Raw genomic sequence first — 288358 nt, 5'->3', positions numbered from 1 at the left:
TTTAATGTAAAGCACGCCTTCTCTGCAGTAGAGCTAGCAGAAAGACCAGCAGCAGCAGCATGATCTCGGTGAAAGGAACTGGCACCTCCACCTTCTCCCAAGACTCAGTGCCGACTCTGCGCCGCTCTGTGGATTGTTGGTGATTTTAATGTAAAGCACGCCTTCTCTGCAGTAGAGCTAGCAGAAAGACCAGCATTATCTCAGTGAAAGGAACTGGCAACTCCAGCTTCTCCCAAGACTCAGTGCCGACTCTGCACCGCTCTGCGGATCATTGGTGTTTTTAATGTAAAGCACACCTTCTCTGCAGTAGAGCTAGCAGAAAGACTAGCAGCAGCAGCATGATCTCGGTGAAAGGAACTGGCACCTACACCTTCTCCCAAGACTCAGTGCCGACTCTGAGCCGCTCCGCGGATTGTTGTTGATTTTAATGTAAAGCAAGCCTTCTCTGCAGTAGAGCTAGCAGAAGGAGTAGCAGCAGCAACACAATCTCGGTGAAAGGAAACTAGCACCTCCACCTTCTCCCTAGACTCAGTGCCGACTTTGCACCGCACCACGGATTGTTGTTGATTTTAATGTAAAGCACGCCTTCTCTGCAGTAGAGCGAGTAGAAAGACTAGCAGCAGTGGCACAATCTCGGTGAAAGGGACTGGCACCTCCACCTTCTCCCAAGACTCAGTGCCGACTCTGTGCCGCACTCCTGTAATACTCTGTCACATTGCCTTGTCATGCTTTCATCTTGTTGTAACTAAGTTAAGCGCCCGGTTGCCCCTGGGCCTGGTGCGCTATAGAAATAAATAAAATACAAATACAAATGCAGCACGGATTGTTGGTGATTTTATTGTAAAGCATGCCTTCTCTGCAGTAGAGCTAGCAGAAAGACTAGCAGCAGCAGCAAAATCTCTGTGAAAAGAACTGGCACCTACACCTTCTCCCAAGACTCAGTGCCGACTCTGCACCGCTCCGTGGATTGTTGTTGATTTTAATGTAAAGCACGCCTTCTCTGCAGTAGAGCTAGCAGAAAGACGAGCAGCAGCAGCATGATCTCGGTGAAAGGAACTGGCAGCTCCACCTTCTCCCAAGACTCAGTGCCAACTCTGCGCCGCTCTGCGGATTGTTGGTGATTTTAATGTAAAGCACACCTTCTCTGCAGTAGTGCTATCAGAAAGACAAGCAGCAGCAGCACGATCTCGGTGAAAGGAACTGGCACCTCTACCATCTCCCAAGACTCAGTGCCGACTCTGTGCCGCGCCGTGGATTGTTGGTGATCTTAATGTAAAGCACCCCTTCTCTGCAGTAGAGCTAGCATAAAGACTAGCAGCAGCAGTACAATCTCGGTGAAAGGAACTGGCACCTCCTAAGACAGTGTGCTGACTCTGCGCGGATTGTTTGTGATTTTAATGTAAAGCATGCCTTCTCTGCAGTAGAGCTAGCAGAAAGACTAGCGGCAGCAGCACAATCTCGGTGAAAGGAACTGGCACCTCCACCTTCTCCCAAGACTCAGTACCGACTCTGTGCCGCGCCGTGGATTGTTGGTGATTTTAATGTAAAGCACTCCTTCTCTGCAGTAGAGCTAGCATAAAGACTAGCAGCAGCAGTACAATCTCGGTGAAAGGAACTGTCACCGCCACCTTCTCCTAAGACAGTTTGCTGACTCTGCGCGGATTGTTTGTGATTTTAATGTAAAGCATGCCTTCTCTGCAGTAGAGCTAGCAGAAAGACTAGCAGCAGCAGCACAATCTCGGTGAAAGGAACTGGCACCTCCACCTTCTCCCAAGACTCAGCACCGACTCTGCACCCCTCCGTGGATTGTTGGTGACTTTAATGTAAAGCACACCTTCTCTGTAGTAGAGCTAGCAGAAAGACCAGCAGCAGCAGCATGATCTCAGTGAAAGGAACTGGCACCACCACCTTCTCCCAAGACTCAGTGCGACTCTGCACCACTCTGCGGATTGTTGGTGATTTTAATGTAAAGCACACCTTCCCTGCAGTAGAGCTAGCAGAAAGACTAGCAGCAGCAGCATGATCTCGGTGAAAGGAACTGGCACCTACACCTTCTCCCAAGACTCAGTGCTGACTCTGTGCCGCAGCGCGGATTGTTGGTGATTTTAATGTAAAGCATGCCTTCTCTGCAGTAGAGCTAGCAGAAAGACCAGCAGCAGAAGCACGATCTCAGTGAAAGGAACTGGCACCTCCACCTTCTCCCAAGACTCAGTGCTGACTCTGTGCTGCTCCGTTTATTGTTGGTGACTTTAATGTAAGCACGCCTTCTCTGCAGTAGAGCTAGCAGAAAGACTACCAGCAGCAGCACCATCTCATTGAAACAAACTGGCACCTCCACCTTCACCCACGACTCAGTGCTGACTCCGCGCCCCACTGCGGATTGTTGGTGATTTTAATGTAAAGCACCCTTCTCTGCAGTATAGCTAGCAGAAAGACTAGCAGCAGCAGCACAATCTTGGTGAAAGGAACTGGCACCTCCACCTTCTCCCAAGACTCAATGCCGACTCTGCGCCGCTCTGCGGATTGTTGGTGATTTTAATGTAAAGCACTCCTTCTCTGCAGTAGAGCTAGCAGAAAGACTAGCAGCAGCAGCAGCACGATCTCAGTGAAACAAACTGGCACCTCCACCTTCTCCCATGGCTCAGTGCTGACTCCGCGCCGCTCTGCGGATTGTTGGTTATTTTAATGTAAAGCACGCCTTCTCTGCAGTAGAGCTAGCAGAAAGACCAGCAGCAGCAGCATGATCTCGGTGAAAGGAACTGGCACCTCCACCTTCTTCCAAGACTCAGTGCCGACTCTGCGCCGCTCTGTGGATTGTTGGTGATTTTAATGTAAAGCACGCCTTCTCTGCAGTAGAGCTAGCAGAAAGACCAGCATTATCTCAGTGAAAGGAACTGGCACCTCCAGCTTCTCCCAAGACTCAGTGCCGACTCTGCCACGCTCTGCCGATCATTGGTGTTTTTAATGTAAAGCACACCTTCTCTGCAGTACAGCTAGCAGAAAGACTAGCAGCAGCAGCACGATCTCGGTGAAAGGAACTGGCACCTACACCTTCTCCCAAGACTCAGTGCCGACTCTGAGCCGCTCAGCGGATTGTTGTTGATTTTAATGTAAAGCAAGCCTTCTCTGCAGTAGAGCTAGCAGAAGGAGTAGCAGCAGCAACACAATCTCGGTGAAAGGAACTAGCACCTCCACCTTCTCCCTAGACTCAGTGCCGACTTTGCACCGCACCACGGATTGTTGTTGATTTTAATGTAAAGCACGCCTTCTCTGCAGTAGAGCGATTAGAAAGACTAGCAGCAGTGGCACAATCTCGGTGAAAGGGACTGGCACTTCCACCTTCTCCCAAGACTCTGTGCCGCAGCACAGATTGTTGGTGATTTTAATGTAAAGCATGCCTTCTCTGAAGTAGAGCTAGCAAAAAGACTAGCAGCAGCAGCACAATCTCGGTGAAAGGAACTGGCACCTCCACCTTCTCCCAAGACTCAGTGCCAACTCTGCGCCGCTCTGCGGATTGTTGGTGATTTTAATGTAAAGCACGCCTTCTCTGCAGTAGAGCTAGCAGAAAGACTAGCAGAAGCAGTACGATCTCAGTGAAAGGAACTGGCACCTCCACCTTCTCCCAAGACTCAGTGCTGACTCTGCACCGCTCTGCGAATTGTTGGTGATTTTAATGTAAAGCACGCCTTCTCTGCAGTAGAGCTAGCAGAAAGACCAGCATGATCTCAGTGAAAGGAACTGGCACCTCCACCTTCTCCCAAGACTCAGTGCCGACTCTGCACCGCTCTGCGGATCGTTGGTGATTTTAATGTAAAGCACACCTTCCCTGCAGTAGAGCTAGCAGAAAGACTAGCAGCAGCAGCACAATCTCGGTGAAAGGAACTAGCACCTCCACCTTCTCCCAAGACTCAGTGCCGACTTTGCACCGCACCACGGATTTTTGTTGATTTTAATGTAAAGAACGCCTTCTCTGCAGTAGAGCTAGCAGAAAGACTAGCAGCAGCAGCAGCAAAATCTCTGTGAAAAGAACTGGCACCTACACCTTCTCCCAAGACTCAGTGCCGACTCTGCACCGCTCCGTGGATTGTTGTTGATTTTAATGTAAAGCACGCCTTCTCTGCAGTAGAGCTAGCAGAAAGACGAGCAGCAGCAGCATGATCTCGGTGAAAGGAACTGGCAGCTCCACCTTCTCCCAAGACTCAGTGCCGACTATGTGCCGCAGCACGGATTGTTGGTGATTTTAATGTAGAGCATGCCTTCTCTGCAGTAGAGCTAGCAGAAAGACTAGCAGCAGCAGCAAAATCTCTGTGAAAAGAACTGGCACCTACACCTTCTCCCAAGACTCAGTGCCGACTCTGCACCGCTCCGTGGATTGTTGTTGATTTTAATGTAAAGCATGCCTTCTCTGCAGTAGAGCTAGCAGAAAGACTATCAGCAGAAGCATGATCTCAGTGAAAGGAACTGGCACCTCCACCTTCTCCCAAGACTCAGTGCCGAATCTGTGCCGCTCCGCGGATTGTTGGTGACTTTAATGTAAAGCATGCCCGCTCTGTTGTAGAGCTAGAAGAAAGACTAGCAGCAGCAGCACAATCTTGGTGAAAGGAACTGGCACCTACACCTTCCCCCTACGACTCACTGCCGACTCTGCGCTGCTCTGCGGATTGTAGGTGATTTTACTGTAAAGCACGCCTTCTCGGCAGTACAGCTAGCAGAAAGACTAGCAGCACGATCTCGGTGAAAGGAACTGGCACCTCCACCTTGTCCCAAGAGTCAGTGCCGACTCTGCACCGCTCTGCGGATTGTTGGTGATTTTAATGTAAAGCACTCCTTCTCTGCAGTAGAGCTGGCAGAAAAACTAGCAGCAGCAGCACAATCTCAGTGAAAGGAACTGGCAGCTCCACCTTCTCCCAAGACTCAGAGCCGACACTGCCCCGCGGATTGTTGGTGATTTTAATGTAAAGCATGCCTTCTCTGCAGTAGAGCTAGCAAAAAGACTAGCAGCAGCAGCAGCACAATCTCGATGAAAGGAAATGGCACCTCCACCTTCTCCCAAGACTCAGTGCCAACTCTGCGCCGCTCCACGGATAGTTGTTGATTTTAATGTAATGCACGCCTTCTCTGCAGTAGAGCTAGCAGAAAGACTAGCAGCAGCGGCACAATCTCGGTGAAAGGAACTGGCACCTCCACCTTCTCCCAACACTCAGTGCCTACTCTGTGCCGCAGCGCGGATTGTTGGTGATTTTAATGTAAAGCATGCCTTCTCTGCAGTAGAGCTAGCAGAAAGACTAGCAGCAGCAGCACAATCTCGGTGAAAGGAACTGGCACCTCCACCTTCTCCCAAGACTCAGTGCCGACTCTGCACCGCTCCACGGATTGTTGTTGATTTTACTGTAAAGCACGCCTTCTCTGCAGTAGAGCTAGCAGAAAGACTAGCATCAGCAGCACGATCTCGGTGAAAGGATTTGGCACCACCACCATCTCCCAAGACTCAGTGCGACTCTGCGCCGCTCCACGGATTGTTGGTGATTTTAATGTAAAGCATACCTTCTCTGCAGTAGAGCTAGCAGAAAGACTAGCAGCAGCAGCACAATCTCGGTGAAAGGAACTGGCACCTCCACCTTCTCCCAAGACTCAGTGCCAACTCTGCACCGCTCCGCGGATTGTTGTTGATTTTACTGTAAAGCATGCCTTCTCTGCAGTAGAGCTAGCAGAAAGACCAGCAGCAGCACAAGCTCAGTGAAAGGAACTGGCCCCTCCACCTTCTCCCAAGACTCAGTGCCGACTCTGCACCGCTCTGCGGATTGTTGGTGATTTTGATGTAAAGCACGCCTTCTCTGCAGTAGAGCTAGCAGAAAGACTAGCAGCAGCAGCACAATCTCAGTGAAAGGAACTGGCACCTACACCTTCTCCCAAGACTCAGTGCCGACTCTGAGCCGCTCCGCGGATTGTTGGTGATTTTAATGTAAAGCAAGTCTTCTCTGCAGTAGAGCTAGCAGAAGGAGTAGCAGCAGCAGCACAATCTCGGTGAAAGGAACTAGCACCTCCACCTTCTTCCAAGACTCAGTGCCGACTTTGCACCGCACCACGGATTGTTGTTGATTTTAATGTAAAGCAAGTCTTCTCTGCAGTAGAGCTAGCAGAAGGAGTAGCAGCAGCAGCACAATCTCGGTGAAAGGAACTAGCACCTCCACCTTCTTCCAAGACTCAGAGCCGACACTGCCCCGCGGATTGTTGGTGATTTTAATGTAAAGCATGCCTTCTCTGCAGTAGAGCTAGCAAAAAGACTAGCAGCAGCAGCACAATCTCGATGAAAGGAAATGGCACCTCCACCTTCTCCCAAGACTCAGTGCCAATTCTGCGCCGCTCCACGGATAGTTGTTGATTTTAATGTAAAGCAAGTCTTCTCTGCAGTAGAGCTACCAGAAGGAGTAGCAGCAGCAGCAGCACAATCTCGGTGAAAGGAACTAGCACCTCCACCTTCTTCCAAGACTCAGAGCCGACACTGCCCCGCGGATTGTTGGTGATTTTAATGTAAAGCATGCCTTCTCTGCAGTAGAGCTAGCAAAAAGACTAGCAGCAGCAGCACAATCTCGATGAAAGGAAATGGCACCTCCACCTTCTCCCAAGACTCAGTGCCAACTCTGCGCCGCTCCACGGATAGTTGTTGATTTTAATGTAAAGCACGCCTTCTCTGCAGTAGAGCTAGCAGAAAGACTAGCAGCAGCGGCACAATCTCGGTGAAAGGAACTGGCACCTCCACCTTCTCCCAACACTCAGTGCCTACTCTGTGCCGCAGCGCGGATTGTTGGTGATTTTAATGTAAAGCATGCCTTCTCTGCAGTAGAGCTAGCAGAAAGACTAGCAGCAGCAGCACAATCTCGGTGAAAGGAACTGGCACCTCCACCTTCTCCCAAGACTCAGTGCCGACTCTGCACCGCTCCGCGGATTGTTGTTGATTTTACTGTAAAGCACGCCTTCTCTGCAGTAGAGCTAGCAGAAAGACTAACATCAGCAGCACGATCTCTGTGAAAGGAACTGGCACCACCACCATCTCCCAACACTCAGTGCGACTCTGCGCCGCTCCACGGATTGTTGGTGATTTTAATGTAAAGCATACCTTCTCTGCAGTAGAGCTAGCAGAAAGACTAGCAGCAGCAGCACGATCTTGGTGAAAGGAATTGTCACCTCCACCTTCTCCCAGGACTCAGTGCCGACTATGCGCCGTTCCGCAGATTGTTGGTGATTTTAACGTAAAGCATGCCTTCTCTGCAGTAGAGCTAGCAGAAAGACCAGCAGCAGCACAAGCTCAGTGAAAGGAACTGGCCCCTCCACCTTCTCCCAAGACTCAGTGCCGACTCTGCACCGCTCTGCGGATTGTTGGTGATTTTGATGTAAAGCACGCCTTCTCTGCAGTAGAGCTAGCAGAAAGACTAGCAGCAGCAGCACAATCTCAGTGAAAGGAACTGGCACCTACACCTTCTCCCAAGACTCAGTGCCCACTCCGAGCAGCTCCGTGGATTGTTGGTGATTTTAATGTAAAGCAAGTCTTCTCTGCAGTAGAGCTAGCAGAAGGAGTAGCAGTAGCAGCACAATCTCGGTGAAAGGAACTGGCACCTACACCTTCTCCCAAGACTCAGTGCCAACTCTGAGCCGCTCCGCGGATTGTTGGTGATTTTAATGTAAAGCAAGTCTTCTCTGCAGTAGAGCTAGCAGAAGGAGTAGCAGCAGCAGCACAATCTCGGTGAAAGGAAGTAGCACCTCGACCTTCTTCCAAGACTCAGTGCCGACTGTGCACCGCACCACGGATTGTTGTTGATTTTAATGTAAAGCACGCCTTCTCTGCAGTAGAGCTAGCAGAAAGACTAGCAGCACGATCTCGGTGAAAGGAACTGGCACCTCCACCTTGTCCCAAGAGTCAGTGCCGACTCCACGCTGCTCAGTGGATTGTTGGTGATTTTAATGTAAAGCACACCTTCTCTGCAGTACAGCTAGCAGAAAGACTAGCAGCAGCACGATCTCGGTGAAAGGAACTGGCAGCTCCACCTTCTCCCAAGACTCAGAGCCGACTATGCGCCGTTCCGCAGATTGTTGGTGATTTTAACGTAAAGCATGCCTTCTCTGCAGTAGACCTAGCAGAAAGACTAGCAGCAGCAGCAGCACAATCTCGGTGAAAGGAACTGGCACCTCCACCTTCTCCCAAGACTCAGTGCCAACTCTGCGCCGCTCCACGGATAGTTGTTGATTTTAATGTAAAGCACGCCTTCTCTGCAGTAGTGCTAGCAGAAAGACTATCAGCAGAAGCATGATCTCAGTGAAAGGAACTGGCACCTCCACCTTCTCCCAAGACTCAGAGCCGACTATGCGCCGTTCCGCAGATTGTTGGTGATTTTACTGTAAAGCACGCCTTCTCTGCAGTACAGCTAGCAGAAATACTAGCAGCACGATCTCGGTGAAAGGAACTGGCACCTCCACCTTGTCCCAAGAGTTAGTGCCGACTCTGCACCGCTCTGCGGATTGTTGGTGATTTTAATGTAAAGCACTCCTTCTCTGCAGTAGAGCTAGCAGAAAAACTAGCAGCAGCAGCACAATCTCAGTGAAAGGAACTGGCAGCTCCACCTTCTCCCAAGACTCAGTGCCAACTCTGCGCCGCTCCACGGATAGTTGTTGATTTGAATGTAAAGCACGCCTTCTCTGCAGTAGAGCTAGCAGAAAGACTAGCAGCAGCAGCACAATCCCGATGAAAGGAACTGGCACCTCCGCCTTCTCCCAAGACTCAGTGCCAACTCTGCGCCGCTCCACGGATAGTTGTTGATTTTAATGTAAAGCACGCATTCTCTGCAGTAGAGCTAGCAGAAAGACTAGCAGCAGCAGCACAATCTCGGTGAAAGGAACTGGCACCACCACCATCTCCCAAGACTCAGTGCGACTCTGCGCCGCTCCACGGATTGTTGGTGATTTTACTGTAAAGCACGCCTTCTCTGCAGTAGAGCTAGCAGAAAGACTAGCAGCCGCAGCACAATCTCAGTGAAAGGAACTGGCACCTCCACCTTCTCCCAAGACTCAATGCTGAATCTGCTCTGCTCTGCGGATTGTTGGTGATTTTAATGTAAAGCACGCCTTCTCTGCCGTAGAGCTAGCAGAAAGACTAGCATCAGCAGCACGATCTCGGTGAAAGGAACTGGCACCACCACCATCTCCCAAGACTCAGTGCGACTCTGCGCCGCTCCACGGATTGTTGGTGATTTAATGTAAAGCATGCCTTCTCTGCAGTAGAGCTAGCAGAAAGACTAGCAGCAGCAGCACAATCTCAGTGAAAGGAACTGGCAGCTCCACCTTCTCCCAAGGCTCAAGCCGACTCCGCCCCGCAGATTGTTGGTGATTTTAATGTAAAGCATGCCTTCTCTGCAGTAGAGCTAGCAAAAAGACTAGCAGCATCAGCACAATCTCGGTGAAAGGAACTGGCACCTCCACCTTCTCCCAAGACTCAGTGCTGACTCCGCACCGCTCTGCGGATTGTTGGTGATTTTAATGTAAAGCACGCCTTCTCTGCAGCAGAGCTAGCAGAAAGACTAGCAGCACAATCTCGATGAAAGGAACTGGCACCTCCACCTTGTCCCAAGAGTCATTGCCGACTCCACGCTGCTCGGTGGATTGTTGGTGATTTTAATGTAAAGCACACCTTCTCTGCAGTAGAGCTAGCAGAAAGACTAGCAGCAGCAGCAGCACGATCTCGGTGAAAGGAACTGGCAGCTCCACCTTCTCCCAAGACTCAGAGCCGACTATGCGCCGTTCTGCAGATTGTTGGTGATTTTAACGTAAAGCATGCCTTCTCTGCAGTAGAGCTAGCAGAAAGACTAGCAGTAACAGCACAATCTCGGTCAAAGGAACTGGCACCTCCACCTTCTCCCAAGACTCTGTGCCGACTCTGCACCACTCTGCGGATTGTTGGTGATTTTAATGTAAAGCACTCCTTCTCTGCAGTAGAGCTAGCAGGAAAACTAGCAGCAGCAGCACAATCTCAGTGAAAGGAACTGGCAGCTCCACCTTCTCCCAAGACTCAGAGCCGACACTGCCCCGCGGATTGTTGATGATTTTAATGTAAAGCATGCCTTCTCTGCAGTAGAGCTAGCAAAAAGACTAGCAGCAGCAGCACAATCTCGATGAAAGGAACTGGCACCTCCACCTTCTCCCAAGACTCAGTGCCAACTCTGCGCCGCTCCACGGATAGTTGTTGATTTTAATGTAAAGCACGCCTTCTCTGCAGTAGAGCTAGCAGAAAGACTAGCAGCAGCGGCACAATCTCGGTGAAAGGAACTGGCACCTCCACCTTCTCCCAAGACTCAGTGCCTACTCTGTGCCGCAGCGCGGATTGTTGGTGATTTAATGTAAAGCATGCCTTCTCTGCAGTAGAGCTAGCAGAAAGACTAGCAGCAGCAGCACAATCTCGGTGAAAGGAACTGGCACCTTCACCTTCTCCCAAGACTCAGTGCCGACTCTGCACCGCTCCGCGAATTGTTGTTGATTTTACTGTAAAGCACGCCTTCTCTGCAGTAGTGCTAGCAGAAAGACTAGCATCAGCAGCACGATCTCGGTGAAAGGAACTGGCACCACCACCATCTCCCAAGACTCAGTGCAACTCTGCGCCGCTCCACGGATTGTTGGTGATTTTAATGTAAAGCATGCCTTCTCTGCAGTAGAGCTAGCAGAAAGACTAGCAGCAGCAGCAGCAGCACAATATCGGTGAAAAAGACTGGCACCTCCACCTTCTCCTAAGACTCAGTGCCGCCTCTGTGCCGCTCCGCGGATTGTTGGTGATTTTAATGTAAAGCATGCCTTCTCTGCAGTAGAGATAGAAGAAAGACTAGCAGCAGTAGCACGATCTCGGTGAAAGGAAGTGTCAGCTCCACCTTCTCCCAAGACTCAGAGCCGACTATGCGCCGTTCCGCAGATTGTTGGTGATTTTAACGTAAAGCATGCCTTCTCTGCAGTAGAGCTAGCAGAAAGACTAGCAGCAGCAGCACAATCTCGGTAAAAGGAACTGGCACCTCCACCTTCTCCCAAGACTCAGTGCCGACTCTGCACCGCTCTGCGGATTGTTGGTGATTTTGATGTAAAGCACGCCTTCTCTGCAGTAGAGCTAGCAGAAAGACTAGCAGCAGCAGCACAATCTCAGTGAAAGGAACTGGCAGCTCCACCTTCTCCCAAGGCTCAAGCCGACTCCGCCCCGCGGATTGTTGGTGATTTTAATGTAAAGCATGCCTTCTGTGCAGTAGAGCTAGCAGAAAGACCAGCATGATCTCAGTGAAAGGAACTGGCACCTCCACCTTCTCCCAAGACTCAGTGCCGACTCCGCACCGCTCTGCGGATCGTTGGTGATTTTAATGTAAAGCACACCTTCCCTGCAGTAGAGCTAGCAGAAAGACTAGCAGCAGCAGCACAATCTCGGTGAAAGGAACTAGCACCTCCACCTTCTCCCAAGACTCAGTGCCGACTTTGCACCGCACCACGGATTTTTGTTGATTTTAATGTAAAGCATGCCTTCTCTGCAGTAGAGCTAGCAGAAAGACTAGCAGCAGCAGCAAAATCTCTGTGAAAAGAACTGGCACCTACACCTTCTCCCAAGACTCAGTGCCGACTCTGCACCGCTCCGTGGATTGTTGTTGATTTTAATGTAAAGCACGCCTTCTCTGCAGTAGAGCTAGCAGAAAGACGAGCAGCAGCAGCATGATCTCGGTGAAAGGAACTGGCAGCTCCACCTTCTCCCAAGACTCAGTGCCGACTCTGTGCCGCAGCACGGATTGTTGGTGATTTTAATGTAGAGCATGCCTTCTCTGCAGTAGAGCTAGCAGAAAGACTAGCAGCAGCAGCAAAATCTCTGTGAAAAGAACTGGCACCTACACCTTCTCCCAAGACTCAGTGCCGACTCTGCACCGCTCCGTGGATTGTTGTTGATTTTAATGTAAAGCACGCCTTCTCTGCAGTAGAGCTAGCAGAAAGACGAGCAGCAGCAGCATGATCTCGGTGAAAGGAACTGGCAGCTCCACCTTCTCCCAAGACTCAGTGCCGACTCTGCGCCGCTCTGCGGATTGTTGGTGATTTTAATGTAAAGCACACCTTCTCTGCAGTAGTGCTAGCAGAAAGACAAGCAGCAGCAGCACGATCTCGGTGAAAGTAACTGGCACCTCTACCATCTCCCAAGACTCAGTGCCGACTCTGTGCTGCGCCGTGGATTGTTGGTGATCTTAATGTAAATCACTCCTTCTCTGCAGTAGAGCTAGCATAAAGACTAGCAGCAGCAGTACAATCTCGGTGAAAGGAACTGGCACCGCCACCTTCTCCTAAGACAGTGTGCTGACTCTGCGCGGATTGTTTGTGATTTTAATGTAAAGCATGCCTTCTCTGCAGTAGAGCTAGCAGAAAGACTAGCAGCAGCAGCACAATCTCAGTGAAAGGAACTGGCACCTCCACCTTCTCCCAAGACTCAATGCCGACTCTGCGCCGCTCTGCGGATTGTTGGTGATTTTAATGTAAAGCACTCCTTCTCTGCAGTAGAGCTAGCAGAAAGACTAGCAGCAGCAGCAGCACGATCTCAGTGAAACAAACTGGCACCTCCACCTTCTCCCATGGCTCAGTGCTGACTCCGCGCCGCTCTGCGGATTGTTGGTTATTTTAATGTAAAGCACGCCTTCTCTGCAGTAGAGCTAGCAGAAAGACCAGCAGCAGCAGCATGATCTCGGTGAAAGGAACTGGCACCTCCACCTTCTCCCAAGACTCAGTGCCGACTCTGCGCCGCTCTGTGGTGATTTTAATGTAAAGCACGCCTTCTCTGCAGTAGAGCTAGCAGAAAGACCAGCATTATCTCAGTGAAAGGAACTGGCAACTCCAGCTTCTCCCAAGACTCAGTGCCGACTCTGCACTGCTCTGCGGATCATTGGTGTTTTTAATGTAAAGCACACCTTCTCTGCAGTAGAGCTAGCAGAAAGACTAGCAGCAGCAGCATGATCTCGGTGAAAGGAACTGGCACCTACACCTTCTCCCAAGACTCAGTGCCGACTCTGAGCCGCTCCGCGGATTGTTGTTGATTTTAATGTAAAGCAAGCCTTCTCTGCAGTAGAGCTAGCAGAAGGAGTAGCAGCAGCAACACAATCTCGGTGAAAGGAAACTAGCACCTCCACCTTCTCCCTAGACTCAGTGCCGACTTTGCACCGCACCACGGATTGTTGTTGATTTTAATGTAAAGCACGCCTTCTCTGCAGTAGAGCGAGTAGAAAGACTAGCAGCAGTGGCACAATCTCGGTGAAAGGGACTGGCACCTCCACCTTCTCCCAAGACTCAGTGCCGACTCTGTGCCGCACTCCTGTAATACTCTGTCACATTGCCTTGTCATGCTTTCATCTTGTTGTAACTAAGTTAAGCGCCCGGTTGCCCCTGGGCCTGGTGCGCTATAGAAATAAATAAAATACAAATACAAATGCAGCACGGATTGTTGGTGATTTTATTGTAAAGCATGCCTTCTCTGCAGTAGAGCTAGCATAAAGACTAGCAGCAGCAGCAAAATCTCTGTGAAAAGAACTGGCACCTACACCTTCTCCCAAGACTCAGTGCCGACTCTGCACCGCTCCGTGGATTGTTGTTGATTTTAATGTAAAGCACGCCTTCTCTGCAGTAGAGCTAGCAGAAAGACGAGCAGCAGCAGCATGATCTCGGTGAAAGGAACTGGCAGCTCCACCTTCTCCCAAGACTCAGTGCCAACTCTGCGCCGCTCTGCGGATTATTGGTGATTTTAATGTAAAGCACACCTTCTCTGCAGTAGTGCTATCAGAAAGACAAGCAGCAGCAGCACGATCTCGGTGAAAGGAACTGGCACCTCTACCATCTCCCAAGACTCAGTGCCGACTCTGTGCCGCGCCGTGGATTGTTGGTGATCTTAATGTAAAGCACTCCTTCTCTGCAGTAGAGCTAGCATAAAGACTAGCAGCAGCAGTACAATCTCGGTGAAAGGAACTGGCACCTCCTAAGACAGTGTGCTGACTCTGCGCGGATTGTTTGTGATTTTAATGTAAAGCATGCCTTCTCTGCAGTAGAGCTAGCAGAAAGACTAGCGGCAGCAGCACAATCTCGGTGAAAGGAACTGGCACCTCCACCTTCTCCCAAGACTCAGTACCGACTCTGTGCCGCGCCGTGGATTGTTGGTGATTTTAATGTAAAGCACTCCTTCTCTGCAGTAGAGCTAGCATAAAGACTAGCAGCAGCAGTACAATCTCGGTGAAAGGAACTGTCACCGCCACCTTCTCCTAAGACAGTTTGCTGACTCTGCGCGGATTGTTTGTGATTTTAATGTAAAGCATGCCTTCTCTGCAGTAGAGCTAGCAGAAAGACTAGCAGCAGCAGCACAATCTCGGTGAAAGGAACTGGCACCTCCACCTTCTCCCAAGACTCAGCACCGACTCTGCACCCCTCCGTGGATTGTTGGTGACTTTAATGTAAAGCACACCTTCTCTGTAGTAGAGCTAGCAGAAAGACCAGCAGCAGCAGCATGATCTCAGTGAAAGGAACTGGCACCACCACCTTCTCCCAAGACTCAGTGCCGACTCTGCACTACTCTGCGGATTGTTGGTGATTTTAATGTAAAGCACACCTTCCCTGCAGTAGAGCTAGCAGAAAGACTAGCAGCAGCAGCATGATCTCGGTGAAAGGAACTGGCACCTACACCTTCTCCCAAGACTCAGTGCTGACTCTGTGCCGCAGCGCGGATTGTTGGTGATTTTAATGTAAAGCATGCCTTCTCTGCAGTAGAGCTAGCAGAAAGACCAGCAGCAGAAGCACGATCTCAGTGAAAGGAACTGGCACCTCCACCTTCTCCCAAGACTCAGTGCTGACTCTGTGCTGCTCCGTTTATTGTTGGTGACTTTAATGTAAAGCACGCCTTCTCTGCAGTAGAGCTAGCAGAAAGACTACCAGCAGCAGCACCATCTCATTGAAACAAACTGGCACCTCCACCTTCACCCACGACTCAGTGCTGACTCCGCGCCCCACTGCGGATTGTTGGTGATTTTAATGTAAAGCACCCTTCTCTGCAGTATAGCTAGCAGAAAGACTAGCAGCAGCAGCAGCACGATCTCAGTGAAACAAACTGGCACCTCCACCTTCTCCCATGGCTCAGTGCTGACTCCGCGCCGCTCTGCGGATTGTTGGTTATTTTAATGTAAAGCACGCCTTCTCTGCAGTAGAGCTAGCAGAAAGACCAGCAGCAGCAGCATGATCTCGGTGAAAGGAACTGGCACCTCCACCTTCTTCCAAGACTCAGTGCCGACTCTGCGCCGCTCTGTGGATTGTTGGTGATTTTAATGTAAAGCACGCCTTCTCTGCAGTAGAGCTAGCAGAAAGACCAGCATTATCTCAGTGAAAGGAACTGGCACCTCCAGCTTCTCCCAAGACTCAGTGCCGACTCTGCCACGCTCTGCCGATCATTGGTGTTTTTAATGTAAAGCACACCTTCTCTGCAGTACAGCTAGCAGAAAGACTAGCAGCAGCAGCACGATCTCGGTGAAAGGAACTGGCACCTACACCTTCTCCCAAGACTCAGTGCCGACTCTGAGCCGCTCAGCGGATTGTTGTTGATTTTAATGTAAAGCAAGCCTTCTCTGCAGTAGAGCTAGCAGAAGGAGTAGCAGCAGCAACACAATCTCGGTGAAAGGAACTAGCACCTCCACCTTCTCCCTAGACTCAGTGCCGACTTTGCACCGCACCACGGATTGTTGTTGATTTTAATGTAAAGCACGCCTTCTCTGCAGTAGAGCGATTAGAAAGACTAGCAGCAGTGGCACAATCTCGGTGAAAGGGACTGGCACTTCCACCTTCTCCCAAGACTCTGTGCCGCAGCACAGATTGTTGGTGATTTTAATGTAAAGCATGCCTTCTCTGAAGTAGAGCTAGCAAAAAGACTAGCAGCAGCAGCACAATCTCGGTGAAAGGAACTGGCACCTCCACCTTCTCACAAGACTCAGTGCCAACTCTGCGCCGCTCTGCGGATTGTTGGTGATTTTAATGTAAAGCACGCCTTCTCTGCAGTAGAGCTAGCAGAAAGACTAGCAGAAGCAGTACGATCTCAGTGAAAGGAACTGGCACCTCCACCTTCTCCCAAGACTCAGTGCTGACTCTGCACCGCTCTGCGAATTGTTGGTGATTTTAATGTAAAGCACGCCTTCTCTGCAGTAGAGCTAGCAGAAAGACCAGCATGATCTCAGTGAAAGGAACTGGCACCTCCACCTGCTCCCAAGACTCAGTGCCGACTCCGCACCGCTCTGCGGATCGTTGGTGATTTTAATGTAAAGCACACCTTCCCTGCAGTAGAGCTAGCAGAAAGACTAGCAGCAGCAGCACAATCTCGGTGAAAGGAACTAGCACCTCCACCTTCTCCCAAGACTCAGTGCCGACTTTGCACCGCACCACGGATTTTTGTTGATTTTAATGTAAAGCACGCCTTCTCTGCAGTAGAGCTAGCAGAAAGACTAGCAGCAGCAGCAAAATCTCTGTGAAAAGAACTGGCACCTACACCTTCTCCCAAGACTCAGTGCCGACTCTGCACCGCTCCGTGGATTGTTGTTGATTTTAATGTAAAGCACGCCTTCTCTGCAGTAGAGCTAGCAGAAAGACGAGCAGCAGCAGCATGATCTCGGTGAAAGGAACTGGCAGCTCCACCTTCTCCCAAGACTCAGTGCCGACTCTGTGCCGCAGCACGGATTGTTGGTGATTTTAATGTAGAGCATGCCTTCTCTGCAGTAGAGCTAGCAGAAAGACTAGCAGCAGCAGCAAAATCTCTGTGAAAAGAACTGGCACCTACACCTTCTCCCAAGACTCAGTGCCGACTCTGCACCGCTCCGTGGATTGTTGGTGATTTTAATGTAAAGCACGCCTTCTCTGCAGTAGAGCTAGCAGAAAGACGAGCAGCAGCAGCATGATCTCGGTGAAAGGAACTGGCAGCTCCACCTTCTCCCAAGACTCAGTGCCGACTCTGCGCCGCTCTGCGGATTGTTGGTGATTTTAATGTAAAGCACACCTTCTCTGCAGTAGTGCTAGCAGAAAGACAAGCAGCAGCAGCACGATCTCGGTGAAAGTAACTGGCACCTCTACCATCTCCCAAGACTCAGTGCCGACTCTGTGCTGCGCCGTGGATTGTTGGTGATCTTAATGTAAATCACTCCTTCTCTGCAGTAGAGCTAGCATAAAGACTAGCAGCAGCAGTACAATCTCGGTGAAAGGAACTGGCACCGCCACCTTCTCCTAAGACAGTGTGCTGACTCTGCGCGGATTGTTTGTGATTTTAATGTAAAGCATGCCTTCTCTGCAGTAGAGCTAGCAGAAAGACTAGCAGCAGCAGCACAATCTCAGTGAAAGGAACTGGCACCTCCACCTTCTCCCAAGACTCAATGCCGACTCTGCGCCGCTCTGCGGATTGTTGGTGATTTTAATGATAAGCACTCCTTCTCTGCAGTAGAGCTAGCAGAAAGACTAGCAGCAGCAGCAGCACGATCTCAGTGAAACAAACTGGCACCTCCACCTTCTCCCATGGCTCAGTGCTGACTCCGCGCCGCTCTGCGGATTGTTGGTTATTTTAATGTAAAGCACGCCTTCTCTGCAGTAGAGCTAGCAGAAAGACCAGCAGCAGCAGCATGATCTCGGTGAAAGGAACTGGCACCTCCACCTTCTCCCAAGACTCAGTGCCGACTCTGCGCCGCTCTGTGGATTGTTGGTGATTTTAATGTAAAGCACGCCTTCTCTGCAGTAGAGCTAGCAGAAAGACCAGCATTATCTCAGTGAAAGGAACTGGCAACTCCAGCTTCTCCCAAGACTCAGTGCCGACTCTGCACCGCTCTGCGGATCATTGGTGTTTTTAATGTAAAGCACACCTTCTCTGCAGTAGAGCTAGCAGAAAGACTAGCAGCAGCAGCATGATCTCGGTGAAAGGAACTGGCACCTACACCTTCTCCCAAGACTCAGTGCCGACTCTGAGCCGCTCCGCGGATTGTTGTTGATTTTAATGTAAAGCAAGCCTTCTCTGCAGTAGAGCTAGCAGAAGGAGTAGCAGCAGCAACACAATCTCGGTGAAAGGAAACTAGCACCTCCACCTTCTCCCTAGACTCAGTGCCGACTTTGCACCGCACCACGGATTGTTGTTGATTTTAATGTAAAGCACGCCTTCTCTGCAGTAGAGCGAGTAGAAAGACTAGCAGCAGTGGCACAATCTCGGTGAAAGGGACTGGCACCTCCACCTTCTCCCAAGACTCAGTGCCGACTCTGTGCCGCACTCCTGTAATACTCTGTCACATTGCCTTGTCATGCTTTCATCTTGTTGTAACTAAGTTAAGCGCCCGGTTGCCCCTGGGCCTGGTGCGCTATAGAAATAAATAAAATACAAATACAAATGCAGCACGGATTGTTGGTGATTTTATTGTAAAGCATGCCTTCTCTGCAGTAGAGCTAGCAGAAAGACTAGCAGCAGCAGCAAAATCTCTGTGAAAAGAACTGGCACCTACACCTTCTCCCAAGACTCAGTGCCGACTCTGCACCGCTCCGTGGATTGTTGTTGATTTTAATGTAAAGCACGCCTTCTCTGCAGTAGAGCTAGCAGAAAGACGAGCAGCAGCAGCATGATCTCGGTGAAAGGAACTGGCAGCTCCACCTTCTCCCAAGACTCAGTGCCAACTCTGCGCCGCTCTGCGGATTGTTGGTGATTTTAATGTAAAGCACACCTTCTCTGCAGTAGTGCTATCAGAAAGACAAGCAGCAGCAGCACGATCTCGGTGAAAGGAACTGGCACCTCTACCATCTCCCAAGACTCAGTGCCGACTCTGTGCCGCGCCGTGGATTGTTGGTGATCTTAATGTAAAGCACCCCTTCTCTGCAGTAGAGCTAGCATAAAGACTAGCAGCAGCAGTACAATCTCGGTGAAAGGAACTGGCACCTCCTAAGACAGTGTGCTGACTCTGCGCGGATTGTTTGTGATTTTAATGTAAAGCATGCCTTCTCTGCAGTAGAGCTAGCAGAAAGACTAGCGGCAGCAGCACAATCTCGGTGAAAGGAACTGGCACCTCCACCTTCTCCCAAGACTCAGTACCGACTCTGTGCCGCGCCGTGGATTGTTGGTGATTTTAATGTAAAGCACTCCTTCTCTGCAGTAGAGCTAGCATAAAGACTAGCAGCAGCAGTACAATCTCGGTGAAAGGAACTGTCACCGCCACCTTCTCCTAAGACAGTTTGCTGACTCTGCGCGGATTGTTTGTGATTTTAATGTAAAGCATGCCTTCTCTGCAGTAGAGCTAGCAGAAAGACTAGCAGCAGCAGCACAATCTCGGTGAAAGGAACTGGCACCTCCACCTTCTCCCAAGACTCAGCACCGACTCTGCACCCCTCCGTGGATTGTTGGTGACTTTAATGTAAAGCACACCTTCTCTGTAGTAGAGCTAGCAGAAAGACCAGCAGCAGCAGCATGATCTCAGTGAAAGGAACTGGCACCACCACCTTCTCCCAAGACTCAGTGCGACTCTGCACCACTCTGCGGATTGTTGGTGATTTTAATGTAAAGCACACCTTCCCTGCAGTAGAGCTAGCAGAAAGACTAGCAGCAGCAGCATGATCTCGGTGAAAGGAACTGGCACCTACACCTTCTCCCAAGACTCAGTGCTGACTCTGTGCCGCAGCGCGGATTGTTGGTGATTTTAATGTAAAGCATGCCTTCTCTGCAGTAGAGCTAGCAGAAAGACCAGCAGCAGAAGCACGATCTCAGTGAAAGGAACTGGCACCTCCACCTTCTCCCAAGACTCAGTGCTGACTCTGTGCTGCTCCGTTTATTGTTGGTGACTTTAATGTAAAGCACGCCTTCTCTGCAGTAGAGCTAGCAGAAAGACTACCAGCAGCAGCACCATCTCATTGAAACAAACTGGCACCTCCACCTTCACCCACGACTCAGTGCTGACTCCGCGCCCCACTGCGGATTGTTGGTGATTTTAATGTAAAGCACCCTTCTCTGCAGTATAGCTAGCAGAAAGACTAGCAGCAGCAGCACAATCTTGGTGAAAGGAACTGGCACCTCCACCTTCTCCCAAGACTCAATGCCGACTCTGCGCCGCTCTGCGGATTGTTGGTGATTTTAATGTAAAGCACTCCTTCTCTGCAGTAGAGCTAGCAGAAAGACTAGCAGCAGCAGCAGCACGATCTCAGTGAAACAAACTGGCACCTCCACCTTCTCCCATGGCTCAGTGCTGACTCCGCGCCGCTCTGCGGATTGTTGGTTATTTTAATGTAAAGCACGCCTTCTCTGCAGTAGAGCTAGCAGAAAGACCAGCAGCAGCAGCATGATCTCGGTGAAAGGAACTGGCACCTCCACCTTCTTCCAAGACTCAGTGCCGACTCTGCGCCGCTCTGTGGATTGTTGGTGATTTTAATGTAAAGCACGCCTTCTCTGCAGTAGAGCTAGCAGAAAGACCAGCATTATCTCAGTGAAAGGAACTGGCACCTCCAGCTTCTCCCAAGACTCAGTGCCGACTCTGCCACGCTCTGCCGATCATTGGTGTTTTTAATGTAAAGCACACCTTCTCTGCAGTACAGCTAGCAGAAAGACTAGCAGCAGCAGCACGATCTCGGTGAAAGGAACTGGCACCTACACCTTCTCCCAAGACTCAGTGCCGACTCTGAGCCGCTCAGCGGATTGTTGTTGATTTTAATGTAAAGCAAGCCTTCTCTGCAGTAGAGCTAGCAGAAGGAGTAGCAGCAGCAACACAATCTCGGTGAAAGGAACTAGCACCTCCACCTTCTCCCTAGACTCAGTGCCGACTTTGCACCGCACCACGGATTGTTGTTGATTTTAATGTAAAGCACGCCTTCTCTGCAGTAGAGCGATTAGAAAGACTAGCAGCAGTGGCACAATCTCGGTGAAAGGGACTGGCACTTCCACCTTCTCCCAAGACTCTGTGCCGCAGCACAGATTGTTGGTGATTTTAATGTAAAGCATGCCTTCTCTGAAGTAGAGCTAGCAAAAAGACTAGCAGCAGCAGCACAATCTCGGTGAAAGGAACTGGCACCTCCACCTTCTCCCAAGACTCAGTGCCAACTCTGCGCCGCTCTGCGGATTGTTGGTGATTTTAATGTAAAGCACGCCTTCTCTGCAGTAGAGCTAGCAGAAAGACTAGCAGAAGCAGTACGATCTCAGTGAAAGGAACTGGCACCTCCACCTTCTCCCAAGACTCAGTGCTGACTCTGCACCGCTCTGCGAATTGTTGGTGATTTTAATGTAAAGCACGCCTTCTCTGCAGTAGAGCTAGCAGAAAGACCAGCATGATCTCAGTGAAAGGAACTGGCACCTCCACCTTCTCCCAAGACTCAGTGCCGACTCTGCACCGCTCTGCGGATCGTTGGTGATTTTAATGTAAAGCACACCTTCCCTGCAGTAGAGCTAGCAGAAAGACTAGCAGCAGCAGCACAATCTCGGTGAAAGGAACTAGCACCTCCACCTTCTCCCAAGACTCAGTGCCGACTTTGCACCGCACCACGGATTTTTGTTGATTTTAATGTAAAGAACGCCTTCTCTGCAGTAGAGCTAGCAGAAAGACTAGCAGCAGCAGCAGCAAAATCTCTGTGAAAAGAACTGGCACCTACACCTTCTCCCAAGACTCAGTGCCGACTCTGCACCGCTCCGTGGATTGTTGTTGATTTTAATGTAAAGCACGCCTTCTCTGCAGTAGAGCTAGCAGAAAGACGAGCAGCAGCAGCATGATCTCGGTGAAAGGAACTGGCAGCTCCACCTTCTCCCAAGACTCAGTGCCGACTATGTGCCGCAGCACGGATTGTTGGTGATTTTAATGTAGAGCATGCCTTCTCTGCAGTAGAGCTAGCAGAAAGACTAGCAGCAGCAGCAAAATCTCTGTGAAAAGAACTGGCACCTACACCTTCTCCCAAGACTCAGTGCCGACTCTGCACCGCTCCGTGGATTGTTGTTGATTTTAATGTAAAGCATGCCTTCTCTGCAGTAGAGCTAGCAGAAAGACTATCAGCAGAAGCATGATCTCAGTGAAAGGAACTGGCACCTCCACCTTCTCCCAAGACTCAGTGCCGAATCTGTGCCGCTCCGCGGATTGTTGGTGACTTTAATGTAAAGCATGCCCGCTCTGTTGTAGAGCTAGAAGAAAGACTAGCAGCAGCAGCACAATCTTGGTGAAAGGAACTGGCACCTACACCTTCCCCCTACGACTCACTGCCGACTCTGCGCTGCTCTGCGGATTGTAGGTGATTTTACTGTAAAGCACGCCTTCTCTGCAGTACAGCTAGCAGAAAGACTAGCAGCACGATCTCGGTGAAAGGAACTGGCACCTCCACCTTGTCCCAAGAGTCAGTGCCGACTCTGCACCGCTCTGCGGATTGTTGGTGATTTTAATGTAAAGCACTCCTTCTCTGCAGTAGAGCTGGCAGAAAAACTAGCAGCAGCAGCACAATCTCAGTGAAAGGAACTGGCAGCTCCACCTTCTCCCAAGACTCAGAGCCGACACTGCCCCGCGGATTGTTGGTGATTTTAATGTAAAGCATGCCTTCTCTGCAGTAGAGCTAGCAAAAAGACTAGCAGCAGCAGCAGCACAATCTCGATGAAAGGAAATGGCACCTCCACCTTCTCCCAAGACTCAGTGCCAACTCTGCGCCGCTCCACGGATAGTTGTTGATTTTAATGTAATGCACGCCTTCTCTGCAGTAGAGCTAGCAGAAAGACTAGCAGCAGCGGCACAATCTCGGTGAAAGGAACTGGCACCTCCACCTTCTCCCAACACTCAGTGCCTACTCTGTGCCGCAGCGCGGATTGTTGGTGATTTTAATGTAAAGCATGCCTTCTCTGCAGTAGAGCTAGCAGAAAGACTAGCAGCAGCAGCACAATCTCGGTGAAAGGAACTGGCACCTCCACCTTCTCCCAAGACTCAGTGCCGACTCTGCACCGCTCCACGGATTGTTGTTGATTTTACTGTAAAGCACGCCTTCTCTGCAGTAGAGCTAGCAGAAAGACTAGCATCAGCAGCACGATCTCGGTGAAAGGATTTGGCACCACCACCATCTCCCAAGACTCAGTGCGACTCTGCGCCGCTCCACGGATTGTTGGTGATTTTAATGTAAAGCATACCTTCTCTGCAGTAGAGCTAGCAGAAAGACTAGCAGCAGCAGCACAATCTCGGTGAAAGGAACTGGCACCTCCACCTTCTCCCAAGACTCAGTGCCAACTCTGCACCGCTCCGCGGATTGTTGTTGATTTTACTGTAAAGCATGCCTTCTCTGCAGTAGAGCTAGCAGAAAGACCAGCAGCAGCACAAGCTCAGTGAAAGGAACTGGCCCCTCCACCTTCTCCCAAGACTCAGTGCCGACTCTGCACCGCTCTGCGGATTGTTGGTGATTTTGATGTAAAGCACGCCTTCTCTGCAGTAGAGCTAGCAGAAAGACTAGCAGCAGCAGCACAATCTCAGTGAAAGGAACTGGCACCTACACCTTCTCCCAAGACTCAGTGCCGACTCTGAGCCGCTCCGCGGATTGTTGGTGATTTTAATGTAAAGCAAGTCTTCTCTGCAGTAGAGCTAGCAGAAGGAGTAGCAGCAGCAGCACAATCTCGGTGAAAGGAACTAGCACCTCCACCTTCTTCCAAGACTCAGTGCCGACTTTGCACCGCACCACGGATTGTTGTTGATTTTAATGTAAAGCAAGTCTTCTCTGCAGTAGAGCTAGCAGAAGGAGTAGCAGCAGCAGCACAATCTCGGTGAAAGGAACTAGCACCTCCACCTTCTTCCAAGACTCAGAGCCGACACTGCCCCGCGGATTGTTGGTGATTTTAATGTAAAGCATGCCTTCTCTGCAGTAGAGCTAGCAAAAAGACTAGCAGCAGCAGCACAATCTCGATGAAAGGAAATGGCACCTCCACCTTCTCCCAAGACTCAGTGCCAACTCTGCGCCGCTCCACGGATAGTTGTTGATTTTAATGTAAAGCAAGTCTTCTCTGCAGTAGAGCTACCAGAAGGAGTAGCAGCAGCAGCAGCACAATCTCGGTGAAAGGAACTAGCACCTCCACCTTCTTCCAAGACTCAGAGCCGACACTGCCCCGCGGATTGTTGGTGATTTTAATGTAAAGCATGCCTTCTCTGCAGTAGAGCTAGCAAAAAGACTAGCAGCAGCAGCACAATCTCGATGAAAGGAAATGGCACCTCCACCTTCTCCCAAGACTCAGTGCCAACTCTGCGCCGCTCCACGGATAGTTGTTGATTTTAATGTAAAGCACGCCTTCTCTGCAGTAGAGCTAGCAGAAAGACTAGCAGCAGCGGCACAATCTCGGTGAAAGGAACTGGCACCTCCACCTTCTCCCAACACTCAGTGCCTACTCTGTGCCGCAGCGCGGATTGTTGGTGATTTTAATGTAAAGCATGCCTTCTCTGCAGTAGAGCTAGCAGAAAGACTAGCAGCAGCAGCACAATCTCGGTGAAAGGAACTGGCACCTCCACCTTCTCCCAAGACTCAGTGCCGACTCTGCACCGCTCCGCGGATTGTTGTTGATTTTACTGTAAAGCACGCCTTCTCTGCAGTAGAGCTAGCAGAAAGACTAACATCAGCAGCACGATCTCTGTGAAAGGAACTGGCACCACCACCATCTCCCAACACTCAGTGCGACTCTGCGCCGCTCCACGGATTGTTGGTGATTTTAATGTAAAGCATACCTTCTCTGCAGTAGAGCTAGCAGAAAGACTAGCAGCAGCAGCACGATCTTGGTGAAAGGAATTGTCACCTCCACCTTCTCCCAGGACTCAGTGCCGACTATGCGCCGTTCCGCAGATTGTTGGTGATTTTAACGTAAAGCATGCCTTCTCTGCAGTAGAGCTAGCAGAAAGACCAGCAGCAGCACAAGCTCGGTGAAAGGAACTGGCCCCTCCACCTTCTCCCAAGACTCAGTGCCGACTCTGCACCGCTCTGCGGATTGTTGGTGATTTTGATGTAAAGCACGCCTTCTCTGCAGTAGAGCTAGCAGAAAGACTAGCAGCAGCAGCACAATCTCAGTGAAAGGAACTGGCACCTACACCTTCTCCCAAGACTCAGTGCCCACTCCGAGCAGCTCCGTGGATTGTTGGTGATTTTAATGTAAAGCAAGTCTTCTCTGCAGTAGAGCTAGCAGAAGGAGTAGCAGTAGCAGCACAATCTCGGTGAAAGGAACTGGCACCTACACCTTCTCCCAAGACTCAGTGCCAACTCTGAGCCGCTCCGCGGATTGTTGGTGATTTTAATGTAAAGCAAGTCTTCTCTGCAGTAGAGCTAGCAGAAGGAGTAGCAGCAGCAGCACAATCTCGGTGAAAGGAAGTAGCACCTCGACCTTCTTCCAAGACTCAGTGCCGACTGTGCACCGCACCACGGATTGTTGTTGATTTTAATGTAAAGCACGCCTTCTCTGCAGTAGAGCTAGCAGAAAGACTAGCAGCACGATCTCGGTGAAAGGAACTGGCACCTCCACCTTGTCCCAAGAGTCAGTGCCGACTCCACGCTGCTCAGTGGATTGTTGGTGATTTTAATGTAAAGCACACCTTCTCTGCAGTACAGCTAGCAGAAAGACTAGCAGCAGCACGATCTCGGTGAAAGGAACTGGCAGCTCCACCTTCTCCCAAGACTCAGAGCCGACTATGCGCCGTTCCGCAGATTGTTGGTGATTTTAACGTAAAGCATGCCTTCTCTGCAGTAGACCTAGCAGAAAGACTAGCAGCAGCAGCAGCACAATCTCGGTGAAAGGAACTGGCACCTCCACCTTCTCCCAAGACTCAGTGCCAACTCTGCGCCGCTCCACGGATAGTTGTTGATTTTAATGTAAAGCACGCCTTCTCTGCAGTAGTGCTAGCAGAAAGACTATCAGCAGAAGCATGATCTCAGTGAAAGGAACTGGCACCTCCACCTTCTCCCAAGACTCAGTGCCGACTCTGTGCCGCTCCGCGGATTGTTGGTGACTTTAATGTAAATCATGCCCGCTCTGTTGTAGAGCTAGAAGAAAGACTAGCAGCAGCAGCACAATCTTGGTGAAAGGAACTGGCACCTACACCTTCCCCCTACGACTCACTGCCGACTCTGCGCTGCTCTGCGGATTGTAGGTGATTTTACTGTAAAGCACGCCTTCTCTGCAGTACAGCTAGCAGAAATACTAGCAGCACGATCTCGGTGAAAGGAACTGGCACCTCCACCTTGTCCCAAGAGTTAGTGCCGACTCTGCACCGCTCTGCGGATTGTTGGTGATTTTAATGTAAAGCACTCCTTCTCTGCAGTAGAGCTAGCAGAAAAACTAGCAGCAGCAGCACAATCTCAGTGAAAGGAACTGGCAGCTCCACCTTCTCCCAAGACTCAGTGCCAACTCTGCGCCGCTCCACGGATAGTTGTTGATTTGAATGTAAAGCACGCCTTCTCTGCAGTAGAGCTAGCAGAAAGACTAGCAGCAGCAGCACAATCCCGATGAAAGGAACTGGCACCTCCGCCTTCTCCCAAGACTCAGTGCCAACTCTGCGCCGCTCCACGGATAGTTGTTGATTTTAATGTAAAGCACGCATTCTCTGCAGTAGAGCTAGCAGAAAGACTAGCAGCAGCAGCACAATCTCGGTGAAAGGAACTGGCACCACCACCATCTCCCAAGACTCAGTGCGACTCTGCGCCGCTCCACGGATTGTTGGTGATTTTACTGTAAAGCACGCGTTCTCTGCAGTAGAGCTAGCAGAAAGACTAGCAGCAGCAGCACAATCTCGGTGAAAGGAACTGGCACCACCACCATCTCCCAAGACTCAGTGCGACTCTGCGCCGCTCCACGGATTGTTGGTGATTTTACTGTAAAGCACGCCTTCTCTGCAGTAGAGCTAGCAGAAAGACTAGCAGCCGCAGCACAATCTCAGTGAAAGGAACTGGCACCTCCACCTTCTCCCAAGACTCAATGCTGAATCTGCTCTGCTCTGCGGATTGTTGGTGATTTTAATGTAAAGCACGCCTTCTCTGCAGTAGAGCTAGCAGAAAGACTAGCATCAGCAGCACGATCTCGGTGAAAGGAACTGGCACCACCACCATCTCCCAAGACTCAGTGCGACTCTGCGCCGCTCCACGGATTGTTGGTGATTTAATGTAAAGCATGCCTTCTCTGCAGTAGAGCTAGCAGAAAGACTAGCAGCAGCAGCACAATCTCAGTGAAAGGAACTGGCAGCTCCACCTTCTCCCAAGGCTCAAGCCGACTCCGCCCCGCAGATTGTTGGTGATTTTAATGTAAAGCATGCCTTCTCTGCAGTAGAGCTAGCAAAAAGACTAGCAGCATCAGCACAATCTCGGTGAAAGGAACTGGCACCTCCACCTTCTCCCAAGACTCAGTGCTGACTCCGCACCGCTCTGCGGATTGTTGGTGATTTTAATGTAAAGCACGCCTTCTCTGCAGCAGAGCTAGCAGAAAGACTAGCAGCACAATCTCGATGAAAGGAACTGGCACCTCCACCTTGTCCCAAGAGTCATTGCCGACTCCACGCTGCTCGGTGGATTGTTGGTGATTTTAATGTAAAGCACACCTTCTCTGCAGTAGAGCTAGCAGAAAGACTAGCAGCAGCAGCAGCACGATCTCGGTGAAAGGAACTGGCAGCTCCACCTTCTCCCAAGACTCAGAGCCGACTATGCGCCGTTCTGCAGATTGTTGGTGATTTTAACGTAAAGCATGCCTTCTCTGCAGTAGAGCTAGCAGAAAGACTAGCAGTAACAGCACAATCTCGGTCAAAGGAACTGGCACCTCCACCTTCTCCCAAGACTCTGTGCCGACTCTGCACCACTCTGCGGATTGTTGGTGATTTTAATGTAAAGCACTCCTTCTCTGCAGTAGAGCTAGCAGGAAAACTAGCAGCAGCAGCACAATCTCAGTGAAAGGAACTGGCAGCTCCACCTTCTCCCAAGACTCAGAGCCGACACTGCCCCGCGGATTGTTGATGATTTTAATGTAAAGCATGCCTTCTCTGCTGTAGAGCTAGCAAAAAGACTAGCAGCAGCAGCACAATCTCGATGAAAGGAACTGGCACCTCCACCTTCTCCCAAGACTCAGTGCCAACTCTGCGCCGCTCCACGGATAGTTGTTGATTTTAATGTAAAGCACGCCTTCTCTGCAGTAGAGCTAGCAGAAAGACTAGCAGCAGCGGCACAATCTCGGTGAAAGGAACTGGCACCTCCACCTTCTCCCAAGACTCAGTGCCTACTCTGTGCCGCAGCGCGGATTGTTGGTGATTTAATGTAAAGCATGCCTTCTCTGCAGTAGAGCTAGCAGAAAGACTAGCAGCAGCAGCACAATCTCGGTGAAAGGAACTGGCACCTTCACCTTCTCCCAAGACTCAGTGCCGACTCTGCACCGCTCCGCGAATTGTTGTTGATTTTACTGTAAAGCACGCCTTCTCTGCAGTAGTGCTAGCAGAAAGACTAGCATCAGCAGCACGATCTCGGTGAAAGGAACTGGCACCACCACCATCTCCCAAGACTCAGTGCAACTCTGCGCCGCTCCACGGATTGTTGGTGATTTTAATGTAAAGCATGCCTTCTCTGCAGTAGAGCTAGCAGAAAGACTAGCAGCAGCAGCAGCACAATATCGGTGAAAAAGACTGGCACCTCCACCTTCTCCTAAGACTCAGTGCCGCCTCTGTGCCGCTCCGCGGATTGTTGGTGATTTTAATGTAAAGCATGCCTTCTCTGCAGTAGAGATAGAAGAAAGACTAGCAGCAGTAGCACGATCTCGGTGAAAGGAAGTGTCAGCTCCACCTTCTCCCAAGACTCAGAGCCGACTATGCGCCGTTCCGCAGATTGTTGGTGATTTTAACGTAAAGCATGCCTTCTCTGCAGTAGAGCTAGCAGAAAGACTAGCAGCAGCAGCACAATCTCGGTAAAAGGAACTGGCACCTCCACCTTCTCCCAAGACTCAGTGCCGACTCTGCACCGCTCTGCGGATTGTTGGTGATTTTGATGTAAAGCACGCCTTCTCTGCAGTAGAGCTAGCAGAAAGACTAGCAGCAGCAGCACAATCTCAGTGAAAGGAACTGGCAGCTCCACCTTCTCCCAAGGCTCAAGCCGACTCCGCCCCGCGGATTGTTGGTGATTTTAATGTAAAGCATGCCTTCTGTGCAGTAGAGCTAGCAGAAAGACCAGCATGATCTCAGTGAAAGGAACTGGCACCTCCACCTTCTCCCAAGACTCAGTGCCGACTCCGCACCGCTCTGCGGATCGTTGGTGATTTTAATGTAAAGCACACCTTCCCTGCAGTAGAGCTAGCAGAAAGACTAGCAGCAGCAGCACAATCTCGGTGAAAGGAACTAGCACCTCCACCTTCTCCCAAGACTCAGTGCCGACTTTGCACCGCACCACGGATTTTTGTTGATTTTAATGTAAAGCATGCCTTCTCTGCAGTAGAGCTAGCAGAAAGACTAGCAGCAGCAGCAAAATCTCTGTGAAAAGAACTGGCACCTACACCTTCTCCCAAGACTCAGTGCCGACTCTGCACCGCTCCGTGGATTGTTGTTGATTTTAATGTAAAGCACGCCTTCTCTGCAGTAGAGCTAGCAGAAAGACGAGCAGCAGCAGCATGATCTCGGTGAAAGGAACTGGCAGCTCCACCTTCTCCCAAGACTCAGTGCCGACTCTGTGCCGCAGCACGGATTGTTGGTGATTTTAATGTAGAGCATGCCTTCTCTGCAGTAGAGCTAGCAGAAAGACTAGCAGCAGCAGCAAAATCTCTGTGAAAAGAACTGGCACCTACACCTTCTCCCAAGACTCAGTGCCGACTCTGCACCGCTCCGTGGATTGTTGTTGATTTTAATGTAAAGCACGCCTTCTCTGCAGTAGAGCTAGCAGAAAGACGAGCAGCAGCAGCATGATCTCGGTGAAAGGAACTGGCAGCTCCACCTTCTCCCAAGACTCAGTGCCGACTCTGCGCCGCTCTGCGGATTGTTGGTGATTTTAATGTAAAGCACACCTTCTCTGCAGTAGTGCTAGCAGAAAGACAAGCAGCAGCAGCAGGATCTCGGTGAAAGTAACTGGCACCTCTACCATCTCCCAAGACTCAGTGCCGACTCTGTGCTGCGCCGTGGATTGTTGGTGATCTTAATGTAAATCACTCCTTCTCTGCAGTAGAGCTAGCATAAAGACTAGCAGCAGCAGTACAATCTCGGTGAAAGGAACTGGCACCGCCACCTTCTCCTAAGACAGTGTGCTGACTCTGCGCGGATTGTTTGTGATTTTAATGTAAAGCATGCCTTCTCTGCAGTAGAGCTAGCAGAAAGACTAGCAGCAGCAGCACAATCTCAGTGAAAGGAACTGGCACCTCCACCTTCTCCCAAGACTCAATGCCGACTCTGCGCCGCTCTGCGGATTGTTGGTGATTTTAATGTAAAGCACTCCTTCTCTGCAGTAGAGCTAGCAGAAAGACTAGCAGCAGCAGCAGCACGATCTCAGTGAAACAAACTGGCACCTCCACCTTCTCCCATGGCTCAGTGCTGACTCCGCGCCGCTCTGCGGATTGTTGGTTATTTTAATGTAAAGCACGCCTTCTCTGCAGTAGAGCTAGCAGAAAGACCAGCAGCAGCAGCATGATCTCGGTGAAAGGAACTGGCACCTCCACCTTCTCCCAAGACTCAGTGCCGACTCTGCGCCGCTCTGTGGTGATTTTAATGTAAAGCACGCCTTCTCTGCAGTAGAGCTAGCAGAAAGACCAGCATTATCTCAGTGAAAGGAACTGGCAACTCCAGCTTCTCCCAAGACTCAGTGCCGACTCTGCACCGCTCTGCGGATCATTGGTGTTTTTAATGTAAAGCACACCTTCTCTGCAGTAGAGCTAGCAGAAAGACTAGCAGCAGCAGCATGATCTCGGTGAAAGGAACTGGCACCTACACCTTCTCCCAAGACTCAGTGCCGACTCTGAGCCGCTCCGCGGATTGTTGTTGATTTTAATGTAAAGCAAGCCTTCTCTGCAGTAGAGCTAGCAGAAGGAGTAGCAGCAGCAACACAATCTCGGTGAAAGGAAACTAGCACCTCCACCTTCTCCCTAGACTCAGTGCCGACTTTGCACCGCACCACGGATTGTTGTTGATTTTAATGTAAAGCACGCCTTCTCTGCAGTAGAGCGAGTAGAAAGACTAGCAGCAGTGGCACAATCTCGGTGAAAGGGACTGGCACCTCCACCTTCTCCCAAGACTCAGTGCCGACTCTGTGCCGCACTCCTGTAATACTCTGTCACATTGCCTTGTCATGCTTTCATCTTGTTGTAACTAAGTTAAGCGCCCGGTTGCCCCTGGGCCTGGTGCGCTATAGAAATAAATAAAATACAAATACAAATGCAGCACGGATTGTTGGTGATTTTATTGTAAAGCATGCCTTCTCTGCAGTAGAGCTAGCATAAAGACTAGCAGCAGCAGCAAAATCTCTGTGAAAAGAACTGGCACCTACACCTTCTCCCAAGACTCAGTGCCGACTCTGCACCGCTCCGTGGATTGTTGTTGATTTTAATGTAAAGCACGCCTTCTCTGCAGTAGAGCTAGCAGAAAGACGAGCAGCAGCAGCATGATCTCGGTGAAAGGAACTGGCAGCTCCACCTTCTCCCAAGACTCAGTGCCAACTCTGCGCCGCTCTGCGGATTGTTGGTGATTTTAATGTAAAGCACACCTTCTCTGCAGTAGTGCTATCAGAAAGACAAGCAGCAGCAGCACGATCTCGGTGAAAGGAACTGGCACCTCTACCATCTCCCAAGACTCAGTGCCGACTCTGTGCCGCGCCGTGGATTGTTGGTGATCTTAATGTAAAGCACTCCTTCTCTGCAGTAGAGCTAGCATAAAGACTAGCAGCAGCAGTACAATCTCGGTGAAAGGAACTGGCACCTCCTAAGACAGTGTGCTGACTCTGCGCGGATTGTTTGTGATTTTAATGTAAAGCATGCCTTCTCTGCAGTAGAGCTAGCAGAAAGACTAGCGGCAGCAGCACAATCTCGGTGAAAGGAACTGGCACCTCCACCTTCTCCCAAGACTCAGTACCGACTCTGTGCCGCGCCGTGGATTGTTGGTGACTTTAATGTAAAGCACACCTTCTCTGTAGTAGAGCTAGCAGAAAGACCAGCAGCAGCAGCATGATCTCAGTGAAAGGAACTGGCACCACCACCTTCTCCCAAGACTCAGTGCCGACTCTGCACTACTCTGCGGATTGTTGGTGATTTTAATGTAAAGCACACCTTCCCTGCAGTAGAGCTAGCAGAAAGACTAGCAGCAGCAGCATGATCTCGGTGAAAGGAACTGGCACCTACACCTTCTCCCAAGACTCAGTGCTGACTCTGTGCCGCAGCGCGGATTGTTGGTGATTTTAATGTAAAGCATGCCTTCTCTGCAGTAGAGCTAGCAGAAAGACCAGCAGCAGAAGCACGATCTCAGTGAAAGGAACTGGCACCTCCACCTTCTCCCAAGACTCAGTGCTGACTCTGTGCTGCTCCGTTTATTGTTGGTGACTTTAATGTAAAGCACGCCTTCTCTGCAGTAGAGCTAGCAGAAAGACTACCAGCAGCAGCACCATCTCATTGAAACAAACTGGCACCTCCACCTTCACCCACGACTCAGTGCTGACTCCGCGCCCCACTGCGGATTGTTGGTGATTTTAATGTAAAGCACCCTTCTCTGCAGTATAGCTAGCAGAAAGACTAGCAGCAGCAGCAGCACGATCTCAGTGAAACAAACTGGCACCTCCACCTTCTCCCATGGCTCAGTGCTGACTCCGCGCCGCTCTGCGGATTGTTGGTTATTTTAATGTAAAGCACGCCTTCTCTGCAGTAGAGCTAGCAGAAAGACCAGCAGCAGCAGCATGATCTCGGTGAAAGGAACTGGCACCTCCACCTTCTTCCAAGACTCAGTGCCGACTCTGCGCCGCTCTGTGGATTGTTGGTGATTTTAATGTAAAGCACGCCTTCTCTGCAGTAGAGCTAGCAGAAAGACCAGCATTATCTCAGTGAAAGGAACTGGCACCTCCAGCTTCTCCCAAGACTCAGTGCCGACTCTGCCACGCTCTGCCGATCATTGGTGTTTTTAATGTAAAGCACACCTTCTCTGCAGTACAGCTAGCAGAAAGACTAGCAGCAGCAGCACGATCTCGGTGAAAGGAACTGGCACCTACACCTTCTCCCAAGACTCAGTGCCGACTCTGAGCCGCTCAGCGGATTGTTGTTGATTTTAATGTAAAGCAAGCCTTCTCTGCAGTAGAGCTAGCAGAAGGAGTAGCAGCAGCAACACAATCTCGGTGAAAGGAACTAGCACCTCCACCTTCTCCCTAGACTCAGTGCCGACTTTGCACCGCACCACGGATTGTTGTTGATTTTAATGTAAAGCACGCCTTCTCTGCAGTAGAGCGATTAGAAAGACTAGCAGCAGTGGCACAATCTCGGTGAAAGGGACTGGCACTTCCACCTTCTCCCAAGACTCTGTGCCGCAGCACAGATTGTTGGTGATTTTAATGTAAAGCATGCCTTCTCTGAAGTAGAGCTAGCAAAAAGACTAGCAGCAGCAGCACAATCTCGGTGAAAGGAACTGGCACCTCCACCTTCTCACAAGACTCAGTGCCAACTCTGCGCCGCTCTGCGGATTGTTGGTGATTTTAATGTAAAGCACGCCTTCTCTGCAGTAGAGCTAGCAGAAAGACTAGCAGAAGCAGTACGATCTCAGTGAAAGGAACTGGCACCTCCACCTTCTCCCAAGACTCAGTGCTGACTCTGCACCGCTCTGCGAATTGTTGGTGATTTTAATGTAAAGCACGCCTTCTCTGCAGTAGAGCTAGCAGAAAGACCAGCATGATCTCAGTGAAAGGAACTGGCACCTCCACCTGCTCCCAAGACTCAGTGCCGACTCCGCACCGCTCTGCGGATCGTTGGTGATTTTAATGTAAAGCACACCTTCCCTGCAGTAGAGCTAGCAGAAAGACTAGCAGCAGCAGCACAATCTCGGTGAAAGGAACTAGCACCTCCACCTTCTCCCAAGACTCAGTGCCGACTTTGCACCGCACCACGGATTTTTGTTGATTTTAATGTAAAGCACGCCTTCTCTGCAGTAGAGCTAGCAGAAAGACTAGCAGCAGCAGCAAAATCTCTGTGAAAAGAACTGGCACCTACACCTTCTCCCAAGACTCAGTGCCGACTCTGCACCGCTCCGTGGATTGTTGTTGATTTTAATGTAAAGCACGCCTTCTCTGCAGTAGAGCTAGCAGAAAGACGAGCAGCAGCAGCATGATCTCGGTGAAAGGAACTGGCAGCTCCACCTTCTCCCAAGACTCAGTGCCGACTCTGTGCCGCAGCACGGATTGTTGGTGATTTTAATGTAGAGCATGCCTTCTCTGCAGTAGAGCTAGCAGAAAGACTAGCAGCAGCAGCAAAATCTCTGTGAAAAGAACTGGCACCTACACCTTCTCCCAAGACTCAGTGCCGACTCTGCACCGCTCCGTGGATTGTTGTTGATTTTAATGTAAAGCACGCCTTCTCTGCAGTAGAGCTAGCAGAAAGACGAGCAGCAGCAGCATGATCTCGGTGAAAGGAACTGGCAGCTCCACCTTCTCCCAAGACTCAGTGCCGACTCTGCGCCGCTCTGCGGATTGTTGGTGATTTTAATGTAAAGCACACCTTCTCTGCAGTAGTGCTAGCAGAAAGACAAGCAGCAGCAGCACGATCTCGGTGAAAGTAACTGGCACCTCTACCATCTCCCAAGACTCAGTGCCGACTCTGTGCTGCGCCGTGGATTGTTGGTGATCTTAATGTAAATCACTCCTTCTCTGCAGTAGAGCTAGCATAAAGACTAGCAGCAGCAGTACAATCTCGGTGAAAGGAACTGGCACCGCCACCTTCTCCTAAGACAGTGTGCTGACTCTGCGCGGATTGTTTGTGATTTTAATGTAAAGCATGCCTTCTCTGCAGTAGAGCTAGCAGAAAGACTAGCAGCAGCAGCACAATCTCAGTGAAAGGAACTGGCACCTCCACCTTCTCCCAAGACTCAATGCCGACTCTGCGCCGCTCTGCGGATTGTTGGTGATTTTAATGTAAAGCACTCCTTCTCTGCAGTAGAGCTAGCAGAAAGACTAGCAGCAGCAGCAGCACGATCTCAGTGAAACAAACTGGCACCTCCACCTTCTCCCATGGCTCAGTGCTGACTCCGCGCCGCTCTGCGGATTGTTGGTTATTTTAATGTAAAGCACGCCTTCTCTGCAGTAGAGCTAGCAGAAAGACCAGCAGCAGCAGCATGATCTCGGTGAAAGGAACTGGCACCTCCACCTTCTCCCAAGACTCAGTGCCGACTCTGCGCCGCTCTGTGGATTGTTGGTGATTTTAATGTAAAGCACGCCTTCTCTGCAGTAGAGCTAGCAGAAAGACCAGCATTATCTCAGTGAAAGGAACTGGCAACTCCAGCTTCTCCCAAGACTCAGTGCCGACTCTGCACCGCTCTGCGGATCATTGGTGTTTTTAATGTAAAGCACACCTTCTCTGCAGTAGAGCTAGCAGAAAGACTAGCAGCAGCAGCATGATCTCGGTGAAAGGAACTGGCACCTACACCTTCTCCCAAGACTCAGTGCCGACTCTGCCCTACTCTGCGGATTGTTGGTGATTTTAATGTAAAGCACACCTTCCCTGCAGTAGAGCTAGCAGAAAGACTAGCAGCAGCAGCATGATCTCGGTGAAAGGAACTGGCACCTACACCTTCTCCCAAGACTCAGTGCTGACTCTGTGCCGCAGCGCGGATTGTTGGTGATTTTAATGTAAAGCATGCCTTCTCTGCAGTAGAGCTAGCAGAAAGACCAGCAGCAGAAGCACGATCTCAGTGAAAGGAACTGGCACCTCCACCTTCTCCCAAGACTCAGTGCTGACTCTGTGCTGCTCCGTTTATTGTTGGTGACTTTAATGTAAAGCACGCCTTCTCTGCAGTAGAGCTAGCAAAAAGACTACCAGCAGCAGCACCATCTCATTGAAACAAACTGGCACCTCCACCTTCACCCACGACTCAGTGCTGACTCCGCGCCCCACTGCGGATTGTTGGTGATTTTAATGTAAAGCACCCTTCTCTGCAGTATAGCTAGCAGAAAGACTAGCAGCAGCAGCAGCACGATCTCAGTGAAACAAACTGGCACCTCCACCTTCTCCCATGGCTCAGTGCTGACTCCGCGCCGCTCTGCGGATTGTTGGTTATTTTAATGTAAAGCACGCCTTCTCTGCAGTAGAGCTAGCAGAAAGACCAGCAGCATGATCTCGGTGAAAGGAACTGGCACCTCCACCTTCTTCCAAGACTCAGTGCCGACTCTGCGCCGCTCTGTGGATTGTTGGTGATTTTAATGTAAAGCACGCCTTCTCTGCAGTAGAGCTAGCAGAAAGACCAGCATTATCTCAGTGAAAGGAACTGGCACCTCCAGCTTCTCCCAAGACTCAGTGCCGACTCTGCCACGCTCTGCCGATCATTGGTGTTTTTAATGTAAAGCACACCTTCTCTGCAGTACAGCTAGCAGAAAGACTAGCAGCAGCAGCACGATCTCGGTGAAAGGAACTGGCACCTACACCTTCTCCCAAGACTCAGTGCCGACTCTGAGCCGCTCAGCCGATTGTTGTTGATTTTAATGTAAAGCAAGCCTTCTCTGCAGTAGAGCTAGCAGAAGGAGTAGCAGCAGCAACACAATCTCGGTGAAAGGAACTAGCACCTCCACCTTCTCCCTAGACTCAGTGCCGACTTTGCACCGCACCACGGATTGTTGTTGATTTTAATGTAAAGCACGCCTTCTCTGCAGTAGAGCGATTAGAAAGACTAGCAGCAGTGGCACAATCTCGGTGAAAGGGACTGGCACTTCCACCTTCTCCCAAGACTCTGTGCCGCAGCACAGATTGTTGGTGATTTTAATGTAAAGCATGCCTTCTCTGAAGTAGAGCTAGCAAAAAGACTAGCAGCAGCAGCACAATCTCGGTGAAAGGAACTGGCACCTCCACCTTCTCACAAGACTCAGTGCCAACTCTGCGCCGCTCTGCGGATTGTTGGTGATTTTAATGTAAAGCACGCCTTCTCTGCAGTAGAGCTAGCAGAAAGACTAGCAGAAGCAGTACGATCTCAGTGAAAGGAACTGGCACCTCCACCTTCTCCCAAGACTCAGTGCTGACTCTGCACCGCTCTGCGAATTGTTGGTGATTTTAATGTAAAGCACGCCTTCTCTGCAGTAGAGCTAGCAGAAAGACCAGCATGATCTCAGTGAAAGGAACTGGCACCTCCACCTTCTCCCAAGACTCAGTGCCGACTCCGCACCGCTCTGCGGATCGTTGGTGATTTTAATGTAAAGCACACCTTCCCTGCAGTAGAGCTAGCAGAAAGACTAGCAGCAGCAGCACAATCTCGGTGAAAGGAACTAGCACCTCCACCTTCTCCCAAGACTCAGTGCCGACTTTGCACCGCACCACGGATTTTTGTTGATTTTAATGTAAAGCACGCCTTCTCTGCAGTAGAGCTAGCAGAAAGACTAGCAGCAGCAGCAAAATCTCTGTGAAAAGAACTGGCACCTACACCTTCTCCCAAGACTCAGTGCCGACTCTGCACCGCTCCGTGGATTGTTGTTGATTTTAATGTAAAGCACGCCTTCTCTGCAGTAGAGCTAGCAGAAAGACGAGCAGCAGCAGCATGATCTCGGTGAAAGGAACTGGCAGCTCCACCTTCTCCCAAGACTCAGTGCCGACTCTGTGCCGCAGCACGGATTGTTGGTGATTTTAATGTAGAGCATGCCTTCTCTGCAGTAGAGCTAGCAGAAAGACTAGCAGCAGCAGCAAAATCTCTGTGAAAAGAACTGGCACCTACACCTTCTCCCAAGACTCAGTGCCGACTCTGCACCGCTCCGTGGATTGTTGTTGATTTTAATGTAAAGCACGCCTTCTCTGCAGTAGAGCTAGCAGAAAGACGAGCAGCAGCAGCATGATCTCGGTGAAAGGAACTGGCAGCTCCACCTTCTCCCAAGACTCAGTGCCGACTCTGCGCCGCTCTGCGGATTGTTGGTGATTTTAATGTAAAGCACACCTTCTCTGCAGTAGTGCTAGCAGAAAGACAAGCAGCAGCAGCACGATCTCGGTGAAAGTAACTGGCACCTCTACCATCTCCCAAGACTCAGTGCCGACTCTGTGCTGCGCCGTGGATTGTTGGTGATCTTAATGTAAATCACTCCTTCTCTGCAGTAGAGCTAGCATAAAGACTAGCAGCAGCAGTACAATCTCGGTGAAAGGAACTGGCACCGCCACCTTCTCCTAAGACAGTGTGCTGACTCTGCGCGGATTGTTTGTGATTTTAATGTAAAGCATGCCTTCTCTGCAGTAGAGCTAGCAGAAAGACTAGCAGCAGCAGCACAATCTCAGTGAAAGGAACTGGCACCTCCACCTTCTCCCAAGACTCAATGCCGACTCTGCGCCGCTCTGCGGATTGTTGGTGATTTTAATGTAAAGCACTCCTTCTCTGCAGTAGAGCTAGCAGAAAGACTAGCAGCAGCAGCAGCACGATCTCAGTGAAACAAACTGGCACCTCCACCTTCTCCCATGGCTCAGTGCTGACTCCGCGCCGCTCTGCGGATTGTTGGTTATTTTAATGTAAAGCACGCCTTCTCTGCAGTAGAGCTAGCAGAAAGACCAGCAGCAGCAGCATGATCTCGGTGAAAGGAACTGGCACCTCCACCTTCTCCCAAGACTCAGTGCCGACTCTGCGCCGCTCTGTGGATTGTTGGTGATTTTAATGTAAAGCACGCCTTCTCTGCAGTAGAGCTAGCAGAAAGACCAGCATTATCTCAGTGAAAGGAACTGGCAACTCCAGCTTCTCCCAAGACTCAGTGCCGACTCTGCACCGCTCTGCGGATCATTGGTGTTTTTAATGTAAAGCACACCTTCTCTGCAGTAGAGCTAGCAGAAAGACTAGCAGCAGCAGCATGATCTCGGTGAAAGGAACTGGCACCTACACCTTCTCCCAAGACTCAGTGCCGACTCTGAGCCGCTCCGCGGATTGTTGTTGATTTTAATGTAAAGCAAGCCTTCTCTGCAGTAGAGCTAGCAGAAGGAGTAGCAGCAGCAACACAATCTCGGTGAAAGGAAACTAGCACCTCCACCTTCTCCCAAGACTCAGTGCCGACTCTGCACCGCTCCGTGGATTGTTGTTGATTTTAATGTAAAGCACGCCTTCTCTGCAGTAGAGCGAGTAGAAAGACGAGCAGCAGCAGCATGATCTCGGTGAAAGGAACTGGCAGCTCCACCTTCTCCCAAGACTCAGTGCCGACTCTGCGCCGCTCTGCGGATTGTTGGTGATTTTAATGTAAAGCACACCTTCTCTGCAGTAAAGCTAGCAGAAAGACAAGCAGCAGCAGCACGATCTCGGTGAAAGGAACTGGCACCTCTACCATCTCCCAAGACTCAGTGCCGACTCTGTGCCGCGCCGTGGATTGTTGGTGATCTTAATGTAAAGCACTCCTTCTCTGCAGTAGAGCTAGCATAAAGACTAGCAGCAGCAGTACAATCTCGGTGAAAGGAACTGGCACCGCCACCTTCTCCTAAGACAGTGTGCTGACTCTGCGCGGATTGTTTGTGATTTTAATGTAAAGCATGTCTTCTCTGCAGTAGAGCTAGCAGAAAGACTAGCAGCAGCAGCACAATCTCGGTGAAAGGAACTGGCACCTCCACCTTCTCCCAAGACTCAGTACCGACTCTGTGCCGCGCCGTGGATTGTTGGTGATTTTAATGTAAAGCACTCCTTCTCTGCAGTAGAGCTAGCATAAAGACTAGCAGCAGCAGTACAATCTCGGTGAAAGGAACTGTCACCGCCACCTTCTCCTAAGACAGTTTGCTGACTCTGCGCGGATTGTTTGTGATTTTAATGTAAAGCATGCCTTCTCTGCAGTAGAGCTAGCAGAAAGACTAGCAGCAGCAGCACAATCTCGGTGAAAGGAACTGGCACCTCCACCTTCTCCCAAGACTCAGCACCGACTCTGCACCCCTACGTGGATTGTTGGTGACTTTAATGTAAAGCACACCTTCTCTGTAGTAGAGCTAGCAGAAAGACCAGCAGCAGCAGCATGATCTCAGTGAAAGGAACTGGCACCACCACCTTCTCCCAAGACTCAGTGCCGACTCTGCACCACTCTGCGGATTGTTGGTGATTTTAATGTAAAGCACACCTTCCCTGCAGTAGAGCTAGCAGAAAGACTAGCAGCAGCAGCATGATCTCGGTGAAAGGAACTGGCACCTACACCTTCTCCCAAGACTCAGTGCTGACTCTGTGCCGCAGCGCGGATTGTTGGTGATTTTAATGTAAAGCATGCCTTCTCTGCAGTAGAGCTAGCAGAAAGACCAGCAGCAGAAGCACGATCTCAGTGAAAGGAACTGGCACCTCCACCTTCTCCCAAGACTCAGTGCTGACTCTGTGCTGCTCCGTTTATTGTTGGTGACTTTAATGTAAAGCACGCCTTCTCTGCAGTAGAGCTAGCAGAAAGACTAGCAGCACAATCTCGGTGAAAGGAACTGGCACCTCCACCTTCTCCCAAGACTCAGTGCCGACTCTGCACCGCTCTGCGGATTGTTGGTGATTTTAATGTAAAGCACGCCTTCTCTGCAGTAGAGCTAGCAGAAAGACTACCAGCAGCAGCACCATCTCATTGAAACAAACTGGCACCTCCACCTTCACCCACGACTCAGTGCTGACTCCGCGCCCCACTGCGGATTGTTGGTGATTTTAATGTAAAGCACCCTTCTCTGCAGTATAGCTAACAGAAAGACCAGCAGCAGCAGCATGATCTCGGTGAAAGGAACTGGCACCTACCCCTTCTCCCAAGACTCAGAGCCGACTCTGCGCCGCTCCGCAGATTGTTGGTGATTTTAACGTAAAGCACGCCTTCTCTGCAGTAGAGCTAGCAGAAAGACTAGCAGCAGCAGCACAATCTTGGTGAAAGGAACTGGCACCTCCACCTTCTCCCAAGACTCAATGCCGACTCTGCGCCGCTCTGCGGATTGTTGGTGATTTTAATGTAAAGCACTCCTTCTCTGCAGTAGAGCTAGCAGAAAGACGAGCAGCAGCACGATCTCAGTGAAACAAACTGGCACCTCCACCTTCTCCCATGGCTCAGTGCTGACTCTGCGCCGCTCTGCGGATTGTTGGTTATTTTAATGTAAAGCACGCCTTCTCTGCAGTAGAGCTAGCAGAAAGACCAGCAGCAGCAGCATGATCTCGGTGAAAGGAACTGGCACCTCCACCTTCTCCCAAGACTCAGTGCCGACTCCGCGCCGCTCTGTGGATTGTTGGTGATTTTAATGTAAAGCATGCCTTCTCTGCAGTGGAGCTAGCAGAAAGACTAGCAGTAACAGCACGATCTCGGTGAAAGGAACTGGCACCTCCACCTTCTCCCAAGACTCAGTGCCGACTCCGCGCCGCTCTGCGGATTGTTGGTGATTTTAATGTAAAGCACACCTTCTCTGCAGTAGAGCTAGCAGAAAGACTAGCAACAGCAGCGAAAGTGTCTGTGAAAGGAACTGGCACCTCCACCTTCTTCAAAGATTCAGTGCCGACTCTGCACCGCTCCGTGGATTGTTGTTGATTTTAATGTAAAGCACGCCTTCTCTGCAGTAGAGCTAGCCCAAATACTAGCAGCAGCAGCACAATCTCGGTGAAAGGAACTGGCACCTCCACCTTGTCCCAAGACTCAGGCCCTCATTACAACCTTGGCGGAGGACCATGGTGCTATTAGCACCATGGTCCATGCCGCTAAGGTTGCAATTCCGCCATGGTGGATGGCGGAATTACCGCCCCATTCCAAGGTGAGTGGGGCGATAATTCCCCATTCACCAATGGCCCTTTCCCCATTCCCATTTTTGCCCCATAGGGCATAATGGGAATGGGGAAAGGCGATAATTACGGCACCATAAATTACGGTGCCGTAATTATCGCCAAGGTCCCTTTGCGGCATGGCTTTTAACGCCTGCAAAAAGCAGGCGTTAAACAGCCATCCCGCAAAGGGAACCTTGTAATCAGGCGTTGAGGGTCAGCGCCGTTTACGGCGCCGTAAACCCTTTAACGCCTGAGTCGGAATGAGGCCCTCAGTGCCGACTCTGCGCCGCTCTGCGGATTGCTGGTGATTTTAATGTAAAGCACGCCTTCTCTGCAGTAGAGCTAGCAGAAAGACTAGCAGCAGCAGCACGATCTCAGTGAAACAAACGGGCACCTCCACCTTCTCAAATGACTCAGAGCTGACCACGCACCACTCTGCGGATTGTTGGTGATTTTAATGTAAAGCACGCCTTCTCTGCAGTAGAGCTAGCAGAAACACCAGCAGCAGCAGCATGATCTCGGTGAAAGGAACTGGCACCTCCACCTTCTCCCAAGACTCAGTGCCGACTCTGCGGATTGTTGGTGATTTTAATGTAAAGCAAGCCTTCTCTGCAGTAGAGCTAATAGAAACACTAGCAGCAGCAGCACAGTCACTGTGAAAGGAACTGGCACCTCCACCTTCTCCCAAGACTCAGTTCCGACTCTGCACCGCTCTGCGGATTGTTGTTGATTTTAATGTAAAGCACGCCTTCTGTGCAGTAGAGCTAGCAGAAAGGCTAGCAGCAGCAGCATGATCTCGGTGAAAGGAACTGGCACCTTCACCTTCTCCCAAGACTCAGTGCCGACTCTGCGCCGCTCTGCGGATTGTAGGTGATTTTACTGTAAAGCACGCCTTCTCTGCAATAGAGCTAGCAGAAAGACAAGCAGCAGCAGCACGATCGCGGTGAAAAGAACTGGCACCTCCACTTTCTCCCAAGACTCAGTGCTGACTCTGCGCTGCTCCACGGATTGTTGGTGATTTTAATGTAATGCACGCCTTCTCTGCAGTAGAGCTAGCAGAAAGACTAGCAGCAGCAGCAGCAGCACCATCTCGGTGAAAGGAACTGGCAGCTCCACCTTCTCCCAAGACACAGAGCCGACTCCGCGCCGCTCCGTGGATTGTTGGTGATTTTAATGTAAAGCACGCCTTCTCTGCAGTAGAGCTAGGAGAAAGACTAGCAGCAACAGCACAATCTTAGTGAAAGGAACTGGCACCTCCACCTTCTCCCAAGACTCAGTGCCGACTCTGCGCCACTCTGTGGATTGTTGGTGATTTTAATGTAAAGCACGCCTTCTCTGCAGTAGAGCTAGCAGAAAGACTAGCAGCAGCAGCACATTCTCAGTGAAAGGAACTGGCACCTCCACCTTCTCCCAAGACTCAGTGCGGACTCCGACTATCTTGTTTTAATGCCACAAAAATTACATTTCAACTGTTAAACTTTTGCATTCCTGCGTTTTCCGGTTGCAGAAATAAAGGTCTTAAAGTTTATAAATTCAGAACAGTCTTTTGCCCCGAAAGGCAAGCATTGTCTTCCAAATAAGGGCATACTTCCCAATGTTGCTCTGGAGTTGCCTTTGAAGCTCCCCACTTTCAGTTGAGGGCAGGTGCTGTTAAAAACATCACATCTATGTGTCCCAGAAATCCATTGTACCAGGCTGGAGCACTGCCACAGAGTCTGATAAGGGTGTGAGATACTTCACCCTTGCCTATTCATATTCCCCAGATACTGGTACACTTGGGGGAGGTAGATCCTGTAGCCAGTCCTTTGAAGCCAGGGCGTAAAGAACCTGTCCTGCTGGTTTCACAGTAACTTTATTTATTTATTAATTTCTTTCTTACCTGAATGCATCCTATATATGTTTTAAAACAAACCCTCATCACATTTCTATGCAAGGACAGGGCCTTAATTTCACTTTTAAACAGGTATTTTCTTGTTTGTAAAAAGCACCAATTTCCACGTGGTTCATTTTCTTTTGCTGTCACTTTCAAATGTGTTTTTTCCTGGTATATTTATTCTGAGCATTTCGATGGCCATAGTCAATTTCTACACAGGAATCTGTTGGAAGTGAAGTCCTCTGTTATTTCACAGATCTTGCCTGACACAGCCTGTCATTCAATGAGAAATGCCCCCTTTTTGCCGGAGCACAACCTAATTATGGCGGGACCTAGCTGGGCCTCACTGGATCAGAACTGTGTGCTGTTGAACAGATGAAAAAGAGCATCAGGGCGCATTCATTTTAAAAGGCAGAATATTTTCTTTCTCTGTGAAACTGGCAGCATAGCAGTGCTGCCTTTGAATTATTTTCTTTGGTGCAATTGATGAAATTACTGGTAGCAATTCTCGGGGTGTTCTGTGTTTCATCTTGCCCCATGTGTGGCTGGTAAGATGGCGCAGCCATCATTTTGGAGACTTCAAAGTGCAGTTTTAATGCAAGGCGATAGTGCTCAACAGAGCCAGCGCAGCCATTCTGCTGGTGACTACTGAGATGTAGTTTGGTGAGTTAGGGGAGTTCTGCTGGGCTGGTCAATGTACCCCACAAGGTTTAAGTGGTCCTGCAGAGTTCTATAGTAAACGTCACACACATTCGAAAGTCTTTGACATCAGGGAAAAAGGTCTGAGCCTGACCGAGGGAGACTGGAAGTGTGATAAGTTAGGGGAAGGGAACCCCTAAAGGATGTGAATTAAGCTTGGGAAAGGGAACCCCTGCAAGTGTTGTACTTTGAAAAGTCCAAGCCCAACTGAGGTAGAGCTACGTGAACTTTTGCTTTTAACGGTCCAAGCCCGATTGAGGAAGACTGACGTGAACTTTTTGTTGAACTGTGTTTTGAAAGCTGGAAAGAGAAACTTTATTGTGGAAGGTCAGGCAGGCCTCGATCCATGTTTTGAACTGCCTTTGTTTTTGATAACCTTAGCCAGAGTGTGTTATCCTGTCTATGAGGACCGCCTTTCTCCGAGATGTCCAACGTGACTTTTAAAAGCCAGAAATAACATTATACAGGCAAGGCAAACCACTAGTTCAGAAACCCTCCCCACAGAAAACCCTCTACCTGAAAGTAAAGAAAGCTTCAGTTTTGCAGCTATCACGGTGGAGGATTTTTGTCTGCTGTTGGCCAAAATGAAACCAACTTCTTGTGCGGAAAATACTCTCCCCACAAAGATCATACTGGGCAACAAGACTTTTCGCACCCACTCTTACTAGAATAATGAACGCCTCGTTCATAGAGGGAATGGTGCCAAAAACCATTAAAGAGGTCACAATTACTCCCCTAGTCAAGAAGGCAGGTCTGGACCCCAAGGATCCAAGTAACCTACGTCCTATAACCAATAAGAATTTTATCTTGAAGTTATTGGATAAAATCGCCACAAACCAGTTGCAAAAACACGTGTAAACTCTTGAGATGCTCCACAATCAGCAATTGGGTTTTAGAACAGCTCACAGCACCGAGTCAGCTATGCTTGACTTACAGTCACACATGCTGGAATTGATTGACAGGGGCGAATCGGGGCTGCTCATGCTGCTGGACCTCAGCGCAGTGTTTGATCTGGTTGACCACCAGTTACTCCAAGCTGCACTACATAAAGTTGTAGGGTTCTCTCCACCAGCACTGGCCTGGCTAGCGTCCTTCCTGAGTGACAGGAAGGCAAGAATTCACTGGAGAGACAAATTCTCAGAAGCGGCCCTTATCCTGTTCGGAGTCCCTCAAAGAGCCAGCCTGTCTCCATTGTTATTTAACTTATACATGCAAAGCCTCTGTGACCTACTGGAAAGCATCAGTGTATTTTTCACTAACTATGCCGACGATACACAGCTTGTCTTTGAATTAAAAGGAGATTATGTAACAGATAGTGCCAAAATAGAGGAGGTTTATAAGGTCATCGACATCTGGATGCAGAGACACTGGATGTATTTCAATAATAACAAGACAGAACTTATGATTTTTGGATCCCATCAAGTAAGATCTAAGTTAGGTGCACAATACAAGGAGTTTGCTATAAAAGAAGCCATCATCTCAGTGCTACCACAAGTCAAAACACTGGGGATGATGGTGGAAGCATCCGTGGGTGCTGAAACCCAAGTCAACTACTTAACCAAAAACAATGCGTATTATTCACACCTCCTAAGAGCCATCAGACCCTACATTAACAAAGCAAATATCGCAAGGGCAATTTTGCTGTCTCGCCTAGATTATGGTAACGGTTTGTTAATGGGAGCCCCAAAGAGGGAGCTACAGGGATGTCAGGTCCTGCAGAACGATGCTGTCCGTATAGTTAAGAAAACTAAATACGGTGAACACATATCGGCAGGAAGGAAGGATCTTCATAGGCTTAGAACAGAAGAGAGTGTCAATTTTAAGGCCATCACGATTGTACACAGATGACTATTTGGCGTGGCTCCAACCTACTTCAAAGAAAAATTCTCGCTCTATATACCAAATAGAAGCCTTAGATCAGCAGATGTAGGCTCCTGTCGGTCTCAGAGGTCAAACGGGAAGCGGGTCGAGGTAGAGCTTTTCTGGTCAGGGCACCCAAATTTTGGAATAGGCTCCCAGCAACCCTGAAACAAGAAGGAAACTACTTCACTTTTAGGAAATCACTGAAAATGTTCTTATTCCAGTGAAGTCCAAGGTAACAGGACACTCTCCAGGCCATAGCTACGGCCTACCTAGAATCCAAATTTCCATTCTCTCATGCAAAACCTTTATTCTTAGGTTTTCTCCGCGTCCTGATGCCCGTGGGCTTTCAGCGCGTTACAAGCACTTTATTTATATTCTAAACACTGATTTTCCTTTGCATACATGTTCTCCTTTACATACTTACAACTAGGATTGTTTTATTTATTATTTGATGGTAGAGACTACTCCCATCCTAGCTAAAGAGCAAAGTAGGAGTTTTTCCAAACTCCAAAAATTGAATAAAGTTTTTACAAATTGTACCTTTTGTGTCAGTGTCATACTTGTGATACCATGTCTCCCTTACATGTCCGAAATTGAAAACAGAGCCAAGGATGCCTTGACTAATGTACAAACAATCACAGTACACTAAAAAGCATCGCCCTGACTTCGCAAATTACTTTCCAATGCAGTTACAACTGAATTTCAGCACATGCTGACCCAGGTGAGTAGTGGACGCTGAATTTTAAACATATTTTACCCTTTTCTAAATTGCCTGTATTAAATGTCTTATAAATGACCACTCAATATATTGATATAGACTGTGAACAGGTAACATAATGAACGGTTTTTGGGGAATGTTTCCATTGATATTTTATTACTCAAGTTTGCTTTGTGACACAATGTACTGTAGTTTGTAAATTATTAACTTGAGATTACTTAGTGTATCTGTACACCCACTCAGACTGCGTCCTATAAAAATAGGTCCCCTTCCCCAAGCTTTATTAACATTCGTTTGGGGTTTCCTTCCCCTAACTTATTTCATGTTTCCGGTCTCTCTCAATCGGGCTCGGACCTTTCAACATAAACTTTTACTGATGTCGAAGACTTTCGAGTGTGCAAGGCTTTTACCATAGACCTCTGCAGGACCACTTCGACTTTTACTTCAGCTCACCCGTGTGTTATTTGCCCCAGTGTCTCTTGGTCTTGGTAGTTCAATACCACAATCAGAAAAGTTCAAAGAAATCTTCCTCTTAAAACAATCACCTTTTAACTTCCCCTTTCGTCTGTGTTAATCTTGACCATTTTGCATTTCAGAGTTCGTTCACTTTGCAGCTTTATAACAAGACATCAAACATTTTGCAGAGACTTTTGAGTGGTCTATTTTCTTTCGCCGGACCACTCCGCTACTCCGGATCATTGGCTTCACAGTTATCTGCAACCTAAAAGTTCACTACTGGTTTGCTTTCTTTCATGTCAACACAATGCCGGTTTCTTCTTGTCTGGGAATTTGGCTTTTTACACGTATCCTTTGCAGTTCCCAGAGGCCACAACCTCCTACAGGGATCTGCAGGGTTTCCCTACCCTTCGCTCTGGTCCCTCGATCGGTTGTCTTGCTCCAGTGGGTTCGCCTTAGCCCTGGAAGATCTGCTCCTTCTTGTGTCTCACCTTGCTCAGAGTGTGTCTCTATGTTCCACCTTTTATCCTTGTGGGTGGAGCTAACGGTTATCAGATGTATGTGATTGCGGTCAAGTGCCTGACTTTGCCTGACCTGATTAAAAGGACATGTCCAATGAGATATATAAGTGTTAGCCTCTTTACTCTCAGTCGTCCCCTTCCTCGGCCCAGTGTTTGTGTAGAAAGGGGGGGGTTGGAGCGTAGGAAAATCCAATAAAATAGGATGGGTTATGAGCATGGTAAATGGGGGAATAGCGAGTCTCACCGTCGGTTGCCTGGCCCCACTCCCTGAAGATCCCCCACCCAGGTGATCTTCCCGCACTGGTCGACCCCCAGGGTCTGGATCTTAAGGCGATGGCCGTGCCCTGGCCACCTGAGAGAGAGATCCCCGGGGACTAGTAAGTGAGATACCCTTTGGTTTCTCACAGACACTGAAAATCCGCAGCTCAAGAGCCATTTTCATATCAAATTTAAATCCTTTGGAAATACATGCAGGACTGTACTCTTACCTTTAGCATGGCTGTTATTAGTGTAACCCAAAATGATACAAGAATGCATTGTTGGATTGTCCCTTTGATCTATTAAAGAAAGATAAATACATATTACTATTAAAAAAGCATCACAGTGAATAAATCAAACATCATATTCCTTTGATTATAAAAAAAATTACTTTATAAAAAATGGCACCTAAAGCAAACATGCATTGAAAACATGTTCTAAGAAAGATTACATTTGGAAACAATACTCTGTAATGCTATGTGCTAATTACAGAGAGAAGAATGTGTAGGACGGTTGATAATGGTGTAAACGTTTTGAATAAAATCAAATGAGAGTAGGGTGAACATTGAGCATAAAGCAATAGGAAGAGGCCTAGCAGAGAACTTTGACACTACAGAAAACAATAGTAAAAGTTGACCAGCCGTTACTTAGAAAAAAAGATGAGCCGATTCATCAAGCAAGGTAAAAAAGTTGAGAGCTGATGATATCTGTTGTCGATCTCACAGATGTTTTCTTGTTAACTGCCACAGGGTGGGTGTGTATGTGTGTCTCTTTATAATTATTTGCGATATAATCACATAGAATCGAATTTCTGATGTGTTCGTTCACACCCACCAGGCCTCTATGACAATGTTTGACCTCCTTAATCCCTCCAGTGCGGCCCCCTTGTGAGTGCACACCCACCGGTACAAACTGTCATTGATAGCAGACGGGGAATGGATGTGGATGAAGCGAGCGCAATAGGCTCAGGACACAGTCAAAGGACACAGACATATATTGATTGCAGGGGCAGAGTCTTAAAAGGGGAGTATGGAGATGGCCATGTGGATAAGGGTGCCCATGCGAAACAACACTTTGTGGTGTAAATGGTATTCAGCACCTTGAGCGTTCCCATCCTCCCAGCCCCCTTGCGAGCGCACGTCCACAGGTGCAAACTGTCATTAATATCGGGGGGATGGATGTGAATGACAGGAGCGTGAGAGGCACGGAACACAGTCAAAGGAAACAGATATATGTTGATTGCAGGGACGGGGTCTTCAAAGGGGAGTCTGGAGACACTGGGTCTGGGGTGGCCATGTGGAGGAGGGTCCCCTTGCGAAAGAACCCTTTGTGGTGTACATGGTATTCAGCGCCTTGAGTGTTCCCATCCTTCCAGCCCCCTTGCGCATAGCTCCCTATGGGTGAAAACGGACTAACACCCGAGAAGTATACCTGTCATGTCCCAATACAAGGGTCAGACAGGGTCAGGCAATTACTGACCATCACACACACACCTGACTTCCATTACATTTGCCACATGAATAAAAGGCGGAGCACGAGAGCAAAAGGAAGCAGCAGTTCCAAGATGACAGTTTAACACAGGAAGAAAGACGGCAAAACAGAAGGCGATCGCAAGGCGGGAAGTACCACCCTCTGTCTGGTTCACTTGACCTTTTAGGTGAGGAACCGTTACTTTCACAAAGCCTCGAGAATAGAAAGCGTAAGACCAGGAAACCAGGCTGAAGAATCCTGCATTGTGTGTCGGAGGAACCCAGGGCCCTCACACGTCGACAATCAAGGCGGGGAGAATCGATTGACGCTGTGGTACTGTCCTTGGCTCATACAACAAAGCAGCACCAGTGAAATCAACACAGTGTGAGAAGCCTGAAGGTGTCTCCCTGACTAGTCCCTGAGGATCTGTCATCCAGGTGGCCAGGACATGGCCATCACTATTGGACCCAGCTCCTGGCGGCAGGCCAGTGAGGAAGGATCACCTGGATGTGATGGGTCCTCTGGGAGTGGAAGTGGGACACCGACCAGTGAGAGGCGGAATCCCCCTTCTTCTAACACCTTTTCCCCACCCTACGACATAGGATACTCAGATACTCTACCCCCGCTCCCCCAATCCGACAGGAACACTTTTGCACAGTACAAAAGACCGTTGTCTAACACCAGAGCCATTTACCTGACATGTCCCAACACAAGGGTCAGGCAAAGTCAGGCAATTGACCAGAATCACACACAGCCGACGGCCCTTTCCCTTCCCAAGTGGATAAAAGGTGCAGCACGAGAGCACACTGAGAGCAAGGTAAACAGCATGACAAGACAGCTATCCAAGTACGGTAGTTCAAAAGGAGGAGAAAGGCATTGAGAATGGAAGTGGCGACAAGGCGAGAAGCAACCTTGCCTTTTCCGGCCTTGGCCTGCGAAGCCTCCATGAAAGGAATAGTAAGACCGCAAACAATAGCCAGCGTGTGTTGCAGCAGATTTCAACGGTACATAGAGCCCTCCTACACTGATAATTAGAACAGGGAGAGACGCTTTCTACCATGGTACCGTCCTTGAATCGAAAATCCAAGCAGTTCATCACAGCTGGTGAGTCGAGGGGAGAACCGATAAGAAACCGAACTATGTTGAACGAAAGTTGCACATGGCAAAGAAAAAGGGAAATTAAAGGACTGTTAACTCTTCAAGGGGAACCCAGCTGCAGAGTGGTCCGGCACCACGTGTGTGGTTACTCTGGAGAGTCTGATTAATTCCCCCTACTGTTGAAACTACTGAAACCAGAAGGCTATAGGAGAGCCGTAAGGGAAAGGTCAAAGTGGTCATACAGGTGTCCAGCAAAATCCTCTGTACAGTCGAAAGTCTTTGACCAACAAACCAAGGGAAGCGAATCCTGCACAGTGAGAAAGTAGAAGGAACTGTAAAATCTGCAAAAGTGAACCCGATGGAGGGATAGCTGCAGAACGGGCAAAGCATGGTGACCAATGAACATTTTGTTGACAAAGAGTGAACCTGACAGAGAGATATCCACAGTGAACTGTTTAAAAAGACATTGAGACTTGTGAATGCCACAGGTGAAATTAATCTAGGAAAAGTCATAGTGAACAAGACAGAGGGTGGCAAACATTTGAGAAGGGTCCGAGCCCGGAAGAGGGGGACCTGGGAGTGAAGAATCATCCTCCCCAAGTGCAATCAGGAAGGAACTTTTGTTTGTTATTTTGAACACATCAGCTCCTCAGAGGCAAGAGACTTTTTGTAGAAAAGAGACTTAACCGCCGGAAGTTCTGATATCTGAGAACGGAACTGTGGTCTTGTGCTGGAAAAGCTTGAGCGTGTGCTGTGCTCCGGAGTCCTGCCTTGTCCCATACTCAAAACGTGGGGAAGGGAGACCCTGGCTACCACATCCTGACTTATCATTTGTGAACACATCTTTCTTTCTTGTGAACCCTATCCAACACTCTTTTTGTATTTAGTTGTAAGGATTGGCAATAGTTTTTTTTTAGTATAGGCCCTTTTATTTGACAAGACGCTAGTAGGACTGCCTCATTATTATTTGATGGTCGTAGCTTTCTCCCATCTTAGATTTAGGTTTAGATTAGGCGTCTTTCCAACCTACCTACACAGTTTAATAAACAACCTTGAACTGTGATCACTTGTGTCTGTCTATTCTTGATACCATGTATTCCTTACAACAGCCGGTGAGTCAATGAGACTGATACCAGACTGGTCTGTGTTGAAGCCAAGGTTGCAAGTGGCAACATTGTATGCTGAGCGCTGAAGCGAACAATGTATGAAAAGCATGTGATAACCAACGCGGTTAATAACTGAACAACAGATGAATGATTGAACTTTGGAACCAAGATCGGATACATACTCTTGACAGAGTGGTCCGGCACTGCGTGCAGGCTCATTCGATAGTCTCTGTAAGGTATCCAACTGGGAGTTGAAAAAGGTGAAAGAGGGGCAAAGAAATGTACATCGAAGTGGTCCTGCGAAGGGTCAAGTAAAATCCCATGCACAATCGAAAGTCTTCGATGTTGAAAGTTGGTCCGAGCCCGAATGAGGGAGATCAATTGAATAGGTTACTTAGTATAGGTCCTTTTATTTTGACAAACTACCACCAGGACTATGTTATTATTATTTGATGGTCGTAGCTTGCTCCCATCTGTAGATTTAGGATTAGATAGGCATTTTTCAAACCCTTTTTGAAGTTCAATAAACACCCTTGAACTGTGGTCACTTGTGTCTGTCTTACTGTTGATACCAAGTCTTCCATACAGCGGAAAGTACATCAAGCTGAATGTGCAGACTAGTTGTTAGGATGCCAGTCAGCTGCCTGGGACATTTAAAAATGGTGTGCCTTTGAAGATGCAGAGCAGAAGGAGAAGAGAGATGTAGAGCGGGCACAGCGGAAAGCAGAACCGGAGACAGACACACGCAAGCAGGCTACGCTGAAGGAGGCAGGTGCTTCCTACCGGAGTGGAGAGAGACTGGGAACAGCATAGGAGGAGCAGAAAGCAGACAGACGAGGAACCGGCAGCGAGGAGAAGGCTGCCGGGAGTGCGGTCATGCTGCAGAGCAACTAACCCACTGGGGAGTGAGAGAGAAGCCGGCATGAAGGTCGAAGAAGTGTCTGCCGAGTGGGAAAAGCTTGCCCAACACATGACCATCGCGCCAGCAGTATGTCAAGGGTTGGAAATGCCAGGAAACACTGGAGGGTCAGCCCTGGAGTGTTGGGAGGTCTGGACCGTACCGACACGCGTACCAGCAATTACCAAGCTGTTTTGTGTATCAGCCAAGTAACATTGAAAGAGTAAGTTTACACAAGTCTACATATAAGGGACGCCAATATGGGAAAGGTTGGAGTAAATGTTATGAAAAGCAAAAGAACATTACTAATGAAGTAATTGAAAGGCAAGATCTGTACAAGTCTTCATATATGAAAGGTCAGTACGGGGAAGATTGGAACACGCATTGCCACAAGCCAATGAACAGTACTAATGAAGTTAAAAAGCAAAACATGAACAAGCCTCCATATAAGGGATGCCACTATGGGGGAAGTTGAAACAAGTACTAACTGAAGCCAATGGAGTATATATAAAGCAGTGAAGGAGTAAGAACTGTGTTATACTCAAAAGAGAATGTAAAGGTTGTGAGAAGAACCTGGTGAAGGTGTTGCATTAGGTAGTGAGCATTTAGGGAAAGAGAGAAACCTGGCAGGAGACACAATGGGATCTTCAGAACCCAGAGGGCCTTTTTGGGGAGACACCTGGCAGGAGAGTACACCAGGGTATCTTCAAAGCCCAGAAGGGGGATTCCTGGCAGGGGAGTACACCAGGTAATCCATCTAAAGTTTGTAAACAGAAAGACATTGTGAAAAGGCTTCCTGGCAGAGGAGTATTTTTATTTATTTATTTATTTATTATACCATTTTTGTAATGCCCAGACCCTGGGGTATCACAACATTTGGTACAATAGACAGAGAAAGAAATCGACAGTATCTAAACAATGGTAGTATAGTAGTAGAAGCAGTTATGACTGTGGGGTTCTTCCAGCTGCAGGAGGTCGATCCCCTCCTGGGTCGCCGTGATGCGTTTTTGTGCCCCTTCCCATTAAAATACTAGTCTGAAGGGGTATGTCCATTTATATCGAATGCCCTTCCGGGCCAGCTCCCTCAATACTGAGCCCATCTGCTGTCCTTTAAGCAGTGTGCTACATGCCAGGTCCTGGAACAGGGAGATAGGTGTTCCTTGATATAGCACCGGTTCTTTCACCCTTGCTGCCCTCAGGACCACTTCCATCTGTACGTAGAGCAAGAAGGCCACCAAAACCCCTCTAGGCCTTCCCCCCGGTGCTCCTCCCCATTCTGCCTGTTCTGTGAATCCTGTCTAGGTTGATGTCCTCTGGACTCGCTTCTCCCAGGATATCTGCAAATATCTTCCAGGCTTCCCCTTTCAAGTCCTTGTCTGTGATTGTCTCGGCAGGTCTTTCATCCTAATGTTAATTCTCCTTGATCTGTTCTCCATATCTTCCATCTCCAGCTACAGGTTTTTCATGGGCATGGTGAGGGTTTCTATAGCCTCTTCTTGCGCCATTGTGTCCCTGTCCGCCTCCTGGTGGACCCTTTCAAGAAGGTCCGTCCTCTCCCCGAGTTGGCCGAACACCTGCTTAATTTCTGTAAAAGCTGAGTTGAGGTCTGTCCTCATTAATTGGAATTGGTCTTTGAAGGCCTCCGTGAGCAACATTTGGAGATTCATTAGGTCTGAGTGTCAGTCCAGAAAAACTGGACACCCCTTGAGTGGAAGGAGATGTAGGATAATTGGTTGGCCAAAGACCAATCGCCTCATTTAAAGTGTTAAGAATACAGGCTCATTAGTAATTACGTAGCTATTGGCCCAGCTAGAGTGCGGCCATTTTAAGATGACTAGAATCGCCATTTTGTTTTCTCTCTGTTCTCTTTAATGTTGCCTCTTTGCCTCATGTAAAACTGCTTTGCTGTAGACATTATTTCGCTTCAATGGTCCAAGGCTACGAAAACATGTTGAAACATTACACTGGAGAGCCAGACAGAAATGCCCGATTCCCTCCCTCATATATCCTTGAAGACAGGGAGCAAGGCATTTAATCAGTACATAAATGCCAGCAAGTCTCTTGAAAGAATAGCAATGGACGAAACTAGCATTTAAAGAGTTGAATTATGTTCTTCTTTACGGCCCCCCTTCCTAAGCCCAGTGAGGCCCTGGAGAGCGGGCTGATCTCCAGAGCGAGACTTGAAACTTAGAGATTGGGAGGCCTGGTATGCGCCAGTCTTCTATGCACAGCTTGCCTATGAGAAACAGAAACGCTGTGTTCTCGCAAACAAAGAATGATGTCTGTAAAACTGGAGATTTTAACCTGTTACTAAATATGGTGGTCTAAGGTGTCATATTTGGCACACTGGTCAATCATCGCCTCTAATTCAAAGGGAAATGAATTGGGGGCGGCATCAAATGTGTCATACTGTGTCATTGCTGATTGTAAGGTGCTCCTTTTGTATATATGTAACTGATGTACTTCGCTTGCTTGCGTCCCCTGAGGTCTGTTTAGACACACGTCGCGGGGCGTGAGACCACTTGGCCAATTGGGACTATTTTGTATTGCAATAAACCCTAGTTTTTGGGAACGGCACCTCGTGTTTGGCATATCTATTCGTGTGTGGTGACTTTGCCTTGTTTCCACATTCGAGGGTCCCTCAGGGGCCCCTTCAGGGGTTGAGGTCCTGCCCTGAGATAAATTCAGCTCTTCCGGGTCCCGCTGAGTCTCTGTGCTCCACCATTTCCTAAACCGCCTTAAATGGCCCTCTAACCTCACTTGGCGTGGCCGATAAGGTGGGGATAGTACCGCCTGCAGCGTCCCCCACTGCTGGAGCCTGCTTCGAGACCTTCGCTCTGGCCTTGGACATCTGCTCCCCTCTTCCTGGCCCGGTCAAGCTGTCCATTTTTCCTTGGGATCTTTGGGGGTTTGCTAGCCCAGTTGCTGTGTGCCCCCTCTATTGCCACCCTACCTAGTTTTCCTCCTGCTTCCTGCATCTAATGGGGGTGTCGTCCTTCTCTCCTTTCCAAGCGGTTCATTCAACTTGGCCATTCCTACCTGGAGGACAGGACACCGACTGCTGCAGAGGAGACACTATGATGCTGGTGCCCGAGCGTGCTGTGAGGGGTCGAGACCGCTACAGTTTCCTTAGTCGTGTGCCCACAGCCGGAGCTGTGGGGCATGGAAGACGCCCAAGTACTGCAAGCCACTGGTAGCATCTGCGAGGGAAGAGCGAAGTGACCAGCAGCACGCAGCAAGGTTAGAAGACGGCTCCCGAGAAGTGTACGCAGAGCCGAAGAACGCTGGAAGAAAGAAGAGAGAGGATGCCCGATGGAGCGGCTGATTACTGGTGAGCGAAATAAAGGGAACACGCATACCGGGCGCTTGTTGGGAAGGAGCTAGCGCCTTCCTTCATTCCCAAGCGCTTTAGAATTAGGCAAGACTTCTGTTGACTGTTTCTAGGCACTACAAAGAGACCAGGGGGAGGAGCACTGAGAAAAGCTTTTTTCATGCAAATATAATGACACACACAGACATGGGCAGGCACTAACAGAAGGCAGTTATTATTTAAATATAAGGTGCAAATAAGTATTCGCTGAATACATTTGTAAAATCCTATTTAAGGCACAACAGAAGCAGGCTCTCTGCCAAAAAGAATCTGGCCTGCGCTAAAAATAGACTACATGCATTGCTATGGTGTTTGCTAGCTCTGGCAGAGCAGCACATAACTCGGCAGCTGTTTGCTGTCTGTCAAAGAGCCCAGGCAGGCTAAGGCTCATGCACACAATGCAGAATTATGGAAAACAAGGTTTTGAGGAGATTATAAAACCAGATAAAAATATCAGTCAAATTAATGAAATATGGAGAGCATGACGGAAAAATTGTTTTATATATAAATGTTAATAATGTAGCAAAACAATGAAAAACCTGAGCTACAGTGGGTTATTGCATAGGCTAGCAATATGTTAAGTAGTATGGCCTGAAATTGCAGACCATGAAAAAAGGAAGACTTTGCAACACCCCTTGTAGGGAAGAAGGACGGTTTGGGATGGAGCCATGCCAGTATCCAGTGACCAAGTCAAGAGTATATAAACTCCTGTCTGGTTCCAGTCTGTAGGAGAATGGGATGATTGAGGGACACCGTCCAGGCAGCAGAGTTTTTTGCTCCTATCCTCATTTCTGTAAAGAATAAACTTGTTATCCTTGCAAGATAGACTCTTGCCCTTACTTCCCTAGAGGGGCGTACTTTACTCTAGTGTGAGCGTGATTAGGGGTACCTGTATAATTAAGGGGTACCCCTGTAAGTTGGGCTACCCTTACAGTGGTGAAATTCCCGATGTGATCTCTGTTCCGACCACATACTTTGAGAAGCTCTAGGCCAGTCACCAGGAGTCACGCCCATCTGTAGAGACCGGTTCGCGAATAAAAAAAAAACACATGAATCCTGAGCAGTTTTAGTAGAAGCCATTTTAAAAGAAATCCTCTCAGATCACTGAAGTAGGGCATGGCTCCAGAGAGAAAGACAGGCCAGATTCATAACGGAGGAAACGCAAGTGAATAATTGGCAAGTGAGTATACTCTTGCAAGTGATAACAACATGGGAACATGTATGTATGAATGAATGATAGTATGGTGATGTGGAAGATGTACGAGGACAATGGAATAGATGGAATAGGATTTTGTTGATGTATTATCATATAAGACTTTTGGAGATGTATTATGGAATAGGATTTTTGGTGATGTGTTAAGGAATAGATTGGATAGGAGGTGGGTTATGTATTGATATTGTCACGTATTTTAATTTTTCTACTTTTTATAATGGAAAAAGGGAACCTCAGCATATGAGAGGAAAGGGATCCCAGCTTATAAGGACTGGGAAGTAAGGGATCCTCAGCCATAACAGGTTGAAAAGGTAGTACCACACATTATTCTTTTATGACGATAAAAGCAATGGGATTCTCAGCATATTAAAAAATGCTGGGAAGGTGGTATTACAAAGGATATAAGGAAAGAAAGTAGTGGCTCGGTATAAGTAATGGGCCTGGATTTTAGTCAATTATTTTTGTAGATTTTCTCTTGCTGTCTTTTGTGGTAAAAATGGAAGGAAGGTTGATTAGTCGCGGTGTGTGTGTGGGTGAAATCAAAGTGGGAAAGAATAAGGGGGCTGGGGGAAAAGTGGATTGATCTGTATTTTTGTATAATAAGTAGCAGCATACGCATAGCAGTAGGGTCTAAGTGAAGACTTAGGGACGCACGCAACATTATGTGGAAGAAACGCAAAGAAAACTTATGCATAGGGTCCTGCCACTGTATTGTGGCAGAATAAATAAGTACCACAAACAGTGGATAGTAGAAATAAAGGAAGGGGTGATATCCTGCTCCTGGCCAGAGCAGGGCTCCCATAACAGAAACATGCTAGAAATTTTTTTCATCTTTTTAGCAGCAAAATATAAAGGAAGAAATTCCCAAAAAGATTTTAGATCTCTGGTGTTTATGTGAGGATATGACAGATCGGCAAGGTGAAAAGAGATCCAATGTAACGGGATATACCCCATGAAGCCATAAACCTACAAACCCAGTCTATAAGCCTACAGTGGTAGAGAGAGTGTCAACAGGATTATCAGGATTAGCAACTGGGGGGGGGGACTCATGAGCTTTTGCACCTCAACCTCCTTATAAGCCATCCACAAGCGCTGAAATGCCTGTCCACAAGTAGATATAGACTACGAGTTAAGAGCATTGAGGGAAAAACTAGTCAGGTTACAAGAACCTGAAGAAGCATCACCAGAAATAAGGGTACCAGTGCAGAAAATAGGGGATTGGAAGTCAGGAAATGTTCTGGTTAGACTCAAACCTGGGGCAATAAGAAAGGTTTGTGTTGAAAATGATGATGGGCAGAGGGTATGGACGGTCCGGGGACAACAAGTAGAACAAGCAAGGGAAAATGGAGGGGAAGATCAATGTAGTAGAAATAATGAAGAGGCAGGGCAAGAATGCGATCAAGGAGAAGAGGCGGGGAGAAACCCGCCCCCACCACAAGAGGCAGTGAGGAGGGGCAGACCAAGAAATAGACCAGATTTAATGTTGGTAGTACAAAATCACAAGGAAAAAGGGGTAGAAAAAAAATAGATATGCAGATGCCTCTTATACATAAAGGAGTAGGGATAACACAGTATGTGCCATGGCCTCAAATGGACAAAATAAGGACAAAAATAATTTGATTAAAGCTCTCCCTCAGCTTATAGCCAGAGCTATAAATGGATCTATGAATTTGAAAAACAAACAGCAGGGGTAGCACTAGGAGACCTTGGTCGGGGACCGGGCTGGGGACATATGGGCAAGGGCTGGTTACTCTGGGGTAAGTTTTGCAGATAATGAACATGATGGAGCAGCCTTTAATGAGGTAACTGCAAGGGTATGGGATGCGTTACAAAGGATGTACCTAGATACCCCTGACTTACATTATTTAATGTAGTGCACAATGGGTGATGAAGAGGACCCAGTTAAGTTTACTCACCCCGAAGAGGAGCCCTTGGTGGAGGCAGAAATAGGAAACAAGCAATTTATATTTATGGTACATTCAGGTGCAACTAAATCATGCATTATGGAGGGGAACTTTCCATTATCAGGTAAAACTCTTCACACGCAGGGATTCTCAGGGGCTGTTTCTATGGTTTCATACACTGAGGAGCTGGATATAAAAGTGGGAGGGAAGGTAGTACAAGCCCCCTTGTTATATTCAGATAGTTCCTCTGTTAACTTCTTGGGTAGACATCTGCTCAGTAAACTAAATATGACTATATCATTCACAGATCAAGGGGTAGTGTATTCCACTCCAGGGATGTGTGTAGCTCAAGCAATTTTAATAATCAATGCAATGGAGTCAGTAATCAGTGGAGTTCCTGTGGGCCCGGACATATTCTTCTATGGCATCAAGGTATTAATAAAAGCAGTGACTCAAATTGCGACAAAATGTTGACGAGTGCCCACAGATTTAATTTCCGACCCATGGTGCCACCCGAGATAGTGGCAGGGACAATATTGTCATTAGATTTACAAGGACTATTAGTGTCAGACAAAAGAGTTGTCCTGATTGGAACAGAACAAGTTGGATGCAAGTGGTTACAGTATTCTGTGTAGACCTGACAGTACAATTAAAGGAAATGACCGATGAGGAGTTATTTGAGGACAGTAAGCAAAATGAGGAGATTATTTTGGAAATCTGCATCCCCTGTGATTTCATGTGCAGTATAAGAAGATACAGGGCCCCTTGATGGCAGTGGTGACCCTGTCTTTATTTTTTGAGGAGGAAATGCGATAGGTGCCAGCACAATTATGGACTATTAAAGCCCATAAAATCACTTTTAAACTGCAAAATGTTTACATTTATACAAAGTATTGCTGCAGAAATAAAAGTCTTTACATTTTTATTCATAAATAGTCTTTGTAAGCAAATGGCAGTCCTGTGTCTGTTACTGGACCATTTTATTCTTTCTTCAGCTGCCACCAACTGTCATTTCCTCCAGAGCAAGGTGGGGGATTTCCAGCTTGATTGAAGGTTTATTGCCCCTTCCCCACTTCACACTTCCTTGTCCCGGAAATTCCATTGTCAGTGTGTTCAGCCTAGACAAGATTCTGTCCAACCTAATAATTATCACTGGGTATCTGCTGAGAGAGGCCCTCCTGTTGGTAGCATAACCCCCAAGCAGAAACCTATTTTTCTTTTGGAACCTGCAAAATCCAGCCACTATATTTTAACAGTTTTACTTTCTTATATTTGGTCCCGAATTAAACAAGACAGTTGAATAAAATAACCCATGTGTGTATTTTCCCCAGCAACAAACCCCTTCACATTGCTAGATAATGGCAGGCTTTCATTCAACAGTTTACTTTTTAAAACTGGAATTTTTCTCCTTGAGTTTTGCAAAGCCCATTTTACATGTGTGGTGAAAAGCTGCCATTTCTTTTTAAATTCCGTTTTGCATCTCCCTCTGGATTTCCACACTGTCTTGCACCTATAGTTATTTTTCTTGTATGCAGGAGTTTTGTTTGAAGCACAGATGTATTGAAATTGACATGGCTCAGATATCTGGAGTTTCTTTGAACTACTGAGCTTTGGTACTTTGTGATGAAAATGAACGTGTTTTCCCGTGCAGGTAAAAGTGGAATTCCTTGTTCATTTTTCTCAGAGTTGGTTTGACAGGGCCTGTCATTCAGAAATCATGCCTGGTTTTGCTGAAGCACAATGAAATGTAGTGGGTATGGCAGGGCCTTATTAATCACAGTGGTCTAAAGAAGAACAGATGGAAATAGCGTCAGAGCTGCCTTTTTTTAAAGGTGAAAAAAGTTTCCTTTTAATGTGGATTTTAGGCTGGCAGCAAAGCAACGCAGCTTTTTCACTTTATTCTATTTGTAGATGTCAGAACACACTGGCATGCTCCCTCTGTGTGTCCCCTTGTTCCATCCTGCCCAATGTGTGCTTGGCAAGAAGGTGCCGCCATCTTTTTGTTGCTGCAAAACACGGTTTTGAGGCCATGGTGCTCACAGGAACCAGCGCAACCATTTTGCTGTTTCTGCGCAAATGCAGTTCGGTTTTGGCGAAATTCTGTTCAGTGTGTCAATGTAGCCCAAAGATTCCCCTCCCCCGACTCTTCTGAGATCCTTGTCGAGGGAGAGTAGGACAAGGTGGGCTTCATCAGTTAGGAATCCTTCTTCCATCAGAGAGCGGAACGCCCCATTCCTCTCGCAGTCTCTCGTTGGGAGCGTGGAACGACACCCCCAGCTTTCTCTTGGATCTTCCTTTATGGTGTTGAGCGACACTCCCAGATTTTCTTTCATTTCTCCCTTCCAGGTCGCCGGGGAGGTCCTCCTTGGTCTTTGAATAGGCGCAACCAGTATTAATCTATTAAATAAATCAGAACTGGTTATTTCATTTTCCCACTAACTGCCTTCCAATAGGGTTGACAGCAGTGGGACATGCATGCATTCAATGACAATGGATAGTGAAGAAAAATACTCTCTGTTATATTCATTATACTTATAAATCCATCGTTCCCTTCTGATTCTTCTTTTCTTATTCTCATGCTTCAGATGTCTCCTCTATTTGATTCTCTCTTGGCTCCTCAATTTGCTGCAAAGGGTGCCCAGGGTGACAACTCTTTAGCTGATTAATTTGGACCTATTTCTCTTCTGTCAATTCGCCTTTGGGGATGCAGATTCTGTAGGCGACAGGTGACATTTTATCTACAATTTCAAAAGGCGCTCGCCAGCTGGGTAAAAATGTACGCTCTTTGGTCTGGTTCCTTTGGAAATTGTACAAGTAGACTGCGTCTCCTACTTGGTATTCCTTTTTTGTTGTTTTTAGATCATACTGAGTCTTCATATGCTCTGTAGATCTTTCTAGATTCCGCTGAGCGTACGTAAAAGCATGTTGAAGGTGTTTTCTTAGATTCTCAACATACTCATGAGTTGTGGAGGCGTTTATCAGTGTCTGCTCCTGTGTTCTACAGAGCAAATGCTGAGGTAACACCATCCTTCGTCCAGTCATCAGCTCAAATGGCGACATCTTAGTTGCAGAAGAAGGTGTAGCTCTGATGCCCATCAGGGCAAGCGGTAATCGATGTCTCAACTTGGCCCAGAATCTGCCACAAACTTTTTTAGAACGCTCACAATGGTTTTATTGTACCTCTCAACTCAACAACTAGAGGACAGGCGGTATGTAATGTGAAGTTTCCTTTTCACCCCAAGTATCTCCCACATCTTTGTCATCACTTCGCTGGTGAAGTGACTACCTTGGTCTGACTCAATCCTTTGGGGTAGGCCAAAACGCGAGAAGATGTGGTTGATCATCAGAGCAGATGCTGTTTCTGCCTTGCAATTTGGGGCCGGGAGACATTCCACCCATTTGGTAAACAAGCATGTTACGGTTAACATGTACTTGTTCCCCCTAGAGGAGCGAATCACGGGCCCGATGAAATCTACTTGTAAATCTGACCAAGGCAGTGTCATCCCCCTCTTCTAGAGGGGAGCTCAGTTTGTGAGTGACGTTGGCTCAAACTGTGCACACACAAGACACCCCTTCCAGTATTGGTTGAAGTCCTGCCCGATGTGTGGCCAGTATGCAACCTCTGGCAAGATTTCTAAAGTATTGTGAAACCCCCGATTACCGGCTGTGGCAGCATCATGGGCGTGACTTAGCATCAGGCTTCAGAATGAGGTAGGTACCACCCACTTGTCACAGCCAGATATGGATTTCCTTACCAACAAACCGTCTTGTATTCGGAACATTTTTGGACATTTCATCAACACCCTGAGGTCATCTTTCCCAATGTAATCGGTATCCGTCAGGGGAAAGTTCTCAGGGTCCTCAATGTGTTGATAAAATATACCAATAATCGGATCCCCTTTTTGTGCTGTGATTAAATCAGCATCTGGGGTCTCCCTACTCCACTGGGCAGTTGAGAGTTCATTGTGAGCATTTGTCTGGGACCTAGTGATAGCAGTGACCTGGATTTCCCCCAACAGTGACTCGATCTCGAGGAGATCCCGCTGGATGGCTCCAGTTTTGACCAGACCAGCTGATCAGCCAGGTCGTTTCCAGTTTTGTCTGGTCCACCTATTCTGGAATGACCCTTGATTTTCTTCCAATAGATGGTCATCCCACTAGAGGTGACCAGATCATCAATATTTTGGATTAGCGTGCCATGTTTCAGCGGTTTATTGTTAGCACATAGCATGCCTCTGGTTTTCCAATTTACCAGGTGCTCCACGAACCCGTTCCGGACATAATCTGAGTCGGTGATTATGACCAGTTTGTGGAGTTGGTGTTGGACGGCAGGGTGGATGGCTTGATGAACTGCCATCAACTCCGCCACCTGACTACTACGGGGACCGATTTTGTACCCAGCAGAGGGTTCCGGGGCATCATTCACCCAGGCATTCCCAACGCCGGCCACCAGTTCCTTTTCCCCGTTGTTGTCAACATGGTAGGAGCACCCGTCCACATAAACTGTGGGCATTCCCTCGCACTTGTCTTCTTCATAGACTTTGTGCGGGGAATTCAGGTACACCTCCATGTTGTCCTGGGTTTTAAGACTTTCGTCCTCGAAACAGTTTTCTCTGGCACAATCATGCAAGTCAGCCAGACCTTGTGTGAGGGGACTCTTCTTGTTTTGGCCATATCTGACCTCCACAGGAAAGCCTTGCATTGACAGAATCCAGGAAGTAATTCTGGAATTACTCACATTTCCGGCCCAGTTTCTGTCCCTTTGGAGGTATTTCAAAGGCTGGTGGGGAGTCTCCACTATGATTTGTTCCCCTTGGATGAACGGGCGGTCATTTTTTAATGCCCACACCGTTGCCAGAAGTGCCTTCTCACAATAGTTGAATTTTTCCTCCACAGAGGATAAAGTCTTGCTTGCATAGGGGATGACTTTATTGACCTTGTCATGCTTTTGATATAATACTGCTGTCAAGCATGTATTCGAGAACCCTGTCTCCAAGAAGAACTCCTTGTTTTTGACAGGGTAAGCTAGACAAGGTGCTTGTGAGAGGCTTATTTTGAGTTGCTTTACTGCCTCAGCTTATTCTGGACCCCACTCCCACTTGATCCCCCCCTTAAAAAGATGAATCAAAGGTCTTGTGATCTCTGCGTAATCCTCAATGAACTTCCTACTGTAATTAGTCAGTCCAAGGAGGCTTCTTAGCTCCTGCAGAGTCGTGGGGTCTTTAAGTTTTAGGAGTGCTTCTACTTTCTTCTCCTGAGGACAGAGACCCTCTGGAGTTATTTCATGTCCCAAGAGGTTGACATGGGTTCTGCACCACTGCGCCTTTTGGAAGGATAGTTTTGCTGCGGCAACCCTCAACTGTGTTAGAACATAACGGATTTCCGCTACGTGTTCTTCCAAAGTTGAGCTTTTTATCAGGACATCATCCACATAGGCAACGTTACCCCTTTCACCCAAGTCGGACATGGCCTTATGTAGGAAGATGTTGAATTTGTTGCCGGAGTTGATGTATCCGAAGGGAATCCGGGTCCACGTGTACTGCTGCCCCCCGAAGGTAAAGGCCAGCTTGTATTGGTCCTCCCTACTGACCGGCACGGTTCAGTACCCATTGGTCAGGTCAATGGCAGTGTATACCTTTGACCCTTGGATCTGGGCCAGCCCCTGGTAAATGTAGGGGAGAGGCCACCAGGACATGTGGACCCGTTTGTTTAGCTGCCTAAGGTCAGCACAGAGTCTCCACTGGCCGTTCGGTTTTAAAATCCCCAGGACCGGATTATTAAAGGTGCTGTGGACTGGACGAATTATCCCACGGGACTCAAGGTTTTTGATGATTTCCGTCAGGGACTCCGTGGATGTGTGAATCAAGCGGTATTGCTTCACAAACAATGGAGTCATTCCATGGTCCGTGGGAATTGTTGTAGTGTGGATTTCGGTCCAACCACAGTCATACGAGTCCGCCGCAAAGAGATCTTGAAAATCTAAGAACACCTGTTTCAACTTTTGCTTTTGCTCCAGAGTCTCACAGGCATCAGCTAGGTTGACTCGCTCTTCAACCATTTGCCTGAAGCCTGGAAAGACTTCCGGTTTTGCTATCTCAGCGGCCTCCTCTAGCTGGGTGGAGAGGTCCCTGGTTAGAGTATTGACCTGGACAGAGGGTTTCAAGTAGGAGAGGCTGTCACTGTGGTCCTGGAAGATCACCTCATCCTGCCTGATGTCACAGGTCACCTCTTCCTCATTGTAAGGACAGGAATAGTACACCAGGAAATCCCCCCCTTGCCGGATGAAGATCCTGTCTGGTGGTAAGTCATTGTCAGTCATTGTCAAAACAGTCTTTGGGGATTGGTCCTATCAGTTAATTTCCTAGATCCATGGAAAAATGTCGGTCATCAACCGCCATTCCAATAATGTTGCCTGCACCCAGAGTGATACTCCTAGGATCGCTGTTATCCGTCAATATTGGAATGGTGTTGTGTTCTACATTGACTAATGGTGTTGGCTTTAACCCCAACCCCTGCTGTTGGAGGTGTACATATGCGTCAGGATTTTGCAGTTTCTGTCATCTTTTAATGTTTTATTCAAGTGGGAATAGTCATGTCCATCCTGGGATGGTGACTTCCTCTCCGATTTGAACTTTAACTGCATACAGCAGCAATTGGGCTGACCAAAATGCTTTTTCTGAATCATCAAAGTCCATGGGATTACCCCCTAGTCGGGACCAGGTTTTGCAATTTATCAGGTCCAAGGTAATGGCAAAACGATTGAGAATGTCACTGCCTAAATATAATGCAGCACAACCCATCAATTATGTACTATGCTTTTGTTTCCTATCGAAATTTTGAGCATACACCTGCTAGGCAGGAGATGTTTGGAATTGGGAGTTTCCAGGCCCATTTCCCACTTATCGATCAATTTAAATGTGGGAATGGCTGGATCTTTTGGGAGCTTTCGGAACATGGCTTCGCTGATGAAGCTCTTACTGTTGTTCACGCACACTCGGGCGAGAACAGATTCCTTCCCCTCAGTTAACTGAATAGATGGTGTTTGGCCGAGTGTGGCTACGACAAGAGACTGCTGTGTTTCTTCCTTTTTTTTTTGCTCGTATTTTGCTTGCAGAGTCTGTTTGCTCTGCTTACTCTGAAGAGGAGGAGCTAATTAACCAAAACACTCGCCACGAGCAGAGTGTGGCGGAGTGTTTGGCCGAGTGTTTGGCTCGACTGGAGGTGCTGGCCCGGTCTGGCACTTTCGTAGCAGTAACAACAAAGGAAGTTCACTGGAACAGCGAGAAGCGCGAAGCATGGAACACACATTCACTGATTCGTTGTTGGACAATGTGCCGGCTGCAAGTTGCATGGCGAATGAGGTGAGTGGCATGCTGGATAAGGGCATAGAATTTCCTCTATGTCCGTTGAACTGTGTTAATGTAATCATTACCGCCCTAACAACTTTGCCCCTCATGACAGCCCTACCCAATGACCCAGCGCCCGTCCTTCAGACTTCCATCTCGACTGTGCACATTCAGAGCACAACACCCCTGGCTTCGCACCATACAGGAATGGTGGATGCTCTTTTTGTTAGTCATGGGGTGACCGTGCCTGAGCAAAAGACTGGCTGCACTACATATGCCATCTCCGAATCTTTACTTGTGGACGCCGAACCTTTGCATGAACCCATGCATGATTTCCTACACATGAGTGAAATTGTGATCGGAAGAGATAATTGTGCAGTGGATATGGAGTCGCTTTGTATGCCCTTGCATTTGAGTCCAACATTTCCGTTCAAAATGCTTGCCATCAGTTGTCTGGGGAAAGGGTGGGCAGCGCTCCAGCGACTTAGCCAGCATCTGAGCTGGCTATGGAGCGTATACATGTCTCCCCTCACTGCAAGTTTTAATTGGGCAAACAAAAACAGATACAAATGATATTGTTTCTTCACCAGCTTGCCCAGTTTATCCTGAAGCCAAAGTGCTGCAAGCGAAGACGTCTGACATAATTACCAGCTCCTTAACAGCACCGCCTGCACAAATCAATTCTTGTGCAAGCGACAAATGTTTATTTGCCGGTGATAAGACCTTGCAGTTAACTGATGCCCATGTGCACAAGCTCACTAGTGAAGTATCACTGGTAGGTGGTAAAATAAAGCAACGTTACATTTTTCCAAGGAAGCAGCTTTCCATGTCTTACCATCTCCCAGAAAAATGTATATGGAATTCTGGGAGCAGTAATAACTGGCGCCTTCACCATCATGAAAGGCAACAAAATGGCAAACGCTTTCACCCCACTGGATCTTATGACCCACCTTTTGTAGGGTTGGAGGTCTCTGACCAACATTAGATTCTGTTTCATCATTAGAAGCACTAGAAACTCAAACAAAGGAATTACCTATTGCTGCGATTAAAAAAATGAGATCATATAACAAAAATGATCCCAATTCCAATTTGATACAACAAAAGTTGGATCATTGTGCTGCCCCCACTCATCATTGGAATCCTTCTGGGAGTGAAAATCCAAAATCAAATGACTCTGTGAGCAGAGGACCAAATAGACTGATACCTGGTAAAGTGATACTCCGGGATGATGCAACTCAAACTGAAGAAGCACCAAAAGGAGCTACACATGATAATCCATCACCTGCAGCCAACTCTAAAAATAATTTCACTGTGATTACAACAATGACTGAGATTATGGTACCATCTATGAAGCTGCATGAGCAGATGGCCGAACAATTAAAAGATCAGACAACAGTTATAGCCATGATGACTTCAAAAATAATATTCGTAGAAGCATTCATAACTGCTATACAGAAGGACATGGACATGAGTCAAGCGAAATTGGCAGCCCTCCTCCATTCAATACTCGATCCAGTGATAAAAGCAAAGTAAAATCGACGTCTATCTAGACGATTTGAATCAATTGATGTAGAGACTAATACAAACAAGTCAGTTGATCATTTGGTGGATCCTTTTGAAATCGCAGAGCGCATTTCTTTAACAATAGATCTGCCACACAAAAATGTCGCTGGTCAGCACCTTGGTGATACCATGCCATCATTGGGGATAGCTACAATGACTGACAGGAGTGGACTGTCTCAAAAGAAAGAATCAGCTGAAGTTGCACCTTCAACTGGCATGGGTACTGTCCAAGCACCAGGCGAAAATCCATCTCAACAGATGTGTCCTATATTTGTCAAAGGAACTACAATGTTCAAACCCAAATCTACAAAAAACGTATTAAGATTTAAACAAGATCACAAGATGCAAAACAAAACCAATTAATTCCAATCATACTCAAATTAAGAAAGAAGGAATCAGAAAATGATTGAAGCACCAATAGAGACTAACTTAAAGCAATTGACAGTCAAAACTAGACAAAAGAAGGACCATGGATCAATGAATATCGAGTCACTAATGAAATCGCCACAAAATAACCAAAACATAAAAATAGCATTAGAATTGACTCTGATGACCATTAGCCTAACGAAAAAAATAACTCTAGAGAGCAAAATTCACCAGGCAACTACAATCAAACATCAGCTACGAAAACAAATTGTGAGTTGGTACAGACCATCGAAGGAAACAATACATCATCAGTTGACTTGATGAATCTTTCGACTTATTCCATCGATAGTAACACCATGACAGATGAAGATCTGGAAGATGACGAAGGGGTGAATGTTAGTGTCTCCTAAGCTTGGACTGTCACTGATGACGGAATACCAGAACTGGACACTACACCAAAATGGAAGGGCGTACCTAAAGGCCCCTTCATTTGCACATAGAAAAGCCCACGTCAAACCTCCAATCCAACAAGGAAGGTATGAAATCCAATAAACTGATTTCTGTAACCCAAAAAAATCACCATGTCTTGATAGAACGCCAGAAAGATCCAGAACAAATCAAAATCATGAATGTAAAGAAAGAAGAGAAAGTGACAATTAACAAAAAAAGCCTGACCAATGGCATAGAGGGCCAGACTGGTCTCTCAACACAGAAACAAGGAGAGGTGCATAGTGATTCAGATGTGAAAGCAAGTGAGGACATGTACCGAATTTCACTGCTCAAACTACCGCCACCTTTGAGACGTCATGATAAGCAAAAACCAGGAAGGAATTCCACCAACTTCCTTGATTACGAGGATGGCCTCTTGTTGGAAAGAATTAGCTCGGAAGAAGACGGGCTAATTATAAATCGGGCAAATGTCATAAGACTATTACACCATGTACCCTCTCTACGATCACTAATTTCTAGTGACCTAGCAAGAGTTGAATTTCCTGAAGAGAATTTTACTCAATCGAGTACTGATTTATCCAATGACTCCATTAATCACTCAGTCATTGAAACAAGAAGTTTCTCAATTGAGATCTCTGGGCTTTGACCTTACTGAGGCGAAAATTACATATGGCTCACTAAAAACCTCACATACTCCATCTGAGTTGAATCCTAAATCTGTTCATAAGTCAAATTTCAAATATAACAACAAGTGGTCTTCAAGAACCAACAGGATGGACGAAAGAGCAACATTCAAGGACATCTATGACAGACGCTCTCACAGAAATGAGTGGCAAGACAGATCCCGTTGACAACCCGACCGATACACATCAGATACAGAAAAAACTGATCGTCACAGGCATTCTAATAGGCGAGAGGGACCAACATCGCCAATATTTAGGAGAGCAAATCGCCATGATAGATCAGTAAGTAACCAAGATCAAAGGATGTTAACAAAAGGAACTGAAGAAAATTGGAAATGGCTCATGGGCCTAGTGGCTGATAAGATCAAGATGCCATAGGACTGGCCCTCACCAGTTTCAAAGCCCCTTACAGTTGCATCATGGAACACAAGGGGCTTCACTCCATCTGTTCGTAGAAGGAAGCAACCAAATTGAGAATCATGATATATTCTGCCTTCAGGAGACCTGGATGTGAGTCTCCCCCGTCGTTGAAGGCTACTCTAGTCAATTAAATCCTGCAATCAAGAGAGATACTGGCAGGCCGATGTCAGGACGTCTTGTTCTTATTAACAACCACCTTGACTACATAATAGTGGAAGAAACAACACCAACCTCCCTAATTCAGATCATAGTGGGTACCCTTAACATTGACAATATAGAAACAAGGAAAACCCTCATTAGTTTGAGCTTTCCAGAACAAGCCGGATGTCGATCTGGGCCATAGAGCAGCATTTTCTCCAGAAGTTAGATACAAATTGAGTACCTCGGTCTGAGACCAAAACTGAAGGTAACCCATGGAGCCATACGATGCCTTCAAAAAATACCTTTGCCAGAGTGGAAGCATTTGGGAGCCCCTTAAGAGGAATGAAATGTGCCATTTTTGAAAATAGGTCCACGACCACAAGAATAGTGTTAAAACCTTGACTGGTGGTAAGTCAGTAATAAAATCCAGGGACAACGTGTGCCAGGGTGCTGGTGGGATTTCCAGTGGCTGTAATAGCCCAGCCGGTTTCTGCTTGGATGACTTGTTTTGAGCACACACTCCACAAGATAGGATGAATTGGATAATGTCTTCATGCCACGTGGGCCACCAATAATTTCGTTTTACCGTGGCTAGGGTTTTAGCGATTCCGGGGTGGCCCTCGAACAAGAAATCATGATAACCGGACATGACTTGTTCTCGTAGTTCTTGGTTTGGTAAGAATAAACGATTCCTATGCAACTGATCTTTTATCATGTAATGTTCTCCTTGTGCACTCCACGCTTGTAATTACTCCGGACTCATCAGGTTTTGGATTTCTTCATGTAATTCTTTCTGAGTTATGGTTGCTGTGATTCCTAGGAGCTCGTCACTCGGGATGATTGCTATTGGGTCAGGGGTCTGATACCCTTGCTCTTCCACTCCCATACGGGAAAGGGCATCGGCCTTCCCGTTTTTCACCCCTGGTCGAAATGTAATCACGTAGTCATATTCAGCAAAAAAAAGAGCTCAACGTAGTTGTCGTGAGGATTGGGCCTTTGCTGTTTTTAGGTACTGGAGGTTCAGGTGATCAGTTATTACGGTGATTGTGTGTCTGGTGCCCAAGAGGTAGTGCCGCCATGCCTTAAAGGCTGACTTAATGGCCAGGAGGTATTTTTCTGTGATAGCGTAATTGAGTTCAGGGGGTGTGAATTTACGCGACCAGAAGGCAACAGGGTGTAACTGGCCCGTTTCGGGGTCCTTTTGCGAGAGGACGGCTCCCATAGCCATGCTTGAGGTGTCCGTTTCCACCAGGTATGGGAGATCAGGGCGAGGGTGGCGTAAGATTGGGGCAGATGTGAATCTTGCTTTGAGTTCCTGGAAAGCTTCCTCGGCTTCTGTTGTCCATTGCAACTTTTTGTTGCTTTTCCTTAGCAATGACGTGATGGGATGCACGATTTGCAAAAATCCTGGGATGAACCGGTGGTAGAAGTTTGCAAAACCCAGCATACTTTGAACCCCCTTGAATGAATTTGGGGATGGCCAGTTCAGGATAGCATCTACCTTGTGTACATCCATTCGGATTCCATTCGGGCTGAGAATAAAGCCCAGGAATTCCACCTCGGAGACGTGGAATGAGCACTTTTCGAGCTTGGCGTAGAGCTGTTGTTGACAGAGTTTCTCCAATACGGATCAGACGTGTTTAACGTGGTCCTGCTTTGATGCGGAATAGACTAGAATATCATTGATGTACACTAGAGCACAGACATCAATCAATTCCCGTAGGACATCGTTCATGAAGTATTGAAATGCTGCAGGCGCGTTGCAAAGGCCAAAGGGCTTTACTTGATATTCATACAAGCCATATTTGGTGCAAAAAGCAGGTTTCCATTTGTCCCCCTGTTTTACGCGAACAAGGTGATATGCCCCCATCAGGTCTAGTTTTGTGTAGATTTGGGCATCTTTGACTTGATCAAGCAATTTAGGGATCAGTGGCAGGGGGTAGCGTTTGTTTACGGTAATCTGGTTCAGTGCGTGATAGTCGATGCACATTCTCAAGTCCCCCTCCTTTTTCGGTACGAAGAATAGAGGACTGGCTGCTGGAGACTTCGAGGGACGGATGAACCCGTTGGCCAGGTATTGGTCAAGATAGGCCTTCAGGTGCTGGTTTTCTGGTTCCGTGAGTGCGTAAATTCGCCCACAAGGGATTTGTGCGCCGGGTATCCGGTCGATTTGGCAATCGTATGGTCTATGCGGTGGCAGGGTATTAGCCTGTTCTTTCTGAAAGACATCTTGAAAGTCCTGGTATTCACTTGGTAGGGTGCCGACTGCCACAGTCGCAAGCGTGGAGATTCTGGTGTCTATTGGTTGTTTCTCTTGGCGATACCATGTGTGGGCGCAAGTCTCGGGAAAGGCCAATTCTTTTGCTCGCCAATCGATTCAAGGATTGTGAGCTACCAACCATGGCATTCCCAAAATCAACCGGAACTGTATTGCCTTAATGATTTCGAAAACGATAGATTCTTGGTGTCTATCCTGGCACAGAAGGGTTAAAGATGCAGTGCATTGGGATACTGGACTAGAAGCTATTTCCGTGCCGTCGACACTGGTAATAGTGTTGGTGGTTGATTTAGGGCATAACGGAAGCCCCATCTTTGCCGCAAGATCCTGGTCGATGTAATTCCCAGCGCCTCCACTGTCAATGTACGCTCTTACTGCGTGCATCAGAGATGGTTGTTGGTGATTGATCAAGACCAAAGATAGTGCAAAATGGGAGGTCTGTAATTCCCTTTCTTCGCTCGACAAGTGGACCCCTACACTTGCCGGGCTGGAGAGTTTTCCGATTCCTTGATGGTATCTTCCTTGTCCGTGGCCCCTACGTCCTCCTCGGTGGCTTCACAGGGCACTCTTTAAGGAAATGACCTGACCTTCCACAGTACAACCATATCTGCTGCTGTCTCCTTTTATCCCTTTCCGCTTTAGTTAAGGGGGATCTGACCCCCACTATTTGCATTGGTTCTCCTGAACCTTCCATTGTGCGGGGAATATTGTCCTTTGAACGCACATACATAGGACGAGGGTCCGGTCTGGTTCGATCTGCTCTTCAGTCCTGCAACCTATGATCCAGTTGAACAACAAGGTGAATGAATTCTGAGCAGTCTTTCGGGGGGTTCACTACTTGTGCGAGAACATCCTTGAGCTCCCCCGCAACCCCCGATGAAATAACGTGGTTCTCTTCTCCACTGGCCATTCTGCCTCAACTATGAGTCTATTGAACGTGGTTATGTAAGTTAATAGGTCTTGATTCCCTTGGCGTAGGGACAGAAGTTCGTTGTCTAATGCCTGCCCATGAGTACGACGGGCGAACAGCTTTTCCATCTCCTGCTGAAAGCCCCTGAAGTCATGCAGCAAAGGATCGTTTTGGGCCACAAAGGGTACAGACCAGTCCGCGGCGCTACCACTCAGGTAGGATAGCACAAAAGTGACCCGTGATTGGTCATTCGGAAAGGCCCCTGGTCTACAAAAGAAGTGCAGGCGGCACTGGTTCATGAATGTTGCAGACCTCTTGGGATTCGCCGTAAATCGTTTGGGCGGGGCCAAGGGAACTGCCCCAGGAAGGGTTATCTGAAGGGGATTGGCTGATGGTGCTGGCATCGAGGGCATGCTTCCCGGCAATGGTGCATGCCCTGCTTGTGACTGGAGAAGTTGCCGGCTTAAATCATCAGTGCGTTCTTTGGCTACTATCAGCTCTCTCCTCAGGGTGTTGGTCTCCTGCCTGGCTGCATGTACTTCGGAACGTAGCTGCCCCAACATGTGGGCTAACTGGTCGGTTTCTGACGTTTCCATGACGCCCAGGTGGATTTTGATGTGAGGCTTTGTGTTCTGTAATGCTCACCTGGTATCCACGGGGACACCACTCAGCCTGCTCTGATCTCTTACGACCTCGAACCCTTCCCTGGAGTCTACTCGACTGGAGACTGGGCCTGAAACACAGGATTTGTAGAGTTTAACTCCCTATTGTCTCTGTGTGCTTGAACCCCTTCTTCCCCGGGGTCCAACCCTTCCCTTTGATCCACAGCTCACCTTGTTTTCTTGGAAAGTGTGCTCTCCGTCCTGCTTTCAGCGCAGGGGCGCGTTGATTGATGCGGGCTCGTTGCTGCCTAGTTACTTCACTGGCAAGAGTCCGACAGGTAAGTATAATGAGTCTTTTGAACAGTTCTCCAACTTCGTTCCTTTTCTTCCTTAGATGAATGCCAGCGTCTGGGGATGGCGACGTGCTGCTGAGATGAGTAGCGCTGAAGGTGAGTGAGAGCGCGATGTGACCCTTTCGTATTTGTATTGAACTGAGTTCTTTTTCTGTGTCTTTTAGGTGTTGCAACGTTTTCAGCGTGGATGCCGGTTATGAAGACGAAATGCGGTGAGGTAGCGCGGTATGCGGCACCTCTAGATGTTTCCACGCTAACCTGGAGTGTCTTTTCCCTCTTGTAGATGGATGAGAAGTTCCGGAGACAGAGTTCCCCCAGAGCGGCTGGGATTCAGGTAAGCATTTGAAGCTCGTACAGTCTTTAAAAATAAGCGAAGATTTTTTGAATGCTTACTAATGCCTTTTTTCTGTTCTTTTCCCTTTTCCTTAGGAAGCAGCGTGCCGGGATGGCAATGACACCGCCGAAGGTGCCCGCAGAACAGAAGAAGCGATGACTGATGGGCAGAAGCGCCGCAAGGTAAGCCTGTTCCTAACGGTGTTCTTGTTCTTGCAGGAGCTGAGCGCAGAAGAAAGATGCAGGCCTACTGGAGACCGATCCGAACACAGTGAGTGTCACACTGCAGGTGCAGAAAACACAAAGCATGTTTCTCAGCCTGGGCGTGGCTTAAATAGTCTCTGGGTATCCCAGGTGTCTCTGGGCTGAACAACACCCAAATGACTAGACTGCACATGCAGTTCTGAAAACCGAAATATGTGGGGGCATCCATCTTGTCCCCATCAATGCACTACAAGTTGAATCCCCAATGTTATCCTATGGGAGTGAGTGAGTCTGGTGCCAAAAGCGCCAAGTCGGACTCCAAGTGGGTCTTTGGAGGGATGGAGAGGCCCTTGAGGGTCATGTAGGTGATCGTGGCCTGGTTCCAGCCTGACATCTTGGACGGCTGGGGACATGAGGGGCAGGAATCATGACACAAATTTCACGAGAAAAGGTCAAAGTGGTGGTCAAATTTTGGACTACGTATACATTTCGACTGAAATGACTTAATCAGAAAATCGAATGATAGTTCAACAAATGGATAACAGTGATCACAATTTGCTTTCAGCAAAACTCTTGCCAGTCTTCAATAATGCAAATTACACGGATATGACTGCTGAAGAAGTCAACATGGGAAGAAACTGGATCAAAATCCCATCTTCCAAATTCCCCTCTTTGACTCAAAACTTAAGCGACCTTGTGAGTTGTCTGCATTCGACAGGAGGGATTGAACCAGTGAATTATCTCAGTCTATTTAGAATATTTGAGAAAAAAAAATTGGTTTCATGGAAGAACATATCTCATCGTCATGCTTATGATGACCAAATTATACTCCAAAAGAAATTGAGGAGACAATGTTCAAACAATTTGAAACGAGATTATTCCATAGCAGCTACAATAGAAAGGAAAAAAATTCAACAATACTATCGTAACTGGCTACGATGTTACAAAAAGGTATTACAATGAAATGATGCAGAAAAAATGCTAGACATCATCAAATCTTCCAATATAGCAGAAATGTGGAGACAAATAAATCAGCTGGAGGTTGATCAAAACTCATTTATGACAACACCAATACCTCCTGCTACTTGGGTCTCCCTTTTTAGTCTTACCTTTAATTAAGAGCCAGATAGCATGGCACTAGCAAAAAACAATGAAGAGTGGATACTAATAGACTCCTCAGTGGAAGCAATCGAAACTGTTATCAAGAATCTATCTAGATCAAGAGCGCGTGGCCTGATGGCCTGATTAGTCTGGCCCTTAAAGAAGACTCAGAACAATGGGCTAACTTTCTTTCAGTTCTGTTCAATTATATTGTCAAAGCTCAAAAGATACCAACCTCGTGGAAAGAGCCCATAATCAAATCCATTCATAAGGACAACCAAGCAGAACCAGCCAATTATCGCCCCATAGCGTTGTTGGACACTCCGGGCAAGATTTCTGGAACTCTTGTACTAAAATCACTACGAGCATGGGCCACATCATCTGGTCATATAGACCCATGGCAATCAGGTTTTGTGAGAGGAATTGGGACTGCACTTAACTTCTTTATACTAAATTTTCTGAAGTCGCATGGAAAGTAGGAAAGACATAAAAACGTATGTTGCATTTATCGATCTAACGCAAGCGTTTGATAGCATCTCCCAACCTCGTTTATGGGCCAAATTGACTCAATGGGGATGTCTGTCTTCCATTATAGACCCCTTTAAGGAATTCCATCAGGACACCACTCTCCAAGTTCGACTGAACAAGACTGGTTTATTAACCAAACCAATCCCTAGTAATAAAGGTGTAAAGCAAGGGTGTCCAATGGCCTCCGAAATATTCAATTTATTCATTTCTGATATAGATTCTGCAGTTGAAGATTTAAGATACTTTCCTCCATCTATAGCAAACGTCAAAGTGGGATGGCTTCTGTATGCTGACGACGTGGTCCTCATAGATAAGACTCCAATAGGTCTTCAGAGACAGTTAAATGCACTACAACTTTACCTGGCAAATAATGGGCTCATAATCAACCCAAAGAAATCTGCCATACTGCCTCTGGGCGCTCAAAAGGGAGAATCCAGATGGAAAATTATGCAGTGGTCCCTTCTAGTAACAGAAATTCCAATAGTTCAATCCTTTGTGTATCTAGGAGTATGCCTAAACTCAAGTTGTATTGACACTCCTCGATATCAAGCACTATTAAAAAAGGCACCAAATCTGGCAGGTCTGGGAAAAATCAACCTGAAGCGTTATTGTGGATATAGCCTAATCCCTCTAATCAAGTTTTTTTTTCTTCATAACAACATTTTATTAGAATATACATATCAATAAGACATCAGCGACAGCATTGTGTTCAGTATCAGCAACATTCAGCATCACAGGTTTTTAGGGAGGTTAAGGAATTAGTTGGCGTTAGGCCGACCTCCATTGTTCGAAATGTTATTTGAGCTTGGTGGATGTGTCAGCCACTATAGATGGGGTGGCAATGGGGAATATAGGTTGGTCAGTAGAGGGGGCTGCTTTGTAGCCATCTGGTGAGTGGTGGCCTTCTGGACAAAGCCGGAAGTCTCGCTGCAAAGTCCATGAAAGGATCCCAGATGTTCATGGTTTTGGTGAGAAAATTGTTTCGGATCGCGGCCACCTTTTCCGCCACTGCAATGTCCCAGCATTTGGACCACCATAATGCTATTGAGGGTCCTTCCTCATGTTTCCACAGGCGGGCCATGGCGATTTTCGCTGCAAGGAGTAAGTGCGTAAGCTAAGGTTATTCCCATCTTAACCTATGGTGCTGAGACGTCCTTCAACTTCAAAAAGAAAAACTGGGCTATACTTGAGGGTCGTTTTTGGAAAAACACACTTCGACTACCTAAAGGCACTCCGATACAGGCAGTGCGAAGGGAGTTGGGTCTGACTTCTCTGGTAGCAGTTGTTGAATGGAAAATGCTCTCGTTTTATAGAAAATGTATAGAAGAAAACCCCAAAGGAGGATTTAACTACATTATGAAAGCCCTGATGGAAGAAAATGATCTTGCCCCGATTCATTGGCAAGCTGGATGCCGAAATGTGCTAATAACTTTAGGAGAACAAACTGACACTCTGATTAACAATCCTGATAAAGTCAAAAAGAAGATCTACTCTCTTGATTGGTTTAGAACGGAGGAAGAGTGGCGCACATGTAAAATCTATGGCAAACCATGGGAGGACAATAGGAACCCAAACACTCTACCCAATTATCTAAGATTGCTTCCTCATTGGTATTTCCAAGATCAGTTTTTCAGACTTTGGCTGAATCTAATTAAAACAAGAGAAACCTTCTGGCCTCGAAACCATGCAGACAATCTCTTGACTTGTAGATAGTGCAATGAAGATGATTCTATTGCAAATATGAATCATTTGATGATGGACTGTCCAGCCTTATCGCCACAAAGAGAAATTCTAATGAATACTGTCATAGGAAAGTATGGACATAGATCAAAAGACTTATGGTGGAAAATGATGCAATCTGGTGAAAAAACATTAATAACATTAGCTGTGGTAAAATTCTTAATCACCATTCAGGTGAAATTAATATCATTTGATGAACCATGAACTTTCACTCAAAGGAAAAGTGTTTTTATTTTGTTCCTTCTTATTAATGAGATTTCTGACTAAAGGTTGTCAATTCTATAACTATAAATCACATTAAATAAAATAAAAAATAACATTTAATAAAGAAAATTAAAAAAAATAGGGATGAATAACTGTTCTCTCATTTTCTGAATGTCAGCTAAACTTTGTGCTGGTTTCTCATCACTTTTGGCTATGGAATTGGGATTTTCAGATTGTGAATTGGTATAGAATTTCAAAGTATATCCTTCCACTTTGGAATGCCACTTGAAACTGCAAGGAACGTTGATTTTCAGGAATGGAGAGGAGTTCCCATCACCGGTTTGTTGTCCTACAGCAATTACTGTCATGTCAGGTATTTGATTGTTCTGGAAATGAAACTCAATATGATCAGGTTTTTCTTCAACCCTGTGGCATTTGACATTTAAACTAACATGGTTGACACTCTGTTTCAATTTCATTAGCCTGTTAGTCTGAGTCCAGAGGACCTTGTTCACACAGTCTATCAGGGGGGACAACCTACGCAGGATGTCATTCCCTAGTAGACAGGGTGTGCCCTCTGGAGTCACGACTATGACCGGGTGTTTCACTTTGTGTCGCCCAATTTTTATTTCCAAATCTGCAGTCCCCTCGACAGGAATTTCATTCTCATCGAAGTTCTGGAGTTGTCCAGGAAGAGGGGTGAGAGGGATCTGGTATCTCTCCCCCCTTCCTGAATTAAGCTGCTCAAAGGCCCTTATTGACAGAAGAGTGGCTTGGGTTCCAGTGTCCACCAGCACCGAAAATGTACATTGCCCTTGCACTGGGACCGGGGCACAAAATCTACCCTCTTTCTCCTCAAGGGGGCAAAGATAATGTGCAATTTAGGCAAGCTGCGTGGTCAATTTCCTTATTTATGACTCCGACACAGTGGTAGTTTTGGCATAATTCTGTGTTGGAGTTTGGGGATCTGAAAGAAACATTTTACATTGTGATATTTGGGGAGTTTCGGGCTCCCCTTTTTCTGATTCTTGGCTGCCCCCGTTTTTGGAGGCAGTCAACAGAATTGGTTTGTGAGATTTGGAATCCCTCTGTTACTATTGGGTTTCCTGGATGCTCATTCTGGGGTTCAAGGATGGGCGATTCTGACTCAGTACCCACACCCACCCAGTCTTCATTTGGATCTCTCGGGGACCCATTTTTCTTTGGGAGGAGTTCCCCCGTCCCTGAAGGTGAAGATCTTTTCCCCAGAATCCTCTAAGGATTCTTCCCCTTCAAACTGGAGGACACTAACCTCCTCTACAAAATGGACCTTTTTGAGGTCTTTATTTCTCCTACCCACACTCTTTTCCGTGGGTTGCAGTTTTTCAGGGGCAGGAGGTTTTGGTTCCGATTCCTGGGTGTCCAGGGGCTTTTCACGGGTGAGGAAGGAAGCTTCTTCTAGGGCTTTACACCTCCCTTCCCCGCGTGCCTCCTACTCTGGAACCGGTGAGTTGTCAGGGTTCTCTCCCCGTCATTGTTCTGGAATACCAGACCCTTGGTTTGTGGGGTTCTGAGCCGCCATGTTCATCTGAGGGTTCTGTTGAGCCCTCAACATGCGACCCACACCCTGGGTTAGGTTCTGGACCTGGTGCTCCAGTTGGGACACCCGTTCCGGCTGGTACGGGGGTCTTTGTTCAAATCTAGTTGGATCACGCTAAGGGTAACTATCCCTTCTCCTGTAGTACCCTGGATATTGTGAATTTTGGTAACCCTCCACCCTTGGCCTCCCCTCTCCCGGATTGGGTTGTCTGGTTTCCTGAAAGCGGGAAAAGAACGGAGGGTTGTCCTGCAGGTTGGGGCTTTGTGAGTACCGGGGGAAGAAACTTAACCCAGCATTTGGGGAATTACTGCCTTCCTGGGGGAATTTAGGAGGGAAGTTTCCTCGGGCGGTACTTACCTGATTGGATTCCCCCCTTGGGCTCGGGAGTCCAGACATACCCCAAGATTGGTTGGTTGCCCTTGTATCTGGGACTGATATAATCAGGGGAGTTAGGTGTCCCATTCGTGGGATTACCTCCCTGACTGCCACCTGTTTGAGATTGCCCTGAAGGCCTTCTAGGTCTCTGATTTTGCTGATTTTTGCAGGTACATTTTTAGGCCCCCCCAACTCTAGATCTAAAATGGGGCAACCTTCACCTCTGCCACCTTGGCAGCAGCAGGGTTGTTGGCTGGCTTGGGGTTCTTGGCCAGATTTTTATTTTCTGCAGGTTTTTGGACCTCATAAATGTGGGTCTCCTGCTCTATGACCCAGTCCAGAGACCTTTTGTCATGGAAATCCCTCACCAGCTGGGTCATGATATACTTGGGGAAAGCATGAAAGAAGGTGGTTATAAACTCCCTGCTATCCTTGCGCACCCTCCTAGTGGTTTGTGCAAAGGCACGTTTGAGATCCTGCACAAATTCCTGTGGGGCCTGATCTTCCCCGCACTGCAGATTGTAGGCCGCTTTGCAAGCCTCTTGGGGGTTTCTGTGGACGGAAAAGTGTTTCAAGATGGCCGCCCTGTAGGTGGACCATTTTGAATGGTTCTGGTCCTCCAATCCAGCAAAGAAGCTGAGTACTCAGGGGAGAAAATCCATTTTACATACTCTATGCAGTTCTGGTTGTCTTTCAGATGAAAAGTGTCCATCATCTGCTCATAGAGTTCCAAGTGTTCCCCAACAGAATATTTTGTGTTTTTATGGTACGGGGTTATGAAACTCCTAATGGCCTTAATCTGCATAATGGGGTCTTATGTCATAACTCTCTTGAGTTTGTTTGTCTTCTTTGGCTTAGTCACCCGAGTCCACTCGCCCTCAGACACAGAGGCGGTAATACTTGAGGTCCCCTCATGATCATCTAGGTGCTCCCTGATTCGGTGAGCTTTAGAGGGGCTCGCAGAATGGTGGGACCTAGTTTCTCCACTCCTGTGGTGCACAGGAGAGTAGTCTTCTGACTCCTCCCTGCTCCCAGAGTTGGCAGAGTATTCCCCCCACTGCCCTACTTTGGTAGAGGTCTTCAGGATGCTCTTTTTGGGCCTCATTTCATTTGGTTTTTCCTCAAATTGAACCAACTGGTCCCTTGGAAGGTAGTATTTATGGGGCTCTAATTCCTGGACTCTCCACTCATAGGAAACTTCCTTGTCAGAGACATCAGCCTTAATGTTTGGGTATCTATACATGGATGCCTGTCCATCAATTTCTGGGGGGCGCTGACCTGTCAGATCCATCATACTTGGTCTATTAAATTCTGATGGCCTCATGGTTTCCAGCTCATGTGAACCGGCAGCCATGAAGTCAGCAGTGTACAAAGTGTTAAATGGGTTTGGGTCCCTTAGTACAGAGGCCCTTATACTATGATCAGGGGTTGCCCTGTCCCTCTCTACCTGTTAAGGGTCCCTCCAGTTAGGATTAAATCTAGCACCTTCTTTCTCCAACCTTGCTAGTTTCTCCTTCTAAGCCCCTACTTCTTGATGATAAACAGAGATCTGAGCCTTTTTCTCAGCTATCAAGGGTTTACTGGCCTCTATGACCCTCGCTCTTGCGCTGCCACTTGTTTGTGGAGCCCATCATTCTTTTCACAGGGGGCCTCATCGTCTCTCTGGGCTTCCTGTATGGTTTGAGAATAATGAGACAATTTCTGTTGCAGGAGACTCACCTTCTGAGTTTGTGCATCTTTGGTTTGAGTGTTCTCTTCCAGAGCAACTTCCACCCGTCTGGCTTGCTCCAGTAGATTCCCATACTCTGTTTTGAGTTCATTTAGATTCTGGGGGGCTAACTCACTTTCTTGTAACTCTGTTTTTAACTTGCTTATTTTTTGGCCAGGATGTCTTTCTCCTGGCTTAGGGTGCCCCCCTGTTCAGCCAGGTCACCCCTTTGTTTCTTGATGGTATTGGATTTCTGGCGCTCTTGATCAAATTCTGCTTGATAGTGGAGGTCTCTCATAATTAATTTATTATTTTCCTCTTTCAATTTCTCTTTCTGATCTTGTAGGGTAACTATGTGCTCTACACAAGGTCTATTAAAATGTATCTGTTGATTTAACTTCTGTTGACTCTCGTGCAGAGAGTCAACCTTTTCCTTACACTCCTCTTTCAATGCCTCTAATTGGGCCTCTTGATCTGCATTATTCCGCTGTTGGAGAGCCAAATCCTCTTTTAATTTTATGACATAATTTCTAGATTCTACCTCCAACTCTTGGCTCTTCTGTAATTTTTGTTCTGCTAAATTTAGATCAGTCTGGATTTGATTTAATAGTTCAACTTGATTCTGCGCAAGAGTTGTGTTTTCCTCATGCCTTTCCCGCATCACTCCCATGTGGAGATACATGTAGGCCACTATTCTAACAATTTTGATTTGCTCCTCTTTAATTTTTGCGGTCATATATAATTCACTCAAAGATTGGTGTAATAGGCCACCGTCCTGCCACGTGTCCAGGTTCATGGCGGTGACCTGTTGTTTTATTTCTTGTACCCAGGCTTTTTCATCCTGTTCTGGCCACTCACCTCTGACAAATAGCTTGTGCAGAAGGTGCTCCCTAGCCATATTGATTTCTACTACCATCATTTTGGATATGTTATTTCTTTATTAATGTATTTCTTTACGTAAGGGTAACCTGTATTCTATTGCTTTTCTGTCTATTTTGGGGTTGATTTTAGTTTTACTTTTAGAAACAGGCATGGTACTTGAAGTATTTGTTTTGGGGAGGCGCTTGTACAGTGTAACACAGTTTTCCAACCACACACAGTATCACTAACCTGCAGGTTATTCTGCTGTGCTACACTGCACGGGTGGTAACCAAACTCAATCCCGGACTCGAGCCCCCACATTTGTTAAAGATTTCAATCAGGTGACACACACTTTGGTCTCGGTCTAGTATGTAGCGCACAACTGTGATGCTTTTCTTCTTATTTTATGCAGATTCAATTTGAGATAGTACACAACTCGTATCACACCCCCTTTTCAAATACCCTGGGTCACTATGGACCATGAACCAGGCTGGTTGGTAAAATGCAATATTTATTTATTTATTTTAAAATTCAAAAGAAATCATACCATTTTTAATATGGGGCAGCAATCACCAATGGTGTGATAATTACAATGAGGATGTAAGCAATACACTTGGTTTAACTTTCTAGTGGAACATATACAAAACACTAGGGAATAGGAGCACTTTTTGATTTAGGAAAGATAGCACCCAAGTTAGGATTTCCTGCTGCAATGTTTCCTCAACCCACAAATAGTCAATTCTAAATGGATAGAAAGACATAGCAGGTAATCAGGAATAAGAGGCAGAAAACGGAATCCAAATCCAACCTTCTCTCACCAAATAAGAGTGGAAAACATATTTTAACCCCCTTGCAATGTTATGAAATGACACTCGGAAATGGACAAATAAATAATTAATGTGTGGTTAAAACTCCAAGGTAAATACAACTTCTTACTAAAGCAACAATGCATTGACACTAACAATCACAAGCAATGGATTATCAAGAGCATATAATTTGAAAATGAGTGGAAAGTTTAAAATGGATTGCAGCCAAATGACACGTGTAAATGTTGCATTTCCTTTCAATTTCTGTGTAAATTTACTCAAACGGTTTCTTTAAAGAAACGTGTGAAATATTGCAAATCGTGATGCGGTTCTTAGTCTGGGGGACAGAGGTACATCACAGGGATATTACAGAAGTGAAAGAATGAGGGTTGCTGGTGAATTGAGAGAGATTTGGAAGGTAGAGTGAGGTTCGTTTTTTGGGAAAATATAGCAGTGAAAAAAAGAAAATCGGTTTTAAAAGTGAAAGGCAAATTTTACCTAAACTAGATTTAATGGCTAAGAAAAGAGGAACGCCATCCGTGAATATAAAAGTTATGCTGTAGTTGTAACCCTTCACACAGTGTACCCCTTTTCTTTAGGGAAAATTAATTTATTTAAACACAATATTGCTAATGACTTATGATCTATGCAAAATAGAAATGAAGAGAAAAGTGGCGCTAACGCTTAGAGATCAAGGGCAAGAACACAGAGAATTCTGACAGTTTTAACAAGTTACCAGGCTAAGGATAGGATGGCTTAGAGAGTGGGATACGGACAAATGCAAGACAAGATAGGCTATGATTTCTATGGGTTAGGGATTATACTTACAGTCCACTTTTAGTTTGGGGATTTTTGGACCGTCAATGGTTCTGGTAACTACACGGCAGCACCCTTGGCAAAGGACAGCTGGGCAAAAGACTTCTGGGCAGGGTCAGGTCACTGGATGGTAATTCTGGTCAACGGATGGCACAGGTACCTCTGGATGCAGTTAGTGGGCAAGCAGTTAGTTGGCAGCAAGCCAGGCTGGTTCAGGATGCTTCCCAAAAGAATACCACAGCGTTCCACTTTGGTTATTTGGGAATTTTAGTGGGATTTCAGAATTGAGGCCTTGCCGGGATAGGATCAGCAATGCTCAGGTTTTGCAGTGGGCCCTTGAGTAGGGTCAGCAATGCTTTGGCCTTGTAGTTGGGAATCTGGGCTCAGCCAGATGAATGTAACAGGAATGCTGGCGCAGGAAAATCAGGAAGAGTGTGTGTCTAGAGTCTTGTTAGGGACTCTTATTTATAATGCATAGTGACATCATCAAAGTATATGGCTGGGCAGGCTTAGCTAAGCACATCTCTACCTGACGAGATAGGTCAGGGGTGCTAGTCTCCACCTCACTCTCAACTGGTTCGATTTCAAAGCAGGAGGGCAGATTTATGATGTGAGTTTACAATCTTCAAACACCCGCCCACAGTTATTTTAGCTAAAATCCGATTTTGCCACAAATGGTACATTTATACAGTGGAAATCTCTTAGCAAATGATATACCCAGGTTACATATTTTGTGTAGAGCACAGCACTCCAACTCTGCAATTTGTGAGACATTGTTTCACCTTTCTAATACTTTTTAGTAATTCTGAGTATGAACGATTTGGCCTAAAATTCCATAACTTTATACACATGTGTGGATTATCATAAGGGATGTAAGTATAAAAATTTGCATTGGCATCACGGATACTTTCCTTGTAATCCCCGATTCTTTGCCATTTATATTCCCAAGTGGTCAGTGAATTCTACCATGTCTTAAATGAAAGGCCATAAAATCACTTCTAAACTGCGAAATTTTTACATTTATAAAAAGTATTGCTGCAGAAATAAAAGTCTTTACATTTTTATTCATAAATAGTCTTTGGCAGCAAATGGCAGTCCTTTGTCTGTCACTGGACCATTTTTTTCTTTCTTCAGATGCCACCAACTGTCATTTACTCCAGAGCAATGTGGGGGGTTTTCCAGCTTGATTGAAGGTTTATTGCCCCTTCCCCACTTCACACTTCCTTGTCCTGGAAATTCCATTGTCAGTGGGTTCAGCCTAGACTAGATTCTGTCCAACCTAATAATCACTGGTGTGTTAGTATCTGCTGAGAGAGGCCCTCCTGCTGGTAGCATCCCCCCTCAAGCAGAAACCTATTTTTCTTTTGGAACTTGCAAAATCCAGCCAATATAGTTTTACTTTCTTATATTTGGTCCTGAATTAAACACGCCAGTTGAGTAAAATAACCCATGTGTGCATTTTCCCCGGCAACAAACCCCTTCACATTGCTAGATAATGGCAGGCTTTCATTCAACAGTTTTTTTTAAAACAGGCATTTTTCTCCTTGAGTTTTGCATAGCCCATTTTACATGTGTGGTGAAAAGCTGGCATTTCTTTTTAAATTCGGTTTTGCATCTCCCTCTGGATTTCCACACTGTCTTGCAGCTATAGTTATTTTTCTTGTATGCAGGAGTTTTGTTTGAGGCACAGATGTATTGAAATTGACATGACTTAGATAGCTGGAGTTTCTTTGAACTACTGAACTTTGATACTTTGTGATGAAAATGAATGTGTTTTCCTGTGCGGATAAAAGTGGAGTTCCTTTTTTTTTTTAAACAATTTTACTAATTTATTTCAACCAACAATACAAACCAAACTTGCAGTGCAAATAATAACATTTTAAATATACATCGCTTCATCATGACCACTGCTTCCCCTATCCCCCCCCTTCGAGCCTACTCCCTTTCATGTTCTATTTCTACACCTTGTAACAGGGATTCCTCTTCCATGGTTTCCGTTGGGTCTTGTATTAGCCCAAATAACTCTGCTATTAGTTGGTTCCAAGCTATCAGGGTCTCAGCCTCTTCCTCCCCCCCAACATTACTTGCATCTTGCCATACTATCGTTTCTGCTTTGGCCCATTTCTGTAGATTTTTCCATCATACTTCCATTCGTGGTCTATGGCATGCCCCATGGCGATTCTCCTCTTTGCAAGTGCATATGCTAGGTCCTTTAGTTTACTCACATGCTTGAGTTTACGTGGTCTCAGAAACCCTCCTATCAGGCAGACCCACACCGTGTCCACCACAATCTTGATTCCCTTTTCGGCTAGCCTGTGTGCCACTTCTCCCCAAAATCGCTCAATGACTGGGCATGACCAGAACATATGCACCATTCCGGCATTTTCCTCATCACATTTGGGACATGCTCGTCGTCCTGCATTTTTGAATTTAGCTATTCTCTGGGGTGTCATGTACGCCCTATGTGTAACATATAATTGTATCTGCTGTAATCTAGCATTTCTTGACACTTTTTTGTGATAACCTTGTGTCCGCTCCCACATTCTATCACTCATTGGGGCTCCCACTTCCTCTTCCCAGTCCCGTCTCAGTTGTGCCACTTCCCCACCTTGGACATCATCAGCTCATATATTCTAGATATCTCATGTCCCCCCTCTGCTATGTCATATATTGTATCTATGGTGGTGTCCGGTTCTTCTTCTAGTACCACTTCGGACCATGTCTCCTTGATTCTCCGCACCACCCTATGGTATGTGATATATTGGCCAGCGTGTAACCCGGTTTCATCCTCCAACACTGCAAAGTCCCTTATATTCCCCTCCTGCCATATATCGCCCATTGTTGCTATCCCCACCGGTTCCCAATGTTTCCTAATCATCATTCTTAGTTGCTTTTCTTTACCCGCCAGCGCCACTAGTGGTACCTGCGGGGAACACGGGAATGGATTCTCCATCAACTGGCAGGCCCTGCACCACATCTTCCACCCAAGTATCATCATCTTTGGATGCCCTTCCATGTCCGGTTTAGGCAGCTACATCATTTCCTTCAGGAAGAATGGGGCACAGTCCTGTCGGAACAGCCTGGACTCCGAGGTTGACCCTTCAGAGAGCCATTTAGCTACATATTGCAGCTGGCTAGCTATGTCATTAATGTCATAGTTTGGCAGTTTTATACCCCCTTTCTCATGTGAGTTTTGTAACTTCCAAAGGGCCACTCTATTCCTCGTCCCATGCCAAGGGAAATCCCTGCACATGCCATCTATCCTAGCAAAAAACCGCCTTGTTATCAGGTATGGGATGTTCCCAAAATAATGCAAGAGTCTTGGTAGGACCACCATTTTCAACATTGACCCTCGCCCCATCATCGCCAAGGGTAGCTTCACCCAGAATTTCATGCTATTTTCAATTTTCTTAATCGCTTTCTCTGTATTATATTGGTGTTCTTCTTCCACCGTGTGGTATATATCTATCCCAAGATATCGAAACATGCTAACCTCCCATGGTATCTGTAGCACCGGCAGCTGTTCTAACGGGGTCCCTTTATACCTGCCCAGTGGAAATATACTGGATTTTTGGGGGTTCACGGCTATACCAGACAGCCTTGCATATCTCTCCATCACTTCCAGAATGTAGTGCCGTAAATACAACAACATGTCATCCGCATACAAAGAGATTAGATGCAGTTCCCCTCCTACAGCAATGCCTATCGGGTCGTACTGTTGCCTCAGGTATATGGCCAGCGGTCCTAGGGCTAGAATATACAGCATAGGAGACCACGGACATCCCTGCCTGGTGCCTCTTCGGAGTTGGCACCTCTCCAATATCACAGCTCCTGTTTTAACTCTGGCCAGCGGCGCACTAAATATAACATTTTAGCCCACCGTAGGTACCCGGGCCCTATCCCATAGCCAGCCAGGGCCGCCATCAGCCACGGCCATTTGACTGAATCAAAGGCCTTTATTGCGTCTAGCGATACAATTGCCAGTTCACCTTCATCCTCATTTGTGTGCTTAACGACTCGATGGAGTCGCCTAAGATTGTGGGATATGTTCCTGTTTGGGACATAGCCAGTCTGGTCGGGATGTATTAGTTTACCAGTAACCCTCCTCATTCTGTTTGCCAAGACAGCTGTCAATATTTTGCTGTCCTGATTTAGCATTGATAAGGGTCTGTATGAGCCGCAGTTATGACCAGGCTTATTAGGTTTGGGTAGCGGTATAATTATCGCTTCTCTGAGGGACTCTGGCAGCCTTCCCACCTCATATGCTTCATTCAGCATTTCTAAAAGCGGGGGTAGCACCTCCTCCTTATAAGTGTTATAAAATTTGCTTGGGAGTCCGTCAGTCCCTAGAGTCTTGCTGGTGGGTAGCTGCCTCACTACCTCTTCCAATTCCTCTAAAGTAATCGGGGCGTCCAGCTCCTCTCGCTCTTCAGCACTGATCTGCAGCAGTCCTATGTCCTCCAGCGTTTCTACTATTTCTTTATAATCACTTTCCTCATCATCTCCATACAAGAGTCTATAATATCAAATTCCTGGTTAACTCCTTCTTGGGTCTCCACTATGCTCCCATCCTCCCTCGTTATTGTTCTAATTGTGGGTCGTACGCTTGTATAGCCAAGCCAGGACCCTCTCTGGTTTGTCCCCCCAGCATGCTGTCTCTCTATATACTTTTTATGGTTAAGATTGCACAGTCCCTCCCAGTGCCCCACACATTTCTGCTGCAGCCTAAGTATTACTTCATTATCTTCCTTGGTATTACCTCCCCCACTTAACGCTCTTTCTAGCTCCCTCTCCGTATCTTGTAATTCAACCAGGATCCCTCCTTGTAGCCCCTTGGACTTAGCTATAGCTACCCCACTCATTACCACTTTAAAGGCCTCCCAATGCATACCCGCTGTCTCTACACTGCCAGTATTGATCTCAAAGTAGTTTATTATTTCCTCCCTCATATCCTCCCTAAAAATGGTGTCTTTCAGCGCCTCTGCTCTAAGGCGCCATGTCGGAATTGTTGCTCTCGGGGGTCGATATTGCCACCTCAGGATTAGTGGCGAGTGGTCTGAAAGGACCCTCGCTTTATATTCCGTCTGCATTATCTCAGTCATTAACTCCTGTGTAGCAAACATATATTCCAACCTAGTATGTACGTTTTGTGGAGCTCAATAGTGTGAATATTGCCTCTCCCAGGTGTGGTGTGACCTCCATACATCCTCAAACCCGAAATCTTCCAGCAGTGTCTGCAGTGCTCTAGCGGCTGGGGTGAGTCTATCCATTTTACCATCTGATCTATCTACCCTAGAGTTTAACACGCAACTAAAGTCTCCTCCCCAAATCACCGCCCCTCCCAGGCACGCACTGAGTTTGTTGCACAAAAGTTCTGAAATATGCTGCTGTGTTCTGGTTCGGGGCATACATGTTTATGATGCTTATCTCTCTATTTTCCACCAGCCCTGTCATTATGACCAGCCTCCCGTCTGCCTCAACTGTAGACTGTAACAGCTGGAACGGGACATGTGGCGCCACCCAGATGATCACTCCCCTAGCATAGGCCGAATATGATGCACCCACTACAGTCCCCTTCCATTTCTTTTGGATCATCTCCATCTTATCCTGCGTGAGGTGAGTCTCCTGCAGCAGGGCTATATCTATTTTCTGTCTGCGTAGGTACAGCATGACCTTATTCCTCTTTAGATAGCTATTGAGCCCTCTGACGTTCCAAGTAATTCTTTTAAGATCCCCTATGGCATATTAGGGTCCCGCTCCTCCCACCACAAGTGCAATCCATGACCAAATATATTCCATTCTGTGTAGGCTCGTTTCCCAACTTAAACTTCCTCAAACTGAAAAACATTTCAAACTTCCCAACCTCCCTCCCTCCCGCCTCCCTTGCATGCCCCAAGTCACTTCCCCCATTTCCTCCCGCCCCAACGCCCCTCCCAACTGTTGCCCAGCTCCATCCCTGGATCTCAGGCACCCCCGCATCTAGCCCTTTTCTGGCAATAGCCTGTACTCACGGCTCTGCAGGGAGAAGTCGCCCTAATGGCGGTCCTACTACTCTAACTCCCGGGGGTAGGTTGTCTCCATCTTGCCGCTCCTGTTTGCTTCATGTCGGATCGTCAGGAGCAGCTCGGAAGACACGTCCTACTCCATGGCCCTCTAGCCACGCCCCCGTAAAAGTGGAGTTCGTTGTTCATTTTTCTCAGAGGAGGTTTGACAGGGCCTGTCATTCAGAAATCATGCCTAGTTTTGCTGAAGCACAATGAAATATAGTGGGTATGGCAGGGCCTTAGTAATCACAGTGGTTTAAGGAAGAATAGATGGAAATAGCGTCAGAGCAGCCTTTTTTTAAAGGTGAAAAAAAGTTTCCTTTCAATGGGGATTTTAGGCTGGCAGCAAAGCAACGCTGCTTTTTCACTTTATTCTATTTGTAGATGTCAGAACACACTGGCACGCTCCCTCCGTGTGTCCCCTTGTTCCATCCTGCCCAATGTGTGCTTGGCAAGAAGGTATAGCCACCTTTTTGTTGCTGCAAAACGCAGTTTTGAGGTCATGGTGCTCACAGGAGCCAGGGCAACATTTTTCTGTTTCTGCGCAAATGCAGCTTGGTTTTGGCGAAATTCTGTTTGGTGGGTCAATGTAGCCCACACTGCAAGCATCCCCACTATCCTCGCTAATACTCTGATTGATACCGTCTGCTTTCTCAAGCAGTCCCAGATCTCCTTCTTGATATCTCTTATTTTCCTCGCTGGTAATTCTAGGGTTGCTTTCCTGGTATCTAGGAAAAAAACCAACAAATCTATCCTCTGCTCCGGCTTTGTGTCTAACTTCTCTATATTCACTAGGAAGCCTAAGGACATCAGGAGGTCCTGTACCCACATTGTTTGGTAAACTAGCGTCTCTCGCTCTTCTGCTAAGAGCAGAAGGTCGTCTAGGTATATAATCATCCTGATGCCCTTCTCTCGAATTGCTGCTGCTACCGGTCTAATCAGTTTGGTGAAGGCCCAGGGCGCCGAGGCTAGCCCGAAGGGGGTGTCCGGTCAAAGTTTCGACTCAAAAGGGTCGAATGACTAAAGGGTCGAGTCAATTCGACCGAAAACAAAAGGATCGAATTTTGTTTTAAATGTATATCTTTTTTTTGCTTTAGTGTAGGTAAAAAAAATAATAATTTGACCCTTTTTTTCGGTTGAATTGACTCGACCCTTTTGTTATTCGACCCTTTTGAGTCGAAACTTTGACCTATAACCTCCGAAGGGCATAGTTCTGAACTGCCACAGTTGACTGTTCCAGCGGAATGCCAAGAATGTCCTGAATTCCTGCTGCACAGGCACTGTTAAATACCCGTCCTTCAAGTCTAACCTCATTAGCCAGTCCCCTTCTCTTAGGGAGTCTCTGAGCTGGTGTATCCCTTCCATTTTGAAGTGGCGGTATACGATCCAGCAGTTCAATTCTTTCAAGTTTATGACCTTTCCGTGGCCCAGGAACATGTTGCTTACAAATCTGGGGGTCGCGCAGCATTTCTCTATGTCCCCCTTTCTCTCTAGCTGTCGGAGCTTGTGGTCTAGGCTTTCCTGCTCTGTTTGCGCTAAGTGCGGATGCGAAGGCCAACTTGCCTGTACTGTCTGCTAGATAAATTCCAGTTGTAGCCCTTTGACGGTTTGCTAGAAAGCGTGCACCAATTGTTCCAGAAAAGCATTGTTCTGCCCCCACTGGTGGGTACTGCGTTGCTCTCACCTGGTGTAAAGCTCTGCCCTCTGCCGGCTCTTCTTCCTCTGTGCCCCTTCGGAAATCTTCCTCTGGCTGGGAAGAAGAAGTCCTGCTGTTTATTCTCCCAGTACTGTGCCCTGGGATTCTGGCGTCTTCTTCCTCCTTGAAAACGACGTGCTGCTCGACCCTGGTAGCGACCGGACCCGGCAAAAACTCTACCAGAGAAAATTGTCCTATTTGATGCCTGCACCTTTTCCAGCGAAGCATACGTGCCGGCGAATTGGCCCATCTCCTTTTCAAATGTCTCCCCAAAGAGCATACCTTTTGCCGCTTCGCTGGCTTCATAAGATGCTAGGTCACTTAGCTATAGGATCTATCTTCAAAAGCAAACCTATCCTTCTCTCCGAAGAGATGGCGCAGTTTACATTGCCTAGCAGGTAGACCGCTCTCTGGGCCCAGCTGGCCAGGGCTTCGGGATCCACTTCTTCCCCTGTATCTCTGGCTCTCTCTTCCAGGTCCATTATTTTTGTCAAAGGACCCGATATGTCATAACACTTTCTCCTGGCAGCTCCTCCAGGACCTATCAATACCCTTGATTGTGTCCTTGCTGGTCTTCAAGACGAAGGTCAACATCTTAGGGTCCAATTCTGGCATCTCTGCCACTTTTCCAGGGAGGTCTGGCCGTGGGCATTCTGCTCAAAGACACTGCCGCACTTCTTATTCTAAGGCCTTCCTCAGTCTGATGCTCATGCACTGCGTCACTCTGGGGGAGGGCTGCCAGTCCGAAGATCTAGGGTTCCTGATACTGTCAGGGTCGAACATATCCGTTATGCTCCTCGACCAGATGTTTCTCTTTGCGGGCTCTCTTACCCCTGCTGGGTCTCTATACTGGATAGAACTTCATAATAGAATGCTATTTATATCAATGCATTGCTTAATGCACTAATTAGCTCATGATATTTATCCCAATGATCCTTGACAGTTTTTGGTCAGCATTATAAGAATCCCTTGTACAGAGTTTTCATGAAAAGGAAATGCACATGTGATGTCATCAGTGATGTCATCAATGACATTTGTGATGTCATCTTTGATGTCCTGGGTGTTAGTGTTAGCAGTGCACGGTGGCGCGAGTTATGGTTGCTTATCTTACCATAACTGCCGAATTTCAGGGGTTTCTCGGTTTTACTTTGAACCATAACGTCCCTTTAACAAAGTTTTTTTAATGAACTTCATAGGTTTTTAGTAGCGCAACTTAACCATAACGTCCCTTTAACAAAGTTTTTTTTAATGAATTTCATAGGTTTTTAGTAGCGCAACTTAACCATAACGTCCCTTTAACACAGTTTTTTTACTGAATTTCATAGGTTTTTAGTAGCGCAACTTAACCATAACGTCCCTTTAACACAGTTTTTTTACTGAATTTCATAGGTTTTTATTAGTGCAACGTAACCATAACGTCCTTTTCAATGGAGGAAGACCACTAGCATCCTAGGTTCTCAAAGTGTGAACCCGGGGTGGTAAAAAAAGATTTTTCTTTCCAAACCAGGACACCGCAGGCAGGCGTCCCGGTTTAGGAAGGAAAATCTTTTACCAAGATGGACACCAGGGAAAGGGAATGCACACACACGGGGCATGAGCGGTGGGTGGGTGGGAGAGACACACACACGGGGCATGAGCAGGGGGTGGGCGGGTGGGAGAGACACACGGGGCATGAGCAGGAGGTGAGCGGGGGGTGGGTGGCTCGAGAGACACACGGACATGAGCGGGAGGGGAGAGACACACGGACATGAGCGGTCGGTGGGAGAGACACACGGGGGTGGGAGAGACACACGGGGCATGAGCGGGGGTGGGCGGGTGTTAGAGACGAACGGGGCACGAGCGGGGCATAAGCGGGGGGTGGGCGGTAGGGAGAAAGACACACGGATATGAGCGGGGGGTGGGCGGGAGGGAGAGACACACGGGGCATGAGCGGGAGGTGGGTGGCGGGAGGGAGAGTCACACGGGGCATGAGCGGGGGGTGGGCGGCGGGAGGGAGAGACACACGGGGCATGAGCGGGGGTTGGGCGGCGGGAGGGAGAGACACAATGGGCATGAGCGGGGGGGTGGGTGGCGGAGGGGAGAGAGACACGGGGCATGAGCGGGGGGTGGGCGGCGGGAGGGGTAGACACATGGGGCATGAGCGGGGGGTGGGCGGCGGGAGGGGTAGACACACGGGGCATGAGCGGGGGGTGGGCAGCGGGAGGGAGAGACACACAGGGCATGAGCGGTGGGTGGGCAGCGGGAGGGAGAGAGACACGGGGTATGAGCTGGGGTGGGCGGCGGGAGGGGTAGACACACAGGGCATGAGCGGGGGGTGGGCATGAGCAGGGTGTGGGGGGAGGGGAAAGACACACGGGGCATGAGCGGGGGTGGGGGGATTACAGAGACACACGGGGCATGAGCGGGGGGTGGGTGGGAGGAGAGAGACACACGGGGCATGAGCGGGGGGTGGGCAGGTGGGAGAGAAACACGGGGCATGAGCGGGGGGTGGGAGAGACACACGGGGCATGAGCGGGGGGTGGGCGAGTGGGAGAGACACACGGGGCATGAGCGGGGGGTGGGCGAGACACACGGGGCATGAGCGGGGGTGGGAGAGACACACGGGGCATGAGCAGGGGGTGGGTGGTTGTTAGAGACACACACACACGGGGCATGAGCGGTGGGTGGGTGTTAGTGCTACACACACTAGGCATGAGCGGGGGGTGGGTGGGTGGGATGAGACACACGGGGCATGAGCGGGGGGTGGGTGGGAGAGAAACACACGGGGCATGAGCAGGGGATGGGTGGGAGAGACACACACACGGGGCATGAGCGGGGGGTGGGCGGTTGGGAGACACACACACGGGGCATGAGCGGTGGGTGGGTGGGAGAGACACACACACGGGGCATGAGCAGGGGGTGGGTGGGTGGTAGAGACACACGGGGCATGAGCAGGGGGTGGGCGGGTGGGAGAGACACACGGGGCATGAGCAGGGGGTGGGCGAGACACACGGGGCATGAGCGGGGGGTGGGAGAGACACACGGGGCATGAGCGGGGGTGGGTGGGAGAGACACACACACGGGGCATGAGCAGTGGGTGGGAGAGACACACACAAGGGGCATGAGCGGGGTGTGGGTGGGAGAGACACACACACGGGGCATGAGCGGGGTGTGGGTGGGTGGGAGAGACACACACGAGGCATGAGCGGGGTGTGGGTGGCTGGGAGAGACACACGGGGCATGAGCGTGGGTGCTAGAGACACACAGGGGGCATGAGCGGGGGGTGGATGGGTGGGAGAGACACACACGGGGTATGAGCGGGGGGTGGGTGGGTGGGAGAGACGCACACAGGGCATGAGCGGGGGGCGGGCGGGTGGGAGAGACACACGGGGCATGAGCGGGGGGTGGGCGGGTGGTAGAGACACACACACACGGGGCATGAGCAGGGGGTGGGCGGGTGGGAGAGACACACACGGGGCATGAGCGGGCGGTGGGCGGGTGGGAGAGACAGACACACACACACACACACAGGGCATGAGCGGGGGGTGGGCGGGAGGGGTGAGACACGCGGGGCATGAGCGGGGGGTGGGCGGCGGGTGGGGAGAGACACATGGGGCATGAGCGGAGGGTGGGCGAGACACATGGGACATGAGCGGGGTGGGAAGCGGGTGGGGAGAGACACACAGGGCATGAGCGGGGGGTGGGCGGCGGGTGGGGAGAGACACACGGGATATGAGCGGGGTGGGCGGCGGGTGGGGAGAGACACACGGGACATGAGCGGGGGGTGGGGAGAGACACACGGGACATGAGCGGGGGGTGGGCGGCGGGTGGGGAGAGACACACGGGACATGAGCGGGGGTTGGGCGGCGGGTGGGGAGAGACACACGGACATGAGCAGGGGGTGGCCGGCGGGTGGGGAGAGACACACGGACATGAGCAGGGGGTGGGCGCGGGTGGGGAGAGACACACGGACACGAGCAGGGGGTGGGCGGCGGGTGGGGAGAGACACACGGACATGAGCGGGGGGTGGGCAGGTGGGGAGAGACACACGGACATGAGCGGGGGTGGGCGAGACACACGGGGGTGGGAGAGACACACGGGGCATGAGCAGGGGGTGAGCGGGGGGTGGGTGGCTCGAGAGACACACGGACATGAGCGGGAGGTGGGCGGGAGGGGAGAGACACACGGACATGAGCGGTCGGTGGGAGAGACACACGGGGCATGAGCGGGGGTGGGCGGGTGTTAGAGACGAACGGGGCACGAGCGGGGCATAAGCGGGGGGTGGGCGGTAGGGAGAAAGACACACGGATATGAGCGGGGGTGGGCGGGAGGGAGAAAGACACACGGACATGAGCGGGGGGTGGGCGGGAGGGAGAAAGACACACGGACATGACCGGAGAGTGGGCGGGAGGGAGAAAGACACACAGCGTTTGTGTGCAGGCGGCAGATCCCGCTCCTTGGCCCTCCGCTGGCCACCGTGTGCCGATGGCGTGAGCGGGGGGTTGGAGGAAAAGGGAAGACACGGAGCATGAGTGGGGGTGACAAGAAGGACACACGGGGCATGAGCGGGGGGGTGGGAGGAACAGGAGACAGACACGGGCATGAGTGGGGGTGGGGGACTTACTGTGCAGGCGGGATACAAAGCCTCTCATGCGAGGAACAAAGATGGCGGGCGTCTCTGAAGCCAGACGTACTGCACGCTTTCACCGCCTCCAATGAGAGAGCACGTCAGATGTCCGCGGACATGACGCGAGCTGCTTGCCCAATCACCGTCCTGTCCGCGGAGCGAACAGGGAAGTGTGTCCGCGAAGCGAACACAGATATCACTAATTTTTTTCACTTACATTTTTGTCATTTTTTTAAAAACTACTGGACAGATTTACACCAAATAAAGCAAAGCACGCTTTCGGGACCAAGCCGCCACTGCTGTCGCAAATTTGGTGTAAATCCGTCCAGCGGTTTGGGCTGTAGTCGTGAGCAAAGTTTTTTCCCATTATGTCTATGGGAAAAAAAAGGTTTTGGGACCCCCTCTATAACTTTGCCCCCCCTGGACGAATCCTCACCAAACTTTGCAAGAAAATTCAGAGTGACCCAAATACTTTTTTTTGCAAAGTTTGGTGAGGATTCGTCCAGGGAGAGCGAAGTTATAAGCCGCCCAAAAAGTGCTCTTCCTATGGAAACAGCAACTTAACCATAACTACATGGCCATTACCGTGGGCATGTAATATATATATATATATATATATATATATATATATTTTTTTTTTTTTTTGTGGCTAGCACCAGTCTTTAATCACCAATGTGAGGCCTTCTGACTTCTTGTCAGGTCGTCTGGGGCCCAATCTGCTGAGAGGAGTTCCTCTCTATTTCACAGCCATGTGTGCCGCTTACCGCTGCTGGGAGCTGTCAGATGAGCTGATCTGTAATCCTTGCAGCGTGTATACCCGCTGCCCGGGCTTATCGTGCCCTCCGCTCGTAGTGTTTATGAGTATTTGTCATATATATATATATATATATATATATATATAGCTTGTGCGCTTGTGCACCGCCGGCCCCGTGTTCTCTCCCTTCAGGCACGGAAGTATGCGCTTGCATCGTGCTCTGACTCCGCCTCCCCAAAGGAGGGGGTCAGAGCGCTAAGCCCCGACTCTGCCAGGGTGCGGGCCGGTTACTCTGCGGCTCAGAGGCCAGGCGAGCACCCGGACATGCCGGAAATGTGGCACGGGGCTCGCCTGCCTCGTCACCGCTCGGAAAGCTAAAATAGCTTATAACTTTTGCTGCGGAACGTGCTACGCCGCAAGGTACTATTCAATAATAATAATAATGGTAATTCTTTTTATAACCACAAACTGACCATGTGCGTCGCTTCAAAAGAAGCGTACTTCCAACAAATGTTGTATGCTGACTACACACGAATACTCAGTATATATACATATCTATTTATACTTCAATATGAACGCTATGTTATAATATCTATATCTACTACACCTCCATATGCACGTTATGCTTAAACCCTTCAAACATGCTCAATCTATGTAGAGATGGACGAACCAGATGCTACTGTGGGGGTAATATAAGACATATCGGAAGGGGGGCATGAGATTTCTAGATTGTATGAGATGGTGATGACCAAGGTGGGGAAGGACTTGACACATTTGAGACTTGATTGGGAGGAGGAGGTGGGGGCCCCGATGGGAGATGGGATGTGGGAACGCGCCCTGGGAGATCACAAGAAAGTGTCAAGAAACGCCAGACTTAAACAAATACAGTTGTACATAACGCATAGGGCATACATGACCCCTCTGAAGATATCCAAGTTCCGGAACGCAGGGCGACAGGCGTGCCCTAAGTGCGACATGGAAAACGCTGACATGACACACATGTTTTGGTCATGCCCAGTAATCGAAGGTTTCTGGGGTGAAGTGGCACAAAATTTAGTGACAAAAGGGGTCACGCTTGTCATAGATACGGCTTGGGCCTGCTTGCTGGGAGGGTTCCCCAGACCATGGAAACTTAAACATGTTGAGAAACTGAGAAACTTGGCATATGTGTTAGCAAAACGGAGGATCGCCATGGGATGAAAGAAGTGTCACAAGCCATGGGTGGAGGTATGGTGGAGGGAGTTACAGAAATGGGCGGAGGCTGAAACGGTAGTTTGGCAGGAGGCGAGCAGCATGAGTGGGGAGGAAGAAGTAGGTACCTTGATGGCATGGAAACTATTAATAGCGGCACTGTTTGGATCTATATCGGACCCGATTGAATCCGAAGATAGTGAGACCCAGCCACATGTAGCAGATACTGAACGAGAAGTACAAATAGGCTCATAATGGAGAGCGGGACTTGGGGAGCAGTGGCAAACTGGAAATACAAATGGTGTTTATTGGAATTGTTGTAAATTACACTGCGTGTTGGGTTTGTTTGTATTGTTGTTTGGTTTGAATAAAATCAATAAACATTTTTTTTTTTAATCTATGTAGAGATGGACGAAAGGTACTTATCTGCTGAAGAGCAGTAAAAGAATAGGAGACCAGAGACAGGAAGAGTGTCATAGCGGGACTGGGCAAGATGGAACTACTGGGACATTTGGTCTTGTAGTTCCAAAAGAAGAAAAGTGCCAGAAAGACACTTTTCAGTGTTATTGTGTGTCTTTTTATTGAAACTGCTGGAGAGTAAAATAAATGAAGTTGAAGTATAATGCTCGCCTCCAGTCTTGACATAGAATAACTACTGTACGGTTCTTGAAGAGTATCGTTGCATTTACAGAATGTGGCGTTCCTCTAGGGCCTGGGTGGAATGCGGGACTGCTTTGGAGTCCCTAGAGCAGCCGCCTTGCAGTTCAGGGAGATGTTGAAAGGCCAAGGTCGTTTGGAGCGCTAGGCCACAAGTACCATCATGCACCATAACGAGGCATGGGCCTGATCACGACTTCGGCGGTAACCCTTAAATCTGGCGGTAGCGCTAATACCGCCGGATTTAAGGGTCCGCCGAATCAGGGCTTCGGCAGATTTCGCGCAGCTCTGAGCTAGGGGGAAATCTGCCGAAAATTTGCGTTATTACCGCCGGCGGGAAATCCGCCGGCGGTAAGAGCGCGAAAATTCCCCATTGAGCCCAATGGGGAATGGGGCATTCCCGAATAGGCTCAATGGGGAATGGGGAATTACTTTACCGCCGAACTCGTGATCCGGCGCTATTAGCGCCGGGGAGTTCGGCGGTAGGGCTATTACCGCCGGCGGTAATAGCCAAGTCGTGATCAGGCCCTAAAGTTTAACTGCCGTTTAATTCACTGCCTATGTGGGGACATTGGATCTAATAAGTTTAATGGAGCGGCAATGGTGTTTAGTCATACCTCCTGAAAAGCCAAATCTAGCTGGGCATGTATGTGTTGTATGGGGACGAAAACATTTCACAGATGGTTGCAGATTGGATTGTTGATGTATTAAGTTGCAGGGCACGCAGAGAATTTAAAAGCTTTAATATGGCGTGATGGAGATCAGATACGGTACTGGGCATTTCATTGACGTGGATCTGCAATTGTCGGGCAGAAGCATAGGGTCAATTAATGTCTTAAAATAGGGCATGGCATACAAACCATTTAAGCGGCATATGTGGTGAGAGGAAGGTGGGAAACGGAAAGTGCCATACACCAAGATGGTGTAAGGCTGGGAGGAAGGTGGATGCAATGTGTGATGAGGAGGTAGGGGGGGGGGGCAGGGAACTGGCCTGTTCCTTGAAGGTGGCTCTTAAAGCCCTTTGCTTAATACCGACCCTGTCTCTGCTTGCGTTGTGTTTTGGTGTTATACTGTGTGTCCCGTTAGGAGTACTGTCCTGCACGCCAGATTTCAATAGCATTGGCACATTATGCCGGCGATAGGCGCGTCAGTTCTGCGTTTTTAAGTGCAGCTCGGAGTGGGATTATGGGGGAAGCTGCTCATTCCACGGCGGCTGGAAACTGCTTAACAGTTTTAATCCAGTAAAAAAAACTTGGCTGTGGATATAGAAGGGGAAGGCTTGGTTCTCCTGCCGAAGGTTTCTCTGTGAGCAGCCATTTGATGTCGGCCACTGCAGGCATGGTTTGACTGGAGTATTGTTGGGCCTCTTCTTATGTAGTGCTGGGTTTACAGTAAACTGTGGGCTCAGGTTTTCATGTCACCTATTGCTCTGATTACTTACCGGTAATCTTCATTACTCCTAGTCCTACTCTCACAGTACTAACCTCATGAGGCCCCTGCCTCCGACAAAGGACCTTATTCTATTTCGTATAACTCCTCCCCCTTAAACACAGCATCCAGTTTAACATATCCAAGCCGGAGCATGGGACCTTCCCCGCAGGGAGGGAGAGGAGGGTTGTTAGTACTGTAACAAGGAAGAGTGGGACTAGGAATAATGGAGATTATCAGTAAGTAATGAGAGCATTACCTCCAGATCCACTTTTCCTCGTCCCAGTACTTACCTCATGGGGCATAGCTTAGCTGTAACAGGGAGAGGTCCCAATGAGACACAGAGCCAAAAAGTGCAAAACAAAAACTCACACCTTTAATAACTCCAAACTCACATCCCAAGAGACAAAACCCCAACACCGAAGGAACCATCCCCAGAGTTGGAGACATTCAGCCGATTGTGGTTGATGAAAGTGCTCTGATACGACCAGGTGGCCGCCCTACAAATCTCCTGTAGAGAAATCCCCCCTAGCATCCGCCCAGGAAGCAGCCAAACCCCTGGTAGAGCGACCCTGAATGTGGGCAGGCACAGGCAGGCCAGAAGCCACATAGGCCATGGAGACAACAACACGGATCCACTGGCTAATGGAAACCACAAGAGACCTTCCGTCCCGCACCAGCAGGGCTAAAATTAACCAAGAGACTATCAGACTGCCGGAAGGGGTATTTCCGAGCCAAATACTCCAGAACTGCCTGCCGTACATCAATGGCATGCCAAGTCATCTCTTCTGGCGTTTGGGGATCCTGAAAAAATGCAGGGAGAACAAGATCCTGAGAGGTGTGAACCGAGACACAACTTTAGGCAGGAACTTCGGATCACACCGCAAAACCACAGAGTCTGGGAGAACCCTTAGGAAATGGGGATGACACAAAAGAGCCCCAATCTCCCCAGCCTACGGGCAGACGTGATAGCGATAAGGAAAGCAGTCTTTAGTGTAAGGTGCTTGATGTCAATCACAGAAAGGGACTCAAAAGGTGGCCCTTGAAGGAACCGCAATACAAGAGGGAGCTCCCAAGGGGGAAGACCTTTATATATACAAGGACGGGAAGAAGAGAGACCCCAAAACTTCCCCACCAAGACCTCCCCATCCAGGTGGCCATCAGAGTCCCCAAAGAGGAATTTAATGAAGGCCCATTGGGAGAGAAGCGCAGAGATCGCTAGGCCCTTGTCAAAACCCTCCTGGAGGAACTTGTCATGATGCCTATCCCCAGGCAGCAGGACCAAGCCATCCGCCCCAGAAGCAGGCATCGGGACATCTGTTTAAACCTCAGAAGCCCCGGCTAGGGGCTATCTGGGTTCAGTCCTGGCGCCTTAGGCGCCAGGCTCATAGTCATTACTTACCTCAGGCAGACCATGCTGCACATGCATCCAGGCCAACGTGAGACCTGGAGGGACTATTTTTCCACAAGGACTAATTTTCACTCGGGTGTGGTTCTTGGAACTTCTTACCTGGGACTACTTTCAAAGCTATTTAAACCACGCCCGATATTCAACACACGCTTCGCGTTATTCTGCATTTAGCAGCGTAACGCTCACCGTGTCTGCAAACCTGCATCCAGCTTTCTGCCACGCCCGCCTCGAACACGGAGCCCCTAGGAGAGAAAGGAAAATAGAAGAAGAGGTTAGATTACAGACTTCAATATGATTCCTCACCTGATTTCGGATCCTGCATCACTCCGAGCCTGAAGGGACATTCTTCCGGCACGCGTCGCATCCCAGCTGCAGCGCCCCTCCATTTTCACCAGCCCACAGCATCTCCGACTCGGCGCTGCCTCCGTCACTTTTTCGGTGATTTTCAACACCTGGGGAAAAGACAAGAAAAAGCAAGGTGAGCCTAAAGAGACTAAAAAGACAATCACTTATATTACGAGACTTACCTGGCTATCAGCGGAGGCTTCATCCTTCAATACGCCGCATCTAGGAAAAAAGGAAAAGACAGTGAGCTAATCTTACGCACCTTTACAGGATAGTTTGGGTAATACAGACTCTTACCTGAACGCCGCCAGCAACCTCCAGACGGAATTTGCCGCCACAAATCAACAGGGGAGTGCAAGAGTGAACTTTAGACATTTTGAACTCTTTAAAAACTTGCCAAAACTCCGGACTCAATAACCGTCTAGAACCCCAACACCTAAAACCAGTGAAGTGAATGGTATCTACGCGCCCCTGCATGCCACGCAGGATGGAGAGCTCACCAATCAAAAACATAAGGTGAGGACACTGACCGGGAATATCGTAGGTGGCAAGTGGGAAGAACGGGAGCAGGGAGGGGGGTCTGCATTCACATCCACGGGCCTAAATACCTTTCTCCATCTACAGAATACTTCTACGAGTCAAGCTTACAAGACTGAGGGGGTCCGTCCAGACGGTCATCTTTGCCCTACGCTTCACACTGGTGGAGGCCGCAGTTGTCCGGGTTCGATCTACGCTCCTGTGGGAACCAGGTGAGCATAACAGAATGCGAAGCCTACCAGAAAAAATCCCACCCGGGCGTTATGGATACCTCCGAGACCGACCAACTAGCCCAACTGTTAGGGGAACTTAGGGCAGAGGTGCACTCTGCACATCAAGAGACTAATGCCCTCAGGAGGGAACTTATTTTGTCAAAAGAACGCACTGATGATATTGCTAGACAACTGCTGCAAAGTCAAGCCGGCTTAACACCACTACCTGGACTCGGAGGGATTCCAACTCCTGTCTCTTCGAGCAATTCTGTGCAAGTGGTTCTCCCAGGGAGCATTTCTTTAGCTCCACCTGAACGTTTTGCTGGGGACCCGAAAAGGTTCGCCGTGTTCATGAACCAGTGCCGCTTGCACTTCCTATGCAGACCAGGAGTCTTCCCAAACGACCAAGCCAAAGTAGCCTTTGTGCTGTCGTACCTTAGTGGCAGCGCAGCAGATTGGCCAATCCCGCTGGTCAATCAGGATGACCCTCTTCTTCGGGATTTTCAAGGTTTTCAATTGAGTATGGAAAAGCTATTTGCCAGGCATTCGCAGGGTCAGGCCCTGGATAATGAACTTTTATCCCTACGACAAAGCACTCAGGATCTGTTAACCTATATCGCAACCTTCAACAGGTTAGTGGTAGAAACCGGCTGGCCTGAGGAGAAAAGAATTACTTTATTTCATTGTGGGCTTTGGGGTGAACTCAAAGATGTTTTGGCCCAAGTGGTGAACCCACCCCAGGATTGCACAGAATATATAGACTTAGTAGTCCAGTTAGACCACCGACTCCAGAATCGAAAGGCTGATCGAGCTAAATTCGAGAATCGAGTTCTGGTGAAACCACATGTTACCTCCAAAGGAATTGACACATCAGAACCCATGCAGATCGGGGGGGGGGGTTAAGGGACCCTTAACGCAAAAGGAGAGAGAAAGAAGATGATAAATGCAATTGTGCCTTTATTGTGGGGCTTCAGGACATTTTCTAAGAGATTGCCCAATTAAACCATCCAAGAAAGTAGCCGGAGTAGCTGTTAGAAATCAAACAGAGCCTGCATCGGGAAACTACCACGCCCGACAAGCGTAGAGGTCCGCTTACCGAGCTTGAAGAAGGACATTCAGACCTTGCATCTAATCATACCAATGGTCCTCATTGATCCTAAACTCCCATCACATATGCACGCTGCAAGGGCATATATCGATAGCGGGGCCGTAGGAAACTATATGGACCATAAATTGGCTTCTAGGATGAATCTATCTTTTTGCAAAAAGACCGCTCCGGATGTCGTCACCAGTCGATGGAACTGAAATTGCCTCAGGGCCTGTAACTCATTCCACTACAGAGATGACATTGCTGGGTCAGGACGGGCATCGAGAGACTATTGTGTTTGACTTAAAGCCCCACAGTTCCAAATAATACTGGGGATACCTTGGTTAGAAACACATAATCCTTGTATTGATTGGCGAGAGAAGAGAATAACCTTCCCGGATTGTGCACACACCTGCTACCCGGAAAAACCCTTGAACAAAGGCCTGGCCACAGTCACTACTCCAGTCGTGCAGTTACCTCAGGAATACCAAGAATTTCAGGATGTTTTCCAAAAAAAACAGGCAAATACCTTACCGCCACACAGATCATACGATTGTCAAATCGACCTCATCCCCGGTGCACAATCCCCATGCAGTAGAATCTACGCCCTCACGGAACCCGAAAATCTGCATCTACGACAATATCTAGACCAATACCTTGCTAATGGTTTCATTCATCCATCCAAGTCCCCTGTTTCCTCAGCTTTGTTCTTAGTACCGAAAAAGGAAGGTGACCTTAGAACATGTATAGACTTCCGCGCATTAAACCAGATTACTGTAAAGAACCGATACCCATTACCTTTTATCCCCGAGTTACTAGACAAGGTAAAGGATGCTTGCATTTACACTAAATTAGATCTCAGAGGGGCATATCATTTGGTACGTGTAAAGAAGGGCGACGAATGGAAAACTGCCTTCCGCACCAAATACGGATTGTTCGAATATCAGGTGATGCCCTTCGGGTTGTGCAATGCACCAGCAGCCTTCCAGTATTTTATGAACAATGTCCTTCGTGAACTCATCGACGTTTCTGTTGTCGTTTACATTGACAACATTCTAGTGTACTCTTCCTCAGAATCAGATCATGTTGAGCACGTTCGAGCAGTCCTTCAGAAACTACGTCAGCACAAGTTATTTGCAAAACTGGAAAAAAAATTTCATACCACGGAAGCAGAATTCCTAGGATTTATCTTGACTCCAAAAGGAGTCCGAATGGACTCTCGAAAAGTGGATGCAATCCTCAAATGGCCATCTCCCAATTCAGTTAAAGGAGTGCAAAGCATGCTCGGATTTGCTAATTTCTACCGCAGATTTATTCCAGACTTCTCACAGGTTGTACACCCCAAACAAACGCTTCTTGTGGACCGAAGAGGCTGAAAAAGCCTTCCAAGAGTTGAAGTCGAAATTCACATCAGCACCTGTCTTGAAGCATCCACGTCCCGAACTTCCATACATAGTCGAAACAGATGCCTCCAGTTTAGCCATGGGGGCTGTCCTGTCCCAGAAGGATCCCGAAACCGGTCAAATTCATCCTGTAGCCTTTTGGTCCAGAAAGTTTTCAGCCCCCGAATTAAACTATGCGGTTACCGATAAAGAATTGTTAGCCATCAAATCCGCCTTCAAAGCTTGGAGACATTACCTTCTCGGTGCTAGGCACACCATCACAGTAATCACTGACCACAGGAACCTGCAATATTTAAAAACAGCCAAGGCCCAATCATCCCGTCAACTCCGATGGGGGCTATTCTTCACCGAATTCGATTTTGTGATTACTTATCGACCTGGTTGCAAGAATGGTAAGGCAGATGCCTTATCCCGAATAGGAATGGGAGAAGCATTTTCGAACCCAGAACCAGTACCCATAATTCCAGGACAAAGAATCCTTGGCGTAACTACTTTACAGACTTTGGAAGATATTCATTTAAAGATTCAACAACTTTTCGATTCAACAGCCCTGCAGGACTGGAACAAAAGAGGCCCAGATTATTCAGTCATTAATGAGTTACCCTACTATCAAGGGCGTCTGTTTTTATCACACAAGGAACTGCAAGAACTGGTAATCTCCAATTACCATGATGCTTTGATGGAAGGACACCCAGGTATTGCCAAGACTGAAGCTAAAATTAAAAGACAATTCTGGTGGCCCACCTGGCGAAAGGACATAAAGTCATTTGTGTTGTCTTGTGGGATCTGTGCCCAAAACAAAAGCCAGAAGAAGAAACCAGCCGGTCTTTTACAGCCTTTGGATATTCCACCTACACCTTGGCACACTTTATCCCTAAACTTCATTACAGATCTACCTCCATGTAACGGGTTTAACACCATTCTAGTAGTTGTTGACCTTTTTTCCAAGATGTCTCACTTTATTCCTTTAAAGGGATTACCTTCTGCTTCAGTTTTGGCCAAGGAATTCCTTGAAAACATCGTTCGAGTACATGGATTTCCTTCTGTATTGGTGTCAGATCGAGGTAGTCAATTCATTTCGCAATTCTGGAAGAAATGTTGCCAACTAGCGCAAATCAACGTGAGGTTATCTACTAGTCACCATCCCCAGACCGATGGTCAGACGGAAAGGACCAACCAGACTCTGGAACAATACCTACGTTGCATGTTACATCAGACCGAGGGCAATTGGAAGGATATATTATGGATTGCCGAATACGCATACAATAACTCAGTACACTCAGGAACCGGACAAAGCCCCTTTTATACCATTTATGGTCATCATCCTCGAACCTCAGAACTTGATTCACCTCAACACTTGGAAATGCCGGCAGTGACCCATCTGAATTCTACTATTACTCAAGCCTTTAAGGAAGCAACAGAACATTTGAAAAAAGCAAAGGATAAATACAAGAAGAATGCTGATCAGCATAGGAGTGACACTCCCCATTATCAAATTGGAGATCAAGTTTGGCTGGCAACCAGACACATACCCCTAAAAGGGACTCAAACTTTTAATCCTAGATATTTGGGGCCTTACTCCATTAAAAGAATTATCAACCCGGTAGCAGTTAAATTAGAATTGCCCTCTAGTATGCGGATCCATCCCGTCTTCCATGTTTCACTTCTAAAACCAGTTCAACCCGGAACAAGATTAGCCAAGCCACCTGACCCCATCCTAATAGATGGAGAACCTGAATTCGAGGTAAAAGATATTCTGGACTCTAAGATTGTTAAATCTAAACTTTTTATTTAATCGATTGGAAAGGTTACGGACCACAGGAAAGGTCATGGGAACCCAGTGACCACGTCCATTCACCTCAATTAGTGAAGAAATTCCATCAGAACTTCCCAGACAAACCAGGGCCCAGAGGAAGAACAACCTTAGGGGGGGCCTTGGGGGCGAGTGCTGTCATGATGCCTACCCCCGGGCAGCTGGACCAAGCCCATCCGCCCCGGAAGCAGGCATCCGTACATCTGTATAAACCTCAGAAGCCCCGGCTAGGGGCTATCTGGGTTCAGTCCTGGCGCCTTAGGCGCCAGGCTCATAGTAGAAATCAGTCCTGGCGCCTAAGGCGCCAGGCTCATAGTCATTACTTACCTCAGGCAGACCATGCTGCACATGCATCCAGGCCAACTACTTTTCACTCGGGTGTGGTTCTTGGAATTTCTTACCTGGGACTACTTTCAAAGCTATTTAAACCACGCCCGATCTTCAACACACGCTTCACGTTATTCTGCATTTAGCAGCGTAACGCTCACCGTGTCTGCAAACCTGCATCCAGCCTTCTGCCACGCCCGCCTCGAACACGGAGCCCCTAGGAGAGAAAGGAAAATTGAAGAAGAGGTTAGATTACAGACTTTAATCTGACTCCCCACCTGATTTGGGATCCTGCATCACTCCGAGCCTGAAGGGAAATTCTTCCGGTCCGCGTCGCATCCCAGCTGCAGCGCCGCTCCATTTTCACCAGCCCACAGCATCTCCGACTCGGCGCTGCCTCCGTCACTTTTTCGGTGATTTTCAACACCTGGGGAAAAGACAAGAAAAAGCAAGGTGAGCCTAAAGAGACTAAAAAGACAATCACTTATATTACGAGACTTACCTGGCTATCACTGGAGGCTTCATCCTTCAATACGCCGCATCTAGGAAAAAAGGAAAAGACAGTGAGCTAATCTCACGCACCTTTACAGGATAGTTTGGGTAATACAGACTCTTACCTAAATGCCGCCAGCAATCTTCAGACAGAATTTGCCGCCGAAAATCAACAGGGGAGTGCAAGAGTGAACTTTGGACATTTTGAACTCTTTAAAAACTTGCCAAAACTCCGGACTCAATAACCGTCCAGAACCCCAACACCTAAAACCAGTGAAGTAACTGGTATCTACGCGCCCCTGCATGCCACGCAGGATGGAGAGCTCACCAATCAAAAACATAAGGTGAGGACACTGACCGGGAATATCGGAGGTGGCAAGTGGGAAGAACGGGAGCAGGGAGGGGGGTCTGCATTCACATCCACGGGGCTAAATACCTTTCTCCATCTACAGGAGAATACTTCTACAAGTCAAGCTTACAAGACTGAGGGGGTCGGTCAATATGGTCATCTTTGCCCTACGCTTCACGCTGGTGGAGGCCGCAGCTGTCCGGGTTCAATCTACGCTCCTGTGGGAACCAGGTGAGTTTAACAGAACTGGAGAATAGAGGGGCAGACCGCAACGCAGGAGGGGGATCTCAGACTACCCACACCAATCCCAGAAGTGGCCCCAGTGTCTGTCATACGCCTTCAGAGTAGAAGGTCTACGAGCATTAATGATAGACTCGATCACAGGACCCGAAAACCCCTGGGATATCAACCGAGACTGTGCAATAGCCATACTGCCCATTGAATCTGTCGGACCCCAAACCCCAGACCCGCCTGCAGGGAACAAGGCCAATTTAGAATCAACCAAGGATCCCAGGCCTGAAGTTCCAACAGGGAGTGGAACCAGCTCAGGCGGAGCCAGAACGGAGCAACCAACAACACAGTCTACCTGCTCTCCCTGATGCGCTGATCCACACGGGGAAGAGGAGAGAATGCATAAAGGAGACCCTGAGGCCACTCCACAGCGAGGGCATCCACCCCCCCCCCCCAAGCTCCCTCGGCCGGAAACCGGGAGCAGAAGAGAGGAACTTTTGCAGAGGCCGCAGAGGCAAAGAGATCCAGAACAGGGAGCCTGAACCTGACACAGATCTCTGCAAATACCCTGTCCGACAGAACCAGTTCCGCAGAGTAGGGGAACTGGCGGCTGAGTAGATCCGCTCAAACATTGTCCACCCCCCTGACATGAGAGGCCATCAGGGACAACAGATGTGACTTCCCCCAGGAACCTATCTGAGCTGCCAGAGCATTCAAGAAGCAGCCGTACCCCCCCCCCCCGGCGGTTGACATATGCCAATGCTGTGGTATTGTCTGTCCGGACCAACACTGCCAGGCCTTCCAGGGCCCAGAGAATGGCACACAAATCTCTCCAATTGGACGGACGACGGCCCTTCTCCGGAGCCCACAACCCCTGGGCCGAGAGAACGCCCATCGTGTCCCCCAACCCCTTCTCCTGGCGTCTGTAGTAAGAGTAGTCAAAGGAGGACGGACCAGGGACACCCCTTCCCGGGGATTCGGAACCCGCAACCACCACAGTAAGGAGGCCCTCAAAGCCGAAGACACCGGGATCAAGGCCTCATAAACCTGAAAAGCCGGGAGCCAGTGGGAGAGTTGGTAAGACACCAGAGGACGCAGATGAAGATGAGCCCATGGAACCAGAAACACGCAAGATGCCATGTACCCCTGAAGCATGAGCAACAGGCGAGCCGTGACACACCACCTCCTGAGAACTCTGCCCAAAACAGACAGCAGGTGACTGACCCTCTTCTGGGACAGAAAAGCCCTCCCCATCCTGGTGCAAATTTGAGCCCCAATGAAAACCAGATCCTGAGAGGGTCCACATGAGACTTCTGCCAGTTCACCAGAAACCCCCAGTCCTGCAAAGTCTGGCAAAACAGCAGGAGATGAGCTAGGACCGTCCGCCGGAGGGCCGCCTTTACCAACCAGTCGTCCAGGTAGGAAAAAATCTGAATGCCCCTCAGGTGTAGATGCGCCACCAGGGGAGCCACCAGCTTGGCGAACACCCTGGGGGCCGAGCGCAACCCGAACGGGAGCACTCGGAAACGAAAATGTCAAGATCCCACTGCAAAACGCAAGAACTTCATGTGGCAGGGGCGGAGCGACACGTGGTAATAAGCATCCTGGAGATCCAGGGACGCCATCCAGTCCCTCCTGTGCAACATCGGGAGAATGTTCTGCAAAGTTTCCATTTTGAAGCGTTCCTTCCGGACAAAGCAGTTCAGAGCCTTGAGGTCCAAGATGAGGCGAGAGAGACATGCCTGAAGGTTTTGGGATCAGAAATACCTGTGAGTAGAAACCCAGACCCCGGAGCGGGAAGGGAACGGGCATGATTGCCGCCTTCAGCAACAATTCGGAAAGGGCAGTTCACATAGCCAACCTCTTGGTTAGCGATCGGGGAACAGCAGTTCGAACCATGCAATCCTGGACAGGGAGAGACAGGAAGTTTATTCGATAACACCTCCGAACGGTTTCCAGAGCCGAAGAATCTGAGCACCACCTGTCTCATAATGGAAAAAACAGTCGGAGACGTTCGCCCACTGGCCTGCCCAAACCATCAGGACTTCTGGGCTGGGTCCGGACGAGAAGAGCATGGACGACCACGGCCCCCCTGGCTCTCCAAAAAGAGCGGGAGGAGTAACCAGGGAAAGACCGTCCGGTCCCCATACCAGAAGATTTCTTGACCGTCAAGGTAGACTTCTGCCATAATTTGTCCATGTGTTTGTCAGCACGAAACATCTATGCACTTTATCCTCAAGTAAATCACCAAAAGGAAGTTTTAGGGCAGCTGCCTTCTGTGAACCTTCACTTTTCCCATCCCGCAGATGCACATGCCTCCGGGCCGACACACCAGCACCCATGGCCATGGCCGAACCACGCACTCCATAAAATGCCAGACAAACGCCAGATCGGACAAAGGTTCAACCTGCCACTGCATGTCAGCCAGCACTGGGGCACAGTCAGAACCTCCATCCACGACCTTCTTCAACTTCTTGAAAGTGCGGCATGGCAATCTTCTCTGGGTCACGCCATTCATGAAGGATCTTAGCCCGGATATTAGAAACCAAAGGCAACCCCATCCTCAAGGTATGCTTATACTGGCAAATAGTGGGGTCAGCCCCTTCCACTGGTACCAAGGACTCAAAAAACAAAAAAATCCAGTCCCAAACTTGAGTAAGAACTGCCTCCACCTCTTCCCTGTCCAGATATTTCCCTTCTGCGTCAGCTGATGATGAACAGGAAGCGGCAGAGGAGGACTCTGCGCCAGAAGAGGATAAAAAAGCCGACCAACGCGGGCGCTTGTGCCCATGCGTACGGCCATGATGCTGTAGCAACTTCTTTAGGTCCTTCCTGGATAAGGAAAAATGCCTTGATTTTTTCTTCTTCCTCCTGCGAAGCTCAGGTGAAGAGGAAGACGAGGAGAGGGTGCCTGAGTTTAGCACAGCGCTTTCCCATGTTGTAGGCAGGAGCATAAGCAGCAAACAGGAATTCCACTTGCTGAGCAGCTTTTTTTAAACTGCAGGACCGGGAGAAATCCACCAATGAGGGAGAACAAACATTTAATCCCCTTAGGAAAGGGCCGTTACATCAGTGTTTCCCTCCCAGATCCACCGGAGAAACACTCACAAAACCCCCTCGCCACCCCCTGGAGGTGGAGCCTCCGGAAGGCACGTCAGTCAGCCTGCTTCACAGCTGATGAGGAACAGGATGCTGAGAGGAAGCGGTGCACAAAGCCCCACTCAGCCTCCCCCGGAATACATGGGTACAATTCAATTTCTTACTCCACTTAAAGCACTGGTTCTATCCATTATTGCACATCTTTGCTGTTTTGGGGTATTGGAAGACTGTTGCAGCAAACAACCTGGGCATTCGATATGGTCAACAATTGCTTGCATGTTTATGTGCCTGCCTCCACTCTGCTCTCACACATGTACTATTTGCGGAAGTGAATACTGCTGCAGAGTTGGGTTTTAACTGTCTGGTCTTCAGCAAATATCAGATGGCTTTCATTGTTAATCTCAGGTTGCGGGCGTTCTTTAGGGAAAGAATAGGATGTATGTTGCGCAATTGGTCTCTGGGGCACAATCAGTTAATGTGGGTGCCGGGAATCAATCAGGTTCTCGATTTCTCCTTCAACAACGCCAGCATGAAAACAGTTAATTAACATTAAGGACTTGTGGCGGTTGGTTTATGAGGGCTCCGAGGACAGTGGGCAGCATTTGGATGAGTTTTTCTGGACAACTAGTGTATTGCCCCAATGCATTCTGGTAGTGGTAGCCACCCCGAGCGATGGTCATATGGGGGAGGTTACGGTGAGATTAGACGGTGGGTCGCCTTGCTGTGTAGCTTGTCTCACTAGTAGCCGTCACCTTTAGGGCGCTCGCACTGAAGTGTTGACTGTGGGGGGACAATCGCTAATGGCCCCCCAAAACAACAAAAAAACACAGGGGTGCACGATTGAGGCACCTTAGATCAAATCATGCCCCGTAATACATCGCCAGCTCACCTGCTTCACTCGTACCCCGGTCCCTGCCATCTGGAAACAAACAGGCCCCGGAAGCACAACAGAAATATTTACATTTGCAACTGCCTCCCCCGCTGAGCGCTCCACCAAATCCTATCAGATCACCCTTAGAATGAGGTGAGGCATTAAGCCACAACAACACTCGCACTGACCCATCCACAATCCATCCGTTACCAAACCTTGCAATTCAAACGTATATTTTGGTGAAAGACAAGTAGCAAGTCCCGGCCACGCAACGAATTTGTGACCCCATCATATAATCAGCGACACAATGCGGGGCAACGCTAATTGAGGGGCATTCTGTTGGGCCCGGCACTCAAGGCGCTGCGCAGATCACAAATTGCGCCACTACGCTTGTAGCTTAAGGTCGTTTCGTGCATTGCAGCTAGTTTTTTTTTGACAGGCTTTGATGAATGAATATTCTTTAAAATGCACAATTTGTATCACGGTTAATCAAAACACCCTCCTTTGGGTACTATTCAAACAGTGTCCCAAAAAGAATGAATAGCCTTTTACATTTGTGGGCCACCTCTTCCTTGGTGACCTAGACGATTTTGTGGAGTGGTGGTCTCATAGGACACATGGAAATGTTTTGATGTAGGTTATGCTGATTTTGGCTTGGTTTTTACGGCGGAGGCCGGGAATGAGCACCCCGCCTCGTGAAAGAGGGTCGAAAGACTTGCAGACAGGCGGGACACATGGGTAGTTTCTGGCTGGGGGTGCCGCACTATGCAGGGCATAGGTGGGCAAATTGGTGGTTTTAAGGTGTGTCATATTGGCTTGGCGTTTTGCATGCCTTATTTCTGTTTGGCATCAGTTGAAGTTTGTTTGCTGACGATTAGCTGAAGTTTCTTCGAATGGGGATAACGGGCAAGGGTTGTGGGGTTTTGTGCTGAGCCACTTTAGGCCCTTTTAGGGCATAGGTTTTGTCAGTGACCAGATAGGATTTGGGAGTGGGGGAGGAGGGGGTTTACGCCCAAAGATATTACACAGTACCTTAGACAGGTCATGACATATAAGGGCCCCTGTTTTAAGTGACAGGATATGAACAAGGCAAGCAAATAGGGGGACAAGAATAACTGGGATGGCCATTGCATCGGGATTACATAGGGCTGTGGGGCCATGATTTGTGAACTTCCAAATTTGTAGGCAATTAACAGTGAGATTCGAGTAGGAGGGTGGGGCACTCCCAATTTGCCTCCTCCTTAAGAGGAAGAGGTGTCCCCGGGCCCAGCCACATCCGGCCGTGCTCTGGGGAGCGGCTATAAGGCGGGGGACTGCAGAGCCCAGTCTCTTTCCTCAGCCCCCTGCCCGAAGTCCCACCCGCCCTCGTCTGACAGTAGGATATCGAAAAAACTTAGAGGTCTTTCATTCTGTTTAGGGTTAAGGGGTAAGCCATGGGTAACTCAGGTTTCTGTTGGTCTAAGATTACATTAGTTCACCCTTTGGTTAAGGTTGGGGATTTCTTCGCTTTCAGCGGTTTTGTAAGGTGTGTACGTTTTTCGGTTGTTGCAGGGGGGCCTCCAAGCTAGAACAGATTAGATAATGTTAAAGACACAGTTGACGCCACCACCGCCAGGTGGGGGCAGGCCCTCCAGTTAAGGACCTCAGTGGTGGCAGTCCGTAAGAGAGATGCTTTCACACACGGGCGAAGGTCGGGTCGGAGCCCCTCTCCAAGGTTCGACACGCTGCCCGACACGTCTGGAGTGGCCCTTCTGATGGCATCAATGTTGTGATGAATGAGTGCGTGAGGCGAATGTTGGTTGTAAGTCCCTTGCTCCAGGGTGAGCCAGGACCTGGTGTCTGTAACCAGCAGAGAGTCATGGCGGAGTCACAGGTCAATCCCAAGAGAAATCGCTGTCAGATACCACAAAGGGACTGCGCAGCCAATAACTTAGAATGTACGGCGCCCAGGAGTACTAAACTCAGGGGAGCCCCGGGGAAAGGGGTCTTGGAAGGCCTTCCAACACTAACGCGGGGAGCATGTGGGAAGCTCGGGAGAAGGGCGATGAAAGCAAATGGGGGAAGAGAAAGTAATGGGGGAATGAAAACTTGGGAAGGGGGAGTAGTGGGGAACAGGAAGAATTTGGTTACAGGAAGGATTGGGAAATGGATAAGAATGGGGCAGGGAAGGAGTTGGGTAAGGAATGAATTGGGGAAATGGGAAGGAGTTGGGGAATAGGAAGAGTTGGGGGACGGAAAGTCATTGGGGGGGAGTAAGGATTTTGGGTCTGGAATGAATTGGGCGGTTGAATAGACTTGGGTATGGGGGTACTGGAAGAGCCGGGGAAGTGAATGAGGGTACTGGGATTGGAATTGATTAGCAATGGAAGGAGTTGGAGGGGGCAGGCAAAGGCATTTGGGGAACTAAGCTGTGGGGCATAGGAACAACTTGGGGAGGGAATGATATGTATTTTGGGGACTAGAAAGAACTGAGAAAGGAAACCGTATGCGGGGAAATGGACAAAACCGAAAAGGGATGAAAGCACTGGGGGAGTGAACAGGGACTCAGGAATGGTGGAAGGGGGATGGGTTAGATGAGGGGTAAGGGGCACCGAGTGGGGGAAAGAAAGAAATGGGAAATAGAAAAAGAACCAATGAAAGGGTAGAATGTAAAGAAAGAAATTAATGAATAGAAATAGGATAGAATGTGAAGAAGGAATGAATTAAAGGCTAGAATGTGAAGAGAAAATTCATGAATAGAAAGAAGAAAAATAAAATAACAAAAAATAAAAAACTAAGTTAAGAAATGGCCATTGGTAGAGAGGTACTGGCTAGGGAGGGAGGGGTCTACCCAGCAGGGTCCTCTGGACACTGACGGGGTGGGGAGGTGCTTAGGAAGCCACACCCACCGTAGAATAATCCTGAGGTGTGGTGGAGAAACAGATCACCTGTAAAATAACTCCTGGCTTGATGCTTCAATAAAGCTTGCTGCTGCAATTGTGACTTCCACCTTTGAAAACTGGTCCTGCCTCTTTATTTTCAGGGAATTCCCAAGGGGTCATTTCGGGTAGGGGGAGCTGGCCGATGGGGGAGGTCTAGTATGATGAGTGAGGTGGTGGATGCCTACAAACTGGAGTGGGGGGGCGCAGCTGTGGGCTGTCCCCACTAAGCATGAGTTTAGAGCTATGAGTAGGTGATTTATTGCCTACTCACCCTTATAGGCCTACATAGCAAAAGTCATTTCAGAGACCTGTGGAGATTGGTTGTACAGGGTCGCGACCAGTGCTTAAAGTGGGCCGGGGCCTGCCGGGCCCCGGTAGTCTCCAAAAAGTGGGACTGAGCCGGGGCCCCCGTCCTACAGCAACATTGGCGGGAGTCGCGGGATGCATTATCCCGTCGCGGCTGAGATGCGCCTACAATGAAGTCAGGCAAGCTGACAGAAATGGCAGCCAGCCACAGCGACGCTGTGACTGGCTGCCACTTCCGTCAGTCATAATAACTGCGTCTGGTGACCCCTCGCGCGAGGTCACCAGAGGCAGTTACTGACGTACTGTCCCTTTGTTTCCCCAGGTCGCTGACGCATCTTTAACCCTCGGCGAACCTGGGGATTCCTCGACATATTTCAAGGTTTATAAATGATGGCTTTGAGAGTACACATTTCAAGCCATCTTTTATAAAGCTTTGCCGACGGACAATTTTGTCGGTAGTCAAAGCTTTATAAAAGATGGCTTGAAATGTGTACTCTCAAAGCCATCTTTTATAAACCCGAAATGTTTAAAAATGATGGCCTGAAAACTAGTCAAACCGTAGGTTATGCACACAAATATATATAAATGTTATATATTTGTGTGCGTACCTTACTATGGTTTGTGTACTTTGCAAGCCATCTTTCATAAACCTAGAAATATGTTACATATTCCTATGTTTAGAAAAGATGGCTTGCATAGTACACAAACCATAGTAAGGTACGCACACAAATATATAATATATATATATTTGTGTGTCTACCCTACGATTTGCGTAGTTTTTAGGCCACGCCCCTCCCACAAGCCACGCCCCCAAATGAGGACCCCCCCCTCCCTCGATTTCTTACCCCACTTAAAGCCCTGGTCGCGACCCTTGCTCATTGGAGAACGCTCCATTTCATGATATCTTTCAGAGACGGTTAATGCTATTCTTAAAAGTTGTTAAATGTGGGGAGCGGTGGCTGCTGGTGTAGTAGTTAAAGAAGATAAGATGAAGCCTCCGGTGGGTCTTACCTAGAATTCTGTGAACGCTTGTATCATCAGCGTAAATTCTGGATATTTAAGTTTACGATCTTAAACTCCTGTTCCGATGTAACAAGGGTTCCCTCGGCTAACAAACTCATGTTTAACTGCATGGACAGCGCCTACACTTAACTTTGCGCCAAGTCGCCAACACTTAACTATGAGGCTAACAGCACAGGAGTCATACTTTTATCGTTGAAGTCACGTGAAGAGTTTACGTTGCTAGTGCCGTTCCTCTAAAAGGAAGTTGTCGCTAACGTGCTAGTATCACCTAATCAATAATACCATAGTTGCTTGGGTCAACGTGATACGTTTTTGCTTTGCCGAGTGTGAGAATTAAACTCGGCTTCAATTTGCTGTGAGACAGTCATGTCCTTGACTGAGAGGAAGCGGGAGGAAGGCGAGTCGAGCAGGCGCCGGCGTCGCCGATCATCCTCTTCCCAACGGCACGATCAACTAGACTCAGTTTCTCCTAAACGGGACCGTAGAGAGCGACGGAAGAGAAAGGAGGAGGTGCTCAAGCTGCAGCAGATCAAGCACGTCGAGTCCTTGTAAGAAGCATTTTGTGCACTCGCATGTCCGCGCTCAGTAACTGCCCAGGGAGATGTACAAGTTCATACGAGCTGCACATCCGTATAACAGGCTCCTATAAGTGCAACCATTAGCGTTTCGACTGTTTCACCCTCAAAATGCTCATGATCGACTTTATTTTACTTTTCACAACCTAAAACCCCTCATTCCAATTCGTTACTCTCACGTACTGCTTCACAATCTCGTTTTTAAGTGTTTCCAGATGTTGGAATTCATGTGACCAGTGTTAACACCCCTCCCCCTTAAGAAATCTAAATACTTACCCTGCACTATTTTGCGCAAGTAAGCTCCCACCCAAATGTTAGAATATGAACTGAACTCCCCCTGAAATTCAAGCCATCTTTTATAAACGTAGAAATATGTAACATAATTCTATGGTTATAAAAGATGGGTTGAAAAGTACACCAACCATAGTACGGTACGCCCAAAAATATATAAATGCATATTTATATATTTGTTTGCGTACCTCACTATGGTTGGTGTACTTTTCAGGCCATGCCCATCATGCAAGCCACCCCCCCCCCCAAATGAGCCCCCTACCCACCCTCAATTTCTTACCCCACTGAAAGCCCTGGTTGGACCCAGGGCAAATGTCTGGTCTGGGGCACCCAGACCAGCAGTGACCTGCAGGACCGTGATCACACGGTGTAGGCCTGCAGGCCCAAAGTGAGAGACACATACATCAGGACTTCCATTGTTGCAGTCTGTAGCTGTTCTGTCAACACGTGCCTGCAGGTGCTCCTTTTATTAGGTCGCGCCATGGCATAGTCGTGGCCCACCTTAAAAGGACTATACACTTTGGATGGTAGACGCACCATTTTAAAAGGGCAATAGACTTGGGAGGGTCATGCAACACTCCTCCTTTTTCATAATGAACAAACAAATGTTACTGAAACACAAATTATTCCCTCCCCACCCCGTCCCCCCCCACCCCTGTTAGAGAACAACCATACTTATACCTCTTGGGAATTGTAGGGTAGACAAATAGTAGTATAGACCAATAATACATACATAGGGACTCGGATAGTTGCAGACATATGACACACATCGAACACTCTAAATATATTCAGCGGGTGACAGTTGAGGTTGGCGAACTGCTGGTGGAATGTTGGCAGCTCTACCACATTTTATAAGACCCTTTATTAACATGGGGTAAGTGGAACTTCAACCACTGAATGACGCCATTGTTAGCTGCTGGCACCATATAGAGCATGCCTACAAACTACGGGAGCACAGCTTCACATCCATTTAACTGGGACCACTTTAAGCATATAATCTACATGCATGCTCCCAGCATCTAAACACGTTTACTGAGTCTTCTCCGAGCACTTGCAGAACTGCAGGAGAACAGTTCACTTTGCATCAGTGTTTGTTCAGGATAGTCACTACCACGTGTCAAGGTCTGTTGATCGCACAGTTCAATGGCTGATAAAGCCACACCTGGGAGCACCAGGGGCCACATCAGCTTGGTCACTTGATGTTGGGGCAGGTAGCGAGGCGCGGGTAGCGGGGCATCTAGGCTGCACCACATTCAGGCTCATTCAGTCCTTTGATTTTAGGGGCAGGCAGCGATATGCGGGTAGCAGGGAGTCTAGGCTGTGCCACATGATGTTTACAGTGCATGGGGTGGCTACATGTTACTCACCCCAACTTTTTGGCCATGCTCCCCCCACCCCCCTGGCAGGAGTGTCTCTTCACTGTGGTGGCACAGGAGAGCGCATAAGCACTCATACATAGCCGAAACCCTTTCTTGCTCATTGCACTTTTTCTTTGTGGTGGGTGTAAAGCAGCAAGACGTTGATTGGCCGGACACAGGTGACAGGGTGTCTGCGCCACTTCTTATCTCCCAGCCCCCGGCCACTCGGGATGTTAGGGCCACTTGCAGGGCTGGCAGGGTGACACTAGTGGCAGGATATGAGGGCAGGTCGTGTCCCTGTTACGGGCTGGCACAACCCTCACCTGGGGGCCACACTGGCCTGGTCCATAGATGGTAGGGCAGGCAGGGCGACACTAGTGGCCGGGTGTTGGGGCCACTTCTTCTTGCTCCCCTTTGCAGGCATGGGGCTCTTCACAATGGTGTGTTGTGCTGCTGTGAGACACTCGGTACTGGGTTGGCCAGGATATCTGTTTATGCAGCATTCTGCTTGTTTGACACTCCAACGATAGTATTGTATTTCTGTTGGCTTAGTATTTGTAGGGGGGGGCTCCTTCATACTCCGACGTGGAGCGTATAGAGTTTACCGCTGTGCGGCCCATGATCTTCCTATGCAGGGCCTTTTTCCACAAGCTCCAGACCGGAGCACTTCATGATGTTCAACGCCCGGTGGGCCCTGGATCATTCGATCCTCATGTACATTTTATAATGCCTGCTCCGACATGGAGCACTTCTCATATTCAACGCCAGAGGCCCTGAACGCTGCAGGGGGCCATACATTCATTGCTCTGGAGCATTGCATCTTTTTTTCCTTCCAGCGCTCCGATCTAGAGCGCACATATCTTCACCGCCGGAGCCCCGGGATGACGCAGGGGCTGCCGGCACAGCACAGTGCTGGCAGGTACTGTCCTGTAGTGATGGTGGCCACTGGCAGTCTTTCCTTTACTCCAAACCGGAGCATTTTTAATCACCGCCTACCGGCCTGTGACTTTACCTTTCTCCCTCTGGTTCCGGTGTCGGGAGCACAGAACCCACACCACCGGTTGGCCCGGGAATCTCTCTGTGGGGGCCGGCACCACGGTAAGACACCTGCTTCTGGTGTCGCTTGCGGGGGGCGGGCACTCGCCTCCTCAGATGCCGGGTGAGGCATCCCACCCTATGGTGGCAGCGGGTCTCCCGCATAGCAGGATGTTGCCAAGCGGAGCGGTGGAGGCCGTCAACACCTTTCCTCTCCTTGCGGTGGATGCCACTTTACTTTCCCTTTTTTCCCCGGCGGCTTCTGATTTCAGTCGGGACACAGCCCCTTTCTGCGGATGCTGCATTTCCTCTGATCTCCCCCATACGCGGTAGCGGCTGCTCCGGTTCCCCTTTCTTTTCTGGGTCACTAATGCTGCGGGCTGACCCTCACCATGGCTGCACAAGCACCTTCTTCGCAGACCGCCGTGCCCCGGGATGTTCTGCCGGCAGGGCACTGGGCATGACATCACTGCCTCCATTCGCGCTCTGAAACACTTGTGTGTGAGCGCAATACAAATAAATTATCATATCATTTTCACGGCGGTGGATGCCGCGTCCTCCTTTTTCCCCTGTAGGCAATGGATTGCGGTGTGGGGGGCAGTCTTCCTCAACGCCATTATTGTAGGGCCGGCAGTGGTCACGTGGCCAGCCTCACAGCAGCTGAGGGGACCAGCACCGTGTTTTGCCGGGTCTCCCGGACTTAAGTGGTTGCAGGGCAGGGCCCTGATAGGCCGTGATAACGCGGGCCTTGGTGCCAGGGGCACCATGGATGCTGGGAGCACCCAGAAGGAGGGTGCCTGGGCTGGACCAAGGGCACCAGGCTGGTCTGGGGGGCCCAGAGCAGCAGGGACCTGCGGGACAGTGATCACACAGTGTGAGCCTGCAGGCCAGGGCCTGTAGGACAGTGATTACACAGTGTAGGACTGCAGGCCCAAAGTGAGAGACGGATACAACAGGACTTCCATTGGTGGAGTCTGCAGCCGTTCTGTCGCACGTGCCTGTAGTTGCTCCTTTTTATTAGGTCGGTATCCCGCAAGTGGGCTTTACAAAGTATAAGGGGGCAATTAATTAGGTTAACAGGGAATTCCCTTCTTAAATCAGGTGTGTAACACGAAGGTTTGGACAATTGCCACCTGTATTCGAGTTGAAGTGAGAGTAACCAAAGAATAGTCTGTTTTCCAAAGCCAGGTAGTCAGCCTGTTCTTTGGAATAAAACCACCGTGGTTCAGGGCACAGTTCTTTCTCACAGAGAAAGAAACTACTGTGGGTTTTAACGCCCACAGGGGCAAGGCTGTGTAGGAAGACAGGAAAGGATAGAGTTGAGTTCTGAATGTCCCTTCATTGTGGACTCGTCTGTCCCTGTGTAGCACTGCTGGGCCGCCTACAAAAACAGGGGATGGGATAAGAAGAGACACTAAATACTTCTAGATGTTATGCACCATTCAGCCTTGCATCAATGTGCCCGTCAACCACTCTCTCCCCCTATGTGTTAGCATGGAAAGAGACAAGTACCCGATCTAAAAACAGTGTTTTCGTGATGAGGCACATACATCCACTGGGTTGTATAAGTTTATTTGCCCAAGGATTGTTTGTCACACTCCATCCACTGTAAATTTTAAAAGGACTACCACAAAGTCAGGTTGCAATCACTCTGAAATTGTGTTAGACCAACATCAAAGGACAAACAGTACAACGCTCTCCACTTGGCAGTCTTCCTATTAGTATGGCAGGTGGAGGATGATAAAAAACTGCTCATGTACAGAAGGTATCTATCATATGTAGCAATTGCTACATCAGCAGCAGCGCTACACCGGGACAGAAGAGTCCACAAGGAAGGGACATTTAGAACTCAACTCTATCCTTTCCTGTCTTCCTACACAGCCTTGCCCTGGCCCCTGAGCACAAGTATTGACACTTTGTCAAGCCAAACTTGCACAAGTTGAAGCAGCAAGTCGGGAGATCAGGTGCTTTCGTGTAAATACAGTTAACCAAACTTGGCGACAGTTAAGTAATAGGGTTCCACGCAGGCGTATAATAATATTTATTAGGCTTTAACACACTAGGCAAATAAAACCCAAGAAAAGCATATAATGCCCCCACACATCTCAAAATGTGAATACCCATACTTTACACTAAAATTCAGTAAATGCAATACAGTCAAGTAAAGCAGTGAAACTGTAGCAAGTGAAAAGAACAGTGAATTAAAACCTATCATGCATCCATCCTCATTTTAAGCAGGCACCTAACTGCAGTAGTCCTTTGTCACTTAAGTAGGCCCACTGCCTCCCCAAAGTCAAATATGGGAGTTGGAAGTCTCAAAAGCTTTGACAAACTCAACAGGTTGTTAAGAAATGTAGTATAAAAGCAACTTTTGGAAGAACAGGTGAAGTAAGAAATGTAGGGGGGTACACTCTCAATCTCACCATACTAGGGCCGACCCTACTGTTTTGGTGGGGGGTGGTCCTAGGCTACAATGTCACAGATCAGTCGGGTCAGAGATGCGTTTAGGCAGTGGATTTTATGCCTATTCATGCCAGGATTTTGTGCCTATTCATTCTATACGGCAGGAGGGGAATATGAAAAAAGTACACTTGTGCTCCTTATTCCATTTTTTCAAAGTGACCACCCCTGGGCACACTTACTTCTGCTGTTGGTCATGTAAATGGAAGTTGTGGGTGTAGTTGCTAAACTTGTTGCGTTTGGGTTCTGCTGAGCTGTGTTTCTGATCTCTGTTGCGGGAAGCAGTGCTCCAGATAGGATTTTGGGAGTGAGAATATTTTACTCCCAATTATTAGAATTGGAGAGTATAATCCATATTTCAAGTGTAAAAATGATTTTCCTCCTTCGCAAGAGAGTAAAAAGTGTCTGACAACTATCCAATTTGTGCGTAAAATTAAAACTGCTCAAACATGTGACAAAACAGCTGTATTTCAAAGTGGTTCTAAATAAAGTATTGCACCTGTGGAAAACATTATTATTAGTATGGTTGGCATACCAACCAGCTTCATTTTCAGGATACTTGGGCATACATTTTGTTAGTTACTATAGATGCCAGCTTGTTACATTGGGTGATTTCATAAATCAAGTCCCTCACTCTACCAGAATCACTTCTCTGCTACTGTTGCTGCCTGGCACTACCTGCTTGACAGCAACTCCATGTTTTTGCTCCATCTCTCCTTCCCTTTTCTACTTTGTTTCCCCTGTCTCTCACTTACTGACGCTCTGCCTCTCACCCTTAAATGTTGCGGTGTCACATTTTGCGGTCTGTTTCTCTGTTGTATGGATCTCCCATCTCTGTATTCTATTGCTTTTTCCTTCGTATAGCTCGCTGTATCGGTTGATACAACTCCTCTTCCTCTCATATCATTGCTCTGGCTCTATCTGTTTTTTCATTTTCTCGGTTGTGGTTGCTACTCCTTTTGATTATCTTTTTTTCACTGTTATGTTATTGGCCTGCCCTTCTATAGTCTTGCTTTTCTATTTCCCTCTCTCCCCACCAGTTGTTGATCTGTTTTATTTTACTGTCTCCAAATGTCTCTCTTGCTCTGCTTCTACCCCTCACTCCTATTGTGAGTTTGTCCTATTATTAACTGTGTTTCCCTTCTCACTTTCTTTGTTGCCCTATCATGTAGCTCATTGCTCTCTGTTCCTGGTGCTCGAATTCCTGTTTTGGATTGTCTAGTATGTTCTCTGTCCCTTCGCATTGCCTCCCCGCCACACATTTGTTCTTCTGTATTGCTTAGGTTCAGAGTTGCCCTTCGTCTCCTGTTTTTCAGTTTGTATCTTATCATAGCACCAATTAATATCCAAAAAGCTGAAAATGCCTTTTCTATTTAAAAATCTAGTGCAGCTTTACCATTAGGTGCTCTTTTTTAGATGTGTGCAAACCTTCTTTTGGCCATTAGGCTGGGTTTGTCTGACCAGATGCAGCACTTTCTTGAATGCAGATGGTTTACCAACACTGTATGCCATTCCAAGTACAGGAGCCCACATGAGATTTGTGTTCTGAGCCATTACAAGTATAGCAGCCCTGAAGAGCTGTGTGTTTTGAGCCATCAGTTATAGCAGCCCTGATGAGGTGTGTCTTATGAGCCATTACAAGTAGAGCATCCCGGATGAAATGTATGTTTGTTTTTGAATCACTGAACAATTAGTAGTCCTTTTGATAAGTCGAAAGTTAAGATGTTATCCTCCATCCTAAATGCATATTTCTGATGCAGACTCATTAACTCACCTATTAACAGGATTTGAACTAACGGGTTACACAATAATCTCTGCAGCAGGGTTATTGACGCACTGAGCTGCCTTTCCCAACAGGGTGTTAACACAGAAAGGCATATGGTGTTACGGCACCGCACTTTCATGTGAGGCTTGCCTGACATAAATGGCTTGTCAAAAGCTCTAAGCCTGTTTGGAGTATCCTACATTAGTCGGGAGATTCATAACGAGTCTTTGAAATGTGCTAGGTTTTTGGCAGTGGGACTCAGTAATCGGACATGGGAGAACCAGACATTTTGAAAAGCTCAAGACCGAGTAGAAGGGATTGAAGTATATGACAGCAATGCCATCTTCTCGCACAATCTCAGGCTGGTGAGAAGAGCTTGGATACTGTTCTTGCTCTGTAATTTAGCTCGCTGCAGAAAATGCCAAGTCATGTTAGTGATTTCTTAACTGCAGCTCTGTTAAGAAATTCAGGTACTGTCCCAAAACATAGCTGTTCTGCTAAGAAATGTGGACATGGTGCAATCAGCCTTGCTGTGAATATTTGGCATTGTGTTGTGCGATGACATGCGTACGGTATAGTAAGTCCGTTGATAAATTAGGCTACTTTCCTTGAATATATATCAGTCCTGTTGAGAGGTACAGGTACAATCTGTGCTACAGTAAATATATACAGCACTACTTCTACCTGTATCCTTTGTACCTGCTTGTGGTGGGTGGTCAGAAAGGGAGTTAGTTCAGACCACATTCCTAGCTATGCAATTGGTGTGCTTCTGTCATGAAAAGAAAAGTATGAAATGCCCATGCTGCTGCAACTGCGCTGCCCCTATTAAAGCCAATTAAGCAGAAATGCATCCCTTGTTTCAGACCATTTTCATTTTACACAATATTACTTGTGTCCTAAAGCAAAGTGAAAAGCATGTTCATGATTCAAGATGCTTTAATGACACTTTAACGTTCAAAATGCAGGCAGTTGAACAAAGTGAACGAAACACAAATTCCCTTTTACATAACTCAAAGTATTATCTTGATGGACTCACTAACGGAGGCGAGTGTTAAAAAAATTAAACAGACCAGGACTCATCCCAGTTGCTTCTTTCAAGGAACTGTCGATTACTAAAGTAAAGAGTGGATTTGCAAGCTGCTGCTAGCCAGGCTGTCACAAGTGAGCGCTATGATTTATGGGGGTGCTGCCATAAATAGCCTGTGTAAGTGATTTGCAAGGAATAATTTAAAATGGCCGTATTGACAAGATTTCTGTGCATAAAAAGGCCTGATACGCACCTTATGTGGAGGGCTGCCAGGAAGGCTCCAACAGACTTGCAGCTGGACAGGCAAGACACCTCTGGGGATAGACCTTATTGCTCCCAAGACTTTGGGAGACCCACAGGACATGGCAGATGTGCAGCAACGAAGAAACTGTGGCCAGAAGCCTGGTTCATAGGGGTGGTAAATAACAGGCTCCAGAAAGGCCTCGCTTCACGCATGATAGCAACAACACCAACATTGATGATCTTGGGCCACAGGTCGAAGGCTTGCAGAGGCCCAAGCTTAAGCTTGGGATGGCAACTGTAGCAGCAGAGATACCTTTGAAAATAGATGGGGAAACCCGCTGGAGGGTCCCAGGACATTTGATGGCAGGCTTCTGGTGCATGGTACAGAATTGACTGTTTTCAGAAGTTGGGGGAAGAAGGGCCCATCAGGGTCCTCTCTGGAAGCAGGAAGGACAACAGGACTTCAACAGGAGTTTTCTTGGGCAATACAGGTTGTCAGTAGCAGTTGTCTTATGTATATTTAATGCAGGCTTCTCTTCTTTAGATTATTGGCTCCGCTGGGTGACCTCCAGAATGGCTGCAGGTCTCCTTTTAGCCAAAATTCAGGTTGCCGCAGCCCAGTGTTAGGCAAAGTTTGTATGCAGTACCGTTTGGGTGCACTACACACAACACTGACTACAGGTATAGGAAACCTAACCTTTGGTATAAGCTTGTACTACACAGTTTTGGTAGCGTGTTGAGCAGCCAGGCTTCTCTCCAGAGGGGTCAATGTGCGCTGTAGGGGAGTTACACAGAGATTCACAGTGACAAGTATTCAAATAAACACTTACACACAATGTTTCTTGAATAATAAACAATTATACATTTTATTTATCAGTCAGAGTAAGCCACCTTTAGAAAGGAGCAATATAAAAAGTAACACACAAATACACTTCAATACTGTACACCTTTTAGTTTCCAAATCAGTAAAGGCCCTTTTTGGATGACCCACAGACACAACCTACACCCTCAGAGGACTTCTATAGCTAGGGAGCTGGGGACATTAATATCTTACTGTTCGCATTTAGAATACTCTTAGGAGTTGGTAAAAGGAAAAGGTTATTGGAACAACAAGAGACCACAAATATTTTTAATCGGGCAAATACTTTTGGATCCCCCAAGAAGAGTCATTCAGTACAACAGGCTAAGCCAAAGTCACAGGGCAAAAGTCTTTATATGGGATGCAGCACTTCTGGTAGGTAAGTAGAAAAGTCTTTTCACAATGTTTTGGAAGTCTTTGAAGAAAAGGGCCACAAGCCGATTAGACTTGTGAGTAGCAGAAGATGCAAGCAACTACAGTAAGAGGTACGTTCTCTGACTTTTTACAGTATCTTTGTATTGAAGAAAAATTGCAGCAGATGACTTCTGTTTCTGAGTAGCTCTGCAGATCTCGCTGTTCCTGGGCCTCAGTCGTGGGGACAAGGGGGAGGACTGCTGGAGACTCCTGCACTGCAATGGGACGGTCACCGCTCGCAACCGGCAGTCTACAAATCAGTGGCTGTTCAGTGTTTCAGCTCCTCACGACCGCAAATAGCAATGCTGCGGTTCCTGGCTGTCGAGATGGACTTTCCTTGCTTCTGGGGTCCCGAGCTCAGTTCTGCTTCCTAGTAGGGTTCCATGTGTTAATATCCCTGCAAAAATATTGCGATACAAAAATATTGCCATATTGTTGCAGCGATATTGAGGAATGGACCCTGCGGGGGACACCCCCGCTCCCACAAATGATCACCCCCCAAAAATGACCTATGGCGTTCCCGACGACCATATATACAGTGATATTTTTGGTGATGATAATATTACGTGATACCCCTGGGAGTCGGGAGGATCTTCCTGGAGCTCTAGGCCAGCTTAAAAGCAATGCACATAATCTGGTGTACCTCTCCCTGGCTATACGGTTTCCAGCAGCAACTCTGTGGAAATTCAACCAGCTCCGAGAAGGATGTCCAGTTGGCTTACTTTGATTGGTTCCATCAACTCAAGGGGAGAAGTCGTCCTTGCAGGGGCTTCTCGGTCAATACAAATTTGGAGTTACAGCACAGCAGCAGGGCTTCACCGGGCAAGACAACGGTCCAGGAGTTGCAGCAGGCGTCCTCTTCAAGTTCTTCTGCGGTTCCTTTGTCCAGTGGTCGACTCTGCCTTCCAAGCCAAAAGCCTTGCCTTTTATTCAGTTCTCTCCCATTCATTCCAGCCTAGCTGTCAGTCACCCAGCAGGGTGGTTGTCCTTGCCGGACAGTCAGCCAGCCAGTCGCCACAGAGTGCATTTGGGTCTCCTAGGAGACTAAGCACAGGGAGTTTCGGGCACCTCCCTCACTTCCTGCCTACCCCAGACACCCTGGAGCCAGAGGTGGGCTTCACTCGTGAATCCCGCCAAAGGCAAAGCGAACAACGGGACCAAACCTGGGCTGGCGCACAGAGTAAATCTCAAGAAGGACCTTTCCACAAAGAAAGGGCGAAAAAAGACCAGGGCCATTTTGACAGAAAATTTCACCCTTGGGTGCTTTACTGTAGCTGCAAACGCAGCCCGCATTAAATGCACACCACGGTAGTTAAAACGAAACCACTGCCACCAGCCATTCAGTGAGAAAAGTGTAAAATAAAACGTCTGCTGTTTCCTCAGCACCAGCTCTTGCTATGAAATTAGGTTGCATACAGATCACTTATATTAAATTAAGGAGAGCTTCAGAAATTACACCTGCACTTTGAAGAAAAGGACATCATTGAATACTTTATTCAGTTTTGTATCACTATTTTGTTTATCATCTGAAAGCTAAGTATCCTGTAAGTTTCAAACATGTGGCCAACACCTGATGGAAATGCTTTCTGTGATAAAACCTTTCCTTTAAACATTGCTGCTCAGATCGTGTATGTTATTTCCCAGGCTATTCTTCCAAAGGAACCTCATATGAACAGCTTATTATTAAATATATACTCTCCTAAGGGCATACTGAATATAATTCTCAGTGTCGCCATGTTGCAAAGAAACGCCCAAAAGCGGAAGGTGTTTTTTTTTACAAAGCCTGTGGTGCTTTAATATTTTGGTGGCAATTTCTGCGACATTTGTCTTTGTATTTATTTGGAATACGTGCTTTGAACAGAGCCTCAAAACATGACTAACATGATGCAAAGCATCCCCTTTTCTGTGAGTTTTACAGTAGCACGGTATTGGAATATAGGATAAAACATAAAGCAGTTGTTGGCAGCGAATATGAAAAGAGGGCTGGAAAGACTACAATTCACCGAAAATTTGCAATGTATACAGATGGGGGTGGAGGAAAGGTAATTGGAGCAGGGTGGAGAGGGGAAGGAAGCCTCTTTGTGTCTAGCATGACTTTATTGATGGATGCTTCTTAAGTATGTTCTTTAAGCTCTTCATGTCGGGGGTAGATCGTTCTCATGGTAGGAAGCAAGGAGGCTAAAACAGCAGAGATACAGCTCGAGGTGGGAACAGAAAGGTTGAGCAACTTTGGAGAAGTTGGGCAGCGAGGTGGGGAATGTGGAGTGGGCTATGTGAGAGGAGGAAGGTGGATGATGGATTCATTGATTAGGAGGAGTGTGATGACGGGCCTGGTTTGTATTGAATAGACAGCCATGCCGCAAAGAGGTGATTGACAAAGGGGGTTGAAGAACGCAGTAGTGGAGTGGCATATTCAGTTTTTTTGTTGAGGGGAGTAAATGATGGCGTAGTTCTGAGGCGACTGGAACAGTAAGATATTCATGTTTAAGAATGGCTTCAATAGCTGTGCTGGCTTACCTCAAACCAAGTTATATTCAAATGTTTTTTTAACACACAGTGCAATGTTTGTGTCTGCGAGCAAAACAACCATTATAACTCTAAAAATGTATATAGCTTAACAAACATAATTAATTACCCGTTGTGAACGCGAGTAACTGATACAGTAAGGAAGAATTTGACATGCCTATCTTTGTTTTTACAGTTACGAAAATGCTCCTCCGGGACTTATAAAGGTCAGTACATACGTGTTTATTTCGTTTAGCTACTAGTGTTCCATTTTTTGTTAGTTAACAGTATTTTAAAAGTAGATTTTAATGCACTGATTTTTTTTTAGTCGGTGGAACGCAGGCGAAAACGCTGTCTTTACTCAAGTTCTGGTCAGAGACTATTATGCAGACACTAAGCCAAGTACACACAGGCTTTTTTTTTGTCTGAGTGAGTTTGCCGGAATTAACCATGTAAGTTAACAATGCTTTTTCCTAGTTCTTGATGTCCCCTGAAAGGAATTTCTTTTTAGTTATTGGCATTCAAAGTGCAGATTTTGACACTTTTTATTTGACTGACTAAAAATATTATGCAGTGATTGAACAATGCATAGTTTGCAAGTGTCCTTGACAGCATGTGTTGATTTTCCGTACAAAGGCCACGCTTCTGATCGGGGGAAGGGTAGTAGTTGGTTCGGTCAGCTCTGTCTTGATTTGTTGTTTGAGAAACCAGCATGTTAAGCCCATTTACAGTGGTGTGGGGAAGATGCTTTATGAGAGATGTTTATTTGGATGTGGTGAAGGTGAAGGGGCGCTTCGCCTGTGATGCTTTTTCTGAGGCGGGTGGGACATCGCAGGGCATCCTCGTATGTGGTGAGTTTAAGGACATGTAAGAATGTTGGAGAGTCCTGTCGCCTAAATGGGCCTGAATGTTGACCATTTATATTCTTTGAAGGGTTCAGCAGGGAGCTGTGTTGATCATGGTGGTACTTTTGATGTGCATCCTAATTATTTTGAACTTTATTGATAAAGTGATAATTTATGGTATTGCATAGATTTTTCTGGTTGTGCATTTGGATGATCAGGTAGGGGATTGCAGCTGCATTTTCTTGGCAAGAAAGATACCTCCACTTTAGTTTGCAGCCTGTTATTATTGCAGTGTGCCCTTTTCTGACTATCGGGAGGCAGTGGGTTGTATGGCGTGAGGTAAGATTGCCAAGGTATTTATTTTTGCGATATAATTACTCTGTGTTCTATGCAAGGGCAGGGGGCCATTGTTTAGTATTGACCCGGATTGCTTAGAGCAGTATGGTGGTTAAGAATGTATAATATGGCCAAAACCGGAGAGGGGGGAATTTACATTGGTGGGTAGCTATGCAACGTCCATCAGGGAGCAAAGGCTGGCCTCCGGGACTTCTGTGGGGGACATTCTTGAAGGATCAAGAGGCGATGGAGGTAGGTGGGTGTGGCTAGGAATTTAGCAGGTAAAACAGATTTGTTATGAGCCACCAGCCCAACTCTGATGTTGAGACATTCCGTGTACAGGGAAGACCATTTGACCTGGTCAAGTTCGCCTTTGATTTGGGTGAGATCTTTGACTTTCTGCTTTAAATTCAATGTGCCAATGAAGGCCAAGATTGACTCTGGATTTGATTGTAGTGGTACAAAGTCGGGTATAGTTGCTAAAGATGTTGCATGGGTTATTGATGAACACTCAAGTTATTAATTCTGTGATGTAATTCTGGATTTCTGACGCAACACTTTGGGGGAACAATAGAAGATGATGTGATTTGTGTAGTGGTAAGAGCCAAGTGACAGATTGAGTCACTCAAAGTGTAGGTTCGCTGTTTCCTGCAGGGTTCACAGCCATGTCTTGTGAATGGTCTAAAGGCCGCCCTACCTATGCTCTATATGGTGCAGGCTGTCTGGTTATGGTCTGATGTGGCGTTCCCTTGGGCAGAGCCCTGCCGATCCACACAAGTGGACCAACTCTTGTCCTGATATTTAATAGGCTGGGTGGAAAAAACCCTCCCTTGCCATCCCTAGCAGGGAAAGTCGGAGTGCCCCCCCAGGCCCTTGAAGAGAAAGGGGAATGGTCAGCAGGTGTAATTGCTGAGTGTGATTGGGGGGGGGGGTCAGAGACCTGGCCCTGTCAATGGGGCATGGGGACCCCTCTCAACCTGGACCAGAGGCCTTCCAGGGATCTTGCCAGCGCCAGTTCTGCTCCAGCGGCAGTGTGTTTGATCGGGAGGGCACCAGTTAATGAATTATCAACCCGTGCATGGTTAAATGATCAACGTGTCACGTCATCTTGCCCTCATACCTGTGGAACACTGGCCAGTGATGTGCCCTTTTCGTTTTCCATAGGGCCATGCATGCCTGATTCCTAGTGGTGGAATTATGAACTGGCAACTCGTTGGACAGCAACGCAGCAAAGGCATGCCATGCACATCAAACCAGCAATCCAGACGCTCCACTTTATCCAAACATTAATTCGGAAATGGACTATACTGTAGCAGGCCACCATTACCAAATGCGGGCAGACCCATGCACTTCTGGGTGCAGGTCTTAACTCACATTTTTATATATATATACATATGCCTGTAGCCCCGGCTACTGGGGAACAGGAAGCCAGCGGTTGCCCTGGGGAACCAGCTTATGGTGGAGGGGGAAGAGGGGGCAGGGGGGGGGGAGTACAGAAGGGGGCAGAAGGTTCAGGAAGCGTTTTTAGTTGTGTTTTTTTTTTTTTTTTTTTTTTTTGCAGGATGAGTGAGGCTAATGGATAGCGAAAAAAGGAGTATCAGGGAAAGGAGTATGAGGGTATGAGAGGGGAAGGACAAATAAAGAACTTGGAAGGCACTTATTCCCAATTCCTAAGGAAATGGTTATTCCTGTGGGAACTCTGGATAGAATTCTCCTAGTGATTCCCAGAGGGAGACCACTAGATAAGGTGTTTGCCACACGGCCATCACAACCAGCCAGTCAGCTGTTAGATAGTAGGGGTTGCTGATATCTAGTGATCATCTTGGGGTTTAGGGATGCTTGGACTAGAGGGAAAAGCACACTGGAGATAAGGGAGACACAAACATCCCTTCTGATGCTTGTTAATCTGCTTAGAATCACATTCTGTGCATATGGTTCGACATCCAGTGGTAACTGTGGAGTATTGCATCTTGTCTTTCGGGGACCGAAAGGGGACGTCGGCATAGGCGTGTCTGTAACACTATCCCTATCGTGACATGTGTAGTAGTACCCAAAATCCCGCAAGGTCCGAGGTCCCTCAGATTGTTTTTTTCACCCTATAGCAGAGCTCTTACTAGACACATTGTTTATCTTACCGAATTGTCGGTTTATTCCCTGTTAAGTCACTTCGCCAATAACTACATCTTCAACCAATACGGGGGAATCGTCTACTGTGGATTTCGGCTCCTAAGATCCGGCGGCCGGATTTTTCCATGTGGTCGGGCCCTCTGGCCGACCTATACAGTAGGGAGCGTGGGGTCGGGGTGGCCATATTGTTTAGTATGTCTTTCCTCCTTTGCCTTTCGGTCTGGTGATCCTTCCCTTTTGCTATGGATGGGACTCCTTTTAGATTCTGCCTTAAGTGTAGGGGTCAGATATCCTTGGAAGGACAAACGCAAGACGTGTAACGCCTGTCTCCCCCTAGAGCACGACGAGAAGCAGTGTGCGGCGTGCAAACTTCTTTGGCCCAAGACCCTTAAGGAGTGCTGTGTAAAGCGGTGGGCCGCGTACAGCATGTCACACGTGGAGCCTCCCTCCCCCACCTCCACACCAGCCGAAAAGTGACGGGGTACTTCGGGTGACCATCCAAAGCGGATGTTCTAGACCTGGAGGCGGAAACTTCTAGGTCTGCAACGCCCGTCCCCGACCCTTCCAGGCTCGACTGGTCTTGCTACTGGGACTACACCCGGCGACAGGGGCGTACAAGTGCATCGCACTAAGCACACAACCCCTACGCCAATTTCGACTACTTTGTCGAAAAAGGCAAAAGCGCCTACGGGCCACCGAAAACTTCGCTGGTTCCCTCGGATCGTTCAGATCCAAAGCCTTCCCAGCATCTGCAGCAGCGTATTGCGACTGGGCAATCAAAACAAACCAAGGGCGCTACTCCTAAATCTACACGCGTCGAAATTCGGGAGCCCGACGATTTCCAAGGCCTCAGTAGGGCCTCAAACTGGCCTCTACCTGGAAAACCGATCGCTAGGCCTCCCGGTGCCACGGACTGTATTTCTACTGCCGACAAATCATCGGAGCCTTTTGTCTCACGACGATTCAGTGACTATCCAAAGTAACATCGGAAGAATCGCAGCAGCGGTGGGCCTTATTCCGGTTCCGCCTAAAGTGATGGGCCAAGCCGCGGAAAAGAAGTTTGGCGGATTTGGGCCCCGATTCCGATGACACTTACGTAGATAGCCAAGAGCCTCTCTCCGACACCCTGAGAGATTCCTTACGACGCCACAGTGCGGAGAACGTAGTTTCTCCTCGCATAGGCCCGTTTGGGTCCTATAAATGGACTACAGAAAAGCTTGAGGGTAATATGGATCGGCTGGAGCAGATTATGGGTTCTCCTGATCATCCTCCCCCCGAAAAGGGCTCGGGTAGACCCTAACCCCCAAATGCAAGAAGTCCAGTCTCATGTTTTCCAACAAGAAGACGTGGCCCATATGGACACATATAGAGACATCTATAATGAAGAAGAGGAAGCTTCTTTTCTCTAAACCTATGAGGAAGATCAACAGGATATGACTGACAACTGGGAGGAAACCCAGCAGGAAGGTCAAGACCCTTGGACACAGCAAGATCAGGACACTGATATTTTGTGCCTAGAGACTCCTCCGTCCACCCCAGCTCGCCAGGCCTCCCCTGTGGATGACCAAATGGCTTTCAACTCCATGTTGAAAAAAGCCGCTGAATACTTAAAAATTGCCACTCAAGAAGCGGTACCTGAGCAGGATTTCGTGGAGGACATTATTAAGGAAAAACCTCAGGCAAGTCAATCCATCCCCCTCCTTAACTCTGTTAAGAGACGGGTAGCTCCCTCGTTGGTCACACCTGCTCAGACACGGGCTGTGAACCTGAGAGTCGAAAAATTATTTTGGCCTTCTCCCTCCGACCCTCTGTATATAAAAGAGCACGCCATCCCAGACTCGCTGGTAGTGACTACCACTCGAAGGAGGGCAGGGGAACCCCTTGCCACAGGAGAATCACCACCGTACAAGGGGTCTAAAAGGTTCTATGCCCTGGGCAAACGTGTCACATCAGCAGCTGCATACACCATTCGGGTTGCTAATACTACGCTATTAGCAAGCTATGCTGATGCCCAATGGCACTTGCTCTAGGAAGGCCTCCAGGAGGTTCCTAAACCCGCCAGGACTAAGCTTCTCACCATTGTTGCAGAGGGAAGACTTGTTAACCAGAATGTGGTGAAGAACACCCTGGACACTGCAGAAACAGCAGGCAGGTCTCTTGCACAAGGGACTCTTCTGAAAAGACACGCATGGCTGCGTACATCGGGATTTAGACCTGAGACTCGGGCCTCCCTCATTAATAAACCCATTGAGGAGACTAACTGTCATGATCTCTGCTTCCAAAAGGTCAGGGTTTTCCCAACTCCCTTGGAAGCAGATCCATAACCCAGGTTCCGAGTGCCAACCAGTCCCAATTGGGACCTTTTGGACCCAGTCCTGGCGCCAGTGGCACCAGGCTCATAAATATGCCCAGTCCCAGCGCTGGAAGCGCCGGGCTCATAATGCTTGGGTGGACTTACCTTCAGCAGACCATGCTGCTTACTTGCCCGCCAGTTGAGCCTCTGATCCTCTTCTGTTTGGAACTACTTTTCCTGTTGGGTGGGGCTGGAGCCACTCCCTAGATTTAGAACACTGGAACTCTTCTGGAAGGCAGGAACTCTTTTCTTACCAGGAACTCTTTTCTTACTTAGGCGTGGCTGTGGAAGGAGACACCTAAGCACTACAGGAGGCTATTTAAACCACACCCGGTGGATGAATCTTGCTTTGCGTTATTCTGCAACCTCTGCAGCAGAACGCTCATCGTGTCTTCTGCATCCGGTCCTGGGCCTAAGGAAAAAGGCTTACCATCCTGAATCCAGTCTTCAGCAACACCTATAAGGACAAGAAAGAACAGGTTAGCATTCCGGCATCTGAAAGGCAAAGGCTTACCATCCTGAATCCAGTCTTCAGCAACATCTATAAGACAAGAAAGAACAGGTTAGCATTCCGGCATCTGAAAGGCAAAAGTTTACCAACTCTTCGCACGCTCCGGAGGCCTTCGGTGCTGCATCCCGCATCTGAAAGACAAAACAAGGTGCGTTTAAAGACATTGGGGAACTTTAATACTCACGTGCCATTACTCCTTTCCACATCTAATCCAGTGGGTATTCCGGCACCCTGCAGCCGCTCCGAACTCGTACCTGCAAAATAAAAAGACAGTTAGAGCGCATAGTGAAGCAGGCAACAAGCGCTTACTTACGTGCTTCCAGGCGCTTCTATTCCTCACACGGGCTCCATCTTCAACTCACTTCAGCCCGTCATCCGCCATCGCCGGAACCCTGCAAAACAAGAGACATCATTACTAAAGACTTTAAAGACATTTGAATGACTCGAAACTTACCGTTCGTGCAGTAAACGACGGACAGCAGTCCTCTGAAGTCAAGAGGCCTGCGCTACCTATCCAGTGAAGAAACTGGTTACAGCACCCTGCCCCGAGGCAGATGGAGAGCTCGGCATTCACTTACCTAAGACATCTTACTCTACACGTCAGGCATACAGTGCACAGAGGTCCAGCCCAAAGAGCCAACCGGGTGCTACACATCACCTTTGAAGATACGGTAGTCGCCCAGTCAAGACCGGCGCCTCTGCGAGAATCAGGTGAGCGTTACAGAACGCAAAGCCTACCGCAAAACTCTCGCCCAGGCGCTATGGAAACCTCGGATACTGACCCCCAAGCCCGGTTACTTGGGGAACTAAGGGCAGAAGTGCATGCAGCTCGTCAGGAAACTAATGCTCTAAGAAGGGAACTAATTATTTCCAAGGAGAGAACAGACAATCTTGCTAGACAAGTGCTACAGTCACAAGCCGGACAGACCCCGTTACCCGCATCAGGGGCAAATCTTCCTTCAACATCCTCTATGAATCCAGTGCAGATCAACCTACCTGGGAATGTACCTCTGGCTCCGCCCGAACGATTTTCTGGTGACCCAAAGAGGTTTGCAGTATTTATCAATCAGTGCCGGTTGCACTTCTTATGCCGGCCAGCAGCCTTTCCAACTGATCAAGCAAAAGTAGCTTTTGTACTTTCGTACCTTAGTGGCAATGCGGCAGACTGGTCGATCCCTCTAGTTAATCAAGATGATCCGGTTCTCCATGATTTTCAAGCCTTTCAGCTTAGTATGGAAAAACTGTTCGCAAGACATTCACAGGGGCAGGCCTTGGACAATGAGCTTCTTTCGTTGCGACAGGGTAATCAAGACCTTTTGGCTTATATTGCATCTTTCAATAGACTAATAGTGGAAACTCAATGGCCTGAGGACAAAAGGATTACGCTGTTTTATAGAGGTCTACGTGGAGAGCTCAAAGACGTTTTAGCCCAAGTAGTGAATCCCCCACAAGACTGTTCGGATTATATAGACTTGGTCGTTCAAATAGATCACAGGCTGCAGAACAGGAAGGCCGATCGTTCCAAGTTTGATGCTCGAGTATTTTCCAAACCGCCAACTCCTTCCAAAGGAGTAGACTCCGGGGAACCCATGCAAATAGGGGGTCTGAAAGGTCCTCTAACACAAAGGGAGCGGGAAAGGAGGAAACAGTTGCAATTATGCCTATATTGCGGAAACTCGGGGCACTTTCTTCGAGACTGTCCGGTGAAACCTGCCAAGAAGGCAGTAGGAGCTGCAGTTACCAAAGTTACAAACTCTGAGCAGGGAAACGACCTCGCCCGACAAGAATAGAGGTCCTCTTGCCGAACGTGAAAACCAGTTCCGTGACCTCGCATTTCGTGATACCTATGGTCCTCATTAGCCCTGATAATCCGGATCGATTACATGCAATTGAAGCTTACGTCGACAGCGGTGCCATCGGCAATTATGTGGATCATGAAATGGTTTTGAGGATAAATCTAACTTTGTCCCAAGGCTGTAAAGGACGTCATTACTACGGTGGATGGTACGGAGATAGCCTCCGGGCCAGTAACGCATACCACTCAAGAGGTGACGCTAGTAAGTCAAGATGGACACCATGAGAAGATCGTGTTCGATGTGATCAAGGCCCCTCAGTTTCAGATTATTCTAGGAATACCTTGGTTAGAGAAACACAATCCTCTGATCGATTGGCGAGCAAGAACGGTCCAGTTTCCAGAATGTGTCTCTACTTGTCACCCTCCACCTGGTGTTGCACTGGCCGCAATTTCTTCAGAGACTCCCCAGTTACCTCCCGAATACCTAGAATACCAAGATGTTTTCCGGAAGGATCAGGCTAACTCTCTACCTCCTCATAGGTCTTATGACTGCCAGATAGACCTGATACCTGGATCTACTCCTCCTTGTAGTAGAATTTATGCCCTCACCGAGCCTGAGAACCTTCACCTTCGACAATACCTGGATCAATACCTGGCAAATGGGTTTATTCGTCCTTCCAAGTCCCCTGCTTCTTCAGCTTTGTTCTTCGTTCCAAAAAAGGAAGGAGACCTTAGAACTTGTATCGATTATCGCTCCCTGAACCAGATCACCGTTAAGAATAGATATCCGTTACCTTTGATCCCTGAACTCCTGGACCAAGTCAGAAAAGCATGCATATATACAAAGCTGGATCTTAGAGGAGCTTACCACTTGGTACGAGTAAAAGAGGGCGATGAATGGAAGACGGCCTTCCGCACCAAGTATGGGCTATTTGAATATCAGGTCATGCCCTTCGGACTTTGCAATGCCCCGGCCGCCTTTCAATATTTTATGAACGATGTCCTCAGAGAGCTCATAGATGTATGTGGTGTTGTTTACATTGACGACATCCTCGTTTATTCTTCATCGGAATCTGAACATCGGAAACACGTGAAAATGGTCCTCGAAAGATTGCGTCAACACAAACTTTTCGCTAAGTTGGAAAAATGTGTTTTCAACGTGACTGAAGTTGAATTCTTGGGATTCATATTATCACCTGGCGGAGTGCGTATGGATTCAAAGAAGGTCGATGTAGTTCTCAAATGGCCATCACCATCCTCCGTAAAAGGTGTGCAAAGCATGTTAGGCTTCGCTAACTTTTACCGCAGGTTTATCCCCGAATTCTCTCGAATAGTCCAGCCCATCACTGCCTTGTTAAAGAAAAACAAACGTTTTGAATGGTCTACCGAGGCGGAACAAGCTTTCCAGGATTTGAAGACTAAATTTATCTCTGCACCAATCTTAAAACACCCTCGCCCCGAACTCCCCTACATCGTGGAAACTGATGCTTCAAGCCTTGCCATGGGGGCAGTTCTATCACAAAAGGACCCGGTAACCAATCAGTTGCATCCCGTGGCATTTTGGTCCCGCAAATTCTCGCCTCCTGAAATCAATTACACGATTACTGACAAGGAACTTCTGGCTATCAAGTCTGCCTTTAAGGCTTGGCGGCATTATCTGCTGGGGGCCCGACACACCGTTACTGTGATTACGGATCACCGAAACCTGCAATATTTGAAGACCGCAAAAGCCCAATCCTCTAGACAACTTCGTTGGGCATTATTCTTTGCCGAGTTTGACTTCATAATTACCTATCGACCTGGTACAAAGAACGGTAAAGCCGATGCCCTTTCTCGGATGGGAGTGGAAGAACGATTATACCTACCCAGCACAGATTTACAGAAAAAAGTATCTCTTGTTATCACGACTCTTTAATGGAAGGTCATCCCGGTATAGCCAAGACCTCAGAAAAGATCAAGCGCTACTTCTGGTGGCCGTCTTGGAAAAAAGATATCAGAGACTTTATAATGTCCTGTGGAGTATGCGCCCAAAACAAGAGTCAAAAGGAAAGACCAGCAGGCCTCTTACGCCCTATTGACATCCCACCTCGCCCTTGGCATACGCTTTCTATGGACTTCATCACCGATCTACCTCCATGCTCCGGATACAATACGATTCTAGTAATCGTGGACTTATTCTCCAAGATGGCGCATTTCATTCCGCTCAAAGGCTTGCCAACAGCAGCAACTCTGGCCCGAGAATTTCTCGAAAACATCGTCCGACTGCACGGTTTTCCTTCGGTTCTAATTTCGGATCGAGGTAGTCAATTTATTTCTCATTTTTGGCGAAGTTGCTGTCGGTCGGCTCAAATTGATGTGAGACTATCGACCAGTCACCACCCTCAGACCGACGGACAAACCGAGAGGACCAATCAAACTCTGGAACAGTATTTACGCTGCATGCTGCAACAAACTGAAAAAACTTGGAAAGATATCCTTTGGATAGCCGAGTATGCCTACAATAACTCTGTCCATTCGGGAACTGGGAAAACCCCGTTTTTTCTTTTGTACGGCAGTCACCCTCGAACCTCGGAGTTGGATCCCCTCCAAGATCCTGAAACACCAGCAGTAGACTACCTGCATTCTACAATCACCCAAGCCTTTAAGGAAGCTGTTTCTCACCTTCAAAGGGCTAAAGAACAATACAAGAAAGGAGCAGATCAACATCGGAAGGAAGCCCCTCACTATCAAGTAGGAGATCAAGTCTGGTTATCCACCAAATATCTATCTCTAAAAGGGCCACGCACATTCAACCCAAGATACCTTGGTCCCTATTCCATCACTACCATAGTAAACCCAGTAGCGGTCAAGTTGGACTTGCCCCCGCACATGAAGATACATCCGGTCTTCCACGTCTCTCTATTAAAACCCGTGCAACCTCAAACCCGACTAACCAAATCTCCAAAACCTATCCTAGTGGATGGAGAACTCGAGTTTGAAGTCAAAAGCATTCTGGACTCCAAGATCTCCAAATCTAAACTATTCTACCTAATTGACTGGAAAGGCTACGGCCCCCAAGAGAGATCCTGGGAACCTGCTGAATATGTCCACGGTCCTCGCCTAATCAAAAGATTTCACCGAACATTTCCTGACAAGCCAAAACCCCTGGAGAAGCCCGGTTTGGGAGGGGCCTTGAGGGGGGGTACTGTCATGATCTCTGCTTCCAAAAGGTCAGGGTTTTCCCAACTCCCTTGGAAGCAGATCCATAACCCAGGTTCCGAGTGCCAACCAGTCCCAATTGGGACCTTTTGGACCCAGTCCTGGCGCCAGTGGCACCAGGCTCATAAATATGCCCAGTCCCAGCGCTGGAAGCGCCGGGCTCGTAATGCTTGTGTGGACTTACCTTCAGCAGACCATGCTGCTTACTTGCCTGCCAGTTGAGCCTCTGATCCTCTTCTGTTTGGAACTACTTTTCCTGTTGGGTGGGGCTGGAGCCACTCCCTAGATTTAGAACACTGGAACTCTTCTGGAAGGCAGGAACTCTTTTCTTACCAGGAACTCTTTTCTTACTTAGGCGTGGCTGTGGAAGGAGACATCTAAGCACTACAGGAGGCTATTTAAACCACACCCGGTGGATGAATCTTGCTTTGCGTTATTCTGCAACCTCTGCAGCAGAACGCTCATCGTGTCTTCTGCATCCGGTCCTGGGCCTAAGGAAAAAGGCTTACCATCCTGATTCCAGTCTTCAGCAACACCTATAAAGACAAGAAAGAACAGGTTAGCATTCCGGCATCTGAAAGGCAAAAGTTTACCAACTCTTCGCACGCTCCGGAGGCCTTCGGCGCTGCATCCCGCATCTGAAAGACAAAACAAGGTGCGTTTAAAGACATTTGGGAACTTTAATACTCACGTGCCATTACTCCTTTCCACATCTAATCCAGTGGGTATTCCGGCACCCTGCAGCCGCTCCGAACTCGTACCTGCAAAATAAAAAGACAGTTAGAGCGCATAGTGAAGCAGGCAACAAGCGCTTACTTACGTGCTTCCAGGCGCTTCTATTCATCACACGGGCTCCATCTTCAACTCACTTCAGCCCGTCATCCGCCATCGCCGGAACCCTGCAAAACAAGAGACATCATTACTAAAGACTTTAAAGACATTTGAATGACTCGAAACTTACCGTTCGTGCAGTAAACGACGGACAGCAGTCCTCTGAAGTCAAGAGGCCTGCGCTACCTATCCAGTGAAGAAACTGGTTACAGCACCCTGCCCCGAGGCAGATGGAGAGCTCGGCATTCACTTACCTAAGACATCTTACTCTACACGTCAGGCATACAGTGCACAGAGGTCCAGCCCAAAGAGCCAACCGGGTGCTACACATCACCTTTGAAGATACGGTAGTCGCCCAGTCAAGACCGGCGCCTCTGCGAGAATCAGGTGAGCGTTACACTAACGTCTTGAGGAAAGCAGTGGATGAAGCGTTGGAGACAGCCAAGAAGGAGCATGTGACTAGAAGGTCTCTGCACCAAATTACCCAGAAACCCTCATCCCAGAGGGGTAATAACTCTCGGCGGTCCTTTCGAGGACAAGACCGTGCTGGTCAAAACTACGGCACTGGTAACTTCAACACAAGTCAAACATCTGGAAGCCCCACTTACTACGGCGTATGGCGACTGGGCAATCAAAACAAACCAAGGGCGCTACTCCAAACCCTACACGCGTCAAGTTGGACGCTTTGAGTTCCAAGGCCTCAGTAGGCCCAAAAACTACAGCTAGGCCTCTCCCCGGAAACCTGACCGCTAAGCCTCCTGGTGGTGCGGATGGTGTTTTTACTGCCGACAAATCATCGGAGTCTTTGTCTCACGACCATTCGACGACTATCCAAAGTAGCATCGAAAGAATCGCAGCCGCGGTGGGCCTTATTCTGGTTCTGCCGAAGGTTATGGGTCAATCCGTGGAAAAGATTTAGGCTGATTGCATCTCCGATTCCGATGAGGTTTACGTAGATGGTCAAGAGCCTCTCTCTGACGCCCTTAGAGGTTCCCGTTGATGCCACAGTGCGGAGAACGTCACTTCTCCTTGCGCAGGCACGTTTGGGTCCTCTAAATGGACTACAGAAAAATGTGAGGGTTGTATGGATCGGCTGGAGCGGATTATCAGTTCTTCTGATCATCCGCCCCGTAAAGGGCTCAGGTAGACCCTAACCCCCAAATTCAAGTAGATCAGTCTCAGGCTTTCCAACAAGAAGACGTGATCCATATGGATACTTATAGGGACATCTATAATGAAGAAGCTTCTTTTCTCAAACTATGAGGAGGATCAACAGGATACGACTGACAACTGGGAGGAAACCCAGCAAGAAGGTCAAGACCCTTGGACACAGCAAGATCAGGACTCTGATATTTTGTGCCTAGACTCTCCTCCGTCCACCCCGGCTCGCCAGGCCTCCCCTGTGGATGACTAAATGGCTTTCAACTCCATGTTGAAAAAAGCAGCAGAATTCTTCAAATTGCCACTCAAGAGGCGGTACCGGAGCAGGATTACGTGGAGGATATTAAGGAAAAACCTCCGGTGAGTCAATCCATCCCCCCTCAACTCTGTTAAGAGACGGGTGGCTCCCTCATTGATCACACCTGCCCAGACATGGGCAGTGAACCAGAGAGTCAAAGTTATTTCAGCCTTCTCCTACCGACTCTCTGTATATCAAAGGGCACGCCATCCTAGACTCACTGGTAGTGACTACCACCTGGAAGAGGGCAGGGGTACCCCTTGCCACGGGAGAATCCCCACCGGACAAGGAGTCTAAAAGGTTATATGCCCTGGGCAAACGTGTCACATCAGCAGCTGAATACACCATTCGGGTTGCTAATAATACGTTATTAGCAAGCTATGCTGATGCCCAATGGAACTTACTCCAAGAAGGCCTCCAGGAGGTTCCTGAACCCGCCAGAACAAAGCTTCTCACCATTGTTTCGGAGGGAAAACTGGTTAACCAGAATGTGATGAACACACTGGACACTGCAGAAACAGCAGGCAGGTCTCTTGCACAAGGTACTCTTCTGAAAAGACACGCATGGCTGCATAGATCGGGCTTCAGATCTGAGACTCAGGTCTCCCTCATTAATAAACTCATTGAGGAGACTAACCTCTTCGGGAAAGCAGTGGATGAGGTGTTGGAGACGGCCAAGGAGCAGCATGAGAATATAAGGTCTTTGCACCAGATTACACAGAAACCCTCCTCCCAGAGGGGTAATAATTCTCGGCGGTCCTTTCGAGGACAAGCCCGTGCCGGTCAGAACAACTACGGCACGGGTAACTTCAACACAAATCAAGCATCCGGAAGCCCTACTTACTAGCCCTCAAGGGGTCAGAAACGCGGCAAAGGCAGAGGCTCCAATCCCAGAGGAGCCACAGCCCCTGGTCAGAAATGACCACCAAGTCCAGGTCCCCCCCACGTCTCCCCGGTCGGGGGGGCAATTAACATCTTTCCTCAAGGCATTGGAGGGGATAACTTCCGACCAGTGGGTCTTAAAGATGGTCGCCCACAGTTATTGCGTGGAATTCGCCCGACCTCCATAGGACCGCCACGCTCATGGCGCCTTTCACCAGACCATTTGGAGATCCTGATCCAAGAGGTGGAAGCACTGCTGGGAAAGGACACCATAGAAGCCATCCCTGTTCTTCAGGTAAACGAGGGTATTTATTCAGTGTACTTCCTTGTACCCAAAAAGGATCTCACCATGCGTCCTGTTCTAGATCTGCACCCAATGAACAAGTTCATAAAACCCCAGAGGTTTTGCATGGTAACACTGCAGGAGGTGATCCCATTGCTGAAACGGGGGGACTTCATGGCAACATTGGACATGAAAGATGCATACTCTCATATTTCAATGTTGCCAGCGCACAGAAAATACCTAAGGTTCATGATCCAGGACAAACGCTACCAATTAAAGGTACTCCCCTTTGGCATCGCCTCGGCGCCAAGGGTGTTTACCAAAGTCCTGGCAGTGGCAGCAGCACACCTGCGTAGACTATCAGTCCCAGTTTACCCTTACCTCGACGACTGGCTCATTACGGGGGACTCATTCGACGTTTGTTTTTCGAACACCCAAAAAACAGTAGATCTCCTCTTCAGCCTGGGTTTTTCAATCAATGAAAAGAAATCAAGCTTAGTCCCCAACCAAGTAAAACAATTTCTGGGAGCGCTAATTCGGACGGAAGACTGTCTTGTCTTCCCCTCCAGCGAGAGGGTTCAGAACATGCTCTCTCAGATTCCTCAATATGTAGGCAGTCGGGAGGTGACGGTACACAAAGCCATGCGTTTGCTAGGGATGATGGCGTCATGTATATACTTGGTTCCCCACGTGCGGCTGCGCATGCGTTCCATGCAAGAGTGGCTCAACAGCCAGTGGTGTCAGGCCAGCGGACAATGGGAAGATCTGGTAGTTGTCTCGCCAGCCCTTGTTCTCTCTGCAGTGGTGGTCAAGAGAAAACCTCTTGGAGGGGAAGACCTTCACCACCCCTGCAGTGGAAGCCACTCTCACTACAGACTCATCTCTCGCGGGGTGGGGGGGCTCACCTGCTTCAGCAGACAGCACACGAAGTGTGGTCCCCTCAAGTAGCGTCCAACCATATAAACTTACTGGAGCTATTAGCAGTGTTCAAAGCATTGAAAGCCTTCTCAAATGCAACTGCAAGGGAAGAAAGTGCTGATCCTAACCGACAGAACTACAGCAATGTATTACCTGAACAAACAGGGAGGCACTCACTCTCCAGGGCTATCCAAGTTGTCCCAAAACATTTGGATATGAGCTCTCAAACACAAGATGTTTTTGTTGTCCCAACATGTTCCAGGGGAACTCGATCTTCTGGCAGACGTACTCGGCAGAAGAATACGAATGGCGACTGCACATTGTGTCCAACGTCTTCGCAGAATGGGGTTTCCCAGAGATCGACCTGTTCACTACTCGGGAGAATGCCCAATGCCTAGACTACGCCTCCAGGTACCCCCCAAACCGATCCAAGAGGAACGGTCTCTGAATAACTTGGTCGGGGAAATTTGTCTACGCTCCCCCCACCCTCCTCGACTCCTCTTCTCAACAAGATAGTGCACAAGATGCACCTGGAACCAGTTACCATGAGACTGGTGGCTCCCCTGATGGAAATGTCCCTCTCCCCACCAGCTGCCCTGCCCGTACATGTCTCAGGGGGGAGACCCTACACCCATGCCCACAAACTCTGAATTTAGCAGCCTGGATCCTGAGATCATAGTTTGGACACCTGCAACTCCCTCAGAGATGAATATGCATACTCTGGGGAAGCGAGAAAACCTAATGCACGTTATTGCTATGCCAGCAAATGGAAAGTTTTGGCATTGGTTAATTTTACGACTGTTCTTAGCAGGGGCCATAAATTCACATGAGGTAGAAAACCTCTCTAACATATCAGATCCATTAACAATTCCTCCCCCAGATAGGATATCGACCCTTAAGAAGTTCACATTTTAATAGAAGGTCCTTAACATACATATATTCTTATTTTCATTCCCAGAAGGCCCTAAACATCTGTGGCAGCTTTTTCCCAGATCTTTGGTATTCATCTGTTCAGGAACGATCTGGAGGGTTGCCCAGAGCAATGGCAGAGGTTAAGATTTATTCTAAACCTTCCAGCCATCACCTCTTTTGTTTAACTTTAAAATCAATACAGCAATGCTTCTAAAAGTGTCTTTTAAAATATAATTAATTGTTGAGAAATGACTACCACTAACCAAGGTGGATGGGGCGGAACATCTGCTGGAAAACATCCATTCAGGTGAGTAAAGCAGCATCTTAATAAGAAATTCTCCAACACTCTACCTCTGCCGTCCCTCTTACAGTTTAAGCAAGGGACTTGGTTCATATCCTCATATGGCTCCAACATCGCTATATAAGACCCTGATATTTTGGCATTAAAATCCCCAGTAACAAGGTGAATGTTGTGTTTATGCATTGTTAGGAAACCGATCTCTTTATAGCACCTTTTCCCTCCATTTTTTATGGACCCCTAAACATTTCATTTTGGAATCTGGCCTGCTCTTTTTGCAGTGCTGTGAAGCCTTCAGCTTCACTAAACTGGATTTTTTGCTCATTTGTCATGGGGGAAACTGCCATGTCCTTCAGGCTGTCTGTACTGGGAAACATTGTTTCCTTTAGTCTTGTTACATTATCACTTTTGGTAACTTTTTATCATTGTACAATGCAGTACAACGGGGTGCACTTTTTGATTTGCCTTAGATTAACACTCAGATGATTTGTGGTTACTTTAGGTGTGGCATCAGTTACTTTTTGCTATTTATTTTTGTGGTGCATTTTGTTTTAGCCTTACCGCGTTTGGCTACCTACTGTGGTTAGTGTCCAAACATGGCAGTGCTACAAGATTTTTTCGTTTGTCCCTTAGCCATCTGTTTACTAACCCTTCTTCCTGACCTGTGAAGACAGGAAAATAAATCCTTATATGGATTTCCAGTGCCAGCGAAAGCTGAGGCTTTTTACAGACTATTGCAGGGACATTTGTGTTTGTTGCCAGGAAGTGGGTTGGGAATGTATGGTCCAATCCACAAACGGGTTTAAGTGTGTCTAGATGGTATGTATGAGCTGTGCCACCATTGGTCCTGATTGGACCACTGCTGTAGTGTGTGTGTGTGTGTGTGTGTGTGTGTGTGTGGGCCAGATCTTTGTCTGGCTAGTGCAAGTTTTGGCTCTTACCTGTTTTTTTAATAAGAAGAGGACCCATTCTTTGAGATCCCGTAGGAAATCTGAAGGAGCCAAGTATCCTGTCCTGCAAGACATTTAACGAGACCATGGACCCGTTGGAAGAAGACCTGGCGACCAACCTCTGCCGCTGTCCTGGAAGAGCCCTGCCTTGTAGGTGATCTTCAGAAGTCCTGCAACGGAGGTTCGACCATTGGAGTGGAGTGTAGGGATGTTGGGTAGATTTATAATTTGCATTCTTCATCCCCTCTCCTAGTGAGACTCCCAGCACTTTTTGATGGACTTCTGCACATTTTAATTTTTTTTTTAAACTTAATTTTATTAGAGTTTATATCAAACAGATTACAGTTTATACAACCAAAGTTAACAATCATAACATGAAAGCAGGTATTACAGTCAAATAGAAAGCGCGGTTGGGATTCATTTTCATATATCAGCAACATTCTTGCATTTTGTTCCATCAACAGTTAACTCCTCTTTACAATGTCAATAAACATTGGTCGCTCTTCTCCCCTTTTTCCCCTCCCTCCCTCTCTCCCTCTTTGCCTCCCTCCCTCCACCCCACAAGACTTTATAAGCTGCTGCCAAGGGATATATTATTTAGCGTTTGGCGGGTTGGTTGATGGGTTTGTCAGACCTTGAGGCCTACCTTGTTCGGGAGGTTATCATGATGTTTCACTACTCATGGCACTGGTCATTCGCTAGGCGTTAGTGAGCTGTTCCGGGCATATATTTATTGACAAACTCTAACCATAAGATCTCACATTGTGTGGCTTTCCCGTGTATAGATGCCGTGATTTTTTTCCATGATACACATATTGGAGGTCACATGAACCCATTCTTTTTCTGTGGGGGTTACCGGGGATTTCCATTTCGTGGTCAATAGAGCCCTTGCGGCTAAGTAACAGTGGTGCAGCTATGTCTGTGACCCTTCTCAATTCATCTCCTCGATTTTCTCGAAACCAAATAAGATCAAGTAGGGGTCCGCTATTCGTTGCATCCCGTCTAGATCCCTAATCCAACCTAGCACTTCATTCCAGTATATTTTGATCTGAGGACAACCCCACCACATGTGCCAGTAATCTGCCGCGGACCCACATCCCCGCCAACACAATGGACTAGATGACTGATACATCTTGGAGAGCCTGTGCGGGTCATATTGCCACCTATTCAATAATTTAATAGAGTGCAACTTAAATTGGCTTGGGATCGAGGCCTTGGGTGCTGTCCTACATATCTTATCCCATGTCTCTGGATCGATATCTTCGCCCATGTCCCTTTCCCATTTTAACCTAAGCGGTTCTGTTGAGCCCTTTCCAGCTTCCATTTAGTGTTTTATACAAGGCAGATATAGTAACCCTTTCGTTTCCGTCCTGGAGTCGAGTATGGTTTCAAACAGGGGTGAGTTCCCTGCTCAGCTTTTCCCTGCATTCTGGTTTTGTCAATACACTCTTGATCTGCAGAAAGTGGAATGCAGACAGTGTACCTATTCCAAGTGCCTCCTCTAGTTCAGGGAGTGCAATGAAGGAGTCCTTCTTTAGGAGTTGTCCCACCCTCTCCAGGCCTGCCTCATACCAAGCTTGAAACCTTTCCACATTGGGGATCTGGTTGTTCATGCCCGGTGACCAGAGGTGACTTAATGGTGATGGCCATGTGGTAATCTTTTCCATATCCCTGCTCTCTCGTATATGTCCCATATGGTTGCAAACATCGGGTGTGCCTTAGATCTCTTCAGTGCTCTCCTTCTAGGACTTGCTGGGGACAGGTAGTGATTGCCCATAGCAATCCACTGGGGTGTTTTTTGGTTACGAAGATGGGGAATAAGAATTTGTAATTGGGCTGCCTCGTAATATTTTTAGATGTCTGGGAGACCCACTCCACCCTTGTCTTTTGGTAATGTCAAATTGGAGTACGCAATTCTGGGCTTTTTCCCTTGCCATTGGAATTTTAGAATCGCTTTCTTGACTTCTGCAGAAAATTGACGTGGCATCTGAATGGGGAGCATTTGAAAGGGGTATAACAAATCTCGGGAGACGGGTCATTTTTATCGCATTTAAACGCCCCAACCAGGATATGGTTAGGTTATCCCATCGGGCAAGGTCTGCGTGAAAGTTTTGGAGAAGCGCAGGGAAATTGGCTTCATATAAATCTTTTAGTGATCTTGTGACATGTATTCGTAAGTACTTCATTTTTTCGTGTTCAATCCTAAGGCCCAGGGACTGGTTATCTTTCCGTGTTTGTATCCATTGATCCCTGTAAGGGGAAAAGGATGGACTTGGCTTTGTTAACCTTGAACCCGGACACTTGGCCGTATTTGTCTAAAAGGTACAAAGCCCTGGGAATGGATGCAGTGGGGTTCGTCACATGAAGGAGTAGGTCATCGGCGTACAGCGCTACTTTGAATTCCTTGTCCCCTAGATGCATGCCTATTACTAGAGTATCCTGTCGCATTTTTTGGGCCAGGGGTTCTACGGAGAGGGTGAAGAGGATGGCCGATAGGGGGCATCCCTGCCGAGTACCACGTTTCAGCTCGAACCATCTTGAGTATTCTCCATTGACAGACACTGAGGCTTTTGGAGCGGTGTAGACTGCTTTTATCCCCCTTCTAAATTTCGGTCCTATTCCCACAGCACGGAGGACTGCGGCAAGGAAGCCCCATTCCACTCTATCAAAGTCTTTTTCAGCATCAATGGAGAGTAAGGCGGGGTCGTTGCACATAGTTTGGGAGGCTTCGACCAAATGGAGAGTCTTTCTCATGGTGTTTGCACCGTGTCGTCCAATTATGAACCCTGCCTGGTCGGGATGGACGAGATGGGGCATGTGGACCTCTAGCCTGGCTGCATCAAGGTTGAGTACGGATATGGGGCGGTCTGATCCGCAACATTTGGGTTCTCTGCCTTCCATGGGAATGACTGATATGAGTGCTCGGGCGAAGGAGTCGGGGACAATCCCTGTGTCAAGGATTTCATTAAATAGGGTGGTCAGGGATGGAGCTAGGAGGGTACAAAAGGTTTTATGGAAGCCGGCAGTGAATCTGTCTTCGCCAGGGATTTGCCCAGTGTAAGTCGTTTGATCGCCTCGTATAATTCGTCTTCAGTTATGTGGGATTCAAGATGGGCCGAGTCAGCGCTTGCAACTTTCGGAAGAGTAATGTTAGCAAGGTAATTATCTCTCTTGTGCGTGTGGGTCTACTTCTGAAGTGTATAGGGACTCGTAGAAATTTGCGAACAGTTCTGGGATGGGAAGTATATGTTGTGCTTGGTCAGGAGTTGGATCTGTGATCTTTCACCCTACGTTCTGCCCGTTGCATCCTGAGTCTAGCCACTAGCAGCGCATCAGCCTTATCTCCCTTTTCATAACATTTCTGCTTCAATAGATGTAGCCTACGTGCTATCTGACCATGCTCTAGGTGGCGGAGTTCTTCCCATTTTTTTCCTGGCCTCTTGGATCTTATCAGGGTCCATGGTGTCCCCCACCCTAGCTTCTCTATCAAGATGACCCATTTCACTCTGGAGCTTATTCTCAATAAGGGTTCTTTCCCTTTTCTTCCGAGCCTCCTCCCGTATGAGGACCCCCCTCCAGGTTGCTTTGGCCGCCTCCCACACACTCTGTTTAGAGACCTCCCCGGTATCGTTGGCTTTAAAGTATTCTTTGATCTCGATTTAGAGTTCCTCTTTGAAGACAGGGTCTCTCCACAGGGCCTCATTACATCTCCACTTCCCGCCCTTAATTGGTAGATGTTCCCACTGTATATCAACTGTGACCATGTCGTGGTCGGACCACGTTATTGGGGTAATCCCTGAATGTGAGGTGGTGGTGTTCAGTTCTCGTGAAAGGTAGATGTAATCTATTTGGGTGAAGTACTGTGTGGGGGTGAATAAAATGTATACCCTCTTTCTTCAGGATGCATCATCCTCCATGTGTCTACCAGCGCATAGACCTGCATCATGTTTGCAAAATCACTGCGTTCTCCTCTCACAGGAACATTGACGTCTTGGCGTCCCGCTTTCCTGTATAAGTCGTGATCTGCCCATAGGTTGAAGTCCCCACCTAGTATGATATGGCCGGTGGCCTCCAACATTATTTTGGGGACAGTTTTAGAGAGGAAACTGAGCTGTCCTACATTGGGAGAGTAGATTGTGGCAAACGTTACATCCACCTTCTCAATAGTCCCCACAACTAGCAAAGCTCGCCCTTCCGCATCTGACCAGGTTTTGGAGACAAGGAAATCAAGTCCCTTTCTGATAAGGATTCCCACTCCCGCTCTACGCAATGCTCCCGAGTCCCAAAACTCCATGCCGAAACGTTTCCCCAGGATAGACCCCTCCTCCCCCTTCATATATTTTGTTTCTTGTAAGAGTAGGATATCCGTGTTAGCCCTTCGGAATTCCCGTAGCACTAACGACCTTAGTAGGTGAGTTAAGGCCTTTGACATTAAGCGTCCCGACTTTCAAGGGGCCTCGTATGCTAGCATCAGAAGTGGCCATCAGTATATGACAATGGATCGCCATATCTTGTGTTCCGTGCCCTCAACCAATCTTGGTGTCTTTCCCATCCCAGCAGCGAGTAAAAGTTCCGTAATAGTTTTTTTGTCAAAACTCTTTATTGATTTTTAATAACATTACAAAAAACAAACAAAACATATAACATTTAACCAGCAACATAACTGGCCGTATGGCACTTGGAATAGATGCCCTTTCAGGTTTTCGCCTCAGAGTGGGTGGGGGATCAAGTCTTTTGGACCATCTCATTTCTCATGGCCGTTTTAGTGCTTACTTTTCACGCCTTCCTGTTCTGGGGGCTTATCGAATGACTGTCCTTCTCTGTTCCTCCCCCCTCCCCTCCTGGATTTTCTTCTTCACTGTCTTCTTTGTTCAAATAAGTTCTGCATCAGAGAGTTCCATTCCATCATTCTCTGTCCCGTTTCCCCCACTCCTTTCTGTGCCGCCTTTATCCACACTGCTGTCTCTGTCATTGCCCATTTCTTAAAGTCCGCCCACCATAGATCTATTTTTGGGCCCTCCCTTGAGTTCCACGCCATGGCTATCCGCCGTTTAGCTAATATGCATAGTAGGTCTGTCATTTTAGCCAGGTGCGCCCTGTGTCTGCCTCCTCTTGGGAAGAGACACAGCAAGTACAGTTCAGGATTCTCTTCTTGTATTCGGAGTCCACTACTGGCCACTCTGTCTAATTTCGGCCCAAAAGACCCGTATCACTAGGCAGGTCCAGAACATGTGTATCATGTCTGCTTGCTCTTCCGGGCAACAGGGGCATGTGCGGGGGCCTCCCGGCATCATTGCGTTCATTCTCTTAGGCGTGAGGTATGCCCTATGCGTGACGTATAGTTGTGCTTGTCTGAACCGTGCGTTCCTTGATACCTTCTTTGGATATTTCAGCACCCTGGACCATTCCTCATCACCAAGGGGTCTCCCGAGGTCCTCCTCCCAGTTCTCTCTGGTGCGTAGCATTTGTTCATACAATCTGGAGGTCGTGTGTCCCCCTTCTGATATGTCGTACCATGCATCCAACTCCCCTTCCATGTCCTCTTGGTCTGGCCACTCTGGCCACCTTTTCTTGATTGTTAGTATTAGCCTGTTATATAGGATGAATTGACCTTCGTGTATGTCGCAGTCCTCCACCATGTCCTGGAAGTCTGCCCACTGCTCGTCTTTCCTCAAATCTCCATTTGTCTGGCACCCTTCGCTTCCCATTGGGATCTGTATATTGCAAGTGTGTTGGGATCTGTGCCTACTAATCCCGCTAGTGGGATCTGAGCTGGACAAGGGTCCTTGATCTTCTGTAGTCTCCGAGCCCTCGCCCACAATGCCATTGCAAGCTTCAGCATGTTTGGTAGGGTCTTGAGCAGGGATTTGTCGAGCCATGGGACTTCACGTAGATAATAGGATTTCAGTGCTGGTTGGAGAAGTGTTTTATCTATTGATTCATCTTCTCCCAGCCATTTGACCACAAATTGCAGTTGCCCTACTAAATAGTACTTTTCAAAATCGGGCAGCCTGATGCCCCCCCCCTCCTCGTACTCTCTCTGTAAGGTTGTCATGGCGATTTTGCACCTCCCCACCTCCCCTCCCCACAGGAACCCCCGTGTTATTGTGTTCAGTTTCTTAAAGAAGGCTCTGGGTATGGCGTGCGGAATGTTTGTGAAGTAATATAGCAATCGTGGAAGTACCACCATTTTCAGAATGGCCGCTCTACCCATCATCCCCAGTAGGAGTGTCCCCCAGAAGCCCATGGCCTTTTGTATTTTATCTAGGGCTGCTAGTGTGTTGCGTTCATGTGACTCTACAGTGTTGTGGTGTATTTGGATTCCTAGATACCGGAAGGAGTGCGGCGGCCACGCCAGACCCATGTCTGGGAGTTCATCCCGGGGCACTCGTTTTAATTCGGCCAGGGGGAAGAGGACAGATTTCTCTTTATTGATGGCAATCCCTGAGAGTCTAGTGTAGGCTTCCGCCGCCTCTAAGAGGCAGGGTAGGTTGACGCGCGGATTGTCCACAAAGAGGAGGATATCGTCTGCATACAGTGAGACCTGGTGTGCCACTCCATCTATATCTATTCCTGTGTCCTCGTATTCCGCCCTGAGGAACACAGCCCATGGCTCCAGGGCCAATATGTATAACATCGGTGATAGAGGGCAGCCCTGCTTGGTTCCCCTGTATATTCTCCAAGTTCTGTAATAGTTATACCCTTCCCCTTGTCTTGCAGATCCCTCCCTCTCCCTCCCACACACCCCCCTCCCCCCCAATACGTCGGCGGCCAAGCAGGTCCAGTTAGATTCACTGAACTAGCAGCGAACCACCAATAGGGACCATCGCCGCGCGGTCTTTTTAATTAACAATAAACACCACATAAATCTGAGCACCCCCCAACCCCCCTTCCACCCCAACTTACAACCATCGAAAATAACTTTAGTGTTGGGCCGAAAGCGGCCCTTATCTCAAACATACCCATAGTGTCAAGGTAGTTGCCGCTGATCTAGTTCACTTGTCCCCCTCCGGGGAGCTGTTACCTCTCCGAAATGTTCTCGACCCTTTGACTCTCTGCGTCTTAGGTCCCCGGAGTTTCCAATCTCGCCCTTCGTTTCTTGGCGTGTTTCCATCTTCCCTTCGTTCGTGGGGATCAACAAGATCGGATATGCAGGCCTTTATTTCCCTCTCCGACTGTATTCTGATTCTCGTGCCATCATGTTCAAAAGGGAGCGAGAAGGGGTATCCCCACCGATATCGGGTGTCCCGCTCCTTCAACCATTTTGTCAGGGGGCCACACATCCTTCTCAGCGCCAATGTCATGGCAGATGGGTCTTGATATATGATGACCTGGGCACCGTTGAGAGTGATCACGCCTGCACGCCTTGCCTTCTCAAGAATCTTTGCTTTGTCCTGGTATCTGTGGAAGCGGGCCAGCACTGATCTCAGGCCTCTAGGTGGGCCACCCGCTCTGTGGATCCGTTCTGTCCTTGGTTCATCAATCTCATCTGCCGCCAAGATTTTGATGATCTCATGAAGTGTTGCTTTCAGCCCATCCTGTTCCGGGATCCCAAAAAAACGTAGATTGTTCCGCCTCTCCCGATTTTCCAAATCATCCATCTTTAGCCTGTATTCTTCTTCCCGCTGTTCGTGATCCTGTGTTCGAGTTGTTTCCAAAGTATCTATGGAGGCTTGATTGTTTTCTACCCCCTCCAACCTGTCCTCAATCTTATCTATGCATTGGGTGATTTTGTCAATCTTGCCGCCTATGTTGGCCCCCATATCCTTTATCTCCGTCAGGAGGGCCGCTATGTCACCATTCGTGGCTGCTGTTTCTCCATGTGCCACGGGTTCCATCGCCATCTTGGGGGTGATGAGTGTGTGTGTGGGTGGAGGGAGCGTAAGCGTAACTAGCCAGTTTTATTTTGGCCTGCATATACTTGGGTGCCTCATCTCAATGTCTCGGGTTCGGGCAGGCGAGGGTAGGACGTGAGGACTTACCCCTCAGACTGCGCTGTGACCCCACCCAGTTCTTAGTCGTCTGTTAGCGGTGATGTGCTCACCCTGCAGGAGGGACAAGTTGGCAACACGCTCCAGCAGATAACCTTCGGAATATGCAGGGTCCCTGGTGTAGGGGCAAGGTTGGAAGGTGTCTCCCTGGTCTCAATTCCAATCAATACCAGGGATCTGAGGAGGCACACGCCCCTGTTTCGGGGGCCCTACCCTCAGCCCAAAGGATCCTTGCCCTGTGCATTAGGAGGAGCAGATGATCTGCGGGGCTCGGAAGGCTGTGTGTCCATACGGAGGGGCGGGCGGGGCTGGTAGAAGACTTTACGTTGTTGGGATTCACCCCGCCCCGTACTTCTCCATTTTGCATGTGGTAACGTGCTTTGTAGGTGTTCAGTGAAGTTATGGTAGCCCTGGAGCGCACCTCTTGTTGTTAGAGGTCCGAGAGTAGGGGTCTTCGCGGGCCACTTGGCTGGAACGTCGTCTTGCCACTATCCTAGCGGATTGCCTATTTGTCTGTCGCCTCTATGGGCTGTTGCCCTTGATGGGGTTTCAAGAGGGGGAGGCAGCAGGCCCCCAGGTCAAGCACTCTATCTGATGACTTAAACTGAGGGGGATCGAACCCCGTAGGCCAGGATTTTCGGGTGGGCGGAGGTCCTGCAGTCAGGTGTCTATGCGTTGCGGTATGCAGGGCGCCCTGGGCGGAGGCTCCTCAAACCATGGTGGCCTTGCTTCGGATCCGCGCCATGTCCATGTATGTCAGGGCACGCATCCACGATGCGGAGGATGCCCGTCGTAGAGGCACACGAATATATGGGCCCAGTTAGTCCCTTTGAGGGCCGGGGCCCTGCACATAAGCCGCGGCGCTCCGATGTACCGCGGTCGCGGCGGACAGTGTGCGCCGCGTATAGTGGGAGGCGCATCTTACCTCTCGGCAGGGCCTTCCTTGTTTTCCGATGACTTACAGGCCGGGGGGCATGATTGGGGGGGGGGTCCACGCTGTGAATTGTTCAGGGGCACCTCAGGGGAGTAGCTCTGTGGGCCGAGGGGAGGCTTGCTGGTCAGCGCTTCACGGGGTGCGAGTCACTCTCCCGATGGGTCCGCTCGCTGGTCCGGCCAGTTTGCTTTCGGTTTCGTGTCGTCTCCGGCGAATAACTTCACTCGAAGTTTACTTGGGCTTCACGGGTCCGATTTCGATCGTTTTTTCTCCCGGATGGTGCAGGTGTATTCCGATGCACGATTCTCCGATGTTTTCACCGTGGGGGTTGCGGGGTGGGGGCTCGGGTCACCTCGCAGACCTACAGGGACGGAGCTCACACGGAGAAGGACACCATCCGTGCGTCCCCTGGTGGCCGATCCGTATTTTAATTTTTAATCCTGAATGAGGTGAGCCTTCTTCCACTCATTAATTCTTATGGGCTGTCTTCTGGACCTCTGTTCTGTGTTTTACCTTTACTATGGAGTCTACTTTCCTTCATATCTCTGTTAAGACATCCGTGTTACTTTTGCAGCACACAGCTCTTTATGGGCAGTGTTGCTGAGAACCCCTTGGGCTCTCCTTTGAGATTCTTGCTTTATCCTTTATTCCGGGACTTTTTTTTTATTGTCCCTACGGGTCGGCCATGTGTTTGTAAGCATAAATCGGTAGATCGTAGGAAACTTTCCTATGGACCTTACCTGACTTTTCGCCCATTATCGCACTCGAAATCAGCCTCCATTTTGTGATAATCCTATCATTCCGCCGCATCGACCTGGCTCACCTGCCTTTGCGGCACTAAATCAAATCCCCCGCCCCTGAGCCTGACATCAGCAGACGCGTACTGCCCATTTCAAGCACGTCTCGTGTCAACAATCGCTGCGCCTCAGCTATTGACGTGTTGCCATGGAAATGGCAGGACGCCTCTTTCCCCAATAAGTATAAACAGACCGTTTCACAACACACAGCAGCAGATTTTCGATTCCATTCCTCTCTCTGTGTTACTTTGAGTATTCTGTGACTCGTTTCAGTGCTCTGGTCAGCTACCTTCGCCGCTTGTAGCCCGTGTGAACACCTGTACCATCTCTGTAAATTATTTTACTATCTTTACCGCACAATGGCCACAATAATGCCGTATATGTACGAGCCCGAGTACACCGAGGAAGAACTACTGGAAAGTCAAGCACGCGAAAACGATGGGGATTCGGACGGCAGTTGGGAGGACCAGTCAACGGATGAAGAGCCTGGACCATGTCGCATGGACGGCGTCTCCACCTGGTGCACGTGCAATCGGTGCGAGCTAATGCCAACTGAGGAGGAGAACTGCTGCTGCCGTGAAAATTCCGGGTGCTTGGCCTACATTTCGGAAAGCGAGCAAAGTCTGCAGGAAGGCGAGCAAAGTCCGCAATGCATCACCGAGCTGCCAGAGTTCAGGGAAGCCTGCCTCTCACGGACCGTGTTGAGGATGATGATGGTGCTTATGCACGAACTTCGCGGCACTGTTCGTCCGTGTAATCCGAGTAACGAGTAAGTATACTCTGTTTGTGATGTCAGTGATGCCACCACTATTTCATGGTCGTCTCCCACATATAAAATTACATTTACATATCATTCGAACGCATGTAAATTTGTTCCATATAGTGCATTTTCTAGATATAATTTTTTTCTAAGAAAAATGACATGTGTTACCTGAATCGACATTGATAAGAAAGTTTGGTCAGTTTAATAGAGTTTGCATCTTTTTTTTTCACAGGTGGTACAGGCTGGTGGCCTATCGTTGCTTCACTTGGTGGCTTCACGGGAGGCTCGGACACCGCGTTCGGAGAGTAATACCTGCCTGTGCGGTACTTGCCATTAGACAACATTTCCCCAGTGACAGTGGACAATACCGCGGATTTTCCCTCGATGTGCTGCAACCTCAACTTTACAATGTGTAATGTTTATTATTTATGTTTAATTAAAATCTAAAATAAAGCCCAACATATATTTTAACAATGGTTGTTTTGATTTTTTAAATGAATCTAGTGTATATTCTCCTGGGAGGGTGAGGTATTTATAAACTCACCCCCCTGCATTCCATGTAGTAGATCCTGCAGCCATCCTCTTACATTCAGTTAGATGGCCTCTCCTTGGTGAGGCCCTGCGGCAAACTGGTCTTGTCTGCACGACCACCGCCCCGATCCACCCCCCGCCCTATCAAAGGCAGTTCGCACCGGGGTACTTGTGCTGGCAAGTGGAGCTGTCAGGGAGCGATAAAGGCCAAGAGGTGCCAAAGACCATGTACACTTCAAAGTGGTCTATAGAGCATGGGTTGTTGTTCCCATGTCTACCTACAGACCCCGTGTCTCCTGCCAAGCATCCCCCCTCACGCTGGACGGCCCCCTGCAATCCACATAAGTGTGTCTCCATTCACGAGTCTTCCTGTGTCTTGTCTGCACGACCACCGCCCCGATCCACCCCCCGCCCTATCAAAGGCAGTTCGCACCGGGGTACTTGTGCTGGCAAGTGGAGCTGTCAGGGAGCGATAAAGGCCAAGAGGTGCCAAAGACCATGTACACTTCAAAGTGGTCTATAGAGCATGGGTTGTTGTTCCCATGTCTACCTACAGACCCCGTGTCTCCTGCCAAGCATCCCCCCTCACGCTGGACGGCCCCCTGCAGACCGCATAATGCCACGACATATACACGTCATTCATTCACAAACACACCCCTGTTTCGAATTCTTTATAACCCACTTCATATTTCTAATGAGAACTTCTTTGCGCTTTGCTAGTCAACCCGTGAAGGTGCTGGTTATCTGCTCTTCGTCTCTGTGAACTTCCGTGACCACTTTGAGCAAACTCGTCAGTTTGCAACCTGTGAACTGCTCCCTGTTCTACGACAAGAAACTACTCTGATCCCTGCATCTAACTGTTTGTTCGTCAAGGTAAGTCCATGTACCATAATCATTTTGCGTCCAATTTTTTAATTTATATCTATTTGCTAGTAGTCATCAAATTGCATCCATGTTTTCTTTTCGTTCACGACAGTACATGCAAGGAACTAGTCACATGTTCTGAGTTTAGTCAAATTACTTTTTCTATTTTTTGAAAGTTATTGAAATACTTATCCGCATGTGAATAACGTGTATAGTTCCAAGAACCAAAACGGACCTTGCATTGAACCTTTTATGTGTCATTTAATGTTTTAACACATTGGTATTCATAGAGAATTGTTGATCTTTACTTTTCAGAACTTTCCATAATGCCTGCCTGTTCCATTGGCGGTTGCCCTTCGAAGACCCATAACAAATCTGAAGGTACTATAATGCATGTTTTCCCTAAGACAATAGATCAGATAAGAGAATGGGTCCGATATTGCGGATATCCAGCCTCTGAGATAGAAAGTAGAGTCCTAGAAGTCTTTGCGGACAAGAGGGGTGATCGATACCGCATCTGCAGCAGGCACTTTAGCCCAGACATGTACTCCACATCATTGCTAATAAGGACGAAAACACCGCAAGCGAGGCGAAAATTGCTCTCAACCGCTATACCCACTCTATTCGTCCACATCCCTCCACTGGTGAGTCAAGTTTACGTATTTATCTCTCGGCATTGCGGTAGTGTGTAGCATTAGCTAACAATAATTTCCCCATTTATGTATCCACTCAATATGAAGGCTGAAGATTCTCCATCCGTGTCGTTATTGCAGTCATCAGCCACTTCAAGCGCCTATCGGGTAATCATACTTAGCTATTCTGACACTGACTTGTTTTAGGCATGTAAATCAATAGTTTTAATTGATCGTGTAATTATTTTACCTAATGGTACACCACAGTACTCGTCCTCTAGTCTTTGTTTTCAGTTATAATTATTGTTATCCAAAATAATGCAAGTACTGTCTTTCAGGGAGATGCTGAGGAGTCCAACGCATTGACGACAACCGTAGATGTCACTCAGATGCTCGAGGTACGTTTCCGGACAGTTCCATCGATGGAGATCATCAGATCTTGCATTCTTGTAGCGTGATTGTTACACACAATGTTTCTTTCGTTTTTAGCCATTGGTATGTCCTTCTGTCGTCGCCCTCCTATGTGTCTTCTTTTTTCAATATTGTGTTCATTACTAATGAAAGTCCTATGTTTCAGGGAGTCGATGGAGCATTAGTCCAAGAGGAAGGGGGAGCATGCAGTTACGGGTCGGCGCAACAGCTTGCAGAAGTGTGCACCGCAGTTACAGCGTCCCTTGATGTTCTTATGCATTTCGAGGTATGGATACTGACAGATCAATCATGCGAGATCAAATGACGTGATTACATCCGCTATACTTCCTTCTTTATTAACGCAAGTACTATGTTTCAGGGAGCTGACGGAGCTTCTTCAACAAGAACATCACCCCTAGTAGTTGATGCAGATCTCTGGGTGGTGACACTTCCAACGATGGAGCAAATCGAATCATATTTGGATATCCATTATTTATTTTAGACAACTGATCATTTGTGCAGGTCTATTTAGATGAGCCGTTGACGCCTGCAGAAAGTTTATGTTCTTTTAAACAAAATAGAAAACCATACTAATGCAATTACTGTGTTTCAGGGAGTTGCTGAAGCGTCATCTTCAATAATATCATCAATGGAAGTCTATGCGGAGCCCGAGGTATGGATCTTGACAGTTCAATCTAACTAGATCAACAATGCGTGAACTATTGTCGTTTGAATGTTCTACACAATGCGTTCATTCGTGTTTTGCTATTGAGATGTACGTATGGGTATTGGTCCCCAAGTACATTTTGTGTTTTCAATATTATTATACATACTAATGAAAGTTCTATGTTTCAGCGAGTCGATGGAGCCTCAGTGAGTGATGGATGTGCTTATCATGAAAGTATAGTCGTTGCAGCGCGAGAGGAAGTGGAGACATGCACACACGAGTCGGAGCAACAGCGTCCAGATGTTGAAGTTCGAGGAAAGAAAGTTTCAAAGAAAAGAAAGCAAAAGAAGGTTAGTGTCCTGTTCACTATATTATGTTGTCTTTCACTGTCAATAGTTCAATACTGTAAGTTGTGTTTAAACTGAACATCCCTTTTCTAATCTGTCCTCTAGTTGCGAGTGGGTGTAAGAACTAGATCTACACAGACAGTGAAGCGAACGAGAGATGTTGCTTGTCAAACCTTTTGGCAGGGACTTGAGACTGGAGATGCATCGTGCCAATGGGAAGAATATGAAGTGATTGACAACGGAGCTATACCACCACCAGCCATTGATAGTGAATGTCCTCCTGGTAGTTTGGATGCAGTCGTAGATCAATTCACAGAATCCACACCCGCAAAAAATAAGAGCACGCGAAAGTTGAAGACATTGTTTTTTTCTCCCATCTCCGGACAAGGAACAGATGTTGCAATGGAAGAGAATGAAGTGGACGACAATGAAACACCATCAATATCACTCAGCATAGCGGAAGACGATATCAGAGATTGTACCTTTCATGCGAGTGACATGTCCTCAACGTTACAGGCCGAACCAGCTGGGATGCAGAGTGACAGTATAAGGAAAGAGGCCAAATTCATTGTATTCGATAGCTGTTTGATGGATATTATTATGATGATGAAATGTGGGCATTGGGTTGGTGGGGAAGTATGTGGGGAGCCATTGATTAATGTGACTCGTGCAATTCGAGGCACTAACCTTAAAATACATGCCACCTGTACACAATATCATCCGTTCGCATGGTCTGCACAACCCATGCTGGGGCAACTGCCAGCAGGCAATCTACTTTGTGCAGCGGCCGCACTTTTTAGTGGTTCAAGTTTTAAAAAGTTACAGTATTTCTTTCAGTTTGTGGGAATCCATTTCATTGCGAAAAGTCAGTTCTACAAATACCAAACCGATTATCTATTTCCAGCCATCAGCGAAGCTTGGAGAATGGAAAAAATGTCAATGGAAAGTACATTCGCGGGCAAATGCTTCAGGCTAGCCGGTGATGGACAATGCGACAGTCCAGGATTTTCAGCCAAGTACTGCACCTACCCCTTTCAGGACATGGAAAGTAAGAAAATTGTGAGTTCGGTGGTCGTGCAGGTGTCACAAAGTACATCCTCAGTGGCCATGGAGAAAGTTGGCTTTGTAGCATCATTGCAAGAACTACAATCGCGGGGAATGGTGATCGACCTGATAGCCACGGACAGACACGTTTCAATTGCCAAGACAATGAGAGAACAGTACAAAAATATAAATCACCAATTTGACGTTTGGCATCTTGCAAAATCAATCAATAAAAAATTGTCGGCTGCAGGAAAAAAAAAAGATATGCAAGGTATTTCACAGTGGTCCAAGTCAATCAGCAACCATCTTTGGTGGAGCTCAAAAACATGTGAAGGGTCGTTGGAAATTCTACTGGAAAAATGGCGGTCAGTAATGTTGCACTGTAGCAACGTACATCGATGGTCGACAAATGAGCATTTCCACAAATGTGAACATGGCCATTTGTCCACAGAGGAGGCACGGAAGAAGAAGTGGTTGATTCCTTCATCACCCACTCACAAGGCCATTGAAAAGATTGTATTTGATAAAACTATAACAAAAGCTTTGAGGGGACTCACGGAATTCTGCCACACAGGAGATTTGGAGGTGTTCCACAATATGTGCCTCAAGTACAGGCCCAAAAGATTGCATTTTGGCATGGAAGGCATGATAAATCGGACTCTTCTAGCGGTCTTGGCACATAACCATAATGTTGGCCGTCAACAAAGTAGGACGACCGGAACTTTAGGGACGCTTCGCTACAATAAGGCCTTCACTAAAAGAAGTAAACAATGGGTGATCAAACCAGTGTTTGAGGATATGCAATATGAGTTTATTGAGAGACTTATCGTAGATGTCCTCGATAGGCACATACATGGAGTGGTGAACGAACCTATGCAGGGGACAACTGCATTGCCACCCAACATTGCCTCTGTTCCATGTCCACCTAAAGCAGAGCTCATTGAGAAATACACATCACGGTTTAAATGATTGTAATTCGATTGTCTGTTCTCTCGAGTCTCCTCATGTTGCAGGCCCATTGCAATTAAACCAAACAGTAATATAAATCATTTTTACAAAAATTATAGAATGTTTCCGTATTACAAACACATGGCCGACCCATAGGGACAATAAAAAAAAAGGCACGCAGACAAGATGCCCTTACACTAACTGGAGCTAACTAGAAATGTGTGCTCGCTCAAAGTGAAGGTCAGCTGCTTTGATGTTTTGCTCGGGTGGCGGAACGGCCCACGACCCAATATAAGGTTCTATTGTGATTTGACCTTGACAGGCCGGGACCATCCTGAAAGACTAAGAAAAGATAATGAATAAAATTTCAGAAACGAAACGATGAGCCACGTTCATTAGAAGAAGTAACGTCGGCAAAGAAGGAGTGGTGTTTCGGGTCTGCCCTACACAGAGACACAATGGAAAATGCAAATATAATGTAAGTAACTTTTGATGAGTTTATACCGCAATTTCATTACTATACAGTGGCTTTAAAGACGGGTTCAGTTGTACTTGTTCGTTCTATGTGGCATAGTGTTTTCTACCGCGCACTATCTGGAGGAGAAACATCTGCTTTTACTGAAGCACCTCAAAACCTTCCTCTTTGCTTCTGCTTTCTCTCTCCCTCTCCCCTGCTACAACTGGTCCACTGTCTGCGACCTCGGTCCTGGGCCCTTCCACTCTCCACCTGCACTGCCTCCCTGTCAACCCCTGCACTGGGGGACTGTCTCAGTATCCTACAGCCCCCCCTTCCCAGCACTTGTTCTGCACTTACCTTGCACTTGCCACCAGCTGGCCCTATTTATTTATTATTTTATGCTACTTACCTTGTACTCCACTCCCCCCCCCCCCATGCCTCGCCACGCCTTTAAACACTTGTGTACACCCAGTAGCGCTGTCCTCGCTATGAAATGAATAATTTTAATAAGGATCTGATGGTGAGACTAATTTCATTTTTTATGTTTTTAGGTACATCATTCACTACTGTCTGTGTCACGAGTACCAGACACCGGCGGACGGCTTCTACAGCCGCCAGTTGCTTCTCCGCGTGAACAACGTTACCACCCTGACCATTTTATGGGACGATCGCCAAGTACAAGTATGCCCTTACGCGGTACTAACGGTTAGATGCAACATACCTACCGTTGTGGTGGCCTAGTGCCTCGTTGTTGGAACAGCCATGCGATTATCAGTGCGACAGAAGAGCTTATTTTTATCGTAAACCAACACCCTGTGTACTGCACACGAACATCGCTTCCCTCAAGACGAACTAATTTGGATCGAGAGCAAAGAAAAATGCAAATCGCTGAATATTCTCTAAACATTTGATGTCCAATAAACGTACTTTGCCAAATGTACAATCTTGCCGTTTGCTTTTAAACCACGGTTTCACATTCCGAATTGTGGTGCTGTATTGTGAGATGCTCTAAGACCCTGTGTACAGCAAAGGACCATCGCGTTCCTCAATACGAACTTTTTGGAACATGAGCAAATAAAAATGCAAATCGCTGAATATTCTCTAAACATTTGATGTCAAATAAATGTACTTTACCACATTTACAATCTTGCGGTTTGATTTCAAAGTACAGTTTCATATTCCGAATTGTGGTGCGCTGTATTGTGAGCTGATCTGTGTTGATTTCCGGGGTCTGTGTGGAGTCGCGTAGAAGACGCCTGGGCGCGTTTGCCTACGCAGCTCAGTCACGTCACGGATAGAGGCGGGGAATATGAATGTTTTGATAAAGTCTGTTTCAGGGGCGGGGGATTTGATTTAGTGCCGCAAAGGCAGGTGAGCCAGGTCGATGCGGCGGAATGATAGGATTATCACAAAATGGAGGCTGATTTCGAGTGCGATAATGGGCGAAAAGTCGGGTAAGGTCCATAGGAAAGTTTCCTACGATCTACCGATTTATGCTTACAAACACATGGCCGACCCGTAGGGACAATAAAAAAAAAGTCCCGGAACTATCCTTTAAGGATAGAGGGATACTTGGTATCCTCCTAAAACGTTCTACTCTGAGAGATTGGCACACACAACCTTATGTGGAGTGCCAAGGGGATACCTAGTATCCCCCTTCTCTCTGCTCCTGTGACTTTTGAGTCATATTGACAACGCTCTAGTTATGGCTGGTGTCAGTGGACGAGTTCTACCAACTATTGTGCTATTTCTTTTCTTTTTTTTTTTACTGCAGACTGTATTCAGTGCACAATAGGGCCACTTAAGTACTAAGTTGGTGGCTCCTTTTCTTTTTTTGCCATTTTTAGCATGGTTATTTGTTAGCCATGAAGGGGAGAGGAGAGGAGAGGAGAGGAGGAGGAGGAGCAGCAGTTTTTTTCACTCCCCTTATCTTTGTCTGCCTGAGTGGAACGAGATCCCACTGGGGGTCTGGCTGTCCCGATTGGACAGCCAACCGCCCCTTTCTGTAAACTGCTGAGAGAGATTGCAGAGGAGTGTGTGCTGAAACTGAATAAAAGCTGAGGTTCCTGAGGTGAAAGGCAAGTCGACCGCTGGAAACTGAAGTAACCGAAGGAGACAACGACCAGAGACTCCTGCAGAACCTTTGCAACACTGTGAGGTGACCACCGGCGTCCTGGCCCTGTTTTCTATGCGACAGAGGAACTTCAAAGAGTGCAACTCCTTCCCTTTGACTGGTGGGAACAACCAGTCCTGAGACGAACTACAATCTGAACCATCTCCCGAGGTCCTGTGATTTTCCAGAACTGCAGACTGCGAATACTAGGAGAACTCCGACCCAACCATAGTGCATAGTCTTACCAAAGCCGAAATCCTTCCAAGTCTTTGCTGAGCTCAAGGTGAACCCTCAGAGACACAATTCGACTCATCCAAGTCCCCTCCCCAGAGTGCAGGACGACAGGAATCGAAGAAGATTGACCGGGCGAATCTTGTCCTTTGTTGGCGCTGCAGAAAAGGTGCGAAAACCGCTGACTGACCAGACATGCTGAAGAAATCTGTGCTGGAGTTCCTCCCTCGAGACTGCTGCTGAGAGATCCCGTACATTCTCCTGCCTTTTCGTTAACAGACCAAGGAATCCAGAGGTCGCGTCCAGCGCTGCCACGTCGAGGAGAATCTAGCCACAAACATTTCTTCTAACCTAAGATACTGTGGGGAGAAAAGGTATTGCTTACCTTAATCCAAGAAGTCACTCCAGAATGTTGGAGTACCCATAAGGTGCCATGGGTGTCTGACCTCTGACCGAAGCTGCCGCGTTGTATTCCTTTTTCCGAGTCCTTTAACAGGGTCTCTGCTGTTGTTCTTCTAGTATCCTTACCTAGAGACTGAATGTATCCACAGGAACTTTTGCTGTTCTGCTGCTTCGTGAGACTTTGAGCCTTCTCCAAACTGACTTTTACATAGTATTGGGGGGGGGGTTTGGGGAGGGGAGGGCGGATTTATAAAGTGTTAACTCTGCTACTGTGTGACTAACCAACTGTTCTCCTACCCAAAAGAGACTATCTTATGGTGTTTTACTAACCAAATACAATTACTGTATATCTTAATCTGTGCGCGTTATTACTGATAGTATGGTAGAACTGTCATTGGTGTCAAACTCTGTAACAATTGTAGCCGCAAGCAATAACCAGCTAATAAGTGGCCTTATAAATACTTTTCAATGTATGTTGGTTTAAATATCTAAGCATTTTGAAATAGTCCTGGTGTAAATATAATATATTTTAATATACAGTTATTGGTGTGTTTCTTTGATCTGCTTTACTAACTGGGCTCAGTGTACTTACCTACAGCTCACATCTTCCTCTTACAATAAGACCGACTGATCTGCCACTCTACCAAGGTTCCATGAGTAGTACAGACTGATACTAGGAGTTTGGGACCTATATGCCATTGGAATAATTTTATGAAGTCTAGTGTCAAGTGGACTAAACTCCCCTAACAAGGGAACATCAATTTTCGATGTCGGCTTGGAGTACTGCGAAGAGGAGCCCTCGGAAGTGCCCCTGGATCACCCAGTGGCTGACCAGCTCAGGGTTTGGGCTACTGTGCTGCAGTTGTCGCCATTCCGCGTTGAGGCCTGCAACTTTATGGATCAACAGCTTGTGCTACGAGACTCATCTCTGCCAAATTTCGTGGTTCCAGCATCCAGGGGACCCGACATGGGATGCAAAGTCCGACCACGACAAGTGTATCCCCATGTGTCGCCGGGCAACGGTGGTCGTCGTTCAAAACCGCTTTCCTGCAACTGTGCTGAGTTAGGTCCTGCATTGAGTTCTTCTGCATTCTCCAACCTGAAGACCTTGCACCAGCATTTGTTGCTGAACGGAGAAGTGCTTGAACCTGCAACCCCTGGGCTTCAAGGAATGTAGCTGAAGGTGGGGGGAAAAAATCAACCTTGGACCTTCATCAGAAGACCTGCCAAGTCCTAAGAAGAATCGGAGAACAGGGGGTGAGTTGTAACAGTACTTAACTGAACCCCCTAACTTGCGTTTAAAAGTTTGGAAACTTTTAGAAACGTTTATAACAGTTTGGCTTTGCCATGCTTGCTCTCATAAGCATTTTGAAAGTGGGGGACATTTTTATTAGCTAGAATAATTTATCCTCTACGTCTTGGAACTCTTCACTGGACCCCCGAAGCCCTATACTAATGTTTTCCCGTCTCTCAAAACTATGTGGAACGTTGGTGCACCTTACATTTTAGGGAAGGACTTCTAAAGTTAGTGATGTATCTCTGTGGACCTGTAGTACTGCATACTAATACTTACCTTAGTTTGCAGGGGTTTGTTATGTTTCCCTATTCCAGCTATTGTATATTTGTATCTTTTATTTAGTATTGTGTGATATTACATGCTAGTAGTCATTTTTCACAGTGTTGTATGCCCATAAATACATTTTTAAAACTGATTATCTAAGTGTGTTCCTTGACTTTTCACTATGTGTACTCATTGTGGATCCTTACAGGCTCACCACCTCTTGAGACTTAGCCTTGACCACTCGCCTTGCTTCCTTGAACTGGTTTGGCTACAGCTCCCACCTTTGTCCCTGTCACTAAACTAGGTTGGCCTTCTATACATCTGTTCAATAGGCCAGAGTATAGAAAATCAGTCCTAACATGCATATCAAATAGACTCTACAAATAGCCACCTTCCTATGGTGCTTTCTATGTCTGAATAGAGGGGGATAGATAAAAGTTAATACCCAGAGTTCCCTGGACCGATTTGAAATGCATAGTCTGAGGGCAAGACGGCCATGTTGCGAATTATCAGGAAAATGTACTGTTAGAGGTTACAGCGAATTAACATCATCCGCCCCCTTTCCCCACCTTTCTTCAACCTCTTTTATTATGCATGGTCGTCTGTGTAAAAGAATAAAAGCCAGAGACGACAAATTTGAAGAAACGGATGGTGAGTGAATAAAACGGAGGGCATCTGTCCCCTCAACATCTGACTCGCTTTCCTCAGTAGATACTGAAAGAGGGTTGAAACTTTCATCCACATGAAGAGCCTGTCCTGGAGCTGGTCATTAATATGCATTAAGTTCTTCAAGCCCACCACCGGTCCCTATCGTGGCGCCAGAACCCGTGAGAGTTCATGGGCTCCTCAGAACCCAACGTAACGGAGGTTGTTCCCTTATCAGCATCTGTGAGGGAGGGGGTAATTGTGCTGGCTTTTGCAAACATGTGCATTCTGACACTTTTCAGTTTGTGCAAATTCAATAACCCCTTCCCAATAGGCCCTTGGAATGATCCGGAACAGAACCAGGAACACTCGGTGGCTAGATATAGGTGAAGTTTAGTCATTGGGGATCTGGGACCCCCCCCCAAAAAAGACCAAGCCGTCACTATCAATCAAACAAGTTTATTTCAGGCTTTATCCATAAAAGTACAACAGAAAAAACAAGAGGGATATGAGACAGTAAAATCAGACTAAGAATAAATGTGCATAGTCATCAACCATATACAGTGATATGATCGATGCATGATTAGAAAGATACTAGTGTAAAAGCCTGTGCACACAGGATAACGTGCATGAAGGAAGACATTTTTAGAGTAATATATTATGTTCTATATTTTAATGTGATTTATGTTAAGAGAATTGTTTTCTCTTCAAAATAAAGAATTACATATATGAACAGTAAAGTAGACAAGAGATAACGTAAAGTAAAATAAAGTTTAAAATTTACATGAAGAATATCATTGATGTAATAATACATACCAAGGTCTATTACAATGAATAATGACATAATGCATAAGTACATTTTAACTAAATCAACTGACAAAACCTGTATATTTCTTTGAAAACCATTGTTTTCATGTTCTTTTGCCCATTGTTGCAGTCATATTTGTCTTATGCATTGAGACTCATTTCTTTAGCATTTGTTTTCTGCATCTACATGTGCTAAAATTCTTTTAGGAGGCATTGTGGAGGGGTGATATGCTGAAAATACTTGTATTTACAGAAAACGCTCTGTATGGGAAAAAGTGTTGAGTAAGAATTGATGTAGTCCCACTGTGTGAGACTACACAACACTGATCTGCTTGGTATTGGGTAACCCACCTTTTGGCATAGGTCTGTACTACACAAGTTGCTAGTGTGACTGAGCAGCCAGGCCTATCTCAAGAGGAGTAAATGTGAGCTGTAGAGCTGTACAAATGAAATCTGTAAATACAAGTAGCCAAGTAACACTTACACTCAGGTTTCTGTTCTAAATAGTTATATATTTAAGTAATATCAATTTTTAACCTCTTAAGTGCCAAGGACGAGCTATCTCGTCCTTGGCATTACGTTCCTGTTGCCAAGGACGAGATAGCTCATCCTTTTTGGCACTTCATTTTGTGCGATCCCTGCAAATTTGCTTTTCTCCACCAGGGAGACGCAGCTCGGCAAGAACTCCAGGATGGTTGGACGTGATGTCCCCGGCCTTGGGCGGCTGTCTCCCGTGTGGTTTGACCGTCCCCAAGCCCAGCAGTGGTTCCATGGAGCCCCGGCAGGGTCCCCTACTTCACCTGGAGGGAGAAGCTGTAACGCAGGCCAGCCAGAGCTCCTGGATAGTCAGGGTGGGGGGGAGAGAGGGTAGTAATGTCCCTGGCCTTGGTGGGCTGTCTCCCAGTGCAGCAGCTGTCCCAGGGAGCCCAGACATGGTCCCCATCCCTTCCCTGGGGGAAATTCTGTAACGCAGTCGAGCCAGAGCTCCAGGATTTGTCGTGGGGGATGTCCCTGGCCTTGGGCGGCTGTCTCCCATGTGGGTCGACCGTCCCCAAGTCCAGTGGCAGTTCCGGCAGGGTCCCCCTTCTTCCCCGGAGCGAAAGGCTGTAACGCAGCCCAGCCAGAGCTCCAGGCTGGGCTTGGGGATGGTCCTATATCACACTAGTTATAATTTGTAGATTCTGAGGTTACAGAAAGGAAAGCAAAGGTGAGGGAAGGAAAAATGTGAAACAGTTTCTCAGTATATATGAGGACAACTAACTCTTCCAATGAAATCTAGATGAGCCTTTCCCAGCAGTAACAAGCTACCACCTATGAAGGACAAACATTGTCAAGTTAATGGACTAGAGGAGTCTTCACGGAGCCAGGGCAGCCATAGTCAATTGGAGCACATTCTATGGATCTGAGGCACTTCTTAAATTAAAGTCTTGCACAAAGTTAGAGAGTTTGTAGAAAAATTGTAGGACCACAAGCTGTTAACCCTGTGAGAAGAGAGTTAAAATCGACTGTAAAAGTAAGCCAATGCAATTCCAACAGAGAAAAGCACAGCAATAAAGTAAGTACCCCGAGCCTAAACAGTACCTCTGGTTTGAACAAGAGTGGTCCAGCTGGATTCTGTCTTGCTTCAGCGGTGCAGACCCTTGTTCCTGAGCCTCAGTGGTAAGGACAAGAGGGAAGATGTCTGGAGGGCTCCTGCGGTGGTACTTGGGCGTTGGCAGCTACGGGCTCTTTTTGGTTCAGCTGCACTTTGCGGTTTCAGTGCTTGGCAAACAGCACCGCTGCAGATCTCGGATACTGGTTGGGCTTCCTTCACTCCTTGGGTCTTGCACTGTGGTGAGGGGACTCAGGATCTGATCATCCTGGTTCTGGAGGGTCCTTGGGAGATTCTTGGAGCTTCTAGCCGGATTCGTTACTGCTTCAGACGTTTCACTCTACTCCAGATACTCGAACCCTGGCATTGGGCTCCCGAAGCAACGGAGAGGCACAACAAGTCGGGGGTGATGATTCAGTGGAGTTCGTCTCGGTGGGGGGGGGTTAGTTGGTTCCACTAACACCAGGGGAGAAGTCGTTCCGTCCAGAGCTTCTCTGGCGAGGTGAAAAAGGAGTTCAGCACAGCAGCAGGGCTTCACCAGGCGATTCAAAGATCCAGGAGGATGCAGCAAGCTGTGTTCACGGTTTCTTCGTCGGATGTTTCTTCCAGTGGCCGACTCTGCCTATAGTCCCAAAACCCTCGCCTTTTAAGCAGGTTTCTTCCATTCATACACCGCCTAGGCTGTCAATCACATAGCGGGGTGGCTGTCCAGAAACGACAGCCAAGCAGCCAATCAGGACTAGTTGCATTCAAGCATTCCTAGAGACACAAGACAGGGGAGGTTCGGGACCCTCCCTTACATCCTGTCCTTTCTGACAAGCCCGCAAAAGGCAAGACAAACCAAAGGCTACAATCTGTCTCAACGCCCAGAGTAAAACCCAAAAAGATCTCACAAACAGAAAATGGCGAAAAAAGAAGACTGGCCATTTTGACAAAATGGTCACCCGTGAGTGCTGTACTGCAGCTGAGTGTTCAGCCTGCGGTAGAAAAGCAGAATGGTAGGAAAAATTAAACCACTGCCACCAGCCATTTAAAGTAGTGAGGGTAACCTACAAATGTTACATGAGAGAGTAGGATAAAGGGCTACTAGGTAACCCCCCTCCCCCCCCAACCTCAACAGCACTCCACATAACCAGGTGTGTGCTGGACCTACAAAGAGAAAAGGTAAGTAAAGTCCATTTCAGTTTACTATTCTTGGGAACTGTAGTTCACACAAGAAAAGGTAGTTGAACCTTATGAGAAATCTAAAGGGATTTATCTGTGGCACTGAAGGTGTTGTGTCACCATACAAAAAACAGATGCCTATGGAGTTTGTCAGACTTGAAAAACAGTAAAAACACAAAATCCAATTCAGGTAAGAAAGAGGTCTCACCCACTCCAGGGTTAAAATTAAAAAGTCCATCGAGCAAAAGATCTGGGGGTCTTTAAGGTTGAAGGGAATTGGCACAGAAACGAGAATTCTCCCTAACAAAAAGTAATGCATTTTATTGGAGAAATGGTGCTTAATCAAATGAATTTCTGTATATGTTTTTCTTAATGTATATTTTGTTAGTGTCATATTTTCATTATACTATCAGTGGGTACAGAAGATACAGTAGGTTTTCATTCATACAGTAGGACCACAATATATACTAAGGCAACCGCTCCCTCTAGTGGTGACCAAAGGCGAAGTGGGCAGTCTCTACTGTGCATGACTGCTTTGGACAAGCATGGCTTTTTATTATATTGTATGATAAGACTAAGGTGGCACATATTTAAGATGCTTCCAGCCTGGAAAGATTATTTGTGCGGGACCACCATGCCATATTCAAGAAGCTAAAAACTGCAAATATGACGTCCTTGTGTTCAGTCATTTTGCATAAAATATACGGGTCTACAGCAGAAAAGGCATGCTATTTTAAAAACGTGTTGCATGTGTTGCACAAAATGGCAAGAAACGCATGATGGGACAGAAAGTACCTCCCCATCAGCGAGGCGTTCAACTATGTATCCTCCCCTTTCTGCAACTAAAGCCCCCTGAAATCATGGCCACAGATCATAGAATAGGGGGTAAAGTACAGTGAAAAAAAACACATTCCATGTCTGCCTCTTTTCCCAAAGGGATAAGTCCTCGATCCTAACAGCCAAAGGGGAGCATGGACCAGAGCACAACAACTAAGACATATTCTTGTAACGGAGCCTCTATGCCCTTGGGCTATGTGAGCGCTTCTAAAAATAACCTCAGTAGCATGCCAGAACAGCGTTTGCCCGTCTGCTGTATCCACAGGAATTGACTCTGAGGAGGGATTAGAGGAAAGGCTCTTGCTTCCGATGAACAGGTAAAACCGCACTCCAGCTTCCTTCTCACATGCCATGCAGCAATTAAAAAATGTACAGTAAATCGGCAGTATGGGGTAAAATTCCATTCTCTTGTAGGGAACTGCTTTGTAGGCAATATTCTGGTAAATCCCCTTTTAAAAGTCACTTTTGTGATAGTTTTCCAACTTGGTAAAGTTCCCCACAGGAAAAAACAAAACAAATTCTGTAGGAATAGCTGCCATTATGGGGAAAGTGCCACCACAGGTGTGAAAAAGGCAAGCCAGGTAAGGATCGGTCAGTTCTAGCTGAAAGAAGTGTTTCTCTTCAAAACCAAAATTGCCCAATGCAAAATCTGTTTGTGCAGCAATGTTTAGGAAAAGCATGTCAATTTATGGAAAATTATATTTTATTAGTTTGCAAGGAGAAGGTAGACATTGTATACATTGAATGAAATCTGTTGACAAGGCCTGCTCTTTATTACGTTTCCATTACAGTAAGAATTACACACATCATTCTTTTTCCATGTAACTTTGAAATTGAAACTTGTGTGTTTATGCAGGGCTAGGCTCACAAGACAGCGAATAGAGTTTAGGTTTCTGTCAGACCTCCCCATTAAGCAGCGAGTAATCCATTAACGCAGCGAGAGATGCACAGATGTATGTTCTCAGAACAAAATGTCTTGTTTTAAAATTCCATGAAAAATCTAGCTAAATGCGAGCCATACATTAAAATTGCCTCAGATCAGAGCAGCTACAAATTTTATGAGGAGTGTAAGTTCAGAGTGCATAGTGTGGCAAACCAGAAGGAGCAGTCTGACTCAAGGATCACAATTATACTCAATACTACCATGTAAGCTGTTGTATTAATCTTGTATTAGTGTTATACACATGACATTGTTTTAATGTTACAATGATCAGTTATGAAGAATGCAGTTTCTAATCATATTGGCAATTGAAATAAACATGTTTTGGTACAGTTAACTGAATATATAAACATGTTATGGTCAGTGCTACTTTCATAGATGTATTTGTTTACTCTGTTGCCACTCATGTGGTCCATGTAAGAACAACATGTTATCGAGTTTTCTGGGTAATGTAGAACCTACAAAGATTCCATTGCACAGTGTATGTAAGGCACAGTAAAGAGTGTTTAGTTTTATAAAAAGGAGGCCCTCCTGTCCAAGATGAATCCTTCACAAAACCTACCTGATTTTGCTGTACCTCCTTTACTTCAGTATGGCGATGAGCTACCGGCTAAGTTTTCAAGGTCGCCTTTCCAAATGAGGATGATGTTGTCTATATAACGATGCCAATGGAAAGAATTGACGTGGTTTTGTTCATACTCCGCCATAAAAATGACTGCCATACTTGGTGCAAATGCTGCTCCCATTGCTGTCCCACTTGTTTGGATGTAGAAGATGTCATTGAATGAGAAGAAATTATTGATTACGGCTAACTCTAATAATTCCACGATGAAGTTTGTGGGTACTCTTTTCTGCATCATGTGGTGTGCCAAGTGATGTCAGATGCATTCAACAGCTGCATCTTGTGGTATGCTGGTATATAAACTCGCCATGTCCATGGTGACCGGAGCTCTTGTTCTTGATTGAATTTCTGCTGTTCAAATTTGGTTATTGTGGACATCGTGTCTCTCAGATAGGTCAGTGTTTGTTGGCTGAGTGGTTTTAAAAAATAGTCAATGAATTTACAGACTGGCTCCAAGATGGACCCACAACCTGAGACCTTTGGTCTTCCTGGAGGGGTGGGGGGGGGGGTTTGTTTTTGTGGAGCTTGGGCAGGGCGTAGAATGCTGGAAGATGCCTAGAGTGGTGCCAGCAAGGAGATGGGTCTGACAGTCAACCCCAATGTTCCTGGCTGTGTTGCCACTGTTACATCATCTACTGAAACCAATATGTCTGTGTTTGGAGAAAAACCTGGATGCTTGAAAGGAAGATGTCACAAATTCGGACTCAAAGGGGGGTATGGCTCCGCTTGCTGCCAAACTCTGGTGTGAGCCTCTTGCTCTTATGGACGAATTTTCCAAAGATTTCAAGCGGTTAATTGAGGATGTCATTGAATCTGTAGAGGCGTCCAAATGGTGTTTCCCAGTGGTGGTAGTTGGAAAGCCCAATAGTAGTGCTTGCCTCTGTGTAGACCTAAGGGCATTAAACAAATGCGTGGTAGATCAGTTTCCTCTTCCAAATATTGGGGAACTGGTCAGTCTTGCCAATGGTGGTCAAATATTTTCCTCCATTGATTTAGCCTTGGCATACCACCAAATTAAACTGCACCCTGAATCCAGGGACCTCGCCACCTTTACTCGTGAAGGCACATACAGATGAGAAAGGTTGCCTTTTGAACTCTTATAGCACTCATGTTTGTTAAACAGTAAGATAGGTTCATTCATTTAGTAAAGTCACATCAGACAAAGTCTGTAGGAAGGAAAAGAAGGGTTGGTCAACACTTTTAACAGTAATTACTTCTTAGCAACACTTTTCAAGGCTTTTAATGCTTTGGCAGTCCAATCTCTAACTATACAAGAGTTTTATCCTAGTCGGTGTCAGAGTGTAGATAATGGCTTATGCTCCTTTAGGGTGTCCTTTGCAGGGTCCCTAGAACTTATAGTCCGCCTGGGCCAGAAGTATAGGTGGACCCCCAAACACCCTGTAACACGCACTAGTCAGACTGGAGTGACTTTTTGGTTTAAGGTGAGTTCTTTTAGCCCCACGGTACCTTAGGTTATATGAAGCAAATGCAGTTGGATTGTTTCCTGTGCAGCAGCGATGGACCCAGGCTCCTGACTCCTCAGTCTGGTGATGAAAGGAAGGACTCTAAATGGGATCCCACAGCAGCAGTCATGAGAAAGGACCCTCGGCAAGGATTTCTTCAGTCTCCCGCCCTGCTCTGCGATTTTGGTGACTTTTTTTTTTATCAGCTTCAACAAAGGACAGTTAGTGGGCGGTCGATATTCCTTGATTCTGTAGTCCTGTACTCTGGTGAGGGGACTTGGATGAGTGGGATCGTGCCTCTGGAGGTCCAACTGGAGCTCACCAAAGTTCTGGGCGTATTCGTCCTCGCAAAGACATTGCACTGCAAATTGGTCAGAGGTCCCCATGTATTTGTGGTATACAGCCCTGGAAGGTCACAACATTGCGGGGATGGCTTAATCTGCAGTTTTTCTTGGGGCTGGTTGGCCCCAACAGCCAAAGGGAAGGAGTCCTCTTCGGAGCTCCTCTATGGATATGAAAACGGGTCAGCACAGCAGTGGTCGCTTCACGGTTACTGGAAGGGTCTGCAGGCATCCCTGGTTGTCTTCAGCTTTGGATCTTCTGTTCCAGTGCTTGACTTGCCTTCTGCCTCAGGAACCTCGTGTTTTATTCGGATTTCCCATTCACTCCTCTGCAAACGCTCCCAGAAGTTTACAGGAAGGGGTGGGTGACTGTCCAATCGGGACAGCCAGACCTCCAGTGTGAACTCGTTCCACTCAGTAACTCTGGCACACAAAGGACAGGGGAGTGTTAAACTACTCCCCAGCTTTCTGCCTCCACCTACACACTGGAGTCTAGGCAGGGACACTCGCATTCAGACCTCCCCTTTCCAGAATGGTAGCAGGGCTAACCAAGGACAGCCACACACAAAATGGCAAAAAAGAAAGCCATCATGTTGGAACATAGGTGACCCTTTTGTGCATAGCCGAGTATGTGAATGCAGTCTGTGGTAGAAAATAGCACAAAAGTTGGTAGGACATGTTCACTGCTGCTAGCCATAACTTTAGGGTTGTCACTGTGACCAAGATGCGACGGGAGCAGAGCGAAGACTGATACTAGGTATCCCTTAGCACTCCACATAAGGTGGTGTGTGCTAATCTCAAAGTTTTAGAAGGATACAAAGTATCCCTCTATTCTTAAAAACATTAGTTTTCAAGGAAAGTCGAAGAATATCAACAGGAGAACCCAAAGGGTTCCCACCAACACTGCGCATAGGTGCTGTGGGAGAAACTAGAGGGTGTCTCACCTGCTAGTCCCTGGGGAGCTCTCGAGTGGCCAGGGCACGTCCATTGCCTTTGGATCCAGACCCTTGGTGGTGGACTAGGGTGGTAGGATCACCTGGGTGAGGGGTCTTGGTGGAGTGGGGGTAAGGCAGCTGATGGCAAGACACTTTATTCCCCCAAACCCATTTTGCTTATCCGACCCATCCTATTCTTTTAGTACTCACTGAAGTCCCAACTCCCCCCAGTCCTCTTTTACACAAACGCTGGGCCGCGGAAGAGGGTGACTGAAAGTAACCACATTAACTTTCACACATCGTACTGGACATGTCCCGCTAATCGGTTCAGGCAAAGTCAGGCACTTGACTCCAAGTGCATACACCCGATGCCACTTAGCTCTCCTCGCACGAATAAAAGGCAGAACCCAACGGCACACTCTGAGCAAGGCGGAACACGAGAACTAGGAGGGCTTCCGGGACAAAGGCAAACCTATTGGAGCAGAGTGACGGACCAAGGGGCGAGCGCAGTGGGTCGGAAAACCCCCAGAGTTCCCTAATGGAGGACGTTGCCCCCCCCTACAGGATGTGAGGGACACGTGGAGAAGAGTGAAAACTGCATTGTTTCAAGGACGCCAGCGACCCTCCTGGGTGAAAGTTGGAGTTGGGGAGGCGAGGGCATGCCTGTGGTACTAACCTTGACTCAGGAATTGGCAATCGTAAAGTAAAGAAGAAAAACACACAGCAAGTGAGTTGGCAAGCGACCTGAAACGTGTGTGTGTGTGTGTGTTTGAAATAGCAACATTTTATCACAAGTGAAGGCTGCGCACGTGTGTATTAGACGCAAGGAAATGTAAACTTGTGAATAAACTTTGAAGTAAAAGGCTGCTGCGAGTTCCGCAATACGAAGTAACAGAGTGGTCCGGCAAAATAGTCTCTGTGAAAGGTAAATTGTTTAAAGCGAGAAAGAAAATATACAGCAAAAGTGATATGGAAAAGTTTAACTCCTAGAAAGGTGAAAGTAAAAGTTGAACTATGCATTTTGAGTCAAAGTGGTCCTGCAATGGTCTGGAAAGTAAGCCGCACACATTCGAAAGCCTTCGACATTTGAAAGTGTTCTGAGCCCGACAGAGGGAGATCCGAAGTGAAGTAGGCTTGGGTAAGTGAGCGCCTCCTTGCAAGTTTGTGTTTAACTTTATCGTGAGAGGTCTGAGCCCAACAGAGGGGGGTGGGGAGCTTTGAACTTTTTGGTTGAAACATTATTTTGGGAAGTCAAGAAAAGAGACTTAAATGTGGAAGGCCACGATCCACGTTTCCGGAACTGTATTTGTGTTGGAAGCCGAGCCAGAGTGTGTCATCCTGCCTACAGGGACAGCCTTACTCTGTGATGTCAAACGTGGGGAGGAGGGCTGGTTCAACCACATTTATTCATTTGTACACTGATTATTCCTTTTGCATACATTTCTCCTTTTTACACTTTTTGTACAGGAGATGGGGCAGCATTAGGTTTTGTTAGCATAGGCTATTTTGATTTGACTGACTCCACTAGGACTGAGTTATTTATTATTTGATGGTCAAGACTACTCCCATCTTAGTTATAGGGCAGACTAGGAGTTTCTCCAACCCCAACCATTTCAATAAAGGTTTTGCAAATTGTACCCATTGTGTCAGTGCCTCCCCTACAGCTGTGTGCTGCAAAAGTGTTAACACAGATGCCTTTAAGAGATATGGAGGAAAGCAGACGACTCCGTAAAATAAGGTAATACAAACAGAACAGAGTTCCAGAAAAGTCAGAGCAGATAGGAATGAGTGAGGAGGGGGGAGGTTCACCCGATTCAGGATAGAAAGAAAAAGGTCAAAAAGCCGGCTGTCTCATTGGAGAGGGGATTATGCATAAAACTGATAAATCTCCCTAACAGTATTCCACAAAAAATCCTAACAGACAATGGAGTCCAATTTACATCTAGAGTAATGAACCTTTTGAAAGGTATGAGAGTGCAACTCCAGAGGACGGCCCTTTTCCTTCCATCCACAAAAGGGATAGTGGAAAGGTTCAACAGGACACTAATGCAAGGGGTGCACATGTCCATTCACTCTAGGAAGAGTTGGGAAGATGACATAGAAAAGCTAGTCTTAGCATATAGACTATCTCTGCATGCAACCACGGGTTTGATCCCGTTTGAGGTACTAAAGAAACAAAAAGCTGCTACATATGTGTCAGGATGCTCGGGTCCAAGGCGCAGGAGCGATGCGGAACCAACCACCCCCTCAATGGTCTTGGTGCCTGCAGGTCGAGGCTTACACAGATCTCCTCGACCAGAGCGGGGAAGGAGGGTTAGGGTCTCGATGTTTGGATAGGTAGGGGGATTGTAGGGTAACCGGATTGAGGGTTAGGGAGAGGTTGTGGATAGGACTGGGGATTTAAGGTAGGGCGATGATTGCACACTTTCATTTGGCCAGTATTTTGGCTTGCACATTAAAATAGCAGTTGTAACTGTTCCAACACCTTCACGCACTACTAAAGAATCTGGTATTAGCCTGTTCACATTAACATAGAAGTAGACAACTATATCACAAGTAACTAACAATCACAGGCATGAGCCCATGTAGTCTAACACAAGGAGTGGTCAACATGCACTTGCACACTTAGCTTTTTCAGTCTTTAAGTCCTGTCCTGGAAGGGCTGTCGAGTCCTGTGCCATGTCCTTGAAGTCTGAGGGTCTGGCTCAAACTAAAAGAAAACAAAAGACAAGCATTAGCGTATGCTTTCAAGTTTGGTGGTCACTCGCTCTTCACAACACATTCAACACGCATCCAGCACTTGATATGCTTAAGTATTTCTGATTCCAAGTGTGTGCGCTGCCGCACGTGGCTTATAACCCCTAATATCATGAGTAACACGCTTTTGTCTTGTGCGCCTTCTGGGCGGAACGTTCCACAAGGCGAAAGCACGCGGAACTCTGCATAAACACAAAACTGCCTTGGTTATATAATCTGCTGTAATAAGCAACAAATGCAGCGCTTTCCCCTGAAAACCACGCCCACTTAGCTCTGTTTGGCGGCGCAGGGGCTCTGGAGGGGCTGGTAAATGCCCCTGTGCTTTCCCCCCCCCTCACTCCCAAAGACTCTCTGGGCTATGCGGCACTTATCTGATAAAGGCGAGGGGCCAGAGGCTCTGTGCCCCTCGTGTGTAATTTCCATGGAGCTGCTGGGCGCACGTCCTGTCTCTTCAGTGTCTCAAGCACAAGCCCCGTGCCTCGGGACTTGCGTATGTGCGTCTGCGTGCCACACCCAACACAGCCTTCCATTGGCTCCCGGACCCACAAGGCATGCTGGGTATTGTAGTCCTGGCGTGCCTTTTGCTGGGATTTGTAAGTTTTGGAAGGCTTTTAGTCTGCAGAAAGGGCAAAGCAGTCTTCTATAAGGCTGTAAGCCCTTTCTTTATGGGCTCAAGTCCAACAGCCCCAATGGTTCTTTGTCCATGGCCAGTTCTGCCCCTGACAATATTTGTGTCCACCATGGTTGGGGCGGATGCGCTATGTTGAGTGGGGCGACAAAAGTTTGGGAGAGGGTAAAATTCAAAAATGAGGGTAGAAAACTAATGAATGACAAATTTAAAGCCAGACTTGTGAGAATTGAGATCAGGTCTGGTTGCGCCGACCATGTGGCGTTCTAAACGAAAGTTTCTTGAGCTCCAAAGGGTAGAAAAAGTATTAGATGATGCTGTAATATTAAATGATGGCTGCATAGCCAGAAGGCCTATTGTGAATGTAAATGAACAATTCTCTGCCCCTCGTATAGAGCGGGAGGTGTTATATATACTCATTAGTACCACATACGCTGTTGTGTTAATCTTGCATTAGTGTTCTACACATGACATTGTTGTTTTAATGTTAAAACTATAAGTTATGAGAATGCAGTTTCTAATCATAATGTTGGCAACTGAAATAAACATGTTTTAGTGCAGTTAACGGAATATATAAACATGTTCTGGTCGGTGCTACTTTCAAAGATGTATTTGTTTACTATATTGCCACTACGGTGGTCAATGTTAGAAGATGCTATTGGGTTACCTGTGTAACCTAGAACCTACAAAGATTCCATTGTACAGTGTATATAAGGCTGACACACTGTCCAGTAAAGAGATTCATCTTGGACAGGAGGGCCTCCTTTTATAAGAATACAAAAACTTACCCGATTTTGCTGGACCTCCTTTACTTCAGATGTTTATAAAAATTAAAAAGAAAAGCCAATGCCTATCTATCCCTACTGCTCATAGGGATTTTCGCTACCTACACAGTTTAGCTAATGGTGCTCGTCCTCAGTCCAAACTTAATCGCCATCTGTCCCTACCACTGTGAAAAAAGTGTACTCGGGTCTCCTATTGGACTCTTCAGAAAGACTTGGAAGTCTCTATACAAGTCCAGTGTCTCAAGAATCATTACATGGAGGAATGTTTCCCTTGTCTCTTTTCCATCACCTTTAACGATTTATCTCTATTGGTTCTTTATCTTGAAGTGGTTGGTTGAATATTTGAGGTTCACTTCTCCTTATGATTGTACCTTATGTCTCGAGGACTCGCCTGGTCCATCTGGCTTTTAAGTTCCTTTTAACCTCTCTGGTTGTGTCTGTGCTTCTTACCAAGATTCAATACTCTGGTTTATAGGTCTCCCGTAACACACTCAGTTTATTTTTCTTTATTGGTTTCTGCTTGTCTACCTCCACCCTGGGCAACCCTGGTAGCTTCTATGCCTTTTTGTGTTGGGTAGAATTTCTTTTTTGTGCAATTTTCTCCTCACTTGTGAGTCCCCCACCACTTTTTGCTGGACGCTTAGATTTTTGATCAATTCTCTTGAGTGAGTGGGAACCTTTTCCCCCACTCACTCAGTCTTTTACTATACCTCTGGAAAACCTTTTTCAACCATTTTGGTTGTATCTTTTTGAAATGATGCTTTCCTCGCAGCACACAGCACTTTCTGTGCAGTGTTGCTGTGAGCTCTTTGAGAAACGGTGAAGTCTGCCATGTGACAACCGTTGCAGAACCGATGCCTGTGTTGCGTCCCAACGAGCCAGTAGCATGAAGATCGCCTGCTGGGCATTCCCTCGAAAGAAGCTGACCCTCTGCTCCTACCAAAAGTTCCCTTTTCAGCCTCCAGACCACAAATCCGAGCAGGAGTTGCTGTTGCCTCACATGTGGACTCACCGGTGATACCATCTGCTTTCTTCATGAAAAGGTACTGTCCCGCTCATAGGTACTTAAGTGGGTGCTTGCTGTGTTAAATCACACCTGAGCTTTCCGAGACACATTGGGGTGGACAACCCAGCTGTGTTCGCCGAGCCCTAAGGACACTGGTCATTTGCTCTTATACCTCAATGGGGGGTGGGGGGTATGCCTGACCTCCCTAAACCATCTTTTAACTGAACATTTTGCCTACCTGCAACAAAGAAGAAACCTTCTATTTTGACAGCATCTGCCTTTCTTTGTACTTCCACCCATGGACGCTGGTAACCCAGTGTCCCAACGAACTTTCAGACTCATTCCCAGATAGGGCTAGACTTTCTAAAGTGTAGGTTGCCTAAAAGCACTTGCCAGTTTCTGTGTTGCTTTTCCTTTAAATGTTGGTTATAATAAATGATTTGCTAACCTTGAATACTACTCAAACTACTTACCTGTATATCATCTAAGAGTTTACGCTTGAACTGAGTAATGCTTAACAAAGGTCTTACTGTATATAAATGTGTATCTGTTTACCTCCTATTATTCTAATACTGTTAGCTGCCTATTCTTGACTATATGTGTACCCTGAGTTCTTTGTACTTAACTACAGACCTTCTCCCTCCTAGACTAAGCCTGACTGTTCCTCCATTGCTACCAAACCTTTTGGGTAGTTCAGGCCAAACCTAAGAGTTGGAGACCTGTATGCCTCAGAGTTAGTCTTCTAGGTTAAATGTCTTTATACCAAAATATGTATTGAATATTTCATAACAGAATTTTTCATATAGAATGCACTCTGTTTTGAAAGAAATGTTGGGGTGGGTCCTCAAACAACTGTTTCCCAAAAATATCTAACCCCTACTCCACCCATAAATGCATTCTCTATAAAATGTTTTCTTATAAAATATTCGATGTGTTCAATCTTCTATAGTCCTACCACAGGTGGCCTTTAGTAAAACTCCCCAACAGGTGAACTTCAGCGGGATGGCGTTTTAGTAGGAATGTTGCCGTTCGCCCTTCTCCGCGGCTTTGCCAGCACATAAGCCTTCACTTCTCTTCTGCCCGATTGGCAGTCTCTGTGGTCCTCATGTTCCAAGTGGAAGATTTGTTCCTCAGGTCTGTTCTGGCCTCTGCGTAACTTCCTGCGTCCCAGACCCACCTCAGCTTCAGCTGCAGCGTTCTCACATCACCTGGTAAGACCGTCCTTCCATTTCCCGTTTCTCACTTGGCTGTGTAGTTTCTTTTGGCACATGCCTGCCTTCTCTCCGCATCCCTCCATGCTACCTCTGGCTGCGTGGTGTAGCGCGGTCCCCCTTCCAAGAAGTCTGTATGTCAGAGGCTCACCTCTGCATAGGATTCTTCTTCCTCCTCCATTCAAGTTTCCTCAGCCCTTTTTCTTTTCTCGCCCCTGTAGTTCACAGGCGCATGCTGCTTTGTTCAAGGGAATTCCAGTATTCCCACGAGCCAGTGATGTCAAAGCAATGTTTGTTGGAGGCAAAACCGAAGTACAAGTCTTATATGTGGACAGAGTATTCTTCATAGGGAGTTCCTTGTAGGAATGGGAGACTGTATTCCCCTAGAGGGGAGTCAATCCAGTGAGGTCTTGCTTAGCGTGCTCACCTCCTTAGTTTCAAAGGGGTGACGACCCCCCCCCCCCCTCTGTGAAGAAGGAACGAATTGTCCAGATTTGTCTCAATGGGCAATTAGTAATCGCCACGTCAGAAGAACCAGATGCACACCTAAAACCCTGAACCTTCACCTAAAGAGAGCAATAAGGCACATACTATCATATATGTGCTTCATAAAAAGCACTCTATGTTCCTAGGATATCTGTTCATCACATATTTCCTGTTTATTTCAAAACTCTAACAGAGCCTGTAATGTGCAGTCATGAAACAAAATCTATTAGTCACAAAATGATCAAATACATTATCTGATGAAATTGTCGAACCCTTTGCTCAATCTATTTGCTTAATTCAAAAGCCAAGAATAGATTTCAATTCAGCAAAGCAGCCTGTGTATATATAAATGAATGATTAAGAAATTCATGTATTTTATTACCCGTTAAGCTTTCAGCTAGGAACCTGAATGATCTCTTCATAATGTCACTGCAATGTTTAAAATATAGGCTTCGTTCATGTCAAGGTCCATAGCAGAAAGTACAAGGAAAAATACCTATTTCAGTCCAATTTGATCTGAATTCTTGAGGGGAAGGTTAACTCCTATTTAAATGAATCCCCTAACGACATGGTAAAATAAATGGTGCTTATCAAAGCAAGGGGGTGGATTTTTGGGGTGTATGTGAAGAGAACCGAGAACCTATCACAGGCTTAATTCAATCCAAAATTGCTGTCAAATGATTCTGTAGGTGTCATTTTATTGAGTATTTAAAAGTTGGGGGAGTTGTTGGGATAGCAGCAGTGGAAGAGAGCCTGTTGGACAGGAGAAGAGCAGATTCAGGTTCAACCTAGATGTAACAGATTGAAATCCACCTTAAGCAGGCCTTTTCCAAGGGGAGCCGATTGCAGAAGCCTTTCCCAAGACGGATAGAGATTAACTGAGAGCAATTTCCGAGCAGGGTCCAGACGGAAAGGAGGGGTTTTTCTGGCAGAGTTGCCTGGAGCTATGTATGCACCTAACTGGCATGTGTTTTTAAAGACAAACCAAAGGTGAGAACCCTAGCGCTTTTAGATAAATAATCCTTAAAGCAATGCAACATATTTTGGGTGAACCCTGGTTTACAAGCTATGCCACTAAATTGGGACATACCCTGTGAATTAACCCTTTAAGTGCCATGGTCCCCCTCCACCACCCGGTGCCAAGGCCTTTTTTTTGGTGATTTCGGTATGTCGCCATTCAATGCCTTGTAATGTTTGTTACATGAGATATTTCTGCTAAATTTTGCCCCTTTTTTCCCACATGTAGGCGTCCGTAACGCCACCCATAAATACTAGGTTGCTGTAGGGGGGTGAGAGAAAATAACCAAAAAGGGGGGAAATTTGGGTTTAAAAAAAAAAAAAGAAAATGCCAATAAAATGATTTTTTTTTTTGTTTTGTTTTTTTTTCCTTGTAAGAGCTAGGAACAAATGGTTTGCAGTGCTGGATTCCCCAATTTCCTGGCTTTCAAGGACAGCTTAAGTGGAATCGAAAAATAAATATTTTGATGTGGTTATCAACCGTTTTGTGAGAGGTAGGCGATTTTGGCCATTTTTTGCCAATTGGAAATTCATGGACGGAGTGGAAGAAAAGGGTAGGAGAGCCAAATTGGAGGACAGAAAGGCATACATTTCTGAAAAGTAGGCAAAATTCCAAGTTTAGGAAGGGGTGATTTGTGCAGGTCAGGCAACAACTAGGTAGGGGAAAATTCCATAGTTTGGGGAAAAAGCAGGAAAATGACTGAAAAAAGGTATGTGGTGGACATGGTTGGCTTGGTACGGCAATGGCTTCTATGAATTTTGAGAAAAACAATGCTCCGCTACATTCCACCGACTCTTAGGAAATCACACATTTTTTGTAGTGTTTCACAAAACGAGCAATACCACAAGCCAAACACTGAGCCATGGTACACTGGAGGTTTATGCTTATGGCCTGAACAGACGTACTTAGCATGTGTAAATCAGTAAAACCAATGTGGTGAGGAATGGCAAGCATACATTTTTTGAAAGGGCACAGGCAGACCTTTTCAAGGGTAGGTGACTTGTGCAGGTTACAAAAGTGTATCATGCCTAAAGCAGTAACTAAATGTAGGGCACATTTGGGCAATGAAAGGGTTGTGTGACAAAGGCCACCAGCAAATGGGTTGAAACGTTATGAAATCCACGCAAACGCAACAAATGTCATACCTTCCCGCGTCCCGATGAAAACGGTAGCCCACATGTGTGGGTGCACCTACCTGGGCGCCAAGGGGAAAACCTAAAACACGGCTAACCCCAAGTTCTTTCCGACCGCTGAATTTCAGGATTCTTTCAGAAGGGCACACCATACAGGTATGGGCCTAGGGTGTCCAAGCCACCAAGGAAAACGGGGAACCCCATGCTTTTCCGAAAAGAGGACACCCGTGGGCAGGCCTCCAGATAAAGTGCGTACGCTGCCTTTTTACTCATGAAAATCTTTTAAGTACAACAGCTTTATTATTTTCCTGTGTACATTTACACACAGGTTTAGAGTAGAGGGCAGTGCAAAGGTCAGGTTACTTGACAGAAACCAGAAGGCTTCTTTGGATTTTTATCTACATGGATGTAATTGCAAGCCATGAATAAAAGCCTCTGAAACGGAATGTATTTCTCTAAAGCCTTTCAAAAAAAGAAACTGTGTTAAAAGGAATGGTTTATTTCAATTCAGCTTCTGCTGTGTTGCTGCTCGACGTGGAGCAAACCGAAGTACTGTGCATATTTATTTTCCTAGCATTTTAGGATTGTAAAATTAATAAAATGGAAAACTAAGTTGCAATTGAGAATTCATATTTTGGAACAAATGCTATTTTTTCCCCCCAATGAAAGCAAGCCAGCATTGCACAATTGTATTTTTCAGAGTTCCTGTGCTGCGTGCATAATCATGCAGAGGCAGATAATTTTTACACTTATAATTAAACTTACAATCTAATTATAAAAACAGTGTGTAAAATGATGACAATGCACAGTCTAGTTTACATCCATTCAACCTTGCCGTCAATGGGTACATTACTATAAATGGTCAGTGGCAGCAGAGCCTTTGTTCAAGGGTGAGTGATTGTCATTACACCAATCGCAGGTGTTCTAGCCTCTCAAATCTTCAACACTACATTTAAAACATCTAAAACCCGACTCTCCAGGAAGTGCAAGCGCTGTTCAAAAACAAACAAATGAAAGTTACATTTGTAATTGAAATAGAAATTCAGCAAACCCTGTCCCTGTGATCATCCAGCTAGGTATTTAACTTTATGTAGTACTTCATACATGGTTCATCCAACATCTAGTCACTGTGATTATTATACCTCAGTCGATACTCAGTTAATCGACCTCTGAAGGATGTTAGCCAATAAGATAGCTCAGCCAGTTGAGAACTCGTTGCTGCGATCTGTGCGTGATCTGTAGGTTGCAGTTTCGAATCCTGGCAAGGCCAACTCAGTCATTCATCCTTTCAAGGTCGATAAAGGAGTACCGACTTCAGTTTGGTGATAATTGTGATACATATGTACTATGTACAGCACTTTGCCGAAAGCTCTATATAAATACCATTTGACCTTGAGATTAGATATAGAATTTAGCATGGAGCCCTTGCCCCTCTGCACTGTTTATCATAACATTGGCATTAGGTTGTAATAGCTCCAGGAAATGAGGACTTTCATTAAACATCAAAAGACAATCGAACCTCCAAACACACAATACAATTCAAGCTTGCTTTACTATGTAATTGGCTAGGTTTTTGTGTTGTGTTTTGCACAGAGGTCTGACTTGCGCAAAGTGGCCCAGAATTTATTACCCAGAACCCCCGACAAAGTGAACATTGTGTTTTTTCCCCACCAAATATCACATTTTGTCGGGGATTGTGGCTAATGAATACTGGGACAATTTGCGCAAGGCCTCTGCGGATTCCCACGGGTGTCCTCTGTTCGGAAATGCATGGGGTTCCCTGTTTTCCTTGGTGGCTTGGACACCCTAGGCTCAAATCTGTAGGATGTGCGCATGTGCAGAATTCCTGAAATTATGCTGTGCCGAAAGACTTTGGGTTAGCAGTGTTGTAGGCTTTCCCCTTTGCGCCCAGGTAGGTGCACCCACACATGTGGGGTACAGTTTTCTTCGGGACACCTGTGGGAACGCGGGACGGTAGGCCATGTGTTGTTGGCGGTGTATTTCGATGGGTGAGCAGAGGGAAATGTGCGGAAACTGTGTTTTGTGTTTATTTTTTATTTTTCCTCCCCCCCCCCCCCCACCCCACCAAATATCACACTTTGTTGGGGATTGTGGCTAATGCAAACTGGGGCAATTTGCGCAAGTCAGACCCACGGGTGTCCTCTTTTCAGAAATGCATGGGGTTCCCAGTTTTCCTTGGTGACTTGGACACCCTATGCCCATATCTGTATGGTGTGCGCTTCAGAAAAAATCCTGAAATTCAGCAGTCGGAAAAGACTTGGTGTTAGCCGTGTTTTAGGCTTTCCCCTTGGCTCCCAGGTAGGTGCACTCACACATGTGAGGTACCGTTTTCCTCAGGACATGTGTGGGGACGCGGGAAGATAGGGCATGTGTTATTGGCGGCGTGTTTCGGTGGGTGGCCAGAGCGAAATGTCTGAGAATTGTCTTTATTTCCAGCCAATTTCAGAGACATTTCCCTCTGTCCACTCACCGAAACACATCTCCAACAACAGATGTCATACCTTCCCGCGTTGCCACAGGTGTCCCGATGAAAACTGTACCTCACATGTGTGGGTGCACCTACCGGGGCGCAAAAGGAAAAGGCTAACCCACTGGTAACCCCAGGCCTTTATTTCGGCACAGCACATTTGGTTTGTGTGGGCAACCTACAGATTTGGCCCTAGGGTGTCGAAGCCAGCAAGGAAAACCGGGCACTCCATGCATTTCCCAAAAGAGAACACATGTGGGAATCCACAGAGATCTGACTTGCGCAAATCTCCCCAGAATGTATTACCCAAAAGCCCTGCCGAAGACCCACATAGGAGAAGGGTGGCCAGGGACATTGTCGACTTTGCTGGAGCTCTGGCTGGCCTGCGTTACACGTTTTCCCCACCAGGGAGTCCCGGCAGTGTGCCAATACCTACCTGAAGGGAAAAGCGGTAATGCAGCCAGCCACAACTCAGGACGGGTGGAGGTAATGTCCCCGGCCTTGGACATCCATGTACCATGTGGGTGTACCGTTCCCCTAAGCACACCGGCAGCTCCAGGGAGCCCCGGCAGGATCCTCATTCCTCCCCGGAGGTGACATCTGTAACGTAGCACAGCCAGAGGTGCAGCCTGGGCTTGCAGACAGACAACCCACATGGGACAGATCCGCTCCCAGGGGAAAAAACCAATGTTCTGCTGGCATGGGGGCAATTTGTGGCCTGCCCCTGCAATTGTGTCCCAGCCCACCAAAATATCTGCCCAGACGGCCCATTCCCACCCACACCACCACCAACAATCCAGCCCCAGTCTCATCCACCCCACTGACAGTGGGCCCTACCCATAGAATAATAAAAAAACAGTACTCCCATAACGTTGCAGCTGCTCGCATAGAAAAAGCTGTAAACGAAACAAAAAACATTTGTTACCTACAGTCTCCCAAGCAAAAACAAATCTACACTCATACTTTCCAATCATGACGCCCCCCCCTTGCAAGCATCCCTGGTGGTCTACTGAACACCCCTCCCCCCCCAACAAAAACACATTTGACCCTGCCCCAGGGAGGGCTGCATGAGGTGCCCCCCCCCCACACTCTACTTGGGGTGGGGGGAGAGGCACACCCCCAAACCTTCAGACAGGTCCCCCAATGGATGCGGCAGTAAGGTTTGGGTGCCCTGGGGGCAGAATGGCACACTATTGTGCCCATCTCCGCCAAGGGAAGTTTGGTAAACGAAGAAAAAAATAGAAAATGGTACACTACACTACACTTTAGGGCGGGCTGAGGCGCACCCTAAACCTCCAGGGAATTTTCCAATGTAAAGGGTGGTGGCCCTCTTTACCCCCACCCCTCACTAAATGAAAGGGGGCCATCTCAATTAGCCCTCCTTGGGGGCGGATAAGAGGGGACCATCTCATGCAGCCCTCCCTGGGGTCCGATGCCCCTTCCTATGAGCAGATATCTGCCCCCCAGGGAGGGCTACAAGGGGTGCCCCCATTTCCCCTTGGGGTAAGGGGGAGAGGGCCGGCCCCCTTTTCCGTAAAATAAATCCCTGCTGGCAAGTGGTCCCCCCAGCCCCCTCTACCAAATCTATTTTTTTTTTTTGCCCCTTCCCTGGGGCAGATGATCAGCCATTTGCCCCCAGGGGGGCCCTAACCTGCAGGCCCCATCATTTGGATGGGAAGATCTGGTAGTTGTCCCACCAGCCCTCGCCAGTGGTGGCCAAGAGAAAACCTCTTGAAGGGGAAGACCTTCACCACCCCTGCAGTGGAAGCCACTCTCACGACAGACGCATCTCTCACGGGGTGGGGGTGGGGGTGGGGGGGGGGGGGGTCACCTGCTTCAGCAGACAGCACATGGAGTGTGGTCCCCTCAAGTAGCGTCCAACCATATAAACTTACTGGAGCTATTAGCGGTGTTCAAAGCATTGAAGGCCTTTCAGACGCAACTGCAAGGGAAGACAGTGCTGATCCTAACGGACAGCACTACAGCAATGTATTACCTGAACAAACAGGGGGGCACCCACTCTCCAGGGCTATCCAAGCTGTCCCAAAACATTTGGATATGGGCTCTCAAACACAAGATGATGTTGTCCCAAAATGTTCCAGGAGAACTCAATCTTCTGGCAGACTAACTCGGCAGAGATTTTCCTCTACCAGAAGAATACGAATGGCGACTGCACGAATACATTGTGTGCAACGTCTTCGCAGAATGGGGTTTCCCAGAGATCGACCTGTTCGCTACTCAGGAGAACACCCAATGCCAAGACTACGCCTCCAGGTACCCCCAGAACTGATCCAAGGGGAACGGTCTCTCGATAACTTGGTCGGGGAAATTTGTCTACGCTTTCCCCCGACTCCCCTTCTCAACAAGATAGTGCAGAAGAGGCACCAGGAACCAGTTACCATGATACTGGTGGCCCCCCTGTGGGCCCGCCAACCCTGGTTCACTCACCTGATGGAAATGTCCCTCTCCCCTGCCCGTACAACATGTTGTCTCAGGACAGGGGGGGAGACCCTACACCCATGCCCACAAGCTCTGAACTTAGCAGCCTGGCTCCTGAGATCATAGAGTTTGGACACCTGCAACTCCCTCAGAGGTGCATGGACATACTCAGGGAAGCGAGAAAACCTAATACACGTTATTGCTATGCCAGCAAATGGAAACGTTTTGTCATCTGGTGCAATTCCGAGGGCGTCAATCCCATCGATTGCTCACCCTCACACATTGTGCTGTATCGAACCCACCTGTTGGACTCTGGGTTAGTCTTCAATTCCCTAAAAGTTCATCTGGCTGCTCTGTCAGCCTACACCACATCACAACAAAAGGTATTGTGGTGGAAAATACCAGTGATTAAAGCCTTCATGGAAGGGGTTAAGAGGGTTTATCCTCCCATCTCTCACCCAGCCCCTGGATGGGATCTGAATGTGGTTTTAACCAGGTTCATGGGAGCTCCCTTTGAGCCTATGCATAAAGCAAGTCTGAAAGACCTGACTTCTAAGACAGCCTTCCTAGTGGCAATCACTTCTATCAGAAGGGTTAGCGAACTACAGGCTCTTTCTGTTCTAGACCCCTTTGTCGCAGTCCACAAGGATAAGGTAGTTCTGCACGCACATCCCAGGTTTGCGCCTAAATTCATCTCGAAGTTCCATGTGAACCAATCAATCCAACTAGCCCCTTTCTTCCAGAACCCTACTAACATGGCCGAAAGAAGCCTTCACACATTAGACATGCGCAGGGCAGTCATGTTTTACCTGGAAAGAACTAAACCACTAAGGAAGACTAAACAATTCTTTGTTTCAGTGGCAGCTGGTAGAGCAGGGGATCCTGTCTCTAAATCAGCTATCTCAAGGTGGATTGTCAAATGCATCACACTGTTACTCTTGCGAAGAGAAAACTGCCCTTCAAGCCTAGAGCACACTCTACTCGAGGCACTGGGGCTTCCATAGCATTCATTGCAAATGTTCCTCTTGAGTCCATTTGCAAAGCGGCAACCTGGAGTTCTGTACACACCTTTACAAAACACTATTGCCTAGACACTCCTAGGTCTGATTCTCAGGTGGGACGAGCAGTACTAAGACCTCTTTTCTCTACTGTTCCTTCTCACAACCCACCTCCAACTCCGGGTACTGCTCGCTAGTCTATGCACAGCATGTGATTCTAAGCAGATTAACAAGCATCGGAAGACATGCATTACTTACCGTAATAGCATTTCTGATGATTGTATCTGCTAAGATTCACATACGCCCTCCCTACCTCCCCGCTCGGGGTGGAAGGAACATAGACGTCTTACTACTTTCTCTCTTTATGTACTCACTCGCGATAGCCTTGGGCTCCCTCATGGCAGAAAAAATACAATCAAAGGGACCTCGGCGCGTGAGGGATTTTGGGTACTACACACGTCACAATAGGGATAGTGTTACAGACACGCCTATGCCGACGTCCCCTTTCGGTCCCCGAAAGACCAGATGCAATACGCCGCGGTTACCACTAGATGTCGGACCATATGCACAGCATGTGAATCTAAGCAGATGCAATCATCACAAATGCTTTTACGGTAAGTAATGCATGTCATCCAGATTAACAGCCTGTTCATTGTCTAGAGATTTTGGGGTGGGATTGTCGTCGTGGTGGTGTGTTCAATCAAGAATATTTCTCTTTAAAAGATCTAATGTTAAAAAATCTGATGTATTCCATAGATTAAAATTTGAGCCATAGGGCCCATCATAGGACAGTGTAGTAAAAGGGTATCTGGGAAAAGGTTGCCAGGGGGTGACCTTTCCCCAAATTTGCAATCCCAAGAAAATCGAGCACTTTCCCCATATATTTTACGACTGTCCTCATAATAAAAATACCCGTCCTAGAATATGTGGGGGAAGGCTTTTAGGGGTGCAGGTGGGAAAAATTGCCTACCTCATGACTTTTTTCCAGGTGACATTTTCACATAGAACTGTAAAAGGTGTTGGAGTGGCAGGGGTACTTCAGGGGTACTTCACTAGTCCCCTAAACCCATACAAAATGTGAAAGATCCTAGTAAACCAAGGGGAATAAGCACAAGTTTTAGTCCCAGAAAAGAGGACAGCGGGACACCCAAAAATGGAATTCCGACCTAACAATGCTTTGCTTGTATCGTGAGCCTCTTATGGTCTTATGGTTGCAGCTGACCTAATATGAAACTGAATTGTACATTTTTCAAATTAGTCACATAAAAACACACCATGCAGTATTTTAATACCATTATCGATGTGGTTCTTGGATTTCAAGTGAGTGAATGGATGACCCTGTGGTCTAAGCTGGTTGCTTTTTTGGCATCTCCGTTTGCACAAACCTTTGCCATCTTATGCCTCGCTATTGCCAAATTCAGGAGTCTTTTTCCACTTGTACAACAATATTTGTTAAGACTACTTTATTTTGAGAAAGGTTAAAGGAATATGCTTCCACATAAAATGGCTTTTTTGCATGTCTGTTTCCTGAATACCCGACTGTTCTCAGTCCCCACTTCTGGAGCTAACTGTCATTAAACAGATTTATGCTAGCCTAAGAAAAAAGTATCCTCTTAAAGTCTTCTCAAAGCATGTTTGTTTTTCTTTTAGAAACTAAATGTAATTTAACGTAACTACTACTGAGCAGAATTATTGTTCATTCCGTTTAACACATCTCAATGGTTAACTTAACACTTTGTTTAATTCTTTTTATTGCTTTTCAAAACCACCAACAAAAAAACATTACAGCATGTAATACTCCAGTATACACATAAATGTGCCACACCTCTGGCCAGCTATATCTCTGGTTACTCCATGCTCCGATCCAGACCGTCTCCTGCGCTTGTGAAATAAGATATTGTTTATATGGATCCTAAATGTCCCTAGGTTTAGCACTCTGGTATACCACCGTCCCATACTCGGCTCTCTCGTTGCAAAATCCTCTGTTTCGTTATCATTCTGTTGAAGTTATAGTGTGCTACTTCTATACACAGTTTCTGTTGGGCTGTCTTTCTTTAGGAGGATGAGACGAAGCCTGAAGATTGCATCCCAGATGTACCGGGAAATGAACATGCCAGGGACTTTCTGGCTCATGCTCCTACCAGAGGATTGTGGATGCCTTTAGGGAAAGAAGTCAAGGTCATGCAGTGTAAGTGCTCACAAGTTTATAGATGTCTTTTTTTTCTTCTTTCTGTCAGTATATTATACAGAATTAAAAACTAGAATAGAATTACCAAAACTGAGGGCATTGCATAAATGGAAGAAGTGTTTAAATATATCCTTTTCCAGTGTTCATTAGACAAGATTGCGATATCTTTGTTTTGAGAAGGAAACCTACCAGATAATCAACACTCGCATATGCGTGGTTTGTTTCAGGCAAACCACGCATATGCGAGTGTTGATTATAAAAAAAAAATATATTAAATTATAATAAAAAGTGTTGAATATTAAAAATAAAATGCATTGAAAAAAAGTCGTTTTTTTTCGACATTTTTTTTGTTGACATTTTTGTCTGTCGACATTTTATTTTCGACATTATGACTGCACACCGCCTGAAATACTGCTAGAATGCATGTTGGAAATGGAATGTTCTGAATTGATGTAGGTCCACAAGGAAAGAAAATACATTGACAACTGTAATCTGATTAGGGCTACATCATACCTGGTCTTGTCTGTGCAACAATTATTTGAAAGATTTTCAGCAAAATAATTTTTCTATTTTTTTTTTTAATTTGTTTATGGTTTGCAAATGCAAACCTTTACAAAAAGAAAGAATGCAAGTATATCACAATAAGATAGCATATAAAAGTACATACAAATTCAGATACATAAATGATTTTAGTTAAAAGTAGTCAACGTATTGATAATAAAAACAATGTCTAAGAAACAACAATACAAAAAGTGCGTGTTCAGAGAATATCACAACTCATCAAAAAGAACCTTCCTCACATTGAGCATGCTGTACAGGTGACCATGAAACACATTCCAGTCTTATTAACAGTTACCAAACTGCTAAATTTACTAAAGAGTCAATCGATGGAACATTTAACCAAATTGCATTACTTTCAGTATAATCAGATTTTCCTAGAACTATGCTCAAATGAGGTGTCCAGTCATAGGCGTCTGGATGTTCATGACGACACCGGCTCTCAGATAATAAGACGGAGCCAAATGTCATTACCACTCAGTTGACTCTCACACGGTTAGTCTCCGAACTCTTTCCATTGACAATTGTTACAATCCCACAAACTCTTGACAGAAAATCAACTACTGCAATTTTGAGTTGTATAGAAGGACCATGCATCATGCTCCACCACAGGCCATCCGAATTAACCAACCCAAAGTTGGACACAAATTGCCCAAAGGTTTTAATGCAGGCCGGTAATGTGGCAATAAGCCATGAGGTGGCGGGCCAATACTGCCCCAGGTAATGCCCCCGGGGCGAGTTATAGGGCCGAGCGCAGCGAGGGCCTTAACGGTGCCCCGGGGGCATTACCTCGGGCGGTATTGGCCCGCCACTGAGTGTCTTATTGCCATTAGTACCCTGGGCCATTAGACCAGGGTACTAATTGCTTTTTTTTCTGTTCCAAAATACGTTTCGGAACAGGAAAAAAAAAAAAAATGCCCACCGCCATCCCTTTCCATGGCAGCCGTCGGGAGCGGATGCGCTGGGAACATAAGTGTTCCCAACGCGTTCGCTTCCAAGACCAGAAGAAAAAAGAAGGTAAGTGGGGTCGGGAGGGTGGAAGGGAGGGGATGGGGAGGAAGAAAAAAAAACGTACTGCGGTCTCCGGCGGGGGACGATGGAAGCCTCCAGCCGTGTGGAGGCTTGGAGCGGGGATGGCCCGGCTTCGAGGCTCAACACGACTGGAGGTTTCCATCGTCCCCTGCCGGAGACCGCGGGATAGAAGGTAAGTGGGGTGGGGCGGGGTGGAGGGGGGAGGGAGGAGGGAGGAAAGGCTGTGAAAAATAAAAAATCTTAACTGCGTCCCCGGCGGGGGACAAAGAAAGCCTCCAGCCATGGGGAGGCTCGGAGCGGGGATTGCCCCGTTTCGAGTCTCCTCATTGGCTGAGGGGCTGCCACGCCCCTCGCTGGGAACAGAGTAGCCGGCACACACGGCGTGGATGTGAATACTGTGTGGTATGGCTCGCAAATGAGCCAATCACCACACAGTATTCCTGTTCAGCCGCGCGTGCCGGGTACTAATGAGACCTTACAGTGAAGAAGCAGATGTCTTAATGTTTCCTTCTTTGTTGAAAGTTTACAGAATCGACATGGAAAAAATACTCTCAGGGGCCCTTTACCCGATCTACTTTCCATTATTTCTCCAGTTGTGCAAACATTAAAATGAAATTTCATATAGCAATGTCTCCACCCTTTATTTGGAAATCTTTTTAAATAGGTTTCCAACTCCCAACCCTTTTTGATGGGTAACCAGTTGTGCAAACAATTTCGTAGAGGTAACTCCCTCCATTGTAGCAATCCAGTCGGAGAGTTGTAATATTTTCTTTACCCTGACCGGATTTTCTATTTAGTTATTGAAAGGTAGACCCAATTTATCAAGCGTTGCAAGGCTCAATGTTTGCAGTTTTATGAGAGCGGCAACCTTTGAGTTCCCCTGAAGATCACCGCCAAGCAATCTGTACAAGTTGAATCTACTATCAATCTACTAAACCAGGACAATTGTCGCCACAAAACATGGCATCCCAAAGACCATGCACCCAGCTTGCACCGTTTTGCCTCATTCGGTACTGTGGTTGGTAAACAGAACAATTCACTTTTCCAAATTTTAGCTTCAGATTTCCCAAGCATAGATATTAAGGAATCTGGATACAATTAAAGTCTATGTTCTTTTTAGTGTGACTTTTAGATTATGAAAGGTTATTAGAGGGATCAGTGAAAACATACCAAATTTCTTGGCCGCTTTCTTCATCTGGTTAATCTGTAGGGTTATTTTATACGCCAGATGGGCTTGATATAGGTTTTTCCTAAATTTATCAAAGATGGGGAAGCCCAAAAATTTAATTTCACTTAACTTCAAGCTTTACGTGATCTATATACCAGTCATAGTTCTTCAATGATTTACAGGAACTCAATTTCATAAGTTATTTTGCCTTCATTCATTTTAAGGTCATTTTGCTTGATGTAAACACAAAATGCCGAAATCATATGCTGCAGTTAAATTGTTTCCTAAACCCAAACTGCTGTGCACTTAGGATCGAAGTCTGCAAAAATCTTGGATTCCGCGTCCAGGATTGCAATTGGACGGTAGTTGTTAGGGATTTTTTTTTGTCCCCAGATTTATAGATTGGTACAATGTATGACAGACGACAAGTTGATGGTATAATCTTTGTGCTTATAAAATCTTCAAACAGCAAGGACAACACCTTTGCCCAAAGCACACGGTCCTGCTTCATCAGAGCATTTGATAAGTTGTTGGGGCCGGTAGCCGGCGATACACTTGTTTTTTAATTTGTGACTCAATTGCTTCGACTGTGAACTTCACATCCCAAGAGAGCAGTAGAGTGGAGTCACAATTTTTGGGGACTCCATTCTGAACATAGATTTCCCCAAGTGTCATGACCAACTTTGTTCACTAATGGGATTAATCTGTGGAGAAGTTTTGTTACTCTAATTTATTAAGAGCCATAAGTTTCTGCTGGAACCATGCCTTAGGGCAGCCAGCATATTTTCATTATCTAATTGAATTAGTCATTTTATGGTTCCTTAACTAGTTTTTACGTTTCAACTTCAGCTTCTTTATTTCAGAGGAAATAATAGCCCAATTTAGGCCCAAATTTCTAATGTGTCTAATGTGTCTAATTTCTCTATTGCTGCCATTTTTTAATTCTCTGACTTGGTTGTTGTATCTATGTCTAGGCTTGCCTCCGATTGCTAGCCTATTTACACCTTTATTTGCTATTGTACTTATTATTTTATCCAAATACGGCCCAAAGGAATCATGAGTGTAAAGGGTTTGCTTCTCCTAGATTGTGGATTGGGCATTGTTTTTCACACAAATTTTAATGGCTTTTGTAATATTTCCCTGATGCCACTTTATCCATGTTTTGGCTGAGTTTACCAGTAGGTTTGTTGCTTGACAGAAGCTAGGTTTCTATTTTAAGCCCAAGTCCCAAGTTAACACCCAACATACTATGGTCACTCAGCTCAGAACGCAGTATTCTCAATGTGGAAGTCGCCTCAAGTAGAAAGTGAGTAATAAAGATATAATAAATCACTGTAGAATTGTGACCATCCGACCAAGTCGGGAACCAACATTGTAAATCTTCACTCTCTCTAGCGGAGAACAGACCCCAATTGTGAAAAAATATGAAATAATGTGCCCCATAATTTTACCTGTTCTGATTTTCTACTTCTACTCCTACCTCCGCCCAACGGTTTGTCCAGGACCACAGGATTCTTGACATGCTCAATATGGGTATTCAGATCTCCCGCCACCACAATCTGCAGCCCATTACAGTTAGACATTTCTTCAGAAACAAAATTGTTCAAAAGGTCTAAGTGCTGAGTCAAGTTTTTACAGGCCCAGTAAATGTTTACTACCAATGGGTGTACAGTACACAGAGCAGATTTGATGTCAATCCTAATAGCCATAAATCCCTGCGCAAGGTTAGTACATTTCACAACTTTAAAGTTGCTGTCCAATCGAACAGCAATTAACAAGCCACCAGATGGTCGACCTAAAAGGCCACGAGTGGCAGGTTCCCAAAAACATTCAAATCCATCGAGAACATATGGGCAGGTCATATGAAGATATAAAAGCGAATAAGTAGCAAGTCTGGCACATAAATCTAAAGAATTGACTAGATGACCATGACCCCTTGTGTTCCAAGAGAATCGAGATTTACCTACTATTAAGTTTGATTTTTAAATCCTTTTAACTGATGGATGGGGTCTCTAAGGGTCCTTGCCAACCAACGCTAGCTAGTTATGTCTTCCCCCGAACCTTGTGATCCAACTGAGTTTGAGGGAGGGCAACCCATAACGTTGGCCTCTCTTGTTACACATGGAATGTTTGCAGTGTCAGGCTTAGAGAATCCCCAAGAAAATGACAACAGATCATAACCCATTTTGTTGAAGACTTCTACTTGCTGTAGGAAAGCATCATAAACTGACCTTGTATTAAAAACTAACCAAACGTGGTCCTACCGCACCGGATGAATGAAGTCCACCAGCTTTGTCAGCAGATGATATAGTTCTGAAGGCAGGGATTTCATTCAATAGTGCAAGTATTCTCCACCAGGGATTCAGGACCCCTGTACTCAAATAATAAAAAAGAACACTCGGATAGTCAAGATTACAAGGCAGTCTGCATTGTACATCCCTTAAATCACTATTGTGAACCGTTTTTGGGGAGTCGGGCCTCCAATCCACTGAGTGGCTACAATATTTGGTATAAGAATGTTTGTCACACTGATTCCATATGTGCTGTTGGTTACTAAAAGTAGATTTGGCCGCCAGAGGCTCAATTGTGAGACTACTAATTTATTTGTCCCCAAGAACTCCCTCCATCTCTATTGTTTTCTTCAACAGTGGATTTTCAGCCTGACATCCCACATCAGTGGTTTTCGACCCCCTCGGCCCCAGGATATTAAGTCGCTTCAGGTTTTACAGGTTCTTCACGTTGCGTGTCCACTTCTATTATTCCGGGGCCCTGTGTTGCCTTTTTTCCTGCAACCGCACAACTGAACTCTCCTTGCAGTCCTTCGGTAGGAGGCTCGTCTCCAGTGTGACTTCAACTTTCCTTCGATATTCGTTCTTCCTTCAGGCCTCTCCAAACTGACATATACTAAACAAATAGGATGCCCTATGTGTTGAAAAACTCAATAAATGTGTTTCAGAAAACGCATGCTGAGGACCAGAGAATGTGTTCTTATTAAAAATATAATTTTATTCTGTTACAATTTCATAAAATACATCATTTTTGAACAATTGTAAGACAATTCATTTCCAATAAACATATTGTTTATAAACAAAAGTTTTTTTTGTGCAAATAGCGCATTTTTGTGTAAACATTTCTCATATGTATATATCACAAACACACCATTCTGCCATTCATCTTCGCAGCCAAATCGGGTTTGTATAAAGACATTCTAAATAACATTTGCAGCAGTAATATTCCTACTTTCACAGTCCACCATTATGTAGTAGTAATATTCCTACTTTGACAGTCCACCATTATGTATCAGATTTATTGAGTTTTTCAGCACATAGGGCATCCTATTTGTTTAGTATATATTGAACTCACCCCAGATGCCCATGTAGGGGGTCCCCACCTTTGTTTTTGGCTCTCCAAACTTACGCCATCCTTGGGAACCGAATCTTGTGCCTGAGAATGACATATCCCTGCATAGAGAACTACTGCTAACTGCATCAGACTTGCTGTTCTACACCTCGATCTCTGACCGTTAATGACCAAATCATGAATAAATGTCTGCCACAGGGGACGTTTTTCTCTACTCCCTCGTCCGTGTCATGTGTGGTCCCCCAGGGCTCCTCCCTATCCCCGCTACTGTTTAATCTATACGTGCGCCCTTCTTCCTGACTTAGTTTCATCCCATGGCGTACGTTTTTGCACAAATGCCGATGATACGCAGCCGATCTTTCGCCTTGGTGCCCAGGTCTCGCTCTCCCTCTAATTTGAGGGACTGTCTGCAGGCTGTTTTTCTGAAGTTGAAAATACAGAGAAATGTTTTGTCCTTTGTGCCTTCCATCGCTCCTTGGTGGTTACTGCATCCATCATGGGCACCCTGGATTATTGCAATGGCATCTGTCTGGGCCAGCCTGATTTTCTGATAGTCTCCAGGACTTGCAAAACGCGGCAGCGCGTCTGGTGTTGGAGGCTCCTAAATTTTCCCACGCAGGTCCAGTGCTGGCCAAGCTCCATTGGCTCCCTGTCGGAAGCCGGATGAAGTTGTGTCCTGTACATTGTGCACTGGGCAATTCAGGGCATAGGTCCGGCCTTCCTTTGCTATAAACTCACTACTTGTATACCAGCGCGTAGGCTTCGTTCTTCGGGTAAAACCCTTCTGGTGGTTCCACGGTTCCGTAGAGCAATATTTGAGGACACTCTTTCTCCGCTCTGGCCCCTTCCTTGTGGAACTCCCTGCCAGGGTCTCTACATGAAACATCTGATCTGTGTTTTCGTAAAGCTTTAAAAACCTTCCTTTATTAGCTTTTTTTTAGGTTTTCTGTTTTCTTCTCTAGCTGCTTCCTTCCCTTTTCTTTTCTCCTCTAGCGCCCAGATGCACTTAATACATTTAAATGTATACATACATACCTAGTACATTGTGGGATCTTTTGTTTTACAAAGTCTACTTACCTGTAAGTGTGTAGTGATTTTTCTCTTTGCCTTTTATATAAAGATTGTTTTCATAGAAATATAGTGTGTGGACTTCTCTCATTGGGTATAAATGAAAATTATACTGTACCCGTTAACCACCCCACTTTAGCTCCTTAGTGTTTGGCCGCACTGCTCTGTCACAACTAGTGCTTGGAAGGTCTGGGGCGCTTGAGAGAATCATGAACAGGACCCAAGTCCGGAGGATCCACCTAAAGACCCTGACCACAGGGCTTGAGGTAAGTCTCCTTGACGACTGGTGCTCAATGGTGTGGATACTGGTTTTATGATGCAGTAAACCCAATGCAGCTAATATCTGTGAGAGACTTGCATACAAGGTTTTATAAAAAGAGATTGACCTACTGTTGTAGTATTCTGAAAATGGACGCGTTTACTGTTGATGTCTTGAACAAACTCGAGGTTGAAAAACAAAGTGAATTATGTGTAGAACAGGAACTTGGTTCAGCTGGCACAACAGCCACGTTAGTAGAGTCCATTTCTCAATTTCAATACCAGTTCTCTACAAAAGAGGAGGAATCCTATGAATCGGCATCTTCGCCTGCTCACCGTTCTCGGTCCAGAGGACCTACCATGGGGGGAGTTCCATACAGATGGAGATTGGAGTTGGATTACAAAAACGCCCAACTGACCCAACAGGATGAGCACAGGCAGATAGATTGGAAGTGGAGTTGGAGCACTTGAAGCTCACCCTGGTTGCATCTTCCCCGAATGCAAATCTCCAGGGCACTCTGCTTCCTTAGTTTCTGCAAGTGCACTGCCAAACGCCCTCCCGGTCCTTTTTCTGTGTCTGACTCGTCTCCTGTGCGACTTCAATTTATCTACGAATCCTGTACCAGTGGATGTGGGAAGTATGCATCAATGACTACCACTGCATGCAGCTGACTCTCCTTTCCACTCCGCTGGGTCTGTCCTTTGACTTGTACTACAATCCAACCCAACCCAACAGTCATGAGGTCCCCCCTGCACCGGTGTTGCTTGAACTTAAATTGGTTGCAAAATAACATGCACACCGGCCATCTAGTGCCATGGTACTTCCTGCCTGACTCTCCTGAGCTGGTGGTGAGTCTTTTCTTTGTTGATTTCTTTATCATTGGGGGTCTTCTGTGGCCCTGATGTGACTTTTGACGTCAGTGGGAATCCTTTGTGAAGCCTGCTAAGGCTCCAGTGCCTGTCCGGACAGGAAACTGGGGAGGATTCTGAAACTCTGCTTGCCTTTGTCTTCTGGTGTGCCTGCCTGGAACCAGTTCCAACTGTTTGAATGGTGCATCTGTGCTTATAAGCTGGGTTCCTGCATAAAAGGCATGGATCCTGAGGTTGAAGACAAGCTGACCCTCTGGAACTGAAGAAACAACCAGGAAGAAGAGGAGAAACGCCTGCAGTCCCTTCCAAACAACCGGAGATACCTTCTGTGTAATTGCTGCTATGCGTCAAAGCGTCAGAACTCCGAAGAGGATGACTGTCTCATAAACTGGTGGAACTAATCAGTATTGAGATGACCTTCATTTTGAGCCATCCCATGACTAGCTGTGACTTCCACAAGCTGCAAACCGCCAAAACCCTGGGACCTGTGGCCATCATGCAGTGCATAGACTTAAGAAGATCGACTCCTCCCGAAACTTCGGTGGACCCCTGCCGTACCTTCAGAGGCAAGATTCCACTCCTTGAAGGTCCTGTCACCAGAGTGCTGGACCGAGAAAGCGACACAACTCAACAGGGTGGTATTCGCTCTTAACTGGTGCTTTGGAAAAGGTGCCAAAATCAAGAACCGAGAAGAATCCATTGCTGAGAGCCTCTTCTTCAATTGACTGCTGCTGCAAGATTCCTTCCAGTTCCAGTGTCACTTCTTTCGTGTGTCTGACCAAGAATCTGGTGACCAGATCTGCTGCTGCATCCTCTTGCTAAGGTACTGAGAGACTCCTGGTAGAACTTACCTAGAGTTGCTTTGCTGCTGCTGGAGTGCTGATGTGTGCGTTTGGTAGTACACCCATACACGTTCGCCCATGCTAACGCCTCTATGCCTTCAGGGAGCCTGCTACGAAATCCCTGACCCCTTTTTCCAACAAAGAGTGTACTTACTTGTAATTGAAGACTTCCTCTGAAACATTTTGAACTTACAGCTTGTGCCTACCTGTGTTTCCCTCCAATCGGAGACACTCATAACTAGATGGGGATGAACTTCTGAAGTGTTAGGCCTCTGTAAAAATAATTGCAAGTATTTATCTGTTCTTTGTTGGTTTTGGTTCATCCATTTGTACCTGAAACAGATATTCTGAAAAGTTATCACAAAAGCTTCACTTACCTTTGAATGGCCTGCTGCCATTCTGAAGGTATTACTGTTAGGGAGATTTATCATTTGTATGCTTCACCCCATCTCCTAGTGAGACCCAGGGCACTTTTAGCTAGACTTCTTTATGGACCTTTTTCTTTATATCCTGAATGAGTGGAGGCTTTTCCATTTATTCATTCTTATGGGCTCTCTTTTGGAACTCTGTTCTGTGTTTTACCTTTACTATGGAGTCTACTTTGCTCCATATCTCTTGTAAGGGATCTGTGTTTTTTACTTTTGCAGCACACCGCTCCTTTTGGGCACTGTTGCTGGGAAAAATTATTTTTCTACTGTTCTTAAGGATAGAGGGATACTTGGTATCCCTTCTAAAACGTTATACTCTTAGAGATTGGCACACACCACATTATGCGGAGTGCCAAGGGGGATACGTAGTATTCCCCCTTCTCTCTGCTCCTGTGACTTTTCAGTCACCTAAACAACCCTCTAGTTAACGCTGGTGGTAGCGGATGTGTTGTACCAACTATTGTGCTATTTTGTACCGCAGACTGTATTCACAGTCCCGGTTGTGCACAATAGGGTCACCTAAGTACTAACTTGGTGGCTTCTTTCTTTTTTTGCCATTTGTAGTGTGGTTATTTGTTGTGTGCGCACACGTACCAGTGACTCTTGCAGGCCCTTAGCAACATCGTGAAGGGACCACTGCTGTCCTGACCCTGTTTTCTATACGGCGGATAACTCCAAAGATGAGATATGATATGATATGGTATTTGTAACGCGCCTATACACAGGTGTTTCAAGGCGCGACGAGGCAGGGAGGGGAGGAACAAGGGGAGACATAACAAAACGATCCTACTAGGCCAGGTGTCATTCAGATCGCGCAAGTGCAGGGGTGGGGGAGGGGGAAAAAGTGCAAGGGGAAGGGGAGGGGGGGGGAAGTGCAGTTAGGTAAGTGTCGTAAAGTAATAAATAAGAAGGAAAAAAAAAAAAAGGGCCAGCTGGTGGCAAGTGCAAGGTAAGTGCAGAACAAGCGCTGGGGAAGGGGGGGGGGGGCTGTAGGGATACAGAGACAGTCCCGCAGTGCAGAGGGGTTCCAGGGGATCAGTGGCTGGGCCCAGGACCGAAGGCCGTTTAGAGTGGTCCAGTTGCAGGATCAGTGCAGTTTAGTGAAGAATTAATTAGCTGTTCAGCAGGGGAGAGGGAGAGAGAAAGCAGAAGCAAAGAGGAAGGTTTTGAGGTGCTTCCGGAACCGGAGGTGGTTCTCCTCAAGTTTCAGGGAGGCAGGAAGGCTGTTCCAGAGGGAGGCCCCTGCCGCGGAGAGAGATCTACCCCCAGCTCGTTGCTTCGAGAAACGGCTGACCATGAGGGAGTTGGAGGCGGATGAGCGAAGGGCTCGGGGAGGAAGATATTTGGGAAGAGAGAGTTGAAGGTATTTAGGACCCAGGCCCCAGAAGGCCTTGTGGACAATGCAGAGGGTTTTGAACTTTATCCTCGCAGCCACTGGGAGCCAGTGTAGAGATTTCAGTCCTGGAGAGATACGGTCCCTGGGCTTGAGGCCAAGGACAAGTCTCGCAGTTCTGTTCTGGATGAGTTGCAGAGGGCGGAGAGTGGAGGCAGGCAGATTAAGATAGAGGCTGTTACAGTAATCCAGCTTCGAGAGAACCAGGGCTCGGGAGACAGTGAGCTTCTGGGGGAAGGAGAGGAAGGGAAGAATACCTCTGAGGAGGTGCAGTTGGTAGTGTGACCTCTTGGCGACGTCAGAAATATGGGGAGAGAAGGAGAGTGTGGAGTCGAAGATGACCCCAAGGTTTTTTGCCTTGCAGGTAGGAGCAGGGAGGGGGCCAAGGGAGGCTGGCCAGAGAGTTGGAGGGAGTGGGAGTACCGATGAGTAGAATCTCAGTCTTACTGGCATTAAGGCAGAGGTCATTGGCGCACACCATTCTTGGATAGCAGACAGACAGTCAGAGATGAGGGAAGGAGAGGGGGAGGCTGAGGGTAGCTTGAAAATGAGCTGGGTATCGTCCGCATAGCACTGGAAATTAGGGCAGAGAGCGGCGATGCGGTGGGCAAGGAGTGCCAGATACTGGTTGAACAGCCAGGGAGAGAGATTAGATCCCTGGGGGACACCACAGGTGGAGAAAAAGATGTCGGAGAGGAAGGACCCCAGTTGGACCTGGGAGGGTCGATATGAAAGGAAAGAGGTCAGCCACGCCAGAGCCTGACCAGTGATACCCAGGTTTTCCCGGAGACGGTTGAGCAGGATGGCATGGTTGACTGTCAAAGGCAGAGGAGAGATCGAGCAGAATGAGAACACACGGAGTGTTGGAATCGAGGTTCAAGAGCAGGTCTTCACGGATTTTCAGGAGAGCAGTTTCCGTGCTTCTGGCAGCTCTGAAGCCAGATTGATGGTCATGAAGACTACCAACAGATTCAGCATGGAGGTTAAGCTGGGAGATGGCCAGTTTCTCCAGGAGCTTGCCCAGGAAGGGAGTGATGGAGATAGGGCGATAGTTAGCCGGGCAGGAGGGGTCGGAAGAGGGTTTCTTGAGAAGAGGGTGCACAAGGGAGTGCTTGAGGGGGGAAGGGAAGACTCCAGAGGCGAAGGAGTGGTTGCAAAAGTCAGCCAGGGCAGGAGCCAGGGAGTCCTTGATAGTTTTGGAGGAACAGGGGTGAACCTGTTTAGACGAGACTTTCATTGATCGGACTTGTCTGGAAACCTCGTCAGCAGAGAAGGGTGGAAAGGCAGAGAAAGAGGGAGGAGGGTTGACCGCAGATGGGCCAGAGGAAGAACAGGGTAGGGACGGAGGGAGGTGAAAGGAGGAGAGCGAGGACAGGATGTCCTGAGTTATAGAGATGAAGTGAGAGGCCAGTGCAGTGCAGAGGGCCTGGGAGGGGACAGGAGAGGTAGAGACTGCAACAGGGTTGGCCAGCTCCTTGCAGATTTTAAAGAGTTCGGCGGAGTTGTTTGATGCCGCAGAGATGCGGGCTTGGATAAGGGCTCTCTTCTTGGTAGATGACTCCTTCCCTTTGACTGGTAGGAATAACCTGTCCTAAGACGAACTACAATCTGCGCTATCTCCCGAGGTGCTGTCGGGTGCCAGTGCTGCGGACCACAAATACCAAAAGTCCTCTGACCCAATCGTGTTGCATCGTCTTGTCAAGGCTAAATCCGTCTGTCTTTACTGAGCGCCAGGTGAACCTTCAGAGACACAATCCGGCTCATCCGAGTCCCCTCAACCAGAGTGCAGGAATCTTCGGAGATGGACTGGGACAATCCTGTCCTTTGTTGGTGCTGCAGAAAAGGTGCCAAAACTGCACACTGACGAGAGAAGCTGAACAAAATCTGTGCCAGATGTCCTCCTTCAAGAATGCTGCTGGGAGATCACATCCATTGTCCTGCCTTTCGTCACCAGACAAAGGAATCTGGAGGTCGGTCCAGTGCTGCTACATCGAGGAGAATCCAGCCACAAACATTTCTTCTAAACTAAGGTACTTTGGTGTGAAAAGGTATTGCTTTCCTTGATCCAAGAAGTTGCTCCAGAGCATTGCAGTGTGCGTAGTAGTGTCCAGGGTGTCCACTCCTACCTCTGACCCACGCTGTCAGCTTGTGTCCCTTTTGCGAGTCCTTTAAAAGGGTCTCCACCATTGTTATTCTTCTAGTATCCTTACCTAGAGACTGGAAGTGTCTACAGAAACCTTTGCTGTTCTGCTGCTTCGGGAGACTTTGAGACCTTTCTGAACTGACTTTTAAATAGATTTGGGGATCGGACTTTAAGTGATAACTTGCGCAAAAACTGCCCCAAGGACCTTAAACTCTTATACTGTATGACAAACCAACTATTTTTCTTCCAAAAACACTTTCTTATGTGGTTTTGCTAACTAAACACAATTACTGTATATCTTTGTCTGTGAGGGAGTGCGCGTTATTAGTACGGTAAAACTGTCATTAGTGTCAAACTCGTAAAAGTGTAACCACGAGCAATACCCAACTAAGCAGTGGCTTTTGAAAAGTATCTAAAGCTATTTCTATGTATGTTGGTTTAATTATGTAAGCATTTTGAAACGTCCCTTGTGTAAATGTAATATGTATTTCTGATGCTTGTTAATCTGCTTAGAATCACATGCTGTGCATATGGTCCAACATCAAGTGGTAACCGCGGAGTATTGCATCTTGTCTTTCGGGGACGGAAAGGGGCGTCGGCATAGGCGTGTCTGTAACACAATCCCTATCGTGACGTGTGTAGTACCCAAAATCCCTCACGTGCCGAGGTCCCTCAGATTGTTTTTTTCCGCCCAGATAACTGGTCGCCCTATAGCGGAGCTCTTACTAGAGACATTGTTTAACTTTACCGAATCGTCTGTTTATTCCCTGTTAAGTCACTTCGCCAATAACTACATCTTCGACGAAGACTACGGGGGAATAATCTACGGCTGTGGATTTCGGCGCCTAAGATCCGGCGGCCGGATTGTCCATGTGATCGGGCCCTCTGGGCGACCTATACAGTAGGGAGAGTGGGGTCAGGGTGGCCATATTGTTTAGTATGTCTTTCCTCCTTCCCCTCTTTTCCCTTGCGGTCTTATCATCCTTCCCTTTTGCTATGGAAAGGACGCCTTTTAGATTCTGCCTTAAGTGTAGGGTCAGATATCCTTGGAAAGACGAACAAAGGATGTGTAACGCCTGTCTTCCCCCTAGAGCACGAAGAGAAGCGGCGTGCAAACTCCTTCGGCCCAAGACCCTTAAGGAGCGCAGTGTAAAGCGGTGGGCCGCATAAGGTATGTCACGCGTAGAGCCTCCCCTCCCCCACACCAGCTGAAAGTGACGGGGTACTTCGGATGACCAAACGTCCAATGCGGATGTTGTAGACCTTGAGGCGGACACTTCTAGATCCGCCACGCCCATCCCCGACCCTTCCAGGCTCGACTCTGGTCTTGCTACAGGGACCACACCCGGCGACAGGGGCATACAACCGCATCGCACTAAGCAGACAACCAACTTCGACGCCTTAGTCGAAAAAGGCGAAAGCGCCAACGGGGCCGCCAAAGTCTTTGCCGTTTCCCTCGGATCGCTCTGATCCAAAGCCTTCCCCGCATTCGCAGCAGCGTATGGCGACTGGGCAATCAAAACAAACCAAGGGCTCTACTCCAAAACCTACACGCGTCGAAAGTCAGACGCTTCGAGTTCCAGGGCCTCAGTAGGCCCAAAAACTACGGCTAGGCCTCTACCCGGAAACCCGACTGCTAAGCCTCCTGGTGGCGCGGACGGTATTTTTACTGCCGACAAATCATCGGAGCCTTTGTCTCACAACGATTCGGCGACTATCCAAAGTAGCATCGAAAGAATCGCAGCCGCGGTGGGCCTTATTCTGGTTCCGCCGAATGTTATGAGTCAATCAGCGGAAAATATTTCGGCTGATTGCATCTCCGATTCCGATGAGGCTTACGTAGATGGTCAAGAACCTCTCTGATGCCCGTAGAGGTTCCCGCCGACACCACAGTGCGGAGAACGTCACTTCTCCTCGCGCAGGCCTGTTTGGGTCCTCTAAATGGACTGCAGAAAAATTTGAGGGTTGTATGGATCGGCTGGAGCGGATTATCAGTTCTTCTAATCATCCGCCCCCGTAAAGGGCTCAGGTAGACCCTAACCACCAAATTCAAGTAGATCAGTCTCAGGCTTTCCAACAAGAAGACGTGATCCATATGGATACTTATAGGGACATCTATAATGAAGAAGAAGCTTCTTTTCTCAAACTATGAGGAGGATCAACAGGATATGACGGACAACTGGGAGGAAACCCAGCAAGAAGGTCAAGACCCTTGACACAGCAAGATCAGGACTCTGATATTTTGTGCCTAGACTCTCTTCCGTCCACCCCGGCTCGCCAGGCCTCCCCTGTGGATGACTAAATGGCTTTCAACTCCATGTTGAAAAAAGCAGCAGAATTCTTCAAATTGCCACTCAAGAGGCGGTACCGGAGCAGGATTACGTGGAGGATATTAAGGAAAAACCTCCGGTGAGTCAATCCATCCCCCCTCAACTCTTAAGAGACGGGTGGCTCCCTCATTGATCACACCTGCCCAGACACGGGCAGTGAACCCGAGAGTCGAAAACTTATTTCAGCCTTCTCCTACCGACCCTCTGTATATCAAAGGGCACGCCATCCTAGACTCACTGGGAGTGACTACCACCTGGAAGAGGGCAGGGGTACCCCTTGCCACGGGAGAATCACCACCGGACAAGGAGTCTAAAAGGTTATATGCCCTGGGCAAATGTGTCACATCAGCAGCTGCATACACCATTCGGGTTGCTAATAATACTACGTTATTAGCAAGCTATGCTGATGCCCAATGGAACTTACTCCAAGAAGGCCTCCAGGAGGTTCCTGAACCCGCCAGAACAAAGCTTCTCACCATTGTTTCGGAGGGAAAACTGGTTAACCAGAATGTGGTGAAGAACACCCTGGACACTGCAGAAACAGCAGGCAGGTCTCTTGCACAAGGTACTCTTCTGAAAAGACACGCATGGCTGCATACATCGGGCTTCAGACCCGAGACTCGGGCCTCCCTCATTAATAAACCCATTGAGGAGACTAACCTCTTCGGGAAAGCAGTGGATGAGGCGTTGGAGACTGCCAAGAAGGAGCATGAGACTATAAGGTCTTTGCACCAGATTACACAGAAACCCTCCTCCCAGAGGGGTAATAATTCTCGGCGGTCCTTTCGAGGACAAGCCCGTGCCGGTCAGAACAACTACGGCACGGGTAACCAACACAAACAAGCATCCGGAAGCCCTACTTACTAGCCCTCAAGGGGTCAGAAACGCTGCAAAGGTAGAGGCAGAGGCCCCAATGCCAGAGGAGCCACAGCCTCTGGTCAGAAATGACCACCAAGTCCAGGTCCCCTCCCATGTCTCCCCGGTCGGGGATAACTTCCGACCAGTGGGTCTTAAAGACGGTCGCCCACGGTTATTGCGTGGAATTCGCCCGACCTCCACAGGACCGCCACGCTCATATCGCCTTTCACCGGACCATCTGGAGATCCTGATCCAAGAGTTGGAACACTGCTGGGAAAGGACGCCATAGAAGCCGTCCCTATTCTTCAGGTAAACAAGGGTATTTATTCAGTGTACTTCCTTGTACCCAAAAAGGATCTCACCATGCGTCCGGTTCTAGATCTGCGCCCAGCGAACAAGCTTATAAAACCCCAGAAGTTTTGCATGGTAACACTGCAGGAGGTGATCCCATTGCTGAAACAGGGGGACTTCATGGCAACATTGGACATGAAAGATGCATACTTTCATATTTCAGTGTTGCCAGCGCACAGAAAATACCTAAGGTTCATGATCCAGGACAAACTCTTCCAATTCAAGGTACTCCCCTTCGGCATCGCTTCGGCGCCAAGGGTGTTTACCAATGTCCTGGCAGTGGCAGCAGCACACCTGCGCAGACTATCAGTCCCAGTTTACCCTTACCTTGATGACTGGCTCATTACGGGGGACTCGTTCGACGCTTGTTTTTCGAACACCCAAAAAACAGCATCAGCCTGGGTTTTTCAATCCAAGAGAAGAAATCCAGCTTAGTCCCCAGCTAAACAATTTCTGGGAGCGCTAATTCGGACGGAAGACGGCCTTGTCTTCCCCTCCAGTTAGAGGGTTCAGCACATGCTCTCTCAGATTCCTCAATATGTAGCCATCGGGAGGTGATGGTACGCATAGCGATGCATTTGCTAAGGATGATGGCATCATGTATATACTTGGTTCCCCACGCGCAGCTGCGCATGCAAGAGTGGCTCAACAGCCAGTGGTGTCAGGCCAGCGGACAATGAGAAGATCTGTTAGTTGTCTCGCCAGCCTTCGTTCTCTCTCTGCAGTGGTGGTCAAGGGAAAACCTCTTGAAGGGGAAGACCTTCACCCCTGCAGTGCAAGCCACTCTCACGATAGATGCATCTCTCACTGGGTCGGGGGCTCACCTGCTTCAGCAGACGGCATGGAGTGTGGTCCCCTCAAGTAGCGTCCAACCATATGAATTTACTGGAACTAATAGCGGTGTTCAAAGCATTGAAAGCCTTTCAGGTGCATCTGCAAGGGAAGATAGTACTGATCCTAACAGACAGCACTACAGCAATGTATTACCTGAACAAACAGGGGGGCACTCACTCTCCAGGGCTATCCAAGCTGTCCCAAGACATTTGGATATGGGCTCTCAAACACAAGATGTTTTTGTTGTCCCAACATGTTCCAGGGGAACTCCATCTTCTGGCAGATGTACTCAGCATAGATTTTTCTCTGCCAGAAGAATACGAATGGCGACTGCACGAAGACATTGTGTCCAACGTCTTCGCAGAGTGGGGTTTCCCAGAGATCGACCTGTTCGCTACTCGGGAGAACACCCAATGCCAAGACTACGCCTCCAGGTACCCCCAGAAACGATCCAAGGGGAACAGTTTCTGGATAACTTGGTCGGGGAAATTTGTCTACGCTTTCTCCCTCCCCCCCCACTCCCCGGACTCCCCTTCTCAACAAGATAGTGCACAAGATGCACCAGGAACCAGTCACCATGATACTGCTGGCCCCCATGTGGGCCCGCCAACCCTGGTTCTCTCACCTGATGGAAATGTCCCTCTCCCCACCAATCAAGCTGCCCTGCCCGTACTGCATGTTGTCGCAGGACGGGGGGAGACCCTACACCCATGCCCACAAACTCTGAATTTAGCAGCCTGGCTCCTGAGATCATAAAGTTTGGACACCTGCAACTCCCTCAGAGATGCATGGACATACTCAGGGAAGCGAGAAAGCCTAATACACGTTATTGCTATGCCAGCAAATGGAAACCTTTTGTCATCTGGTGCAATTCCAAGGGCGTCAATCCCATCGATTGCTCACCCTCACACATTGTGTTGTATCTAACCCACCTGTTGGACTCTGGGTTAGTCTTCAATTCCGCAAGGATCATCTGGCTGCTCTGTCAGCCTACACCACATCACAACAAAAAGTATTGTGGTGGAAAATACCAGTAATTAAAGCCTTTATGGAAGGGGTCAAGAGGATTTATCCTCCCATCTCTAACCCAGCCCCTGGGTGGGATCTGAATGTGGTTTTGACCAGGCTCATGGGAACTCCCTTCGAGCCTATGCATAAAGCAAGTCTGAAAGATCTGACTTATAAGCCTTCCTAATGGCTATCACTTCTATCAGAAGAGTTGGCGAACTACAGGACCTTTCTGTATTAGACCCATTTGTTACAGTCCACAAATATAAGGTAGTTCTGCGCACACATCCCAGGTTTGCGCCTAAATTCATTTCAAAGTTCCATGTGAACCAGTCAATCGAACTACCCACTTTCTTCCAGAACCCTACTAACATGGCCGAAAGAAGCCTTCACACACTAGACATGTGCAGGGCAGTCATGTTTTACCTGGAAAGAACAAAACCACGAAGGAAGACTAAACAATTCTTCGTTTCAGTGGCAGCTGGTAGAGAAGGGGATCCTGTCTCTAAATCGGCGATCTCAAGGTGGATTGTCAAATGCATCACACTAGGTTTCTCCCTTGCGAAGAGAGCACTGCCCTTCAAGCCTAGAGCACACTCTACTCGAGGCACTGGGGCATCCATAGCATTCATTGCAAATGTTCCTCTTTTGTCCATTTTCAAAGCTGCAACCTGGAGTTCTGTACGCACCTTTACAAAACACTATTGCCTAGACACTCATTCTAGGTCTGATTCTCAGGTGGAACAAGCAGTACTAAGACATCTTTTCTCTATTGTTCCTTCTCACAACCCACCTCCAACTGCGGGTACTGCTCGCTAGTCTATGCACAGCATGTGATTCTAAGCAGATTAACAAGCATCAGAAGACATGCATTACTCACAATCATCAGAAATGCTATTACGGTATCTGCTTAGATTCACATGTGCCCTCCCTACATCCCCGCTCGGGGTGGAAGGAACATAGACGTCTTACTACTTTCTCTCTTATGTACTCACTCACTATAGCCTTGGGCTCCCTCATGGCAGAAAAAATACAATTGGAGGGACCTCAGCGCGTGAGGGATTTTGGGTACTACACACGTCACGATAGGGATAGTGTTACAGACACGCCTATGCTGACGTCCCCTTTCGGTCCCCGAAAGACCAGATGCAATATTCCGCGGTTACCACTGGATGTTGGACCATATGCACAGCATGTGAATCTAAGCAGATACAATCATCAGAAATGCTATTACGGTGAGTAATGCATGTCTTATAAGTGTTTCTTTTGATCTGCTTTACTACTGGTTTCAGTGTACTTGCCACAGCTCACATCTTCCTCGTCTGGTAAGCCTGACTGCTCTGCCACTCTACCATGAATGAACAAGTTACTTACCAACTGGAACGTTCTTTCGACTGGATGTTCCTCCCACATATTCCTCATCTTATAATTCGTTATCTCCAGCTTCGCTGTTTCGGAAAAAAAAATTCTCGGCAGAGGGCGGTGTGCTCGAGGTCGTGGCGTCGATTGTCCCTCGACGGTCTCCATACCGTGTCGACGTCACTGATGGTATAAGTAGCTCGAGCCGCGCCTGTTGCTCCAGTTCTGTTTTTTCGATGAAAACATATAGGAGGAACACCCAGGCGTGCTCCATGACTGATGCACACTTCGTGAGAGGAAAGTGTAAGAAAACGTAAACTGTACTGCGGGGTAGGATGGGAGGGTCGATGAGGAATACGTGGGAGGAACATCCAGTCGAAAGAACGTTATAGTTGGTAAGTAACTTGTTCTTCGAATGGATTGTGTCCTCCCACGTATTCCTCATCTTATGATAGACTCCCATAGCAGTAGTAATTTTGGAGGTGGGAGTATTAGTTTTCAGTTTTCATGGACAGAATGCAGAACTGCCTTGACAAATAAACCCTCATTAGAGGAGGCAGTATCCAAACAGTAATGTTTTACAAAAGTGTGTATTGTTTTCCAAGTAGCAGCTGAACAAATATCTGCTGCCGGGACTCCCCTCTTTAGAGCCGTAGAAGTAGCCATAGCCCTTGTAGAATGGGCACGAAGTCCATCTGGTGGGTCTTTTCCTGCTAACCTGTAGCATTCAGTTATGGCTAAAATGATCCAGCGGGATATGGTCTGTTTTGTTACAGATAATCCTAGTTTATGACCAGTATAACCCACAAATAGTTGGTCATCTTGCCTCAATTTAGCCATTCTTGAGATATAGAAAGTAAGAGCCCTCTTGGGATCTAGTCTGTGCAATCTCTCCTCTTCCTTTCCCAAATGAGGAGGAGGATAAAAAGTTGGTAATATTATCTTTTGCGACAAATGGAAGTCTGAAACTACCTTTGGTAAAAGGGAAGGTTTAACCTTATAAAAAGTAGTTTGCATGAGCGAGCCTGAAGTTCGCTAACCCTGCGGGCTGATGACAAGGCCACAAGAAGTACAGTTTTTAATGTTAAGAGCCTCAATGGGCAGGAGTGCATAGACTCAAAAGGTATACAAGTCAAGAATTTTAGTACTAGATTTAAGTCCCAAGTTGGGACATGAAAAGGTACTCGGGGGTATACATTAGTAAGCCCCTTTAAGAATTGAATGATCAATGGAATTTTGAAATATGAAACCTCTTCTGAGGTGCGCTTGAAAATAGACAGCGCAGCAAGGTATCCTTTCATTGTCCCTATCTGGAGCCCCAGATTCGCTAGATGCAGTAGGAAAGAAAGCACCATTGGGGTGCCACATTGAAAAGGGTCCACATTCTTATCTTTGCACCAGTTACTGAACTTGTTCCAGCGACATCGGTATAAAGATTTTGTTGCTGGCCTTCTGGCCGAAAGCAAGATCTCCATTACGTCATCCGGAAGATCCCAATCCTTGTATCTCAACCTCTCAGAAACCATGCGTGAAGGTTGAGTGTCTTGACCTCTGGATGGAGAACCCGACCTTCCTCTTGCGAGAGAAGATCCTCTCTTTGCGGGAGACGTATTGGAGGACAGATGGACATGTCTAGAAGGTCCGGGTACCACGTCCTCCTGGCCCAATCCGGGGCAATTAGTATCATGGTTTTCCTGAACTTTCTCAACCTCCTGATTACTTGAGGAATCACGGGGACTGGGGGAAACGCGTACAGCAGTGGAAACTTCCACTCCACTACGAATGCGTCTCCCAGAGCTCCTCTTTGAGGAAATTCCCTTGAGCAGTACTGCTCGCACTTCCGATTGATCACAGTGGCGAACAGATCCACTTGAGGGGTTCCCCAAAGGGCAAAGATCTCTTGAAGGACTTCCTGAGCTAGCTCCCACTCGTGGGAGACTGTGCTCTGCCTGCTCAGAGCGTCTGCCGCCGTGTTTTGCTCTCCGGCTAGGTGAATTGCCGATAGAGAGATTCCTTCTCGTATTGCCCAGAACCAGAGCTGCATTGCCTCTCTGCACAGTGGTAGTGACCCTACTCCTCCTAGCTTGTTGAGGTAGTACATGCCCACTGTGTTGTCCGTCATTATCAGGACATTCTTTCCCTGTACAGAGGGCAGAAAGGCCTTCAGCGCTAGTCTGATTGCCCTCAGCTCCAATAGGTTTAGGTGTAGTTTGGACTCCGATGGAGACCAACGACCGCTGATTATCAGATCGTTGGTGTGTGCTCCCCACCGCGTGAGTGAGGAGTCCGTCACTACTGTTATCTCCGGCCATGGTTGTCAAAAGGATTCTCCCTTGAGAATGTTGTCGTTGCAACCCCACCATAATAGATCCTGAGCAACTGCGCTCGGGACTTGCAGAAGATCCGACATATTCCCTGAGAACTGGGACCACTGAGTTCTGAGTGCCCATTGAAGGGATCTCATTCTCAACCTGGCCTCTGGTACTAGGAAAATGCAGGATGCCATGAGGCCGAGCAACCTGAGAAAATCGAAGGCCGGTAGATGTTAGGCATTCTGAAACTTCGTTACCATCTGCTGGATGTGGAGAGCTCTCACTTCGGGAGGCGAGGCTTTTCCCGATGAAGTGTCCAAGACTGCTCCGATAAACTGGAGCTTCTGGGATGGTATCATGTGGGACTTCTTGAAATTGAGGGAGAAGCCCAGTTTGTGGAGAAAGTGGCAGGTGATCGAAAGATGTTCCTGAGCTTGTTCTGGATAACTTGCTCTGATCAACCAGTCGTCCAGGTAGGGATACATGTGAATACCTCCCCTCCTGAGACTTGCTGCCACAACCGCCAACAGTTTGGTGAAAACCCTCGGGGCGGAGGTCAACCCGAATGGCAGAACTCGAAACTGATAATGAGAATTGCCAATCGCGAACCTCAGGTACTTTGTACCCTGGATGGATTGGCACATGAAAGTAAGCATCCTGAAGGTCCAATGATACCAACCAGTCTTGGAGTTGTAGAGCCTGAAGGATCTGAGAAAGGGTCACCATCTTGAACTTGTCCTTCCTGAGGAACTTGTTCAAGTTTCTTAAGTCCAAGATGGGTCTCAATCCTCCGTCCTTTTTTGGGATGAGAAAGTATGGGGAGTACCAACCCCTGTTCCTCTCCGCTACAGGTACCTGTTCTATGGCACCTTTCTCTAGCAGGGTTAAAATTTCCTGCAACAGGAGCGGGTCTGGAATTTTTACGGAGTTGGCTCCCGGTGGATGATTCTGAGGCCTTTTTAGAAAGGGGAGACAGTAACCTTGAGCTACTGTTTCCAGTGCCCAAGCATCTGAGGTAATGCCTCGCCATTCCTTCAGATGTTGAGAGATCCTGCCTCCCACTGGTGTCTTGTGGAGCAAGGTCTCAGAGAGATTTGGAGGCGGCTGCAGGAGTGGCTGAGGGCAAAGATGCCGCTCCTGAGGCTGATTTCGCACCTCTTCCTCGTCCACCACGAGGGAAGTTTTTTCTGCCTCTTTGAGAAGCTTGTCGTCGTCCTCTACCAAATGAGGAGCAGTAGCGAAAAGAATGACCTCTCCAGGAAGATGATCCTGAATAGGTTTTCTGAGGCTGGCGCATGGAGGCACTAAGATTTAGCTGCCGCTTTCGAGGTCTGGAGTTTTTCTAGGCTTTCGTCAGCCTTACTGCCAAATAGCCTCGAGCCATCAAAGGGCATGTTAAGGAGTCTGGATTGCACATCCTGTGCAAACCCCGACTTCCTCAACCACGCAAATCTGCGCAACACAGTGCTTGTAGCCATGGATCTGCTGATGCTATCAGCAGTATCCAGTCCAGACTGGAGACATTCCCCCATTGCCTCCTTTCCGTCTTTGACTATATTCAGGAAGCCTTCCCTTTCCTCGCCTTCCGGAATATGCTCAGCCGCCGCCGAAATACAGTCCCACAGGGTATGGGTAAACCTGGCCAGGGTACAAGTGACATTTGTCGATTTCAGGGCCATGCTACCTGAAGTGAAAACTTTACGGGCCCAGGCATCAACTTTCTTGTCCTCTCTATCTGGAGGGATAGTGGGATATGCAGTTTGTTTTGCTGTGGATGCAGCCTGAATAACCAGACTTTCTGGAGTCGGATGCCTGTTTAAATATTCAGGATCCGTACCAGCTGGTCTGTATTTCTTTGGGAAATTACTATTTGTAGGAGCAATGCTATCAGGATTTTCCCTATTTTGTTCTACTGTTCTCTGAAGAGCCCTATGAAAGGGGAGAACTGGGTCTTTTTGGGGACCTTTGACAATTATATCTGTCATGTCGTCCTGTTCAAACACGGGTGAAGTGTTACCCCAACCCATGTATTCTACTACCCTGTTCATAAGACCTCTGTACCCTGAGTCTGCATGTTCTGCAGGGTCAGGTTTGGCAAATTCTAACTCTGGGGAGGTGTCAATTCCACTAGCAGAGTGTAGAGTATCGCTCAGGTCTCTCATTCTAGATTCCTGATCAATGAGTCCCTCAGGAACTTGTCTTGTGCTATATGAAACTCCAAAGGGAGTGACTTCGTCTTCCTCAGAGCCAGATTCCTCATAAATTGAGGACATAGCTTTAAAAAAGTCTGTTCTGGGTAACTGAGTAAATCTCCTTTCTTCCTCAACAATTTCCTTCGAAGGAATAGAAAAATCCTTCGAGGTTGTCGACGGGAACTTCGAAGACTTCGAAGAAGACTTCGATACAGGTGTCGAAGACGCTCTTGGCTTCGATGCTGAAGCACTCGACGCGATGGCGTCGATGAAGCTGTCGAAGCCTTCGATGACTTGAGCTTTTTATGAGGCACCGGAGATGTGCTCGACTCTCGAGGAGTCTTCGACGACTTTGCGTCGACTCGAGTATCTTCGATACTACTGGCTTTCACCAAGGTAGTTCTCGACTTCTCTTTGTCGTCCAATGGAGCGACCTTACAGGAATGGCTCTTCCGAGGTTCTTTCGAGGGGGTCGGGCCGCATTCTCGAAAACCTCCATTTTACGGAATTCCTCCCATTTTCTGGGGGAATACGATTTTGTCGGACATCGAATTTCTTCGGTCGACTCAGGATATGACGATGAGGGAGATCTATGTCTCCTCTTCAGTTTTTTTGACGAGGAAGAAGAGTGTCTCGATCTACTCCTAGATCGAGATCTCTTGGAGTGCCTATGTCGATCCAATTCTTTCGAATCGGTCGCTTTCTTATGCTTTTTGGACACAGCCTTTTTAGAGGCTTCCCTCCCCACCGACAGTTTACCTCTCCTCTCACGAAGGGCCTTCTCGGTCATGGACTGGCAGGAACCACAGTCGTCGGTTCGGGGACTAGAACCGAGACACCAGAGACAAAGTCGGTGAGTATCCGTGATCGACATTTTCGATCCACAATCGATACACTTCTTGAACCCAGTCTTGGGTGTCGAAGGAGTCGAAGAAGATGACATTTTCACGAAGAAAATCTCGGAGCGCGCCGTTCACGATAGCAAAGCGATCGGAAAAACGGAACTGGAGCTGATTTGGGGCCCTGTGTGCCAAGTGTGAGCCCTTCAAAAGTCCTACAACAAGTGGACTTAGTAAAAACACCATCCCATGAAGAGATGTGACCTTCCCGGGCTGCAAACTCTGAATAACCTGGAACCTGTGACGTTTTGCGGTGTTATCTCGTGTGAATTGCAGATCTGGCTGGAAACTTGTGGGCGTTCTTCTGGGCCTGCAGTGAGTGACACTTGTCCACTCCTATGCGTCCCCTCAGCTGGCCCGAGAAGCGGAGAAAAGTCTACCGGACGACAACCGTCACTGACCCAAAGCCTGTGAAGGGCTCCAATGCACCAGTAATGCGTAGATCCACGGTTCGGTGTCTCACTGCTTGAGTGCATCTGTCTATTCCCTCCGGTGCCTTCTTCAGCCCTTCAGGCCATCCCGAACTGGGGACAACTGTCTCTGCACCTTGGGGACCAACCTGCTTCATCAAGTTCTTCATTTATACAGTTCTGTCTCGAGCATAGGTACTTAGCTTGGCCTTGCTGCGTTGCTCAGGTGTTTCTTGGAGGGCTGCAGTTAAATTGTTACTTGCACCCTAAACCCCTGCCCCCCCCATCCTGGGCACCCGGAGTCCCATTGGGCTCTAAATTGCCAAAACGAACTATTACTTACCTGCAAACCTGAAGAAACCTTCATAGACACTGCTGTCTACTGCTTACCTGCTTACCTTCCCCAGCCCTCGGTCACTGTACCTCCATTGCCCCCTTGATTCTGTGAGACTCATTTAGTATAGGGCTGGACTTTTGGACATTCCGGGCACGGGTTAACTAAAGTTGCAAGAGTTGATCGAAGTTTGCTTATTAGTATCAGTAGTTTTCTTTCACTTGTTAGTGTTGCTACATTTCATTTTAAAGTGTGCTACCTTTTTGTTCTACTGCGATATTGCTGTGTAAATAGTACTTAAATTACTTCTCTAAAGCCTTAGTGTATATACAATAAATGACTTAAACTGCAAGTGTGTTAGTGTTTCTTTGAACCAATTGTATGCTCTAATCAAGGGTCCCTGTCCTTTTGTGCTCAATGAGCAACATTTGCATATCAAATGAAATGGTGAGCAACATCCATTTAGTGACGAAACATATTGGCACTCAGTTGGTAGAAAAATTATTGCAACACAAATTAGAAATGTAATAAACTTAGACTGCTACTAGAACATCTTAATTTGCAGTACTTTTTATGTATCTAGACCATGTACAATTCTAGTAAAGGAAATCTGCAATGCCTTTAACTGCATTTGACATTAAGTGGTTGTTTACAGGAAATGTTGAGGAAATCGAGTGGTCAGTAGGCCATTTATAAGACCAGTGAAGTTGTTCAAAAACATAGTAGGACTTAATAAACATTACCAAGGGCTTTAGGCTCTCGAGCAAAATATTAGAAGTGTAATGCAAATGGTTGGACAGTAAAATTGGTCGCAAATAGAGCAATGATTTTCAGGTGTACTTTGGGTTTCTGCCTGGGGATTTTTTCGGGATCTTTAGTGGCAAATAGTGCATTCCTATGCATAAATGACCAGCAATATAGTTCCTCAGTCATGGATTACTGTATGGTGGACTGTGTTTTCTTCAGGAATGTTATGAAGGTTTGTGTTTCTGATTCAAAAGTGATCACCTATTTTCCAATGGCCAGGGGTAGGCATCACAAAGAAAATATTTGACGGCCAGAGGGGCTCGAGGCATTGCAGAGAATTGCTCATTCCTAAAAAAAAAAAAATAATTGGATATTTTCTAAACTGTTCAGAGAATAGAAAGGAAAGTGTCAGTTTGAGTTTTTGGTTAAAAATGTACAGGACAGAGCTATTCGCAAACAGCGTTTCCAGGTTTAGGAGGTCCAGGTCATCCTAGAAAGGGATGCCCCATGTTCTGATGTAGAATGCAGAATAACAAAAAAAACTGTACCATGACTTAATGAATGGAGTGTGCACATCTGGTCCGATTTATAGTTGCAAAAGGACATCTAAAAATTGCTAAAAGACAACACAAAACATGTATTGAGAAACAAATAGGAGCTTTTTCGAAGGACAACAAATGTTTTATGTTTAATGCAATTGTCGAAACAGGCGTTATGCCATCTCCTTGGACAAGTAGTCCTTGGTCCACCAGCTCCCAATGGTTAGGCCTATTTCCTTACTGGACATTACCAGCAAGATATTCTCCAAATGTTGCTCAGTCTGGAGGAGTGGGCACGAAGTGACCATGACTTTAAGTCCCCCCAAGTGAGTTTCAGGGGAGGGCATAGTACAGTGGACCACTGCTTCACTCTGAGCACCATCATGGAGAGATATGGTAAGGTTAAGGGGAAGGGGATTATTTGTTGCCTTTTCTAGAATTGGAGAAAGCATTTTATTTGTTTGATAGAAACATTGTGGCTTAATTAACATTTTTTTGGGGTCCATAATGGTTTATTAAATCTTATCCAACTGTAATACGCAGACATCACAGCGTCTGTCCGATATACAAGCTCAGGGACTTGTACATTGTTTTTCCCACCAATAAAGGTGAAAAGCATGGATGTCAGGTGGCCCCAATATATTCCTTTCAGGCTTTGGCTCTAGCACTTCTATTAGGAAAGTTAATCTACCCTCTCTAAAGGGTACTTTTTTATAGCATGCTTCTTTGTGCCGATGACACAGCTATTTTGGACTTAACCCCGGCAGGTCGCCAACAGGGCCTGATATACACAAATAACTAGTTTGAAATTAAATATGATAAAAACAAAAATGATCATGTTTGGAAAAGGGTAAAACCTTGTAGCTAGTTTTTAAATGAATGTAGATATGAGGAGGTAGTCTCATTTTCATTTGAGTCTTCTCTTCTAAATATACGGGGCTTCGGTCATTCGGTTTACGAAGACACCTGAAAGGGCATAATTTAGGATTAAAGAGCTTTTTACATTTTTATTTCAAGGTTGGGGCATTCAGATTGGGCAAGTTTCTGGAGGTATATAAGGCAAAGGTCTGTTGCATGATTTTTCTTTTTTTTATGGCTGCAAAATCTGAGGTGGTTTGAACAGTCATGTCATGGAGGGGTTGTAATATAAATTCCTGTGCCAAATAGCAGGTCTCCCTTCAGGTAAACCTGGTAGCACCGTATGAGCTGTTTTTGGGGGAGTGTAGTATTTTTTTAATTTGTATATTGATAAGTAGATACCTTCGCGTACGTTATACATTGCTTGATTGTACAGTTGCATCGCTTTTTGGGTTCGTTATAAAGTAGCATTAAACCCCAATACCTATTTTGGGTTAACGTCAAATCGACATACCAACAATTATTCTGTTTAGGTTACAAAACAAGCAGTGTTACAATTGTTTGCTTCAAGGGCGCCCCAATTCGTAGTGCGGGTATTCTGATTGTGAAAGTACAGAGTTTGGGCTCGGTAGACCTGAGCCTGATGTGGCTCTAGTTGGCTTATTTTTATAGCTAGATTAACGTTTTTTGCCACACTGCATATTATTTTTCTTTAAATGTCCTTATTTATTATAGCTGTGTCATTGTTATAACCCTGTCATCTTCAGATACGTTGCCAATCTGACAAATGTATTAATGAGCAAAATAATGTAACCATGTTCCCATGTTTGTGTCCTGGAGAAAGTGGTGATGTTCTGTTCCCTTGTACAGCTATCGGAAGCATAATGGACTAATACGCAGCATGCATATCCGACTTTGCTTTTATTAAATAATTTTCATAGACTGCTTTTTGTACAAGTGAGGTTTGTGATTGATGCCACCATGCATTATATTTATCATAAATATTACGCTTGGTGTGACCTATATTTATTATTACATTGGGGGTCATTACAAGTTTGCCGGTCCCGAATTAACGTGCTGATAATAACGTTTACCGGCACGTTTCCAGACCAGGGGGTGGCCCGATTTACCCACTGGTAAAACACAGCCTGTATTATTGGCACCCAAATTCTTGCCGGCAATTCCCTTATGAGTCCTATGGGACGCCATGTAATGGGGATTAACCTACCCTTGCTGCCACTTGTAATCTACCAGTGGCGGTAACGGTTTTACCCTTAACTGGTATCCCACTGGATTTACCAGCGGGATATCATCAAACATGTAATGAGGTCCATAGCGTCCTAATGGAAAAATTGGCATTGTTTAATACTCTGCCCATCGGGCCCGTGGATAATGGGCAGATAGGCAAATGCATGCCAAATTTTTCAGAATGTATTTGCTGTATATTCAAATCCAATTAAGTCACTGTTAATAAGTTTAATTTAACGTGGCAATAATAAATCCAAAACCTAGTTAACACCATCACATTCCTATGAAGTAGTCATCAAATGCTCAAGGTTTTAACCTATATTTGCCACTAATTTATCTGTAAAATCCCTTTTGGGCAGAGGAAAGACGCTCCAAATTCTTCAGAAAATTATTGCTTTTATTCCTAACCCCGTTTTCGCCTATGTAACAGGCCGTAGGTGTTTCGAGATTCACTATTTGCCATTAGTAGCCTGGAAGGGGGCACTGGCCAATCGGATGCTCGGAACGTGTGCTGGATTCTCCAGTATAAGCCCGCGTTCCGAGCAGCCGGAGTGCTGCTGACCAGCATCTCCTTCCCCCTCCTTATTCCCTTCCCCTTGCCTTCCTTTCCCTTTCCTAAAGTTTTTTTTAAAGGAAAAGCACGCACCCTTGCGGCGCAGCACCATAATCGCCTAACTTTGTTTCCTTGTTGATGACGTGACGGTTATCAACATGGAAAACAGACTGGGAAACTACGGTGCGGTGCCGCACAGCAACGTAACGTAATTTTCTTTTTAAATGTGTTTTTTTTATTGAAACGCCATTACCACTGGCGTAGGAAACTACAGGGGTGCTAATGGCCATATTGACAAGGAACATAGGCTGTACTGGGTGGTAATGTCTTGAGAACCTTGTTAAAGTCCCTCGCAACTCGTGCCCTGGCCCGTTGCCGACCAGAATGGCCCAGGTTCCTCGTCGTCATGGCCATATTACATGCCAAAAGAATTCTTAGCAAGTAACCTCCAAAGCCCCGTGAAGTGATCTGTAAAGCCTACCATGCAATGAGCAGTATTACTCAATCAATATTTATTTAATCATATTTCTCCATTACATTAGCAACATTTGCAAACATGTATCCTATTTCATCAAATTCCCAAAGAACGAGCCCAAAATAATAAATCTGCTTTAACATATTCAAGCAAACTCTACATAAAAGCCTTATCATTCCAATTATGTATATAAAACATAGCTTCCATGCATGTCCACACTTAAGCAAAACAGAGAAACAATGACAAATTAACAGAAAATGAACTAAATCTTCATGGACTCCCATTTTGCAGGCGCACTTTGCGCTTCCTCCTGTATACCTTTACACCTTCATTTATTGAGGGGTGGGTGAATTTAAACGCACCATTAGCATCAGCCTCCTGCATTGTGGGGATCTTACTTCACAGATGTCTCCTTCCTGTTTTAAATGTGTATGTAAATCTACATATAAAGCTGAAGAGGGCAGATTATGTATTTTGGACATCTGCATCCCTCCCCATCGGACAAGCTCTTGCTTTAAGAGCTATTTTAAGTTGACTATGTGCCAAATTCAGTTATATCCTACTCCCTATCCGAATGGACAGTACCTTACAACCCCCTATAACACAAGTATTTGCTTTACCAGGGGAGGCTGCAATCGTGCATACATTAAAATTCACTTTATGATTAGCTGAAAATCCCAGATGTGTTTTTAAAAAATAAGTTACAAATCTTAACTGCCCAACACCTTCAAACTGAACATCCCCAATTCAGCTCATAAAGAGCTACCATGTGTACCTGGAGGGAGACAGGCCACTTGGCACAGGAATTTATTTAGTAACCTCTGCAGGACATGACGGTTCAAACCGCCCCAGATTTCGCTGCCATAAAAAATCGTGGAACAGAGCTTTGCCTTATATACCTCAAGGCACTTGTCCAATCTGAATGCCCTTGACTTTAAATAACATTTTAAAGAGCCCTTTAATCCTTAATTATGCCTTTTCAACTGTCTTCTTAAAATGATTGACCCAAGCACCGCTCTTTGAGAAGAGTAGGCGCAAATAAAAATGAGACTACATCCTCTTCTCTACATTCATTTAGAAACCAGCTACAAGGTTTCACCCTCTTCCCTGAAAAACAGAATCTTTGTTTATATCATATTTAATTTCAAACTATAGTTTCAAAATGGTCATTTATGTTTCACATGCCCTGATGGAGACCTGCCGGGTTAAATTTAAAATAGCCGTGCCATTGACATAAAGAAGCATGCTATAACATGTACCCTTCAGAGAGGGTGGGTTAACTTTTCTAAGAGAAGTACTAGAGTGAAAGTCTGAAAGGAATAAATTGGGGCCAACTGACATCCCTGCTTCACATTTATTTGTGGGGAAAAACAATGTATAATTCCACGATCTTGTATATTGGACAGATGCTGAGATCTCTGGGTATTGCAGTCGGATAAGATTTAATGAAACATTAGGGACCCCAATAAAAAGTAAATTACACCACAAAATGTTTCTATCAATCAAATTGGATTCTTTCTTAAAATCTGGAAAAAAGACACAAATTATCTACCTGCCTTAATCTTACCATATTTCTCCATGACGGTGCTGGACTGGCAGAGTCCAGCAGCGGTTTACTGTGCTAATCCCACCCCTTAAAGTTGCTTGGGAGGGCTTCAGGATATTACTTTGAGCCCACTCCACCTGAGCAACAAACATTTCGAGATATCTTACTGACAATGTCCAGTAAGGTAATTGGCCTATAACCGTGGGGGGCTGGTGGTCCAAGGACTACTTGTCCACAGAGATGGCATAATTCCTATATCGACAATTGCATTAAACATAAAACAATTTGGTGTCGTTCAAAGCTCCCTTTGTTTCTCAATACCTTTTTTTGTCTTCTAGCAATTTTGATATGCCCTTTTGATATACTTCTGGCCAGCCGTGTACACACCACTCAATCTTGGTTTATTCTGCATCGAACCATGAGGAATCCCTTTCGATAACCTGGACTTTTTAAACTGGGGGGACACCATTTGCCAATAACTCTGTCCTGGATAGTTTCAACCAAAGACTCAAACAAACAGACACTTTCCTTTGTGGCCCCTGAACGGTTCAACAGTTCTAAGAGAATATCTTAATTTCTTTAGTAATTCTTTCCAATGCCTCCTTGTCAAACTTGAGCATCGCCAACAGTCCCTCCGGCTGTCGGACATCATCTTTGCTGTGCCTACCCCTGGTCACTGGTAAAAAATATTTTGCCTGAGAACCTAAAGCTTCTGGGAATATTTAGTCCTACTATGTTTTTGAACAACCTAACTGGTTCTATCTGTCTAAAAAAAAAAAAGTCCTACTGACCACTCGATTTCCTCAACATTTCCTGTAAACAGCCACTTAACGTCAAAATAAGTTAAAGGTATTACACATTTCCTTTACTAGAATTGCACATTGTCTAGATAGTTAAGTACTGCAAAATAAAATGTTCTAACATTTCCAATTTGTGTTGCAATTATCTTTCCACCAACTGAACGCCAATATGTTTTGCTGAACAATGGCTGTTGCTCACCATTTCAATTGATATGCACATTTTGCTCATTGCACACAAAGGGTTGGGCATCCCTGGTTTATATCATGTTGTGTTGATCTTTGTATCTTACCCTTCACGGAGGGCACCGGTCGGTGTTGGCAATTATATCATTTAACATTTGCCCCCAGTCCATACTGCTATTCACCTCTACATCTGCCGAGGGTTGATCTCTAAGTAATTCCAACGCAGCCTTCCCTCAGCGATGTACATCTTTTAGCCAAAGTTGCGTAGTATGTGTAGAAAGGCCACCTTTTTCCTTCTGGGTTTTGTGCGTTTTCCCCCTGTCAGTATGCTCAATAAACATGTTTTGGGTGTACACCGATATATACTGCCAGTCCAGGTATTTTTCTTGTTCACAACTTCATCCCAAAATACTTTAATTATCTGACACTCCTAGACCATATGCCAGAAACCCGTCATGGTTCCTTTACATCTAAGGCAGGTGTGTGGTTGGTGCGGGTTAATACCTGGATGGGGTCATGTATACCAGGTGGAGGAAGTTGTATTGGATGAGTCTAAACCTAGCATTTCTTGACACCTTACGTGACTGTTCCCAAATGTTTACCCACTGCTCGTCTGGTATCTCTCTTCCATATCTCGCTCCCATTTTCCTTTCACGCTAGTTCCGGTAGTTTCCTCCTTCTGTCTATCTGTTGATAAAGATGTGAATTCAGACCTCTGGTATTGGTGATGCCTAGCAACTGGTGCATTAGGGGATTATTTTCAGGTTTCATGGGGGTATCTGCCCAGAGGGCGGCTATTCTTTTGACTATTCGGGCATAACTTAATGCTCCTTCGGGCATGCCGTATCGCTGGCGCCATTCCCGGAATGGTAATAAGTCCTTCCCCCCCCCGGCACCCCCCCTCTCTCATAGAGATCTCCCACTTTCGTGCACCCTTCGCTTCTTAGTCTAGCCCAGTGTCGAGGTTAGTCAGTATGTCTCTGATCTCGGGGTCAGGGGTCAAAACTCAACAGTAGGTCCAGGCTATAGGAATGTGTCCTGAGTCCAGATCTCCCTTGGTACTGTATAGATTACGCTCTTTTCTTTAATTACTGTCTGGTCCCACAATAGTTCTATCCCTTTCCTGTGTCTAGGGAAATCTCCTATTGGGTGTTTCAAGTCTCCTTCTGGTGTGTTCATCCAGTTGGAGATCTGGAGTCTGTAGCTGGGCCGCCGCGTAATATCCCTCGTAGTATGGCAGTGTGAGCTCCCCTTCCGCATGAGATCTCTGCAGAGTAGTTAATGCTACCCATCGCCTATTGGATCCCCACAGCAATTCCCCGATGTAGGAGTCTATCATCTTAAATACCTTCTTAATCTTATACAGGATATTAATAAAGTAATACAGCAACCTAGGTAATATCACCATTTTACATAAGGCTATTTTCCCCATCAATGAAATCGGGATGGTTTTCAAAAATGTTAGTCTCCTATGCCAGCCAGTGCTCTGCCCATATTGAACTCAAATGTTTCCTCTAAGTTGTGGAAAACGGTGACTGCCAGATTCTGGTTCCCAACGGACATCTCCTTGCGGGAGCGAGTACAGTGGTAGTGCAATCATGGTCCCCAAGGGGAATACCAGGGATTTCTCCTCATTGACACTATAACCCAACAGTTTCCTGAAATTATGGAGTACCTCTAATATCACTGGAATATTGGCCCTGGGATCACTCGCATATATCAATACGTCATCCACGTATAGTGATATGTTGTGCATTATACCGCAAATTCTGATTCCTGTCTCGTTTATATAGTGTCTGCTCTGGCCCTGGAACCCCTGGCAGGGTACTTCAAATAATATTGGGGATGCCGTGCATCCTTGTCGGGTGCCTCTCTCCAATGTCCATTTCCCTGATATCCACTCACCAGTTTTCACCCTCGCTTGGGGATTGGTGTACAATAGTTGTTACGCTCACCTGATATCCACGGGGACGCCACCCAGCCATATGGACACTGGTATCCTTCTCTGCGGTTCCCAGATGTGGCCAGTGGGGGAGGTTCTGTCTGTAATACAGGAGGGCTATGTTCAAGACTGGTCAACTGGGGTAATTAGCCTCCCACACCCTGTATGCCTTCAGCCCCTCTGGGGCCTCTCCTCACCTTATTGTTGATTCAGGTGTGCTCTCCGTCCTGCCTTCTTGGCAGGGGCGCGTTGTCCTTTTGTGGGCGGATGCGATCTAGTTACTTCACTGATGCCGGCCTGTTTGAAGTCTTTCAGGTAGGTCGTATTGCTGTTGTATGTTGTTATTCCTGCATGCCTTTCTTGGTTTAATAATGTCTTTCTCTTCCTTAGATGTGCGGAAGTCCAGTGTGGTGCATTGGCTGAATTGAGTCTCGTCGGTAAATGATGGCGTGTAATGAGCCCTATGATGCGGTAAGTAGGCGCTATGCGCAGCGCAGTGATGCCTTACCTTTGCTAACCTGTTTTCTTTTCTTTTCCCATAGATCGCGGTGTTCACCCAGGGTGTGGAATTCCGAGGCGATGCTGGTCGAGGAGCGACCTGCTAGGTAAGCTTTTCGGCATAGTTTGTTATTTTGTAATGTCTCTAATACCTGGTTTCTTTCCTTTTTGCAGATCCGTCGGTCCGGGAGACATGCTGATCCTAGGAAGCTGTTCGCAGGAGCTGTGGGCAGCTAAATATGAAAATTGTAGGTAAGATGCTGCTGCTAACAATGTTCCTTTTTGTCTCCTTACTGGTGCTGTTTCTCTGAGGTTCGCGGGTATAGCTGGACACAGTGAACGTCACGTTGCAGGATTGCAAAGTAACGCGAAGCGTGCTATCCATGTCGGGCGTGGTTTAAATAGCTTCAAGAAAGTAGTCTAGGTAAAGTAGTTCCTAGGCTACCACACCCAAAACCCTATACCGCATAGCTTGGTTCCTAGGAGCCAAGCTATGTGGATGCCTCCATGCTGGCTGACAGCTTCAAAATAAAGTAGTTCCCCAAACACATGTCTTCACTGTGTATGAGCCTGGCGCCATAGGCGCCAGGACTGGCACCAAGAGGGCCTAGGCAGTGGATGCCTAGGTTTATTGGAGACCCAAGACCTCTCCTGGCCCATGGGATTTCCAGAGGGTTTTTTGGATGTGGGTCGTGACAATAGTCTAATCCACTGCAGCATTATGGGGCCCATCCCAATACCCTCTAGGACCTTAAACAACCATTCCCATTCCACAGAGTCGTAGGACTTGGTTGCGTCCAGGGCCAACGCTAATTCCTCCTCTGAGTGGCGTGTGTGCTCCATTATAAAATGCAGCCTCCTGATATTCATAGCGGTGTTCCGTCCTCCCATAAAACTGCATTGGTCCAGGTGTATAATGCTGATAGCAGTTTTCTCTACTCTTAATGCTATTACTTTCCCTAGAAGTTTTGTGTTGAAGAGTGATATGGGCCTTTGCAGGGTTTCAGGATGACCGTGATCAATGCCTCCCTCATAGATTCGGGGAGAACTCCCTTGGCGAAGGCCTCCTCGTAGACTCTCTGCAGGACCGGGAGTAGTATATCAGCATTTCAAATGATTTGTGACCTCCCACGTATTCCTCATCTTAGATATCCATATCATCAGCTTTGCTGCTTCGGAAAAAATAAATTTCAACAAAGGGCGCTGTGCTTGATCTCACGACGTCTATGTCCCTCGAGGGCTGCCGAAGAGTGTCTGAGTCATCCGCAGTATAAATGGCTCAAGCCGCGCCCGTTGGCTTCAGTTCTGTTTTTCCGAAAGCTTTTGCTTCGTGTGTATGAAAACGGCGCTTCAGTCTTTTCGAGATTTCTTCCTCATCTAATCCTTCTACTCCTAAAACTGGCTTTAAAAGTGCCAGAGTTGGAGGTAGAAAAGGTCTATAACTGACCCCCATCGTGTTTGGGTCTGGACCATTGAGTTGATGAATGCGGTTCCTGTCAAGCTATGAATAATAAAGCTCTCAAGGAACGAAGAGGTAAATTGGCAGTGGGGGAGGAATCTTCGAAGGCCTCTTCGAAGAAAAATAGACTGTCGAGTACAGGAAAAAGTCTCAACGTAAATCGAAGAAATCTAGGTCGAGGATTCGGTCAAGAAAATCTTCGTCGTCTTTGAAGAAGAGGCGTTTTCGATCTCCCTTGTCTTCTTCTTCGTCTTCTGATACAGGGGTTATCACCTGTCCATCAAAACATGATTCCCCTAGAAAATGGGAGGCTTTTAGGGCATCGATGATGCAAATCTTCGGGAATGCGGCCCAGACCCCCCTCGAAGAAATCATGTGAAGATCATGCCCCAGCTCATTCTAAAGATGACAGAGGAAGGTCAGAGACTAGATGCTCTAAATCCAGCAAAAAATCGTCGAGGGTGTCATGAGAAAACCTCTGACACCACATAAAAAGAGCAAGTCGGGCCTATTGGTGCATAAACCAAAGACGACACCAGACAAAATGGCGTCAGGTGCCAAACCGTCATCGAAGTCTGTGTCGAAGGTCTCCTCGACGCCTCTGTCAAAGACATAGTCGATGCCAGTGTCGAAGGTAGGGTTAACAACTTCCTCAACGGCGCTTAAATCTAAAGCTCCTTCGACCTTATTGAAGCCAGTGTCGACAATATCGACGCTTTTGTCGAGGACAACATTGATTCCGCCACCAATATCTACGTCTTTGACGAAACCAAGGTCAATGCCTTCACAAACCACAGGTAACATTTTTCACCCTGTGCCAAGAAAATACTTTTTCAAGTCTATGGCCTCTATTTATCAGGAACAATCCTCTGAAGAGGAGCTTTCCTCTTTTGGGGTAAAATATGGTACAAGGGATGTTCCTGAAGAACGAATTGGCCCTCAGTCCAAAATTTCTGACCTCTATGACTGTCTACAAACAGCTAGTGGTATAGACCCGTCACCTGAGGTGGAATTCGACAAACCTGACCCTGCTGATCAGTCAGACTCTGCATATAGAAATATTATGAATAGGGTGTTGGCGTTAATGGGGTGGAACAAAAATTCACTCACTAACGAACTGGATGACATGAAGGACATTCTCAGTCAAGGTCCTCAAAAGGATCCTATTCTTCCTTTTCACACAGCACTTCAGAAGAAGGTTATGGCTGCATGGGAAACCCCAGAATCTGGACCAGCGGTGAACAAAAATTTTGCTAGGAAATGCAGACTACCTTCTGACCCTGACTATTTAACTAAGCATCCTACACCTGAGAGCTTAGTAGTCCAGGCAGCAATCTGCAGACCCTTCTATTCCCCCAGATAGGGATGATAAAAGAATTGATGCCTGGTCTCGAAAGATTTTTTTTCTTCGAGCAATATGGCTTTAAAGTCAACAAATGTGACCTGCACCCTTGCAAGATTCACATGCACCCTGTGGGATTGTATTAGTGCAGCCGCTGAACACATTCCTTAGGACGGGGAGCGAGACGGCTTCCTTGCGATTGTGAAAGATGGAAAGGAGGTTATGGGGGAATGGCTTCAATCGGGACTGGAGACTGCTGACAGCATCAGCAGGTCTATGGGGTCTAGCAAAGTGCTATGCAAGTTTGCATGGCTGAGAAAGTTGGGCTTTGCACCGGATGTGCAGGCCAGACTTCTTAATATGCCATTTGACGGCTTGAGGTTATTCGGCAGCAAGGCGGATGAAAGTTTGGAGAATCTGCAGACCTCCAAGGCGGCGGCAAAGTCACTTCGCGCTTCCATACAACAACCTCAGCAACACTCCTAATCGGGCTCATCTTCCTGAAGGGGTCGTCCTTTTAGTTTTTAGTCCTCATTTTGAAGAGGCAAAGGACAAGCTAGTCAAAGAGGACAAAGAAAATGTCCTCTGGGTGGACAAGGAAAGGGTGCTAGATCAGCCCCAGCAGCAACATATGTCCCCTCAGCCACTGCTGCCGCAAAACCACTCTGAGGCCTTGACCCACAAGACCCCGGTGGGAGGCAGGATCTCTCAGCATCTGAACATATGACTGGGCATTACTTCAGATGCTAGGGCACTGGAAACAGTGGCTCAAGATTACTGCCTTCCTTTTCAAAAAAGGCCTCAAGACCATCCACCGGGATACAACTCTGTCAAAATTCCAGATCCACTCCTGTTGCAGGAAATTTTAACCCTGCTAGAGAAAGGTGCAATAGAACATGTACCTGTAGCAGAGAGGAACAAGGGTTGGTATTCCCCATACTTCCTCATCCCAAAGAAGGACGGAGGATTGAGGGCCCATCTTGGATTTAAGAAACTTGAACTCCTCAGGAAGGACAAGTTCAAGATGGTGACCCTTTCTCAGATCCTTCAGGCTCTCTATCTCCAGGACTGGTTGTTATCATTGGACCTTCAGGATGCTCCATCCCAAGCACAGAAAGTACCTTAGGTTCGCGATTGGCAGTCCTCACTATCAGTTTTGAGTTCTAGCATTCGGGTTCACCTCTGCCCGAGGGTTTTCACCAAGCGGATGATGGTAGTGGCAGCGAGTCTCAGGAGAGGTGGGATTCATGTCTACCCTTACCTGGACGATTGGTTAATCGGCACACGTTCACCTGACCTGTCAGACTGGGCTTCTCCCTCAATTACAAGAAGTCAAACATGATACCATTCCAAAGACTCCAATTCATCGGAGCAGTCCTGGATACTTCTCGGGCAAAGCCTCACCTCCTGAGGTGAGAGCTCAATCATTTCTCCAGCATTGGATCTTTCATAGATTCAGATGCTTGAATTCCTTGTCGTCCGACTGGCAATCCTCGGTGATTAACATAATTTTTTTTTGTTTTCTTTTAATGTACATCCGTTATTAGAGAATGCATGAAAATAACCCATTATGGCCTATGAGCCATTCCTTTGTGTAGTCCCTCCACCTCACTTTGGTCCTTTATGGCCCCAACCAATGAGGTGGCAGGGCTTAAGCCCCTCCCCAGTCAGCCATCTTCAGATTTTTCACTGCAGTCTAACAGAGGGAATCCTCCAGCTCTCTGAACTTTTGAATATTTTTCTCCTTTTTTGTGTAGTATATATTCTACTTCTTTCCCCTTCTTAGGGGCTAGAAATACTGAACTTTTGGGCTCCGAAAATCCTTTTTCTTGCCCTAAATTCGTCGAGTGAATTTCTCCTCAGCATGGCTGAACTTCAGGCTGCCAAGAAGCCTTCCCTGTTCAAGGACTGCACGAGGTGCAGGAAGAAACTAGTCTACATGAAGGATCCACGTGACCACTGCATTTACTGCCTGTACCCTCATGACATCAATAAATGTGACATTTGCAGGTCTTTTTCCACCAAAAACCCTGCAAGAGAGACACAGGAGACTTCTGTTGCATCTAGAAGCCAAAGGTCTGTCCTCTGACGAGGAATCTGCCAAAACAGTTCCTGTACTTTCTAGTAAACCATCTGAGAGACAAACTTCTAAGAGAAGGGCCTCTTCAGTGGAAAGGAGTTCCTCTCCCACTCCAAAGAGTAAGAGAAAGCTGGAAACCACTTCTTCCATGCCTCCCTTGGGTTCTGGAGGCCTCAAGATGCGGCATCCTGAAGAAGAAACCACCTCCAAAGGTAAGGAGGCGTTTTCAAAAAACCAGGGGTGAATGGGGGCGGGGGGAATGGGTGGGATGTCTACGAGCAGCAGCAAAGATAGAGGTCCATCGATGACCAAGCCGTCGACAAAACCCTCATCGACGACACTCCAAACCTTATCGTCCATGAAGCCACTGTCGACAAAGCCGTCGTCCACGAGGTCACCGTCGATGAAAACGCTGTCCACGACACTGCAATCTTCATCGTCTATGGAAGAAATAAGGCCCAAATCGCCTCTCGAGGACGCCACAGATAGACCATCCAAGGAGAGTAGTCTACCCAAGCCCATGGGAGCAACGCCTCCTGTCTCAGAAGCTCCTGAGCCGGTTGAAGCACAATTATCCCTTTAAAAGAGATGACCGAACTCCCTGACATCATTCTTCGAGGAGTTCTCGTACGCGGAATTTGTTGAACAACCCTTGCTCGCCCCCAAGGAACACAGCCCTTCCTGGCAGCCGACTACGGAGGTCATTGGCGATCATTATGACCCTGCGCTCATGGAATCGATGCAAGGGATCATCGATGAATTCAACAGACGCCAGGAATAAAAGAATAGGTCCTCTTTACCGAAGGAGTCAAGACCCTTGCCCTCCCCTGAGGGACATCTCACCTCGGCATAGCACACCAAGATACTCCCCTTCCAGGAGTAAACCACAGAAAAGAGCACAATCGCCTGAGCCTCCACGCAGATCCAGGAGCAGGACACTCGGTGCTTCACTGACAAGGGTCCCATCTCCAGCATCGTCACATAGACCACGATCTCCTGTTCGAGATCCAACTATGGTACCATCCATCGTCTGTGTCAGTCTCAGATTGGCAAGAGGACCAGTTCAGGGATTTCTCCGCCCCTGAGGAAGGTGAGATCACACAGGAGCCTGATGTTCCTAGCGAATGGGACGATTATATCGTTGAGAAGCCCAGAAAGAAAGACTTTCCAGGCGATTCTTCACCACCGGACGATTTTGTATCGTTTCATACCATTATCGGCAAAGCTGCATACTTGTTCAAATTACAAGTTCCATCGGAAGAGAAGAAGACCACCATTCCTCTTCTCAACCCCATATGGGAGTCTGGGTCGAAGATACTGGCTCCACCGTTATCCACACCTGCTCTGGTTTCAAGACCTGAGAAGAAATACAAGGCACCAGATTCTGCACAGCTTTGTCTAAAGGGTCATACTTACAGATTCTGTCATCACAGTAGCAGCCAGAAAGAAGTTAGCCACCCCTTCATCACTACTGTCAGCACCGCCAAACAAGGAAGGTCGTAAGTTGGAGGCCATGGGTAGGAAGGTATCTTCTTCAGCATCTCACTATTGGAGCGGGCAATGCACTAACCATGACAGCTAGGTTTGACCGCGAGCTATGGTTTTGTATGTCCAAGCTGACCAAACATCTGCCTGTGGATCTTCAGGAAGAAGCCAGGTCAATCATAGCAGACGGAGAGGCTACTTCAGATCATATGATCGACGCAGCAGTTGATGTGACTGAGTCAGGATTCAGGCAGATGGCCCACGGCACTGTACTGAGGAGACAGGCCTGGATGAAAGCTACGAATTTCAGACCTGAGGTCCAAGCACAAATATTGGACATGCCCTTCGACGGGCAAGAGTTATTTGGTAAGAAGATCGATGACCACCTAAAAGGAATACAGACGGACACCGCTCGAGCCATCGGTTCCTTAAAGACGTAGGTCTTTTTGCCATTTTCGAGGCTCATCCTCAAAATACAAAGGATATAATCGTTCTTGCTATGGTCAAAAGACGCAAGGAAACGCATTCCAGGACAACAAATAACAATCCTCCAACAAGTATTCCCATAGAGGAAGGCGCGGCTCTGCCCAAGGTAAACCCCCGAACAAACAAAATTAACAGATCAGGTCTTGGCCCCCCCCCCCCCCTCTCAACATCACACTCTTGTGGGGGGAAGGGTAAGCCAATTTTTTCAACGCGGGCATTCGATAACCTCGGACAAGTGGGTGTTACAGGTGGTCCGCAAGGGTCACACCATATAATTCTTAGACCAACCTCCATTCCTTGCTCCCACCCCTCGCAAAGTGCATATGTTAAAGCATGTCATGTCCGAAGTTAAATTACTGCAGAGAGCAGCGATCGAGCCAGTTCCTTACCCTCAGAAGGGAAGAGGTTTCTACTCCTGTTTCTTTCTGATCAAGAAGAAAAACGGCATGTGGAGACCCATATTGGATTTGAGATCGGTCAACAAATACATCAAACGCATCAAATTCAAGATGATCTCCCTGCAAGGCGTCCTAACGTGGCTAAACAGAGACTACTTCCTAGCCACTCTGGACTTGGAGGACACATTTCCTCATTCCAATTCATCCTGCCCACAGACAGTTCCTTAGGTTTGCTGTAGGAGACCGGCATTTCCAATTCGGAGTACTCCCGTTTGCGTTTGGGCTAAAGTCAGCACCAAGATTGTTTACCAAATGTCTGGCCCCCGTAGCAGCAAAACTCAGAAGGATGGGAACGGAGGTCTTTCCATATTTGGACGATTGGTTGATCGGGGCAAGCTCCTCCAGTCACGCTCGCTTGGCAGTTTCGAAAACTATCAACCTCCTAAAAGGGTTAGGTTTTTCGATAAACGACATAAAATCCTGCCCAGTACCCAGCAAGACAGTTCTCTTCCTGGGGGCCGAGTTCGACACCAGCATTCCCAGGGTAAGACCATCGGCAGACAGGGTAACAGCTATCCTCCGCTCTACCTCATGGTTCCTAGAAAAAGGGACAACCATGGTACGCTCTTTCAAATCCCTCCTGGGCATGATGTCCTCATGTATATTTCTCATACCATATTGCAGACTTCACATGAGACCAGTTCAGGAGGCCCTGGACCACCAATGGAAGCAAGCTGATAGGTTCCTGGGAGGATATAGTCCAGATACCAACGACAGTGCACAAGGCACTTCGGTGGTGGAATACTCTGCGGAACCTGCTACAAGGAATGCCATTCCAGACACCAACATCTACCCTTCTCTTAAGGACAGGTGCATCCCTGTCGGGCTGGGGAGCTCACCTAGCGGACCTCCAAACCAAAGGGACTTGGTCAGCCCAGGAATCCCAGCTCCACATCAATGTTTTAGAGCTCAGGGCAATACCGTGGGCTCTGGAAGCCTTCCTTCCAGTAGTAGCTGGACAGGTACTGACCGTCCAGACAGACAATACAACCTCCATGCACTACACGAGCAAAAAAGGTGGGCATGATATCAGAGCTCTTATCACAAGAAGCTCAACTGCTATGGGCATGGGCCTTGCACCACAGAGTTCAAATCAAGGCAGAACATCTCCCGGGAGTGGACAGTGTCCTAGCGGACAAACTGAGCAGGCAGTACACGTTATCTCACGAATGGGAGCTAGACGAAAAGGAAGTCCAGCGGATTTTCTCCGTATGGGGCCATCCACACACAGATCGACCTCTTTGCCACCAGAGCCAACAAAAAATGCCAAGATTTCGCATCAAGGTACCTGGAACATCACTCAGTAGGAGATGCTTTCTCAGTGGATTGGACAGGGAAATTCCTATATGCCTTTTTCCCCCCCATTCCACTCATAGCGAGAATTCTACACAGAATGAAGGAACAGAATTGCTCTGGGACCCTAATGGCGCCGGACTGGGCGCAGCAGACCTCTGGTACTCTACTCTACAGCATCTATCCCGATGGCCCCCGATTCGTCTCAGATCGCATCAATATCTATTGACGCAGCAGAACCACAAAGTCCTTCACCACGACCCAGCCAGCCTCTCCCTCAAGGCTTGGATCCTGAGTACCATAAGCATCTGAATCTGAATCTCCCTGCAGATTGCTGGGACATAATCGGGGCCTCGAGCCCTCTCTACGAGAATCGCCTACGTCCGGAAATGGACTTGCTTCTCCAAGTGGTGTGAGACGTCTGCAATTAATCCACTTACCGCTTCGGTAGAGCAGGTACTACTTTACTTATTGCATTTGGCTAAGGCAGGGCTCTCACTATCTTCTATCAAGGTTCATCTATCGGCATTAACAGCATAGACGACTCCAGAAACAGTCATTACTCTCTCTTCCGGCTGTCAAGGTCTTCCTGAAGGGGTTGGTGTACTTACCTTCCTGCGCCATCACCAGTCCCAACCTGGAGTCTAAACACCGTACTAACAGCTCTCATGGAACACCTTATGAGCCCATTTACAGATGTGACATGAAATTCTTATTTGTATTTGTTTTTATATAGCGTCTTAATCCAAGGCGCTTTACAACAAAATATACAATAAACATGGAACAATAGAAGCAATAACGGTAAACATGAGTCAAACTAAAAAATCAGCATGTAGAACAATTTACATATGAGAAAGAAGAGGAGGAGTGGGGGTGGAGAAAGGAGTGGGAGAAGGAATAGTGAGTAGTAGGAAGAAGGGAGATTTAGAAGAGATGGGGAAGATAAAGAGAACAGAAGGGTACAAGAAAGAGGGAAAGAAGGGTGAGGGGGCAAGGGGATCGGGGAGGGGAATGAAAAAGAGATTTCAGTGAGGAGCGGAAGGAAGAATAGGAAGGGGAGGAACGGATAGAGAAAGGTAGGGAGTTCCAGTGTAAGGGGGCAAGGAGCTGAAAGGAACGGAAACGAGAAGAGGCACAAAGGGGGGGGGACTGAAAGTAAGAAGAGATCGGCAGAACTAAGGGAGCGAGAGGGGGTGTAAAATGAGAGAGGAAAGTTGAGGAGCAAGGTTGTGAAGAGATTTAAAGACCAGACCAAGGAAGTGAAATTTAAGTTGGGAATGGAAAGGAAGCCATCCTAGCTGAGAAAGGGAGTTGGAAATGTAGTCATGAGGAGAGAGAAGACGGAGGGTGCGGAATGGCAGAGTGATGAAGGGATTTGAGGTGGGCAAGGTGAGAAGCGGGGAGACCAAAGAAGAGAGAAGAACAATAGAAAAGACAAGAAAAGATGAGGGAGGAGATTAAAAGTTTGGTAGCATGGAAGGTGAGAGAGGATGGAACTTTACGGATGTTAAAAAGATGATGGTGACATGCCCGAGAGGTGAGGGAGATATGATGAGTAAAGGAGAGGGAAGAGTCAAAATAAATGCCAAGATTACAAGCATGGGTGGAAATGGGGAGACCAGAAGGGGAAATGGAATAGGAGGGGGAGAGGGAGGAGGAAGTGTGTTAGATGGAAAGATGGAAAGAACAAGACTTCAGTCTTGTCAGTGTTAAGAGAGAGCTAGTGAGATGACATCCAATTTTTAATGGCAGTAAGACAGGAAGAGACATTGAGATGTAAGTCAGAGGTGAAGGAAGAAAAGGAGAGGAACAGTTGGGTGTCATCGGCATAGAAATGATGAGAAATCCCGAAGGAGGAGATGATCGGAGCGAGGAGTGAAGTGTAAAGAGAAAATAAGAAGGGTCCGAGGAAAGAGCCTTGCGGGACACCGTATTCCAGAAGGAAGGTAGAAGAGGTTTGTCCGCCCCAAGAAACGGCGAAAGAGCGGTGGGAGAGGTAAGAGGAAAGCCAGTTAAGAACAGTCTTTGAAACCGAGGGAGGAGTATTGAGAAGTAAGGGGTGATCGACAATGTCAAACAGCAGAAAAATCAAGGATAAGGATTGAGGATTGCTTGGAATAGCGAGCAGTAAAGAGAGTTAAGGACATAGGTAAGAGCGGACTCCGTAGAGCGTTTGGGACGGAAGCCAGATTGCGAAGAGGGAAGGAGAGAGTGGGTAGCGACAAAAGTAGAGAGCTGAGAATATGCTAAGCATTAGAGTAATTTAGAGCTAAAAGGTAAAAGTGAGATTGGGTGAGTTGGAAGCGAGGAGAGGATTAGCAGAAGGCTTCTTCAGTATAGGGATAATGGTAGCATGCTTGATGGCAGAAGGGAAGGTGGCCGTAGAGAGAAAAGTATTGGTGGTTAGATAGGGTAAGGGATGGGGGTAGATCTTGGGAATAAGAAGGGTCTTCTTATTCTATCTTGGAAGACCGCTTTTTTGATAGCCATCACATCGGCCAGGAGGATCACTGAGTTGCAAGCTTTGTCTTCAGAACCTCCTTTCACTTTGTTCCATAATGACCGCGTCATTTTGAGAACGCATCCTAAATTCCTTCCCAAGGTCTTATCGGAAATGACAATCTGAGCGTATTGTCCTGCCGTCTCTTTTAGAATCATACCTCTGAGGCAGAAAGAACATTGCATTCTCTAGATGTGGCAAGAGTTTTGAAATTCTACTTACAGAGGACTAAGGAGTTCTGCTCCTCAAACAGACTGTTTATTGCCTTTTCTGGTCGCACAAAAGGACCGCACATCTCCAAACAAGGTCTGGCATGTTGGGTCTCTCTATGTATCACCCACTTTCATCAAACGAAGGGCGACACACCCCCCCCTCACTAAGCCGCCTTAGGCGCACTCCACCAGAGGGAGAGTGGCTTCAGTAGCGTTTCACGCATGGGTAGCCTTGAAGGACATATGCAGAGCTGATACCTGGAGCACTCTGCACACGTTTGCTAAGCACTACTGCCTGGCAGAAGATGCCAACAAAGAATCTGCAGTTGGACAGGCAGTGCTCCGCCACCTATTTGCATAAGGTTGGACCAGCCTCCTTTCCCACCTTTCCCTGAGTATATAACCGTTGTGTTGGTATCTTTCATAGATTCACATGTGCCCACCCGCCTCCCCTGAGAGGCTGCTCCTACACTCAGCACCCATCATACTGTAGTTCCTAAGGTTCAAAATCTGAAGATGGCTCTCTGGGGCGGAGCGTAAGCCCTGCCACCTCATTGGTTGGGGACATAAAGGACCAAAGTGAGGTGGAGGGACTACACAATGGAATGGCACTCATATGCCATTATGGGGTATTTACATGCATTCTCTATGCAATAATGGATGTATATTAAAAACATTTTAATAATTATGTTAATCACAGAGGATTCCCAGTCTGACGACCGGGAATATTCAAGCATGTGAATCTATGAAAGATACCAATACTGGAGAAATACAGTTACAGGTAAGTAACTTAACTAAGACATTCTGCAGATGGTAAAGTTCCAGAATGCCCAGCATCTGCCGGCCTTCGATTTTTCTGAGGTTGCTCGGCCTCATGGCATCCTGCATTTTTCTGGTGCCAGAGGCCAGATTGAGAATGAGATCCCTTTAATGGGCCCTCAGGACTCCATGGTCCCAATTTTTGGGGAATATGTCATATCTTTTGCAGGTTCCGGCCAGAGTGGCTCAAGATCTGCTGTGGTGGGCTTGCAAGGACAATATTCTCAAGGGAGAAACCTTTTGGAGCTGAGGGCAATCAGACTAGTGCTGAAGGCCTTTCTGCCCTCTTTACGGGGAAAGAATGTCCTGATAATGACGGACAACAAAGTGGCCATGTACTACCTCAACAAGAGAGGAGGCGTAGGGTCACTGCCACTGTACAGAGAGGCAATGCAGCTCTGGGTCTGGGGAATACACAAAGGAATCTGTCGTCAGTTCACCTAGCCGGAGAGCAGAACACGGCGGTGGACGCTCTGAGCAGGCAGAGCAGTGTCCCACGAGTGGGAACTAGCTCAGGAGGTCCTTCAAGAGATCTTCACCCTTTGGGGAACCCCACAAGTGGATTTGTGCCGACCAGCGCCAACAGGAAGTGCGAGCTGTACTGCTCAAGGGAATTCCCTCCAAGAGGAGCTCTAGGGGACGCGACGCGTTCGTGGTGGACTGGGAATTTCCACTCCTATACGAGATTCCTCCAGTCCCCGTGATTCCTCACGTAATCAGGAGGTTGAGAAAGTTCAAGAAAACCATGATCCGAATTCCCCCGGATTGGGTACCCAGACCTTCTGGACATGTCCATCTGCCCTCCAATACGTCTTCCACTAAGAAGATCTTCTCTCGCAACAGGAAGGTCGGGTTCTCCATCCAGAGGCCAAGACACTCCGCCTTCAGGCGTGGTTTCTCAGAGGCAAATATATAAGGATTGGGACCTCCCGGACGACGTAATGGAGATTTCTTTGTACCGGTGTTGTCCAAGTTCAGTAACTGGTGCAAAGATAAGAATGTGGATCCATTTCTGTGTGGTACACCTATGGTACTTTTCTTTCTTATTGCATTTGGCGAATCGAGGCCTCCAGATTGGTACAGTAAAAGGATACTTGGCTGCGCTTTATATTTTTAAGCGCTCCTCAGAAGAGGTGTCTTACTTTAAAATTCTATTGATTGTGCAATTCTTAAAGGGTCTCACTAACGTGTACCCTCCAGTCCCTTTGCAAGTCCCCGTTTGGGATCTAAATTTGTACTAAAATTTCTTGCATGCATTCCTTTCGAGCCTTTGCATTCTTGTCCACCAAGGCTTCTCACTTTGAAGACAATACTACTAGTGGCTGTTACATCAGCCCGCAGGGTGAGTGAGTTACAGGCTCTTTTGTAAGCCTCCTCACACCATCTTTCATAAAGACAGTTATACTTAAAGTCAAACCTTAATTTCTACCAAGAATAGTCTGACTTTCACTTGTCTCAGAAGATCACATTGCCATCTTTCTATCCTCCCCCTCATGCAAGTAAGGAAGAAGAAAGGCTCCACAGGCTGGACCCAAAAAGGGCTGTCATCTTTTACATTTCTAGACTGGCAAAATTCCGGCAAAGTGACCGACTTTTCATTGGATTCACCAGCCACAATTTGGACCTGGCAGTAAAGAAACTGACCTTATCCAGATGGATAATTCTAGCAATTGGAGAGTGTTACAGACTGGCAGGTAAAGAACCTCGAAATGGGCTCAAGGCTCGTTTTACTAGGAGCAAGATGACTTTGACGGCTCTTCAGAGGGGTGTGCTGGTGCAAGATATTTGTGCAGCGGCCACCTGGTCATCCATGCACACTTTTGTAAAACATTGTTTAGATTCCACCTCATCCCAAGGGGGTCTTTTTGCTAAGGACGTTCTACATACGGTCCATGAGTAAAATTAATTGGTACTCCCTCCTCCAAATTTTCACAGCTTTGGGAGTCTATCTAAGATGAGGAATACGTGGGAGGACACAATCCATTCGAAGAACGAGTTACTTACCAACTGTAACATTCTTTCAATTCAATGTTCCTCCCACATATTCCTCATCGACCCTCCCAGCCTGCCCCTCCGTATAGTTTACGTATTTTACCCTCCATGTTTCTTGATAGCTTACGGTCTAAGGGGACACCTTATCAACTCAGTTGAGAATATCGAAAAAGCAGAACTGAAGCCAATGGGCGTAGCTCGAGCCATTTATACTGCGGATGACAGTGACACTCTATGGCAGCCCCCGAGGGACATTGATGCCACGACATCGAGCACAGCACCCTCTGGGGTGGAATTTATTTTTTACGATGCAGCAAAGCTGATGATACGAATAGCTAAAATGGGGAATACGTGGGAGGAACATCCAATCGAAAGAACTTTACTGTTGGTAAGTAACTTGTTCATTCTAGGTAGTATTCGACTAGTAGCCAATCTGTCCCAGGGAACTTCCCTTTCTGCATCGTTTTTAACACCAATTCAATTTCTTCAGCCTTTATGGGAGATACTAGTGATTCCCTCTGGGGTTTCATTGACACGTTGTTGCGTGGTCACCCTGGAACCTACATGATCGGTGATCTGTGTTATTGCGCCCCTCGTGTGTTCCTTGTGAATCAACCACGCAAGCAGTCAACCTGGTATAGCGTTCCTTGTCAAAGTTGTTTAGGGCTTCTTGATGCGAAGTTTGAGTCTTGATAGCTTCTGCTAAGTCCTGCCCCACCTCTTTCCCCTTCCCCAGATCAATTTCTAGCTTCCTAATAATATCCTCTTCTGTTAGTTTCCGGGAAAGATCCTTATCCCCACTGTTTTCGAGATTCACATCCCCTTGGATTGTTATCTTAAGGGCCTCACATAGAACGCCCACCTCCTTCACCGAGCCCTCCTTATTTCCTAGAAAAGAGACCGTCTCCTCCCTTATTGTTTGGAAGGCTCTATCTTTGAGTTGTACTGTTCCTAGCCTCCAGATCGGTATCGCTGGACGGCGCCGTCCCATCTGCAGTACCGCGGCCAGGGTGGGCGTGGTCGTAGATTATTTTCCTTAAGTATTCTGTCTGGGAGAATCTGTGTGCGTCTTCGGTGCCCGTGAAGAGATAATCCAGGCCAGAGTGTGACCCATGCACCAGTGACGAGTATTCCAGGTCGTTTCCATGTGACCCCCTCCATAATATCTGCAAGTCCAATTCCTGCACTAATGGATTGGGTTGACCGGGGTAATTGGTAGATTCCTGTCCCTGTAGGTCTATATTGGGATCCAAATAGCAATTAAAGTCTCCCCCACAAATGAGGATGTCTGGCCTGTGTCCGCCTAGTAATTAGCCTATTTTTTTGAAGTAATCTACATTGTCTGAGTTGGGTGCTTATGATTTCACAATACATAAAGATTTTCCCTCTAGTGTGCCCTTTTTAATAAATGTGTGTCCATCGTCGTCTGTACTTGTGGTGTTGAGGGTGCAATCCAGGTACGAACTCCTGGAGTATGAGGTGCCTACCAATGTGCCTCCCCAATTCTGTCATAACTCTTTGAGATAGTCTTCGGTCCTATGTGTCTCCTGTAGTAGTGCGAGTTGGATACCATGTCTACGCTGAAATTGTTTGATTTGGGTGCATTTGGATCTTTCACCCAGGCCCCCTACGTTCCAGGTTCCTATCTTAAGTGACATTCAGCCTGCAATCATATATCTGTCTCCCAGAGTGTTCCCCCCTATCATAATTGCCTGAGTTCCCAGCTGCTTCCCCAGTCGTGTCTTTTTGTCAGTGTGATCATCCCTTCCTTTGGGCCGTTTGCCTCCCTCTGCCCATACCGACCATGGTGTATGCTGTTATTCTGGATATAGTCGCCTTTTCTAGTGTGCTCGTACTGGATCTACTGCCCTTTTCCTTTAAATCCCTCCCCTTCTCCCCTCCGTCCCCCCACCCCCTTTGTTAACAGTATTCCCCAAACTTTTTTGCCGCAGGAGCTAGCTCCTGCCTTGAACTGTGACTGGGCTCCATCATCAAACATTACGATAAGAAGATACATGTTGGACTTCTTAGTCCCGTGGTCTCGCTTGTGTCGGCGAGGTCGCAGTCAGGGAGTTCAGCCTAATCGTTGGCTGTCAACTCTGCTGCCACCTTCTTTCTTCTTCCTCGGTTCCATCCGATGTTCTCCATCTAGTGGTCTAGTCCTGCGTATCATTATCACTTTTTATCTTCTTTGCTGTTTCGTGTGTTAGAGTTGGTGGGTTGGCCATATTTGGATTCTAACCAATCCCAGGTGTTGTCCGGTGAGAGGAAGAAGTGCGACTGGTTGTCTGCTAGTACCTTTAGTTTGGCCGGAAAGAACATCATGTACCTCGAGCCATGTTCCTAGAGTTTCTTTTTTTACTGAATCAAAGGCTTGTCTTTGCTTCTGTACCTCTTGTGTGAAGTCTGGAAATATTAGGATCCGTGCACCTTCCATCTGTATAGTTCCTTGTTTCCGAGTGTAACGCTTACGCCAAGTCTCTGCAGGAGCATAGTTATTTAATATATCAAGTATTTCTGAATGGGATCTGGATTTCTGTGCTGGGATCATGACAATGAGCTTCTTGGAGGATCACATCTCGATCCCTGAAATTAAGGAGCTGGGGTATTATGGCTCGTGGAGGTGCCCCTGTTGGTAGGGGGTGACCTGGTACCCTGTGCGCGCTCTCCACAGTGAATAGTTTGGAGAGGCCACGGGGTAGTAACGTGTCTAGTATCGTCTTCTCCCCAAAAAGCGCTGTGCAGTCTCCCTCCACCTGCTCTGGGACCCACACCAGTCGAATGTTACATCTCCTAGAGCGTCCTTCGGCGCCTTCTACTCTGACCTTGGGAGTCCTAGTGTCCCCCACAAGGCCTTGGATTTCTTTGCGCATCCACAACATCTTCCAGATCACTTATCCTTTCTTCGGCTGCTGCCACTCTCGTTCACCTTTCCCAGGTTTGCGCGTACTAATGAAACATCTACTCCCACATCTTGGATTCTGGTTTCCAATACCTTGTGTGTCTTGGATTGCCGTCATAAGATTCTCTAGCATCACTCCCCCTGATTCTGTCAGTGCGCCTGGCTCTCCCTCTGGCTGGTCAGGGACCTGTTTAACAATTTTGGGTTTAGCGCTGACATGTCTGCACTTTTTGGTTGGCCTTTCACAATTTTGTAGCTAGTCTTTCCTGTGGCTCCAACAAATATCTCTCGGTCTTCCAGTTGGTTTTGTTTTTGGGTTTTCTCTCTATGCTTCTTAGTGCAGGGCCTTCTTGGATCCCTATAGGTGCACCTTGCTCACTCGCTCTGCAGGTACGCTGTAGGTTATCGGGTTTGTGACTACTTTTCGAGTTATCTACCTGGCCATTGTGTGCTGCTTTCCCTTGATCTGTGGTGCCAGTTGTCTGCCCCTCTTGCTGCAGCATTGTGGTGCAGGTGGTGCCTCCCGGCTATGGCCTGCCTCCCGGATACCTTCCAGAGTTAGGGTGGTTGCTTGTCAGCTTGGATCGGAGGTCACTCAAACACGTGTCACCTGTATTGTTGCTCCGTATGTTGTTTGTGCTAGACTGGAAGGTGAGCGTGTGGTGGCCTGTTTGTGGCTGTTTTCAGTCTCTTCCTTGGAGTTTGTGCAGCAGGATCTGTCAATTACAGTGACGCAGTACCCTACACAGCACTGATGAATGTCCTATTTAACTTCGTGGTGTTCGTGAGTCACGGTGTGAGCTTGATAGCCTGCCCTCTGGATGTACTCGATCCCTGTCCTGGCCTCCTTGCAGAGGAGTTTATGATGAGCGGTGCTCCGCGCTGTGTTGGTTATTCGCCCGTTCTGTCCATTAGCATCTGTATTGTCTAGCGAGTGGTTTCCGCTCTGGTCCGGCCGCCGGGTGACTTTATATTTGTAATATCAATGATACCGGAGCAGCTCCTTCTCTGGTCTGCTTTTTATGAAATGTATTATATTCGTGAGGGTGCAGAGATAGCTCCCCAGTATTACACACGCTAAATTGCGGCAATCCTCACCTTCATGGATGCGTTGTCAATTCCTACCTGCGTCGGGTCAGAACGTGGGCGGCGTCTCGGTGTGGTGGGGACCGCTCCTCGCTGTCTCCTAATCGTCTCTCCCGCCGCAGTCTTCAGAGCACGGTTGTCGATCGTGCTGGTGGGTCTCTCGGCTCAGGAACGGGTGGTTGCCTCTGCAGCAGCGCCCACCGCATCAGAGTGCCTTCTCCGGTGTTCGCAGGGGGTTCCCTGCTTCTCGTGCATCAGGATTCAAGGTTCTTCACCGTTATACGTTCTCAGTTTGGCGACCGGCCCCGATTGTTTCTCATTTCAGGTCGGCTTAGTGGGCAAACGTGGGTGATTTCGTGCCACCAAAGTGCACATTACATGGAGAAAGCCTTCCAAGGTCGTTTTCTTTCTTTCCCAACAAACAGTAGCCAACATCAGGATGTTTTCTCCAGGATAGCCTCCGGCCTCAGCGGAGCGATGTGGATTAGGACTTCATCCACACGCCGCTCAACAACGCCCCCGAGTGTTCAGTTTGAAGGTGTTGGACCAGTTAATATTTGGTACTTATTTTTTAAAAGGACATCTGGGATTTTCAACTAATCATTACGTGAATTCCAATGTAAGTGCAATTGCAGCCTCCCGTGGTAAAGAAAAATACTTGTGGTATTGGGGTTATAGGGCACTGTCCATTTGGATAGGGCAGGGGTTGGGATATAACTAAATTTGGCACATTAAGTTAACTCAAAATAGATCTTAAAACAAGAGCTTGTACGGTGGGGGGGGGCAGCAGATGTCCAAAATAAACATAAGCTGCCTTCTTTAGCCTTATATGCAGACTTATGTACACATATAAGATGGCAAGGAGAAATCTACGAAATAAGATCCCCAGAATGCAGGAGGCTGATGATGCTAATGGTACGTTTAAATTTGCAAAACCCTTCAATAAATGAAGGTGTGCAGAAGTGAGCACAAAGTGTGCCTGCAAAATGGTATTCAATGAAGATTTGGTTCATTTTCTGTTAATTTATCGTTTATCTGTTTTGCGTAAGCGTGGACATGCATGGAAGCTATGTTATAACATAATTATAATTATCAGGTGTTTATGTACAGCTTGTTGAATGTTAAAACTACTTTTTTATTTTGGACTTGTACAATGTGAATTGATACATGTTTTTAAATGTTGCAAACTTAATTGAGGAATATGATTAAATATTAATACTGGCCATTACATGGTCTGCTTTAAAGATCACTTGACTGGGGCTTTGGAGGTTACCTCCTAAGAATTATTTTGGCATGTAATGGCAAATGGTGCATTTCAAAGCACTTGAGGCCTGTTACATAGGTGAAAAAGTGGTTAGGAATACAATCTTTTTCTGAAGGATTTGGAGCCTCTTTTCTCTGCCCAAATGTGATTTTGCACAAAAATTGTTGGCAAACATTGGTCAATACTTTAAACATTTGCCAGCCACTTCATAGAGGGTGTGTGGTGTTAACTAGTTATTTGGAATAATTAATTGGCTTGTTAATTTAAACGTATTAACAGTAACTTAATTGGATTTAAATGTAGCGCAAATTAGTTATGAATGGTCAGGGGGGGGGGGTCATTTCATTAATCCATACATCTGTGAAATGTACCCTGAAACACAACTACTTAGATGCTGGTGGCCGATATGTCATCCTGCACTTCATTATAGCTGGCACTGAATTACTGTTGGTTAACACCTACTGTCCCAATATGGACACCCCCGAATTCTTTGACAACGTGGTATCCATTCTGATGGGGTTCATTGGGATTCCCATCCTGTGGGGAGGAGACATGAACTTGATCTTGGACCATGTTTGGGATAGAACTGGGACAGCCCCTAGATCCTAATCACGTGCAGCTTGCAGGCTTCTAACACACATGGAATCCCTAGAACTGAGGCATACATGGCGGACACTTCACCTACAAGAGTGACAATATACATACTACTACTCAGTCCATGACAGCTCATCATGAAAAGATATGTTCCTAACCTCGGGCTCATTAATGAGCAGAGTGAAAAATGCTGTGATACTGCCCCGTACCCTATCTGACCATTCCCCAGTGATGCTGTCCCTATCCACTCTGTGAGGTAGTATTTAAAGCGGAGATTCGTTCAGGCATAGACACATACTTCGCCTGTAATGAACCAGAGCTTCCTCTGCCGCGGTACGATGAGAAGCTTTCAAGGTTTATATCTGAGGTATGTTCATATCCAGGGAAGTGGGAGTATTAAAAACAATAAGAAATGACCTCCAGCTTTCTAAAATGAAACTTAAATCTTTGGAACAAGTATATTCCAATCATTCGAGCCTGCAATTTCTAGCACAGATAAGTTCTGAACTGGAGCTCTTCGAGGCGCACACCCTCAGGGAGGTACGCTATTGCACGCGCCCCCAAGCAGCCAGGAGATACGGGGATGGGGAAAGACCGGGTAGAACCCTAGCTAGGTTAATCAAACTGGAGGTCGGGCACACCAAGTGGATTGCATCACTGAGTTGGGAAACACCAAATGGTCAGAGCAAGAGATCCTATGCGTATTCTGACTTTTACGGTTCTTTGTACACTGCCGGGCAACAGCATGATATACATGCCATACAGACACTTCCCGAGGGGATCCCCTTATCATGCTTGTCCTTGGGTCAGGGAAGATCTCGAAACCCCCGTGTAATTGGAGGAGATTCTAACGATGATACCGAACTACCAAAGGGTAAGGCCCTAGGCCCAGATGGCCTCACTCCTGAGTTCTATCAAGAGCATGCAGCCCGACTATCCCCGCACCTCCTTGAGATATGGAATGAGTCACTTTGTGACTCTATCCTTCCTACCACCCTATGTGATGCCACGATAACTATCCTCCTTAAACCTGGTAAACAGAGTAATGAATATGGGTCTTACAGGGCCCTTTCCCTCATGAATGTAGATACCAAAATCTTCGCTAAAGCTCTCGCAAACGGACATCTCCTGCTTATGCCTTACATCATACACAATGACCAAGGGGGATTCGTCCCGGGCAGGTCGACATCCCTGAACATCAGGAGGCTATTCAACGTCATGGCAAGAATTGACCCAGCGGTGGAGGCAGTAGCAGTGGCACTTGATGCTCAGAAAGCCTTCGACATGGTTTCTTGGGAATATCTGTGGACGTTTCCCGAGAAAATAGGAATTGGTCCCGAAATGATTAGATATACTAAACTCCTCTACACGTGCCCCACAGCCAGTGTCTTAGTCAACTCTCACAGGGTGCCACCCCTTAACCTAAGCAAGGGCACACGACCGGGATGCCCACTCTCCATGATCCTTTTTGCTTTGACCATCAAACCCATGGCTGACATGGTTCGGTCTTGTCACGCCCACCTGGGCATCCGCCTCAGGCGCTGGCAGGAGATAGTATCACTATACGCAGATGTCCTGCTATACATCAGGGACCCCCAAGAAAACCTTGACCCTATTCTGCGGGGCGTGACTCACATGCAAGGCTTCTCTGGGTTCACAATCAATTAAAATAAATCTGAAATCTTTCCACTCACAAGTAACACCAAACAACCGAATGGTGTGTTCCCCCTTCGCTTATCCCCCAATGGGGTAATGTACCTAGGGGTAAAGGTGTTCAGAACGAGGCCATTCTTTATATCAGACAACTATGACTCTATGGAAACCTATGTTCAGAATAAGCTGACTAGATGGCGGGCACTCCCTATCACAATGCTGGTAAATTACCCCTTGTGAAGATGGTGCTAGTCCCAAAATTATTATACATATTTTCTATCGTCCCCATCTGGCCAGGAAAACCCTTCTTCTCTAAAATACATGGACTATGTGCGCAGTTCCTCTGGCATGCTGGGGCTGTGTGGAAAAAATGGTTGGATATGACTCTACCCTACGACAGGGGAGGCTTTGCAGCTCCCCGACCTCGAGCTATAATGGGTGGCAGCACAAGCACAGTATGCGTCATTCTGGCATGGGATACTCGGCAACCACCTCACGTTAAACTGGAAGGCCTAACAATTGGCGTATCTGACCTGCAAAACACTCATTATGAACCGCACATACAAAGATGACTGCCCATACGACCCAGTATGCACCACATTACTAGCCTGGTGCCTCATATTGCCTCCAAGCACAGAAATACGCCCATACTATAAATGGCTCCCCTTGTGCAGTTTCTCTGGATTGGAACCCACCTGGGACTCTGCACTGATAGCACACTGGAAGGGGTTGGGGATACAGGACACTTGTGGACTTATTCCCAGACGGGAAACTCATTACGCCCCAGTCCTGGCGAAGGGAACATGCTGGATCGGGACTAGAAAGACTGCAATATTACGGACTTTGTGCAGCAGTGCATGCACTGTGGCCATCCCTTCTATCTGAGCCGCCCCGAAACTCAAGAGGTACAGTACATGGCCAATGCGTATGGCACCCGTAGGATAGTGTCAACACTATACAGAATGTTATTGAAGAGAAAACACGACCCTACTGCTGGGGCGCGCTCTAAGTGGTTGGACAACCTGGGAATAGTCCTGACTGACACCCAATGGAAATGCATGTGCTCACACACCGGATGGGTCTCACTGAATTTCAGGTTCCGATGTATGCAGTATAAACTACTGAACAGACTGTACTACACTCCCCAAAAGCTGAATCGATTCTACTGAAGCGCACACCGCTCGTGTCCCAGATTTCGATAAGATTCAGCTGACCACATGCGCATGTTCTGGTCATGTGTCCAGTTGGGGAACTTCTGGAGTAATGTTCTGCAAACTCTCTCTGACATAGTAGATGTTACCCTCGAATGTTCCCCACTAGGTGCCCTGTATGGTCTGTGGAACGATATTCCGAACAAGAAAATGTGTGTATTTGTGAACGTAGGTTGTATGATCGCCAAGAGATTTGTGCTGCAGAAATGGAAACTGATCTCTCCACCCAATTGTAAAGCATGGTTGGCGGCAGTAACCTGGGCCCAGGACTGTGAGGAGCAATACGTGAACTCACTGCCCCTCTCCTCCCTACCTAAAAATACATGGTTTGAGTTCCAAACATATCCAAGCATATCTATCTAACCTTCCTCACTGACTGATCTGAAACTACTGTAATAAGATCTCAACACTAACCTCACTTAAGAGAATGAAAGGCAGTGTGTGTATATATATATTGTAATGTTGACCATCAAAAGACGCAATTCAGGCGAGCAGCACTCCACACATAAATGTTCCAAAAATAGTCATTTGTAGCCAACGACAAACACTGCTACTCGGGTTGCACGTTATAAAAACAACCTTTATTTTCGTTCGTAGCAGTTAAAAAGTTAAAGTTCCCCCAGTGAGAGTCTCTTGCCAGACGGCAGCCTGACGCGTTTCGCTACAACCTAGTGGCTTGTTCAGTAACCCATCCCCCACAGAAAGTTTATCTTTATAAAAAACACCATAGTGAAAAACATCAAAGAGGTGACTTGCAAAGTTGACATAATGGTCAGTGGCCATCTTGGCTTGGGCTATCGAGACTGATAGTAAAACCTATGGTGTTACTTCTAGTCAAGCCATGCTGGTATGTATTTTGCAAATAAAACCTAGTGCTTACAATAACCGACATTAGGACACCATACTGATTATTTGAATATAAAATATCGCGCAGCACATTTCTATATTTCAAACTGCCGTAGCCCCAGGTAGTAATGGCATAGTGCCTAAGAGTTTTTAGGAGTATTTTTTGCAGGCCATTAATAATTATAGCGTATAGGCATTGACATTACAAGCAATGTAATTATATAATTAATTAAAATTAGCTTCGCAATGATCAGTCAGTGTTGTAATAAAATAAAGTGCATAGTGCTTCCTGTGATTCATTTCACATTTTAAAAACCACTGTCGGAGTCTAAAGTGCATAGTTGTTACATACTGTGAACAGTAGTCACATGGTGACAATTACAAAATTCATTTCTAAAATTGCAAAGGTGAACCCACAAAGCCACATACGCGAAATCAGCATTATCAGCGAAATGTATAGTAAATGCCACTGACAAGAAGAAAGATTGCCTAAGTTGAATTGCAAGTCACCATAGAAAAGTGAGAAATAAGGGTGATGTAAAAATAGAAAAGAATAAAAGAAACTTAGCACAATTGATTAAGGATAAGAAATCACAATGTGTAGTCATGAGCTCACTAAGGTGGCTATGCTGTATCAGATAAAAAACCTATATATAATCTGAGGCTTGTGGAATCTGCTTAGATTCACATGCTGTGCATAGGCCGACATCTAGTGGAAGCTGCGAGTATTAGTTTGTTTTTTGAAACTCGAAAAGGGGCGTCGAACCAGGGCGTGCCAGTAATACTATCCCTAGTGTGACTTCCCCTGTACCCATGATCCCACACGCGTGTAGGACCCTTGGATTGTTTTTTTCCGCCATACTAGTCTGACGCATGTTGCGGAGTTCCCTTGACATTAGCCAATTATACTCAAATTATTGTTAAAACTTCCCCGTTCTCTTCCACCCTACGCCGAAGATCGACGTCGGTGAAGATTGAGGAAACCAGCCCTCGAGAACTTCACAAGGGTCTTTGGGCCTTGGAAGGCCTCTGGCCTCGGCCCTGTACAAGTAGGGAGAGTGGGGGTGGTCATACAGGCTTTCCCACATTTATTTCCTACATATTCCCGCCCGCGGCCAATTTGAGACAAATGGAGGGTACTCCTTTCAAATTCTGCCCTAAGAGTAACGGGAAGTTTACCTGGGTAGATGAGCACAATATGTGCAATCTGTGTCTCCCACGAGACCATCCCGAGGCTATCTGTCGAGCTTGCAAGCTCTTCAAGCCGAAAACACTACCGCTCCACTAAACGCTGGGCCCTCTACGCCAGGCAACTAGTGGCCATGGACGCCGAAGGGTTATTTAGCGATGGCAGCAACGCCACCATATCGGACGGCAAGGGCAGAGGGGTGACTTCAGACACCCACGCGTAAGCCCCGACCCCGGAGGACTGGCTGGCGGCACAGTTATGGGGACAACACCCAGCGGCATAAGCGCAACACACACTATTTCCACTAAACACATCAGACATGTGTCGAGCGATCGGCAACGTAAGACACCGAGAGAGCGGTCCAACGAATCAGTGTCCTCTGGGCGTTCCTGTTCGCCTCATGACAAAGACCAACCGTCCGCAGTTGGAAAAGGTGTCACACTCCCAATAGTCCCAGAGGGCCGATCGTCAAACGATTCCGACCTCTATCCTCAGGCAAGGCGCGTAGCGTCTACTCCCGAGATTCAACGTCCTTCCTCCAAGACCACCTCCGAATCTTGTACCACCTCCGAATCTCGCCGCAAGGCGTCAGATCCCTCTGAAGCCCCTAAAAGCACTGGGAAACATTCCTCTAGTCATGGGAAGGGGGATAAACACAAAAAGCCTTCAGAACACCATGTTCATAAGGAGAAACAAAAGGCCCCTAAATCAGTGGGAAAGTCCAAGGCCCCTGACCCTACCACTAAAGATAACATCTTCCCTCCCACTGCTCAAGATATGGGCATGGAGGAGGAAACAGAAGATGTTGTGGTTTATCCCTAGCTCCAGAGAATGGAATTCAGCTGATATAGATGGGGCTATGAGAAGAATGTCATTTTCTATGAAAAAGACCCTAATTATTTTCATAGTTATGCCAACACACCACCTACCTCTGCCCCTTTGGGGTTCAAGGCCTCTCAACCCCCTGCTAAAAGACTCCGCTCTGATCCCTTGGAGCAGGGCTTGGTCACAGACCCTTTGGTCATTGAACCTTACCATCCAGAGTCATATTGTGAGGAAACGGAACCACAAATGGTGGAAGACCAGACAGGGGTCTCTTATCATAGGGAGGAGGAGGATGAGGCTGAAGCCTACAATCTTGACTCCCCAATTTCTAAAGACCCCCTGGTGAATGACTCAACGGTCAATAATCAACCACTCCAGAGGTACTAGCTAAGGCAGCAGCCCATTTTCATATTGACACACAAGGTGTCCAAGAGGACAGGGATTTCGCGGAAGAGATCCTAGGTGACAAAAGAGCCATTACTCAGGCTATCCCTATATTAAAATCAATCCAGCGTAGAATTGACCCCTCGCTGGTAACTCCAAATCTTACTTGTGCGGTTAATCCACGAGTTGAAAAATTATTCTGTGCTGCACCCTCCGATACCCTGTACATTAGGGGTCAATTAAAACCCGACTCCCTGGTAGTAACAACCACCAGAAAGAGGGCAGGTACACCACTTTCTTCTTCTGAAGCACCTCCCGATAAAGAGAGCAAAAGACTATATTCTCTGGGCAGGAAAGTTGCCTCCACTTCTGCCTATCAGGCACGAATTGCTAACAGTGCCACTCTTCTGGCAAGCTACAATTGCCATCAGTGGGAAGAAGTAGCTGCTTTAGTATCCTCCGCACCTGAACACTGAAGATCCAGTTGGTTCAGCTGGCAGCAGATGGTAGGTCCGTATCAGTATAAACCCTCAGGACAGAGGGGAAACACTAATTTTCGTTGCTTTCGGGGCCAAAGCTCCCAGAGGTGTTCAAACTACTATCGGAATCAAGGAACCTTATGGGGTAACAATCAGTTCCAATCATCTCAAAGCTTCCCCAGAGGGCAGCGCAGAGGCCACATTAGCGGTAGAGGCAGCCCCAGCATAGGTGGTACGCCACCCAGTAAACGGTGACGTTCCACTTCGGGTACCCAGATGGGTGCTGTCCACAGTGTCCGCAGGATACTGTATAGAGCTACTAGGGCACCCCCACGACCATCCTCCGAGACGGAAGTACACTCGTTGGAACACCAGAAAATCCTCCTCGTGGAGATTGCCATTCTGCTTGCAAAGGAAGCCATAGAACTTGTCCCGGGCAGCCAGGTAAACGGGGGTATTCAACCTACTTCCTTGTGCCAAAAAAAAATTAACAATGCGCCCAGTATTAGATTTGCGCCCTGCAAACAAGTATGTCAAGCCACAAAGATTCTGCATAACTACACTACAAGAGGTAATCTCCCTACTAAAAAGGGGATTACATGGCAACATTGGATATGAAAGAAGCCTATTTTTATATTTCAATGTTCCCTGCGCACAGAAGATTCTTGCGTTTCAAAATAGACAGCCAGCACTACCAGTTCAAGGTGCTGTGCTGCCCTTTGGAATAGCCTTGGCTCCAAGGGTATTCACCAAGGTACTGGCAGTGGTGGCGGAGCACCTACGCATGGAGGCAATCCCAGTGTACCCTTACCTGGACGACTGGCTCATTACAGGGGAATCCCCCTTAATTTGCAGACTAAACATCCAAAGAACAATCAACCTCCTCTTCCAATTGGGCTTCTCAATCAACGAGAAAAAAATCAAGCCTGGTGCCAAGCACCTCAAAACAGTTCCTAGGAGCTGTCCTAAACACCCAAGAGTGGTTGACCGTTCCATCGGAGGAAAGAATTCGAAATCTGTTGCTGCACATTCCTCAATATCAGGCCGGTTGCCAAATAAGGTTGCGCAAAGCGATGCGTTTGCTAGGCATGATGGCATCTTGCATTTACCTGGTTCCCCACGTGTGCCTGCGCATGCGACCCATGCAGGAATGGTTGGCGAAACGGTGGTCTCAAGCAAGTGGTCAGTGGGACGATCTAGTGGTTGTTTCGCCAACACTAGTACAGAGTCTTCGCTGATGGACAAGAGAATCTTACGAAGGGGAAACACTTCTACGATCCAGAGATACAGGCCGTTGTCACAACAGAAGCCTCCCTAGCAGGGTGGGGAGCCCACTACCTTCACCATACAGCTCAGGGTCTCTGGTTTCACACGGTGGCTCAGAACCACATCAATCTGCTAAAACTTCTGGCAGTCTTCAGAGCGCTTCAGGCATTCGAACCCCTCCTATCCACCCAGTCAGTGCAGATCCTAACAGACAGCACGACTGCAATGTTTTACCTAAACAAACAAGGGGGCACTAGTTCGCCAAATATGTCCAAGCTTGCCCAGAAAATTTGGAAATGGGCACTCAAAACGGAAGATTTTACCTGTCATCCCAACATGTTCCAGGGGATCTCAACTCACTAGCAGATGCTCTGAGCAGGGATCCCCTCCCAGAAAAACACAAGTGGTTACTACACGAAGAAGTCGTAGAAGATCTCTTCTCTCAGTAGGGTTTCCCCACTATAGACCTATTCGCCACAAGTGATACAGGCAATGCCCAAACTTAGCATCCAGGTTCCCCCAGCCAGGCTCCAAGGGGAACGCCCTATGGATGAATTGGTCAGGGATGTTTGCCTATGCTTTTCCACCAACCCCTCTGTTGAGGAAGGTGGTGAACAAGATCCACAGGGAACCGATGACGCTCATCCTGGTTGCTCCTATGTGGGCAAGACAACCATGGTATCCACACCTACGCAAACTGGCGGTGTGCGACCCCCATCAAACTCCGTGCCGGTACAACCTACTGTCCCAGCACAAGTGGCTAACAGTGCATACTCAGCCCAACTCAATGAACTTGGCAGCATGGCTCCTGAAGTCATAGAGTTTGGACATCTCAATTTACCCCAGAGATGTATGGATATCCTGAAAAAGTCAAGAAAACCTAACACAAGGCACTGTCACTATGACAAATGGAAATGATTCGTTATTTGGTGCCAGAATAAGCAAATCAACCCAGTTGATTGTTGTACTTCTAATGTTGTCACCTATATGCTCCACCTATTGGATGCAGGGTTAGTATTTAACTCACTAAGGTGCACCTGGCAGCTTTATCAGCCTACACCACCTCCCATAACAAGGTGTCATGGTGGAAAGTGCCAGTTGTCAAAGCAGTTATGGAAGGGGTAAAGAGACTCCACCCTCCAATTTCTAACCCACCACCAGGTTGGGACTTTAATGTGGTACTTGCCAAGCTCATGGGACCTCCATTTGAGCCCATGCACACATCTTGTCTCAAACACCTGACTTATAAAACTGCCTTCTTAGTAGCCATCACCTCCATAAGAAGGGTCAGTGAAATTCAAGCTCTGTCAGTGCAGGATCCTTTCTTTACTATTCAGAAGGATAAACTGGTTTTATGCACTCACCCTAGTTTCTCACCCAAGTTCATTTCCAAATTCCATGTTAAGCAGTCTATTGAGCTACCTGCCTTCTTCCAAGAACCCAAGAGCTCTGCTGAGGTGAAACTCCTCACACTTGATGTGAGGAGGGCGGTTCTCTACTATGTAGAGAAGACTAGACCGCTAAGAAAAACAGATCAGCTGTTTGTCTCTATAGCTCCAGGCAGAGAGGGAGATCGCGTCTCTAAGGATGCCATCTCTAAGTGGATAGTCAGATGTATCCAACTGTGCTATTCCCTTTCAGATAAAAAAAAACTGCCTTTTACGCCAAGGGCCCACTCTACAAGAGGTACTGCAGCCACTCTGGCTTTCATTGCAAATGTACCCCTTGACGGCATTTGCAAAGCAGCTTAATGGAGCTCTATTCACACCTTTTACTCAGCACTACTGCATTGACACTCATTCCAAGACAGATACTCAAGTGGGATAGGCGGTTCTGAGACACTTGTTCGCTCATGAACCTTCTCACATCCCACCTCCTTCTACTAACACAGCATGTGATCTAAGCAGATTCCACAAGCCTCAGAATGGTACTCTCCGTAATCGTATTTCTGATGCTTGTATCTGCTTAGATTCACATGCGCCCGTCCTTCCTCCCCTCTGAGAGAAGGCGCATGGAGGATTGTAGTCCTATCTTATCTGCTTGGATACGCTGTATTCTCGCTACACATAATGTCATACAATCTGAGTCTTATGTGCGCGAGGGATCATGGGGTACAGGGGACGTCACACTAGGGATAGTATTACTGGCAAGCCCTGGTTCAATGCCCCTTTTCGAGTTTCGAAAAACAAACTGTAATACTCTGCAGCTTCCACTAGATGTCTGCCTATGCACAGCATGTGAATCTAAGCAGATACAGGCATCAGAAATACGATTACGGTGACATATAACCTTAATGTACTCTGTTTGCCAATAAATAAAAGGTTAAAAAAAAAAAGAAATGGCTATGAAAACTGTGGCATGCATTTTCCTTATCTGGCCGTTACTAAAGTTCCATATGGGCAGAGTATCAAATGATGGCAATTCTTCCACTAGGACACTGTAATAATAAATATAGGTGACGCAAAGTAATTTCAATAAATGTAATGCATGGTGGCGTCAAACACAAACCTTGTACAAAAACGCGGGCATGCAGATTATTTAATAAAGGAAAGCTGGGTATGCATGCCACATATTTATCCATTATGCTTCTACTAGCTGTACAAAAAAAAAAAGAGTATGACAATTTTCTCCAGGACACAAACGTGGTTAAATTATTTTGCTCATTAATACATTTGTCAGTCGGGCAAAGTTTCGGAAGATGACAGGGTTTGAACAATGACACTGCTATAATAAGAAGGAACATTTACAGAAAAATTATTTGCACGGTGGCAACAAACTTAAATCTTGCATGTACAAAAATAAGCCAACTGGAACCACAACAGGCTCATTGGCCAACATTATCCACAGTCCAGGGCTCTGTCCTGGCTATACTGCTACTGCGTCTCACCCCTTCAGGATCTCCTTCTAGACCTCCACACCATGGCCCAGAGCAACTGTCGAGTAACAATGTATTGTGCTGCAAGCAACATGTTGCTCCTGAGCTACACGTTGGGAATCGCTGCTCTAAGTACTGTGTGCCTCACTATAGCCCTTCTCTCTCCTAGACTAAGCCTGACTGCTCAGCCATTGCTACCAATGCTTTTGAGTAGTTGAGGCTAAACCTAAGGGCTACAACCCTGTCACCTAAGTTGGGCATTTCCAAGTTCTGTCTCAGATAGCAACTTGTGTAAAGCTCTGTAACTGTCCATTTCCGTGCGTTTGGGCATTACTGTTATCTTTGTAGCCAATTCACTGTAAATAGATAAGGAAGAAAGCAGACAAATTTGGGAATGAGTGAATGTTTTTAGAATGTGTGGGCATGAACTTGTATCCTGGCTCATTGACATATTAGTCTGCGTGTGGTGTGGGCATAGTGTGTCCTGGAAGGAATGAGGTAGGGATTAGGGAGAAGGAAAGCATTGGGGTCCGGGTGAGTATTTGTCTCTGCAGTGTTAAGACGTAGTACAATGATGTGTGGGGTGCAATCTTGAGGCGAGTTGGTCAGGAGGTATGGATGTCATTTGAACATAGTAATCCATACATTGATTTTTCAAAATGTTTTTGACGTGACTTCGTTACTGAACTTCTCTTATAACATTTATGGGACAGGATTGTTGTGTGGGTGATATACAAATTGTTAATCTGTACCAATATCCGTTTTGGTTTTCTGCTGCTATTCCACTAGCTGTTAATTCCTCAGACATGTGTTACTCCATATTGCAAAACACAGTTAAGTTTGAGCAAGGTTTAAATTATTGAAAAATCCACATCATAATATTGTAAATTTCTTTGATATGATTTATATTAGTGGATTTATGTTTAGATCAGAAGGTCATTTGTATGTCAAATTCATATTTAAAACCAAATATGGCATTCAAACATCTTGCATTTTCCATATCCCTCTTTTGTTAGTTCTATTTTTCAACACTTCATTGCATCTCCCTTTTCCATTGCTAGGCTGGCGATGTAAGCAGTATGGACACAGAACAGGGGACCGGGAGTGCCCATTTTTCACAAAAGGCAATCAGAAAATTGAGCAGTTCAGAGTGGTAAGTAAATACTGTCTACCAATTCACAAATAGTCTGATGTTTTATATGTAGATTTCCTTTGCACGATTGGACATTCCCCAATCACCAACACTTAGTCCTACATTTTCCTCCTACCATCACTCTTACCCCTGCCAATTATCTACTGCCCTCCCTTTTCCCAGCAAAACACGTAGATTAAATGTTTGCGGCTTCCCAGAAACATGTGCCTTTATGTAGAAATCGATAATGGGCTACGCACAGTTGGGACCCGTTGTTTAAACTAAATCGGACGCTGGGGTTCCACTGACTTTTATACATTTTTTTCCATGGTGCTTTTATGCTGTCTTTTGACATAAACTGTGAAAGACTGATTTTTAGAAGAAGAAAAGAAAGTGATTTGTGTACTTTTCCTTTGACTTAAAGGCACACGAAGACCCGATGTATGATTTAATAAGGGAGAACCAACGGCGGGAAAAGGAAAGAAGGTGAGGAACTTGTTAAATCCAGTGAGAGGCATTTTGATATTTTATTTCCTCCAGTAGAGGCGTGGCTCATAGCTGTGTATGGAGCTTTTTGTCACCTAATGTATATGGGGATATTAAATAAGTTGTGCTGTAAATTTCCCCATTATTCTTTTTCCAGCCCTTTATAGTTGAAACAAGTAAATCCTTCTGATTGTTTTCTTTTTTACCTGGCATTGGAGAATGACATTCGGTTGTATACACAAGTGTACTTTAAAAAAAAGTTTGTTTTAACTTGGAGAAGGCATAGTGCAAACCACCCAATAAACCAATCCTTTTGCAGGCATATGATCTGGTTATGTTACTGGGTTTTGATTTAATGCTGCTTTTGCCTTCTACATGGCCTCTTGGTGATTGTGCTCCTGTAAGAAAAGGGTGGGGCTTTAGGTGGTTTAGTGGACGCCTAGCAGAGGTTGCTGTTTGGATTGGCTGGGCGAGGCAGGCAGAAGGGACAATTGATGGAGTTGGAGGGGGCTGGGGCACTAATGAAAAAAGGGGGCCTGTTGTAATAGTCTCATGCCCGGCAATAGAGGGAAACTGCTTACCTATGTATGTTTACAAAGATCCTTTTAGATATGATACAAGTCTTTATAATGCACCAGTACACAATTGTTTCTAGGCACAACAAGACAAGGTAGGGAGAGAGAGGGGGGATGAAACAAACTATCTTAATAGGCCTTGTGTCATTCAGATTGTGCAAGGGGAGGGGAGAGAAGTGCCAGGCGGGAGGGAGAAAGGGAAATGCGGTCAGGGCAGTAATTGCTCTGTAAGTCCAGACAGGGGAGCCAGCTATGGGAAGTGTAAAAAAAATAAAAAAGAGGGGGGGAGGGGGGCAGACTGTTGGGTTAACAGATATAGCCCTTAAGTGCACAGAGGCCCGAAGGCAGTGCAGGTGCTTGCAGTTCATGGATGAAGCCTGGTAGCCAGGTGACCAGTTAGCGAGGCAGACATGTGGTCAGCAAGGGATGAAAGCAGAGGTGAAAAGGAAGGTCTTGTGCTGCTTCCAGAACCTGCGGTGGTCCTGCTCGAGTTTGAGAGGGGCAGGGAGGCCAGTCCAAAGGGAGTCACCTGCAGTGGAGAGCGATCTACCTCCAAAACTCTGCCTGGAGAAGCGTCTGACCGTCTGAGTTAGAGGTAGCTAAGCAAAGGGCTTGAAGGAACATGTTTAGGAAGAGAGTTGAATGGAATGTGGCCCCGTCCCTAGATAGCCTTATGGACAAAACAGAGGGTCTTCAACTTGATCCTTGCAGCCACCTGGAGACAGTGGAGAGATATGCCCCTGAGCTTGTGACCAAGGACAAGTCTTGCAGTCTTGTTCTGGATTAGTTGCAGAGGGTGGAGAGTAAAGGAAGGTAGGTTGTGATGGAGGTTTTTGCAGTAGTCCGGCCTAGCGAGAACCAGGGCTCTGACGACGTTTAGCTTCTCGGGGAAAGTAAGAAAAGGAAGAATACCTCTGAGGAGGTGCAGCTGATAGTGGGACTTCTCAGAGAGGTCCGTGATGTGAGGGGAGAAGGAGAGAGTGGAGTCGAAGATGACCCCAAGGTTTTTTGCCTCGGAGGAAGGCGCAGGGAGAGGGCCCAAGGAGGAGGGCCAGAGTGAAAAGGGGGGAAAACGAGAGCAGGGGTCCCAATGAGGAGGATCTCTGTCTTGCTGGTATTGAGGTAGAGATCATTGCATGTGCACCATTCCTGAATCGCAGATTGACAGTCTGGCATGAGCGGGAGAGGAGAGGAAAGGATGCAGAGGGGAGAGTGTAGTGTCATATGCATAACACTGAAAGTTAGATAAGGTAGAGATGAGGTTGGTCAAAGAGGCCCTGTAGGGGTTGAAAAGCCAGGGAGAGAGGTTGAAGCCCTGGGGAACACCACATATGGAGAGGGAATGGACCCCAGTTGGACTGGCGAGGGACGCTCCAGGAGGAAGGAAGTCAACCAGGCGAGCGCCTGACCCATGATGCCCAGGTTCTCACAGACGATTGATCAGAATGGCATGGTTGACCATGTCGAAAGCAGAGGAAAGATTAAGAAGGAAGTCTCGAATCCAGTTTAGTGAGCAAGACTTCACAGGTGTTCAGGAGAGCAGTTTCCATTCCTCTGGCTGCTCTGAAGCCAGATTGATGGTCATGGAGACAACCAACAGATTCAGGGTGGAGAGTGAGCTGGGAGATGGCCAGTTTTTTCAAGAATTTTCCCAGGAAAGGAGTGATAGAGATTGGGCGTTAGGTTGCCGGACAGGAAGTTCTAGTGCCAAAATGATTTCAGAAATTGGTCAAGCCTGAAGCAAGGGTGTCGATGTGGTCCTTGATGGTTCTGGAGGAGCAGGGGAGCACCTGCTTGGATGACACTTTCATAGATCAGACTAGTCTAGAAACGTCATTAGGAGTGATCACAGAAAAGAGGAGAAGAGAGTGGCAGCCAGAAGAGGGCCGGGCAAGGGAGAGGAAGAGGAAAAAGAGGAGGAGACGTGATGCCCTGCGTTTTAGTAAAGAAGTGAGAGGCCAGAGCTGTGCAGAACGCCTGGACGGGAACAGGAGAGGTGGAGACTGCAGTAGAATTGGCTAGCGCCTTGCAGATTTTGAAGAGTTTGGCTGTGTTGCTAGAAGCTGCAGAGACACAGGCTTAGATGTACGCGCTCTTCTTAGTACAGAGAATCTGTATTGCCTTTGGAGCAGAAGACGGACCAGTTTGTCAGAGGATGTGCCAGATGCCCTCCACTTCCCCTTAGTCACCCTACACTTGTGTTTTAGGGTGGCGAGCTCGGAGTCATCCCAAGAGTTGCACTTGGAGGTAGTCTTCAGGCAGATTCCCATGACGGGGGCAAGGACATAGAGTGCTAGTGATATAACGATGCAGGCTAGAGCGGTCTGTCAGTGGGAGTCAGCCGCAGGAGTATGAGGAGGAGTGCAAGTAGCAGCAAAGGCCTCCACTGATGTACGCTTCATGGGCCGGATCACCGAGAAGGTTGGTGGCAGTGCTGGGATAGGCTTAACCTAGGGGACAGAGTGTCAAGTGGGAGGTGAGCAGGGTATGGTCAGTCCAGGAGAGAGGAGTGGTGGGAGGGTTAGAGAGGGGGGATGTCAGAGGAAAAGAGGACATCCAAGGTGTGCCTGGCAGAGTGAGTCAGATCAGAGGGTGACAGAGACCGAGGGTCAGAGAAAGACAGACCGACAGATGCACGCAGACCGAGGCGCACGCAGAACCCCCCCACCTCCCCCCCGTACCCTCGCACTCAAGATGGATGTTGAGGTCTCCAAGTAGGAAAAGGTGAGAGGTAGAGGCAAGGAGAGATGAGAGGTCAGCCCATTCAAATGGTGGCCACAGTTGTAGGGGGGCCAGGAGAGAGAGCCTGCAGACCAGGCATTCAAAGGAGTAGGCCTGTGTGGGGATGGCAGGGACACACTCCGGAAAGATCAGGGCTACTCCGCCTCCAGGGTGGTTGGTTCTGGGTTTAGATAGGGTCTTGTAGCCCTCTTGAGATATTCCTGGCTGCTCAACACGCAACTAAAACAGTGTAGTACAAGCTTGTACCAAAGGTTGGGTTTCCTATACCTGTAGTCAGAGTTGTTTGTAGTGTTCCCACAGGGTACTGCATAAAAATGTTGCCCAACACTGGTGGGAGGCGGTGAGGATATATTGTAGAGTTGTTACACTAAGAATTTGCTTTTGTTCAACTAAAAATCTTCAAAAGCAATTGTAACATGCCAGATATGGATAACTTCAGGCAGGAAGCCATGATCATTTTAACAGTGGATCAACTGAAAGAAATGTGTAAAGTCAGAAATCTCCCTTTTAATGGAAAGAAAAATGAACTAATTGCAAGATTGTTGAATAATCAAAGTCTGGGTAGTAGGCCTGTGTCACCTACTAACTCAGGAAATGTGGAAAATGAGTATGATAAGTCAGAGTATAACTCTAACTCTAATATTGTTTAAGAGTCAGTCGTCTCAGGAAGAGAGCCCCTCTTTACCTCAACAGGACCTTATGCCTCAACCTTTAGCCACAGGGGCCCCACAAGGTCCATCACTGAGTCCAGAATGTGTCTCTTGAGAAAATGAGATTTGAGTTAGAATTCAAAAGATAACAAATCCAAGCTGAAACCACACTTCAGGACATAAAACTAAGGCAAATGGAAATGCAACATGCTCTTCAAATGAAGAAATTGTCTCTTGAAAATGTTTCTATCCGAGAGTCTTCTAGGTCTTCCAGTCCAAAGAGACCTTGCATGCCTAAAGAAGCAGTGAGTATGTATGATGTGAAACTTGATGTTTTGGATTGGTTGGGTGCTTTTGAATATAACTGCGATTCAGGGTTTCACAGGGAATCAGTCGATTCCTTGGCTTTTGTCTAGGCTCCCCCAGGTTGCAATTGATGCTGTAATGGAGGTGGGGGAACTTGAAAGATTGTAGTATGCAAATATGAAGCTAGCTTTGATAGCTAGATTTGGGAAAACTCCTTCCCAGTACCTTAAAAGGTTTAGGACCCTCAAAAAGACTGATTGTACCCCTCGGGCTACCTGGTTATGTGTACGTTTGAAGAACTTAGATGGTTGGGTTAAGGGTTACAGAGTGAACTCTTTTGAAGGTATGAGAAATCTATTTTTGTTGGAATCTTTTTGATGCCTGCTCGCCTGAGCTGAGACGGCACTTGGCTGACTCAAGAGATTGATCCCAAGAAGCTAGCAAAAGCTGCTGACTTGTGGGTTGCCAACAGGGCTACTCACAAAGATTCTGGGGCCACTCATAAAAAGGATTAGGGGAAGCAGCACAAGAAAGATGACAAAGAGAATTCTAAAACCTCCCATCCAAAAGAGGCCACAAACATAAGAAGGGTAAGCCACATGGGAAACCAGGTCAGTCTAGTGAAACCTCTGGTGCCAAACCAGGGGGAGGTCAGCAGAAGCCCTCATTTATCAGAACATTTGGAAAATGTTAAGCTTGTGGGTCAACTGACCATGTGAAAGGGGATCCCAGATGCCTTCAGGGGACCACACTGCCTCCTTAGCCTTCATCCCTGAAGGGGAAGTACATATGGCAAGTGGACACGTTCAACTATTGGCTGAAAACCCCATTGGAGTCTTTGCCAGTGTTTCTTTAGTGTCCCTGGGTCTGTGGTAACAGCAGAATGTAGATTTGTATAACTCTATACCAGATAACACAAAAGAATACTACAAGGACAGTGTACTTGTAAATAGTCAGGAGGCCCCTGCCATTAGCGACACTGGGGCCAGCATCAGTGGTGGTGAAACCTTTATCAAACCTGGGGATGTTGCTACGGCACCCAAAGGTCCCACTAAACTTGCTGGAGGCCCCATCCAGATGGTTCCAATAATACCAGATCTCATACAGTGCAACAAAATGATTGTAAGAATACCTGTCAGTGTACAAAGTGAGGTGCCTGGGAGAGTCCTGCTGGGGAATGACTTAGACTCTTGGAGTTGTATCAAGCACCCTCTAGGCCTCCCAGTAAAAGGAGGCAGGAACAGACTAGGAAGGCCAGAGAGCTCACTTTAAATGACTCTCAGTGGGTTGTTAAGAACCTATAACACCCAGTCCAGAGGAAAAGCCAACTTCTATTTCCAAGAAGGAGGAGACAAAGGGGAAACCCAAGGTCTCAGGAAACGGAAAGAGAGCACTCCTGTGCATCGAACCAGGACATCCCAGAGAGGACAGTCCACAGTCACACCTGTGACTACTCCACCAGCTGAGGCCAAGTGTGAGGTCCAACCAGAAGAGGTTGAGTCGGCTACTGATGACCCATAGCTGGAAGAAGACCTTCCCCCTGTTGGAGACCTGGATCCTAAAGGCCATCCTGAGCTGCAGTCTTTACTGGCAGAAGGTGGGCCCTGTAGGGCAGACTTCAGCAGAGATCAGAGTGTCCTACTCTTGAAGGACTTTGCCAACAGGCAGCTTCCCAGCTGGAAAGGCAAGAGCCAGGGAAGCACAGGTTGTACTGGGAGGATGGCCTCCTTTACAGTGTACCCATTGAGCCTACCCCAGGAGTCTACAGAAGACTTGTAGTGCCCCAAGAGGTGAGACCTCATTTTCTACAGTTAGCCCATGAGATTTCTTTAGCTGGTCATTTAAGCTTTAAGAAGACCAAGGACAGGATTTCTCTTTATTTCTACTGGCCTAAGATGGGGGCTGATGTACATTAATTCTGTAGAAGCTGTCACACTTGTCAGACATCTGGCAAGAGTGGAGCCAGGAATGTGGCACCTTTTTGATGCCTCTCCCAGTGGTGGGAGTCCCTTTTGAGAGGGTAGGAATCGACATTGTTGGTCCCTTAGACCCTCCAACATCTTCAGGCAACAGATTTATATTGGTTGTGGTAGACCATTCTACCAGGTATCCTGAAGCATTACCTATGAGGACTGTTACTGCTCAGGCCGTGGCTAAGGACCTACTTGGTATTTTTACCAGAGTAGGTTTTCCTAAGGAGGTTATCTCTGACAGGGGATCCAACTTTATGTCCCCACTACATGTAGGTTACGTGGAAAACTGTGGAGTGACCTACAAGTTCTCAACGGCCTACCATCCCCAGACCAATGGGTTGGTAGAGAGGTTTAACAGAACTATGAAGAGCATGATAGGTGCTTTAGAGGAACCCCTTAGAAGAAATTAGGACTTTCTATTGCCATGCCTTCGCTTTGCTTGAAGTCCCTCAGGAAGGGGTTGGATTCAGTCCCTTTGAGCTTCTCTGTGGTCATGGTCCATTGTCCTAATTAAGGAGGGTTGGATGGTACTCCTTCCCACAAGCCAGTGAGAGTCACTGACTGTGTTGGGTCTCCGAAGGAGAATGACATACATGACAGAAGCTTCAGATAACGTGAAAGCAGGTCAGGCTCTGGTGAAGCATTGGCATGACCAGAAGGCCAACATAGTTGAGTTTACTCAAGACCAGCTACTTCTAGTTATGGTACCTACAAGGCAGAGGGCCTTGCAGGACAAACGGATTGGACCCTTCATGGTTGTGGGAAAAGTTGGAGAGGTCAATTATTTGGTGGACTGCCTAAAGAGGCCCCCATGGTCTTTCACACCAACCGCCTAAAGGCCTATGTCTCTAGACCAGAACTGGGAGCTTTGCTTTTAGCCTCTGCTCAAGGAGAGGAGGTGAGTGAACCTCTGCCTGACCCCCTTAGGGGGGACAACCTTTAGATGGAAAGATAGGAGTTCATCTATCTTCCGATCTGACACTGGAACAACAGGAGGAGTGCAAAGCTCTATTAAATCAGTTGCCCCTCTGTTTTCACTTCACCAGGCTTGACCCCTTGGGGCCAGCATGGGATTATCACTGGTGACTGTTTACCTATTAAAAGCAGAAGTTACAGGATGTTAGACCATGTAAGAACCCACATAATGGAAGAGGTCAACAAGATGCTTGATCTTGGGGTAATAGAGCCATCTACAAGTCCATGGTCTAGTCCAGTTGTGCTAGTACCAAAGGCAGGATCCATAGATTTGAGATTCTGCGTGGACTATAGAGCCCTTAATGCAGTGTCCACGACTAATGCCCATCCTTTACCTAGGACAGATGAGCTGGTGGACAAACCTGGTTCAGCCAATTACCTTAGTACATTTGGCCGAACCTCAGGCTATTGGCAAATGGCTCTGACAGACCATACCAAGGAGAAAACTGCATTTTCATAACTTGGAGGCCTCTACCAGTTTAAGGTTATGCCTTTTGGACTAAAGAATGCACCTGCTACATTCCAAAGGATGGTGAATCCTGTTCTGAATTGGACAGATGATTCTGCATGGCATACTTGGATGACATTGCAGTGTTCAGCCGTATTTGGAAGGAACATATTGACCACATGGGATATGTATTGCAGGCTCTTGAGCAGGCCAATCTGACCATAAAGGCAAGTAAATGTCAAACTGGTCAGAGTAAAATTGTCTACCTTGGAGGAGGTGAAATAAGGCCATTACCTAGCAAAGTACAGGCTGTACAAGGCTACGCCACCCCTGCTACTCAAGACCCAAGTGAGAGCCTTTCTAGCTCTCACAGGTTACTATAGGAACTTCATTGAGAACTATGGGTCCATAGCTTCTCCCTTGAATGTGATCTCCTCGCCCAAATTCCCCAAGAAGGTCAGGTGGAATGAGGAGTGCACTGCATTTGAAGGACTTAAGCAAGCCCTTTGACAAGCTTTTCAAAAGCAATTTTTACTATTGAGCAGTTCCGAATGTATGTTAATGCCGTGTTGTGTGAAGGAGGTCCCCACTGGGTAGAAACAAGCATATTTGCAGCGTGCAATCTGGAGAGTGTTAATTAGCGGGCATTGTGTGGAAGGCGACTTTGCTGCCACCCATCTCTCTACTGTGGACACATTGCCAGGGAGTTTGCAAGTACTCCCTGCAATGGTTTGTTCAAAACACTTCTTGACACTGCTTTACTCTTGTTAAAATGACCCAGTTTATAGCTGGCGTACATCCACGAACTGGCAAAAAATGAACTTCTTCCTGCACCCTTTTTGGGAGAGGGTGCTGTGAGTTTGTTCGTTCCTGTTTTTCTGCTGTTGGATTGGCATGGTGTGCACAGAGCAACAATCACGTAAAAAATGATCCTATGGTTTAGCAGCACGCAATTTTCGAGTGACTTAATTTGAATGCATGAAAAAATCAATGTGTATGTTTTTTCCTTACTGACCACAGCAAAAATGAATGGAGATTGGATCCCACATATAGGGGGACTTATGAACATTTTTAATAAAAGCCGCGATTTATGGAACCCCCATGATGTTACTGCATTAGGAATCCTAATGCAGATCCACTGTTTCAGTTACAAGTACCGATGCGTGGGGGGCTTTATCACCGGATAGAAGCCCCAGGCTCAAGTTGGAGGCCATGGGGCAAAGTGTTGTTGATGCTGTTCTGGGGGCGGAAAATCCCCTTTCTGAGGTGCTTATAGCGTGTAGTATCTGGGATTGCATTCATGGTATGGGGTCAACCCGGGTAATCATTACTCTGTCCAGGGTCGGACCGGGGCATACAATTGTCCCAGGCACCAATGAAAAAGTGGCCCACCGTTGCAAATGGCAGTTAATTCCTTTTGTGACAGACTGTATGAAGTACCAATGGGGAGTTTTGGGATTACATGTGCAAACTGTGCCATTTAAAAAATATTAATTCAACAACAATGGTCAAAATTACTAGCTGCATCGTGAAGTAACTAATCAAACTGGCCCACATTGGCCAAAAAAGCTGGCCCACACAAGCATTTTGCGTTTTTTGGTTCGGGTATTGCCCTATAGGCCAGTCCGAGCCAGGCTCTGTCCAGGAGCTAGAACAGACATGGCCGTTATGCGTGCACGTAACTGCTTTTCTTGGCTGCTAAGTAATGATGGAATCGGGCTGTTCAGCGTGTAAAGGTGTGCAGGGCAAAAGCGCCGGAAGGAATCTGGTGTGGGGGGTCGAGAGGCTTAGTCAGCCAGGTACCAAACGTAGGCGGAACAGACAAACCAAGGCACCAGCCCCAAAAGCGCTTTGGCAAAACACAGCATACCGGCAAGAGAAGGCAGCAGGTGACTTAACCGGGAGGAAGAGATTAATTGAGCCTTACGATGGGGGTAACGCCAACCTGGCACCCAATCCGAATGGTTGGACCGCACAACCAGGGTACCAAACCCCTTTAAGCAGCTATACCACAACACACAATTTTAAATATGCTATTTGATAGCAAGTAGCAAGACGCATCAAAACAATGGACAGGTGGTTTGGGAGGGAAAAAGTATTGAGTTGTTTTGGGTGGGATGAAATACCTTTCTTGACTAATTTCTTTCCTGACGCAAAAAGCACTTTCCACATATTCTAAGACTTGGTTAATTTACTGATCTAACTTGAGCCCCAGAGTATTTGGAGTAAGTGGTCTGGGAGCAATTTTACTAATAATCATGTATTTCTTGTATAGCTCAACACACCTATAGGTCTCAGAGCGCTGAAGTAACAGAAGACCTTTAAAAAAAGCCAAGAAAGTAAAGCATTCCAATGCTTGGTTCACCCAAGAGCTCCTAGAATTTCGCTCCAAAAAAAGGGTTGCACTGGCCACTTGGAAAAAATGGCCAAATGACGTCACCAAAGCAGCCTTCAAGGATCTCTCCAGAGACTATAAAACCGCCATCACTCAGGCTAAGGCCTCCTTCTTTAATACTAGGATTGAAAATGGCAAATCTGGGAGCTGGAGGCTCCGGCGCCCTCTCCACTGACCATCTTGAAAGATGAGACGTGGTGTAATAAAATTGAAGCTGCCATGCTTGATTAACTAGAAACCCTACACACAAGTTCTAGGCCACCATAAAGCCCTAGCCAATCTCCTAGACAACTATCACCTCACCTCCAAACCAGCCACCTCCCCTATCCAAGCCCCGTGTTTGATTTTAAGGAGATGACTGAACTCGAAGTCACCACCCTCCTCAACTCCATCAAACCCTCTAATTGTAAAGGGGACGACTGCCCGGCTCAGGTCATCAGACTGCCCCCTCACTGACCCCACTTATCACCGCCTTCATTAATTCCTCCTTCCAGACTGGACATGTTCCATCTGGACTAAAAGAAGCCTGGAGGAGACAACTCCTAACACACTCGACCCTTCGATCCCAGGTAATTACAGGCCAATCGCCACTGTGCCGTTTTTGCTAAAAAGATTGGACAAAGCAACCTACCTGCAAGTCCAGAAATTCATTGAGGACAACCACCTCCTTGGACTCTGGCAGTCCGGTTTCCGTCCCAGGCATGGTATGGAATCAGCCTTGCTCAACCTAAAAAACCAAATGGACGACTTAAGAGACGCAGGCAAACCTGCGCTCCTCCTGCTCCTAGACCTCTCCACTGCCTTTGATCTGGTGGACCCTAATACCCTATGCCACCACCTCGCTACCACAGCCAACTTCTCCCCAAGGGCCTGCGCATAGATCACTTCCTTCCTGCAGGAAAGAGTGGTGAAGGTTTTCTCGGAAACCTCTTGTGCCAATCCAAGTCTCATCAAGTGTGGGGTCCCACAGGGTTCCTGCATAGCTCCCACTCTTTACACAGCCTCTGTTTAAGATCCTCAACGCACTGGGCATCACATATACCAACTATGCTCATGACACTCGGGTGCTTATCTCTCTCTCAGGGGACTACCTAGCTGACCTAAACACCCTTAACTCATGTACTCTACGATCCAATCCTGGATAGCAGAAAACTGGTTATGCCTCAACAGTGAGAAGACCGAACTTCTGTTAATTGGATCCCTGTCCACATTGGGTAAACTGGATGAACAATATCGCTCCTTCACAGTTGATAACATCCCGATTGCTGTGGCCAAAACCATAAAACACTGGGCGTCTACAGTGAACCTGATCTATCCATGAATAGACAAGTTAACGCAGTAGCCTCCACTTCAGCCTATCACTCTAAACTTCTCCGCAGCCAGACCTTTCCTCTCCCAACCTAACTGCCTCATCATTGCTAGGGCGATAATAGGATCAAGGCTTGCCTACTGTAATGCCCTCTTCGCTGGCACCTCCCAAAAGAATCTCACCAGACTACAATTATTACACAATAATGCCCTGAGGGCTACAACTGGCATCTCCAAACGCCAAACGTGATCACATCTCTGAGGTCAGGAGGAAAGTCCATTGGCTCCCTGTGAAGGAAAGAATTACCTTCAGTACACTAGCATTGACGCACAAATGCCTTCAGAGCCTTGCCCCACCCTATCTAGCTCAAAGGATCTCCTTCCACACCTCCTCCAGAGCTGCCTATACTAACAGAATTACTGTCCCCTTCACCCGCAGAGTGCGGGCGGGCCGCTCTAGCTTCCCTAACATGGCAGCCACCCACTGGAACTCCCCCTCCCCCTTTTTAATGCAGTATGCTCATCTGGGGTATGCTCTTTGTCACAGAGTATTGTGGTACCAGTATTTAAGAACGGGGACAACGCAGACCTTAATTGTTATAGGCCTATCTGTTTAATTGATATTCCGGGCAAGGTATTTGCAAAATGTGTACTCTCTGAAGTAGTCTAAAGCATGGTTCAGAAGAGGGCACTCCACAATCGATCATTGCCTGGTGCTTTCCATTCTGATAAACAGATACTGTATGGTCACAGGGGATGGGGGGGGAAGCTTCTATGTGGCCTTTCTTGATTCAGAGAACGCCTTTGATTCAATTCATAGGCATAGGCTGTGGGGGAAACTGGCTGCTTTGAATATGCCAGCTGGCCTTTTGAATCTTTTGCAACTTTGTTATAGGGACACATACGTGTCCATGCGTATCTCTTCTGATGAGCTGCTGTTGATACATTTCCAACCAACAAAGGTGTGAAGCAGGGCTGTCCCCTGGCCCCAATGTTATTTGTTTTGTATTTGTCTGATTTTCCATTCGGAAAACCTTCCTCCCCCTTTCTCTGAAATGGTTTTAATTTAGGCTTTTTAATGTATGAGGAGGACAATGCTTTGATAAATCTACCCCTAGAGGGCTCCAGCTGAGCCTTTTATATGCAAATGCATATTTCCCCTCCCACGGTCTGAAATTGAATAGATCGAAGACCAAATGTTGGTCTTTGGTAGGGGGAGACCTGGTACCAGAACTGATTGAGGTAGTGAAATCTTATTGCTTTCTAGTTATATTCTTTACCAAGAATGGGAAAAGCGTATGTTGCAGCTATTGTGGAGAGGGCCGCAGCCAAGTTTGGTTGCCTTATTAGATTCTATTATATGTATGGCGGACACATGCTGGACAAATGTTTGGAGGTGCATAAAGCCAAGGTCCGTACTCGGATGACCTTCGGGAGTGAGATCTGGGGTTTTGCTAATTGTACTGTTCTGGAGATGCTCCAGAACAGAATTCTTGAAAAATTAGTGGGCCTCCCACAAGGCTCGCCAAATAGTGCCTTGTGGTTGGGCTTGGCCATCTCTTCACTTGAGGTGGAGGCCCAATTAAGGTTTGCTAGTTATGTCTTCAAAGCTTGTGTGGGCCAACCAATTATTCCAAATTAAAGATGGTAATAGGGGAAATTAGGAGATTCCCTGAAATGATTAAATATCAATGGTATAATGCGGGATGTAAATTATTGACCAGGTGGAAAATCCCATATAGGGACTGCCCTTCTTACCATTCATTACCTAGTATTGTCAATATGGTAAAGCAGGAAGCAAGTAGGTAGGATTTGAAGAGAAACCTTGGGACGGCATGTTCGCTGCCCTCACTTCTTTTTACCGCTTCACGAGATTTTATTAATTGGGGCGGAGATATTTGTTCAGTTAGTTCTGGGCCTTGTAGAAGGCTTATAATGTGTTTGATACCACTGAAAGATAGGGTGAGGTGGTATCCTAAGATGACCTCTGGGAATTGTTTTGTAATCTGGATAGGGTTGAGAATTTGGGTCACTTTTTTTTCTATTATATCCTTGTTAGTTAGATCTTCATTAATGGTTTTTAAATCATTATTTCAAAGTAATAAATATTAGATGTTATCATGATGCATATCGCCTAATAATGGAGTGTAATGAGGAATTATTTTATAATGTACATAATTGTTTTAGAGCACTTCATAGGAGGACATCTATTTTAGATAATGTATGACTCATGTCACATTGAGTTATGAGTGTTTAGTTTTACATTTGTCTCCATTTTTTATTAATGGAGAAATCTGAATTCAGTAAAAGATGTATGCATGTTGAGGCAAACGTCTGTATATTTCTATGCCCGGGGAGTATTTTTTCACATAGGTTTGACTCTCCCAAAGCCAGTGAAAAAAAACAATACCCGCATCCCTATTTATGCTTGAACCAGAACTTCGGCTTCTCCTGCAGAAAGAAGTGCTAGAAAGCCTGCTCGACAGAGTTGAGTCTACTTAAGAGGCAGTGAACTCATGGACTAGGTGCCCTTCCCTGTGTGAAAACGCCTGATGGCTCTTGCAGTTGCCCAGTCCCGCTCCCTACTTTGTCTTCTGGCTGCCATGAACATTGATTCTTGTTAAAGCTTCCTTTCCATTTTCTATAGTATTGAGTTTCATTTTTTATGAATACAAGCTTTGCACACTTCATTTTCCTTTTTCCCCAGTTTTGCCAGTTAAGTAACAATGATTCATAGTGTTACACCCTACCGGGTGGTAACAACCATCAACCTCGCTAAAGGCCCAAATTAAGTCAACTCGGGCAAAGGGCAGTTACCAACCAGACTGGGGTGACACTCCAATGTTAAAACGGTCCTTTCCTTTTTTTTTTTTTTTTTTGCCAATTGAGTTTTGTTTTGCTTGCACCATTACTCAGCCTTTTATCTAGTAAGGAGCACCACTGATTGGACATTTGATAAGATCTAAAATAAGATGTTTATGATTTGTTTGATTAGGGTTTAATTAAAAATTATTTGTTTTTGTAGGATACAGCAGTTGAAGAAGTTACTGGAAGATTCTACCTCTGATGAAAGCAGCAGCTCCAGCACTTCTGAATCCAAAGACAAGCACAAAAAGAAGAAAAAGGATAAAAAGAAAAAGGGAAAAAAGAAGAAAAAGAAAAGGAAGCACAAATCTTCAAAATCAAACAGCCCTGATTCGGACTGATAGCATCAAAGGAACCGGTGTATATATATATCTCTGCAATGTTCACCCCAAGGATGAAGCACAGAATTGTGGAAGTGGACAGCACTGCAATGTGAAAGTGGACTGGGCTGGAAACCAGCTCATTCCCTTTTAGTACAGTGCAAATAGGCATGGCGTGTTTTCATGTACATATGGAATATTGGTGCCAAGGTTGGAGGCAGTTATTTCATGGTATGGTGCACATCTGGTACTGAAGGGGATACGCAGCCAAATGTTTACCCAGCAAGTTGATGCTTCTATGCATAGTTGCAGCATCTGTTCTTTATAAAAACTCATTCTTCAGTCATTCAAAAATGTGAATGTACCCATTGGTGAGAAAACCACATGCATTAGATGAACATAAAAGCAAAGACAAATGTTTTAAGCTCCAATTTGGGAAGTTGCTCTTTTTTGTTACAGGTGTAAATAATGCTATCTATTAATTAGGCAAGTCGGACATTAATCTTTCTAATATTTACCAATGTCATATCTTGAATACCTCTTCTTGAAATTGTATATCGCGTGGTGGCCACAATAAAAAAATAAAATGGTGAGCAAATGGTTACTCTTAAACAAATTGTATTTACGAATTGAAGATGTATCTGCTTTTTTCTTCTAACTGTCCATTCTTTTCCTTTTACTGGTCTAATAAAGTAGCAAAGAACATTTTAAGACCTCTAGTTTCTTGTTTGTAAGAAGCGCTTGAATGCGTTTTCTTATGAGAACCATGCAAGCAAGCCATGTAATTCTACTCTTCCTCTGCTTTAGGAGAAAGAAGACCAAAGCCATGCTCTTCCCTTTTGAAGGTATATGTTGCAACATTGAGGCCCTTATTATTGAACATTCTGAATAGAAAATACGTATATTCATGAATAACTATAAAAGGGTTATGCGCTGGACATCCTGTCCCTCCCTCGTGCTCATTTTTGATCTTCTTTGTTCCAACCGAGGAAATGGAGTAATTTCTTTACAGCGGTTCACAAAACTAGGGCTGTGGATATGTGTGGTGACATTGTGGTGCGAATTCAGTGGCAATATGAGTGGTGGGATTTCAAAGTAAAAAATATTCGCTGTTCTCGTGATGCAATTGGCGTAATAATGGGGTATAATGAGGGATTTATTATAATTTATAAAATTGTTTTTAGAGCACTTAATAGGAGGGAGTCTATTTTAGATAATGAATAACTCATGTCACATTCAGTTATGTGTGTGTTTGTGTTTAGTTTTATATTTGTCTCCATTTTTTATTAATGGAGAAATCTGAATCCAATAAAAGATGTAGAAATGTTGAGTCAAGAAGGTTACTAGAAGGTTTGGCTCCTCAAACTAGAATAATTTGAGGGGCGGAGGGAGTAAAAATTAATCAAACATAATGAATTAATAAAGTAGAAACATAAAAGAGAGAAACGGTAGGTACGTCAACTGAATGGCTAACCACGTTCATAATGGTATTTCGCAAGACCTTCTGAACATTTTTGACAATGAAGCCATCTGGTGTGCCCATTCACCTCAACAATCTGGACAGAGAAACTGGGCCTTCAGGTCAGTCTTAAAGTAAGATAAATTATAAACCTTTGACAAGGTCCTAAAGTTCAATTATATTACCTAATTGCAGGAAAAATAAGTGCCTTGGAAATTATTTAACTCACTGAAAGGTGGGGGTAGGAGTGATATGTTTTATAAAGGAAATGGGATCAAACAAATCAAAAGGTGTATTTAAATTTTGTCAGAAAATGCACAGAATGAGCACTAGAGACTGAAAGAAAGTTAAAAGTAAAGAAAAAATACAGGCAATAAAGCTATAGAAAAATAAACCTCTAGCAGTAACATATTGAAAAGTATGCCATCTTTCACTTAGCATGGCCAAATGGCATAACGAGGTTTGTTTAAATGAACAACAATCTGTAATTGGCACACAAACATCCCCAATTAATGAAACAGGGGCGTGGCGGGGGGGCGGGGGCAAAATCAAAAATGTACTCAAATGATCCTAATTTTAAAGGATTCACTTTTGAACATGGCTGACTAATGGCACATTTTCAGACCTGCTCAACGTCATTTAGCATTTATGTGGATTATTACACATTGTTTTGCATTATAAAACCTTAATGAGCTAATAACCCATTTCAGCATATTGAGATACTAAATGCACCAAGGCAGTATAGGAAATGTGTAATAGGTTTTGAATCAAATACTCTCAGTACAATAGGATTCTTCATTTCCATAAATAAAAATCAAAGCTGGTCTTCTTCAAGGCAGCCTGCTGGTCTTCTTCAAGGCAGCCTGCTCTAATAATGCTTAAAGAACAGAATAACGACAATTATCTCATGGAATGTGAATTTTGTCTCATTAGCTTTTATCCAATATGCAGAAATCCAGCCAGAGAAAGCAAAGAAATTCTTACCCATACTCAGAATTATTTTTGAAGACTTCTTGCTCAAAGGACTAACCAGTACTGGCCCAAACACATTCTTGATTCACCATTGAACTGTATAAACACTGAATTAGGCAAAATAATTTGGTGGTGGGATGTGCCTCCTCTCACATTGTAGCAAAACTGTAGGCATTTTATTAATTGGTTGCATATCCTTAGTGCTTTAATAAGTGGGTTTGATTTTGGAGTTGAGCTTCCAACGCTGGCTCCCAGATGGTGGTGTCATTGAAATGGCCTATTTCACTCACATTACATGGTAAAAGGGATTTTGTGCATTTTTTTTAAAAACCCAATTATGAAATTGCTGGCATATGGTAGAATTCTAGTCCCTCTCGCAGCCCAATTGTATTAAGATACTACAAAAGCAACAGTTTTTGAAAAACAAGTTTAAGATTCTGTTGTGATGTTTACAAAGAATAGAGATATCTACGGAAAATGAAACGCAAACACATTGTGTTTAAAAAAAAAAAAAATTGCTTTAGGTATTTGGCAATCAGTAACAGATTACCTAACTCATGTAGCCGCCTTTCTTTCACATGTAAAATGTCCCAAAGATGAACTTGAATTATTTTTCCACAAACCAAATCCTAGTCCCCAAAGGCATATAACGTTTATTTTTTTTTACTTATTGTTTTTAGTAAACAGACTGCTTTACGACCTCTCTGAAGCATAGTGACAGTACAGTAACTCATTGCACAGGTTATCAAGGCACCCATTTTGCATTGTAACATGCATCTTCCATCACACCCCACTTCAATCAATTTCAATTGGCATACAAACTTTAAATCCTGAAGAAAAATAAAAAGTATGCCAGATCTTCACAATATCTTTATTCCTTTAAGAGGAGAGAACGCCTTTTATGTGTACAACTTACTAAGGCGCATTGGGCAGAATAGGATAGGATACTAACCTTTTAACAGCCACCCCCCATCAAGACATTTATCGTAAAATAAAACGAATAGACAGGCACTCTAGCAAATGCAAACAGCATATGGGATATATCCAACTGCACGCAGAGATGTCTGCCAACAATAAAATGGCAAAACTTGTCAAGAATTGTAACGGAAACTATTGAATATTAAACTCGAGCACACTACGAAGTACTGTATCATTAGAGGCTGAATACAGGGTATGAAAATACCAATTGGCAAATGCCACATCCAGCGCCACAGTAAAATGGGGTTCTAACCCCAAACCTTGTACATTCTAAAACTAATACACTGTAGAATTGCCAATTCACTATGGACATTTTTTGAAAAATACTTTGAGCTGAGTTTGTTTCATAGCAGAAAAAATTAACAATTTCAGAATACATAATTCTAACATCAAACAACTAACCGTTACATTTTACAAAATAGTGCCATTACTAGAGTTCATCCCAATGCAGAGTTAATAACCCTTCCATTAGAAATTTAACACACACACTAAAAATGCCAAGGAATCTGTTTTTTAGCATTTTGTTCTTTTGTCTCTAACAGAAATGCAGATATCATTATCAATTGAAGATTCAATTATACGTCATATATTTACTGCATTGCAGCTGAAATGCCTACATACCATCCTCCACATTTGGTTTTATTTCTCCAACATTTAGACCTTTTTTTCATTTAAAGAAATTGAATACCTTATTTAAACCTAAAAAAAATCATATGCCCACTACAGTGAAATGAATTCTAAACAAGAACACCACAATATGTATCCCAATAATGCAGAGTATCTAATGTAAAGATGGTATTTTTAAGGTAGGATATTTAACATGTGTCTTGATTCTGTTGAAATGACAATGAAGACAAGGTATTTGCTCTCAACTGACATAGAAAAGTGATTAAAACAAAAGAACACACCTAATCATTTACCTGATTGATCAACATAGCCAGGTAAGCAGCATGACCCAGATGTTTCATATACTCCAACACTTGGTTTGCTACATAATTTCTGTTTTCAACTAAGCCAGTCCCAGTTGGACATCTCTCCCTTTCAACACATTTTCGATCCAACCTGTAAAAAGCAGTGTACATCAATATTTTGAGATTTCTGGCTTTTAAGTGTTGAAAGCAGGGCTTGCATAAAGTATGTTTTTGGAATTAATTCCTCTTAATTAGGGAAAAAACGATAAGGGTAAGTAAATATTTTCTACATGTAATTAAGCACCCCAGTTTTTGCCAGTATTTCTAAGAATTAATACCCAACTCAAATAAGCTCTACCAGAGTGAATGTGGCAAGGCCTAATGACTTCCTGTAAATGTTAATTTTTTATTTAAAATGGCATTCCAAATCCTTGTATGCCTGAAATTCATATCCAAACGAAATAGTGAGCATTTGCTTCATCTGGATGAGAATCAATAAGGGGGTCAAGGAGTATCCACTTTCCCAATCAAATGTGTGCATCACTCTTTGGTAAGAATGAGTGCAGCCCAACGGGGAGGGAAGGGGGGGGGGGCTACACAAGACTTACCTGCTTGATATTAGGTAACCTGCCTTTTAATATAGGCCTGTACTGCACAAGTTGGTAGTGTGACTGAGCAGCCAGGCTCATCTTCAAAGGGGTAATGTGAGCTGTAGAGCTGTACAATTGAAATCAAGTAGCCAAGTAACACTTAACTTAGTTATATGTAACTATTTATTTATAATATACACAAGGTTTAATTAAGTATTTTTTTAAAAAAAGCTTTATCTACTAGTGTCTGTAAAACACCCCATGCCCAGCCAACGGACCCACCGGGCTGAGGCTGTCAACAGCACATCACTACTCTCTTGCACTCTCCTCCCCTTTTCAGAGCGCCAGGGGACCACTTCGGTGGTGATAATGTTAAAGGACATTTGTACCGTGCACTAACTAGTAACATTCAAAGTTAGGTTTCCGTTTTTAAAAGACAATAAACGTTGGTAAAGGCTGCTCTTATGCTAACACATATTCCAGCACAAAGGGTGACTTCAGTAAAGGTCAGTATTGCACTTATTTTAGTTACCAATTCAGTTATTGAGTTGTGAAACGAAGGAAAGGATAGAATAAGATTGAGAACATACTTAAAACAATTACAATCTCCTAAAGGAAGGCAGGTAAGCTTTTATCCCCACAATAAGTGTCCACAATTCTAACCTATGAGGGAACAAGTACTGCCTAAGCCAGTAGGTTCAGAGGAGTGCCTTTAGGGAGCCAAGACAGCCAAAGTCAATGGACAAATTCAATAGTTCTGATGCACTTCTTCTTAGATAAAGTCTTGACAAAGTTAATAGGTTCAGAAGAATTCACAGTAACTCAAGTGAGCTACTTTGTAGAGAGCACAAGCTGTTAGGCCAGTGCAGCTGAGTTGAGATCAACTCCAAAAGGTACTTTGCAAGATAGGAAGCACAACCTATGGCTAAAAGGTGACAACCCAAGCCCCACAGTACCTGTGATTCGAAGGAATATGTTCCAGCTGGATTCCTCCTTGCTACAGCTTGGCAGACCCTTGTTCCTGGACCTTGGTCTTGGTGACAAAATGGAGGACGTTTGGTGGGCTCCTGCAGCAGTACTTGTGAAAGGGACTCCTGAGCAATGAATTTCCTTTGTTTCAGCAGCACTTCAGTGTTTTGGAGCCTTTTCCTCAGCATCAATGAAGAACGAAAACTCTGGTTGAAAGAAGCTTGCTCCCTCGGTCCTGGACTCTGGTGAGGGGACTCTGGATCAGGATTTCCTGCTTTGATAGGGTCCCCTGGATGCCCATGAAGATTCAGATGAAGCAAGATGATGCACTCGTCAATGGTCACAGGACCCCTAGCATTGGGCTTCTGCAGCTCTGGTCAGGCACAGCAAATCGGGGGTTGCGCCAAATGGATGCTTGTCTTGAGGCTAGTTTGTCCCACCAGCCCAAGGGAGGAAGTCATCCCGTATGGGTCTTCCCAGTTGATATGAAAACGGGGTCAGCACAGCTGCAGGGCTTCACCGGGCACTTCGTGGTCCAGGAGGGTGCTGCTGGCGTAAAGTCTTTCTTTCGAATGTTCCTCTCCAGTGGTCAACTCTGCCTCTACCTTGCTTTTTATGCGATTTCCCATTTATTCACAGCATATGCTGTCAATCACATAGCAGGGTGGCTGTCCTTTTAGGACAGCCAGCTGGCCAATCAGGACTGGCTTCACTCAGGCCCACCTAGAGACAAAGGACAGGGAGGTTTCGGGACTCACTTCCTGCCTTTCCAGACACACTGGAGCCTGGGTGGGCTTCGGGACTGAAGCCTGCGAAAGGCAAAAAACACAAAGGGCTCAAACTGGTTTTAACTAACAGAGTAAAAGCCAAGAACGAACTAACAAACAGAAAATGATGAAAAAAGAAGACGGGCCATTTTGGAAATAATGGTCACCCATGGGTTTGGTACTGCAGCTGAGGGTTCAGCCTGCAGTAAAAACGCACACTGGTAGTAAGAGTAAACCACTGCCACCAGCCATTTAAAGTAAGTTAGTGTAACAAAAAATGTTATATGAGAAGTGGGAGAGGGAATTACTAAGTAACCCCCCAGCACTCCACATAGGGTGTTGTGTGATGGTCCCAGGGATCTTCTTACTATTCTTGGGAACAGTAGTTCAACCAAGAAAATATATTTAAACACTAAGAGAAGTTCAAGGGACTTCTTGGTGGCACTGCACCGAAGGTGCTTTGTGGCACTATACAAAAACAAATGCCTATGGAGTTTGTCAGACTCCATAAAACAGTAAAACACAAAAATCCCAGTCAGGTAAAATACATGAAGAAGTGAGAAAAAGGTCCCACTCACTCAGGAGGAAATAATCACAAGCCCGAAGTCCAGCAAAAAGAGCTGGGGGTCTCTGAAGGGAATTAGCACAGAAGTTAAAATTCTCCCTAACACTCACATATGCCAATTAGATGGCTTTTAACTTTACTACTAAAGTGTGGACACACCAGTGTGTAGTTTCACTTATTGTTACTATGTATTTAAATGATTTAGCTAACTCCATCAGTTGCAGATTAAGATGCTATTGAAATACATTTTGTCAAACCAGTGAATTGCATGAATTACATTTTTATATACATTTCTTTTTGTCAACAAATAGTTGGAGTAAATGTAGTAATTGTTGTAAGCTGATCTCTGTGGTATCTATAATCACAAAGTCAGCATCTGCCAACCATTGGATTGGGCTAGCCCTTAAATGAGTGGATAAGTTCTAACTGTTGTCCGTGTTACCAAGATCAGCTAGCTATAAGTGTTGAGTGTTGTGGCAAGCACACATTCCTGTTTCAGGACTCTCGTGGGATTTGCGAGAGTGCTCCAACTATATTGTGACCGAGTTATATCATGACAGTGCCATAAAACCAAGCATTAGTAGTCAAATGTGTGTAAAAGACGATATGGGACGAGGAGTTCGGGAGGATGTCTGGATACCTGAAGTGTCACATATATATATATATATATATATATATATATATATATATATATATATATATATATATATATATATATGCAACAGTGTTTATTATTTTCCTTTTAAATCCAAGCTGATATTGGGTAGGGAAATTATAATTTGTTGGCTATTTCAGGTGCTCACTTGTTGGGGGGGGGTGTCTAGGGGGTGGGTGAAGGCCAGGAATAAGTGGGATCTCGGCTTGTCCGTTCTCAATGATACTCCTTAGTCCTTTGTTCTGTTTTTACGTTGAAGACTTGTTTAAACAGGAGCCACCTCATTTAATAATTGCAAATGATGCTACAAAGGAGGAGCAATTCCACACTTGCTTAATTTCTTCCATAATTTAGACTACACGGGCAATCGCTTACAGGAAATCAAAGTCTGCATATAGAGGGTGTTTTTTCCTAGAACTGTCATGTCAAAATGTAAATTGCTAAAATATTCAAATTAGTTCACATACCCACACGAAACTCGGTTTGACAATGTGACCAGATTTGCTTCTCCTCATTCCATGCATGCTCAGTACAGTTAGTATGTTTGAACATAATTTCCAATAAGAGTCTAATAACGTTATTTTCCCTGTAATTAACAGGATCACAGTGGGATCTTTTATATATTGGTGCCAGGAAACATTTAGTCTAGGTTGGTGTAATAACAGCCCATTAAGCAAACTATTGGAAATATTCCATATACATTGAGACAAAACAGGATTCATTTTAATAAGATCATTACTGATCCGAGCCAGCTGCAAGTGAAGGTTTTAGGCAAATCAGTATTTCAAATGGATTGTGTCCTCCCACGTATTCCTCATTTTATATCTCCATATCCAGCTATAGCTGCTCCGGAAAATATTTCCAGCATGGGGCGCTGCGCATCGATGCCTGTCGACGCGATGTCCTGCGCGGGCCTCTCTCTGGGTTGACGTCATCAATTGTATTTAGTGCGCGCAGCGACCGTCGGCTTCAGTTCTGTTTTTCCCCAAAAGCGATCTCTTGGGGAATATCCGCGCGCTTCGGTTCCTTGTCAAACCTTTCTTATTTAGTGAAAAATGACAGTCGGCATCATAGACTCCGAGATCGGTGGTTCAAAAAATGTCAGGACTACGGGGCAAAAAAATGTCCCTTACGGACCTTCATCGGGTGCGTCTGTGGTGCTTAGGATCCACCCATTTAACATCGGAGTGTGGCTCCTGCCTATGGATGACGGTGAAAGCCATGAAAGAGAGTAGAGGGAAGTTAGCTGCAGGTAGGTCTCCTAATCCCCTTCGGCAACCCTGTCGAAAAAGCAATCCTCCGACTAGGAAGAAAGCTAAAAGGTCCCGATCACACAGTGGCTCACACCACTCATCGTCATCCTCATGGTGGTTGAATAAAAGGCACCAAAGATCGCTGTCTTTGTCGAGTTCCTCCGGAGGAACGGGTCTCGTGTCCGACCAAATCGGCCTCACCGGCTGAGTGGGAGAGGTTCAGACTAAAAATGCTCAAAGTATTTGAGAATGCAGCCTCAACCCCCCCACCCCCTCCACCCCCTCTCGACAAACACGACAAAAAGGCAAAGGACAAAACCTGTACGCCCTCAGGACCGGGTGTCCAGGAGAAAACTCCTCGGGAGCCCTCAGAGGTTCCCTCGAGTAGAGAAACGGCTCCAAACTCAAAATCATCAACCTCATCGGTGCTGAAAGACTCAAAGTCGATGGCTAAAACAGCCTTGACACCACAGACTTCGACGCCATTGTTGACGCAAACGGCTAAACCTTCAAAGGAGATCGAGAAAACTTTCACCCCACTCCCTAAGAGAGACATTTTTAGTCTTTCCTCCGTTTATGAGTATGAGCCATCTTCAGATGAATCATGTCCCTCTGGGTTACAGTATGGAACACAAAATGTTCAGAGTGCTCAATTTCAGAGAACGCGAGAATAAAAGACCTTCATGAAACCCTGCAAGTGGGTTGGACACTTCCGCAGAAATAGTTTGCCAGACCAGTTCCCTCATACCTTGCCGATGGATCTTACAGACAACTGATGTCTAAGGTCATAGATAATCTGGGATGGAAAAGGCTGGCACCACTTTTTGAGCAGGACGACCTGACTGATATTTTAGATAAGGGACACCAGGAGGACCCTATTCTTCCTTTCCATGTAGCTCTACAAAGGACAGTTAATGCCAATTGGGAGACACCAGAATGAATTGCGGCAGTTAAGAAAAAACTGACAAGCAAGTACAGAGCCTCAAGCAGTGACCCTTACTATCTGAGAAAGCATACAACTTCAAAAGGTTTAGTAGTTCAGGCTGCCACTTCTACATCTAAACAAAATGCAAACCCAACTACCGCTCCCCCCCCCCCCCTCCTCCAGACCAGAGATGACAAGCGTTATGCCTTGTTTGTACTGGCCACGTTCACTTTCACCTTATGGGATTACATAGAGATGGTGGCTGAGCAAATCCCTGAAGGGGAAGAACGAGACGACTTCTTAAACTGTCAAGGATGGTAAAGATGTAGTGTGCAAATCCCTCCAGACTGCTGACTGTATCAGCTGGGCTATGGTGGCTAGCACTGCAATGCGCAGATTTGCCTGGCTGAGAGTCTGGTTTTGCTCCAGATGTGCAGTCTAGACTTCTTAACATGCCATTTGATGGGATATTTATTTGGCAGCAAGGCTGATGAGAGCCTGGAGAAGCTGCAGATCTACAAAGCAGCAGCCAAATGGCGATGCAATCCGACAGCCTCACTGGTACAGCTTGGAGGGGCAGGTCCTTTTGCTATTACTCCTCAGTTGGAAGAGGGAGAGGACTGAATCAGAGATCAGAGAAGATTCCCCTGTGGTGGACGAGGTGCTAAAACCACAGAGGCAGTGGCTGCTTTACCCTCAGCTGCTGAATCACCCAATTCAAATCATCTCCAAGGCCTTACTCCACAAAACCCTGGTGGGAGGCAGTCTATCGCATCTCAAAGAATGGCAGGGTATTACTTCAGATGCATGGGCATTGGAAACAGTTGCCATGGGTTACTGCCTTTCCTTTCTAAAAAGGTCTCCGGATCATCCACCGGAGAACAGCTCTTTCAAAGTTCCAGATCCGCTCCTTATGCAATTTGACCCTGCTGGAAAAAGGTGCTATAGAACAGCTACCTGTAGCGGAGAGGAACAAGGGTTGGTACTCTCCTTACTTTCTAATCCCCCAGATGGATGGAGGATTGAGACCCATCTTGGACTCAAGAGACTTTAACAAGTTCCTCAGGAAGGACAAGTTCAAGATGCTTACCCTTTCTCAGATCCTTCAGGCCCTCCAGCTTCAAGACTAGATGGGTATCATTGGACCTTCAGGGTGCTTA

General features: G+C 47.0%; 1 protein-coding gene across 1 annotated transcript; it reads left to right on the top strand.

Annotated features, from left to right (window-relative positions):
• Positions 1–117710: 117710 nt before the first annotated feature.
• RP9 (RP9 pre-mRNA splicing factor) lies at positions 117711–277859 on the top strand. The gene is made up of 6 exons (XM_069613231.1): positions 117711–118026; positions 130207–130237; positions 194754–194883; positions 262041–262132; positions 262536–262597; positions 276995–277859. Exons 1-6 carry the CDS (start codon positions 117845–117847, stop codon positions 277173–277175), a joined length of 678 nt encoding a protein of 225 aa, XP_069469332.1. The 5' UTR covers positions 117711–117844; the 3' UTR covers positions 277176–277859.
• The last annotated feature ends 10499 nt before the right edge of the window (positions 277860–288358 follow it).

Source organism: Ambystoma mexicanum, chromosome 5p, assembly GCF_040938575.1.
Source record: "Ambystoma mexicanum isolate Mex_15411 chromosome 5p, UKY_AmexF1_1, whole genome shotgun sequence".
Taxonomy (NCBI): Eukaryota; Metazoa; Chordata; class Amphibia; order Caudata; family Ambystomatidae; genus Ambystoma; species Ambystoma mexicanum.
This window is presented reverse-complemented; position numbering and strand designations above follow the sequence as displayed.

Bases quoted from the DNA above. Each gene is read 5' to 3' on its own strand.
- RP9 (XM_069613231.1), top strand. From the start codon at position 117,845: ATGTCCTTGACTGAGAGGAAGCGGGAGGAAGGCGAGTCGAGCAGGCGC. The intron at 118,027-130,206 runs GTAAGAAGCATT...TTGTTTTTACAG, and splicing joins ATCAAGCACGTCGAGTCCTT to TTACGAAAATGCTCCTCCGG. The intron at 130,238-194,753 runs GTCAGTACATAC...GTCTTTCTTTAG, and splicing joins CTCCTCCGGGACTTATAAAG to GAGGATGAGACGAAGCCTGA.